Source organism: Oryzias latipes, chromosome 12, assembly GCF_053564925.1.
Source record: "Oryzias latipes strain Hd-rR chromosome 12, Olatipes_Hd-rR_3.1".
NCBI classification, from domain to species: Eukaryota; Metazoa; Chordata; class Actinopteri; order Beloniformes; family Adrianichthyidae; genus Oryzias; species Oryzias latipes.
Window position 1 is genome coordinate 6215677 of NC_136248.1, and position 288358 is coordinate 6504034.

Genomic DNA, 288358 nt, shown 5'->3' on the forward strand with positions numbered 1-288358 from the left:
TCTTCAATGATTTGTGATCTTCACTGGTGTCCATGGATTACATGAAATCTTTCCACCTTTATCCACCTTTGTCATGGTAGGGAGAACACGTCAATGCAAGGGTGGGGACATCTAAGATAGCACAAGGGTTAAGAGGAAACATCCCTCAATATAAAGAATTATCAACTAGCAGAAGAGGTTTAAATGGACGAAAAGAGACCTCAGACACAATCCTATTCCAGTTTGTTCAGTATTCTGAAATCATGTCTTCTTGGCCCCCAGTTGTCAGTGTGGTGAAGTGTTTCTAAAATAAGTACAGTAGATCTGACCATGACAACCAAAAAACATGCACTCATAAGCAACTTTGGTGACATTGGTGGGCAGAGGGGAAAAGAACATCAATTAAACCTAAAAAAATCGTCATTCTCTTCAGCTTCTAATACATTTAAGTCTGAACTTTAAATACCTTTTGTCACTTTTATGAGTTATCAATTCTTTTGATGAAATGTGCGTAATTTTGTTCAAATACAATGTTTGTAAATGTCCTCAAGTGTTCTAAAGGACAGTGAAGTGCAGTCCCGTGTCCTGTTACACGGAGATGAGGTGGGTGAGGACATAAATGCTCATTTAGCTGGAAAGATCTAATAGTTGGCTGGAGCCTAAACAGCATGGACAGTAGGTGTCCCTCCTCTGCAGGGACGATCTAATGACACGAGTCACATCTGACCTGTGGGATGGACACATAAAAAAACCCCACCAGCTTTGATTTCAGTCTCTCGGCTTTGTCAGCACAGATTTAGCAGGTAGGATTCTTCCGTTCCTCAGCTTGACTTTGTTTGGGATCCATTTAAATACAGAGTTTGATTCCTTGTGTGTCTGTTTCTGCTCTGCTGTGTAGAATGGAGTTTGGTTGTGAGGTGGACTTGGAGGAGCTGTGCCCAGTTTGCGGAGACAAAGTATCTGGGTACCACTACGGACTGCTCACCTGTGAAAGCTGCAAGGTGAAAATACACAGCTGTGGTGCAACAGAAGAAAAGAAATGCTAAACCTTTGCTAAAGCTGATCATTTGGGGTTTTTCTAAACGTCTGCAGGGATTTTTTAAAAGAACTGTCCAGAACAACAAGATCTACGCCTGCGTGGACAAGCAGCAGTGCAGGATCGATAAAGCTCAGAGAAAGCGCTGTCCATTCTGCAGATTTCAGAAGTGCCTCCATGTTGGGATGCGCATTGAAGGTAAGAGTCAGGAAATTTGATCATGAGAGGTCCCATATGATGACAAAACCCATGTAAAGCTGTTTTCTCACTGACTTTGTAAAGACAAGAATTTTAATGTCATCGTATTGTTCTAAGGAACCGTGTTACTTCTCCAATTAAGGGGTAACACTTAACATGTTTAGAAAAAAATGGAAATCTTCACCAAGTATTTTTGTCAAGTTTCTAGTTTAAATATATTATCACACTTGATATAAAACAAAGCTTAAGTGACTGTTCAGTGAGACACGACAACTTCTTTTGATACGATAAATCTTAAATATCTTGTTTAGTCATCTGATCTTGAAAACATCTTATTTAATAAAGCATGTTTTTTTATTTCAATAATAATTTTAAGCAAAGGTTTTATTTGTGAACAATAAATGGTTTTATTTTAGGAAACAGACTTGATTGATTAAACCTGAAAAGTTTTCTTTGACTGATAATTTTTAAGTTTCTGTTTTAATGTGTAATCTCAGTTTTATTTTAAGATGCTAATGATCTATGGTGTTGTGTTGTAATTGTATTTTTTTTGGGGGGGGGGTATAAACATACAGACAGACTTTAAAGATGTAACACTTTTGAGCTACACACCTAATTCAACACATAAAATTTTGAATTAACAGAACAAAATACCAAAATATGATTTTAGTGCTGATTTCAAGATGACAGTTTTTCTTTTAAGAGCAGGACATCACAACTTTTTTTTTAAAGAAATTGTACCAAAATAAAAGTTATTAGTTCCATTGGCAGAATTTATTTTAATTAAAATAAAGTGAAAACATCTTCAATTCTCCTTTTTTTTATCTTGATTTTAGAAGGATATTTTTCACGGAAGATTTGCTGCATCATTGAATTTACCTTTAAAAAAAGCGAACGAGAGACTTAAAAACAATGAACAGCAGGTACCAGGCATGAGTGCAAACTCCATCCGGTCTTGTGGAAAGCTGCATGTGATTAAATTAGTGTTCAGTGTCACAGTTTTTTACTGGAATGCTGCGTCTTTAAAGAACACCCAAAGCTTTATCTGTCTATTCCTTTGGAGTTATTCTTGGCATCTGATCTGGCCCTGAGATTTTCTTTGCTCTTCAAAATAAAATGTACATTACTTGTTAAAAATGTTACTGGCTTTTTCTTTTCTCTCCAGCTGTTCGTGCAGATCGAATGAGAGGCGGTAGAAACAAATTTGGCCCCACGTACAAGCGTGACCGGGCCCTCAAGCAGCAGCAAAGAGAGGCTTACATACGAGCTCACAGATTCAGAACCGAGAGCGGCACTCCTGTGGCCTCATGGATCCAAAATGGAGATTTTACCTTTACAGAGAGCCTAAACACAGTTACCATCCAAAAGTTATCAACGCCCTCGCTTCAGTCCTTCGGCCCCACTGGTGCCATCCAGAACTTATGCAGTTCTGCTTCCAGCTGGACCATCAAGTCCATGTACAGCAACACATATGCAGGTTCAGCAGTTGTTGATGCAGTGACCCTAATGGAGCCCTGTGACCCGTGCTCCAAACTCAGATTTACACAGGATCCTAGAATGCCTCCACTGGTGATGGAGTTTCTGCTTTACGATCCAGACGAGCTCCAGCTACAAAGAAACACGGATGTTCATTTTCAGCAGGAGTTGACCGGCTGCTGCTCGTACCGCAGCACCTTCAAACAGGTGTATGCCATGGTGGACCTGCTGCTGCACGCCATCGTGGAGTGGGCACGCATGTCCGCCTTGTTTAAGCAGCTTCAGGTAAGATCTGCTGACTGATTAAAACCTCCGGGAACAAAATGATCCTTTGAAGGTAAAATGATTCCTGGATCTGACAGAAGTGATCTTCTACGGGTGAAATTCTTTGACATTAGAGGCAACCTGCACTGAAAATGACACATTTTAAAGAATCTCAGAGTTCTCTGGGTCCAGTATTTGGTTGTCCTTGTTAAAAATCCTCTGAGATGATGTGGACCCTGTTGGCATGCATCTATAAGTTAAAATGGTGGGCATGCATTGAGCTGTAACAGTGACCATGAATGACTAGGTGCGAGACAGTGTGATCATGCAGTATGACTGACACAGCTCACATCAGGGAAACAGGAGCTGCTAATCATTTTATAATGAACTGCATGAGCGGCAGGTTGGCGTAGTGGCTGGTGTTCCCACCTCATAACGAAAAGGTTAGAATCGTGGCCGGGACCTTCCTGTGTGGAGTTTGCATGTTCTCTCCGTGCATGTGTGGGGTTTCTCTGGGGACTTTAGCTTCTTCCCACAGTCCAAAGACATGCTTCAGAGGTTAATTGATGACTCTAAATCAGAGGTCTCAGACTCCAGGCCTCAAAGTGTCGGCATCCTGCTGGTTTTCCAGAAACTCAGCCCTACTTGTACGGATTCACTGGATCAGGGATTCAAGGCCTGGTGTTTGACACTTGTGCTCTAAATTGTCTCTAAGTGTGCACGTGAGTGTGACCCTGCAACAGAGTGGCAAATTTTGGTTGAACCCTGCCTTCACCCAGTAGCTGGGATAAGCTCCAGCAACCCCTTGACCCCAAAAATGATTTATTGGGTTCAGAAAATAGATGGATGGAAGTAACAGTATTTTGCAAATATAAGCTCTACCTCTGGTCTTCACTGGCATCATGATTGTTTTTTAAAAAATGTTATAAAGGCAATTCTTTAAATAAACCTGTGTTTTAATGTCTTCCGTTACTGTCTTACTGTTGTGCTCTTACACTGAAGATCAGTGACCAGATGAAGCTTCTGCATCACTGCTGGAGTGAACTGTTGGCCCTGGACATCATCTCTGGACAAATTCTGTATGACAGACAGGCCAGTCTTCTCCTTATTGGAGACCATGAGGTGGGCCACTCACCACAAAAACATCCACACTTGTGCTTTCATCTATTTTCTCTAGCAAGTCAGATTTTTTTTAAATACAAGTTGCACATTTTGGTAAGAAAGGTTGAATTATTGTAGTTTTGTTTGGGTGCGTATTTGTGTTGTTTTAGGTTGAGCTGCCCTGCACAGACCACCCTCCTGGTCCGTCTTTGTTTGATCTGTCTCAAAGAGGGCAGGCGCTTGTTGAAAAGCTTCACATCCTAAAGGTGGACCATCAAGAATTGGCCTCCATCAAGTATCTGATCCTTTTCAATCCAGGTTTGTGACGAGTTTTGCAAATCCTTTGTTGACTCAAACAATCTTTTGATCTGGATGGGCTATTCTTTTCCTCTGATGCTTCATGAAAGTGCTTGAAAAACATAAACCGTTACTAAATAGTTACAGAACAACAGTGATTCATCTCAGATTACATCAGAAACGGTAAAAATTATCCTCCAACTGGGTTTAAGGACAATGTTTTCTTTATATTTGAGACCACAGCTCACAGTAGAAAGTAGGCTTACAAGTAAGTTTAGTAGCAGACACTCATGCACGAAATTTTGAATTTATTAAAGGAATCATTGATTACGGCTGTTTACAATTGAATCCATCCATTTTCTACCCTGGGTGGCAGGGCCAGCCTTCTCAGTGAGGCAATGAGGCACTCCCAGCTGCCAGTTTCAGCTCTTTCAGGAGACGCAGACTTTTATTTTTCTCTTCTTGGATCAAAACGCCTGTGATAACCTCCCTTTCCAGAATAGAAAACTTCTATAAATTCCCAGAGGTTTTCCCTGAACTTTTTCCCCCCAATAATTATTGTAGCTGTTTCCTTCTGCCTCTCCATCCCCCCTCACAGCTGCAAAGGAGCTTGAAGACCCCGGTTTCATCGAGAAGGTGAAGCTGCAGGTTGGTGGAGCCCTGCTGGAGTACACGAGGACCGCCTGCCCCCAGCTTCCGAACCGTTTGGCTCACCTGCTAGAGTTCCTGTCAGAGTTACGTCCTCTCAGCTGTCTGGCTGAGGAGTACCTGTACTGCAGACACCTGAGGGGGGAGGTGCCCTGCAACAGCCTCCTGGATGAAATGCTGCACGCCAAACACAACTGCCCGTGAAGACCCATCACTGCAGCTCACAACAGTTCAGTGCTTGAAAATTTGTGTCTGAAGTTCAAAAACAGTTTATGAAGCAAAAACATTTCAAGACTGAATAAATTTGATCTTTAAAGAGAACATGTTTGGTGGGACTTCCAGTTTGTATTTGACATTTGGAAATTCAAATTGTAGGTATGCACAGTGGTGTAGTGGTCAGCACTCGTCCCTCTCAGCGAGAAGACTCTGGTTCAAATCCCGACTGGCTGGTGACCAAACCAGAGAGTATCCTGCCTTCACCCAACAGTGGCTGGGATAGGCTCCAGCAACACCATGACCCCAACGTGGATGAAGCAAATATAGAAGATGGATGGCGATCCTAACTGTGCATTCTCTCTGTCAATTGGATCGGGTGGAGCACCAGCATGAACACAAAAAGCTTTACATTTCATGATCTAAACCAGTGGTTCCCAAACTGAGGGGGCGTGGGTGTGGAGGTATTGCAGGGGGGGCGCGGCAAGGCTACGGCTTGAAGCAAGCCCACACCAGTCACTGAAAAGATGTGGACATTAAAGGTGCAGTTTTTGCAGAGTTAAATGTTCAGGATTTTGTTATTTTCTTCAGAGAGCTGGTAAAGTGTAAAAGGCCACTTTCATGCAGAAATGGAGTTTATAAGAAGATGTGTTGAAAGCCATGAACACCATTACATGGTAAAATTTTATGATACATGATGCAGTGTCACTTTTAAAAATTGTGAAGGGGATTTGTTTTGTTTTTTTAGTTTTTTTCAGGCAGAAGTTGCCATTTTGTGTGACTTACAATGTTAAGTAAAGTCCAGTGGAGTTTAGAAACAAAGGATTTGTATGTTTGTGTCAGTGTGGGGGGGTTCGAAAATATTCTAATCTTCAGAAAGGGGGGCCCTGCAGAAAAAGTTTGGGAACCACTGATCTAAACTATAGAATATTCTTTCCTTTTCAGCCAAACAAATCATATCTCCATTGTATCATTCTTCAGCTTTCTATCAGCTTTCTGTTTATTTTTTAGGATGACAGTGTAGAACCTGCAGTCACGAGTGTTTGTTAGAGGCATCCAATAAAGACCAGTGACTGTTTGTGCCAAACATGATTGTTTCCTGTGTTCTCCCTGACTTCTGGGCATCCGACAAACAAGAACATCTTGGAAAAAGTGTTGTTGATCTTTGCCCTTTTCAGGAAGTCTGTCATGATACTGAACTGTTCACCTGCTATGACCACAAACATCGTTGGTAAACCAATCACAAGAGTTTCAGATGCGGTGAGCATCATGTCTCAGTCAGTCCAATCAAACAGGCTTAACATGGTCTGTTTAGGAACCACAAACCTAAATGAATGAAAAGATATGACCATTTCAAATATACCCCTTGTGCTATCCTAGGCACTTTAACATTGGGAGCTGGGTCATCTAGACCAGTGTTTTTCAACCTTTTTTGAGCCACGGCACACTTTAACCCTGACAAAAATCCCGCGGCACACCAGCATCCAAAAAAAAAAAAAAAAAGCAGAAATTCATGGTCTGTATTGACCGCCCCCCGTTGTTGCGACTGTTTTTTTCTAAGAGATGAACGGTATTTTTGTTGGAACTGAGCGACTTTATCAGCAGAATTAAGAACAAGGAAGTGAAGACTTTAACCACTTCTGATTGGTCAGACTGATGACGTGTGATTAAGCCTTCAAGAATGATTGGCGGAGACAGTTAAAGGGGCGGGACTTTTCATTACACAGTTATGGCTACAGCTAAATCGCAGTACCTGCATTCTTATCAAAATTTCTTTAATAGAATTAAATAAACACAAAGAAAAAGTCATTTTAAGATCTTTTATATTCCTAACTACTCAGTGTTTTATCAGGGCCTGATGAACACAGAGCTGAAATCCTGGAGATGGAAAATGTTTTTAGATCAGTGAATGAGGGCAATTTCCCATGGCACACTTGACCATCTCCCACGGCACACTAGTGTGCCGCGGCACACTCGTTGAAAAACACTGATCTAGACCCCACTAGACAGTGCTCTGAACCTTTTTTCTTCAATGATTTGTGATCTTCACTGGTGTCCATGGATTACATGAAATCTTTCCACCTTTATCCACCTTTGTCATGGTAGGGAGAACACGTCAATGGTCATCTTGACCCCAAAGGATAGCACAAGCGATACTGAACACTTTCAAAAGCTGCAGACTAAAATAAAAATACCTTTATGTCAGTAACTCAGACAAATAATGCCTTTACCGCAAATAAAATTGAAAAAGTAGTTTAAAGTTGGCTTTGTGTTACATTCAGTGCTATGCGTAATCTGCTTTTTTTGTTTTAATCAAGATTGGTTTAAAAAAGCCAATGTTTTAAAATTATCCAAGGATAAACCTTTTTACGGTGAAAAAGTCTTACACATCAAAGGTTATGGTTTATATGGTTAATGTGCTACAGGATCCTTATTCTAAAATAAATTCATTCAGTTAATAGCTTTTGGTTTAAAAAGCAAAGTATGAATTAGAATTTTACACATGGTATGGTTAAAAACGCTTTTGGGTGGGAGTTTTCTTCAGATGCCATCACACATGAAACAACAAAAAGTTGTGCTGTGTTATACAGCATCTTTATTTTTTTGATAAATATATATATATATATATATTTTAGATATTAAGCAAGAGCTGATGGGGTCATTATAGGATATTTATTGGGGGAGAAACCTGTTTTCTTTTGTTGTTTTTTTATTTGCCGTTCCTGTAGATCCACTTCCATGTTAAAATCATCCATCATGAAATCTGTGTTATTGATTTAAAGCTGTTGGTACTGATAACAGCTTCAGCCATCTGGTTAGTTCGCTCTGCTTAATCACCATAATGCATCCTTCATTTTTGGATTCTCCACTATCTAATCTCCTCCACCTGACTGAAGCACATCAGCAGACCTTGACATCTAGCTCGCCTGACGGATGCACCTGTGCTGTTCAAGGCCACGGGCTGCTGGCAGATTAAGGACGAATCCAGCAGCAGGAGACAATAAATCGAAGCAAGAGCGATATTTTTAATTTCATTTTTTAAATATCTTTTTTTTTAAATGAAGCAATAGATTGACTTACTTCTGATCAACTCTACTTTGCTTAATTACAAGGATCAGTAGACTTTTGTTTAAAGGTTCTTTTTTAAGTGTTATTTTGTTTTCAAGTTTCTGCAATGGTCTAAAATTTGACCGAGGCTCATCCCCTGGACACATGAAAAGGTTTGATCCAAAAATTGTTGGCTGTAAAGCCTGAGTTCTTAGAAAAAAAATCCTGCTTTTCTTATTGTTTTAAATGTTCTTTTCTTTGAATCTTGTCCCTTCTGTCATGTCAGCTGTGTTTTTAAGGTAATGTTGGTTATTTAAACCAACATTTAGTTTGAGCAGCCTCCTTTAAGTCCCCAAATTTTATTCCCACACGTGAACCAAGAAATACAGCCATTGTCCAACTTTAACCCCTTCACGGCTGATTTAATTTCCAATTATTAAAAAAAACACACTTTAGTGTTTTTTCCATTCAAGGTAGTGGTGTAACAGTTAATTGATAAATCAATTTATATTTCTACCATCCAACCAGATCGATCTGTCTGAGGCAGGTTGATAATCAAATCAACCTATAACACTGGAAAATGGTTTCAAGATGAAAAAAATGGATTGTAATTGATATTGGAAAATACCATTTGGATTGACAAAAATTGGTTTATTTTACTATAAAGTAAAAATCGGAGTCACACTGGTTGAATTTTTGGCTAAAGATGTCCTGGATCGATTTTAGGTCAGTAAATCGGATCGTTCAAAATAAACTTATATCGACTATGAATCATATTGTCAACCGCAAACTATAGTTTGAATCCAATTGTTGGTCAAATGACTGGTTACACCCCTAATTCAAGGTGATGTTAAACTGAGTAGAGTCCTGGATTTTGCCACAAAGGCATGGAGGGATTAAGTCTGACAAAATCTCAAGATTAGCCTAGTAACAACATATTTGATGATTCTGGGTTTTTTTCTTTCTATAATGTGTGTATGCTGATCTTTGGGTGAACTCAACAACACTCTTTTTTTCTGTCAATCTGTTGGGCAAAGTTAGCTCAGTCCAGTCCAAATGGACATTTCATGCCCAATGTTTGGCATTAGGAATCACATGGGTGACATCATAGATTACTGATCCAGAGCAAGTCCTCACGTTCCAGTGCCAATTTGAAGACGACCCAGAAGCTCAGACAGTAGATAAACATCAACATTCTAAAATCCTTAGATGGGTGACACAAAGTCTGAAGCTTTGTTCAGCCCAACTATTGATCAACCCAACTGCCCATCAGAAAAATTCCCAATTTTCTTCAGTACCACAGATTTACAAAACCCTTACGGAGTTTGAACTTCCTGTAAACTACAGCGTCTCTTTTTGACAATGGTGGCAACTGTCCATAGAAATAGATTATTTTGTGACCAGTGCTCTCTATGCTTAAATCTATGATGCATATGAGAATTATAAACCCAAGTTTAAAGTTAAAAAATATATCTTAACTGATGGGAGTGGTTGTAGTTATTTAGCAACTCACTATTATTAGTTTTAAATTGGTATGAATACATCTGTGTTTCTATGGTTTTTACAGCTGTAAGATGCATTTATGTTCTGAAGGGGGATAAAGCTTTGGTAAAAGAAAGAAAATAGAAAAAGAAAAAAGTAAATGAAATAGTTTCCAAGTAGCTCCTTCAGATTAAGTTTAAAAAAATGTTCTTTAAAGGATGGACTAAGTACTTCTGGGTTAACTCACAGATTGGATTCTGTTTTTGCATTATGATGCATTTGGATTCCTCCGTTTTTTTCACGCTCTAATAATCAAAAGCACGAATCTCTATATCTGCATCCTCTTCGCAAACGGCTAACACCTATAAATGTTTGTTTGCATATGTGCAGTAGTTTCATCACAATATTCACTCAATTCAATCTTTACTCGTCTAGTTTCTTATGATTTTCCAGCTCTAAGAGTCCAGGCTTGACTTATACTATACGACACATACGACAAGGGGTTTGAAAAACACAATCTCTCTACAATTTATCGTTTTACTTTACATGAAATGCGCGTTTTAGAAATATTGAGATTCAACAATTAGACTTTACAACCTTTTTGGTTGTATTTGTATTTGGTCAAATCAGTGACAAAAACCTAAAAGAGCGTCGACCGAATCGCCAATGATCAAGTTTCGGGCGCCTGTTTTACGTGGGGTCTTTGAATGCAGCATCTCTAGCGCCTCGCTGCATTCATTTCCGGGAAACGAGGCTCTTCATCCACAAAGATGGCGACACTGGCAGTGAGACGGGCTCCTCTCGGCGGTTTCAGTTTCGAAAACTGCAAGAGGTAAAGGCTTTCATTAAACATAATTTAGGCCGTTTTCTAGACAACGTCAGACTACACACGGTTCTGTTATTTAGTCCGGGTTAATGTGTGTTGTCGGTCCTTTTCTGGCCTCGTTAGCTTCTGTGTCGTTCACAATACAATGACTCAGGAGTTTCTGTATGCCGGCATCACCGGAAGGATTTTTCCTCGTTTCAAATAAGCGACAGTAATTTGAGTTTATTTATTTATTCTTTAATAAACATGCATTAATGTTAACTGGTATTTGTAGTTCAGCTAGACAGAAACCACAGTCGTAAACATTTCGTTTCGGGGCGTTAGTCCATGTTTTACAATATTAATTAAAATGAGCGTTTTTCGGTTCGGGCCTGTCGGAACAGAAAAAGCTAAGAAATGTTTTTAGGAAAAAGCTACAGAAATAATCAGTAATAAGTGAGATGAACAAACTAAAAACGAACCAAAAGGCCTTCTATTTAACTGCTTAAAGTCAAGGCTATCTGATAAAATACACAAATGGATAAAAATAACAAACACTCAAAAACAAAGAAAAAAGCCTCCATCTAACCACTAGAATCAAATTTTGTCTTTAAGCTTCTCAACTTTAGCTGCTTTACAGTTATATTTGCTTACAAAGAAGGCAAACTATTTGTCTTTCAGGAAAGACTGCAGGGTAACACAGCGAATCTTTTTTTTAAATTTAGGGAATAAAACGGTTGGGGGGAAAAAAAAAGGATTAAATGAAAGTAGTTTTCTTATTAATTGTTGTTTTATTTAGCTTTTTTTGTTTTATCCGCCACACCTTAAAAGTTGGAGGCGGCTGAAGTTAGCCTTCTGGTTGTTAGCCTCCACTTTGACATGAAGGGAAAATCTTCATCACAAAGTCTTCAGTTTAAACCAGCTTCAAATATTTGACAGAGAATGATGATTCAATCAAACAACGATGCCGAGCTGCTGAAGATGTTTCTGAACTGAGGAAACTTGTAAAAGGGACATTTAGGAATGTTTCCTACAGAAAGGCTGAATTCAGCAGGAATATTGCAGCTTTGAAAGGAAACCCTGATGGACTGAAAAACTTCAAACATTTGTTCAAATGTTTATTCTTGTTTGGTTTGTGGAAGAAGCTAATGAGGACTCATAGATCCTCATGTTATATAGTTTTCTTGGTGATGTTGGCAGTTGTCCTGGTAGTGTTCCTGTTGTGCGTTTGAGTGTGTGTGTGTGGCGCACAGTTCCATGTGTTTTACTTGATGTGACATTAAATACTGTCTAAAAGTTTTAAATTGTACTGAATTAATTTAAAGTTAAAGTTAGATATTAATTACATGCAGATCATCGGCTACTTAAAAATATATCACACTGAATATTAAGACATCATTTTTTCTCTGGACCTTAACTTCAAGCATTTTTGTCTGACTGGACCTCTTTAAATTTTATTTGAAGGTCCCTGCTCTAGTGAGTGGGACATCTGTTGGACGCAAAAATATCAGTTGATATGAATTAAATTTGTTCTATATTTAACACAAAACCTGTGAATAAAGCTGTCAGTAAAATATAGAAATATCCAAAACATGTATGTTCTAGGTAGTGATGGAGAAACCAAAGCTTTCTGAACCAAAATGAATCAGGGGGCTGTGAATCTGTATTTACTGGTACTGACAGTATAGAAAATTATAATTTGGAATTGATGATCTTTCCTAGTGGGGAGTGAACAATGACTGTGCTTTCTATAACATTTAGATATGGCCAGTGATTATAGTTTAGGGCAGAGGTGGGCACTGAGGGCCGCGTTCCTGCATGTTTTCCAGCATACCCTGCTCTGGCATGTTCTAATTGGCTGGACACACCTGAACCAGGTAATCAGCCATGAGTAGGGCAAGATTATTGGCTGGACACACCTGAACCAGGTAATCAGTCATGAGTAGGGCAAGACTATCTGGAAATCATGCAGACACACCGGCCCTCGAGGCCTGGAATTGCCCACCCCTGGTTTAGGGGCACATCATTGGTTTGTAATTAAAAACAACAAATTCACTGACCAGAGCTCTCCATCAAACACCCACATTTTAAATGAAGTCTGAGGGATTAATCTGTCAAAATCCACACCACTTCCTGAATTAGTCACATGGTACAGCTGGGCAGCGAGGATTTGGGAGTCATCATTTTCAGCTCCTCTCCTAAATGCAGCAAGCCTCGATATTGGCACGGCCAAAAGACCCCCTACTTTACTCGGCCTCAAAGCCTCGATACGGAACGTCACTACATTTGTGTAAAATATATAAATAAACTTTGAATTAAGAGGCAAATGAGTTCTTGTTGATGTTGTTTCAAATGCCACACAGTGAAGAAAACTAGAATTTCAATTTTTACATATTCAAAGTAAAGTTATGTTAGTTGTTAAGGTGGATTGTAAATCCTCCACTCTGATTTTTAACTTTTAGCTTTAATTTCTGTTTGTCCATTGTTATTGTGGCTTTAATATTCACAATTTATTTTAGTGCTCATGACTTTTTGTTTGATTGACTTCTTTGTTTCCAGAAATTCTATTTTGGAAAGTGAAGCAAACAAAGTGGGCTTTAGCGTGCCAACGGCAAGAAAAACAGGAACGACCATTTGTGGTGTTGTGTTCAAGGTGAGTGAGTGAGTGAAAGCTGCGCCGATCGCCTGAAGAGCTCATCATATTGTTCTATCAGTTTGTAAATACTCAGCACATATTGATTGACCTGTCAAAAAGCTGTAAATAATCATAATCGTCTTTGCTTGTTCTGATAACAGAAGAAAATCAGTTTTCATTGCTTTATTAATCAGTGTCGTCTATCGCCATCTGCTGGTAGCTTCCTGTTATTGCTGATGGATGCTGCATAAAACCGACTAAATGAATTTGCACTGAGGCTTTCTGTTCAACTCATGATCTTTAGGTATCTTCAATATTATCCCAAACCACTGTCATTCTGTCCTGCGGCATCCTGGACTGCAGGATGCTTGTTGTTTCTTACTGCGCCTTCAAGTGAAAATATTGTCCCCGCCACAAATTCAAAAACTCCTCGAGTATCTTTGGGAAGCTAAGTGGAAAAAAAATATTTGAAATAAAGTTTGTACAATTTGAACGGCGTTAGCGTGGCGAGCTCATCAAAGTAGCATTGTACTTTTGCTCGCAGTCTTTTCAATGAAATGGACTAAATTTAATTCATGCATCGTGGGCTCAAGCTGAACAAAACAATTTGACAGATGATAGGAACATATGAGGAATGTGGGTGTGGTTAACAAAAGTCCTCCGTTGCCAAAGAAATCCAAAAGGGGCAAAGGGGGCGGGTCGTGCCTGCAGACTATGCAGGCTATTGCTCACGGCTTAAATATATCTACCGTAGTTGTTTAGATAGAAATTGAATTTTATTATTATGCTAAGTACAGAAACTGATGATTCTTAGTTTTTGGTCGTCTGTTAAACCATTTGACTTGAATGGAGCTGATTCTTTCTGAAGTAATGTTGTGGATCTGTGTGAAGGATGGCATTGTCCTTGGAGCGGACACTCGAGCCACTGAGGGTATGGTTGTAGCTGACAAGAACTGCTCTAAAATCCACTACATCTCCCCCAACATTTAGTAAGTACGGCAGAATGCAGGCCTCATTCTGATGAGCACTGAAACAAGCCCACAGGCTGCACCACAGTAAAAGCGTGTGAGCTCAAACTTTCTGCCTGTTCCAGTTGTTGTGGGGCGGGAACGGCCGCCGACACCGAGATGACCACGCAGATCATCTCCTCCAACCTGGAGCTGCACGCCCTGTCCACCGGCAGGCAGCCTCGCGTGGCCACAGCCAACCGCATGCTCAAGCAGATGCTCTTCAGGTTTGTGAGCTCTTTGCTGAAACTCTTTACTTTCAGAGTGAGATGGAAATGCAGCTGTGCGTGACTGTGGTACTGTGTGTTGGTGCAGGTATCAGGGTTACATTGGTGCCGCTCTGGTCCTGGGTGGAGTGGACTGTAACGGACCTCATCTCTACAGTATCTACCCTCACGGCTCCACTGATAAGCTTCCTTATGTCACCATGGGTTAGTCCTTCTTCATCAAACTCCCTTACCCGATGATCCTCAGCAGCAGCAGCAGCAGCGTGGGGACTGATATCTGATCAAAGCTGGGTTTTGTCTCTTCAGGCTCCGGCTCCCTGGCTGCCATGGCCGTGTTTGAAGATCGTTACAAGACGGGCATGGAGGTGGGTCATAGCTCCCAGAACAAGTCTGGTCTTCATTTTCTTTCCTCATGATCGACTGGAACTGTAATTATCTAAACTTTGAGGATGGAAAAACGGTGAACATTTCAGGATAAATGATCCAAATTAATCGTGATGTTTGTGTTTTGTTTGTTGCTGAAGTTAACCATGAAGTTGACTGAAAAATGTGAAAGTGTGACATAGTCTGAAGTGGTAAAAATCATTTTTCTTGGTGTTTAGATGAAGTAGTAAGATTCAGGTTGGAGTTGTGAATCGCTGGTCTCGATCTGGACCGGTCCACAGCCCTAGTCCTGCTGCCTGTCGCTCTGCACTGACGTTCTGTTCACCGTAGGAGGAGGAAGCCAAGCAGCTGGTCCGTGATGCTATTGCTGCTGGGATCTTCAACGACCTGGGCTCCGGCAGCAACATCGACCTGTGTGTCATCACCAAGGGCAACGTGGACTACATCCGGCCCCATGACGAGGCCAACAAGAAGGGTGTCAGGTAAAAGCAGACTCTCTGCTGCACATCAGGCCTGCTTTTCTGATGCACGTCATTTGAACAGCAGGCAGCTCCGGTGCGTGACATCACACCGCACTGTGGCTGATTGCAGATCAGCTTGGGGTTGAAATGAAAGGCAGCCATGTTTGGCTGCATGATGCAGAAGAACCCTCTTTGAGGGTCTCAGACTTTCCTATGAACTAGATCCTGAACCGGTGTGTGTGAGCAGCAGCTGACCTTGTCTTGTTGCTGTTCTGCTTAAAGGCATGGCGAGCTTGAAGGCGTGCAGCTGTGAGTACACCAGGGTGTGATCTGATAGACTCCTACTAACCAGCTCAGCAGTATTAACATGGCTTTGACCTCACATGCCTCCAGTGCATGTCTGCGTGCAGTGATGCAGCTCTGTACGTTTAACTTGGATCTGGACTCAGCTGTGTTTTGTTCTTGCAGAACCGGTGACTACAGATACAAAAGAGGAACCACGGCCGTGCTGAGCAAGGTGGTGAACCCTCTTGACCTGGAGCTGCTAGAAGAGACGGTCCAAACCATGGACACCTCCTGAGCCCACAGTCTCTGGTTTCCTGACACTCTTGTTGTACGTCAATGGTTTGCAATAAAGCTTTGAGTTGGTGACATGTTTCTGTCTGAAGGTCCACCAGGTTCAGTCCGACGTTCTGATCCGAACACAGAGGTGCATCAGTCAGAATGTTTCCTGTTTTACTGTCTTCACAATGGTGGGGAAATGAATCATCCGAATCCTGGAGTCAGTCAGTTTCACATGTGATGATGAGGAACACGACTAAAGCCAATCTAGAGCAGTAAACGGCCTGGATGCTACCATGTTGGAACAGAGGGTAAAGTGGAACACTCAATGCTTCGGAAACATGTTTTGGCATGTAAAACTCCATACTTTCAGCTATTTTGGTATCAAAATATCTCATTCAGGAGATTTCTATGATTTACGGATATGATTTCAAGTTTTCAAAATGACATTTTCAGCCTCATAGGAAAGAATGAGAAAGCGATCAACTCATTGACTGTATATGAGAACGGCACTAATAGAAAATGGTTTACTTCCAGTTCCAACCAAATGAAGTAAATTCAGTTACCATTGTTTTGCGATATGGAAAGTGCCATCTTTGATCTAGACATCAGTAAGTAGTGATTGGTCTGAGTTGATGTTTCTATGGAAACCACTCTCACCAATCAGGAGGGAGCTTGTTGGACTGTTGGAAAGCAGGCAGGGAGACTCTGTCAAATGTTTAAGCACTCTTTTATTGAGGCGTCTGACTGGTCCGCTTGAATCAAGATCATGATTTTAAAAAAGGTGTCGGAGGAAGAACGGTTACTCTGATCAATAGAATGACTATTCTTTTCTCTACAGAAGTAAGTCTACAGGTTTTTGACTTCTTGGAGCCAGCAGGTACTTCCTGTTTGGAAGGCTGGGTCCAGTTCTCATATACAGTCAATGGTTCAATCTAATGCTCAATGTTTCCCTCATGTTTTGTGGGTGGGAGGTTTCATTTTTATTTTTAAGTATTTTTTAGGTTTCATATTCTGCAGCACTTTATGCTACATAAAAACCCTGATTGATTTGATTTGGACTAATTTTGCAAGACTGACAGCTGGAAGGGGCCACCCTTTCCTTCAGTCTGAGACATCGAGTTGAGGTTTGAGGAGAAGGTTCAGCTTTTTATAGACAAGTATTCCAAACAATTTCAGCCACATAGTGTCTTCTTCTGAAGGCACAGCTGACATCAGCAACTCCCAGTCCCAGTTAAGGTCAGAGAGCAGCAGGGCTTAACATCACTTGGATCCTTTCAGGATCACTTATCTAGATTTAGATTCTAGTTTCAGGATCTCATCAGGAAAAAAACAAACATTTATGTCTTGGAAAAAAGCTTGACTTTGTGCCACAGAAATCCAGACTTAACCTCTGAACAAAGAATGAACAACTGTTTTAGATGGAAGTGAAACGTTTTCATGCATTTCAGTCGACGCCGGTGGAGGAGAATAACAGAAAAGTCAGTGGAAACAGCTCAGGATGCCAACACTTCAGAATCCTTTTGATTCAGTTACAGTAGTTTGTTGTACTGACAGTTGAACAGGTCTTTCTTGTGAAGTCAGCAGATGTTTTATATTTAAAACACCTGTAAACATCAAACACGGTTATGAACAGAAGAAAAACAGTTTCTCAGCAGTAGAACTTATTATTTCACACTAACAATTATATCTTGGTATTTAGTTTTGTTAGCTTCTGCTGCAACTTTGTCAAACATCACAGGTGTTGCCTGTTGTGTTACCCTTGCATGCAAAGGTAAACGTTGAACAAAAATGAGAAATCCCTCAGAGTCAGAGAAGCCCAGACCTTTAAGGCATCAGCCACGGTCCAGCCGATTCAGCATTAAACAAACCCAGTAGTCACAACACTTCACCTTAGTTCCTGTCAAAATAAAAGCATCATGTAACCCTTGTGCTATCCTAGGCATGTTAACGTTGGGAGTGGGGTCATCTAGACCCACTAGACAGTGCGCTGAACCTTTTTTTTTCAATGATTTGAGGAAAATAGTGGGTCTAGATGACCCAACTCCCAATGTTAAAGTGCCTAGGTTAGCACAACGGTTAAACGGGTGTAACAGGTACACCCTGCATGGTTCTCCAGTCCATCCAGGGCCACACAGAGACAAACAGCAACACACACTCCTATTTACACCCATAAGACAACAACTAAATGACCTTTAACCCTTGCGCTATCCTAGGCATGTTAACGTTGCTAGACAGAGCGCTGAACCTTTTTTCTTTAATGATTAGTGATCTTCACTGGTGTCCATGGATTCCATGAAATCCTCTTCACCTTTATCCACCTTTGTCATGGTAGGGAGAACACGTCAATGTAAGGATCGGGTCATCTGGACCCCATAGGATAGCACAAGGGATAAGGCATGCCTCTGGACTTCCAAGCAGGAGGAGAACATGCAAAACAGAAAGCTGGGATTCCAACACTTTTGGACATTTTCAGCATGTTTTTCTACCTGGATTAGGATGAATTGTCCCCACAAACATTAGGCTAAGAAAGCTTTTGCTTTCTTCACCTTTGCCAGTCGGCTCACAACTCTCCTAAGGCTACAGTCTCACATGAGTATTTATAAAAAAAGAAGAATTGTTATTGAAATCATGAAATTGTGTTGGTTTCTCTACAGGAGTTTCATGGGGAGGTAACATGGTATCCTCATTATTTCTTTAACAGAATGATAAAACATTGTTTTTAGCTTAAGTTCTTCCTGATGTTTTGTTTGTTGACTCAAACCAGCCCCACCCACCCACAGTTTCCCCCCTATTGCCTAGAGGTGAGTTTTTGTTCTGTTGAGTAACAGTATATCTGAAAGGGTGTTGTCTGTCAAATGGGAGCGTGTTTGGTTACCGGTAACTACCGTAGTTTAAAGACGCACTGAATCCTGCTTACACTCTGGAAATAAAGCTTAGCGTTTGCAGATATGTTGAATGGGGGGTCAAGCATGTTACACCTTAAAGCGGAGTTTCATCCTGTCGTTTTGGTATGCTGTGCTTTATGGTAGGATTGGATTTAGTTCAAAAGTTATCCTGAATGTAACGAATGCCAGAGGGGCTCTAGTGGAAAATCGGTTAAGGAATCAGCTTACAGATATGTTGCAGAACATTTTATTTTAAATAAAAAGGCAGCTTTGTTCACTCTTCCACAAAGATTTTAGGGATTTATTCTAAATAAGGACTTTGTCAAAAAGCAACACGCTTTTTATAAGCATTTAAACATTTTTAACAGATATTACAGTACAATAAAACAAGATAATTACTATGTTTCATAAAAAAGAAAAAAAAAAGGTTCTTCAAACCAGGGCTCTAAGGATCTGGGAGGAAGACTCCCAATGGCGTGCGTTGACTGATGACAAAGTGCACCACAGTCCGCATGTGTGGGCCATGTCAGTTTACATACTGACAGGTTCCGAACCTTCTGGTTGAGCAGGCATTTGGATCACTCAGGTGCTGGAGGTTTTCACGTGCATTTGGTTGGCGATCTGCAGCACAAAGATGATGTCTGGCCTCTGGTCAGGTTCAGAGTTGATGCACATACTGACCAGCTCCCGCAGCTGCCAAAGAAAAACGGGTTTGGTTATTCTCAGCAGCTTTACTCATTTCCTTAAGGGTGTGAGCGTTTCCTTCAAAGAAAGATAAGAACACTATTGTCTCTAGCTACGTTTACATGTGACACGCGGTCAAGATCACGCTAAACACGGGTTCTTGAACGTGCATTTACCCCAGTGTTCACACTGGACAAGTGGCCTTGTGGTACAGTGTCCGCCCTGTGACTGGAAGGTCATGAGTTCAAAACAAGGCCAAGTTTTACCCAAAAAAAATGGGACCCAATTCCTCCCTGCTTGACATTCAGCATTAAAGGGTCTGATTGGGGGGGTTAAATGGTTCCTGAGTGTGTCTGCAGCTCACCCCTCCCCCAGGGGATGGGTCAAATGCGGGGAACAAATTTCACACACCTAGGCTTGGTGTGAAAAGTTGAAATGGTGCAAATCTGGAGAATCTTACTCCATGTTTTTTCTTTCACAGCTCTAGTCCGAATTATGAAAGACTTGATGTCATAGAGTTCCAGCCGCGCACAAACTGCAATTATTAATTTCTCCTCCATTGGCACGTCATCCATACATCGCTACCAAATGAGAGTCCCTGATTGGTCAAAGTTTGACCTGGTATCAGTTCATATTCTATGGCCCCACGTTTTGTATGTAGAGCCTGAAAACGGTTGTAGAAACTTAAGTAGCGATGTGTAAATGTGAGAGTTGTGAACGCTAAAGCCTGAAACGCAAATGTGTCTGTGTTTGCATAGACTTTTCATTGGAAGTGGGCACTTGAACGCGTGCGGCTGAGCGTAGCTTTATAGTTAAAATGCAACTCCTGCTGGATTTCAATGGTATAGAAGCAAAAGAGAGGTCAGGTTTTGGATGAAGCTGGTAAGCTCCGAATTTTAGATGGTGTCTGCAAATGTTTTGACCAATGAGGACCAATCACTTCAGGACAAATGTACTTTTAGTGTGTGTTTACTACCATCATGAAAACATGAAATAGACAGAAAGATTTTAAGAAGACATCATCATATCAAGCTTACAATGTAAGTAAATCATGTTACTCTCTCAGTCATTTATTGTACAAAGATGGCAGTCCACAATGTTCCTCAGGTCACGAGGTGAGAGTCAGGTCCTGGATTGAAATTCATGTTTGCCACAATTGTTTACTACAATTTTAGAACTCACAAAACCCTTGTACTGTGATAACATTTGGGTTATAGCTCAGATTATAGTTCGAACCACAATTATCCACCCAGGAAGCAAACAGTTAACATTAGAAACAGAGCTGTCAATCAAAATGCTTCTGATAAATGTAGGAAATACATGGACAAAGTTTAAGATGTGGCCCAACACAAAACATCCCACTGATCCTTTTCAGGGTTTAAAATAACAGTAGAACACATAAACAACCATTTTTATTTAACCCTTGTGCTATCTTAGATGACCCCACCCTCACATTGACGTGTTCTCCCTACCATGACAAAGGTGGATAAAGGTGGAAAGATTTCATGTAATCCATGGACACCAGTGAAGATCACAAATCATTGAAGAAAAAAGGTTCAACGCACTGTCTAATGGGTCTAGATGACCCAACTAGACAGTGTTAAAGTGCCTAGGATGGCACAAGGGTTGAGACACAGGGAGAGTGACACGCTCATATGCTAGCTCGCTGAAATGCTTTACCTTGTCAGAGTACTGGTCAGGTGGGAGTGGAGGGTAATCACACTGCTCAATCTTTCTGCAGAGAGACAGCAGGTTCATCTTGTCCCCATAGAAGGGGCTCTGCAGTGCTGCCATCTGTAGATAATAAAGCAAGGAGGAGGAAACCAAACGTCTGTGAGCTTCTGTTGAAGAGCGCTGATGATGACGAGGCAGCAAAAATGAAAAACAATAAAAATATTTCTCACAAAGTTTCCTATCTTAGAGGGTCTATACCGCGCAAAATCAATGCATCTACATCAGCTCATGAGAACTCGCTCGTGTTCGTGGATCAGAAGGGGCTGATGCTCAGAGAGCAGGTTTTTAGAGGAATACTCTGAAATGCATGAACGGAACCATTCATGGTTCATGGTCCAGACTGCAGCAGCACGTCACACGTCCTCCTTCATCTAAGAGGTGAGTTCAAACTTTTACGGTTTGCTTTGGAAGCTCTAAATAGTCTCACCCCTCCCTCACAATAACTATTTGCAGCCGTGCAAAATTCAAAAGCCCAAAACAGAATGTGTTTGGACTTTTTGCAGTCAGTTCAGATGACAGCAAACAAAAAAAAATCTTAAGAAAGTGGAATTTAAAAAAGCTTCAGGGTTGACTCTGAGGTTTCAACGTGTCAAAGGTTTGTAAAACAAGATGTGTGAAAGCTGGAACGGTGAATGTAATCAAACCAAGCTCACACGAGGAAACATGAGCTGACCTCATATAGGAGACATCCCAAAGACCAGATATCAGACTTAAAGTTGTATCCGTTCTCGTGGATCCTTTCAGGTGACATGTAGTACGGCGTTCCCACTAAACAGACAGACACACATCAAACAATTTGACTTTGCTATTATAAATAGTTTATGCAGCAGAGAAATGCAGGTGAATCCTCACCGAAACAACTTTACCAACTGTTAAACTGGGTTTTCTTCTATTCAACAAACGGATTTGCGATGTTGTGTACGACAGTCCGCATGCCTCGCTGGAGCGGTTTACCTAAAGAATGTGCTGCCGTGGTTTTGGAGCTGAAGAAGCGCCCAAGCCCGAGGTCGCCCAGCTTCACCTCCCCTGTGGCTGTGATGAACACGTTGGCTGGCTTGATGTCTGAGTCACACAGAAAACACATCACAGATGCACCAGACAACCGTAGCAGAAAATATTGAAGTTCTGCGTCAAATATTCCGGCAGAATTCTTAAGAATTGTGGAGCCGATTTACTGAGATCCCTAAAACTGTAGCGCATCGTTGTGTCCACATGCAAATATGTCACGTGTGCTGTTTATTTAGGGTTTGCAGAGGATTCATTAAGCCTGAGCAAAGCAAGCAGACACATACTGCAGTATTTAACTCAATAGAGAGTAGAGAATCAACATGGGGAATGAATGCTGCTGGTGGTAAAAATGACATTTTCTGCATCACTCGAAGATTTGTTGGCATCTGTTATGCAAAAGATGCCCTCGGTTTCTGTGACACAAGCGCATAGGTCACTTCAATACGCACTTTGGACACTATGGATCAACCTGCATCAACGCCAGGGGTGGGCAAACTTCGGCCCGGGGGCCATATGGGGCCTATTGAACTATTTTATCTGGCCCGCCAAACTGGATTAAGTTATCCTCATGATCCTTATTAATGTTTTTTCCCTGTAATTCTGGTTTCTCCCCGTAGATGGCGCACTATAAATCTATTAACCTTCGTTTCTCTGACGTTTATGTGTTTGTCCGAGTCGGACAGTCATTTTCACCGATTATTCCAAAATCACATGAATGCAGTCTTTCTCTAAGTTTATGTTTCTCCCTGAAGGACATCAACCCATTGGTGTAATTGACACTATGAGAAAAAAGCTAAGGTCTTGAATGAAAAACTCCTAAATGCTCTGAACTAAATCCTTTGTATACATTTTCAATCAAAATTCAAGCATGTTTTCATCCAGATTTCATGTTCATTCTTGTTCTTTTACCAAAACACACCCCATCTCTATCTTCTCTTGGTCTGCTCCTTCTGTCACAAGTTAGACCCTTGTGGCCCACGAGTCAGAAAGTCTTCCCAGGCCTAATCTAGGCTGACAACTGTAAAAATGTGAAATCTCAGAAGTTAAAATTCAGAAAGACATCATTTGTTTTAAGCTTTATTCATCATTAAAATTCCATATTTACCCTGCAATCTCATGGAAGCACAAACATTTCAAAGTGGCATATAGTGTATATGTTAGTATCATTAGTCTCTGCTCGTGGCATTGTTAACATGTGGAGAAAAGACACTGACTGCAGCCAATTAGATGGAAATTTGTGCCTTTCCCATTCAGACGTGCAAATATAGATGCAAAGAGTCCTGCTTTTTGTCTAATCAATCACTCTGTGTGAGCTAAATTGGTCCATTTGTCAGAATTCCTTCCTGTTTTCACGCTCATTTCCACAAGAATCAAAGGTAAATGTGCAAAATGAGTTTATGTTTACTACTTTGGACATGTCATCCAGTTAGGAAATGATAAACAGCTTGTTTTGGGGAGTTTGCCCGCTTTCATGTAGATCTTGCATGTCATCTGATGCTGCATATTGTTGAACATGGAGCCTGAAAGAAGATCTGGCATTTAGTTTGAATCCATTGTTCTTTTTTGAGAAGGTAGTGTTGGGTTTATACTTTTGGGTTTGTAAGTTTTCAATCAATTTGTTTTGTATTCTCTAAATCAATCCTTTGGTTGGTGACATTGATCTTGATTTTCCTTGAAGCTAATTTGAGCTCCAGATCTCTGTTATTCTGCTAATTTTATTGACTTTAATTCCTGTAAACAAATCTCAAATCCTTATATTCATCTCTGTTTTCCTTTTTTTTTAATGCTTCACATAGTCAAGCTGAATGTTGATGAAACACCTTCACTTGAAAAACCAAACGTGGTGGAACTGACTTAAACGGAGACCAAAGAACAGCATGGGAATGATGAAGACAGAAAAGAACAGCAGGAGAAGCAGTGAGTTTACCGCGATGCATCACTCTGCGTGAATGCATGTGTTCCAGGGCACTGCACAGCTGCACAAAGTATTTCCAAATGGTCCTTTCAGGGATTAGTCTCCTCTTCTTCTTAAAGTACTGTGCACACAGAAAGGAAGAGAAGAGCTAAAGAGAACAAGTACTGAAAGATCACGACCAGTTTCCATCAGATTCATTCGAATAAAAACAGTCAGAGCTCCATAAACAGACATCTACAACAGGTGATGTTCTTTCTGGGGTGTCTACTTTCTGTGTTCAACATCAGAGATGCCTCAGCTTCTCTGACCTTTATCATCTGGGACAGATCTCCAGCATCTGCCAGCTCCAAAACGATGTTGAGCTCATTGTCTTCGATGAAGGAGTCCAGGTACTTGATAATGTTGGGGTGGTTCAACTGCTGCAGAGGATAAAACAGAGACTTTCAGTCTGATGCTTCTATCGGCACAAGACACTCAGCATCTGTGAGGACCAAGAGCTGCAGCCGAAGCTCAATGACATGACCAGCGTTCCCTCGGTTACGTCAAGCCAAACACGCTAAAACCCACATGAGAGACAGAGCAGGAGAAAGATAACAACTTAAGACTCAAATACCTAAAGAAAAAAAATAATATTTTAGTAGCAGAATCCTAGAATATTATTCAATTTCAACTTTTAAAAACTGATCACACTGGCAGGATTTTAATCTGGATTTAACCCAAAAACAACTATCTTCAGGGCTTTTAAAGTTAAGTTAGCAAATTTGTTTGGGTTTTTTTTTTGTTCATTTTGGGAAGCAGTAATTAACAACAGCCAAAAAAATAAAAACAAAAACATAAAAATAGAAAAAAAGCCATTACAAAAAAAACAAATTACACAAAAAAAAGAAAAAACACAAGGGCCAGATTTGACCCCGAGGGCTAAAAAGGAGGATTATGCAGTCTTGGATAATATGATTTATTTTTCAATGTTATGGATCTGTTTATTATTTGAACTACCTTTATTACGCCCACACACACATATAAACTTATGTATTTAACAGGTTCACAACTGCAATATTTGTCAGAGTTATGTGGGAAAAATACTCTGTATTTTCAGTTGTTTTTTGGGAAAATTGTTTTTTAACTTCACTCAAATACCTTTTCTTACTAGTACTTCAACTTTTAATTCAGTTTTTAAAATTATACATTACATTAAGTAAAAATTTTAACCCTCTACTAAAAAATCTATCTAAATTTAATTTTAGGATATGACTATCACCTGATTCATCATTTTCCAAAAGGAGTATAAAAATAAAAGTATTTTCTGAAAGGATATTTAGAAAGCCTTGTTTACCTTTAGAAGGTCAATCTCTTTGATGCAGTCCTGGCGAGCTTTTGCATCCATCATCTCAAAGATCTGAAATGACAAACAAATTTACAAATACATAACCTATTCATCTTTAGTGATGAAATATCAAATTGGGCAAAACTACATTAGTATCCTGTAGACACAGTAAACAAACATCTAATGAATGTTTCCATCACCTATCCTGTCTTAAGGAAAGTCTTAAGAGTCAATCCCACTTATCTGCTTCATGACTGACTGTGAAAGTGGGCTTTAAATCATCATTATTGTTCGTTTTCATGCCGGAGCTCTGAGTGATCTGAAAGGAAACTACCTGGACTTTCTTAAGAGCCACAGACTGTCGGTCCAGCAGGCGGACGGCTCTGTAGACCTCACTGAACTGACCACGTCCAATCTTCCTCTCCACGCGAAAGTTTGCCATGGAGCAGCGGAACCCGCAGCCCGTCGGATTTTTCTGTGCAGGAAAACACAAAATGCCCTTAGGCTTAAGAACGGGCACACCCGTTCAAGTGACCACTTTTAATGAAAAATCAAAATAAAACATTTACGTGTTTGAAGCTTTTGCGTTCAAAAGTCTGTTTCTGCGTCGCTACTGAAGTTTCTGCGACTGTTTTGGGGCCCTACGTAAAAAACACGCGGCCATTGAACCCACATTAGAAGTTAAACCAGGTTGACCAATCAGGGATCATTTTTAACATACAGAAAAAACACCTTCAACACCAAACTGTCCATAGTTATTGTGTTATTTGAAAAACTGTAAGAGTGTTGCATGTCCTACCTGATCCTCCGGCGGGACTGGCTCACACAGGTGATCATGGTTCTCCACCGTGGTCTGGTGGCTGTTCTGTGGCTCCATTGTAACATGCAGCTGAAACAAATGGAATGAATAAAATCACTATCAGGCTGAGGACAGAGATGAACATGTGGATAACAGACAAAAACAGCAGCTTTTATAAAGGGATTTAGAGTACAAAATGGTCTCCACACGTAACTCATATACACTATATATCCAAAAGTATTGGCTCACCTCACCTGCCTTGACTCACATATGAACTGAAGTACCATCCCATTCCTAACCCATTGAGTTCAATATGATGCCAGTCCACCTTTTGCTGCTATTACAGCTTAGACTCTTCTGGGAAGGCTGTCCACGAGGTTGAGGAGTGTTCATAGGAATTTTTCAACCATTCTTCCAAAAGTACATTGGTGAGGTCACACACTGATGTTGGTGCAGAAGGCCTGACTCTCAGTCTCTGCCCTAATTCATCCCAGAGGTGTTCTATGGGGTTCAGGTCAGGCCAGTCAAGTTCATCCACACCAGACTGTCATCCATGTCCACTCATGTTGGAAGAGAAAGGACCCGCTCCAAACTGTTCCTACAAGGTTGGGAGCATGGAATTGTCCAAGATGTTTGGATGTTTTGCACTTGGTGATGTGTGGCTTGGATGCAGCTGCTCTGCCGTGGAAACCCATTCCAAGAAGCTCTCTGCGTGCTGTACTTTGGCTAATCTGAAGGTCACATGAAGTTTAGAGCTCAGTAGCCTTTGACTGTACAGAAAGTCAGCGACCTCTTTGCACTACGTGCTTCAGCATCCGCTGACCCCTCTCCATCAGTCTACGTGGTCTAACATTTCATGGTTAAGTTGACTCTTCCATTTTGTTATGATATAGCTGACAGTTGACTGTGGAATATTTGGGAGCGAGGAAATTTCATGACGTATTGTTGCACAGGTGGAACCTTATAACAGTTTCACGCTGGAATTCTCTTAGCTCCTTAGAGTGACCCATTCTTTCACAAATGTTTGTTTAACAGTCTGCATGTCTGAGGGATTGATCTTATACACCTATGGCCAGGCCAAGAGATTAGGACACCTGATTCTGTTCATTTCCATGGGTGAGCCAATACTTTGGGTAATATAGTTTAACTACAAGGCCAATGGAATGATCTGGACTGGAAATGTGTGCTATGACAACTTAAAAGCCCCACTCCGATCATTTTTAAAATGTTTCCAGTGATCTTTGAATTATCATTATGCCGTTTTTAGTCAAAAACATGTTGTTTTCAAGGACATAGTTTCTGGAGAGTGGCAGGAGTTCAAGAAAAATGGACCTCTGGGTTGTGGGCGGGACCATTGGTGTCGAGCAAGCCCGCTCCCCCTTCCCCTCACCATTGCAAAGTGGGGTAAACAGGGAGCTTGTGGTCCGCTCAGTGTATTTTCTGTTACAAATAAGTTCCTCTTTAAATGGCATTGTTTGTCTGCTCCTGCAGTCACAACAATTTGACTTAGAAATATAATTGTAATCTTAATTTTCTTTATATATGTAGTCCATAATCATAAAAATATCACAAGAACATGTTAAAAACACCAAAAAACACACTTTCTAACAAGGTGGATGTTCAAATGATAAAGCTTGGTTTGATGTTGATGTTGTATCGTCTTCACACACACCTTAGTCATTAACTTGTAAATAAACTAAAAGTTTACACTAGGGTTATAGCACATGTGGAAATAAAGCAGCTCTGAATAATCAAGTCTAATAATCACAAACAGTTCAAGCCTGGTAAAAAGAAGCTTTTCTTTGTCAAAATCAATCAATAGAACAGCTCTGAGACTACATGGAAACTCTAAGACAATAACAAAAGCCCTGTTGTTGTTTTTTTCTAAATAGACCTTAAAGGTTCAACATACCTGCCTTAAAAGAAAACAGAATCCAGAGCAGACAATCTGAGGTCTGTGTGCTTTAAAATAGAAATTTGGTTCTGTGTAAAAACAGAAATATTAGGGTTGTAATGATTCATCGATTAACCAATGAATGAATTGACCAATAAATGAATTAACCAATGAATCGATTTATATTCATATGATCGGACCAGACCAGACCATCTGTCTGAGGCAAGTTGTTAAAGCCTTTATAAATTCATTACAAAATGAAATAATTCATTAAATCCATCTTGGAAAATACTATTTGGATTGAGGTACGGTAGGTTTATTTTACTATAACCAATGGTGTGGTATAAGGTTTTAATAATGTTCCGTTTGTATTATTTGCGATCTACACCGGGGAAAAAAAACAAGAATAGATTGCTAAAAACTGTTTGAATATTTATGTATTTTTTAAGTGACCATAGTAGAAGTGGGATAATGTCCTTCGAAGGCCATTAACCCTTACTAAATGCAATACTAAAATGCAAATGGATTGGCCATTAATCCTTGTTTACTTGTTTGTTTGTACACATATTTAATTTACATTTTTTATCTTGCAAGAATTACAAAGAATCTGGAAAACCTGACCTGAACTGTTCAGTATCAGGTATGTCTCTCTGAGTCAGTTTTGGCTAAAGACGGCCTTGATCGATTTTAGGTCAGTGAATCAGATCAAATCTGACCGTTCAAAATCAACCAATATTGACTATGAATCGTATCGTCAACCATTGAATCATTGTTCAAATGAATTATTCCACCCCTGTGAAATAGAGACATGTAGTTGTTGGACATTTAGTGTCCAGTCATGTATTGTGTACTATCTCAGATAAAGAAACTATCTCAAATAAAGAAAGAACCACAGAAATCCTACAATGATGAAAGGGGCAAGATCTGTTATCCATGATTATCCACTATAGCATGTACAACATTAGCTTATTAGCTTATTAATAGCATGTACAGCATTAGCTTATTTCCAAGTATTACAAAACCAAGTAGGAAAACTGCAAGTTGTGCAACATTAATTGATAAAATATTCTCCAATGACATTAAAAAATAAAACGGTTAATGGGTTGCTAATTAATGAAATCAGTGACCATCTTCCAGTTTTCACAGTATATGACAGTAGATATGTCAACCACAGGTTGCATTTCTCAATGGGATACAGATGAATTAAAACAGAAACCTCCATCAATGCACTTAAAGCTGAGCTACTTGAGCATCATTGGGATGTGATTTATCAAAAAGAAACTGTTGATGAGGCTTATGAGTATTTTTTGCTGATATTTGGTATGATAAACATTGTCCAGTTAAAAAGTTCAAGGAAAAAATTAAGTATTTCCATGGATTACAAAAGGATTGCAGAATGCATGTAGGAAAAAGAATACTCTTTATAAAAACTACTTAAAAAAGAGAACAAAAGAGGCAGAAATTAAATATAAAAAATACAAAAATAAGTTAACGCAGATTATAAGAACACGCAAGAAGGAATATTATGGAAAACTTTTAGAGGAAAACAAAAGTAATATCAAAAACACATGGGGCATACTTAAAACTATTCTAAGAAGGGGTAACAAGGAAGACTCCTATCCAAAGTACTTCATTAGTAAGGGTAAAGAAATAGATGTGAGGGAAGAGATTGCTAAAAGATTCAATTATTTTTTTGTAAACGTGGGACCTGAATTAGAAAAACAAATCCCGGATCCAGAAACATTTGGAAAGGATGTGCAAATATTAATTGACAGAAATCCCAGTTCAATGGTTCTTAACCCAGTAACTGAAAATGAAATATTAAAGACAGTGAGAGGAATGAAGGGTAAAGTCTCTACTGATGTTAATGGCATTGATATGGCTTTGGTGAAAACAATAATCAGTGGAATTCTGAAAACATTAGAATATATTTTTAATTTATCATTCTTAACAGGTCCAAAAGTTATACCACTGTACAAAACGAATCATACACAAAGTCAATTAGCTTGAGCACACAAATAAATTATTCATAGAATCAAAATTACTCAAATTCTACGATCTAGTAGAGTATTGTACCGCTCAAATAATATTTAAGGCCGAAAACTATTTATTACCGACGAATATCCAAAGGTTATAAATAACCTTTATTAAAAGAGAGGAAAAATACAATTTTAGGGGAAAAATTTTTTTTTTCTCATTCATGAAGCACGTACAAATAAAAAGAGATTGTGTTTCAATTTGTGGGCTGAAGTTGTGGAACAGAACCAGTAAATGCTTGAAAAAATGTCCAAACATAAAATAATTTAAGTATAAATACAGAAATATGATCATGCATAAATATGTACAAATACAAAAAAATACAGAAAGTCAGCATTTGTAAATCTGCATACTTTGAGAATGTTTTGTTATTCATTTGCATGTTTTTTGGAAATGAGAATTACATGTGCAGCTGTAACCAAATATACACTTGGGTAGGGCACTGGACTTTGATGGTGGGAGTACTGGGTTTAGTTAGAAAAGTAAGGACTTAAGGTAAAGGGGGTGAGAGTTTATAAGATTTTTCTTCTTCTCACTCCCTTTTGGACTTGTGTTTATATAATTTTGTCTTGTTTTATGTAATTTTCTTGTTTTTTTTTATAATTTTTGTCTCGTTTTGTCTTTTGTTATTTTAAACTTGTTTTCACTTGTCCAAAATAAAAAGGTTACTACTACTACTACTACTACTGGCAAGAAATACTGTCTGGACTATTCCCCTCCTCATATTTGCTCTGCTGTCCTCCTCATCACATGAACATGTTCACCCAGTTGTTACTCTGCTCACCACTGTTTCTCTGTCAGAAGATTGTTATTTCTCTGCAGTCCTCCATCTTTCCTGCAACTTCTTTGACCATCGTCTGCCCTGGATTCACCCCGTCTGAACTTCTGCGAGTCCAGCGAGGAAACCCTGACTGGAGGGTTAGAACGGTTGAAAGAGGAGGTCTTCCTCTGCTCATTCTGGAACCAACCACCCCCGTAACACTTTTTTGCCTCAGCCGGTTGCCCAGCAGTCAGAGCTGCTAAAAATCTGCTCAGTGCCGCCCCCTTCTGTGTGGAGGATCTGGACTCATGTCTGCCTTGTCTTCTGCCTTGTGTGTCATTCAGAAAAGGCTTAATACACATTTGGTCTTCCTGCTATCTGGTGTTTTTGCATTTTAGAGAGTAAGCTTTTCCTAAGCTGCTAGCATATTGAGTTTTTTTTTTCTTTTGTGCAAAAGGTTAGGGTTGCACATTCCTTGCTGATGAATAGAAGGTTTGAGTAACAGACGAGAGACTTGAGTGAGAGAACAGTATGTCCCTACAGTGAAACTGTCACAAAGATTTGTAATGTCTTCCTCTAGGCTTTATTTAAACTTGCAGAGTTTCTGAAGGAATGACTCATTGGATGAAAACTTGTTTCTGTTTTTACCTAGAAACTATGCCAACACTGCCCAAAAATGGCATCTTCCTCCCATCAAAAAGAGTCTATCTGTTCTGTTCTGTTTTGTCCTGTTCTGTTAATATGTTGAAAAATAATAAATATATAATAAGAAAAAAAAAAGCTGCGTCAGTTTCACGAACCTGATGGGGAAAAAAGGCTGTTAAACACAACCATCATTGTTCCCTAATGCCTGTTCCATGAGTCAGTTTGAAGTATCCTACTCAGTAAGCATACTCACTTTTCAATATTCTGTCCTGTGAAAAATGTATTCAGTTGGACCTCAAGATGCTTCAAACCTGCCAGGCTGTAATAAAGGATTGTGCTGACCTGTAACTAAGTACAGGAGAAGAGGGCATATAGACTAGTGTTTATCATCAACGGCCTAGATAAAAAAAACACAATAAGCACAGGTTCCTGCAGATTGGGACATATACAGACAAAACAGAAACCCTCCATTTTTTACAGTTATTTAAATGTGAGATTTCTGATGACTGATGAAAATGTAAAGGCATATTTTTCTGCTGTCATGGAGTCACATTTATGTAAAGACACACACTAATGTAAATGTTTTTTTTAGTGTTTTTCACATGTTCTTCTGGTATCTTTCTTATGATGAAGGACATTTATGAAGAAAATTAAGTTCATTTCAATTTCTGTGTTCAAGTTATTTGGAATCACGAGCAGGGGCGCAACCTGCAATCCATGGCTTGGGGGGTGGTCTCCTTGCCTGTGCTGGGGGGGGTTGGCAGGGGGCCCTGCTCGGGGGGGGGGGGGGGGGGGGGGGGGGGGGGGGGGGGGCTGCCCATCTACACCTGGGGCTGGGATCACTCCTTCCCTGGCTCCGGGACGGGGCAGGGCAAACCTCTTGGGGCCCGAGGTCGCTCTGGGTGACACCTGCTCGGGCTGCGGGGTCTGGGGGGGGTGCGGGGCAGGGGCTTGTTGGCCCTGTCCTTTGGGGGGCTTCCTGGGGGAGCGGGAGGGCCCACCATCGGTACGGGACCTTGGTGGCTTGACAGGTCGGAGTCTCCGCTGAGGCAATCGTAGGTCGCATCAGCTGATTGGCTGCCTCGGTCCCTGACCAGAGCTATCCCAGGGGTGGCGCCTGGGGGCGGGGGCCTGGGCTGGCTCTGGGGGGGGGGGGCACCTTCTGCTTCCTCTCTCTCTGTTTGGGGTGGGTGGTGTGGGGCCTGGGGTGTCGGCGCATCGGGGGATGGGTCCCCCTTGGCTGGGGGGACCTGGGCCCTATGCTGGGGGACGGCTGTTTGACCACCGGGGGACAGTCTATTAGCAGTCCCCGAATTACCCCCTTTCTCATATAATCTCATATTGGGGCGATGGGGGTGGGGGGTTTAGCCTGCGTGCATCTTGGGGGGAGGAGCTACTTGGCAGTGGTCCGCCTTACGATGGTTGCTGTATGGAATGGGCCCCCCCTCTCTCGGTTTTATTTGCACCTTAGACATGTAGGGCCCTTGGTAGGGGGGGTGCTTGGACATCACTACCAGCAAGCAGCAGATGTCCTTTTAGAGCCCTACCCGCCAATTTTAACTGCACCTTAGACATTTAGGGGCCCTTGGTGGGGAAGGTGATGGGACATCACTGTGAGTAATCAGGAGATGTCCCCTCAGTGCCCTACCCGCCAATTTTAACTGCACCCCCTTAGTACACACACCCTTTACTCCTCCAAATATACATTCCAACATAAACACACATATATGCACACACACCCTCACAAACACACACGCATTTCGCAAGGAAGGTGGGACCTTGGACCATCTGTCCCCTACCCCATCCCTGGTAGGGGGTAATGGGCCCTTGGCAACTGTGGCCGCGTCCCCTGGATGTTGGTTTTCTGGGCCCGGCAGTGCTCTCTCCATGCAGGGAGAGGGATCCCTGAGCTCTCTGGCAAGGCCAAGAGCCAGGGAATCACATTACACCTGAGCCGGGGGTGTCCGTATCCCTGTGGTGTGGGTTCTGGTCCTTGTCCCTGAGTGCTGGGCCTCGCCAAATTTCCAACGGTGGCCGAGTCTGGTCGGGCCAAGTTTACAACACCCCTTGTGGGCTCGCTTTTCTCCTGGGTCCCCTCCTCCTGTATTGTGTGCATGTTGACATGTGGACATTTTTGCAGCCAACAGGTGTGTTTATAACATTTGAGTGTGTGTGTGGACAGGCCCCGCCCCTTCTAGATTTGTATTACATCTGAACCTCACCGAAATGATAAAAATCCAGCAACTTGTTGCTTTATGCTGCTTCATGATTTTACCCCCCCCCCCCCTTTATGATCCCCCTCCTATCCCCCCCTCTCTAACATCCCTCTCTCTTCTTCCCTCCTTTCCTTTTCCGTCCGGTCCAACACAAAAGATTTTCAAATACGATTAAAATGAATAAAGTTTGGCATCGATTACAAAAGGGGTTTATTCAGACATACCTCTGGTTTGTCCGAAAATTCATAACCCCTGTTGTTAAAGTAAAATATGTCCAACACAAGAGGCCTTCAGCTCTCATCTGTTGTTTGCCCAGTTGTTGGACAGGACAAGTTAAAAAAAATAAAAATAAAAAAAATAAGAATTCTTGGTTAAGACCATTTCTCTTACCCTATTGATAGATTTTTGCTTACTTTAAAGAAAATCTGCCAACGGGGTAAACATTTTTTTACTTATGTCTGAGGAGCCTGTTTTTGCAGTGTATCTTAGACATTATCTGCATAATGTTTGCCTAGCTTTCTGCTCTGATGACTGGTACATCCTGTTTGTCTCATAACAACTGCTGACAGAGACATATCAACCTCCCTTTATGTCGATAAAAGATGCACTCCCAGGACTTCCTCTCAGCACGTTTACTGTGTTTCATATGGAGAACACTCTAAGAAGGAAGCCTCCAAAACCAAAGCCTTTAATTATTTTTAAATAGGAGGATTACTGGCTAGCTCTTGAGCCATGTAACCCCATTTCTAAAGCTATAATATGCGGTCAGCTGGAGCTGCATTTAGGTGCTACCCATCGTCCAGGTAAACATGGTGCTCTGGTGGCCTTTGTGCACTGCAGATCTGATCAGCAATAACTCTGCACTGTGAGAAAATCCATGCATAGTTTCTTCATCTTGGCTGCAGCATGAGGCAAGTCGACAGTTTGGAGCTCAGTTTTGAATTTTGCAACAGTTGTTTCTGCCAGTTGCCTGACTCATTTGTTTTCTACTCACTTTGAAAAAGTCAAGAGCCTTTTTTAAGGTTGTCTTTGTGAATTTTGTCCTTTTGTCATCCCAAAATGCTCGTGATTAACACTACAGTTAGCACACAACTTAAGTTTGATCGAATAAAAAAATCTAACATCTAGAATAATGCTGCAGGATGTTAGGCGAAACAAACGGTGACAAAAATGAGCTAAAGAGTTACTGATGTAATAATTGCTAAACAAGTTACCTAGAGGTGACTTTTTCAGGAAACAGCAATCCACTCAAGTGGTTCTATTGGCCTCTATAAGCTTTTTAGGCTAGGATGGACACAGTGATAAAAACTGCTTTTAAAAGATTCGTAGCGATGTAGAGTTTTGAATGTGGAAGCCCACAACACGCACTTAAATTCTATCATCCAAACAAAAGGAGTTTTCCGTACAATTTGTGTCAGATGAACACAGAACCCTGATCATTTTGTTCTTATCTTTGTCTTCAGACATATTCAAACTCAGAGATTTTCCTCTGCTGAAAGTTTCTTTCTTCCTGCATCATGGCTCTCTGCTATGAATGGGTTGTGTCAGCTTTGCTGAAGAAAGCCGGGTTAAACCACAGGCTTTGACACACCATCACGCACCACCACAATTCCTGGATTTTTCCCATGTCTCCATGATTACTCCAAAGCCGCTCTATAATCTTGAAAACAGAAACACCCACGTCAACAAAGTAAGAAACAGAAACAGACCCGGACCCAGATCCCAACTTGATGCAAATTGAATACAGTGGCTGCCTCTATTTTGAATGGTGCCGCTGTCGTTGCAACCAACACATTCTCACTCCGAACTCATCACATCCGGATGTATTTTCGGGGGCCCCTCCGCATGACTTTTTGGGTGTCCCCAACTTGTCGTTTTTCGACGTGCTGCCTCTTCCCATTAAATCAAAAGATCCCCAACCCTTAGGGTGCAAACCAGTACCGGTCCGCAGTCCGAGGGCCGCTTGGTACCGGGCCGCAGACAGGAATAAAATGCATTTGCTAACTTTGAGTCTTTCTGTTTTTCTATTTTCTGATTTAGAAGGAAATTTTTATTTTGGAAAACTACCGGATTCTTTTTACCACATCCGCCTGTCTCGCGCGTCACGTGACATAAAGCGGCTGCTATTGCTAGCTAAGTTATGACCCCAAAGCCAAAAGTTAACAAAAGCCACACAAAAAGACGTGTTTGGAAAGTTTCTTTGGGAAGAAATGAGCCAGTGAGGAAACTGAAGAAGAACCTTTAACTTCAAAAGAAAGATAAATCTGTTGTTTACAGACAAAACCAGGAGTCTTCCTCGACGAATGGATTTATGGAGACAGTTGTTTCCACCAACCAAGTCAATCTGCATAATATGCAGCGACTGACTCTCCAATGTTTCATATAATCTCACAATAAAAAAGATACAGACACCATGGATTAATAGTTATGTTGTTTTTTGAAATACAAGTTTTACCATGGTTTTATTTTACTTTATTTATCCACCACACCTTAAAAATTGGAGCCTCCACTTTGACATGAAGGGAAAATCTTCATCACAAAGTCTTCAGTTTAAACCAGCTTCAAATATTTGGCAGAGAATGAAAATTCAATCAAACAACGATGCCGAGCTGCTGAAGATGTTTCTGAACTGAGGAAACTTGTAAAAGAGACATTTAGGAATGTTTCCTACAGAAAGGCTGAATTCAGCAGGAATATTCCAGCTTTGAAAGGAAACCCTGATGGACTGAAAAACTTCAAACATTTGTTCAAATGTTTATTCTTGTTTGGTTTGTGGAAGAAGCTAATGAGGACTCATAGATCCTCCTGTTATATAGTTTTCTTGATGATGTCGGCAGTTGTCCTGGTAGTGTTCCTGTTGTGCGTTTGAGTGTGGCGCACAGTTCCATGTGTTTTACTTGATGTGACATTAAATACTGTCAAAAAGTTTTAAATTGTACTGAATCAATTTGAAGTGAGAGTTGGAACTTAATTACATGCAGATCATCGGCTACTTAAAAATATATCACACTGAATATTAAGACATAATTTTTTTCCAGACCCTAACTTCAAGAATATTTTTCAAACTGGACCTCTTTAAATTTTAGCGTAAACAATGCACCAGGGGATACATACAGGAATACTGCCCACAAAGCGGTAGCGGACATGCCACTCTACTCATTAGATGTGAAAAAGAAAAAAGTACATGTTTGTCATACAAGGAGGATAACGAAACAAAAACAGCTAAGCTAACTGGGAGCGAAAGAAAGCTTACTGGCAGCCGACCGTTGCTGCAGTGAAAAAGATTAAACAAAGAAAGAAAGAAACGCCAGAAGGATCAAAATGCCAAACTTTCTTTCTTGCTTTCTTTTTAACTATCCACCAGTTATCCTTCTTTGGCTCCAAGTTAGCTTTCTGATTTTGTTATTTTCCATCCCTTTTCTTGACCCACTCTATCCAACTAATAAGAGGGATGTCTGCTGCTCGTTTTCCCCACCACTTCCGGGTCCGATGCATTGTTTATACGATCAGCTGTTTTCGCCTGGCAACAACAAATCCGGCACGGCAGTGCTGTTATAATCTGTTGGGTTTTTTTATTCAACAGAGCTAAGCTATGGTAACGAGATCATTTCCCTTCTAGGAGATCAATGGCGTTCTAAAAAGTTGAATTCTGTTTTGGTTTAATAAATGAGGCTCAGATCGTATGCTCGTTCAGTTGAACCAATGTTTCGGGACTCGATGTATATCCCTGTCCTGTGACGTATTTTGACAGTTTTCGTATTCAAGGAAAGCAAGAGTCGTATTAAAATGGACATGTCAAATGTAAAACTAAATGTTTTGGACATATTTTTTATTTTAAGTTTTTATTTTAAGTAACAATTTGTGCACAATTTTTTATTTATGCATAGGTTTCTTATTGACAGTTATCTTCCTGCATATAATTTCATAAAACCTTCTCATAGCTGACCTAGAGTTAGTCAGCAGACGGATCTATGCAATACCAATGAACAAAGCAGTGATCTGAATGTGATTCCTACATCTTAGGAGTAAAACTTTCCAAATCCTGGACAGCAGAGCTTCTCAAAAACAGCGATGCCATTCGTTCATCTTCTAAACCCACTTTATCTCTTTTGGGGTCAAGGGTTGCTGGAGCCTATCTCAGCTATTAATGGGTGAGAGGAGGGTAGACTCTGGATGCTTCGTCAGTCCATCAACAGGCCACACAGAGACAGACAGTGACTAACGTCCACATTCACAAACTTGGCATGATTATGATTGAAAAAGATTAAACCTATGAATAATGTTTTTGGACTGTGAAAGGAAACAGAAAGCCCACACGTGCATAAAGAGGCCATGCAAACTCTAATTAGAAGGGAATCCTGCTGGAATTTGAACCAGGAACATCTCACAGAAAGGTGAAAGTGCTCATTGCTACACCACCGTGCAGCCAGGACTCTGCAGCCATTGCTTCATGCACAACGTGGATCACACCCACAGACCACACAGTACACACTAAAAGCCTGCAAACATGGATAAGACACTGCTGCAGATTGTGCAGCCAACTCAGGCCTGTTTACATTCCAACAGGATCCTGTCACTTTTTGCACCGCTGGGCACTCGTGCACCCTATTAAATAAACAAATACATCGTATTTCAAAGTCATATTGCAATTACTTTCAAGTTTAGACATGATGCCAGTGTACTGCTCAGCTCAAAAAGTGACAGAGCTAAAGATGGTGTTGCAAAAGCTTCCTGTGATGACAAAACGGCAGACAGAAAGAAAAGGAAGCTCTAAAATCACTCAGCTATGTTGAAATCATGCCAGCATTTCTTCAGTCAATTAACCTAAGCTAAAATCGTATATGTTTATTAGTTTAAACATAGCCAAGTAGTGTGCAAAGCAGCTAAATACATATGTCTGTTGAAAAACAAATTTCACTATTTGTTATTGTGATTAATATGATAAATAAGTTGTTTAAGTAAGTGTTTTTAAAAATAGAGACATTAAATATGGGTCATGGTGCCTCTGTCAGCTCTCCTCCCCCTTCCCTCTCTGCTTGGCTCCTGATTCATCTCAGCTGTGTCCACTCACCTCATCACCCACCAGACCTTCATAAGGAGATCCAGAACCAGCTTTCATCGCCAGTTCGTTGCCCCAGATGGTGCATAGTCTGATCTCATGTTTTCTAGTGCATGTGTTTTCTAGTGCATGTGTTTTCTAGTGCATGTGTTTTCTAGTGCATGTGTTTTCTAGTGCATGTGTTTTCTAGTGCATGTGTTTTCTAGTGCATGTGTTTTCTAGTGCATGTGTTTTCTAGTGCATGTGTTTTCTAGTGCATGTGTTTTCTAGTGCATGTGTTTTCTAGTGCATGTGTTTTCTAGTGCATGTGTTCTCTAGTCCATGTGTTCTCTAGTCCATGTGTTCTAGTTCTCGTCTAACGTTTTTTATGCCTTGCCTTCAGGACTTTCATATCATGAGTGGACACCTGAGTCTCCTGTTTACCCAAACCGGGGAACCTCACAGAATTCAAAGAACCCCCAAGCCACGCCACGAGCCAACTCTGACCTCCAGCCACGCCACGAGCCATAGCTACCTCCAGCGACATCACCTGTTGCTCTCCAGCCACGCCAAGATCTCAAGCAACTCACAATAATATTAAAACAATTACTCATCATCTTAATCACCTATGTTTTCCTTCCGGGTTCCGGCGCCTGGGTCTGCCTCGCCTAGCATGTCATGACAATATGACTGTTTTTATTCTTGTCAGGTGCTGCATGTGTGGAGGTCAACACCTTTACCTCACAGTAGGAAGTTAATAGTTCAAATCCAGGCTAGGCCTTATGGAGGTAAACATGTTGCTTTGTGTGCTGTGTCAAACATGCATGACAAAATCACACACAAAGTCACATATGCAAAGGGGCACGTATAATTTTAAAGTCTGGCACATGCCTTATTTTGTTGTCTTATTCTACATATTTTGAGCAAACACTATTCTCTGGACACAGATGCAAATCTCTGTCCATGTCAGGCGAAAATGCTTTCTACATCGAGAAAAACGTTTTGCAATAAATGTTACCCCAAGAGTTTCTGAATGTCGACATATGAACTATGCACGGGGGACATCTGAATTCTAAAAGTAAAGCCTTTCTGTCTGGTCACGGTAAAGAGAAAACACTCCACCTAAAGATCCACCCACCTGCCAGTAAAAAACAAACACCACATTTTACACACTTAATTGCTTCTCTAAAAGGGTAATTTCCTTCAAAAACAGTGCCAATGCGCCGCACTGACCTCTAATCCCGACTGCAGCAGTAAAGGAAAGCAATATATTTGCTGATCGATACGATGGGTTAAATAAAGCATCAGTTCAGAGTAGGCCTGCACGATTAACCGCAAATTCATCGCCATCGCGGTATCGGTGCCAATGCGGTATGCATACCACAAGAGGAAGCATAAATGGCAATAAGTGTTCTCTTAATATGGTTACACAAATGCTAAACAATCTCTTTGTAGTTTGAAGTAACGAATCAAATAAAGCTCTTCGTGCCATTGACCAATTAACTGGAGCCCTATAGTATGAGAAAAAAAATTTTTTTTTACAGACATGTGACCAAACAAGACCTGCAATGGCTGAAAACAACACCTCAGAGGATGTTCTCATGGCGGAAAAAAAAAGCATGTCAGTTATTTGGAGATACTTTGGTTTCAGGACAGACGACATTCTCCAAACACAGGTACAATGCAAAGCATGCCGAAACACCTGTGGCAACCAACCGAGGAAACACCAGCAATCTCCATCATCACCTTCAATACAAGTGGGTGCAAGTAGGTCCCCTTGTGAAAAATCTCCAAGTGTCACAAAGAAATAACAGAGGCAATTTCACACTTTTTGGCAAAGGACATGATGCCCATAAATACAGTGAGCCGACAGGGCTTTGTCAATTTAATAAACAAAATGGACTGGAGATTTCAAATCCCGTCATGTAATTAGTTTTCACAATTAGCCATTCCACAAATGTACGAGACGTGCCGCTGGACAGTTACGCTGAAATTGAGCCAGGCTGGATTTTTTGCAAGGACCACAGACCAGTGGTCAAGCCGCACGACTGAACCATATTTGAGTTTTACTGTGCAGTTTCTCACGCATTACACCCCCTGCAAGACTTTACAGATGCACTGTCAGGTGAAATTATGTTAGTGTTTCATATGTGAAACCAGTCCTCTATCTGATGAAGACATCCGTGCTCGCAGAGAAGGAAGTGGACAGAGATTTGACAAAATCAATCAAGAAAAAAATCTTTGACTATTTGATTACAAAATGTGAAAATCCAGCTACCCAAGAACTTCTGGACATGGTGGGTTTCATGGATCCCAGATTCAAAGCCAACTATATCAGCACTGATCAAGTCTGGAACATTAAGACCAGGGTGGTGTCAGAAATGGAAGCAATGGCACAAAAAGTTTTTCACACATTCCTTTTTTTTTCTCAAGAAATGTTTATTTTGTCCAAAAGTTTTTTTTCTCACATTTTGTTTTTCGTTCTAGGAGAGAACCTCCACGGATGCAGAAGCCCAGACCAATGATCCACCCAGTGCTCCGCTGAAAAAGGCAAAAAAGTCACTGGGGGGGGTTCTTTAAGACAAGCCCACTCAGCTCATCTGTTGCGCAACTGTCACAAGCTGTAGAAGCTGAGCTTAATAGCTACATGCTGTCTGCACCCCTAGACAGTGAAGAAGACCCCTTAGCATGGTGGAAACTCCACCAAATTAAATTCCCACAGCTGAGCAAGATTGCAAGGAAGTACCTCTGCATCCTGCAAGCAGCTCACCATCAGAGAGACTTTTCAGTACATCAGGAAACATAGTAACATGTCAGCAAACATGTTTGAAACCATCAAAAGTAAACATGTTGGTTTTCCTTCCAAAGAACTTGCCTTAGTGAAACATACTGATAGTGTTCTTTATTGTTATCAGTATGTCACATGTGTGTTTTTGGGCCTCTTATCTTTTTCTTCTTTGTTCATCTAAGTTTTGGCCAGAACTAAAGTTCTTACTTTTTCCTTCTTTTTGAAGAAAAAAGGGCATCTTTATTTCCTCTTAATCATTCATCTTAGTTTTGGAAAGTACTGTTAAATATTTGTCTTCTTTTAGAAATTATTTGCACTTTAAGTTTTGTTGAATTATTTAAATAAAACTATCACAGTGAAATGGAAACGCATTTGTATTTTTGCTTTGCTATTTGTCCATTTATCGCAAGTCATACCGTCATCGCCGTTTCAAACACTGATATCGCATATCGCAGATTTTTCTCATATCGTGCAGGCCTAGCTCAGAGACAAAGTTCTCCTCTTCCCGCTTGTTTTTGTCCAGATGATGAAGCTAAAGGTTGTTTTAAAGAAGCCGTGCAGTGATAAAGAAGATTTAAGATAGGAACTTCTTTCTGGGGCGTGCGGACATCACTGTGCGTTATCCCTCTTACTGCAAACCCAGCAGCCAATCAGAATCGAGTATTCACCCGGACCATAGGGTTGGGCGATGTCCCTTAAATTGGCCGTTGACGATGTTTATTTCCCAATCCGCGATGATCCAGTATAAACTGAGGGAAGTGACTTTAACAAAAAAAGTAACAAACAAAATAGAAGAGAAGTAGTCCGCTCCCGCACTTCCGGGGGAGTGCGGACTTAAAGCTTTGTGTTTGATGGGAAGGGGGGGGGGGGGGGGGTACATGAGCGGTATGTGTGGGAGATTTAAGACTGCGATCCGTCCCGCAGCTCTAGGGGTACAAGCAACCGAACTCAGAACCGGGTCTAAAAGTGTGTCTGAGCACAGCTCGGATCGTCAGCACACACAGCGGTTTGAGCATCAAAGCAGAAATGTCGCTCAGTCCTTAGAAAACATTCAAACAATCACGTGGATTTGTGTTTCCAGTCGTGTCCCGACTAAATAAAGGCTGATGTTATTCTTACATGTTTACGTGCAGCCAGCAAGCAGCACCATCCAAAGCTAATGTTGTTAGCCCGTGTTAGCATACTAATCCTGGCTTCGTTCAGAAAAAGCACTGACCACACGGATTAAAATTCAAATGATGAGCGAACAGGTGTTTCATAATAACCGTAACATTATTAAAAGCACGTTTAGAAGATCATCTCGTATTTTACCGAGCTGACATGTCAATGTATATAGCCGCTCGGCGCTGTTTAACATTGTTTTGTATTGAATTGTTACATACAATAAAGTTTGAAAAAAAAAAAAGCCGCTCGGCGGAGTTTATATCCTTCCGTTTTTCAAACCCTACTGCGCATGTGCGAATGATTTATTCCGACGGAAAGTGTGACCTTAGTGAACGTTTTTATATTCTAAAAACATTTTTCTGGAACCATGTACACGGTTGGATTCTAATCCGACCATTGATCCCATCAAGATATTTTGTACATGTAACCGCGGCTTATGGTGTCGACGCGCAACGTGGCGGGGGCGTGGCATCACGATGGTGGTCTCTCCATCGGGATGTCAGTCACCCATCACGATGGACGATGATATCGCACAACCCTACCGGACCATGGTATAATTCTGGATATGTTTACTGATATCTAAGTGATTTTGAGAGCTATATGGCGCTCTGTCAAAATGTCACTATGTTTTTTAGGACTTGCAAAAAAGGCTGGGTGTTATTGTAAAAAAAACTAACGTGGCTAACGTGCAGCGGTGTCAGTTAGTTAGCGTAGATCATTTCAGATCAAACCTGTTAAATACTTGTTATATAACAAAATCTGTATAAATTGACACTTTAGCTTACTGTACGTAAAAAAGATTAGTGAAAATAAAAAATAAATAAACCTCACATGTAGCTTATACCAACAAGATGCATTTTTTTTGTCCATTTTCATTCATAGACAGCCATGTTTTGATTTACCGTATACTGGTCTGCTATAGTTTAACGCATTTAGAATATTTGATTCAAGGCTGATGTTTTTCTCAAGTGCGACCGCCCAGCACAAACAGCGATGGAAAATCATCTTCATTAATTCGTGCAGCCAAGATGTGCACTGCTGCATTTGCCCGCATGTATTTTAAGTGCATCCAAGGTTGTTGGCCGCACATATTTAAAATGAAACTTATCTGTCACACAGTAGCTGTGAGAAATGTTTTTTCTGCATCATTTGATCCGTCCCCTGGAGGACGCTGAGCTGCAGAAACACAGCCGCGCTCAGGAACTATTTGGTGGTTTAACCCGAAACCCCAACCATAATACTAACCTTAAGACTTGGGGCCGAGAAAAAAGGTCAGGGCTGGCCCCACGAATTCTGAACATGATGTACGGATGGACACTGTCTTGATTTTTTTTTTTTTTTTATTCACCGGTTTTGACACATCCAGCTTTCCATACATTTGCAGCAGATGGGGGGACTTCTTGCTGGTCTTTCCGTCCCCGGTCCTGTCACAAACGTCGTTTCTACATGGTGGTTGACGCCCCGAACCGAGAGTTCTGGGTCTCCGGAACGAGCAAATGAGCGCGAGGCGTCTCAGAGCCACACGCGTGGAAACTCACGGTCAGCTCGCCGTCCAAACGCAGAGTAGTTCAGCAAACACGTCACGCAAAGAGTGCGTCTGAAGCCCTACCTCAGGAAGAATTTGGATCTGCGGCCGCTCTCATTTCGTGTTCCGTCGCTCTTGGTCCGCTCATTTATTCCCCAGAACCTCCTCCTCCTGCTGCTGTTCAGCTGCTGCCGCCACGCGCGGTTGATTTCTCTGCCGTTCAGATTCAGAACACGTGACAACCTTTTTTCGCAGCTCGTGGGTTCCCGCGGCGTGGCAGCATTGGGTTAGAAACAACCCCCCCAACGTACCTGAGCAGGTACCGCAGATGCCACATGTTTCCAGGACGGATTCCTCCCACGTGGGGAGTTTCTGTACGAACCGAGCAAAAGGGGCGTGTGCGTGCGTGAGTTATTACAGGGATGTAACCATTCCTTTCACCAACAATTCCATTTCTATCACAGCCTTTGGTTGCTGATTCGATTCAAAACTTTGGTTCATTTCAAATGATCCGATTCACTGACCTAAAATGGATCCAGAACATCTTCAGCCAAAACCTCAACCAGTGTGACTCCGAGATAATTCCTGGTTCAATGAAGGTGACGTTTTCCAGATGCAATGGATAACTTTCAAGTGTAAATTAAATATGTGTATAATCACACAAGTAAACCAGAATTGATGATAAACCCATTCACATTATAGTTTCCTAGAGTTCAGTTGTTTTACCACATCCAAAGAATCCAAAGGAAACATTATTAGAACATTCTAGCACACTGGATGGTCACATGACATTCAAAGTGTTTCCACACATTGGACTGGAATGATGGACTGTGGTCAGTTTTCGCTTTCATCACGTCTGTTGTCCACTTTGATGGTACTTGGTTGTTTTTACATCATAGTAAAATAAATCTTTGTTTCAATAAACGGCAATTACCAATATTGATAAAATGAATTTATTTTACTTTGAAAAGATTTTACAGTGATATAGGTCGATTTAATGAAAATTTTGCCTCGGACAAATTGATCTGGTTGGATGGTAGGAATAGAAATCGAATTATTGATTAATCTATTAATCATTACACACTAAATATGTATGTTTGTTTGAGTTTTGTGTGTATTTTAGTGTTTTTCTTAGTGTCTGTGCCTGTTAGTATGTTTGTGTTCAAATGTGTGTGTTATAATAATAATATATAATGTGTGTGTCAATAATATGGGACCCTTTGCAGCATTTATATTCATATTCTTTTTGTTAAATCCTTATAGGGTAAAACATCTGTTAGTTCTAGACAGCATCAAGGTGTTTTGATTTGCTTCGAAAAAATTAAATCACATTTAAATGTTAAATGTATTTTATATAAATTGTTTTTAATTAGAAATGAATGAATGCACTAATGGGTTAATCCCTCACTTCCTAGTAGGAACAAATGATGAGCTTCTGTCTTTTCTTTAATTTGTCAGGATTTACTAAAAACAAATGATTGATCAAACCAGTTCACTGTGGAGTGGTTTCAATAAAAATAAAACCTTCACCACCCTTTGCTTTTCTTCTCCTTTTCTGTCCTTTTTTCTCATTCTTCAGTTTCTTTATTTTGTGTTGATTCTGTTCTTTTACCTGTTTTGTCTTCCTGTACAAGTGTTGCAACAGAAATGTCTTGCTGTATCCCTGCCTTCTCTTTTTTCAGTCACTCGGATAACTATGCGTCATTTTACCGCTTTAAAAAAAAATCTTGTTAGAGCCTCTCTGCTCCCTAAACGCTTTTGCTTGTAACCCTTGTGCTATCCGACGCACTTTAACATTGGGAGTTGGGTCATCTAGACCCACTAGACAGTGCTCTGAACCTTTTTTCTTCAATGATTTGTGATCTTCACTGGTGTCCGTGGATTACATGAAATCTTTCCACCTTTATCCACCTTTTTCATGGTAGGGAGAACACGTCAATGTAAGGGGGGGGTCATCTAAGATAGCACAAGGTTAATGGAATAGTCCATTGCTACACAGGAACAGGGGAGGATGAATTTACTGCGATTTTGGTGGTCTGTCTTTTTAATGACAGAGTAACGAAAAGGCATGGGAATTTTATTTGAAATATTTTGAGTATTCAGCTCAAGGTCCCTCAAGTGTTGGGGTCCCAGACAATCGCCTACCTTTGCCTAATAGTAAGTCCATCACTGGTGTCCTGATCTGATCACGTGATTGGAAACCGGATCTGATCACGTGGTTTCAGACTTGATTGAAATTGGGTGTTCCGTCTCAATCAGGGATCGAACATATAGTTTACTCTCACTGTTATGATCAGCATCTTTCCAGTTAAATCGTAATATTGAAGAGAAATAACCTAGTAAAAGTCTGCATGAATGAATTACAGCATGTCGTTGCTGTAAAGCGTAGCAGAAAATGACACTTTAGTTTGAGCAGGAGGCCCACAAAAAAACGTCCACCGTGTGGCAGATACTTCTGTGAAAGCTTCAACTGGACAGCAAAAAATAAATATTCTAGAAAATATAGACATGGTTGCATTATTTGAAACTAATTTGTCAATTTTGAGGCACTTTGTTGGGGAGAAGAACAAAACCAGAACCAGAGAGAGGAACAAAAAACGTCCAAAGGCAAAGTTACATCAAGCAAACAACTTGGGCAGAAGGAAGGAGTTTCCTTGAGGCCACATTTAATTTCTCCTCTGTAAATGAATGGACTTTCAGTGGGATTACTAAAATGGGAATTATATAAGCCCCAGTCTGGTTGAAGTCTGAAGAAACATGTACAAGAATGACCAGATGAAAAAGTCCTCTAAAATGAATAATGAAAGTGATGGCGAGCATTTAGAATTTCTTTTTTTTCATTCTTCTTCATTGACTGATTCTCCAGTTGGTTTATTTGTATTTACCTTATTTTAGATGTTTACTCAAATGTTCTGCATCAGATTAGGATTCTAATGCTGCGTTCACACCGAAGGCAATTCCCGTGTCAACTTTGACAAGGTTGATGCATCACGCCAACCAATCAGGGACTCAGCTTTGGGCATGTGACATATATGTGGATCAATGGGATTTTGCCGTCCAAATCCAACATGGAGGATCGATCCGAGCGTTATAGTCTTATCTTATCTCTTCTCGTCCTGAACTTCCATTCTTACCATTTTGTTAACTCGCTGTTTCCCTTTCTTTCCCTGCAGGGTTTCTGGAGCCTGTCCCGGCTACTTTTGGACGAAGACAGGGTACACGCTGGACAGGTCAAATGAACCCGTGTCACAGATTTCATCAAACTACTGCATTAAACAGCGTGTTTTGTGTCTTCCAGGTCATGGATGATGTGTGTTTTTTTCATATTAGAGGTTTCACAGTTTCTTTTCTGCAGCACAATCAACCCCTCAGCCGTTGTTTGAATGCAAAAGACAATGAGCAGTAACATGACATACCTCTAGTCAAATATTTGATTAGAGTCAAACCAAATAGCAGTAAAATCTTACTTTACCTATGCTTCTGTTTCTTTTTTACCATAAAATTATCTTTCTGCAGTCAATAAAATTGCGACCTTTTACTTCTCACTTGTGAGTCTGTCTCTTCTTGTCAGCTTTAATATTTTCATCTGGATATAGAAATGAAGCCAAATAATTCTGTTTGTGATGGAACTGACAGTGCATCTGTGATGGAAAAACACGAGTTTCAACATTTTGAAAATGATGTGAAAGGTTGTGGAAAGTAAAGATCAGTTCCATCACCACAGATGGCTGGCTTGTGACTTTAGTGGCTTTAAAGAGCTTTATTTGTTGCATTTTAGAGCACATTTTAGATAGCAAGACAGGTACTGTGGTTCTTTGTCACTATTTTTGTATACAAATATGTATATATCTTTCTTTGTGGACAAATTTAATATATTGATTTCCTATAATTTGAGAAGAAATGTTACCTTGTAAACATCTCAAATATAACTGTTCCAAATATAACACATTAAGGAATGAAAAAGTAAAGTAGTCATGGAAAAGGCTTAAATGATAATTAAATTAATAAATTGGTTGATAAAAATTATTTGTAGGCTGTCAGTATGTTCATTACCAAAAGTAACGGTAATTTCGTCTATCATACTGACCGCTGCATCTTCACGTGACCAGACAGTTGTTTTTACCGCAATGTATTGTGGGACATGTAGTTTAAATAGTTTTATTGCTGCAGTCGTATATAAATCTACATCTCCTAAAGAACTACAACTACCAAAGTTCTTGTTGTGACTTTATATGATGTTGCTCCGAGTTACCTTAGCGTGGGTGCTATCAGCGGGTCTCTTAATTAGGACCGACGACAGGGACACAGCTTTCGGTGCAAGAGCTTTTACATGTACTTTACTCTGAAACCCCTCATGGCATATACAGGCCGACAGCACCATCTATTGGTGGCGGTGGTTATTACTGTCTATCACAATATACCACATCCCTCTTTTCCCAAGACATGTTAGTCATAACATCTTCAACAGTTGTTTAAACACAAAAGCACCCTCTAAATAATTTGAACATTAGACGGTCTTATGCTCTTAACATAATGGCTAGGCAAATTCAGATTGTAAACAACCTTACATTTAACAATGTGCATCTTAGTGCAGTAGTCTGAAACTTCGACATACAAACATTTAACTTATTTCTTAAAATGTTTTAAAACGAACATACTCTTTTCTTTTACGTAACCATTAAACAAATCAAAGCAACAGTATGAACACAAAACTGTCACATTAACTAGTCTCTGTATCTGGCAGGACGTATGACTGCTCGACCACTGCGTGTGAAGTACGGTGCTGTGTTTTCCATACTCTCTGAAGATGATTTCTGTGGGGAATCACATGCTGGTGGATCAACTGACTCTGGGTTTTGAGATAATAGTCCATCCGAGTCCAAATTCAGAGTTGTGTCCTTAAACAAACTTGAGTGTGTTTTCCTCAGATGCCTTCTGTTCCTCCTGAGAGTATTACCTGATGGTGTTCGCACGGTGTAGGAGCGTGGTTCCTCTCTTTGATGAACGATGACTGCTGGCTCCCAACCGCGGCGGGTTTGCATATGCACAGTGTCACCAGGAGATAGAACAGGTAGTGGTCTTGCACGCTTGTCAAAGTTCAACTTTTGCTTTGATTGCATGTCTCGTAGTTTTTCTGGCACGTTTTGTGGAGTTGACTGTCTCAACACATTACTAGAACATGGCAGGGTGCTGCGCAGGACTCGTCCCATCAACATTTGTGCGGGTGACAAGTTCAATCCAGTAACTGGAGTGTTTCTCAGTGATAACATCACTAGATGTGGATCAGTGCCGGTCTGGATTGCTTTCTTTAGTGCATGTTTGACAGTCTTAATGGCTCGCTCCGCCATTCCGTTTGAAGAGGGAAAACCAGGGCTGGAATGAGTGAGCTTAATCTCCCAAGCATCTGCGAATGATTTCATCTCATAGCTGGCAAATGGGACATGGTCGCTCACTATTTCTTTGGGAATCCCGTGTCTTGCAAACACTGACTTCATCTTTTGAATGACAGAGTAAGCTGTTTTGTCTGGTAAGTTGAGAACCTCCGGGTATTTGGTCAGGTAATCAATTAACAGCAGATACGGCTGACCCTCCAGCTCGAAAATATCTGCTCCAATTTTCATCCACGGCAGCTCCGGAATCATGTGTGGAACAAGTGGCTCCGCCTGATTCTTTGGTTGCATTTGCTGGCACTGTTCACATTTTTGAATCATAGTCTCTATATCAATGGACATACCAGGCCAGTATAGCACTTTTCTTGCTTTAGCTTTCGTGCGCTGTATACCTTGATGAGCCATGTGCAGTTTTTCCAGGATAGTTTGTCGGAAGTTCTGTGGTATCACGATCTTGTCTCCTACCATGACTATGCCTTTGTGAATGCTGATGTTGTGTCGCATGGGCCAATAGCAATATAGTGCTCTGTCTAAACTTTTACGTTTAGTTGGCCACCCATGAATGTGTTTTTCACACACAGCTTGTAGTTCACTGTCTGTTGCAACTGCTGTTCTCAGTCTATTGAGTGTGTCTTCACTCAGTGCCTCTGTAGCCTCTAATGCATACACAACTCTCTCATCACAGCCATTTTCACTTGTGGAGTCATTGTCACTGGTTGCTGTAGCACGAGAGAGGGCATCGGCTATGAACATGTGTTTGCCGGGCGTGTATGTGACAGTGAGTTCATACCTTTGCAGCTGTAACAGCATTCCTTGCAATCTGGCTGGTGCTTTGGACAGCGGTTTGCGCATGATCGCTTCAAGAGGCTTGTGATCAGACTGCACAGTCACTGGTCTTCCATAGACATACTGGTGGAATCTTTTGGTAGCAAACACAATGGCAAGCAGCTCTTTTTCAATTTGGGCGTATCTCTTTTCTGTGTCCGTGAGTGCTCGTGACGCATAACATACAGGTTGTCCATCCTGTAGCAGGCAAGCACCCAGTCCATCTTTTGAAGAGTCTGCTTGTAGAGTCAAGGATTTAGTTTGGTCATAGAATCTCAGAACTGGAGCTTGAGTTAGCGCCGTCTTCAGTGTGCTTAACGCAGCTGTGTGGTGTGGTTGCCACTGCCACACAGTGTCCTTCTTTAGTAACTGCCTCAAAGGTGCAGTAACCGACGCTTCATTTGGGATGTACTGTGCCAAGAATTTTACCATTCCCAGAAGACGCTGGAGACTTTGTTTATCCTCTGGAGTTGGCATGTCAATAATGGCTTTAATCTTTGTGTCGTCTGCTTTCTGGCCTGCTGCAGTTATGATGTGACCCATGTATTTCACTGTGTCTACTTTGAATTGAATTTTGTCCTTGTTAAACTTCACATTTGCTGTTTTCGCTCTCTCCATTACCTTTTGCAGGATTTCATCATGCTCGCGCTCTGAAGTTGCTGCTATGATCATGTCATCTGCGATGATAAATACACCAGGGATGTCACCAAAAGTCTCACAGTTCTTTTGTTGAAAAACCTCACTGGCAGACTTAATGCCAAATGGGAGCCGGAGGAAACGAAACCGGCCCCAAGGTGTGTTAAATGTGCAGAGCTTAGAAGATGGCTCGTCCAGTTTGATCTGCCAGTAACCATCTTTTTCATCCAGAATGGTGAAGATTGATTTTCCTGCCAGTTTACTACGAACATCCTCATGTGTGGGGATAGAATAGTGCTGGCGTTTTACTGCTTGGTTAAGGTCACAAGGGTCCAAACACACCCTTAGTGTTCCATTCTTTTTCTGTGTTGCAACCAGACTATTTACCCAATCTGTGGGCTCCTTGACTGGCTTTATAACATTTCTGTCTTGTAAGTCTTTCAGTGTCTTTTTCAGTGGCTCCATTATGGACAGTGGAACATTTCTGCATGCATGAATCACAGGTGTGACGTTTGGGTCTATGTGTATGTGGTGAACTCCAGGAAACTCACCCAAGCCTGTGAAGACCTCTGCGTACTTCTCAATGAGCTCTTCCTTGGTTGCTGGTGGTTTGGTTGGCTGTGGAGACTTTGCTGCTGCGATTGTCCCAATTCGTTTCACCAGGTGCAGCTGTTCACAAGCTTTTCCACCTAGGATCGACTTATCTGCATGGCTGGACACCAGAAAGTCACACACAGCTTTACACTTCCTTGTTTCACATTCAAGAGAAACTACACCATCTGGGTGTATGCGGGTTCCACCAAAAGCTATGAGGACAGTCTTTGTGGGCTGTAATTGAGGAGCACCAGGTAGCTTTGCATAAACTGACTTGGGCAGTACATTTGCATCCGCACCTGTGTCAAGTTTGAAAGTAACTTGCATGCCTTCAATGTTCACAGTTTCATTCCAACTACCATCTATGTCACCATCATCACTCCGCACCATGCCTATGTACAATGAGTCAACTTCAGTCTCAATGTTGTTCATGTTTTTCTTGAAGTAGCCTTTTTTCTCTGCATTTGTTCTGCATACCTTGGAAAAGTGATTATTTTTTCCACACTTGTGACACGTTGCTCCATAAGCTGGACACTGTCGAGGCTCGTGCTTATTACCACATTTGGTGCAAACCACTTGCTTGTTGCTGCTCGTTCTGTGTTTGCCATGTACTGATTTATTGTGTCCTTGAGCTTTCTTCAACGTATCCACTGCTGTGTCGTGGGTGACAGGTGTTGACTGCATGACCTGGATCTGTGCTTTGGCCACCTCTGCTGATCTGCATATTTCTAATGCTTTACGAAGAGTGAGGTCATTCTCCCGAAGCAGTCTCTCTTTCAGTCTTGTGTCATTTATGCTGAACACCAATTTATCCCTGATCATGCCTTCCTCATCAGCTCCAAACTCACAATTTTTGCTTTTTTGACGGAGCTCTGTGACATATCTGTCCACTGATATTCCTGACATCATTGGGTGTGACCAGAACTGATGGCGCTCAAATACAACATTCTTTTGTGGGCTACAGTAGTCTTTGAATGCTTTCAGAATGTCCTCCATCGTAAGTGCGTCTCCGGCTGGGGTAATAGCAAGTGTGTTGTACACTTCTAAAGCTTCCTCGCCGATGGTGTGAAGAAGAATGGCTATTTTAACCTTTTCATCTTTTTCCAACGCACCTGTTGCAGTCATGTACAACTGGAATCTTTGTTCCCACCTGCGCCAAGTTTCTGACAGATTGCCGGTGAGCAGCAGCGGCGATGGCGGTTTGAACTGCTCCATGTTTTCAGCAACGGTGAACTATGCTAATTTAAGCTAGCTCACTTGCGTGACTCGGCTGCAGTCTCCCTCTCACACGACAGCTAGCACTTCTGACACCATGTTGTGACTTTATATGATGTTGCTCCGAGTTACCTTAGCGTGGGTGCTATCAGCGGGTCTCTTAATTAGGACCGACGACAGGGACACAGCTTTCGGTGCAAGAGCTTTTACATGTACTTTACTCTGAAACCCCTCATGGCATATACAGGCCGACAGCACCATCTATTGGTGGCGGTGGTTATTACTGTCTATCACAATATACCACAGTTCTTGCGTGTGCCAGAGCATGACGTTTTCGTGGCGCACCGTGGTATCGCTGGACTCTGTTTGACAGGCGGCTAGCACCAACAGAACCTCTCTGGACGGACTCGTGAGCGCTCGGGGGCCCACTAACGCCACGCGGGCCACCGATAACCATGGGGTCCCGGATTAGGTAAGACTGGCAGTGAACCGCTTTAATTTAGACAGCCTTATTTACAGCTGTGGCGTTCTGTTTGTTCCGGGGGGTCATGGGGCAGAGCCAGGAGAGGCCCGGACTTGTTGCGATTCAAAACATTACTGGTTCTGTATTTGCGGGACCAAACAATCTCATATCCGAACACACTGTAACTTCCGGCGCTGCCATTCATTCAGACAGAAATTCAAATTGTTGGAGAGACTTTGGGTGGCGCCGACACAGTCTGACTGTTATCTGAGCCAGTTTACATGGACGCTATGTATTTGATCTCTGTTTTGATATAGGTAATATATCTAGTTTTGCTAGTATCACGCAGACAGAATAACTCGATGACATGATAGTCAGATTAACGGCAGTTATCCGTTATGGAATATCGGATAAGACATGTAGATTTCTCCTCGAAAAGCATACTCCCCGGCATGTATCCACCTTTATTCGATTCATTAATTTTTCTTCTGCGCATGTGTAAACGAAACGCAGGAGACGGAAGTCGCTCGAGACCCACCACAGTAGCATCGCGTTTCCAAGGCAACCACAGTAGCAGTCATACAGCAGTATTTGTCGCAGAGTATCTCCCAGACCAACATTGCTAAAGGATACCATGTTTACAGACCCACTCTAAAGAAAATAGTGTTTTTGGTGGTTTTAACAGGTTCTTTGAGCATTTTTCTCATGAGGCAGGACATATATAAAGAAAATTCATTTTGTTGCACCGCTGTTACGTTGGGGGTTGTGAGGGGCTGTAAGCCAGCAGGACAAGGTATGATGGAATATCAGTAGAGGCTTACTTCTGCGCCAGCTGTCCCACCCACAATTCGGAGGTGAATTTCTGATGAACTTTTGCTGCTCTGCAGAAACTATGTCCTAGAAAATGACACAGGTTGTTTGATTTAGGCTAAAAACGGCTTAATCCGCAATAAAAGACCACTGGGAACACTGATCCCTTTTTTAACATGTTCTTGCTAATCTTCTTTTTTTTTGTAATATATGGTATTCAAGTTATAAACTGACCAATCGTCTTGCTTCAATAAAAGCAGGTGGTCTCACGGCCAGATTTTGTGTAGCCAGCTTTCAAGTGTTTGGGGTGTGGACTTCCAACAAGCTCACTCCGGATTGGTGAGAGTGGTAGCCATGGAAATGTTGACTTAGACTGACTCACACCAATCACTGCTTACTGACGCTGTCTGGTTCTGACATGGTGGCGTCCATATTGCAAAAAAATATTGACTGAGTTGACTTCATTTCATTGGAATTGGAAGCAGGTCGTTTTCAATGGGTGGCATCACTCATTCCAGTTCTCTTATACAGTCTATGTTTTTTCTTTGGAGTTTTGAAAGCAACAGGAAGTGTCAATCATCACATACTCAATTCTCCCTAAATAAATCAGACAATAGTCACCATGATATATTATTCATATTGTATTATAGTCCTAATTTTCTACCTTTACTTTCAAGTCTCGTTTGATAGCATATATATGCTGAAATGATTGTGACTGTAATCTCTTAGACAGATCTGCGTCTTCACACTAAATCAAATGTTTTTTGTTGTTGTTGTGTTTAAAGCCGTTTCTTTGTTGCTGACTGTCAAAAGATGTACAAAGATAAGTAGTTATAGAAACCTGAGGTAGTTTAGTCTCTTCGTGCTTCTGTTTTTCCTCGTTTCCTGATGTTTTAGTTGGTCTTGGTAGAAGACTTGGTTTTTAAAAAGCAGTTTAAATTTAGGAACCCTCTAAACTGGAGGAAGAAGAAGAAGAAGAAACTGCAAAATGTCCCCAGCTGGGCCCTCAAGTGTTATTATCCTTACACTAGCAGTTTTCTAACAATCACAAAATATTTAAGTGTCAGTTTTATCAGTTATTAATCTGTTAAGATGTTATGATTGTACTTTCATCTAATTAAAGAGAAAACAAAAACCAGGTCCGTTTCAAATGATCTAAAGTCATTGCAGAGCACAAATGTCTTTTCACTTCATTAGTTAATAAACAAAAGAGGGAAAAATGTCGTTAAGGGCAATCTACCAGTTATGCATTTTGTAATGACAGCGAGTCATTTAGTCATTTTGATGTTGTAACTGATTGTCAGGCGACCTCTAAGTTACTACCTTCCTTCATGTGTAAAACGTCTTTAAGGTCATTAATTTCTGTAAACCTTCTGTTCCAGGGAGAATCCAGAGGCTACTTTTGAGGTGTACATGGAAGTAAGCATCCAAGGCAAACACAGCTCTGGTAAGTTCATGAGGTGGAACCAGAACAATCACTGCCATGGAAACGCTTTTACACTAGATTCAAACATGATCGGAGTGGATCTTTGAGGCAGGAGCACAGTGGTTCTTGCAGGCCTCTGACTCATCCATCCGTCCTCTGTGATAGACCGGCCTCTCAACTGAGGTCTTTCACTTTTGGCTTCAGGTTTTTCATTTTGCACAGCCTTAGCCTGACTTCTGGCTCTCAGTCCTTGTGCACATCCTTGGTTTAAGAACCTCTGCAAGTGTGGAGTTTTCTGGCCAATAGAAGAGCAGGTAAACAAACACTATTTATCAAGCAACTCAATGATTACACTTCAAATCTTCCAAAATCTAATTGGTCAAAGGAGCAGCTGTCAGAGGCAGCAACTGCTAAAAGGCCATTTCTGAGCAGCTGGCTGTAGACCAGAGAATAAACAAGCTGAAAAAGTCACAAAAGGTCTTCCATGATCATCATTTAACAACTCACCACATACAAAAGGCAGGATTTGAACTTTGATTCTTATGTTGGTTCAGTCACTTCATGGCCTATTAGACGATCAAACAACATTGCACTGCCTTTGGCTAGAACTTGTGCTAACTCTTAAGACCCACTCCAATTAAAATTGTGTTTTTGTGTGGCATGTTTGTGGCATTCTCCGGACATGGAGGACACATATAAAGAAAGTAAAGATTAAAACTGCATTTCTGAATATTTATTTATTCAAGTCGTTGTGAATCAGAAGCAAACGCAAAATTGTTGTTAGTTAAAGCTTGTAGGTGTTGCGTAGAATCTATTAAAAGTGAATGTGCATGCTGGCAATAGCCAAAGCTCCCTGCTCGGCTCCATTGTTGATGCATCCACTTACACACAAGATCCATGCACGTCTTTGACTTCCTTGTCTGAGCTGGTATCTGGATTAAAAATGTACAGCTAGATGGCTCAACATGGCCCGCCGTTTTTGTTGCACTGCTAATGTTACGTTGGGGGTGCGGGGGCTGTAAGCTAGCAGAAATGACTGTAAACATATAGATGATGGGAAGTGGGGGCCGTCTTGCTCAATGTCAACAACTCTGAGGTGAATATTTAATGAACTCCTGCGGAAAATATGTCCTAGAAAACAACACAGGTTTCAGATTTTTACTAAAAACGGCATAATCATAATTAAAGGACCACTGGGAACGCTTTGAAAATAAATAAGAAAATGATCGTAGTGGGACTTTAGGAGTTCTTTGGGAGTTTAGAAATGAACTAAACTCCAAAGCTACATTCACACGGCTCTCGGCAAGCGCGGTCAAGCCACGTTTTTCAATCAAAAGTCTTTATAAACGCACATTGAGGCACTTTTCAGGCTTCTGCGTTCAAAACTCTCACGTTCATTCATAGTTACAAACATTTCTACAATCATTCTTGTGTTCATTGTACCAAATGCGCGGCCATTGAGCTGATGTTAAAGTTAAATCTGGTTGAACTTTGACCAATCAGGGGCTCAGATTTGGTAGTGACGTATGGATGACATCATCTGCTTTATTTCACTGAAGTCCCAACCGTTTAAAAATTGATAATGGAGGAGAAATAAATGCAGTTTGTGGCCAGCTGGAATTCTATGAGGCCATGTCTTTCATATATCAGAATGGAGCTGTGAAAGAAAAAGCCTGGAGCGAGATTCATGAGATTTGCATCGCTTCAGCATTTCAAACCAAACCTCTTCCAACCGTAGGTGGCAGACGTGCTAGTAAACAGCAGAAAAAGAAGAAGCCCCTCCCTGCTTCTCCACTGAGAGCACGGTGGGCTAAATGCGCATTCAAGAATGCACCTTTACCGCATTCTTGGACGTGCGTCACAAGCCCTGTTTGTTAGTAGCTTAGACTATCAGCAGCATTAAGTCCAGTTTATCTGTTTTTTGATGTTGAGGGCTCTTATATATAAAACTATGCACAGTTTCTACCAGATGTTAAAGGTTTTGCGTGTTTGCGTCTTGTTTCTGTCATCAAACATTTTATAAAGAGACAAAAAAGGGTTGCAGGTTTTATGGGTTTTCTGAGGTTAAGGTGGGACAGGGGTATCATTACTTCATGAGTTCAACTGATGTTAGATTTAGTTTCATTGTAATCCTGTTTAGTTTCTAGAAGGAGCTATTGACGTCCCTATGTTTGAATCCCTTTGTCTCCAACATTGTTTTAAAAATCAGTCAACAATAATTGCCATAAATGCATAAAACACTGACTTCTTGGTTCTTCTGTTATCAGACGCGGGTTAAGTTTGACACATACCTGACATGTTTCGACGGACGTCTTCGTCAGAGGGGTCAACAGATGGTTGTGTGTGACGTCACGACTCTGACGAAGACGTCCGTCGAAACATGTCAGGTATGTGTCAAACTTAACCCGCGTCTGATAACAGAAGAACCAAGAAGTCAATTAAAAACTACAGACACGATCAACTTTATTGCATTGCATAAAATACTGCTTTTGCTTTTTAATTCAAGCTTACTTTAAATATTTACCAGTAACCATCATAAATCCTGAATTTATGTAAAAACAGTATTTACTCTAAATTCTATCCTCCAAAAACTACATGTCATCTGTGAAGTTATTTCATTTTGACCCTTGGTTTGTTCTGAGTGTCAAAGACCATCACTGATCCGAGATATACAACCTCTTTTTTAGGAGTTTTGTATAAAAACCGTAAAGTAAGTTTCTAGCCAGGCAATAAACTGAGTTAAAGTCAGAAGGAAGGTTAGGATCATCTGGATCGGAGATGTTTTGTGTTTTTTTCACAGACAAAGATACAGCTAGCCTCTGGTTTCATGAACACTAAAGTTAGTCATCTCTTCCTCCTGGGCTGTGTGAAGCATTTCCTCAATACCAAAGAACGCTTATGAGTGCAATTCTACAAACTTCTTCCTTTTATCTTTAACCACTTTTTCTGACCACACGATCCTCTCATTCAGCCTTCACCACTGTTAAAGCTCAAATCAAGCACACACGCAGTTTTATTTGAATCAATTTTATTTAAATTTATATCATTTAAAATAATGCTTCAGTTTTAGTCAGAATGAATTCCAATGGCTGTTTATGCACAGCTGTTTACATTTACACTGCATCAGAGAGCCGCCATGCTGCTTTACTGACCGCTAAAGCCAATTATGGGTTCGGTCTCTTACCCAAAGACAATTCAACATGTGATGGGGTAGCCAGGAATCAAACCATCAACCCTCTGGTTAGGAGACATCTGCCTTTCCTTTGAAATTACGGTTGCATATTTTAAAGAACTTAAATTTTTTAGAACATATTTAGAACACACGTTTTATTTAAAACAAGCTGTGAAAAGAATGTTGTTTATTTAGCAACATGGTAGTGATGGAGTAAAAATAATACTTTGGAAAGACAAATGATCTTTACACTCAACATTTCATGATTTCATCACATGGATTTTTAGAGGAGGAAGATTTATAAATAGAAGTCGAGACCAAAGATTTTAATACTTGTTTGTGGAGCTTCTACTTGAAATAACAGCTTGGGCTCAGCTTTAGTCAATCTTTTCTGTGAATAACATGAGACTGAAGCCATTTGTATCAAATGTTAACGTGATTCACCAACACCGATGTGTTTTCCAAAGCTCAGATGAAATGTAGGCGTGTGGAAAACTGTTGTTTTGTTAGAAGAATGGGGGAAAAAACAGATGGATATAGCTCCAAACTCCATGTTCATCTGTAGACTACTGTAGAGGGGAGACTACATGTGGCTGCATTAACAGCTCTATTTGATTTAACAAGAGGATCCATCACTTCAAAGAAGAAGAATGTACTGTCAGAACTGACCTCTCACCAATGGAAAAAACAAAACTCTTTATGAATTCATTTATTCACATTTCATCCTTCAAAAATGATTTTATTAGACATCAGATTTGTGCAAATCACGAGATTTCATGGAGTAATAAACCAGTTCTGTCTCTTAAGAAATGCTGAACTAATATGTTTCCTCCCTGAAACATCTGATGTTCTTTTTATGGTTGGTTTTCACTGGCATCAGTCTCTATGGTTCACAGATGATTTACATTTATTTTTTACAGTGTACCACTTTCTTTGTGATTGAGTTGTATAGGTAAAACTAAACATCTGTTGACTAAAGTTTAACTATTAGCTTCTTAAAGTAAATGTATTTATGATTTATTTAGACATTTTTCATATAAGGAAAAAAACAAAACCCTTCAAAGAAAGAATTCAAAAACACAATTTCAAAGAAAGAAAAAAAATGGAAAAAAAATACAATAATTATACAAACAATATACCATGCTACCGATCTATGTCATGCAAAGAGATTAAACACCTCATACATTGAATGATGCCCATTGAGAAGTGAATTCGTCCAAGCACAGATCTCCACTGATCATCATTTATGTCGAAATGGAGCTCTTCTGACCAAGCCACGCGAAGATGGTCAGATGTTGGCTCAAGAGTAGATAATAAAAGGTTATACATTTTGGATATTGTACCCTTCAGGGAGGGGTTAATCCCAATGAAAGTATCAACCAGGGTGGCCATTGGGACACTGGAAGGGTCAGGGAAGTGACGACAAATAAAGTTACGAGCCTGGAGATACCTGAAGAAGTGAGTGTTGAGCAAATTCAACTTTTTAGATAATAATTCAAATGAAGCTAAAGTTCCCTCTGTGTAAAAGTCTTTACTGAAACTAGACCACGACTTCTCCACAGGGCAAAAGTCTTTTTAGTAAATGATGGAAACAGATGGTTAAGATAGAGTGGCGACATGAGATATTTTGTGGAATCCAAGGTGCTGTTTGACTTGAGTACATATCTTTAAACTATGCTTAACTACGATGTTATCGGCATAAGATATGGGAGATAGTTTAAGAGGAAAACACAAAAGAGAGATTAGTGTAGCAGAAGCAGAAGTACAAGACGAATCCTCTATTAGCTTCTTAAGGTAAATCTAGATGAGGCTTTGACTGTGACTTTATGTGAGAACTAGACGTCACCCATTGAAAATGATTTGCTCCAATTCAGACGCCACCATGTTGGATCAGTCAATATTTCTATGGCAACCCCTCTCCCCAATCAGGAGTGAGCTTGTTGGAAGCTTGTTGCAGGGGGGGGTCTTTACTGAAAAAAACATTTTTATAGAAGAATCAATGAACCTGCGAAGGAACTGTTGACCAAAACATGTCAGTTGTCCATAGAATGTGTTTTGTGTGTCTTCAAACAGGACCAGAAGTACTGAAGCAGTTCCCAGAGGACTACATGGAACAGGTTCTTTACTTTTCTACTCCTCACTCCTCCTGAATGGTTCTGTGTCCTCCTGAACTCCTGTCTTGAAAAAGGATGGATGATCATTCCGGTGTTTTGATTTTGAAGAAAACACAATCTGTGACACGACTGAATCAGGGATACTTGAGCAATAATAAAAACCAAATCTGACTTATTTATTCGCACCTTTAGAAATGTGATCTTCAGTGATGTAATATTTAATGTTTAGGTCCATGTCCCTAACCAGTAAGCCACGACTTCTCTGCATACACCAATAAAAGTAAAAAGATCGTTTACAGAGTTTATGGTTTATGCTGTTGGATTGTGAGTCCAAGCATAATTTAAAAAAAGGGGAAATGCCTCAGAGACAAAAAAAAATGTTGAGCAAGCGATCTGCTTTAAACAACCATAAACTGAAGAAGACTGTGATCAGCTGTTTAGGAGTTTAAGAGCTAAGACCTGTACACCGATGTGGACGCCGGATAGTGGAGCCGGAAAGGGGAGGCCTCTGGCAGCACACTGTCCCTGCTGAGGATGGACGCTCCACGAGTCCTTTCTTAATAATCCAGAGGATTACAGAACGCAAAAGACAAATGGCAGACCATAGCTGGTGCAAATTCTCGGAATGACATGTTATTTAGATTAGTTTTTGGACCTTACAAGTTCAAATGTAAAATGCTTTTACTGAAAAACTTCAAAACTGTTTAGAAATAACTTCAATTCATCAATCTTTAGAACTGTATCCCTTTCGGGGTCACAGGAGCCAACCCAGCTACTGTGGGACAAAGGCAGGGTACACGCTGATCAGGTCAGCAGTCTGTTGCAGGGCCCCAGACTCACACACACACTCTCATACGCTCATCTAGCTGCAATTTAGAATCAGCAATGGACCTATGAAACGTGTTTTTGGACTGTGGCAGAAAACGGGAGTTTCCAGAGAAAACCCTCATTACACGAGGAGGACATGCACACAGAAAGGTCCCAGCCGGAATTCAGACCAGGACCTCCTTCCTGGGAGACAAGAGTGCTACAACAACACCATGCAGCTCTTTGAAATAACTTTCCTTGTTCAGTGGAAGGTTCTTTGAGCTCCTTTTGGTGGACTAGTGGAGGATTTGACCTTTTTTTGGCCTCATTTCATTACATCCATTCTGGGTTGATGGAAAAGGAAGTTATGATGATGTCTGAACAGACTGTTCAGCTTCTTTCTTAACAGATAAACCGGAAAGACAAAGATGAGAGCTGTCATCAGAGTCTTTACTTTTTAGAACTTCTTTGGTATAAAACGTTCCGTGCATCTGAATCACAGACTTTATTTTCTTTCAAAATGCAATAAAAAAAATCCTCTTTATCCCACAGGAGACTCTACAAACGGTGCCCAAATTCTGCTTCCCGTTCAACATGGAGAGGTATTGGCACACAATTTGTCCTTGTGTCATTTCTTTTACGTTTGCTTTGACTCATCTAGCGTACATGACTCAGACTGAGCTGAACTGTTGACGTTAAAGCTGTAATGATCTTGACTTTGAGTTCAGAGGCGTGGTCATCTTTTATAGAGCCATTGTCGTCTTTCACTGTTTTCTAGAAACGACCAGGAAGAACCTGACTTTTAGTCATAGTTAGAGTCAGAGCACGTTAAAGAACCTAGTGCGCTGCTTTGATTATAGGATTGGCTGATTGGAGTGGGACAGGTACTTTAAATCCCCTTCGTCAGCTAAAAATGTCCTTTTCCAGGTCCTGAACAATACATTTAAGAAATGTTTACCAATAGGAAAACAAAAGAGAAACAGAGACCTGCATTTTCTTTAAGTGTAAACTATCGACCTATCCGTTTAGCTGATATAGACAGAACCGCGCACAGAAGGAACAGAACGTTCGACAACACATCAGTTTTAGTAAAGTTTAAGGCGCTCTGAGTAGTTACATGTGAGGCTCACTACAGCTGAACATGACACTGGTTTTGGTGCAAGCTCTTCCTTTTTTGTCAGTTCAAGAAAAACCTGAATTTGTTTTTCCTAAATTTACATTTCAAATATAGAGATAGCAGGTCACTTCTGAAGCCTGGGGAGTTTATGTTTGCTGAATAGTTCATTGTTCAAGTTTTCTATAATCTGTCTGCCTCCTTCTGCTCTTCGACTTCTCAGTCCCACAGTCAGCCAAGTCGGCCAGAACTTCACATTTGTGCTGACCGATATCGAGAGCAAGCAGAGGTTTGGCTTCTGTCGTCTGTCTTCGGGTGCACACACCTGTTACTGCATTCTAAGGTGAGGTTCTGTTTGGGTTTCTGTCCTGGGACAAACATGTTTTCTTTACAGAACACCTATTGCTCAGTTCTCAGTGTTCTCCAGTTATTTAGCCAATTCATTAATTTAAGAATGCATTGTAGGAAGTTTTCTGATTCAATAATGCATAATTAAAGGCAGCTCTAAATTTGGCTTGCTTTTATTCGTTTGCATGGTTGTTGTTTGTATTTTGATGTGTGCACTCAAACTTACGGAGTGCGGTAAGCTGCTGTTTTGTTTCCCGTCAGTTACCTGCCCTGGTTTGAGGTCTTCTACAAGCTGCTCAATATCCTTGCAGATTACTCCGTGAAAGGCCAGGTCAGTCTCACTTTACCTTGGTTTTTTCAGAGATGTCTGGTTGATGTCTGTACCAGGTCCAATCATAATCCTGCTGTAACGCTACGTACACACTGGGCATGTGATGCACGTTCAAGAACACGTTAAATGGGCATTCTTTTAGTGCTTGGTGTTCACACTGGACTAGTGCATTACTCACAGTTGGAAGAGGCTTGGTGAGAAATGTCAAAGCGGTGCCATTCTCACAAATCTTGCTCCAGGATTTTTTCTTTCACAGCTCTAAATTCTCCTTCATGAGCAATTCTTAAATGGTTGGCACTTCTCCTTACCAAGTCCTAGTCCCTGATTGCTCAAAGTTCAATTGGGTAAACTTTTGACATGCATTCAATGACTGTTTGTTTTGAATGTAGAACTCTGAAACACGTGTACACACGCACTTACATAGACTTTATGGTCGCTTGATTGCGCATTTCAGAGACTGGTGTGAACGTAGCACAAGCTATTAGGTCTTTTTTGTTTGTTTGTGTTTTTTAACTCGGTGGTTATGTTGCTAAATGGTTTGTTAGTGTATGATGGGAACGTAAAATGTTTGAACCTTTAACACTGAAGATGGCGACGCCAAAGCACATACGTTCTTTGAACTATTGTTACTCTTTGACTGTTTATGCAGTTAACATAATTACACTAAACACTGCTTTTCTGCACTTTAGAGTCTTTTGGAATTACAGACAAAATGTTGTGATAATTGAAAGAGCGTCAACAGTGGAGCTAAAGCTCCAGGGTTAAAGGATTGACGGGTTTTTGTGGTTGTGTAGGTGTGTATTAACATTTTCAGGCATTTGTTAACGTTTCAGGAAAGCCAGTGGCAGGAGCTTCTGGTCTTACTGCACACACTTCCCGTCCCTGAACCCGGAGATCCCATCCATCTTGGAATGGTGCGTTCCAATGTCAATCAAATAAACTAGAAAAACACGAAGTCTCCACACACAGAACACGGTGCCTCTTGTCATCGGAGTCCATTGAAGTGAAGTGGTTTTGGATCCTTCCAAGTTAATCTCTGACTTTCTGGTTCCTGCAGCATTCTTTCTTCAGTGTGCCTGATATCAGAGAGCTCCCCAGCATCCCTGAGAACGTGAGTGTTTTTACCGTCATTGAAAAAGAAGCTAATGGTTCCACAGCCACTAAAAAAAACCTCAGGATTAGTTCAGAAAATCAACATCTGAGCTTTGCAGGTTGTCCAATCTAAGAAAGCATGTCTTTCTCACAGGAAAATATACGTATACTTTAAAAAGTACGTTTGTTGTGGTTTTGTTGTAAATAAATGAACTGTGAACATGTTTTACACAAATGTTTCTTTTATGAGAAGCCGATCGGTGATTTTTATTGCCTTCATTACTGAAGTTATACATTTAAATGTGATACATTGATTTAAAAATGCCTAAATTGTCATAGACTAACTAGATTACGTAGATTACGTTTGTTTTTTTTTGCAGAGAAACCTAACGGAGTATTTCGTAGCTGTGGATGTCAACAACATGCTTCACCTGTATGCTAGTATGCTGTATGAACGACGAATCCTGATCTGCTGTAGCAAACTAAGCACTGTAAGTAGATTCAGCTCTCATTTCCTCCTGAATCCATGTAAGAATCCTTATTGTATCCTGGACATTTTAAAATCAACAGACTGTTTCCATCCAACCTTTAACTTGTTATTCTATAGTTAGGAATGATACAGAAAATCTCCAAACTCTCTTTCATTTATACAATATAAAGACAAGAAGTTTCTGAACATAATGTGAGTCCTTCAGCATTATTTAAAAGCATTTGTTTTGTACAACAGTTTAAGACATCTGTTCTTTTTTCTTTTTTTTACTAAAGGCAAATGAGGCTAGGGTTTCCTGAGATTTTCAGATTCTCCCACAGATTTTAACATCATAAAAAAATGCATGTAATCACATACAGAGATTTTAAATTAATGTGTTTTATCGTTAAAAGACAAAACTTCAAGCCCACATGACCCTAAGTTAAACAGTGGTGCCCTCTTGTTTAAACAAAACTTTTTACTGTGGAAACCAAGGTGGGCAAATGGGCCAAAAGACCAAGAAGGGCCAAAGCTTCTCATTTTGAAGCTTTAAAAAGATATAATAATGTTATTTGATGTTCACTTTAACCGATCTAGAGCTGAACTCTTAATCAGTCAGATGCAACATTTCAGAGCAGAAAGACCTCCCAAGCTTCACACTGTGGTTAGAGTAATTCATTGTATAACGGTTTTAGGGGTCACCCTGGCCCCCACCCTAGATTAAATACTGTTGTCCCCAATTCCATTGATTGCAGCAGCAGCTGTTGAGTAACGTTGATCAATAGTGCTGCATATTTTAGGAGGGAGAGTTCTGAATTATTCTTCTTTGCATAACCTTTGTAATTTGCCATTTTAGAAGGTTTTGCTGAGCGTTAGACGTTTAAGAAGATGCCAAACCAGGTCCAGATCAGGACTCCAGACCTCTTCATTCTGTTCTTCTAAAGCTGTTTTGAGGCAGACTTGCTGCTGTGTTTTGGATCTTTATCTTGTTTCTGCATAAACCACTAACAGGGGGAGAAGATTCTCCTCCAGAATGTTAAAGTTAAAGTCCCATTAGTGTAATTTGTTCTCCGCCTAACACCCATCCTCTGGTGGAGCGGTGAGCTGCAGACACAGTTGTACTCGGGAGCCATTTGGATGTTTAACCCTCCAATCCAACGCCGTAATGCTGAGAATCAAGCAGGGAGACTTGAGGTCCTTTTTAATAGTCTTTGGTTTGACTCAACTGTGAACATGAACTCACTCTTATGCCACTGCGTTGGCAATGTTTGTGCAGACAACACAATTGTGGTTCCATTTGATTGGAAAGTTTGGATAGTGTCTTTGCTCTGTCCGGTCTATGTCTTCTGCCTTTTTAACATGCTCAGTTTTCTCTGTCTCCTATACTCTTAAAACTGTCTTACCAGGTTTATGATCAGAAATGTCTCCTATAATTGAAGTTGGAGTTCCTGTTGTGGATTTTTATTAAGAGTAAATATATGTATTTTTTACTCTGTGTTTCTAGAATATTCAGCTTTTTTCATGTCACTTTCCTTTTGCAAAAAAATATGAGTGAATTTCTCCATAGAAGGTGAAGCGCTGTGAGCTGACCTCTGTGCTCTCTGTACTTCCCCACAGTTAACAGCTTGCATCCATGGATCTGCAGCCATGCTGCAGCCAATGCACTGGCAGCATGTTTACATCCCTGTTCTTCCTCAGCACCTGTTGGACTACTGCTGGTGAGTTAGCTGCCCTCATTCACACTAGGGAAGCTCTTCTTTTTATCGTTGTGAAGAAAGTCTGGTCCACGTTTCCTCCCAAAATCTTAGGATTCGGTAAATGTTGTTTTTGCCCCATTAACTTGGTATTCCTCCCATTACTATACAGTAATGGTTTATGATCTTACTTGTATAACTTTGTATGAAGGTTAATAATAGGGACTCAACAACTGTCAGGCTGTTTGAGTTCATTCATATCCTGGAGACGGCAATAGTCTGTAACCATAGTTACTCCATAGACTTCTGTCACCAGAAGCAACCGCTCTGCTTTGTCAAGATCATAACTGTGGATTTATTTTTTTAGTGCTCCAATGCCATACCTCATTGGGGTACATTCCAGCCTCATGGAGGTAAGTTGTTTGAGCTCCAGAGCAAATATGAGCGACATTCTTGTAATGTACCGTTCTTTGTGGCATCACGTCCTCCAAGTCTAATATCTGGATGTTTTAGGGTTGAATTAAATTGTACTTCACAGAGCAGCTTTGTTCTGACCGCCTCTCTCTGTGTGCTTGCTTTGTTCATGTAGAAAGTTCGAGGGATGGCTCTTGATGATGTGGTGGTCTTAAATGTGGACACGAATACACTAGAAACCCCTTATGATGACCTCCAATGCCTGCCCAATGATGTGGTGAGGAACCGTCGCAGTCCGGCGCTGAGAGTTGCGTCAAACGATCCAAAGAGTTGACCGTCGGGTCTTGTCTCGCAGGTTTCCTCTTTGAAAAGTCGTCTCAAGAAGGTTTCTACAACAACAGGCGATGGTGTGGCACGCGCTTTTCTGAGGAGCCAGGCGGCTCTGTTCGGGAGCTACAGAAACGCTCTGCAGATTGTGCCGGTGCGTCGATTCCGTTGATTATAAAGAATGGTGGTAGGGAGCAGAAAAGGGTGGAGCTGCCTAGTGTGAGGCACTTTTTGGAACCCCAGTCCATCATTCTGTAATTTGCCTTCTTAGCACTTCAAACTCCACCATAAGAAAAAATACAGTCAACCTGGTTGGACTTTTGTCTTCCTCAGGATCTGCCTCCTATTTTATTTTTGGATAAGACCATTGACTGTATATGAGAACTGGACTGAGTGACTCCTCCCCCCGTTCCAAACAGGAAGTACCCGCTGGCTCCAATAAGCCAAGAGAAATAAACAGCTGTTACTCATTCTATTGGTCAGAATAACCATTCTTGCTCTGATACCTTTGTAAACATGTTCTTGCTAATCTTCTCATTTTCATGATATTTATTCTGTAGTGCAATTCATTCAAGTTATAAACTGGCCAATTAAAGTATGAGGTCTCATTTCAAACGTTCATAATGTTTGATTGACAGATTGTCATTGTTTACTGATGATGTCTGGCTCCAATATGGCGGCATCAATATCGCAAAAAATGGTGACTTCATTGAGTAAACCATTTTCTTAGGGTGATGTTACATTTAATCTGTCCAGTTCTCATTGACGGTTAGTGGACTGAGCCCTTAACTGCCTTTGGTGTTTAGTAAAGTGTGAATGTATAGATGAAGACGGCAATGTTAATAATTTGGTATATTTGGGTTTTTATTTACAACTAAAACTCATTTTGTTCAAAAAATAGTTTCCTTGTGAGTTTTTATTTACTAAATGACAAATCACTCAGTTTCCATAATTTCAAATTATCTGATGAACAAAACATGTTGGATATTAAGCAGCATTACGCATTTGTTGCAAGAAATAAAATCGAGGACAATCTTCACGATTAAAGACAATCATTCAGATAAAGACTGTGGGGGGAAAATTCAAAATCTAAGAAACAAATGAACAAAGGAAAAGCAGAGCAAGAAAGTTTTCTTAACTGTTTGTTCTTCGCTAATATTTAAGACCCACTCAGGTAAAAATAGTTATTTTGGGGTTTTTAACATGTTATTGTGGCATTTTCTCATGATAAAGGACACGTTTAAGGAAAATTAAGCTTAAAATTGTATTTCTAAGTGTTTCTTTTTTCAAGTTGTTGGGAATCAGGAGCAGAGGAAACAGTTCTGTTTTAAAAAGCCTTTAGATGTGATGTAGGAGATACTACAGCAGGCGACAACTTCCCTGCTCTGCTCCATTCTGATGCATCCACCTGTAGACCAATAGATCCATGTACGTCTTTGTTTTCCTCGTCTGAGCTGACATCTGGCTCAAAACTCTACAACTGGATAGCTCCTATATTGCTCACTATTTTTGTTGCACCAGTAATGTTAAGTTGGGGGTGTGAGGGGCTGTAAGCTAGGGGGAGAGTGTAAACAGAGGGATGGTGGAAAAGGGGGCATGCTTACTCCAACCCACAACTAGGAGGGGAATTTCTTATGAACTCCTGCCACACTGCAGAAATGATGTCCTAGAAAGCGACAGGCTTTTAAATTTTGGCTAAGAACAGCATCGTCATGATTAGAAAACCACAGGGAACGCTTTGAAAATGGATCAGAAGGGGATCAGAGTGGGACTTTAAAACAGAGTTATGATGAGAATAATGTTGCTTTTCTCTCATTTTAGGGGGAACCGATTACATTTAATGAAGAAACCTTCATCAACCATCGCTCCAGCGCCATGAGACAGTTCCTTCAGAACGCTATTCAGCTGCAGCTTTTTAAACAGGTACAGTACACACACCCCCACACACACATGTACGAGAAGAGGCCGAACGAAACCCACTTTGATTCATTTACGACTTTTCCATTAAATCTGCTCTTGAATCCAGTTCATTGATGGGCGCTTGGACATGCTAAACGCTGGAGAGGGGTTCAATGATATCTTTGAGGAGGAGATCAGTATGGGTGAATATGCAGGTGAGCCAAAAATGACAGAGGCAGCTTCAGAAAAAACAGCTGGAAGAAACTGTAACCGAATGGAGGAAGAGAAGCATTTAGTTGTCTTAATAAAGCTTAAGTTGTTTGAGTGATTTCAAATTTCCAACGACAAAACTGCAGAACAAAAGTTCAAAAATGTTTGGAAAAGTAGAAATACCTCATAACATGTCTAATTGTTTCTGTAGATTCTATTCTGATCAAGCTGAACAAGTTAAAACATTTGAGTTGGTGTTTATGCCTCAAGAACAGAACACATGGGTCCATACAGGGAACTGAAATGACCTTGAAGATTTTGGCTGTTCAGGGTTATTGATGCTCTTTTGCCACACCCTAAATCAGGGGTGTCAAACTCATTTTCACCGAGGGCCACATCAACATAGTGTCTGTCCTCATAGGGCCAGATATAACTTATACATATAACTAAATGTAATGAAAATAAATGTAACCACTCCTTAATGTTAAATTACTCATTTATCTATTTATTATAACTTTTTAAAGTGACAATTCCAGTTGGATAGAAAACATACGTTTGCTTGTTACTCTAGCATAAATCCTTTTAAATTTGATTCTGTCAGGTTAGGTTATATGGATAGTGTTTAAGTTCTAATGTATCTTTCCCATATTTCAAGTCTGATTACCCCTAGATATAAATAAATACACACCAATTTTTGTTATTACTTAAAAGCTTTTATGCTCTCGCGGGCCACATGAAAGGACATGGAGGGCCGCATTTGGCCCCCGGGCCTTGAGTTTGACACATGTGCCCTAAATGATTTAACAGCTACGTTTTTTACATTCATGTAAGGAAAGCAGTTTTTTGGTATTTGTGTTGTGTTGATGTAAATGACAGAGCTCTGTTGTGCACATTTCCCTCCGCTGCTCTCCTGTTTTAGTGGAGGAATGACTGCTGATGTCTTTGTCTCATAGGTAGTGACAAGACTTACCACCAGTGGCTCTTCACTGTGAGGGTAAGATCTGCTGAAGCACATTTTTGACTTTTTTTTTGCCATCATGAATCACACAAACGATTATTAAGAGAAGATCTTAACAAACAATAAATACATTTTTGTATTTCTTGATTAATTTAGGAGTTTATTTCTCTAATGAATATAGCCATTTGAGCACCAATTCAAAGTCAATGTATTCTTGGAGAACAATACGAAGAAGTCGCGCAGAAAAATGATCACAACAACAACAAGGAAGTACAATCATTTTCATCATCCAATCATTTCAGCCCAATTAGGGCCAAATTGCCATTACTGCTTTTTAAGAATCAAATTTGTATCCGTCAAACTGATCGTTTGCGTTTTAAGCACTGTTTTGAGCACCATGCTAGCCACAGGTGTGAGGAATAGAAAGGAACTTTACTCAGTGATGTTGTCATTTTTCACTGAGATGTCAGAACAGAACAATCCCCAACAGTCCCAGCCAATAGCAGCCTAACTAAAGACCAACATCGCCATTTTTAACCCTCAGTAATAGTGTTTATTTCTCTGTTAATGCAGTTGTTAATAAAGATGTGTACAAATCTGTAGTCGTTGGCGTCTTCAACCTGGCTTTACACGTGGTTTTCTTACAAATGGATCCTTCTGACATAAGGAGGCATTTTCCACCAATTTGGTTTCACTTTTGCTTATTTATATCAATGGAACACAATGGCATTCTCCAGTAGAATAATGCTGCTGCACATGCTGGGATGATCAATAAGTCAGAGAAAATATCAGGAACATCTTTACATTTTTAGCTAAACCACACCACTGAGTCCTGCTGAGACGGCTCAGAGCTGCAGCCTACTTCTCGTAAGGATGGCATCATTATCTCTATGGTAGTTAGTTTGCAAAATCACACAAAACCAATTTGATTGCTAGTGGTTACGAGTTTCTTCTCCATCTTTGCCAAACAAACTCTGAAACTCTGAAAGCTTCTCTTTGACTGAGTCTACAGTACGGCTGTGTCATTTTTTGTTGGACCTGAGACTCTGACCCGTGTATGTGAACACATGTCTTGCAGAAAGGTGGTGGAGCCATCTTCCAAACAGTAAAGACCAAGGCCAACCCAGCCATGAAATCGGTTTATAAGCTGGTAAGTGTGGCTTAATGCATGCCAACTGTCATGGTTTTTAGTTACACTCAACACAGTCAAACTTAGATGATTGTAAAATAATGTTGATTCCTTTAATTTAATTGTTTTCTGTTTTCTGGGAGAGTTGTGGTGACAGAAATATACCAGTAAAACACAGGATTTGTGCAGAACTGCACTCTAATCTCCTTTATCAACAAGTTTACTAGCAGGATGACATTTTTTTATTCCTTTCTAAAATGCACCTGGATTGATCAAACATCTATATTCTCCAGTAGAAAACACACTTTCTATGTCTTCCCCTTTTCTGTGTGTGAGTTTTTAGACTTCTGAGCTTCAGACGGTGAGAAATAGCAGGAATTTCTTTGTGTTTGTTCAACAGGCCAAGGACCATGCCAAAATGCGCATTAAAGAAGTCAAAAGTCGACTGAAACAGAAGGTATGGAACTTGAATTTGTTTATTCATGAAGTTCCCTCTCAGCAGCAGATATTTCAGGCTGGGCCACAAAGGATGCAAGAAAAGACCACATAGCTTTTTAGGGTTTTGACTGTTCTGATTTCATGTTTTTAATAAATACATTTGAGTGTGTCAACTGAACCTGTGGGGGTCCTCAACCACTTTGCTGCACCTCCCCCCTCACTCATGTTGGCCTCCTCCTTTCTGGGTTCTCCTCCTGCAGGAGCAGGCAGAGAACGGCTTCTCCTCCTCTGGATCGGGGGTCAGCGATGATTACAGCACAGCAGGGTTTACCTCCCTCTCTGGTGCCGTCCCACACGAAGCTTTGACCTCCTGGGACAACCAGGGACCGATCACCTTGCACTTTGGACAGGTGAGATCATGATGGTAGAGTTTCCTCTGATGGTTAAAGTTGACTTTTTTTGAATGGAAAATGTGTGCTCATGCATTTCCTGCTTTTCTTTGTGTTCGTGTTTTCTAACTTTAACCCCAATCTACTCGTTGCTACTGAAAATCCTCATCCCTGTATTTATCCCACATTTTTTCTTTCCCATGAATCTTCCAGTAGGTGAAATAACCATCATTGTGGTCCCTGACCACCTTTTCCCTCTGTCTACTGGAGCTTTTAGTTTAGTTTTGACATCATTATGTTGAACGATTGTTCTGTTTTTAACAAAGCATGACTATAGTTTACTTAAGCTTAATGAAATCACACATTCTAACATTTCAAAAGGCTAGTTGGGACATAAAATTGCATTTGTAAAGTCTAAAATCGGTGCAATTTGTGTCTTCATTTTATGACACAGAAATGTTAATGTTTTTTAACATAAAGGTGTGAAAGTGTGTGATTTTATTTGGTAAATTTTATGTCTGTGTTTCAGATATTAAACTACAGCGTTCCCCCGCTTATTCGCGTCTCGATGTTTTCGGTTTCACATATTTGTAGATTTTTTTCAGTCATGTGACTCCTCAGTTCATCACAAAAACTCAGCTCAAGACACTTTTTTGAGACTTATGTCAGAAGAAGGTGCTGCAGGGCGGAGATGAAGAGCATGCCGGCCCGTCGGCTTCCTTGCCGGCTGCTAAGTAATATTTCACAGATATTTTCACCGGTTCCTGAATCGCTATAACCAAAGTTTGTTTCCCTGCACGGAAAATGGCATCAGCTGACTCAGAAGCGGCCGGAATAATTTTTACACACATCAAAAGACAGAGAAACCATCATTTTTTAGAAAAAAACAAGCAAACTCTAACTACACTGTTCTTACTGGTTGTCCATATTAGTTTTGGCCAGTACTACGATAGGTAGAGGATTATTCTTTGGTATATTTCCCCGACATACAAGTTCTTTCCTATCTCCCATTTGGATAACAAGAAGTACAATTTATGTTGATTTTTATTCAAATGAAACTGTTGCTGTGAAATTGAAAAGAACAGGATTAACAGAGCAAGGACTACATTAACCAGCATGAACAACTTCCACACCACAAATTTGAGGACAATATTCAGAATTTTTCGACCCCAAAAGATCTCCGAAAAAGATCTATTGTCCCGACGCAGTGAAGATGACACGTCAACAATTATCTTCAAAGACGCTGGACCTGGATTGGAAATGTACTGAGGAGGCAAGACAGCACAATCATTAAGACAGCCCTACATTGGACATCAGATGGAAAAAGAGGACGGCCGAAGAGTAGAAGTTGAGCTGAAAGGATTTGGACACACCCGGGGAAACGCTTCACCTTGGCCTGCAACCGTCAAAAATGTAGAGATTTTGTTGTTGCCTTAAGCGCCTCAAGGTGTAAAGGGCAGGAAGAAGAAGTGAAGTGAAAACGACGTATTAGTTGTTTTTGTGTTTTGGTATTTGTATCGTTAGTCATATTGTTATGGCAGTATCGATCACTAATATCACAACTTTTCTTCATATTGTGCAACCCTCTGGTTGTCCACTACATCCACAGTAAAAGTGGGGCAGCATTTCAGAAAAAGAACATCAAAAAGGGGGGATGGTAGTGGTGGTAGTGTCATAGTCTGGGGCCGTTTTGCTGCTTTGGGACCTGGAAGGCTTACTGGGGTAAATGGAACTCAGAATTCTGCTTCCCACCAACAAGTTCTGAAAAAGAATGTACTACCATCAACAGCAGGACAAGGATCCCAAACACACGTCCAAGTCCTCTGATGGATTATAATGAATGAGAAGAGGACGTAGCAGTGGTCAAAGTCTTGACCTGAATCCAGTGGAGATAGTTCAGCATGACCTCACCTAAAATATTCTAAATCCCTCCATTGGTTCTGCAAAGATGAGTGGGCCAAATTTACCTCAGAAAAACTCACTGATGGCATCTCAAACACGTGACGGCAGTTCTTATTAACATCAGAGGCTTTGAGCTTTCCACACAAGACCATGTTGGTTCAGATTTTTATCCAAAAACAATTTTTCCATATAAGAACTGCATTGTTTGAGTTATTATTGTCTAATATGTAGAGATTATCTGAAACATTGAAGCATAGCTAACATGTGAGAAACCACCAGGTGTGGAATCACAGTTCAGTGGTTCAGAGAATAGGAAGAGTGTAGGCTGCCTTTCAAAGTCTCTAATGAGTCCTTCTTCTCTGCAGACTCGACCTCAAACGCTTTTGAAGAGGCCAAGCAGCAACGTGTGTCTGGAAAGCAGCTCTGACCAGTAAGTCAGTACTAAACAGTAAGTCAGTACTAAACAGTAAGTCAGTACTGAACAGTAAGTCAGTACTAAACAGTAAGTCAGTACTGAACAGTAAGTCAGTACTGAACAGTAAGTCAGTACTGAACAGTAAGTCAGTACTGAACAGTAAGTCAGTACTGAACAGTAAGTCAGTACTGAACAGTAAGTCAGTACTGAACAGTAAGTCAGTACTGAACAGTAAGTCAGTACTGAACAGTAAGTCAGTACTAAACAGTAAGTCAGTACTGAACAGTAAGTCAGTACCTAACAGTAAGTCAGTACCGAACAGTAAGTCAGTACCGAACAGTAAGTCAGTACTGAACAGTAAGTCAGTACTGAACAGTAAGTCAGTACTAAACAGTAAGTCAGTACTAAACAGTAAGTCAGTACTGAACAGTAAGTCAGTACTGAACAGTAAGTCAGTACTAAAGTATTACTGCAGCCAAGATGGGAGAGACAGAAGGATTGACATGTAGATGTGTACTATTCTGTGCTCTGAGAAAACACACCTTTAGAACTGCAGTGAAATGATAGCCTCTTCTTAACTGTCTCTTAATCTATAAATTCATGATGTCATCTAACTCCACAACTGTTTTTAAAGACCCACTCTGATTAAAAATTATGTTTTTTTTTGCATCTTTCTCATTATGGTAGACATATATAAAGAAAATTAAGCTCTAAACTGCATTTCTGAGTATTTTTTAAATTAAAATCCTTGTGAATCAAGTGCAGATGAAAAATGCCGTTTGAATAAGATAATTATTTGACTTGGACAATGCACTGGGCCGGCCAAACACCGCCCCCCCCTTTCCCAGCTCCATGCTGATCATCCACTTTCAGACAAATAGATCCATGAACGTCTGTGTTTCCCTCGTCTAATCTGGCATCTGGCTTTAAACTGTACGGCTGGTTAGCTCCAATATTACTCACCGTGTTTGTTGCGTTGCTAATGTTAGGTTGGAGGTGTGAAAGATTTTAAGCTAGCGGGAGAGTGTGTAAACAGAGAGCTCGCAGCCACGGGAAGGGGAAGAGGGAGTGGAGTTGCTATGCGGTAATGGTCCCGCCCACAACTCGGAGGCACATTTCTGATTAACTCCTGCTGCTCTGCAGAATTTATGTCCTAGAAAATCACACAGTTATTTTATTTAGGCTGAAAACGGCATAAATTAAGACGACTGGGAACACTAAAATAGATCAAAAGACTACCAGAGTGGGTCTTAAACACATTACATCTAGTAGTAGTAGAACTAATCACATAATAATCCTAATATGTAGTCATTGAAGGCAGGTATGCTTGACCTGTCAGATCTCTCTTTTTTCTGTTTCTGCTTTTTTGCTGTTTTAATAACCAGTAGATGTGAGCAACAAGCTTTGACTCATCTGTCCTCTTCTTGCTGTAGCTCTGTCCATCCCACTCGCCACTACACAGTCTTTCTGTCGGAGGATTCATCTGGAGACGAGCTGCACTATGACAACGAAGCAGTCTCTTGCTTTCCCGACACTTTCCTCTTATCGGTCCCGTTTGATTGGTCTCCCCTGTACGCATCTCTGATCACTTTTGCATTATTGAGTCAATCAAATCTTTTTTTTTGCCCCCATATTTTTTTCAAAAGAAATCTGTGCGTGTTCTGATCAGAAGTTTGCTGTAAGATCGTCACGGAGGAGTTGAGAGGTTTTAACTCCAAAAGTGTGCATGTGCTGTAGAAAACTGAAGGCCGTACATGTATGTAAATGTGCAGAGCACCGTGATGCTGCAAAGGACAGCTGTGTTCAACTGTGAGCACTGACTTTTGCACACGCATCTATGCAGTCTATGGAAAAGAGGCATACATTCAGCTACTATTAGGGCAAAGTATTGATCTCAGAGAATTGGATCTCCCACAAAAAGCTCCTCCAGATGTTCCTGAAGATTTTACAGCATCTTTACTGATCTTATTTGTCTGTTAGTATGTTTATTTGCCTGTTTTTCCTGATTTTTATTACATTAAAATGCATTCTTGTTACTTAAATGTCACGTTTATGCTCTGTCCTTTATTCATTTGAGCTGAAAATGATTTCAAAAGAGGCAAAAGGGCTAACAAATATTTAAATGCACTGAAAAGTTGATACATGCGCAGATTTTTAAATACTTTAGACAAAAACTTTATCTACGAAATAGGGACAATATTTCCTTATTCACAAAAATGAACAATAGGAAAATCTTTGTGTATTTTTTTCACATAAATCTTCACTTAGAGATTCAGTATCTATTATAATATCTAATATTTTAAAAATCATATGTTTCAAATAAATTAAAGTTAACAAATTGAAAAAGTATAATAAAAAAGATCGTAGTTTAAAAATGTCAGCATTCTATGAAGTTTAATTCTGGCATTTTTGTGTTATAGCAAAGATTAAGGATCTAAAATAAAACTTATTTTTTAATAGTCCTATCAGGATCATATCTGGGTTATTGCTTTTTGTTCTTGATATTCATGACCCAAACAAAGAAAAAACATCTTTTGAACAGAACTGAGACCAAATCAGAGTTAATTAAAATTACAGTTATAAAGCTAATTCTTTAAATGTAAAATATTTATAAATGTTCTTTACAATGATTAGACTTTAAGTAAATGATTTGATGCTCCAACTGAACAGGATCAGGTTTGTCTCTACTTTAATAAAATTGGTGGATATTTAAATAATTATGTATTAAATTGCTCCTAAAGAAATAATTATTTATTACCATTATTATTTTTTTGTTCATGCAACAGCATCTTAATTGAATGCAGATCAGACATTTATATATTTTTAAAATGTGCACATAAATACATTTATTTTAAAGATGATTTATTGTCTAATATATTTATTTTCACACATTTGCCACATTTGGAGTGAAAGCTGCCTCTTTCGTAGTTTCTGGATGTGTGTCTGAGGTCTTTATTAGGTCTAAAAACCACCAATGATTTGGGTCGGACACTTTAGCACCAAGAAAAGCTCATCCGTACATCCAGACCATGATGTCATCTTTTTTGTATTTTTTATTTAGATCTTGGTGTGGTGTGGTGTGTGTGTGTGTGTGGAATGGATGGATGTGGATTCATAGACATGTTGAACTCTGCCCCACAGACCACAGCCATATCGCTCCCTAAAGGAGGTGGACTTGATTGAAGGGCCAGAAAGCCACACAGCCCCCCCCAGTCCAGTGACCGAAAAGTTCTCCAACATGAATCTGCTGGGTGACATTTTTGGCTGCCAGGAAGAACCCGACAACCAGACCATGTCTTTGGCAAAAAGCCTGGAAGACCTAAGAACTCCTAAAGAATCCAAGGAGCTGCAAGCCAAGTTTGGCCATCAGGTCAGAGGTCCACATGCCTGAAATCAAACAATATGTTAACTCTGTGCCAACTATTCAAGCAGGAAATGTTGTTCTTTGAAATCCATACTCTGAGATGTACTACAAACGTCAGTGTCAGTTGGGACCTCTCCCTCTGGGTCGGCTGCTGTTCAGCCGCTGCAGCTCTAGACAGAGACCTGCATCGCCGTTTATCTGTGGTGAGGCTGGTCCCCGCCTGTGATGCTGCATTTGGCTTTACAGCTATTCCCAGAGAGCGAAGTCCCAATTATTAGCGTTTCCAGCAAACAACATTTTGTTGATTCTTTTTAATAACATTGTTATTGTAGCAGACTGGGTTGGACTGGGTGACTGTTGTGTCGCGTTCTAAGTTCCGGGAAGTCATTGAACGCATCAAGCAGAGATGCTGGTTGGCCCTCAGTCCTGTCGCTCAGCCTGTCGTTGGGTAGTTTGGACCAATAGGGTTCATCTATAAGGGAAATAGGAGGGCTGGTGCGGGAGCGGGGGAATAAAAATAATAAAAAGATGGGGGGGGGCACTCTTGGCGGGAGAGACTCGGGAGTTGCTGAATAAGTTGTTCGGCGTTGGTTCCGGCCTGCAGTAACCAGAATAAAGAACCTTAAAAGAGATTAAGTCTCCGTGCCTCAGTGTTACAAAGGGACGTTACAAGATGCTGTTGCTAATTAATGATGACTTCTTACCATTAATGCGACTTCTAGTGCTGCATCGTTCTGTCTGATTACGTGGACCCAAACATTGTCAGTACAGCAACACTCCCACGTTGCAGTGTGTGGTATGTGACAGGCAGCATGTTCTAAGTTTTGACAATCAGTGCGCCTTTTTCCCCTCGCTGCCTGAGCCCACTACCCCTTCCCTTTTCCTTCACACACATTTGCAGCTCCTTCTCAGAGACGGGAGCACAGCTGCAGGGATGGTAATTCGCAGGTTTCAGGCTGGTACAAACTCTGAGATATAACACATAATAGTAAACTGATAGTGGCGCAGATTTGTTCTCTCCAAGCACCGCTATGACTGGTCCTATCACCCTTTCATGGTGGAAAAAGTATTATGTGAGCTTCTTCATCCACTAAATCATTTTCAAATGGACACGCCGTGCTCCTTCACCTCTCTGAAAACCAACTAACCTTCAACTAAACCTGCTCCAGACCAGGTTATGTTCAGAGCTTCAGTTGCTATGGGAACTAAGCATAAACATACCTCTGTTTTTGGAACCCAAAGCTGAGGTTATCCGCTTCCTTAGCCTCAAACTTACCATGGTAACTCACATAACCTGCTTTTTGGAATACCCCAATGGTCTAATGAAACTTTTTTTTATTTAAGATTTTTCTGCAAGCCAGAAGTGGCCATCAAAAGAGCCAGATATGGGTCACGAGCCATGGGTTCCCGACCCCTGAGTTAGGGGGTAACCCCTTCTAAGGGGGTGGGGGGTTGTGTGCAGGTCTGTGGAGGGGGTTCTATTTTAATTCTCATGCTTGTTTTAATATTATTTATTTTGTTTCTTTTTAATGTAAAGCAAAGTTTATTTTTGATGAACATTCCAAACCAAACTCATATTTTGATGTGGAACAGCCTGCATAGTTTCTTTGGTTAGCTTAGTGATAACCTGTACATTCTCTTCTGGTTTTTGCAGCGGATGGACCTGGGTGAAAACTCTCAAACCTTCCCAGGCCTCAGACTCTTCAGCGCCAACAACAGGCTCAGTGCAAGGCAGGACAAACCCGTCCTACCTGTCAGAGTGCCTTCTACCTGCAGTGAGATTCTGTCTGTCCAGGTTGATGGGCAGTCAGAGGTATCTTCCCTCATCTGTGATGGCCCTGCAGGACCCAGTGCCTTGGACCCCTCGGCTTCTGGAAATATTACAATTCCTCGTCCCCATGGAAGAAAGACTCCAGAGCTGGGAGGCGTCTTAGCTCCACCTTCAGCCCAGTCCCGCTCTAAGGTGACAGGCTTTGGGGAAGGAAGGACTACATCAGGGGCACAAGAGTTCAGGCAAGCGCTGAGCATGACCAAAGATGGAGATCTGCTGACGCCCACCCGGCCTGCGGATGACAATGGGGATCTGATCAGCCTTTTAGACCCCCTGAACAACTCGGCTCAGTCTAATTTCGCTACAGTAGCAGACAGGGTGGATCCTGCACCGTCTTCTGCTAACACATCAGGACTACATCCCAGGCCCTACTCACACGGCTTGCCTCCTTTTAGTTTTCACCCGCACTTGATGCTGAACCCCTTTGCCTCGTCTGTGCAGCACTGTTCTCCAACTGTGAGTGGAAATCCCTTCAGTGCTGTCTACAGACCTCCACCAGGTACTTACATGCACCACTCACCTCAGCCGCTGCCCGCCTCCACACTACCAGGCCTTTACAGACAGCACTCACCCAGCAGTTCTACCCAGCTCACTAGTTATGGACTTCCCCAGTCTGCTGTTGCCACCTCAGGTACCCCCCTGCCCCACTCCTTTGATGGCAGTCATGCTCTCCACAGCCCGGTGGACTCCTCATCCGTCTTCAGCTCATCCATAAAGACACCAGAGAGGCCGACACAGCTGCAGGCAGACGGCCAGAAATCCCAGGATCCCTTTGGAGACCTCCTTAACATGGCTCGACCAGTGACACCACAAAAAGTGAAAGTGGAAGACCTTCGAAGGAAGTGGGAAACATTTGAGTGAAGCTATATAAGTCTGCCTTGAGCCTTGCTAAAGGCTAATACTCACATGAAGACGTTTGTTGTTGTTCTTATAAAACTGTAACAACATGAGCAACCTCTGGACAGAAGATGGTAGTGTGAGCTCTTTGTTGGAGCGGATTTACATTTATTAGTGCAGTAAGCATTACATTTGGCAAGTCATTGAGATTCATTGTAAAGTGTTTGTTCCAGTATCTTGGGTTTAATAACCAGGGACACCTAAACTGTCATTATTGGTCATATTTTTTAGACTTTTGTGGCTCAAACAGCTGATTTGAATTTAAGAAGGGACTACAAACACAAAGGACTTGATCAGCTTAAAACACTAGTTGACTGTTGACTTGTACAAATCATTTCTTGCAGTCCAAAAACATCACCAAAAGTTGGGTTTCTGAGCTGGGATTATCTCAATGAAAAGCCAAATAATTATAGACGTTAGCATGCTTCCCTGCCTCAGGCTACTTTAGCTCCACCAGCTACACTGGAGGAACTCACTCTACCATCTAATGTTTGGCGGCGTGCGCATATTCCATCGCAAAAGTAGGAATGTCCACACCACCAGGTCCCGCCCTCCAGAGCCTTGTACAATCAAAACCTTGGCTTCAAGTTTCTGGAGAATTGGTTCATTTCAGAACGAGCCGTTGTCTGATTTGACCCAGAAACACACAGACATTCTTCGCCTGTCCCCTCCCCGTCCAGGTTTTCAGTTTCTAGTATGACCTTCAATGATCCACCTCACAGCCATCAAAGACATTTACCAAACACTGAAATAAGACGTTAGACTCACTCATGGTGAGTTTTACCAAATGCTTTATTTGATGTAAAATCATGATTTTCATTTTTTGTAAACTTTAGAGTCTGTGTGAATAAAGTAGACCTGTGGATGAAGCTGCTCCTCTCTGGTCGAGCATTTAGATCAGCCACTTACTAAAACTGACGTTTGTATGGAAATCCACAATGGGGAAAAGTTTCAACATCCGTTTTCGGTGGAGTAGTGCGTTAGCTCTGAACACACGTACAGATGTTGGATCAGCTGTAGAACCAGGTGTGAGTGCACCTGCTCTCTCTGCCACGTTTGCAGCTGTTTACGGGAACGGACGTCTCTGCACCTGAGTAATCTGTAACTAACAACAATCCTGACAGCATTATAGTGTGTTGTAGCTACTCAACATGACACACATTAGTCCTGCAGTTCACCTGCTAATGCTTCTGCAGGAATTCTGCTTTGATGTTGGCCTTCTCTCCTTGACCTGTGAATATTTTCTGCCTTTCATTGTTATTTAAGAAGACACCTTGTAACGTCACTACAGGCTATCCTCTGAAATTATTTTAAACGTCTCTGTAAAATAAAAGCATACGTGTAATTTGGAGCTCTATGAATGTTGTCCAAGTGAATTAAGTAAAGTGTAACAAGAAGAACCCCCCTGAGATCCTGTGGTATCCATGTCCGAACCAACAAGGACACAGCCTTACCCCCTTTTTTTTTTGGGGGGGGGGGGGGGGGGGGCAGCCTGCAATGCACCTTGGGGGGAGGAGCTACTTGGTAGTGTTCCCCCTCCCATGGTTGCCGTATGGAATAGGCCCCTCCCTCTCGGTTTTAATTGCACCTTAGTCATTTAGGGCCCCTTGGTGGGGAGGGTGATTGGACATCAGCAATAAGGAGATGTCTTCTCAGTGCCCTACCCGCCAATTTTAACTGCACCCCCTTAGTACACACACCCTTTACCCCTCAAAATATACACTCCAACACAAACACACATACATGCTCACACACACCCTCACACACACACACACACACATTTCACAAGGAAGGTGGGACCTCGGACCATCTGTCCCCTACCCCATCCCTGGTAGGGGGTACTGAGCCCTTGGCAAAGGCGGCCGTGTTCCCTGGGTCCTGGCTTCCTGGGGCCGGCAATCCTTTCTCCACGCAGGGAGAAGGATCCCCGAGTTCTCTGGCAAGACCAGGAGCCAGGGATCACATCACATCTGAGCTGGGGGGTGTCCGTGTCCCTGTGGTGGGGGTTCTGGTCCCTGCCCCTGAGCGCTGGGCCTGCTCTCCTGGTTGGGCTAGAGCTTGCAGTCTCTGTCCCCCCATGCCTCCCTGCTCTCTGCTGGCCTTGGCCACCCAGAGTGTGATCGCCCGGGGGGTGGTTGTTCTCTATCCGCTGCCGTGTGGGTGTTGGGGGTTTCTGGCTGCCGCTGCGGTGGGGGTCTTGGTGTGGGGATGACTGGGCACTCCCCCCCCTTCTTTTTACATTCAATCATCCATTTTAGAGGAACATGAACACTCACTTGAGCACAGGTGTTAGCTCACCTTTACATAAATAGTTTGCGTGATTTAATGAAATATCTCACACTAGTTGGTTTGAATGTATATCAATGCGTGTGTAAATATTAGTTGTATTGTGTACATGTTGACATGTGGACATTTATGGAGCCAGCAGGTATGTTGATAACATTTGAGTGTGCGTGTGGATAGGCCCCACCCTTTTAGATGTGTTGTACATCTGAACCGAACCGTAATGAGTATAACCATCCAGAAACTTGTTGCTTATGCTGCTTTGGTGTAGCCCCCCCCCCCCCCCCCTCTAATATCCCTCTCTCTTCTTCCCTCCTTTCCTTTTCCGTCCGGTCCAGCACAAAAGATTTTCAAATACGATTAAATTGAATAAAGTTTGGCCTCGATTACAAAAGGGGTTTATTCAGACATACCTCTGGTTTGTCTGAAGATTCACAACCCCTGTCGTAAAAGTAAAATATGTCCAACACAAGAGGCTTTCAGCTCTCATCTGTTGTTTGCCCAGCTGTTGGACAGGACAAGTTAAAAAAAAAAGGACACAGCCTTCAAATAGGACTTTGTCTACATGTGAACATTTAAAAAAATCAAGTACGAAAGTCATTGTCAGAATGAACCCCAAAGTTGTGGAAAAGGGTCACACCAAGCTCCTAAACCTTCCAAGGACTGTTCTTTCATCAGAATTTGTCACATAAATATGACTTAAAGCAGCCCAATGTTCTTGTTATACACGAGATGTTCTAATCTGTGATAAAATCTTATGAACAAATGCTGCACTGAGTTTTTGCCGTATAAGTGCACACACGGAGGGTAAAGGGAGACAAATGGTCACCTGCAGCAGAGCAGTTGCAGTGTGTGAGCCCTAAATCCTGACTGAACCTCCTTCAAACAGTTTTTGGTTAAACGATTCCACCATCAGCTAAAACTTGTGGATCAAAGGTAAACTTTTGAAGAGAAGGTTGAACTCCAGCACCTTTGAATTTTAAGGGCTGCACGGCAACGCAGGGGTTAGCACTCTCCTTCAAATTCCAGTGGAGTTCGTTCTGTTTTGAGTTGATGTTCTCCTGGTGCATGTGTGGGCTTTTTCTGGGCACTCCAGCTTCCTCGCACAGTCCAGAAAAATGTTTTATAGATTGATTAGTGTCGCTGTATTGCCCCTATGTGTGCATGTGTGCCAACAGGCTGGTGATGTGTTCAGGGTGAAACAACAGTAGGTGGGTTGGCTCCAGTCAATTCAGTCATCATTTTATCGTCATACGGACAATATTTGGAGCCAGAAGACAACAGTAAGCTGTGATTGGTCTGAGTCAGTCTGAGTCACTGAAAAGCGAATTTTTCAATCAAACATTTCGAACGTTTGACATTGGTGCTTGTGGACACCACGTTTTTATTGAGCCATTTGATTGGCCAGTTTATAACTTGGGATAAAGAGAAAATACTATTCAAAATTTGGAAAGCTGAAGAACATGTTAAAAAAAGGCATTGGAGCAAGAATGGTGATTCTGAATAACAGAGAATAACAAATAACTGTTTACTTCTGTAGACGTCTATGGGATTTTGACTTCTTGGAATCAGCAGGTACTTCCTGTTTGGAATGCGAGAGGAGAGGGATCCCTCAGTTCAGTTCTCAGATAGTCAATGGAAAATCAAAGATTTGTGGCCTTTTTGAAGTTTGAATCAGATTTAAAAGGCTCAAAAGTGACCCAAAAGCAAATGTGGTTTTAACATTCACAACTGCTGCTGCAATCACCTTGCAAACTGACCGCTAAAATAGTTAGAAGATTGCTCAAAATGCTTTTTTTCCAACAAAGCTATTTTTTTTTAGAATTTTTTTTCAATTTGGCCTTCAGATTCTCAAACAAAATTAAACAGCAGCAGGTCTGATCTGCTTTTCTGTTGGAATATCATCAACAATCAATATCTATCCAATTGTTACAAAATCAATTATTTCCTCATGAGGAAACAAAGGTACATTTCATCAATTAGGTCTCATATTTAGAGACTGGATTTATCTTCCACTCGGCCCTTGAGCAGCTTGGTTTATTGCCAGAGCTTTATTTTTTGTAAAAATAGTGAGGAGTGCAAAGTTCATAATTGCTGCAGAGGAGAAAGCCTACGTATGCTAAGCCTATTGCTGTCATTCTTCTCTTCTCTGCTCTTTGAACAGCTGTAGCAATTGAATTTCCCCAATGTGGGATCAATAAAGAATATCTCTCATCTCTAATGCTGTTAGCCTGTTGGTCCTTAAAGAAAGAGAGACCATGGTTCGTTTAGAGCTGATGACATTTATTTATTTTTTTGTCTTGGTTACAGAAACTGCTCTCACAACTTCAATATTCTGAACGTCATCACTAGAAAGAATAAAAGTAATAATATCTAATGAAGAATTTCTTCAGATTTATTTTGGAAATTGTCAACTTTCCCCCTAAATACTCCGCATTTCCTCAGGAATAGTGTTCTAGATTTATTTAACAACAGCCAGACCGGTTCGGGGATCAGAATCAGTGATGTTATGACATTCTGGATAATACAGTATTAGGTTACTGTGTTAGTTGTGCAACATCTGCTATAGGACAATTCAAAACTCCACCGTCTGTCACAGAGATGCTGACAGAAGCAGAACTCCCTTAAAAAAACCCAACTTTGGACGCTTTGATAATTGTTTTCTTCTGGCTCTTCCTTAAGTTTAGGGCTGTTTTCACCTGGTGGTCTCTACAGGTTGTTGAGCTCCAGCAGGGTTTGGTCTAACACCTGATGCATCTCCAGGTTTTCTTCTTTGGCTTGAGCCAAATTTTCTGAAATACAAAAAGAGCAGAGTCACACATGTGGTTCTAGTTATGTCCTAATGGACAGAACTACAACATTTAGCTGAAATAGTAGTAATGTGTAAGTTTGTTTCTCTGGAATTCCAATAACTTTTCATCTTTGATGGTTTTCCCAACAACTGTTCTGACACAGAGGCTCGGTTGGGGCGTTTCATGGTCCCACATAATAACAACATCATTGTGAAGGAACAGCAAAAGTAAGAGTATTTTTGCTGTAGTTGGAGTTTTATAATGCATATGGTTATTACTGTTATGAATTATTTGGATTTTTTTTACACTTGTCATCTTATCATTATAAGCTGATGTTGCACATATAAGGGCTGCACGGTGGCGCAGTGGTTAGCGCTCTTGCCTCATAGCAAGAAGGCCCCCGTTCCAAGTACCGGCTGGGGGACATAAAAAACACAACATCATCTGTGTGGAGTTTGCATGTTCTCCCCGTGTATGCATGGGTTTTCTCCGGGATCTCTAGCTTCCTCCCACCGTCCAAAAACATGCTTCATAGGTTGATTGGCAACTCTAAATTGTCCATAGATGTGAGTGTGAATGGATGTGTGTTTGAGGATATTCCACCCTGCGACAGACTGGCAACCAGTCCAGGGCATCCCTTGCCTTTGCCCAAATGGCCGGGATAGGCTCCGGCAACCCCGTGACCCCGAAAGGGAATAAATGGTAAAGAAGATGAATGAATGAATCTTATCATTATTTTACAAAAAAAAACATTCAGAATAAAAAAATGTCTAGCCTTGGAGGTGTCAAACACAACTCAAGAAAAGAAAAACCTAAGTGATTACAAAAAAAATCAACAGCTTAGAAAAGCGACAAACAGAAAGATTGATTGAAATAAAACACCAACAAACAGACATGTTTCTGTTTTAAATCAACATAGTCGACTATATTCTGAAGTGCATGTTTCGCCTCTTCATTGAGCTGTGACAGATTTTAGATGGTATCACCAAACTTTGCTATTGTTTTCTAGCATGTCCCACAATGTGTTTTCCCAAACCTCATTGTGTTGTTTGGTTACAACTGATAGGATTATCTTTCTCTCATGACCTCATGTGAACTCTGGTCAGGATTTAACAGGCAGACTGAGACCCCTTTGAGGAGCTTGTTGGTCCACTTCCAAAAGGACCGTAGTGTGATTTTGCCTTCAAAGCGCTCCAATCAGACCAAACCCCATACATTCAAACTTGGTGCATATCGGAGAGTCTCTGTCATCATCAGAACAGGAATCTACTGTTTTTTTCAGCGTAAGACTCTGAGGTTGTCCTGTCAAATCTAAGGCTTAAATTCTCACTCTGATCAGCTTTTGATCTATTTTCAAAACGTTTCCAGTAGTCTTTTATTTTTGACTATGCTGTTTTTAGCCAAAAGTTTAAAAAAAACTGTAATTTTCTAAGATATAGTTTCTGCAAAGCAGCAGGAGTTCATCAGTAAATTTGCCTCTAAATTATAGGCGTTGGAGCAGAGTAAGCCTTCACTGACGTTCCATCACCTTTGTTTATATTCTCTCCTGCTAGCTTACAGCCCCTCACAACCCCAACCTAACAATAGCGGTGCAACTAATAAAATGAAACATGCATGGATCTTTAAGCTTCCTCAAATAAAACTGTGGGTCTTGTTCCTTTAAAAACTACAACAAGAAAACATTTTAGACTTTCCTACAATGTTGCAAAAAATGAGTGAATTTATTTTAAACAAAATTATCAACCACTGAAATGATAGCATATCCGCTTTTGAAATTCTCCTATAGGCTGAGCCTTTAGATCAGTGTTTTTCAACCTGTGTGCCACGTGGGAGATGGCCAGGTGTGCCCTGGGAAATTGCCCTCATTAACTGATCTAAAAACATTTACCATCTCCAGGATATCAGCTCTTTGTGGAAACCGCAAAGGGTGTCACTGTGATGCCGTTTGCGCATGTTTGCTTCACCATTGAAAATCTTGGTTTTCGCATTGGAAAATCAACTGTGTTAAAATATGCGTTGCGGTGCTTACTGGGATAGCTTATACTTTGATTTCGAATCGGTAAAAAAATAAGTGGACATTTGTGAGCCAATGGCAACTTTCTCACGACTTTGGTTCACTCTCACAGCTTCGTGAAAGGTACAAGATAAATAAGGTCCCCAAAACCACCCCCTAAACATTAAGGAAACTTGACGAAATTCGTCCTTGCAGACCCGAGTCTAACATATCACATCATGACAAACAATGTAAATAAGCGCGGTAAGGAGCGGTCACGGGTTCAAGCCCTGAATACGGCATAATAAACTATAGCCAGAGGACGTGAGGCATGTTACACTAATTTAACAATTTTATAAAAAATAATTAAAACCTTCAGAATCCCTTTTGCCATGTCATGTTACAAATTGATGGTGTCTAGAGCACAGATAGGCAAAACGTGCTATCAAAAAATCCTTGATGTTTCTAGCTGTGATTACCAAGTTTTCTCATTGTTTTCTAACCAAAAAACAAAGGCGATCAGCTAGACGTAAAATATGAATAACTTGCTCAATTTTAGGTCTATTGGGCTAGTTTGTGTATTTCTGTGTTTGGAATTGGAAACTCTATCATTTTTGACCACCAACATTTATCCCTGGACCTTAGAAATTTGTGCCTTGTGGTCCCTACTCTTTGTTCATCCAAACAGGCCCTGATAAAACACTGAGTAGTTAGGAATATAAAAGATGATAAAAGACTTTTTTATTTGTGTTTATTTGATTCTATTAGACATTTTCACAAGAATGACGGTACCGCAATTTAGCTATAGCTTCAACTGTTTTTGGAAAAGTCCCGCCCCTTTAACTGTCTCCACCAATCATTCTTGGAGGCTTAATAACACAACATCAGTCTGAATCAGAAGTGTGTAACCCTTGTGCTATCCTAGGCACTGTAACATTGGGAGTTGGGTCATCTAGACCCACTAGACAGTGCTCTGAACCTTTTTCCTTCAATGATTTGTGATCTTCACTGGTGTCCATGGATTACATGAAATCTTTCCACCTTTATCCACCTTTGTCATGGTAGGGAGAACACGTCAATGTATGGGTGGGGTCATCTAGGATAGCACAAGGGTTATCAAGACCTTAAGAATGAGAGGACGCCTGGGGAATGGAGAAAGGTTCTGTTTCCACTATTAGGAGATGTGGAAGCTTTGCATGAAATGTTATGGATTTACGGATTCTCAAGAAGTGTCAGGATTATTATTTGTGGAAATTTGGGGTGTAACGATTCCTTTTTAACAGCGATTTGATTCATATAATCAGTAGTTGTTGATATGATTCATAGTCAATATTGGTTTTATTTTGAACAACCTGATCCATTGACCTAAAATTGATAAAGACATCTTTAGCCAAAACTTCCACCATTGTGACTCAGAGATAAATACCTGTTACTGAACAGTGAAGGTGTAGTTTTCCAGATTCCTTGTACTTCTTGCAGAATAATTGTAAATAAGTGTCAATTAAATGATTAATTATTAAGTATTAAATATGTGCAAAAAAAAAAACCAAGAATAAATGTCAAATCCATTCACATTTTAGTTTCCTAAGGTTCGGCCAACTGTTGTTTTTCCACATCAAAACAATCCAAAGGAAACATTATTATAACATTCTAGCACACTGTCTGGTCACATGGCTTTACTAAATTCAAGGTACATTGGACTAAAATCTTTTGTTGTCATCACGTGTGTTGTATGCTGTAATGCACTTGGTCGATTTTACATTATGTTAAAATAAACCTACTGTGCCTCAATCCAATATTGATTATCATCGATAAATCTCATATTGAAAATGTTATAACAGTATAGGGTCAATTGGATTCTGCCTCAGACAGATCAGTCTGGTTGGATCGTAGGAACAAAAATCAATTCATCAATAATCGTTTAACCCCTACTATCAAGTCTTTGTGTTGCCATACCTTTTGTTAAAAGCAAATTGAGGATTTTACAAATTGCTTCTGAACCTGACAGGTCTGACCTCCGAGGCTTCAATAAAAACCTTCAAGGTTTTTAAAGACCAGGTCTTTGGTTCACTGCCTTTTTCTAAATAGTCTAAATCTAAGGTTTTTCTATAACGGCAATGCTTGCCTTCTTATCAAATGGGGTTATGCAAATGACAATAATTTGTGGTTTTCATCAGACTGGAGTGAGCGGAACTTCCATCAAGAAGCACTTTCAGCACAAAGTCAATCACCACTGCATTAGCACCATACAAGGATGTTATTTCCAAGAACCTTTAGTTTTTTTGGCCATAGCTGTATGTTTACTGCACCTGTATCCCTTGTGCTATCCTAGGGACTTTAACATTGGGAGTTGGGTCATCTAGACCCACTAGACAGTGAGCTGAACCTTTTTTCTTCAATGATTTGTGATCTTCACTGGTGTCCATGGATTACATGAAATCCTCTCCACCTTTATCCACCTTTGTCATGGTAGGGAGAACACGTCAATGTAAGGGTGGGGTCATAGGATAGCACAAGGGATAAGCACTGTAAAAACAACTACAAACAATAAATGTCCGATGAAACAAATGAATGACAGATTCTGGAAAGGAAAGGACGTCAGCAGGATTTTAAGTCTTTATTACAGAAAGGACAGGATCTTCAGTTAAAATCAGAAAACACTGCAGGTAGAGGTGTGGAAGCAATGTTTTACCTTTTGGCAAAAAGAAATACATGTAATAGAGAGGCTGTCCTGTGTTTAGAAGTCTGTCAGCCAAAGACACAGAGTGAAACGGTGGAAAGCAGCAGAGGAGAGTGGAGGTGGAGGTGCAGACAGCAGGAAAACATCTACAGTGTTGTCATGTCGTTGAGGGCCAAGTCCAGCTCCTCACTCAGAGCCTTGCCCTTCAGCTTCTGAGAATACACTTCATCTGGAAGAGCACACAGACATATCATGATCACAAAGAAAAACATGCAAAGTGGGAAAGACTCCAGGTAAATGACAGGAGAGAGACAGAATCTACATGGAGACAAACTTGGAAATGGTCCCAAAGAAATGAAATGGGAGACATAGTTGGACACCGGCGCTAACAGGAACAGAACAAAGGTTCAGTTTGACGCTCATAAACTGCAATCATCGTTTCTACTTTCATATGTCCTACAGAAAAGAGCTCATTTATTAATATTAGGAAAAAACTGAACTGAATTCTTGTTGATAGTTCATCCTTTTTCAAAGTGTTGGTTTGGTTGCATAAATGATCATAATTTCCTTGTTAGCATAAAAATGTAAAGCAAAAAATACATTAAAAATAGGCTTTTTCTATTCTGCAAACAGAATTTTTTCTCTTTTTTTGGGTTGCCCGGACGTGACAAACAGATCTATCTAATTTTAAGACAGATTTATTGAAGTTAGCCTTTGGATTTCCTTGGCAACTGATTTTTTCGCCCACATTCCTAAAATGTTAATATTTTTAAATGTGCACAGCTTTGCAGATACACTGTCAGTCTCTGACTGAGCAAATACATCCATTCATTTGTGGATTGATGGACAGGTTATCCACATTTTTGTTCCAGAGCTCTTAACAGCTTTTAAATGTCTCCACAGTGTCTGCTACCTACCTGTAACTTGTGTCTTATTTTGATTATTCTGTAGCTTTGGTGACCTTCCTCTGTCTGTGCTGGAACTTTAGCACTAATTGCTGATGAACAGCAGAAATGTTATCGTAATCGGCAGTGAGTGGTGAATACCTTCCAGATCATCAATGGTCTTTTCCAACTTGGCCACGGATCGTTCAGCAAACTCTGCGCGGGTCTCAGCCTGCAGCACAAGGCAGACAGCTAATCAAACCAGAGTCAAAGACCGAACAGGATGTGTAAAATGGTAAAAGCATTCAGAATATGAAGCCGTTTTTCAAGGTTTTCAATGAAAACTTCCAAGGGAGGCAATAATTAAACGTGAGACATAGTGGTAAGAACAATGAGGGCAACATGTTCCCCTTAGAAACACTTGAAGTGTAAAAAAAGTAAGCAGACCAGGTTCAAAAGCTAAAACCGGAACGTTCTTTCTGGAAAAAATGACCCTGCTTCATGTGGGATTAATATCATATCAATATTTTTTTTTTCCTCAATGAGTCCAGTATTTTGTGTTAAACCTTGGACATCTGATACTGTGTGACATGCAGAAGAGGCTAAAACTATTGATTAGTTGCTTTTGTACAGCTTTATTTAAATATAGTACTGATCAATTGTTTCGAGGACAATGTATTTAATATTCTACTGCATGTCACCCACGATCAGTAAAGAAATAACTAGAAAAACACAAACGGTAATGAAAAAGTCGTACCTCCTTTAACTTTTCAGTGAGAACTTTAATTTCCTCCTCATATTTGTCCTCCTTTTGGGAATACTGAAATTCAGAAAAAAGATGTTAACATTTTTATTTTGTTTCCAGTTTCAGTTGGAAGAACATTATGAGGGTGACAGAACATCAAATCTAGAACATTGAAGAACACTGTCTTTTTAGCATAGAAGGTCACTTATTTAGGCTATGATTAGATAACAGAGAAGACAAACTGGCCTTTTTGGAATGATTTGGAAATGAATTACAAAAAGCTGAATTAATAAAGCTTTTTGTGACGCTCTTTGAGACAAAGCCTAGTCCTCTCCTCTTCATCATCCTCACTACAACCGTACTTATGCCCTCCTTCCCTTCATCCGGTAACCATCTCTTTGGTTTTCCTCTTGTCCTGTTTTCTGGTAACTCCATCTTCAGCCTCCTTTTACCAACATCATCTCTCAGTGTGTCTACAACATCAGTCTGCTTCCCTGCATTTACCTCCAGAACATCTACCACGATCCGTTCCTCTGATGGATTCATTCCTGATCCGTTTTGGTCACTCCCAAAGAGAGCCTCAACATCTTCATCTCTGCTACCTCTACCTCGGCCTCCTGTCTCTGCATTAGTCTCTAAAACATGGCTTCTCTCACCGCAGTCTTCTACTGCTTTCCTTTCATTCATGATGACACTCTTTAGTCACACATCACACCTGAAACCTTCTTCCACCCCTTTGAAACCTTTGTGCTTATGTCTCTTCTCAGTCCTTTGCCTTCTTCTTCTCTGCTTCTTGTAACCTCCCCGTTCTTCTTGAGTTCCTGACATTACCACACAGATTCTCCGTCTTGCTGCACCCGACCACCATTCCTCTCCTTTCCATGGCAAACCCCCAAACATCATGGTCCACAGAGATTCCTGTCTAACCTCATCTGTCAGTCCTCCCATCACCATGGAAACAAGAAGATGATCCTTGGGGCAGTCCCACCTTCATTCCTCTGTCACACCTACAGAACATCTCAGCACTGTCTTCCAGCTCTCATCCATGTCCTGAACAACTCCAACGTTCTTCTCTGTCACTCCAAACTTCCTCATCCAAACCCCAGCTCCTCTCTTCTGTCATAGATCTACAAAGACACAACGCAGATCCTTCTGCAGACCTTCTCTGTTCTTCTCCAGGAACATCCTCAAAGCAAACGTTGCATCTGTGGTCCTCCTTGTTTATAATTGTTTTTATAAAAAATACTTTGAAGAGGTTAAGTTCGCATTTAACAACAGCCACATTCTTGCAACTGCGTGCATGAGAAAATTCAGAATGTGAAAAATCACATCTTCCTATTTCTGCATAAACTGCTCCTACTGTGACTCTTTTGTTCTCTTGAATGATCCAATTGAAAACATAATTCCTATAGATCACATTTATAATAGAATGTGGCCATTGTGAACACACTGTGACCGACAGCACAGCTTCCTCTCCGCTCTCACTGTACCTTTTCTGCCTGGGCTTCCAGTGACTTCAAGTTGTTGGTGACATTTTTCAATTCTTCCTCGAGGTCACCTGATTTACTGAGTAATGCAAGAAAGATGAAAAGCAGAAGAAGAAAAGGCAGTAATTTGAAAGGCAGGAAAGTAAAGGACACCCAACCCCGTAACCCTTGTGCTATCCTAGGCACTTTAACATTGGGAGTTGGGTCATCTAGACCCACTAGACAGTGCTCTGAACCTCTTTCTTCAATGATTTGTGATCTTCACTGGTGTCCATGGATTACATGAAATCTTTCCACATTTATCCACCTTTGTCATGTTAGGGAGAACGCGTCAATGTAAGGGTGGGGTCAAGGATAGCACAAGGGTTAAGACTGTTTGAAAGGCTCCCTCATTCCTAGTCCTGAGAGTCATGCTCAAAGAGAGAAGTCAGGAATCAGGAGCATCTGATGATAGTTGAGCAGAAGGGTGTTTTTAAGAGAGCATGCAGATAAGAGTTCATTCATCGGGTTCACATGCATTAATATTGAATTACTGATGAAAAACATTTAAAAAAATCTGGGTTTTTCGTGTTTTTTTATTAAATAGAAAACACAGAAAGTGATCATTTTTAGCTTCCTTTGCTAAGTCCTTTGACCTAAAAACTGTCCTGACTTGGGTTTCAAAGAGGATTCAAATGCAGAGACCCAGAAAAATGATTTCATGTCTTTAACAACACGAAACCTCAAATGAATACACCCAAACTACAGTTTTACTGATAATAAAACAAGTCCTCCACCTCTATTTAACCATCTTTCCTAACATTCAGCTTTAACAGCTGACCAGGAGGCTAGCACAAGGGATCTGATGAAAATAGTGGCTTTCTTGATTTAATAAGATTTTTAAAAATTTCCTCAAATTTGACAATAGTGAATAAAATCTAGATTTTGCAACTTTTTTGGCATCTACCGGTACTTTTTCCTGGAAAAAGGCCAAATAGTAAAAATAAAAGGAAACAAAATCTGCAAATGTCTACCGAGCCCCTGATTTGACATTAAAATTAGGATTTAGGATTTCGTTACCGCAAAAAAGTATGTCGTTCCCACAAAATAATGAAACCCTTGCAATATTAATTCGTCTGAACTAAGAAGTATTGAGTCATTCAATACTTGGATTTACAGCAGATCCCTTCACATTTCTGTCTGCGTGTATCTCATCACGATGCCTGGAAGACACCGATGATGTTTAAAGATCAGATTTATTATTATTTTTTTAAATCTCTCTGCTATGCCGCTTTGGCAGCAGACAGCAGCTCCATGCCTGCCATCCGTCCAGTCACCCAGGGCCGCCCGGCGTAGCGGTCACCCTACTATAGTCAATGATGCAGTGGTAAAATATATTTTATTTCATTTTATTTCTTTCAGAGGAACAAATTAGTAATTTTATTAACCCGTGTCAGGTCACAGGCTCTGTAAATGTCTCCTGTCCAGTTGAAATGATTATGAAGGGTAATGTTAGTGATGTTAAAGACACTGATGTTCAGCAGAAACATCAGTCAGAGTTGAGAGGCTGAAGATCAGAGCTGACATGTGGACTTTCAGTACCTCTTCCTCGCCGCACATCATCAACTTCAAATTCTGGTCCATTAGTCTGAGCTCCTCCTCGAGCTCCCTGCCCCGCCTGAAGGGGTTAGTCCGGGATAGAGGGGAAGGGGGTGTGGGAGGCAAAAAAAGCACAATTGCCACACAGTGCATTCGTGCATTGATGATGAAAACACAGCAGAGCACTCACATGCCTCTGTGATTAGTGTGCAGGCAGATAAAATACACACTCCAGATAACCAGTTCTTTTGCTTTAGAAATTATATTTAAACATTATTACATAAATATTAAAAAACACATTTCTAGTCAACTGATGAATGTTTGATTTATCTCAGGAAAAACAGAAAATCAGCCTTTTGTTCAGATTAGCAGATTTAAAAAATCTGGACACTTACTGATCAAACAAGCATCTAATAAGAATAATAAAAATGGTAGACTAATCCATGTGTTTTGATAACAGAACATTTATATGCAACAGCAATAGGTGACAAACTATGTCAAAATCAAGTTTATAAATTTAAAGACTTGAAGCCTTTTTTTCCTGTCGGCTTCTTGGAACGTAATCTATTTTTTCTTTATATAATTGTTTTCAAAAAGATATTTAAAGACCCACTTCAATCAAAATGGCTTTGTTTCTTTGTTGTTTTTTTAACAAGCTCCTGTGGCATTTTTCTGACGATGGATGATATCTACAAAGAAAATTATGTTTAGAAATACACGTCTGACTATTTCTTTAGTCCAAATGTTGTAAAACAGAACCAGACGATAAAATGAGGTTGGTAAAAGCTTGTAGTAGTGACGTTGGTGCTACAATGGCGGGCCACAACCTCCCTGCTCCGCTCCATTCCGATGCATTCACTCACAGACAAAGGGGTCCATGTATGTCTTTGTTTTCCTCGTCTGAGCAGGAATCTGGATGTAAACTGCACGGCTGGATAGCTTCGATAGTGCTCGACATTTTTGTTGCATCGCTAATGTTAGGTTGGAGTTGTGAGGGGCTGTAAGCTAGTGGGGGACCTCGTAAACAGAGGGATTTCGGGAAGCAGGGGTGGGCGTACTCCGCACCAATGATCCCGCCCACAACTCAGAGGCAAATTTACTGATGAATTGATGCAGCTCTGCAGAAACTTTGTCCCAGAAAATGCCACAGGTCTCTGATTTGGCCTAAAAATGATATAATCCTAATTAAAAGATCACTGGGAAGACTTGAAGATAATGGAGGGAGACTTTAGGTACCGGTCATTTCTTATTGTTCAGATTAACTTAATGCCAAATGTACTAATTATCACATAACCTGCTAAGGATTTTAGCTGTTGAGAACATAAAGAGGTTGGTGTTCCTGAATCAGTTTCATAGTCAGATCAGATGTTTGATCGCAGCACTCTATGGATTGTAAAAAGCAGTTGTTTGTGTGTTAGTGAAAGATACTTGATAATCATGCCATAAACAAAATCCCTTTAGTCTAGTATGTGAAATGCTTTAAATAAACTAGAATACCGGTACTCTCTGGGAGGTGAATTATGATTTCATATTGTCATTGTGACGCTCAACAACACAAACACCTTCTAGTGTCGGGATGCAGGGGTTGACTTACGCCTCGGCCACCTCTGCCCTCTCCTCTGAGCGCTCCAGATCTCCCTCCAGAATCACCAGTTTACGTGCGACCTGCAGACATCCACCTGCTGCATCACAATCCAAGCAAGGCATTACGCTGTCTGTGCCAGTCAGGCTACACAAATAATAGCTGTTTAAAAAATCTAAAACCCAACGTTTCCTTCAGTACATTTGTTCACGAAAGACCCCCGCAGCCCAGGCAGGTAAAGACCAGCTACCCCCTCCCTGACCTCACCTATGCAACATGTGCAGTGTGTGTGCTGCAGGTGAAATAGGTGGTCTCCTGTGGGGTGGTAGGCCCCAGTGCTGCCAAACAGGAGAGCCCCACGCCCCGGGGTCCCTCTGCGTGTGGTGTGTATACGTTGTGGGGACGAGCCCAGGTGTTTCACCATGTCCCCCTCCACCTGCCCCCACCCCCACCCGGCCCTAAATGAATGAATGTGTCTAAGAAAATAGAGAGCGGGTGCTGACGAGGCCCCCAAGAGAGTCACCCTTGGGGAACCCCGCCAACATACCGCGCTCATCCAGTCCCCAGGGTGGGAAGGAGCAGGTGGATGGGCACAAATAAGGGGCCCCCCAGCCGGCTGCCAGGGCGACCGGGCCACCATGAGGCGGCCGGCTGACCACAGACCTCACACCTTGATTCCTCCATTGTTTTCACAGTCGATGTCATAAACACAGAAGCTAATTTATTAGCAGACAGCACATTCTCTTGTCTAACCTCAGACGCCAAATAATTCCATTGTTTAGTTGAGTCTTTAATATTTTTAATTATCCGACCAAAGGAAGTCAAGGCGGGATTAAACAAATTTAGGGAGGTGGTAGGGTCCGCCCTGATGAAAGTCTGACAGTTTAGCTTTTAATTTGAATTTTGACGCATAAACAGCATGGCACTTTTCAATGCAAACAATTTTAAGTTGCTTTAAACAGTTTGAATTGCAATTTATTTATTTATTTTTAATTGTCATATTAAATTGTCATTTTCAATGTTAAATTCTAAATTCTAGTTTCCTATACCTGGCCTGAATTGCATTTTGAATTGTCGATTAATAATTGCAAATTACTATCAATTATGATTAAATTATGGAATTGTGTAATGTTTAAATTTGAACCACCTGTGGAAAAACTGGGATAGTTTGGGACAAAAGGGGATTCTGAACTCAGGATTCGTATCGAGATCAGCGGGTCATTGTGAACACCGACCGTCGGGCTGAGGAGAAGCTTTGCATCCGGTTCTGATGTGAAAGTGTTCTGGTTGGGTCATGAGTGAGGAGCAGCAGTGAACCTCACCTCCTCATATTTGCGGTCGGCTTCCTCAGCGATGTGTTTGGCCTCCTTCAGCTGCATTTCCTGGATCTCCATCTTCTCCTCATCTTTTGTTGCTCTGTTCTCAATGACCTTCATCCCTCTAAAAGGAACACAAAGACCTCACTGCAGATGGAGCATCTTTGATATCTAACAGATCCATAGAATACTTTTATAACATTTACATAGGTATAAGTAAATCTTTGTAGTTTCATGATGTAATTGTATTGAGCTGTAAGTTGTTATTTTTACAGAGTAATGAATGAACCTATGCTGATTAAAAAAAAAAGATTCTTTTGGACAGTCATAAGTGGGAATAGTTACAGGTTTTTACGGAGAATTATTATTTGGTTTGTTTTTTGTGGTGAGTAGCAAATTTTACTCCAAACAGCTCCTATCCTGTTGGTCATGACGAGTTTAGCTCATTTGATGCAAGAAAAAAATCTATTAAAGCAATCAGAAACAATCAGAAACAGATGAAGAGGAAAGTGTGAGGTAGAGCACCTCTCGCTTTCATCGGCAGCTTTTTCCGCCTCCTCCAGCTTCTGCAGAGCGGTGGCCAGTCTCTCCTGGGCTCGGTCCAGTTCCTCCTCAACCAGCTGGATGCGCCTGTTCAGGGACGCCACTTCAGCCTCAGCCTGGACACACACGAGCAAAGACAGGGGGATGAGTTTGAGACAGGACTAAACCAAAACGGAGCTCAGCGGGTGCGGCAAATGATGGAGGGGGTTTTTGGAAAATTAACCTAACAACATTGTGCACACCGGTTTAAAGCTGCATCAGAAATATAAACACCTGTATCTAAAATCTGCTGAATGGTCATAAAAAATATTACAAAAACTTTACAATTTTTTTTTGATATTTTCAGTGAAACGAACTGGGCTTTAAATAGCATTATTATTCACTATTAATATAATTACTATTTATTTTTATTACTTTAACAATAATAACAATTATTATTATTAACGTAATGGACAAGTCGCGAGGCTGTACTGTCACGTGATTCGACCCGACAGTAGCGACGGGTCGCGTTGCCATGGTAACGCGGTGACATTCGGGCCTCTTTTTGCTCGTTTCGGCTTTACCCGCTCTCTGGCCTGCCGCTCCGCGTCCGCCTCCCGTTCCCACATTTCGGCCCGCTCCTCCGCGTCGTAAGCGGCCTGCTGCAGCGTCAGGATCTTCCTCCTGACCGCCTCTACGGACATTAACGTCGCCATTTTCTCAAGTCGACGCACCTTTACGGCGGAAGGCGTCACGGCGTTTCTATGCAACAGCGTTTCTATGCACACCCCCCCCCCCAAGTAGGATAATTTACCCTAAAATGCTCCAAGTGGTCACATTCTAAACCAGGGGGGTCAAACTCATTTTCACTGAAGGCCACATCAGCATCGTGTCTGTCCTCAAATAATAAAAATAAATGTAACTACTCCTTAATGCTAAATAACTCATTTATTTATTTATTATAACTTTTAAGTGACAATTCCAGTTGGATAGAAAACATATGTTTGCTTGTTACTTTAGCATAAATCCTTTTACATTTGATTCTGTCAGGTTAGGTTATATGGACAGTGTTTAAGTCCTAATTATAGTTGCCCATATATTTTAAGTCCAATTCCCCTAAATATGAATAAATACACACCAATTTTTATTTTAAGAAATTAAAACCCTTTATGCTCCCGCGGGCCACATGAAATGACATGGAGGGCCACATTTGGCCCCCGGGCCTTGAGTTTGACACATGTGTTCTAAACGAAGAAAAAAATTGTTGTCATTAATTCATTCATTCATAAAATACAGTTTTAAATATTTTCTACAGTTGAATAATAATAATGGAATTGTGATTTTCTAGAATTAACTTTCACTTTAGACAGCACCACATCCAAGTTCCTTTTAAAATAAAATCAGCTCTTGCTGCTGCAGCAGATTTACTTGACTTAAAAACTAAATAAAGTCAAACATGGCGTTTTCTATCATCGTGACTTTGGTGCACATTCATCCTTATCTTCTTTTGCTATTACCGGTAAATATAAACAAAAATGGTGTAAAATCTATTTTCTTTAAATCTACACATGTATGATGATGGTATTCTAATACTAAAACGCTCTCACAGTAAATTAAACCTTTTACCATCATATAGCTCACTTATCCGACATTTGAAAAGTCTGAACATAAATGACAAAACTTAATTAACTGAAAACAAATTTACTAAAGCTAAAATCACTGTATTAATTCTGTTTTAAAAACATTTTTCTTCAATGCTGAAGAGCTACAGTGGAGGGATGAAGGAGGTCTCTGGAGGCTGCAGACCTCTACACCAGTGTCTTAAACGTTTGGACTTGTGTTTTGTTGCATGGACGGCTGTCTCTCCACAGTGTGGCCTAAACAGTTTTCCTTACGTCTGCTGCTTTTTTCTCGGCTTGCTCCAGCTTCTCCTGGGCATCCTTCAAAGACTCTGAGTATTTGTCCAGCTCGTCTTCAACCCCTTTGAGCTTCTTCTGCAGGCCCAGCAGCTCCTCCTCCAGCTACACCATCAGCAAAAGAGAAAATAAGTGTCAGAAAGACCAAAGAAACATTTCAGCTTTTCTTACTTACACAAAAATATGGATACTAAAAATATATGTATACAAACACACACGTATATACAATGCTTGATAGTAGCAAAATATGCATGGATGATAAAAAAAACAAAAAAACATTTGTGTGAAATTGGCTTGGATAAATATTAACAAATGAATGGAAAAAAAATGTTAAGAAGTGCTTGAAATTACAAGAAATTGGGCTAAAAAATGTTTTTAAAGAATACAATACATGTAGTTTACAATAGAAGCTGGGGGATGTTTTTTTGAATATAAATTTATTTCTTTTTTTTATTGTAGTACTTTAAATGTACCTCACAACCTCATTGAAAATCATTTTGGCCGTTTAGGACAGGTGGTTTTGCACCACCGTCCAATCAGAGCAGTTAGTAAACAACATGAATTAACAAAAGTACACAAAAATAAATCTCATTAAGACCACTAAAACATTAAAAAAAACACCAAATAAATCCTCACGATCCCTCAAACTTAATAAATGATAAAAGCACCATAGCTTCCAGGGGGCTGTACAAAACTACGGGGGGGGGGGGGGTGCATACAAATTTGAAAATGTGCTAAAGTTGCAAACCGTGATTAATGGATGCAGACTGAGGGAAAAGCAAAAAAAAAAAACAAAAAAAAAAGGCCAGAGAGGCGCAAACAGTCTCACCCACAACTTGAGGGGTGCATTCAACAAACAGAAATCCTGACACTAGATACGATACTATGATCCTGAGACTAGACTTTGCAGACGGGGCACCAAGATACAATAACTGATAAATATAAATATGTGTAATCCTTCACTGGTATTTGATATTTATTTATTTTTTCTGAAGATGGAAAGCGCACTGCAGGCAACAGAAACATTACGAGCAGATGTTGCACCTTTAGGAAATCTGAAGAGCATCAGATCTGACAGTGACAGAGCTGAAAGCTTTTCAAAGCTCATTAAGGAAAAATGTCCCTGAACCGGAGATATCTGCTCCACTTTTACTGCGTTAGAATGCTATTGCTGAAATATGTGTACGCTTTAAAAACACTGCAGACGTTCAGATCCAGATGGTTTCCTGGAAAGCACAGATAACATTGAAGCAGAGAAATCGTTGACTTCTTTGAGCTGCAAGTGCAGCAGTTCCTGTCAGATTTGAGGATTTTCCTAACATTTTCTTAAAAATGTAGATCTTGTTGAGCTCAAATGGACATTTTAATCATAACTCTGTATTCCTCACACCACACTCTGACAAGAATGTAAAGTTAAAAAAAATAATGATAATTCTGAGAAGAGTAATCCTTATCACTCCATCCGCATCTGTCAGAAACACATATTAGGTCCTCTTGTTCTTTTGTTAGCTTGTGACTCATCTCCAAAGATTGTTCCAGCCTTAGGAACTATAAACAGTCAGTTATAAATGAGAGTGAGTGGCCTGATGACAATGTTCCCAAAACAAATCCCTCAAAAAGGCCTCTCCCAGTCTGCTGCCATGTAAGGTTACTAACTCCCACACCGAGCTTTGCTTCCTAATCCTTTGGTGACTTCTAAAACAGCAGCTTTTAGCCCCTCTAAAAGCAGCAGCAGTTCAAAGAACTTCCTTCAGGTTTATGGGGATAACACAGAAATAGACATGCTGGGCGGCGTAATCATACCAGCATTGTAATGCCTTCACACTGGAGCCTCCAGGGGACAATGGTATTTTGAATGCAAGCTATTTATTACCAAACAGCCATCTCAACTGCAGTGTGTTCAAAGCAGAGGGGGGGGGGGGCACAGGGAACACCTCTTTCAGAATATCTTGAGCAAAAACAAGCATATTTATTGTTTTTATTGTAATTTTGGGTTACCTTGCACAGATACCAAACATAAGAACTGTAGCAGTCTGTGAGGTGGAAACAGAGGTGAGGGACCGCAATATGTACAACTACAGGCCTTATATGTGCAAGTTGCAGTCAGAGTGCATGACTTAAAGACCCACTTCACTGAAAATGGTGTTTTTAACATGTTCTTGTGGCATTCTTCTCATTGAGGACATTTATGAAGAAAATGACGCTTAAAAGTGCACTCTGAGTATTTCTTTTTTCAACTTGTGATGATTCAGGAGCAGATGAAAAAATGCCTCTTGTTAAACATTGTAGCAGTGACGTAGGTGCTACTGTCAGCGGGCCACAATCTGCCTGCTCCGCTCCATTCCGATGCATCCACCAGCAGAAGAATAGATCCCTGAACGTTTTTGTTTTCCTGGTCTGAGCTGGAACCGGGGTCTAAACTGTACGGCGTGAGCGGAAGAGAGTGTAAACAATGATGGGATGTAACTCCACGGCAACAGCCTCCCCCCCCACACACACACACAGACAACTCAGAGGCAAATTTCTGATGAACTTCTACAATCGTAATTCAAAGACCAATAGAGCAATAGTTGATCGGAGTGGGACTTTGAAGCACAAGGCAACTGGACAACAAGGTCTCTGTGGAGGATGTCCTAGAAAAGAAAAATTCATCAATGAGCAAAAAGAAGACCAAGACCTTTCTCACATTTAACAAAAGACATTCAGATGATCCCTTCGGATCATTTGACCAAACATTTCCCAGACTGACTCGAAAAATGACTTCATTACAACCGTGACCTGTGGCTGCTTTCATTTTCACAGCCTGATTTAGATTTGATTGATTTATTTATGTCAAGAATTAAAAATAATTGAATACTGCAATAAAATAATGGCAAAACACATATTTCAAACCCATCTTAAATACAAAGTATTATTGAATAGAATGCAAATAAAATGAACAAATATGTTTAAAGATGATGCCATCTTTTTAATAGTGTAATTACTCAATCATAAATTAACTTTTATACAGTAATGCATACAATTCAAAGTCAAGTAGAATTTGATTTGTTTTTTGAAAGAGTGCTTACTGATTATGCTCAGAAAACGTTCTCATACAATTTCAGTAAATACTAATAAAATCACACTTTATGTAACAGATAATTAATATTAATTAATTTTCTTCAGAATACATTATTATATTAATCTAATAATGTTTGCTACACATTGCTGTTAGCTTTTGGGTTTTTCTAGAATATTCTAAAGAAACTCGCCTACCGTCAGTTTATAAATTAATGTTGCAGAAAGCACACTTCAGTTTTGCAGCAAAACAATGTTCCAACCTCAGCATCGGGTCCACCTCTGGATGGCTTTCAAAAGTACAGACTGGTCAAAGTTTGGGCTTAAGTCTGAAGAAGAAACTGTGTTTACAAATGAAACTATTTAATGGACAATTAACGTACTTCTCAGGATTGTGGAGTTGTGATGTTTTTTGAAGATGACTTGTCCACCTGGCAGTCACACCAGGTTTGGGCTGATGATCAATCAAAGCCGTCTTCATTTCAGTTAATTGCCCTCAGTGTATTTAAGTGTCTGGTTTTCATACTGTCAGGAACTGGAGGTGCAGGTCCCAATATGCAAGAGACCCGGCTTGGTGGCAGAACCATTATAACTGAACCTGTACAGGGACTCACTGAAGTAGGTCTTTAATAATGAAGGAGATAGGACCCAAATGAGATCAAACTGCTGATCAAATGCTGATTTCCAGTTCTGTCCCAAAGATTTTACAACATATCCATATGTTGAAGTGTTGAAATGTAAAACAAAAAAAACCATGTTTTTAGGCCACATGATTTTCTCCAAACTCAATGCTAATCACATTCAAGAGGAATGAATAGTCATTAAACTAAAGCATTTTCAGAAACAAAATGAAGAGAAAGTAAAGAATCACGCAACATGGAAAGAATCTCCTGGTGTGTGTGTGGTGCAATGGGCAGTATGACTGTTTGAGAGGCAACATTGGTATGTTGGCTGCCTGACAGCAGGAGTGTAAACAGGTGCTGGGCAGGACAGCTTTGAGGCCCTGCAGATGCTCCACTGTTATGAAGAGCATGAGGAAGAGAGGTATCTTTGATTTTCTGTCTGATTTTATCATCTCATGAAAACTCCACTCTTGTCCTTATTGTATTAAACTTACCACCAAAGGTTCACAAATCCAGCAAGGTCATTTTTAAGCATCCAGCCAGTTCAAGGTGAAACTGGTGTGTGCTGTGTTGTTGTGTAGTCTTAAACTGCACACCGTTGCTGTGGCTTGTAGATAATTCTAACTCATCAAGTAACCACAGGGTATTTAAAAAGCAAGTTGCCATTTGATCCAATAGTACATGGTTCAACTTCACCACAAAAACATATAGATATTTATTATTATCATTACACTATCAGGCATTTATAATAAACTAAAATCTATGTGGTTTCATTGTACATTCAACTGCTGGATGGTAATTTTACCAGACTCATTATGGTATTTTTGTTTTTATCATTCTGTATCATTGAATGGTAGGATGGGTCGCTTTTGTTTTTTAGCAAGAGCTGAAGAATATTTGTACAAAACGTACTGAAATGAGTAAATTAAGAAATTTTATGTTTGTTAAAAAATGTTTTCCAGCTGGTCATGCTGCAGTAAAGTACATGGATTTGACATTTTTAACCCTTGTGCTATCCTTGGCACTATAACCCTTGTGCTATCTTAGATGACCCCACCTTTACATTGATGTGTTCTTCCTACCATGACAAAGGTGGATAAAGGTGGAAAGATTTCATGTAATCCATGGACACCAGTGAAGATCACAAATCATTGAAGAAGAAAGATTCAGAGCACTGTCTAGTGGGTCTAGATGACCCAACTCCCAATGTTAAAGTGCCTAGGATGGCACAAGGGTTAACATTGGTAGTTGGGTCATCCAGACCCACTAAACAGTGCCCTGAACCTTTTTTCTTCAATGATTTGTGATCTTCACTGGTGCCCATAGATTAAATGAAATCTTTCCACCTTTATCCACCTTTGTCATGGTAGGGAGAACATGTCAATGTACAGGTGGGGTCATCTAGGATAGCACAAGGGTTATACCAGACGCCCGTTCTGGTAAACCAGAACAAATGTTTGACCTATGAGTTCCTCATCACGAGCCCAGCAAAGTGTACACAGCACCACAGACCAGGGAGGAAAAGCTGAAGCTACATTTACAGTTTGCGCTAAGCCCACATGATGCCCCAATGGTTTGAAGACCTTCACCAGTAACTGCGATCACACTAGTGTGTTTTGCTTGGTCATATCTGTAAGCAAAAAGTAACAGCTACAACAAAAACCGGAATGAGATTAGTTGCATCATATATAATTGTTAACAATAAACTAGAATTTAGAAATGTCCTTCAGTAGCCACCGTAGAAGGGATAAAGGAATGACTGATTTAAATGTAGCCATAGACAGAAAAACAGCTGTAGATATAAATATGTTCCAACAAAAGCAAGGACACAAGGACGACAGCATTCGAGAGCTCTCCACACTTCCATCTTTCTCAAAACAATTAAGAGCATGGCTGCTGGAAAACCAAACTCGCTCTCACAGCTAACTTTAGAGACAATGCCAGAAAACTGTTTGCTAACTAAAGTAAAAATAAATCATTGGGGGGTGAAAGTGGTCACAGTTGTCATCGTATTGTTCTGATTTTGGCAATTTTATTGATGTATATTTTGGGAAACTATGCATCTGAAACTGTTTGAAATGTTATCTGAGTTATTTAATGCAATTTTACGCTATTTATGTACTTTTTTACTTTATTTTACTCATTTTATTTTTAGTCTCTAGGTGGCTGGCCATGGTCAGAGCGGGAGAGAGGATGGAAATTAGCCTAGGCTTCAATCCTGCATATTTACAGTGTCTCATTACTTTTAGAGTACTCTACACTGCTTGTTGTATGCATTGTCCCTTAAATAAATAAATACAAATACAAAATACGACTCGTTAGATGTGTTAGAGTTCACATCAATGTGGTGCATTGTTGGAATTCTAAACAAGAACACTTCAACCCATGGAGCTGCCAATGCATTGAGGAAGCATTAGGTACTCTCTTGGTTCTATACAGAAGTAATAAATCCAGTAGAAAACATCTCGTTAGGTCTTCAGACAACAACCACAGTCAACCAAGAGAAGCAAACAAATGGATGTAGAGAAGTGCATTGGACACCATTGCTGCCTATTTCTGACCCCAATAGTCTGTGATTGTTGCCTGTTTTTTACTCCTCTACTCACACATGATGAATAAAACCATGGCTACATCATTAGACATATTTAATTTTGATGGCCTGTTTGTGTGTTTCCTGAAAAGAAGATAATATGCTTTCACAAAGATGGAGAGATGCATATTTTTAAAGGTTTAACCCTTGTGCTATCTTAGATGACCCCACCTTTACATTGATGTGTTCTCCCTACCATGACAAAGGTGGATAAAGGTGGAAAGATTTCATGTAATCCATGGACACCAGTGAAGATCACAAATCATTGAAGAAGAAAGATTCAGAGCACTGTCTAGTGGGTCTACATGACCCAACTCCCAATGTTAAAGTGCCTAGGATAGCACAAGGGTTAATGAGACAAGAGGAGTCCTGTTGTCCATTGCTAATGTAATGACGTGAAGCACGGTCCATCAATTGGAGTTGTATTTCGCTGCTGCTTTCCTTCACCTATGGGTAGAAACTACTCTCCTGCTCCTGCTTCTTTTGTACCAGGGCTAATTTGAAAAAAAGTTTTCTAAATCTGCAAACTCATTAGCATAATCAAAACCTTCCCATAAAAATCCATTGTATAAAACTTGATTCATGTGTTCTACACTGCAGTTAATCCTCATTCCAATACAATCAAAATTACTCAAATTTTACGATCTAGTAGAGTATTGTACCGCTCAAATAATATTTAAGGCCGAAAACAATTTATCTCCGACAAATATCCAAAGGTTATTTATTAAAAGAGAGGAAAAATACAATTTTAGGGGAAAAAAATAAATTTCTCATTTATAAAGCACGTAGAAATAAAAAAAGATTTTGTGTTTCAATTTGTGGAGTGAAGTTGTGGAACAGAACCAGTAAATGCTTGAAACAATGTCCAAACATAAAAGAATTTAAGTATAAATACAGAAATATGATCATTAATGAATATGTGCAAATACAAAAAAATACAGAACATCAGCGTTTGTAAATCTGCATATTCTGAGAATATGTTTTGTTATTCATTTGCATGTTTTTTGGAAATGAGAATTACATGTGCAGCTGTAACCAAATATACACTTGGGTAGGGCACTGGACTTTGATGGTGGGTGTTTAGTTGGGAAAGTAAGGACTTAAGGTAAAGGGGGGTGAGAGTTTGTAAGATTCTTTCTTCTTCTCACTCCCTTTTGGACTTGTGTTTATTTAATTTTGTCTTGTCTTGTTTTATATAATTTTCTTGTTGTACATAATTTTTGTCTTATTTTGTTATTTTACACTTGTTTTCACTTGTCCAAAATAAAAAGGTTACTACTTTTACTATTCCCCTGCCTCTATTTGTAGGAAGGAGTGGATCCCTTTGATTCCACACCAGAGTTTATCTTTGCTGATGGAACTATCATGGTGGACATTTAGGAGGTTTCTACATGTCTACATGTCTATGTTTTCCAACTTTAAAACCAAGTCCAGATGACATCCCCTAAAACTACTACAATTTAGGAGGTTTGTAAAATCTCTTGCTTACACTTTTGTTCCTTCTAGTTGCTCTCCAGATTGTCAATATGTTCCAAGGGAGCTTCAATCCAATCCTTCTGGTTCCTCTGGGACTGCATCACCCTCTTCCCTGTCCAAACTGTCCTACATCTCCATGGATTCTTCCAGTTTCCCAGAGCAAGACTGTTGTCCTCACAGTGGTTAATCATTTTTCCAAGAAATGTCACTTTATTCAGCTCTCCAAACTGCAGGGAGGTGATGGGAAAACAGTCACAGACTGCTACAGATCTGCAGCTCTCGTCTAGGCTGAGCATGCCAGCAACACCCATCCATCCTCTGCTGGAGGGCCACAGCTGTTTACGTGTCTGCTGCTGGTCTCGTCCTTGCAGAAGTCACTAGTCTCAGTCCCCTACATTAATGTTCTCTTCTGCTGGGCTCATCGAGCCTGGAGAAGCGGATTGCTTTGGACTGTGTTCCAGAGGAGCACTGGCACTGAGTGGAGTCTATCCCAAGGTTAGGAATAGGTCTGGTGCCCCATTTCCTTGTTCCTATTTTCTATTTCCAAGGCGGTCAATCCCACCTTTTTGTGTCTCAAAGGTCAAGGCAGTTCACTCCTCTGAGTTGGTGCTCACCTCTGGGCCTCCTCCACTTACCCAGTTAATTGATTGAGTCCTCTTTGGTCTCTCTGCCAGGTGCAGGTTTGCAGTATTTGATGCATTACTTTTAGTTGTCTTTATAACAAAATGAAAAACTGAATAGAAAATGAATGAATGAACACAATAAATGTGTATTGGCTTTGACAAATAAAACGTATGCATAAACGTTTTCTTTTGTGTTTATTGAGTTGCTGAGTTTTTCACATACGCCACTAATCAGAATTCAAACGAGTTTACTTCACTGCCAAAAGATACACAAAGCTGTTTCATGGTGCAGTAAAACTTAATGTAGTTTTTTTTAGAAACATGTCTCCTCTGATTCCAAATCTCACCTTCAGGTAGGCCCAACGCTTGAAAGGCCTTATCAAAAGAATGTTTGCTGTGTCTCAGTCAAAAAAAGAAAAACATCTTTGCTTCCATCTTGCTTTCTTCCATGTATTCCTCAAAAATTGTATTGTGTCTGTAAAAATTATAATTCATCAACATCATGTTGGCTCAAGTTGATTCAGAGCAACTGAACCTTAAAGATTCGTCCAAAAGACAAATCCGTGTTCCTCAGAAGTGTACACAGTTGAACATAAGATGAGCAGCAACATGTTTGGGATTGTTTCTCTGAATCCTTTTGAGTTTTCCTTCACACCCTCAACCAGCTTATTATCCAATCAGATCACAGTCATTGGTCAGAAGAATAAAAGTTACACCACAACACAATAGACTTTTAGACTCTAGATCAGTAACCTCTGACACCCATTGGGTTCTGAACAGTGAACACAAAGCCTGATCTGGGTTGGGCCCTTTGACCAGAGTTGACTCAACTCTACATTCTAAAAATAGGCAACTTGGCAGAAAAAGTCAGGGTCCCCCCCCTTGACCAAAATACAAGGTTGCATCAGGAAGAGCATGCGGTGTAAGGATGCCAAACCAAATGTGGGAATCAATGAAAGCTGATTCCCTGTGGCGCCCCCTGAAGGAATACGCTGAAAGGTGAACACAGACAGGAAAAAGCAAAGTAAGAGCTTTGTTAAAAACTAGGCAGTTATTTTGACTGCCTTTAAAATTTGCAATGTTATAACTAGATTAAAAAATAACAAACCTGACGTTTTCTGAATGTGTATATATTTTATTCTTACAATCTTTTATCACTAAAATCACTGAACACAAAGAAAATCTGAGTATTACACCTTGAATTACCAGTGCAGTCTATTGGCTGCGTGCTTTTTACAGGTGGTGTTGTATTTCACCACATTTTCCTGCTCTTTCTACTGTTCTTTTGTCTTTTTTATTACTAATTAAAACATAGTTATAGCAAAAGTTTCTCACGTATAACACCAGTGTTAGCGTGTAAACAAGTTTCTCATGAAAAACGGTGTTAGCATGTAAACTTGCGGACCAATCACTATCTTAAACGTCATCAGACCAACCTACAGCCAATCATTTAAAGTGACATCATCATTAGTCGCAGAACCCCAAAGGACCCCGAACAGTTATTGCAGCTTGAATACTTTTGGTACCTACACCGGCCACTCGTGAGCGAAGGCAGGGGCCATCCTGGACAGGTTGCCAGTCTGTCACGGGGCCACAAATCACACACCCATGCACACATTAACACCTAGGGACAATTTAGAGTAACCAATTAACCAATTGAAGGATGTTCTTGGATGGTGGAAGGAGTGGGTTTTCTCCGGAGTCCCCAGAGAAAACCCACTGGGAGAACATGCAAAGTCCACACGGAAAGGTCCCCTATTGGTGTTCTGTTTCAGGTGCCACAGCTAATATAATCCAAGTTATATAATAATATTGTCTGGGCAGTCAAAATGACTGCTAGACCAGTTGACCAGTTGACCAAGTAATAATCTATCCACCTGTTAACCCTTGTGCTATCTTAGATGACCCCACCCTTACATTGACGTGTTCTCCCTACCATGACAAAGGTGGATAAAGGTGGAAAGATTTCCTGTAATCATGGACACCAGTGAAGATCACAAATCATTGAAGAAAAAAGGTTCAGAGCACTGTCTAGTGGGTCTAGATGACCCAACTCCCAATGTTAAAGCGCCTAGGATAGCACAAGGGTTAAATCGCACAAATGTTAGCTCTAAAAAATAGAAATAGCATGATTTAACACAGACTGATTCACACACTTAGACATGCCATGAATTAAAAACAATACAATTAACATCAATTAAACATTTGAGAGAGGATCAAGTATACATTTAAATTGGACTTCCTTAGGTGGGAGTTTATGTGAAATTGATTGCAGCCTGCCTCCAGTGGCCATTTAAGGAACTGCAACAGTTAGCACTTCCAGGTTGATTGTAAATTGAAGAATGAGGGAAGTGCAACTTCAGCCCACACCAACATAGAAACAGGAATATCCCCTAATAATTCATTGGATCTGAATTTTGGTCTTTTTCTTTCGTTACTTCTGCTAGAGGGACTCATGTGTTTCCACTGTGGCTCCATGAATCATTATTGGGGGATTGTGCCAAAAACCTTTCATGCAATCTAGTGATCACTTATACAGAACAATCATAAAATAAAGTTAACATTACTCTGAACTAATCCATATTCCTTTTAGGATTGAAGATTCAAAGTGTTTATTGTTATGTACAACAGGGAAGCAAAGTTCTGAGTGCAATGACATTCTTGTTTTGTTGTCTACCCTGTGCCGACGTAAACAAATACCGTACACAAAAAATACAAGTAATGAATTCAGTAAAAAAAAAAAGAACAAAATAGAATGTAGAACGCAGAGAATAAAATATGTTAAAATGCAAAATAGAATAAAAGCATACATTCAATAAGTTAAAAAAAAGATCTAGTACTGTTTGATGTGCCTTGTGTGCAGCTCTAAGGCATTTTTTCCCTTTTTCTAAGGATCTCAGCAGTACAACCACTGCATTCTGACAACCTCTCCCTCACAATCTGCACAGGCCTTTTTCTTCAACAAACTACATGCAGCCAAAGATGTTCTTCTCTCATTCTGACATCATAGTTTATCTTGTCAAATTCCAGCTAGAGCGCCATGGCAAAAATATCTCAGCAGGAATCTGCTCTGATCTTAAGCATGAAACTCCAAGAAGACCCTGATTATCTCCAGACAGTAAGAAAAGGCCATTTATGGAAGGTCCTGCAGAGCTTTGGGTTCTTTTTTCAGTCTATGAAAAGGCTAAAAGAAAAAAAGTTTACTTTGTTGTTTTGAAGCTCTATTTTTGGACCAGGGATGAGCAGATGATTGTGATCATAGGCTTACAAAATGAGAGTATTAGGATAGCAACTTTATTTAATGACAAGGACATTCATGTTTTTAGTTTCACACTTTCTTGGATTTTCTACTGTAATTATAGAAGTCTACGAAGATTTATGTGTTAATCATAATTCGATGTCAATAATAGGTTTGGAATTTTTATTTTTTATTTTACTACAAATTTTTTATAGAGAAGAGTGACTGTTGATATAAAATGTCCTTTGAGAATAAACAAAATCTAAATGTCATCTTGAAATAATAAAGTTTGTGGTATAATAGTTTCCAAAAACAATTGAGATGTCTCAGAAAACGTTAAGGACTTTTTAAACAGAAACCATCTTTATCTCGAGTTAACAGGAGGCCGTTCTGGTTCTGAAAGGTGGTTCTGGTCGTGTACCTGCTTGCACTTGTCCTCTGCTCCCTTCTTGTCCACCTCAGCCTGCTCCGCGCGGTCGATGGCGTTCTCCTTATCCAGCTTCAGCATCTGCATCTTCTTCTTGATGGCCTCCATGGTTCCTTCTGGGTTTTCTCAGCAGAACTAGCAGCGGGTTCTGTGGGTCTCGCTCGGGGTCAGGGCGGACGGGCTTGCGCTGTGGACTGGACCGCACGGCTCCGGAGGCGCTCGTGGACAGGACAGGACAGGAATAACGGAGCAGCTGCAGGCGCGCGCGCCTCAGCCCGCGTTCAGCTCGGGTTCGTGCGGAGCGTTGCCCATATTTAGACAGCAGAAGCTGTCCAAGTGCGTGGGTGACGTGTGCGTTCAGGATGAGGGGAGAAGCTCCACCTGTCCACCACCCAGAGCTGGAGATCTGAGCAGAAATGTTCAACCACAGAGAACAAAAAACACCCAGCTGCAGAAAGGCTGGATCCGGTTCTGGACCTTTGTTTCTTCAGAGTGTGTGATGATCTCAGTGATGAGACTCAGAAGATGCAGAACAAACTGATGAAGCCGCTGGTTCTGGTTTGTCAAAGAAGAGTCTGACATCACACTGGAGGGAACTGCATACTTTCTGTTTCTAAACTTTATTCCTATTAGGTGTTTTCTGTTTATCATTATTTACATACATGGAGCATCACACACACACAAACACACACACACAAAATACACAACAGGGCATTTTTGTTCTTTGTTAATGCAAAGCTTTAGGTGTAGACATACTGGTACCAGTTGTCACATTTTTTGATGAAATTGAATCGTATCAATTTAATTTGCAACACCAATGTTTCTGTTGAGTCCATATCCATCCACTCATCCTTCCTGGGAGGGTCCACTTTGTTCCATTTCTTAGTCCCAGCCTTCTTGCCTACCAACAAGGAAATCCTGACCAGGTAAAGATATTCATTCAACACAGTCTTCATTCATTTATCTTCTTAACCCGTATTGTCCGTTTAGAGGTCACAGGGCTGCTGGAGCCTATCTTAGTCACCCATGGGCAAAGGCAGAGGACATCCTGGACAGATCACCACTCTGCCGCAGGAGTCTTCTGTGTTCCCAGTTGTGGAACCCTGTTGGGCAGGTGGTATCCAAGAAAATTTTTTAACCCTTGTGCTATCCTAGGCACTTTAACGTTGGGAGTTGGGTCATCTAGACCCACTAGACAGTGCTCTGAACCTTTTTTCTTCAATGATTTGTGATCTTCTCTGCTGTCCATGGATTACATGAAATCCCCTCCACCTTTATCCACCTTTGTCATGGTAGGGAGAACATGTCAATGTCAGGATCGGGTCATCTGGACCCTATAGGATAGCACAAGGGTTAAAACAGCGTAGGATTTTAGAACATGACCAAAATATGTGTGGTTCCCTTCTGGGCTTCCACACTGTCTCCAACTAGATTGTGGAGTTTTTACTTGTTTACTTTTTATTTGGGGCGTACCATGTGAGCTTCTTCCAAATCCCTTCCATATTTGAAGAGCACCGTGTGAGATGCATTTTAGACTCATCTTCTGTCAGCTCAGACTCCCATTCACTTTGAATGTGGACTGATGTGGAATTGCAAGGTGTGATGAAGCAGCTTTTTTCATAAGATTTATTTGGAATGGTACAGAAGCCTGTACTTACTTAAAAACTATCAATATTTACAATAAGTGACTGAAATGAAACAATTTTTCCTGAACTGTTTGAACTGAACTTAAACTCTCAATTTAAGCCAAACTAATGCAGAAAATAGTTGAGGCGTGTAATTAAGCTTTATTCCGCAATTTACAAAAGTTGACTTTCCATGGCAGTTCTTTACAGCTTCTTTTAATTATTGTTTTAGAAAACTGCCATCCAAAGTGAGTTCAATGAATCACCCATTTCAATGCATGCCATGCAATGTTAAGTGATCCTTTGCCCCGTGCAAAAAACATCTCTGGCATACCACCTTAAAGTCTTTTCAGAAAACCATATTTCTGCTCAAAAAGCAAGAAAACAAAATCCGTACATGTTGTCATATGGGAGGTGTAACGAAATCAAACCCAAGTCCACTACACACAGCGGGATGAGCCACAACAAAAGAACTCACTAGGAGAACGGGACACAATAACCAAATGAGAGACCAGTTTACATGTTTATTCTGCACAGCCAGCCTCTCCACACAGTGCAGCTTCCGCCTCTTTTTAGCTTTTTATTTGCTCCAGCTATTCCACCTCTCATCTGATCGTGCTATCTTAGATGAGCCCACCCTTACACTGACGTGTTCTCCCTACCATGACAAAGGTGGATAAACGTAGAAAGATTTCATGTAATCCATGGACACCAGTGAAGATCACAAATCATTGAAGAAAAAAGGTTCAGAGCACTGTCTAGTGGGTCTAAATGACCCAACTCCCAATGTTAAAGTGCCTGGGATAGCACAAGGGTTACATTTCAGAATATTAATTTAACATTTTGTAATTATAAGTGTCTTGAAGTTGAATATATCCATTTTAAAAACCCGCTAACTCCCTTTTGGGTTCATGGGGGGCGGGGTTAAACCCTGAACAGGTTACCAGTCTGTCTCAAAACCACACACTCACGCCTTTTAGAGACAACAGTTAACCTCTGAAGCATGATTTCTGGACCGGGAGGAAGCCGGAGTGCCCGGACAGAAGCCCCTGTGATGAAACGTCCACACTGTCCCCGGAAACGCACGTTCATGTGATCCCTTCCAATGAAAAGTCGATGTAAACACGTGGAAATGCGCGTTCACACATACAGTAGCTACGCAAATATTTTTGGACCTTTTTCAGGCTATGTACAAAATGCTATTGAACGCATTGAAAGTTAAACCAGTTTAAACTTTGACCAATCAGGAACTCTCATTTGGTATTGATGTATAGATGACACCCCTTTTATTAATGTAGGTACTGACTGTTTAAAAATTCAGGAGGAGGAGCAAATGACAAGTGCGGTTTGTGTCCGGCTGAAATTCTATGACACCAAGTCTGTCATATATCAGAACAGAGCTGTGAAAGAAAAAGCCTGGAACGACATTCACAGGATTTGCACCCTTTGACATTTTGCGTCGAGCCTCTTCCAACTGTAGGTGGCGGACATGAGTTAGTAAACAGTAGCAAAATAAAGGAGAAGCCCCTTCCAGCTTGACCAGTGTGAACGCAATGGGCTGGACGCGCATTTGAGAACCCGCGGTGTGAGCGTGGCTACAAATGCAGGAAAACATACAAACTCTTCACAGAAAGGGTCCCAGTTGGAATATGAACCAGAGACCCGAGGACCCAGCCCTGCTGCATGGATGCAACTTCAAGATGTCGCCTGGATTAATGGAAACCTTGACTGACCTAGAAAATAATAAGGTTTTCTTTAAATTCCTATAACTGTAATACAGCATAATGTCCATCCATATCTTTAGCCCTTGTGCTATCTTGTGGGGTCCAGATGACCCCACTCTGCCTTGGAGGCACGTTAACGTTGGGAGTGGGGTCATCTGGACCCCACAAGACAGGTACCAGCTTGTTCAGCGCACTTGTAGTGTCCAGATGACCCCACTCCCAATGTTAACGTGCCACATTAATGTTGGGAGTTGGGTCATCTAGACCCCACTAGACAGTGCTCTGAACCTTTTTTCTTCAATGATTTTTGATCTTCACTGGTGTCCATGGATTACATGAAATCCTCTTCACCTTTATACACCTTTGACATGGTAGGGATGACACGTCAATGCAAGAGTGGGGTCATCTGGACCCCACAAGGTCGCAAATGTGTTAAAAATTGTTCATTTTTAAAAATCCATGCATCTTCTGTCCCCACTTTGTCCAGTTGAGTCTTTTCCAGCTCCATCGGGGTGAAGGTAGGGTTTACAGACAGACAAACCTATTCTTCAGGGACAATTTAAGGTTAAGCATGTTTTTGTCCAGTGGGAGAAAGACTGAAGAAACCCCACATGAGCATGGGGAGGACTCGCAAAGTCCACACAGAGAGGTCCCATCTGGCCTTTTCACCATGAGGCATCGATGCTAATTACACAATACAGGTTGGTTTCTTTTACCTAATAGGTTTCTGTGTAACCCTTGTGCTATCCTAGGCACTTTAATATTGGGAGAGACAAGACAGTGCACTGAACCTTTTTCTTCAATGATTTGTGATCTTCACTGGTGTCCATGGATTACATGAAATCCTCTTCACTTTTATCCACCTTTGTCATGGTAAAGACGACACGTCAGTGTAAGGACAGGGTCATCTGGACCCCATATGATAGCACAAGGGTTGACAACTTTGTATGACCCTACAGTATAAGAAGAAAATCACACCAAATGTTTCCGTGAAATCTGGCTTTATTGAATATATAAATCTCTATTACAGTGCACATCAGGGGTTCTGCTGTGCACCTGCATGGTAAAGTCAATGTGAGTTAAAAAGGGGGGGAGGGGGATCTGGAGTGATCATGGTCATATAATCATTCAGTTTGTTTTACAATCGAGTGATAAAAGCAAAGCTACTCGTGCTGTTACAGTTCGGAGTGCTAAACCGCTGCACTTCTGGCCAAAAGGACAGCACTTAGATTCCATAGATTCCTAATAAAAGGCACTTGATAAGCACAGCCACAGGTGCTTGTGTACTTTAGAAGCATGCAGGCTGTGGGCCCATTTCACAGACGGACCTCAGTGGAATTATCTTTGATTTGGAGGCGCCGCTGCTTACACAGAGAACAGTTCGGCATCACACAGTTTGGCACATATGCTGCTGAGGCAAACACTGAGGAAGGTCATCACCAATGTCAAAACAATTTTTAAACTTTAAATATATGGCTTGATAATCTTTAAACAATAGTTTTGTAAAAAAAAAAAGAGAGACTGATCTTAACCCTAACACAAAGGAAGACCCCTGTTTAATATATTCTATAGCTCGTTCCTAAAACAAAGAGAAATAAAACACTGATTTGCATGTTTGTTTTAGTTCATCATTTCTGAATCTTAAACCTGAACATGTTCATGTATTTTTATAGTCACGACTGAGCGGGACCTCTGTGAAACCTCGGACCACTTTAGAAGAAACCACTTCCTGGTGCTCTCTGGAAATGTGCTTAGTAAAAACAAAAGCGCGACAAAAACATTGCATAGACGAGCTGAAATGTTTGCTGAAGCCCTGACAGCGTTTGCCTTCCATCTTCACCAATGAGATGTAACAGTCTGACGGTGAAGACGAGGACTGGAATCAAAAAAGGAGGAAAATGACGTCCAGACAGATCCAAAGCGCTGATAACTTAATAAGTACTGAAAGGATCGTGATATTAGCACATCAATAATGTAAAATCTGTTATTAAAAAGAGAGTTAACGAAGAACCGTAAGGCTGCACATGTGAGGCATGGGCAGGAGGTCCGAGCGGCACTGCTTTTGGTTTGCTCGGGGCTCCGCATGCTCTCACTGGTCGTGGCTGTCCTCTCGCAGCTCAGAGGGCAGGAACTTGTACTGCTGCTGCCTGATCATGGCCAGCCTCTTCCTGGCTTCTTCCAGCTCCTTCTCTTTCCGCAGCATCTCCTCCTGAGCGGCGATAATCTGCAGGACCAAAGAATTCATCAGTGTTCAGAGCAAAAGGAAGCTTAAAAGCCACATGTTGGACTAAAACAATTGTTGTTTGTTGTCCAACTCTTGACTGACTCGTCTCAGTCATCCCTCTACTTTTTTTGGTTTTAATGAGGTTTTTTTTTGTCTTTTTCTCTGGTTTTTGCCTCACTCTTTTGCTTTTTCTTCTCAGTCTATTGTCTTCCAAAAAATGCTTGAGAGCCAAACATCAGGCAAAATATACTTTTGCTGTTTGTTGTTGCACTTTGTGGTTTTGGTCTCTTTGCTGTCTCAATCTGTTGATCACCTGTTGGTGTCTCGCTGCTTGTTGTCTTTAAGAATTATTTGTTCTTCTCTTCTCTGTGTCGTTTGTCATTCCTATGTTTTCTCTTTCTGTGTGTCGTTCAGTCTTTGGGATCTCTGACTGACCTGAGCTATGCCTCCCACCATCTTGCTCTTCACCACCACAGCCTGGTCATCCTCAGCGTCGAACGCTGCCTTCTGGGCGGCCTTCACCAGGTTATCCGATGCTCTCTTCACAGCATTTCCTGCAGCCTGCAGAACAAACAAACAAATTCAGGATGTTTGACTTTAAACACAATTTTTTCCTAAAATGAAGCGCTGAGTAAAATCCAAGTTGTTTTTTTCCACAGAGAACAGCTTAACCTTGTGCGAGAACAAATAAGAATCCTGGGGCACATTCACATGATGAACAGATATCGCACAAGTTTGATGGAAGACAAAGACTTCTGGGAGCTGTAGAGAATGTAAAACAATCTCCCGGAGAGCTCCACAGACATACTAATAAGGGAATAATCACTTCCAGTTGTGTCTAAGCGGACGACCTCAGCAGTTCTGCAACAGTGTTTAGAACAGCTGTAAAAGGCAAAGATGAGCAAGCAGCAGAGCAAGACGACTCAAAAGCCAAGCACTTCCTCTTATTGCAGTCAACTTCTCCTTTTTTGGCTCTGTGGGCTCAAGCAGCAGAGAGCTGGAAGGAGGCAGGATGCAGAGGGATGTCAGCTTCTTCCATTTGTTTATCGTTGTCTGTGGTTCACTTGGCTCCATCATGCAGCTTAACACCAAGCAGCTCCGTTTAGCCGTCTTGGTCCAACCATCAAATTCACCTTAAAGAGTTTCTGATCAAGCAGGCTGATCTTTTCAAAACGTTGAATCCATTGATAAAAGAGGGAAAAAAAAGAAGGAAAAAAAAACGCTCTATGAGCATTCGCTTATTTATGCCATCCCAGCTCAGTTCAAAACAGAAGCGAATTTATGAATTTCCTGTTCAAATACACGACAAAGCTGCAGGTGAGGCACCAGCCACCCATGCCTTCCCTGCCACGCACACACTGACTGACGCATGCGTTTTTCTGTTTGGGTCTTTCTGTCATAAAAGCCACTTTATCTCTAATAACTTATCCATTTTTTTTATTTCTTACCAGCTGTCTGATTACATTGGTGCCAGTTTGTGAACTATTTACCGTAGTCTTTTTATCCGCTAAAATGCGCATTAGAAATACACTCGGTGAGGCCTGCAGTACACATGCCTCAAGACAGAGGGCGCCGGTGATCCCAGAGAATGAGACCCCGCAGCTAAGGAATAATAGAATTAGTGGTAGCAAGTCAAAGGCAGCCGTCCAGTTCTTCTTTAATATTGTTTTGCATCATTTTCTAAATGTAGGATTACGTTTCTAAACTCAGGAATTTGTTCAGACACGTCTCTGGCAGTGATCTCCATGGAGACAGAGAGACTTTTAAAACTGAAGAATGAAAAGGAACACTTCAAATAACAGCTTTTCCATGTGTTTCTTCGGAAGGAGAGGGACACAGACTTTATTCATATGTAAAAGTAGGTCAATAACAATTTTGGTGATTATTTTCAATGCTATAGTTTGTAAACGGAGGAAAAATTAAGACAATTTTTAAAAAACAGACTCTCGCTGTTGCCAATCAAATGGTGAATAAGCTGCTCTGTGGGGGTCATGTGTTTGTAAATCTAACTGATGATGTCACTGGTTTCTAACGACACCTAAATGAGGCATCATTTTGGCAAACTAAGAATTCAGAGTGTTCTGTGATTCATACACCTGACCTTCCATCCTCAGGAGAAAGTTGAATATCTGCTAAATATTAAACGAGTTTGGCAGCCCTCTTTAAGCTCTACTTATCGACATGATTCTCTGATTGTTTCTGCAGCATCTTTGCCTGCCATCCGTTCTCAAGCTCCACCTCTCAACGAGAGGCTGCCGCATAATCAAAGAGGATGTCACAGTTAGGACTGAGCAATTACAGCCTTAAAAAGCTTCATGGCATGGAGGCAGAGCAAATGCTTCGGTGTAATCATAGATCCAGACTAATGTTTCCAGTTCTTGATGCCATAAGTGGACTGGGCGGATTGTTTCCAGAGCCCCGGTGGACATAAATGTATGGGAATTACTGAGGTGGCAGCTGCAGGCCCAGAAGAGGAGGAGATAAGCCGGCGCTGATTGGATCAGAGAATATGAGCTGACCCGGACAGGCCCAAGCACTTGCAGCTAGCATCCACTTGGCCTTAAAGATAGTATTTTTGGGGGGAAGAGGGGACAGGAGATGTTTGTGCTTTCTGATATGGCTCACAAGTGACTGCATCAGTTACACAGAAAGGTCACAGCAGCCTGAATGGATGACATCAGTTTGACCAGTTCACTCCAAGTCAGGGCTTCTGCAGTTCATGAAAAAATGTAGTTTTTAATTCTTTCTTTGTTGTAGAATTTTATTTTTAATAATAGTACTAAACACAAATATACAAAAACACTCAATCATGACTTGTTTTAGCTGTAAAAACAATAAAAACCTTTGCTTTCGGTTCCCTGTCCTCCATTTCTCTGGAAACGGCCTTTAAATTCTGGGGCAGCCCAGCAGAACCACTGAAAAAGCCGAGCATCAAAGTCCCACTGCTAAATATAGAGGATGCTAATCCTTACAAAGCAGCATGATGTGTTCCTGCAGCTCTGAATGTTTAAGTCCAGATTGCTTACACACTTTGGGTATGCTCTGGATTTTCGACAAGCTCAGCTGCTGCAGCATGTTTCAGTGTTAACCAGCAGATACTGTACATCAGTATCATCAGCATAGAAATTTTATAAATGCAGCACACGTACACTGTGAAAAAAAAAAACATCTTTAAAGGAAAATCTACCTAAATCTAAGTTTGGAGGCGCTAAATAGTTGTTTCTATGCAGTTTTTATCAGAGTAAATATGTAAAGCTGAAAATCGGCACCAAAATAGTTTGTAATACATTGATGCTTAAAAGAGCCCCTTTCAAATAAATGTTTAAACATTTTTTTTGTATTTTATTCTCACTGAAATATCAGACTTAAAAAAAATCAATTTTTTAAAATTTCGTGCAAACTTTAAAGGCCCACTCTGATGAAAATGATGCTTTTTGTGTAAAAATTTTCTGATGATGGAGGACATATATAAAGAAAATTAAGCTCTAAATTATGTTTCTGAGAATTTCTTTTTTCAAATCGTTGTGAATCAGGAGCAGATGAAAAACTGCACTTGTAAAAAGATCGTTTTGTGAAGAAAACGGAGAGGGGAAGGGGGGCGGGCTTTGTCTGTGCCAACAGTCCCACCCACAACTCAGAGGTGAATTTCTAAAGAACTCCTGCTGCTCTGCAGAAACTATGTCCTGAAAAACGACATGGGTTTTTGGATTTTGGCTAAAAAGGGCATTGTCTTAATTAAAAGCCCTCTGGGAAAACTTTTACAATTAATCAAAAGATGATTGGAGTGGGACCAAACAGTGAAAGCAAAACTTAAACTTAAAAAAAAACAAAGCAAAATAAGTTGAGCTTGAGTCAAATCAGTGGCATCTCTGACCTGGTTGGTGGTGAATCAGTAACTGTAATCTGATTTCAGTTCTATTATCAGCTAGTTGCCAAACAATGGCAGTTCTCTAGTCGGATTTGCTTCACATACATTCATCAACTGTTTGGTGACATAACACTGAAGTAGCTTTAGTGTAGGCCTGCACAATATACCGCAAATTTATCGTTATCGCAATATCCAGCTCTGCAATATGCATATCGCAAAAGACGGCGAATATCGCAATAAATCGCAAACCCAAAATGTGTTAAAACAATCTTCTAGCAGCTTGAAGCATTTAACGAATCAAATAAATCCCTTTATGCTTTGACCAATCAGATGGACGCCTATTATGTTAACCCTGGTCCTGAAGAGCCTCAACCCTGCCTGTTTTCCAGCTCTCCTTAACCAGCTTGCTGTTGATTGGCTGACTCAAGTGATTTCACATCCTGATTGACTGAACACACCTGATTTTGGTTATCATTATCGAGCAGTCTAGGGAGAATTGGAAAACAGACAGGGTTGAGGCTCTTGAGGACCAGGGTTAGCCACCCTGACGTTTGTCCCCCATGTCGATGAGGGTCATTTGGAGTATAATTTTTTAACTGTTGCAATGAAATGGGAATGATGTTTTTGTTTATTTTTCCATTTGTTTATATACCGCAAATTATACCGTTATCGCAATATTAATCTCTAATATCGCATATCGCAAGTTTTCCTCATATCGTGCAGCCCTACTCAGGAGAGAATTGGCCTCAGGATGAGAGTGACACTGACAGTGTCACTTAGACGTGCGCCTATAAGTTACTGCTGCTCTCAGTGACTTTTTTTTTAACTCTCTCTCTCCGTGACTTTTACCGGTATGTTTTTTTAACCAGCCCTGTTAGTGCTCTTACTACCATATTGTTGCCGTGTTACTGCCGTGTCACAGGCACTGTTTGGAAGCAAAGCTCAGGTATATTATTAAAAATGTGAAAACTCTTTCTGTGTACCGTCTTTCTTTGTAAGTGTTGAACCTTTCCTGCGATTAATTTTTTCTTTCTGACGGTGGTTGGAAAATGCAGGTGTATCTTCTTTTGGGGTTCACTTCCCCGTTCGGAACCTCAGAGCCTCCATAGCGGGTTAATAAAGAATCATTCACAGCTCTTCCGGGGGAAACCTTCTTTTATTACAGTTCCCCTTCACTCTGTATATCAAACATAAACGCGCACCCCCAACACACTTCCGCTGTGTGCTCTCTCTCCCTCTTGCACTGCATGAGTTCTCTCTGCCTTCCGCTGCACGCGCTCCCTCCTCTTTCTTACACATGCACACCATTTCAGCACATACACATCCTCATTCTACAACACGTTTCAATGTGGGCACATGCGGCTTACGTATGTAAAAAATGTCTTATCCTTTAAAAATGGAATGCGGTGCGGCTTATAACCAGGTGCGCTCTATAGTCCGGTATTAGTCTGAAGACAATTTTTTTTACAACTCCAATACCTGGGTTTCCCCATTGACTGCAGTGGTTTTTCCATGGGGAGAAAAATGTTTAATAGGCCTGCACAATATACCGCAAATTTATCGTTATCGCAATATCCAGCACTGCAAGATCCATATCGCAAAAGACAGCAAAAATCGCAATAAATTGTAAACCTTAAATGTGTTAATACAACCTTATGGCAGCTTGAAGCATTTAACAAATCAAATAAATCCGTTTATGCATTTGACCAATCGGATGGACGCCTTCACGTTGTTGACCAATCAGGTGGAGGCCTATGATGGTAGATGTTTGTCACCTATGTCGACGAGGGTCATTTGGAGTATAATTTTTAAACTGTTACAATGAAATCAGAATGATGTTTTTGGTTATTTTGCCATTTGTTTATATACCGCAAATTATACCGTTATCGCAATATTAATCTCTAATATCGCATATCGCAAGTTTTCCTCATTTCGTGCAGCCCTACTTTAGGGTGTTTGACTCTGCTTACTTTTCAGTAAAAGCTGCTTCATGCTTTGGGTTTGACTGGAGTTCTAAAGCTGTAATATTATTAATTAAGTGACAGAGCTTAAGTCAGTTACATCATGACGTCCTCCTTACTCAGAACACGAACCTTCCTGATAGACTCCATGTCCGATCCTGTGAAGCTCAGCAGACTTCCAGACATCCGTTTTTTTTTACTAAACTTCAGTTTGTTTCAATCACAGCTTGGAATTGATCATTGCCAACACAAATTGTTAAAACCAAATATTTCTATTGAACAAATATAAAATGGATGCTTTGTTTTCTGCTTTTGATGACGATTATCCAGCTGGTATTCTTAACTGTCCGTGTTGTTATATTTAGTGTTGTAAGCAGACTCCAGCTCGTCACAAAGCTGCATGAGGTTAGCTGTCTTCTTACTCAGCTTTGAGACAACAGGTGACTTCAGTGACACCAGTGATCTTCTCGTAACAAGAGCTTCACTGAAGCGATAATATGTCTTTCACTCAGATTTAGCTTTTAAATTCCTCATTTTTCGGATCTATTTACTGATTTTGCAACTTAAAGCAAAAAAAGTCTCGATAACAGTAAGTCAAAAAGGGATTAATGTTCTTTTGATTCTTTTAATAAACACAAAAAAATAGATTAGAGATAAAGAAAGAGGCAATAACAAAAACGTTCTTGGAGGTTTCTCACCATTGCAGACATATATTTACAAATGACTTATTTTGAATGGACACATACATGCACACATCAGACACATGTTGGTGCACAGGCTAGCAGACATCTAAGTGTATGTTTGTCCACTAAAATGTCCACCAAAGCTATAGAATGTAGAAAGAAAGGTGCAACCCCAGGGGCAAGACAGAGGGTGCCTCTGTGATACCCACAGAGGCAGAGGCAAGGACCCCTGCCTTCCACCCCACCCGCCCTCAGAGGAGGGCAGCATTGAGAGGTGGAGGCTCCTGAATGGAAGAATGAATGGTAAGCCGGGACTGACAGCAAGTCCATGATGGAAATCAGAGTGGCCCAAGACACAAAGGCTTAGACCAGAACCAGGCACACTGAGACCCCTCCTCCAGATGTCATGTGGTAGAAGATCCCCCTAAGACGTTTTCAAAGAAGCTACAGTTATCATGCTGACAGCAACGAGCTAATAGAATGACAAAGTGTTGATGAACAGCAGCTGTCGCATTTCGACCATCTGACTCCAAATCTGAAACCACCACAGGTCTGCAGATGACCTCAGCATCCATCAGAACGTGCATCAGGCTCAAAGCACCTCTCATGTTTGGAACAAAGATGATCTAACAGAGGGGAGTGTTCACTCAACAACATGGTTTCACACCTCCACACAGTCACTGAAAGCATGAAAGCGATCATGACAGAGTGGAACTTCTTCACTTAGAGATGACCTTTGTTTTGGAGAAGGAACAGGTAAGTTGATGTAAATGATCAAAAATAAGAAAATCTCAACCTTGATGGCCCCTAAAGATAACCTATTCAATGAGAAGAGGGGCTTTTAGTGTTACGGAGAACAACTTTATGTTCATTTCTGTACTCAATTATAAGGAAAAAAGTTACAAGTACTGAAAAAACTAGTCAGTAATGAGAGTTAATGGAATTCACTACTTTCCACCCCCGGCTAAAACATCCTCCAGGATTCATCCCAGCTTATATTGGCAGAAGTAACTGACCTGGAGCCTCTTCATCGTCTGGGAGTCTTGGTCAGCCTTGACCTTGCAGGCCACCAAGAGCTGAGCCGTGGAGGCCGCCACCTGTTTGGCAGACGAGATGAGCTTCTCCTCGCTGGCGTGTCCCTGCACCGCCGAGTTAGCTGCCTCGCACAGATTGTTGGTTGCTGCTGCAACCATCCGAGCCTGGGGGGGTCAAAGGGCATCAGCACCAAGACATTCAGAGGAAACCAAAGAAAAAAGAAAAGAAAAAAACTCCTTCATTTGAGGGATCAGACTTACAGCGGAAATCAGGCCCTGAGACCACTGACCATCATCCACCGCGTTGGCTGGGATTGCTCCAACCTGGAAACACAGACACACTCGGACTGACATTTGATTTTTGCACGAATCATGAAAAAAATAAATGAAATGAATGGTTTATGTTTGAAGAGTGAAAAGGATTTATTATTGGTTGGTTTATGACATCACACCAGACTTGGTAAAACTGAGCTGGAATGTTTTTCTTCATTGTTACTTGCTTGTTGGCAAAAAATATATATATATTCTGAGTTTTGGGGTTTTATTTTGTAGTTCTGTAATACACAAATGAAATATTGAAGAGAAATAAAATTGTGATCCAAAAACAAAAAGTTCTGAGGCAAATTGTGAAGCGAATTGTGTATGGCTCCATCCCTGCTTCAGACGTACCTTCCCTTGAGCCACGAGCTCTCTCTGTGCTGCTGAAGCAGCTTTGACCAGAGCACTCGTGGCAGCTGCGATGGACTTGGCTGCCTCCAGAATCTGCTCCTCAAAGTTCAGGCTCTCGTCGGCTTCCTGTTGATGAGGGAAAGCAACCAAAAGCAGTTTCAGATCATGTGGCGACTTTTGGAGGAAAATCAAGGAGTTCAGAGAAGACCAAACGTCCACAGGGTTGGTCTTCATGCATGAACTTATTGTTTAGAATAACAGAGAACATGAAAAACTCCAAATGTCAGCAAGGTCAGTGGAGCAGGGAGCCCAGAGGATGTTGGACACGCATGCTTCATGTAACCCCACGCTAAGGTTAACAAAGCCAGCACGGATGCCTCTGCTCTGTAAAAAGCTCTCTAACCTTGGGTTTGGTCCTCGGCCTCAGCTGCTCCAGTTTCTTGGCAGCTGCTTCGATAGCTGCCGCTGCCCCCAACAGTTCATTCTCTGCGATGACAGTAGGATCCTCGGGATCCACCCATTCTGTTCCTACGGGACACAAATATCACACTGGCTCAGCCCAGGCCTGAAGGCATTGTCATCCAGGTTCCAAACCTTTACAGGAAGCTCAGACTCTCCTCTAAATCTGCAGAATTTAAATACCATGCAGATAATTTTTTAGATCAACACTCCACCTTTTTATATTGATCAATAAATGTAAATAAACGTCTTAGCGGTCTCACCTGATTTATTGATCGTGAAATCTTAAGCCATCATCACTGTAATATCTTTAAATATATTTAGCCTTAGTGTCGGTGCTCTAATCCTTTAATAATGGGCTTTAAATAAATATGCCATCATTTCCAAGTATAGATATTGGCAACACAAGAGCTCAAACCGTTGACTGTATATGAGAACTGGAGTGAGCGAGTGTTACATCACCCATAGAAAAGGACTTACTTCCAGCTCCAAACAAATCAAGTCAATTCACTCGCCATCTTTTTGTGATACGAACGTCGCCATGTTGGAGCCAGATGCCAATAGTAAGCAGTGGTTGGTCAAGTCAGTCTGAGTTGTTGTTTCTATGGCAAACACTTGCACCAATCAGGAGTGAGCTCGTTAGAAGAGGGGGCTCAGGAGAATCTGTCAATATAACGTTCTTAACGCTCCACGTGGGGGCCAGCAGGCTCCACCTACTTTTATTCAGACATCTGATATGTCAGTTTATAATATGAAAAACTTGCACTAAAGAAAAATTATCATGAAAAAAAAAATAGGATTATCAAGAACATGTTAAAAAAGGCATCAGAGCAAGAATGGTTATTCCAACAAACAGAATGACTGAGTTACAGCTGTTTATTTCTCTGTATAGGTCTATGGGATTTTGTCTTCTTCAACAAGGCGCTTGTTTCAAATGAGAGGGGGGCGGAGTCACTCAGTCCAGTTCTCAGATACAGTTAGGCTTCAAACCAATGTTTGGTTTATACTCATGTATGTTGATATTAAACATAATATTTCAAACTGAGCAATAATCGATGCTGGATGATCTTTACACTCGGCTCAGTCAGGACCAAACACTTCTGGTCTTCTGCTGGTTTGAAGGTCCACTCCATACCTTTCATGGCCTCAGCGGCTTGGATGAGCTCAGTGACACTCCCCGCCACCCGCTTAGAGTAGGTCGCTAGCTGTTGTTTGAGATCGTGGGATGGTTTCTGGATGATCTGTGAATAAAAGACATAAAAAAAAGGTTTTGGGGTTCAGGAGCGCTGTCAATCAAATGCGTTGCTTTGTCCAAGCACCAGGCAAAGGCTCTGCTTTCAGAAAAATTACACACAAAAGGATGATAACAAGACAACACTTTTCAATCAAAATTAATTTTTTAGGACATTTTAGGAGAAAACAACACTGATTCTATCCTGTTATAAAGGATGGGAGAAAGATACAATGAAAATAAAACACAGAGACGATGTTTAGGTTGAGAGGTTTCACTTCAATTTTAGTTAAGGTTTTGTTAAATTAGATTTTGGTCAAAATCTCGGTCATTTTTCAACCAAACACTTTCATAAAGTTTATCATTAAAAAAATATAGAGATTAAATACGTCTCATTCTTACACACCTTGTTTTGTCAGATCATTAAATAACCCTGACCATCCTTTTCCAGCCCACGTCGTCCAGCAGTGATCTAAGATTTCACTTTGCTGTTTCTTGTCTGTAACATTTGTTAGGATCAGATCTGTTTCCTTCTTCCCAGAATTCTCAGGTTCTGTCTACACAGCTGAACTCATGTTCATATAGGAAAAATGGAGTCAGGCTTCCAGTTTAGCTTATGATGAGTAATACATCAGTGGAGTATTACTAATCCGTATGTATCATGTTAAAAATGATTTAAGGCTCTGATGTAGCACATAAATACTAAATCCCATCAAAGCCAAACATTCAAACAATTATTACGTAGTTGATCGTTTTGGACGATCAAAGAAACTTGAGGTTTTCCCCCTGACTTAATGACAGCGTGCTGCTGCTCCGGTGTGAACTGCTGTCCTACATGCACAGGAGATATTCGGGTTGGAGCAGAGAGTGACAGGTGCAGGGAATTAACAGGGCTCAGGCCACACGCCACTCACATTGGTTTGATGTGAGGTCGTCAGAAGGTAGACGTTACACCGCTGAAACATATGCCAAGAGCCACGCTTTCATTCCACAGGCAAACAAAGACACCAACAATCTGCACGCTGTAAGCCCTGATGCTCCGGTGCATCAGAACCGACGCAGAGCCCAGCTTGTTGGCTGGAGGTTGGGGTTGTGAGGTTCTCTGTGATCAGTTTAGATTAATAGAAGGACACATCAAGTTCAGGTCAGTGGAGTTTGACAGCGAGCAGGCTGGATGTCTTCTTCATCCAATGTCAGTCATGGTGTCCCACATGGATCTGTGCTTTGTCCCATTGCTTTTACCTGACATATTGACACTTTTAAAATGCTTAGTCAAAACATAATAGTCTGGAAGTGTATTCAGTTTTTCATTTTGATATTTAAAGTTTGTCTGAGTGAACCTTTATGTACGTTAGACCTTAGATCAGGGGTGTCCAAACTTTTTGCATAGAGGGCCAGATCTGGTGAGGTGAAAATGATTGACAGCCAACAATTCGGAAAGCATTTTTCTAAACCATTTTAACAACATTAAAAGCAAATAAACTATTTATAGAACCTTTTATTGCAATGGCTTTCTTTACATTTCTTCAAATACACTGAAAACAAATTTATCCTAATACATTTTGTTGAAATGATAGACAGTTTGTTAAATATTTTGGAACTGTTCATTCCCAGTTAGCCTGTTGTAGAGAGCATGTGTGTCTGGTAGTGCCTTTTGATATTACATTCATTAAAAACAGCCATAGTCTCTTGGTATATTAGACAGACAGTGTTTTTTATATTTAACTGAACAAATCTGCCATTCTTTCCCCATGTGGGATTGATAAAGTATCATTGATTGATTGATTGATTGTCCTGGAAGTTCTGGCCCTCACTGTCAACTTTTCTTTTTTATTTACTGTAGAGATTTTAGAAATGAGCTAGAAAGGTCACATGACCGTGTTGCAACGGGTTTACAACGGCTTAAAACGGAATTCATCCAACCACAACCAAGAAATGGTACGTACAAAAAAGTGCTGGGGACCGCAAATTATTGATGGAATGAAAAACGCCTGCAGGCCGGTGGAAATCTGAACGTGGATCACATCTGGCTCACGGGGCCGGACTTTGGACTTGCCTTCTTTAGCTGCTGGGACAGTTCCTATGATGTACTGATGGTCTCTCCTCTGCTCTATTTACCATACAATCCATGCTTTTATTTTGGTTCCATTGGGTTCTATCTAACTGCATTACAGGTTTTTATGTTCAAACGATCATAGAAAAAAAAAGTGAAAATGAACGATCCGTGCACTTAAACACGGGGTACCAGGTGACCCACACCTGCAACACGTTCAGGCTCCATCTACACCTCAAACCTGACAAGGCTTGAGTCACACATGTTTGAACAAGTCAGTGTGCCAAACAAAAGACAGACACACACTTGTGCGATCCATCATGCAGAGTACTTACCGGCTGGCACCAACATCAGCAAGTTTAAATTATATTTGGAAAACAGAAAGAAAAGAAGTGATTGTAAGGTTTAGATACAGAGAAGAAGAGTTAGTAAGCATTTAGCAAACAGGCTGCAGCAACAGATCACTCATGTGAAGAGTTTAAAACTCTGACCCAGCAGCTGGCAAAGTGGATTTATAACGGGGACACTGTCTCTTTACAAAAGCATCTGCATCTTTCTGCAAGGACAGCTGCAGAGTCGCCTTAAGTAGGTGAAGAGAGCTCAAAGAGGTTTCTCCAGGTCCTAATATAACTCTGATTGCTAAAAGAAACTAATTAAGTTAAGAAGATAATTTAAAGACAGTTTAGCGAGACATTTTGGGGAAAAAATATTATGAAAATATATCTCTGAAAAAACAACTGAAAGTTTCTTTTTGGTTTTATAAAAGGATTTGTTTTCAAATGATATGTATTCCATCCAACAGCAGATGTAGTTGATTTTTCAAGAACACAAACGTGGCAGTGAAGGTGTCATGAATGAAAGATGGCTTTGTCTACAAAAATCCATGTGAAGGTGCATTTACCACAAAGCAGGAATTGTTTTAGGACTTCCATGTAAATGTGGATTCTCTCTCTCTCTCTCTATTGTAGTCCTTCTTTCCCTAAAATGTCAAGTTAAGATGTAATTGTGATCATATCTGATTAGAGAATGATTGGCTTTAGACAGCTGAAATATTATCTGAAGTAAGTTATGAGAAGAGCAACACGTCTGGGTTTACTGTAAATATGAGCTTTTCTCAACTAATCCAAGTAAAACATGTTTGTGTATCGCCTCAAAATTTATGGAATGGCTTATAAAAGGAGCGAATGGATCTTTATTGGAGAATGTAGCGGTAAGTTGAAGAAAAAAAGGCAATCTTTTGCTCCATTTTTAATGCTGACTTCATAATTTCTATGAGGAACCTCATGCTGGCACTTCTATGACTTTCATAGACATTATTGTTATACTGGACAGACAAGACCGCGTGCCACATGTCACCCTATCGACGTTGCGACTAAAGTTGGAGCCATTCATTCTGTCAAGCATGGCTCCAACATTCCTGTCAGAATTGTTTTCTTCCACAACAGAAATGAGTGAAGGTGAGAGCGTCTTACCACCAGCACGTGTTCTAGCAGGCCCAGATATCCAGTAGCACACTCGTTTCCAAAGCGCAGAGCTCTCCTCCTGACGTCTGCGTTGACTTCTGGGTGGTAGGCAGCTTCCTGCATATCCAAAGAGACTAAACCTCATTTCATTTCCAGATAAACATAAAGAGACCTAAACAGGCTGGATGATAAAACCTGTTCACTAGCTGCGGTTACATGTGCAAAATGTCTTTGGGATCAAAGATCGGATTAGAATTAAATCGTGTACATGGACCCAGAAAAAACATTTCCGATTATAATAGAAGTTTACATACGCCACACTTTCGGTCGGAACAAATGCTTTGGACATGCGAAGGACTATCTACAATACCAGACATGGCTGTAGAAGAAAATATGTTGAGTTCTGTTGTAAACAAAGAAACCTGCAGCATAGAGAGAGATCATCTTCTAAACGTTTATTATTGTTGTGATTATTATTAAGTGCTTATTCGCTCATAATTTGTTTTAATTAGTGCTTTCTTGGCAGAAGCCAGAAAAAGGGTTAGGGTTAGGCTACTACATGCTGATGTGGGAATAACATCAGCCTTTATTTTGTCTGGACACGATTGGAAACATGAATTCACGATTGTTTACACGGTTTCTAAGCTGTAGTGACCCACGATTGGAATAAACTGTTTATAAGAACCACGATCGGATCAACAAATCGGCATAGCCCACCTATCTCGATCGGAAAGAAATTTGGATCGGAATGAGTCTTGGTGCAGAGTATTCCGAAAGGCGTGTTTACATGACACATTTCTATTCTGATCAGGCATTCATTCCGATTACTTTTGTCCATGTAACCACAGCTAGTGATGTGAAATTAAAAACACACACTGACTAATGAAATAAAGTAATTGAACATTTCTACTGTGCCTCTTTTTTCTTCTTCTCTGACATATCCTCCATGTTTTCTGATGAATGCCAAGACCAGCTGATGCTACGGTTTACTTTGAAGCATCATCCTGGTGGGACGTGCCTGAAACCAGGGGGCTGCCTGGGAGACATCTGAACCTGAACATCCAAATCCCCAAAGCTGGCCTCTGAAGCATCTAAACCCTCAGATGCTCCTCCACTTTGAGCCCAATTTCCACTATGAATGTGAGGCATTGAGTTCATTCAGTATTTAACCGTCAACCTTTAAGCTTTGATGCTGCGTATTTCACTCCTGAGTCACAGCAGTTTGGTTTCAGTTTGGTTCAGTGATTCTGTCTTCCTTGTAGCCATAAATGACTCCTTTGCCTTCATGTTCTTTGGTGTTTTAGGTCATTTTTTTTTTACAGCAGAGGCAAAGGATTCGGTTTTGGACCAGCACACGTCAGGCGTACCTTGCAGGAGCGCAGCATGTCAGCAATGGCCCTTCGGCTGAGGTTGGCTGTGGCAATGATATCCTCCTGACGACAAGAGTTCCCAGCAGCCACTGCTTTTGCTGTTGCCATGGTGATTCCCTTAGTCATACGAATGAAGTCCTCTGGTGAGGTGGTTTTTGCTGGTGGGTCAGAACTGCAGAACACCTGTGTGGCAGGAAGACCAGGAACTGAATTATGATGCTGCCCAAAGCCTAGAGCGGGCCCTCTCCCCTCGCCACAGCATCAGACGCGGGGGCACTCACCGTCAGCTCTTGTTTGATGTGTTCAATTGTGGCCTCTAAAGCTCTGGTTCCCTTTGTGGCCTCGTCCTCCACCGCCTTCACAGTCTTCAGCAGAGACGTCACGTTGGTCACCATCACCTGCAGCAGCCAAGTAGAACCATGCAAGTTACGACACATCTGCAGAGAGACCCCTACTCCTATTTGCAGTAAACATCTGGTTGTTAAAATATGAAATGCTGCAGCACATTTTGGGTTAAAGTGTCAAATATGATGTTCTCAAATTTCAACCAGTCAAGCTTAACACGAGAGATCCTGTGCCAATCTAACGTGCATCAATAGAGACCCGTTTTTTGCAGAGACTTTTGGGAAATTTCCAGGGAAAAGAATTTTGGAATTGTAGATTCAGACACCCAAACAAAATGCAAACGTCCCACATAGTCTTGAGGGAATTTGGACACATCCACAGTCTGGGTCTTTAGCAGCTAATGGTCGTGGTTGCGGTTTCTTACCTTGGCAGAGTTCTTCAGCTGGAGCATGCTGGGATCATCGTGAGGTTTGCCTGCTGCTGCCTTTGTTGCGCTGATTAAATTACTTAGAGCTTTAGCGACATCCTTCACTGCATTGATCAACACCACCTATGGGAATATTTGGGCAAAGTCAAGCAAACCATGTCGTCTCTCTGACCCCATTTTGGGGACAAACCTTAAATAAATTAACAATAATAAGATAATAGTAAAGAAGTCTCAGCAAGCAAAGAACAATTTGATTAAACAATTGTGAGTAGAGCTGCATCAATATTAGAAAGAAGGATTTCCAATTGGAAAACCCAAAGTTCTTTTAGATTTTTTGATTTGAGAAATTCTTACTCAGAAGATTTCATTTTGTGATCTTGGAATCATTGATTTAAAAATGTCTTTCTTTCTTTTTTTAATGTCAAAGTGAGCAAGTTTGGCTCAGCTTAAAAATCGGATGTCACCTTCCTTCATATCTTTGGCTTTCATTCAAAAAATCTAACTAACAGCTAAAAATGACTTCCTGCATTTCTCACTATGACTGTTTTGGACATTTATCAGTGGTTAATGTTGGTCTAATAATCTGGCTCTACTGGACACATGAAGCAGTCACAGCTTTCCATGTTATTAACTGAGAAATCCACTGTGTTCTGACATAGTCGGCAGTCCTTGCCTGAGTCTCTGGGTCTTCAGAGCCCAGGCTGGCTGCTCCCAGCTTGACCACCTCAGCCAGCTTGGTGATGGTGGACACCGACGACTGTGCAGCTTGAGCTAACTTCTCCTGACTGGCTCCAGCACCAGAAACCAACAGCTTGGTGTCTTCCACCAGAGCCTTGGCCGTCTTCAGAATGCATTCTCTGAAAACAGACACAGAGTTGTCACTGAGCAGCATCGTTTAAAAGTCATGTGGTAACTACTAAAACTCAGGCTAAAGTCAACAGGAGGGTAGTTACAAGGGGTGTAACAATTAACCGATTCTCTATTTATCCAACCAGACTAAATCTTGATCGAATTGACTATTATCATTAAAAAATAGTTTTAAAATGAAATATGTATTCTGATCGATCGATCGATGGATCTCAGGACCAGGTATTTATCCCTGAGTCACACTGGTTGAGGTTTTAGATAAAGTTTAGGTCAGTGAATTGGATCGATGAAAATTAACCAATATTGACTATGAATCATATATCCTCACAAATTATGATATAATTCCACTCATTTTTAAGATCTATCGTTACACCCTTTACATTTACAATTACATTTACCTAGTTTTATTAACTTCAGTAAATTGTACTTGTCAGAGCAGTTTTATCATCGAATAATGTTTTATTTTCTTCAAGTAAATACATGATAATAAACCAGTATTCCTACTCAGTTACATCGCACTGTAACTGTAACATTGTTGTCTGAAACACTGCACCATTTATTCTAGGGATTTACAATGAAATCAGTGGATTCTTGGTATTGTCAGAAACTATATTAAAAGTTGAATATCAGCATGGATCTGTGTAAAAAAAACAACAACATTGACTGTACATTCAGGCTAAACGCATCAGTGCACCAAACTTCAACTCTGTTGGGATGTGGAGGATGCTGGAATCTCAGAAAGAGACGACTGTAAAAGTTGTAAAGCACCAGGGATGTGTAACAGGGGTTTTTAATCCAATAAAGGGAAACAGAGGGTTCATCATTCTAGATCTGTTATAAGCCCACAAATGTTTTAGCAATATTGGTATAAAAAAGACTGTAAACAAGAGGAAGTTTCTTTTTTTCAGTTGATTCACATTTTTTCTTTATATTCTATTACCAAATAAGTTCAAGTGCTACTGAGTATTGGATTACTTTTTTCATTAATTACTTTTTTACTCCAACTGAAATATTGGATGACAATTTTTTACTTCTACTGAGTAATATTATTTTGAAGTGATGTTACTTTCACTTGGGTATTATTTTTGGATCTTCTACCCGTCTTCTGTCACATGTAGCAAAAGAGAAACAGACGGATCATCAGCCTTATGCTGGTGTAAAGCTGAATTTATCACATTTAGTTTAGAGTCAGCTATGGTTAAATCATACAAACAGTCCACTTTCTGCTCTTTGTCTTGTTTGTTTCAAATTTCATTTTTCAAGACAAATGGCATAAAGATCTTTACTGGTGAAGAACAATTGGTTATAATAACTAGAAGCAACGCTCCTGTAGCACCTGCTAAAACAAAAATGAAGTGCTACAAACTTGCAGTTCACCTACTTTCAGCAAAAGGTTCAATTGGCTTCAATTTAAGTCTTTTTTGGTCTTTAATTAGTGTTTCCTTCTTTTTGGGCATGTCACAGACATTTAATGCGTGTATTTTATGTACCCATCTTAACACAGCGAGGGGTGAAGTATTTCTCTCCATAGTAAATGCCCTCAGTGCAGACTTTTTCTGCTTCGCTCCTGTAACTTGCGATGTGTGTGGTGGTCGGCACCTGTGGTCAGCGAAGGTCTCTGCATTCTCGCGGTGCAGGGTGCCAGCTGTGGCAAACATGATGGTGGTGTCGAGATCAGCAATGATTCCAGAGACGGCACTGGCAGCGGTGATGCAAGCTTGGGTTCCACGGTTACCAGCCTGCAGGGATGCCAACACGTGGGAGACCTGCAAACAAGACACCAGCACTGAGAACATGCTGGCAATCCTCTGCAGGACCAAAAAAACACACACTTCCAGAAACAATATGTCAACAAATCACCCAATTCATTGTATCTTCTCATTTCTACTAACTCTTCAGACCTACAAATTCCCTAAAACACTGGGAGAAAAAAACATTTTTTGATCTAACCTTCTCTGAGACTTTGCGAGCACTTTCAATCAGCTCCTTTTTTGTAAAGGTGTCATTAGGGCTGCACTGCAGAGCTCCAGCTTTGGTCACCAAACCTGTGCAAGTGAAACCCAGCTCTCCCACCTGCTTCTTAATGTGAGAACCAATCTGGAAAACAAATACACAAAAAACCAGGAACAGTGTATTCATTAGGAGCATGATATTCTGGAAAATGACGGATACAGATGTTGGCATGGCCACTCAAAAATGTTTACTTCATCGTTCTCTGCTGTTAGAGCTGCATATTTGGCCTCGTTGGCCAGATTTCCAAAATTATTGGTCAGCTGGTTGGCCAGTCCTCCAAGGTCATCTGGGTTGGTGTTTGACTTGGTTACCTGCAGGAGACAAAGTTTAAAAGATGAGCTGGTTTAAGCAGGTAAATGTCTGCAGCACAAAGTTTTTTACACCGTTACTTCTAAAAGTAAAGAAGCACAAAGAACCTCAATTTGAAACAAGCTCTAATCAGATCTTATACACTAAAAGTAGTTTAAAAGACCAGTTAAGTACACAAATAATGCATGCATTACTAACAGACAGAATAAGGAAGGTTTGCGTTTCAAGAAGACGCTAAATGTGAGATCCTGTGCGTGTGTTTAGGATACGATGTTCACACTGGACATGTAAGGAGGGACTTCTTTTATTCCACTGTTTACTAGCACAGTGTTTTTCAACCTTTTTTGAGCCAAAGCACACTTTATCCTTGACAAAAGTCCCTCAGCAATGGTTTTTCTAAAAGATGTAATAAAAGTTAAGTTAGTTAACTTAATAACTTTGTAATAATTTTCAACTACCGTAGTTTTTCTCTTGTCTTAAATAAAGATGAAGTCTTAGAAAAATTTTAAAACAATGTTTTATTTCTTTTTAGACGATTAAATTGTTTCAATTTAGTTTAGTTGTGTCTGTTGGTCACTTCACCTTAATCCTGTTTCTTAAATGTTATTTTACTTCTTCTTAAATTTAACATATAAACAATCCAGACGTTATTAGAAAAGTGTTTCAGTTAGAAAGATGACTTGGACCAAACTCTGGGATGTTTGGCTGTTAATAAACATTAAAACCTTGAAAGAGAACTAAACTGTTGACCTCAGATTTCATCAAGATTTAAAAACTGTCTGATGTGTGTTTGTTGTGGTTTTAAGACATTTAAAAGGGAAGACTCATTGTACGCTGAGACGCTGTCACTAAAACCCGATGCATCATGGGAGATTTAGTACGAAACTGCCGCCTATCGCAGACAGACTCGCTTCTCTGAGCTTCATTGTTTTGTTCACTTGTTTCACGGTCTGATACTGGATTCTGTAGAAAGCTGCACCGCTAAAGACGAGCTTTAGCTGGTATTTTTGTTGGAACTGAGAGACTTTGAGCAGTGAAGACTTTAACCACTTCTAAATGGTCAGACTGATGACGTGTGATTAAGCCTCCAAGAATGATTGGCAGAGACAGAAGCTGCGGCTAAACCGCCGTACCGTCATTCTTATCAAAGTGTCTTTAATAGAATCAAACAAAGTAAAAGTATTTTACGATCTTTCATATTTCTCCAGGCTTTTTCTTTCACAGCTCTACTTGGTATCATATAATTCCGACCGGGCACAAACTGTAAAAATCACTTTCTCCTTGATCAATCTTTTAAACAGTTGGCACTTCCATGAATTAAAAGAGGCATCCTCCATATGTCACTACCAAATCCTAGTCCCAGATTGTTGGTGGTGCATTTGAATGTGGAGCCGGAAAACGGTTGTAGAAACGTGCAGTTACTCAACAGGAGTTTTGAACGTGGAAGCATGTTTACGTAGATCTTTCATTGGAAGTGGCCAACGCATGTTGGCGAGGGCGGTGTGAACCAAGCTTTACTCTACCATAGAAGGATTTGTGTAAAGCTGCAGATTTATGGACTTTGAAATATAAAAGCCTGGAGGCAGAGCCAATTTTTGAACAGTTCCAATAAATTGGGAGAAACTATTCCAGCGACAAACAAATTAAATGTCATCTTTAGGTAAATTTCTCCAGTTTCTTACCATCTCTTGCACAGTCACTGCAATGGCCTTGGCCGTCTTCACCATGGTAGTTTGGTAGTCCACAAAGGTGCCATCATGGTCGAGCGTGTGTGAGTCTTCCATTTTGTTGATGGCATCATTGATGGTGTCCACCATGCCACCGACAGCCCCGGCTGCACTGGCGGCGTCCGCCAGAGTGGCGCCCAAGTCGTCCACTGCTTCCTTCATCATCTGCACAGACTCTTCCACGGCCTCCTGCATGTGCGCCGCCTGCGAACAGAGGACAAACCCCAGTGAAACACCCTCCAAGACCCGTCAAACTACATGAGGACGTTACACCACAGAAGAGCTAAAGCATGAGCCGCCTTCTCTCTTCGGTCATGCTCCAGAAGCTCCAGAAGCTTTGAATAACCTAGTTTTCAAGTGAACTGTCAAATAGAATGAAGGGATCAGCTCAATTCTATGTAAACCACTTTTGAGAGAAACATTCCGCATTTCAGCTCCTCCTTTAGATTATCCATTGCACAGAAATTTGGTAGAGATTGAGAGGTACCCGTGAAACATCAAAGTGCTTTTTAACAGCAGGTTTAATCAGATAACATAAAACACTACATGTCACAGAAACTTCTGCAGGTTTAGACGACTCCTTCCTGCTTTTGAACTGACACTTAGAGTCTAAAGACCAGCTCCGATTATCTTTTGATCTATTTTCAAAGGGTTCCCACTGGTCATTTTAGTTAGGATTATCATGTTTTAAACCAAAATCTAAAAACCTGGGTCTTTTCCTAGGCCACAGTTTCTGCATAGCAGTAAAATTTATCAGAAATTCATCTCTGTGTGGAGGACTGTTGGCTTGTATCAACCCTGCCTCCACTTCCCACCATCCTTCTGTTTCTGCACTCTCCCGGTAGCTTACAGCTCCAGGTAGTTTACAGTTTTGCAGGTTTGAGACAAACGCCACTCAGATGAGGAAAACAAACACGTGCAACTGGAGGCCTAAAAATGGAGCGCCGCGTGGAGATTGTCCCTCCCAGCATATTTTCTACATCACAAATCCGCTATTTTTCAAACGGCATTTTTTCATCTGCTACTGATTCACAAGGATTTAAAAAAAACAATAAACTTAAAAATGCAAATTTAAGCTAGATTTTTTTTTGTCCTCCGTCATAAGAAAAATGCCACAAGAGCATGTTAAAAACACCCAAAACACAATTTCTATGGGAGTGGGTCTTCAAAATTGTTTAGGTCGGGAGATGTGACAGATTACCAATTTAGGCTCAACAATGAGCAAGAAAAAACATTTTCCAAAGTTTTTAGAAATAAATTAACAATATTTTTTTGGCAGGAATATTAATGTTAGACTTAATTATTGCTGATCCTTTTACGTCTTACAAGTATTGTGCGTTTTTTAAAGGATACCGGAGGCCGTTCACATTTCCATTCTCCTTAAGCACTTACATTTTTATTAGGAAGAAACTAATTATGACTATCATTAAAGGCAGTAACAGTAGTGAGGGTTACAGAGTCCTGAGACTGGATCACGAGAGCCTGTAAAAGGGAAGGTTTCTCTAACAGAGCTGCAGAAAAAGCCTCAGCTTCTTTACCTTGGGGTTTCCTCCGGCCTCCTTGGCAGTGTAGAGCATCTGCAGCGCAGACTCTGCCAAAGTCTTGGTCTGGTCTAAGACAGCCATCTGCTGTTGGCTGCTGAGGATCTTGGATGCTGTGCCAATGGCTGCCATGATCAGGGGTTCAAAGTAGCTGGCCATCTGAGAAACCTGATACGAAGCGTCAAGTACGTTTGCATCACTCCACATTAAAATATCTGCACAACTCTAATCAATGTTCCTACGAGACTGCCAGCAGCGGAAAAGCGTCTGACAAAGTTTTACCTTGTGTCCGAGCTGTGAGGCCTCAGATCGAGCAGCAACGGCCACGGGATCAATCAAGTTACTGATCTCATGAACTGAAGCAGCCATCTGCTCATGAAGAGTCTGAAACATGCAAACCTCAATGTCAGGCTTTAAAGATTCTGATACTAGAGACTAAAGTCTTTATGAACAACAGGCAGGAGGGAGGAGCCGAGATCCCACAGAATAAATTATTCTGCGATTACATCAATGGATCACATTACCCAGACCATCAAAACCACACATTACCACGGAAGTCCTACTGTTACAATGCTCAAGTGTTAAGGCAGCACCACAGTCACAAATCATCAAGCGAAATCTCAGTTTTCTATTCTCTGTGCAGAACTATGGACATTTATGTCATGTTTTAAATTCACAAATGATTGCAGAACCGACTTAAATGTCCAACACAACATTCAGGCGGAGTGCTATTACCTCCATGGAGATGTCTTCTCGTGGGGTTAAGTGTTGGCTTATGGCAGCAAGCGAGGCCTGGTCAACTTCCCGGATGCAGCCGTTCAGAACCTCAATAGCATCGTCACATTCTCTCTGGCCCGGAGCTTTTTCCCTGCATCAGTACAAGGCGATCCGTCAGTTCATTGTGTGAACCTTCAACCTGGCAAACTGTGTGTTTTTAGATAGCTAAAGAATTAAAACCTGCATCTCTAAGAAGATTTGATCCAAAAACACACAAATCTGTCTGGCATCGACACAAATTACACTAGTGGATGTGAACACTGAGGTTTCTAAAAGGACTTTATGCACTAGAAACTGTCTAAACGTTTCTGTTGTGCAAATGTGCAAAGAAAAATTTAAAAAGACGTTTTTCAAATTTGTGTAAAACTATTTAAGACGGAAGCTAGTTTTCCACGGCAGGAATACAGACATTTTCATCAAATGGACAAAATAATCCCCAATCGCACAGAACATGACTCACACAGACATATCTGGCTTAATTTTTGTGTTCATTTATGACACCAATGGGTTAGATGGGAGTGACTATATTTATAAAACAATTTCTATAATAATATAATACAATATATTACATTGCAATCAATGACCTTAGAGGATCTGAGTTACATAATTGTCACACACACACACACCCACACACACACCCGCACACACACAGAGTGCAGTGATCCAGTTGTGAAAGGTCTAAATTGAGGCTGACAACAAAAATCGTTCTAGGTGTTCAGCAGCACTTCAAGGTCACACAAACATTGCAGATTGTTCTTTCCCTGTTGATGCTGATTGGCTGATCCATTCTGACTTTAAATGTTTGAATATTCATCTCTAGATGGTAAATAGCTTATTCTTATATGGCACTTTTCTTCCTTGCTTTATAGTCAGTCCCATTTAGCCATCACACACACATTCACACACTGATTACTGTTAACACTGGCACCAACCTATAACCACCAGGAGCAATGGAAGAAACTGGTGGGGTGTAGGAGAAGAACACACACTTGACTGCAGGTCCGTTTTTATTAGAGATTTTGTGAGTTAAACACACACTGCACAGTTTTTAAAAACCTAAACATTTTCTCGTGTTCACACATTTTCAGAAATGGGGATACGCTGTTTTACCCTTAAATCTACACACTGTTTTAGAAATGATGCTACGCCGCAGCCTTCGGTTCCTAAGATGCAGTAAAAACCCCTTCTGGTCTGGTTGATGCAGACGGTCCATACTGAATGCTGCTCTGCTTCCTTTAAACTGTCGCCTCATGCATCCTCATTGCACTAAAAGACTTTCTAGACGTTGCTGTTTTATTGATTTTTTCAGTGCAATTTTGCATGTTTTTTTTAAAATATGCACTATGTTCTGTGATTGGTTGTTAATCAAACTCCTGTGTCCCATATCTCCTGCACAGAATGTGTTCAGCTTTCCTCATTTACATATATCTTTGATCGTGATCACTCTTTGTTTTATTTTTCTATAATCCTGGACCTATTTTTCTATAAAGGTTTAAACTTTGAGAGTTTAAACTTTTCCGAAAAGTGTAGAACGTGTGTAGTGAGGAGTTTTACATCTTTAAAACATTTATAATTCTAACGTAAAAAAATAAATCCAAAGTGACAAAATGATACAACATGTATAGTTTCAGAGCCTCAAACTCACACTAAAGTCGTTAATTGTAAATAAAAAAAAATGAAGATTGAAGATAGATTGTGGTGGTAGCAGAACTGACCTCATGTTGGTGATGAGCTTCTTGATGGAGTCAGAAACAGTTCTGGAGTGTCCGGCCAGCACTGACCACGTGGGCGGGTCTTTAGGGTTGACAGCCAAAGAGCGGGCCGTCTGAATCAGGCCGGTTGAGCTCTCCAGCATCGTCTGTGCTGCTGCAACAATCGGCTCCATGGCTGCATGACCCTAAAAAGTAAAATACAAAAGTCGTACTGAAAATCGGTTGTACTTCTGTTGACTTTTTCACAATGTGCCTTCAGTTTCTGAGGGCGTCTGCCATCTCTAAGACTTCCCAAACAATGTGCTCGGTGTGTTGCTAAAAGGAGAAAGGCAGTGTGAAAATGAGACTTCTGGATTATTTAAATAGACCATAATAATTCTCGATGAAAACACAGAAAACCACGCTCTATCTTCAGCAGGTGATAGTCACGTGTTTTACCACATCTATTTACTCCAAGTAGTTAACAAACGTGATTTGTCTTTATCCATCAAGTTCCTTCATTTCTGGAAAGGTGTAGGTCAGGATATGACCTGACAGGACGTGGAGGGTCATGTAGGCACAGACCTCTGGGCTGATATGAGCCGGGATGCTGGCAAACTCTGGGTTAGAGGCGAAAGCTGTCAGGTTATCCACAGCTTCAATCAGAGGTCCAGTTGCGGCCTTGCATTTCTCTCTGTTCTCCTGAGAGAAGGCTCCATCCAAGGCCTACGGAAAGACATGACAGTCAGATGTGCTGGACGCATGTTGACCTTTCAGGATTTTCTCCTCCTGATCACGCGGTGGGGAAGAGGGTTCATTTGAAATACGAGTCACAAAATGCAACACGTGTGCAAGGCTGATGAGGATTGTTCCAAATGAGCCACTCATTGTCTTCAAGTGCATTTAGGCCAACTAACCTTTATAGACTTGACCAGGTTGGCAGTAGTATTGGCCACTTCTTTGGCCGACTGGACGAACTGCCGCTTGGCAACAGCATTGGAAGTCTGGGAGGAGGCCAGGCGGCAGGCGTTGCACAGGGCAGATGTGTGTTTGGCTACAATGGTGGCTGCAGAAAGGACCTGACCAGATAGGCAGAAAGAGTGAGCACCAGAGAGCAGAGGCTCAGAGGAACACTGCCTGTGACTGCAGGGACAGCAGTGAGTACCTGAGACTGGGTGCAGGCTGGATCCACCAGGTTCTGGCAGGCCATCTGAATGGACTGATTAGCCCGGGCAAACTGAGTGGGGTCCACCAGGCCCTTCTGACCTGCTGTGCTGTTCGGGTCTGAGACACCAACCAGATAAGCAGCCTGGAGACAGTTAGAGTTTGCAGGTTAGCTTAGTACGTCACTATACCCTCAGCAAAAAGTAGTAAAACTGGAGCTTGTTTCATTAGGTTTACTTGAGTATAAGTAAAGCAAGTATGCTCTAGACCAGCGGCCCCCAACCCCCTGGACCGGTAACGGTCCGTAAGTCATTTGGTACCGGGCCGCAGAGAAAGAATAGATAACTTACATTTCTCCGTTTTAATTATTTTGGAATCTGAAAGACGTTTTATTTGGAAAAATTGCCTGATTCTCTGTTACATCCGTCTGTGCCACTCTTGACGCAGGCCAAGCTCTGTTGGTGACGTGATAAGTTACCGCTAAAATAAAACCCAGGAGCTAGCAAAATGAGTAAAAAACAAACATCTTTGGAAAGTTTGCTTGCCAAGGGGAAAACGCCCAGCCAGGAGACAGAAAAGGAGCCTTTGACTTCCAAAAAAAGAAAGCTTCATTTAATAGACACTGCTACACCATGAGTGTGGGACGATGAGACCTGTGCCATGTACTGTGTCATGCGTGTCAAAATAAAAGTTCAGAGTTCGTCTTGTCACGACTCTGTTCCTCCTTCATCGGAGCGTACCACAATAATTCCCTGAGCTGAAACATAAGCACTAATGTACGCCAAACAGCTGCGGGAACGTCTTACCTGGGCAGCTCCTTCAGTCAGACCACACAGGGCTTTGGACGCAGCGCTGACTGAATCACCAAACTCTGGCAGATTGGAGTTCTTGGCATTGTGGGAAATTCCAGCCATAGACTCTCCAAGAACCTGTTGACAGGAAATACCAGACATAACAGAGCCGGTTAGGATGATATTTCAGACAAATTGTGCATTTAGTGGTACTTAAGCACCCTATTTGCAATGGATGTACCTTAAGATCCCCTCTTTGAGAAAAGCCTGTTTGCCATGAGAAAAATCCCGAATGGCAGCCATACACTCAATGATTACAAAAATACTGGATTTCTATTTGCCCCAGTCTCAACAACATGGGCTGTTTTTTTTTAACGGAATACAATTATATTTAGTATAAATATGTTATAAACTGTATATTTTAAAAACGTGCTTTTCTGAAAGAGAGGATCTTTATGTACATCCATGCCACATTTTGTGATTGCACCTCAAAATGCAGAATCACTTTAACAACCGGCTCCATTCATAGGGTCAGTTTGAAAATAACAAGTCAGTTGTGTGGTTGTGGTTGTGTGTTAACAACGCCCTCTAACAGTTCTATTTGGAAGTTTCTGTCTGACAAAACCTTTAACAGTAAAAAAAAAACACACACGAGTGATCTGAGATACCGACAACAGAGGTCAGAGGGGCCATCAGGCTGTGACCCCTGTTGTGGGTGGGACATTCTGAGTAAAATCCACTGTTGCTAGAATGTTTAAAACCTCTTGGACGTAGTGAGTCTGATGGATCTGTCCACATGTAGGTTAGAATCCCCCAAAATAATGATTCTACTAAAATCTATCTGAATAATTCTGCAAAGTCAGAATTAAAAAATACTTGGTTACACTAGAAGATACCTAGAAGTTACACTTTGGGGGTCTGTATGCAATCAAACACAGTGGGATTATTAAAAACAATGACCTGATATTTTAAAGATGTATATTCATTAAACACTTAACAACCAAAAACAGCAGACAGGACTGCAGCAAAAAAGAAAAAAGAAAAGGAATAAGTCAAACATGCAGATTTTTCTGTTGCATTTTTACTAAACAAAATGTCGGATAATGTAGGCATGTGAGTCCACTGACACAAAAATACAAAAACCACCAACAGTTTTGTACTTTTTCCTTTTCGGAATTGTACATACATGTATTAAACAAAAATGAGGTACATTTTCATAAAGAGTGTTGGAGAGCCCTCAATATATAAAAAATAAAATCAAGATTCAGATTAAATTGGTTCAGCTAAACTGACACAATAACTAGACCAGGGGTCGGCAACCGGCGGCTCCGGAGCCGCATGCGGCTTTTTCATGGCTGTGCTGCGGCTCTCAAAAACCACCCATTTGCGCATAAAAATTAATTACATTTGCGTTAGGGCCCCCCTACAATTCTGTCACCTTGCTGCTACGATGACCATATATTGCGCTGTCTGTGTAGAACACGCTGGAGGGGGGGGTTGCACGTGGGGGAAAACAACGAACCGGTAGAGAGGCGGGGGCGGGGCTTAGACTCACCCCTAACAAACTAACAGCTGCTTCCTAATAAAAAATAGTTGTCATCCATAAAATGAATATAATTTATTGGGTTCACTGGATTTAAAGAAAAAATAAATAAAAAGAAAGGAGTCTGCATCAAAGTGAATTTGTTTCCATCATCTCATTCATCTTAACTCTGGGTGTTTGACAGACAGAAAAGTCCATTCAAGGTTGTGGAAAATGGACAAAAGATCAAAGGAAACACCATGCTCGTAAATAATTAAAATAAATACTTTATCCTGACAGAATTTTGAATCAATACAAGTATTGCCATATGAACATTCGCGATATATCGGCAAAAACATTTTTTCTAACACCTCTAGTGTTGCGGCTCCCTGTGCTTTCATCTCAGTGGTAAACTGATCCAAATGGCTCTTTGAGAAGTACAGGATGCCGACCCCTGATCTAGAACTTAACTAACATACAAATAAATCAAGTTTTGATGTTTTTACTGACTTAAAGTCATATTTATATACTTATAGAAAAACAAAAGCAATCATGGGTTCAGTTTGACTTTTAGAGTCGTGAAGACCTGAGGCTAACCGATCAACATTGCTACAACTGCAGAAATTGTTGTAGGAGATGAGTTTACTATAAAATATCTGCTCACAGGAGAGCGGATTTAGTGAAAAGTGTTCGTATGAAGGCAGATGGATGCTTGAAGTGGGTGGAGGGGGTGTATGTTCTACCTTGGAGTTTTCCATGACGCTGTCAATGCACTCAAAGAATGAAAGATCATTTACGGCTTCTGTTGGATTCTCCAGCATCCCCTTGACGGACTGTGGACAAACACAACACACACACCACAGACTGAAGACACGGTCACATCATGACAGCAGGAAGTGACCTCATCTCTGTTCTTCTTCACCTCCAGCTCTCTCAGAGCGTTGTCACACTCCTTCTGACCTGGAGCCTGCTGCGTGCACATAGTGATGAGCTGGTTGATGCTGTCTGTGACGGCCCTGAAGATAGAGGTCCAAAGACGCTTTAAAATCTGACTGGATGATGAGAAAACAGGTTACCTGGAGGAAGAGGAAGGTTACCGAGCAGCTGCAGCCAGCTGGTTCTTCAGGTTGGGCGAGCTGGAGTCAGTGGACAGAGCCTTGGCTGCAAGCAGCAGCTTGCTGGATGACATGGAGATGGTCTTCAGGTTGGACACCACCTGCGTCTGGTCCTCTTTAGACTGAAAAAGATGAGAAACCTTTCAGCTACATTACTTAACAAAGCTGTGTAAAATAGCAAAACTAGAAGAATTACTACATGTTACTGTTGCTTTAATGATCTGGAACCAAAATGGACCCACACATGAGCTTTTTGGTCCAGATTCTGTTTGCTTAAAACAACAAAAACACCTGAGATGCTGGTTACCACGCTGACCTGAGAGGTTCCTGCCATGTCCACACCAGCGTCCAGAAAGTTGCTGAAGTCCTGTCCGAACTTGCTGGTGGCCTTGGCAAGGTCTTGGGTGGTCCCTCTAGATGCCTGCACCACCTCGTTGGCTGACTGGTTAAGCCCAGCTGCCACCTCATTGAGCTGAGCCTGAAGCTCCTGGAAGCTCTTCCCGCTGGATGGAAACTGCCATAAGAGGAGGAGGACAAAGAGGATTATAAGCTGGGTCTCAGGATGCAGCGTCCAAAAATGCAAAAAGGTCATACATCATCGTGCAAATCTATTACATCAGATAGAGCAGAGTTTTTCAACCTTTTCTGAGCCACGGCACACTTTAACCTTGTCAAAAATCCCGCGGCAAACCAGCATCCATCATAGTCTGTATTGATCTACAGCCCCTTCGCAATTTCATAAATTTTTGTGATAATTGTGGCAGAAAAAGCTGGAAGTTGCAGCTGTTTTTTCTAAAAGATGTAATAAAAGTTAAGTTAAAAGATTTAAAAACTGTTTGATGTGTGTTCGTTGTGGTTTCAAGACATCAAAGGGAGACTCATTGTGCGCTGAGACGCTGTCACTTTAACCCAATGCATCATGGGAGATGTAGTATGAACAGCCGCCGAATGCAAACAGACTCTGAGCTTCATTGTTTTGTTCACTTGTTCCACGGTCTGACACCGGATTCTGTGGAAAGCTACACCGCTAAAGACGAGCTTTAGCTGGTATTTTTGTTGGAACTAAGCGACTTTATGAGCAGAATCGGAACAAGGAAGTGAAGACTTTAACCACTTCTAATTCGTCAGACTGATGACGTGTGATTAAGCCTCCAAAAATTGATGGAGACAGTTAAAGGGACGGGACTTTTTTCCGCAAACAGCTGAAGCTACGGCTAAATCGCGCTATCGTCATTCTTATCAAAATGTATTTAATTTAATCAAATAAAAAAAAAGAAGAAAAGAAAAAAGTATTTTACGATCTTTCATATTCCTAAATACTCAGTGTTTTATCAGGGCCTGTTTGGATGAATACAGAGCTGATATCCTGGAGAGGGTAAACGTTTATAGATCAGTTAATGAGGGCAATTTCTCACGGCACACCTGACCACTAGTGTGCCGCGGCACACTGGTTGAAAAACACAGAGATAGAGTAAAAAACATTCCTACATCGTTTCATTTAGAACTTGGATCCTCAACAATAAAGACTAATTTTGACGAGCAGCATCTTAAAATATGAAAACTATAAATCACAAGAGTAGTAAATAGCAAAATATAACATAAAATAACTTGTAGTCTCATAGAACATCATCCTTAATTGATGTTTTTGAGTCTTGTGCATTATTTTGTAGTTCAACATTAGCAAGTCTTTTCTTAAATATCCTGTGGTTAGGGTCCTGATGAGTCTCGTCTCAGTACTCACAGAGTCAGCCAGCAGAGTCTTGCTGGCTTCACCCACAGTGCGAATGGCGTTGTCCACATCCCTCTGACCAGGGAGGCAGTTAACACACCTGTTCAAGGCCTGAGACATGGCCTTAGCCACCTGCACACACGCAAACAGTTATTCTGCATTAGTCTAAGAAGTCACATCAGCCTCGGAGTCACCAACTTTTCAGAAGCAGTTTCATTTTTCTCATCTCAATCTGGTGGCGGTTGTAAACAATGAAAGGGATCCTGGGCTAGTAACTATTGACTGTATGCAAACAGGAAGTATCTGCCAAAATCCCATAGACTTCTATAGAGGACAAAAACAGTCATTCTATTGGTCAGAATAACCATTCTGGCTCTGATACCATTTTTAACATGTTCTTAATAATCCTGATTTTTTTTCAGGATATTTTTTCTGTAGTCCAACTTATTTTAGGTATTACCTGACCAATCAGATGTCTCAATAAAACCCCTACGTCAAACATCCCAAACGTTTGATTGACAGATTCTCCACATCCCCCTTTTGGGTCCTGACCTGGGCCAGCCTCTGTTGGCTCTCTGCATCTCCCGGTTTAGCGATGGCCCTCTTGGCCTCTTCAATCAGGTTGGCTGACTTATCCAGAACGTCCCCGGCACAGTCCAGCACGGCGCCGCGCGCCGCTGGGTCGTCCGTGGAGGCTGCCACTCCTCTGGCAGCTGAGACTAAGGATTTGAGAGTTTGAGCCATGTCTCTGGCGGATATACCTGCCACACAGACACAGGACAGGGATGTTAGTCCACATTTCCAGTGCGTCAGTCATGGCAGTCACTGAAAGTGTTTCAACAGAAGCTCGGTGCACAGCTTAAGCCTGTATGGGAGCGTACAGGGTTTCTGCAAGTGCCACCAGCTATAAATGTGTACTATTGTCATTGGTTTCCCTATAGATACACCTCATGCAAACTGAAGTAAACGTTTGCTGTAGCTAAAACAAATGGCACTCATTCTTACCTTAAAACAACAAAATGGAAACAGCAACTGAGAGTCTGGTTTCATTGTGGTAAAAAGATTTCAGAAAAGAAACATTTACTTTATACAAGGGGCTGAATTTAACATTTACTAGTCGCCATTTTTTCCTGTTTCCTGAGTAAAAGTTAGAGGGCTACTCGTAAACATGGTGAGTTAATGTTGTCGCCAAATTAGTCATTTTTCTCCTTTTTAAGGGAATGTTTTTCTTGCTCCTCCTCCGCCATCTGAGTTAGAAGGTCAACAGTGTACACAACACGACAACGCCGTCCCCTACTTCACTTCTGTTAATTCACATTTGCCTTGCGTTTGTCTTAGATTAATTTAGATTTTTTTCTATCTAGCGGCAAACTTGGCTGTTAAGTCCAAAATCCCATTTTCGCCACTGGTCATACGTGTTCATTTTAGGGGTGATGGGCATGCAGAGGGGGCGTGTGCATGTCCTGACGTTTACCCTTTGATGAGAAATATTTTATTTAGATTTTTGCTGAGTGTTACATAAAAATAAATTAGACTTTTAAACTAGAAATGCTATTGATAAACATTTCATTTAGCAGACACAGGCTCTGAGTGTTCTTTTTAAATAATTGTCTGTTCAGTTCTCATAAAGCAAGATAATGTTGTGGGACAGCTTCACAAACATTTACTATTATGTTTACAAAAGTTGATAATTACTTAAATTGTAATTATTTTCTTTTTACAAAAGCTCTCGTGGAGCTTCAGGTCTCTAAAAACCTGTTTATTAAAAACCAAAAAACTAAAAAGTTTCTATTTTATTTCTTTTTAGATTTTTCCTTAAATTAATTATAGGCAATATTACAATCAGATGTCAACTGTTTAAAAGTAGACAATGGGATAGAAATCTTCCTGTCTGACAGCCAATCAACTAGTTCTCCTGTTCTGTACGCTATTACACTGAATTTTGTGAGAAATGACCGCAAACTAAAAAAACAGACTGAGCCCATAATGGTGAGCTGCACAGACTCCAGAACAACCTGAGCTGCATCTAGTTAACCTGGTTCTGTTGGACCCACCTGCATAGTTCTCGTCTCCCTGCGTGGCTTCACTCAGCAGTTGTGCGATAGCCGAGGTCACTGCCTTGGTGTTGGTGCTCAGATCCTGGGAGCATTTCCCAAGCTGAGCAGCACAGAAACAACAAACAGGTGTTACTGATGCTCTACACCACTGCCTCTGACGTTCTGTCCATTGATGGAGGACTAAATCAAATCTGCGGGTTAGGCGGCCGATAAGACCGCACACGCTTTACCGTCTCTCCTGGCAGCGGCTTCAGTTTGCCTTCCCGAGCAGAAGCCTTTGCCTCTTGGATGTCTTTCTCCAGATCTCTGACCATCACCAGAGCGTTGTCAATCTCCAGCTGACCACAAGCATCCTGAGCCTGCATCAACACAAACACACCTCCAAGTTCAGTGACAACTGCTTTTCTCCATGACAAACACAGCATTAATGTTTCGATTGTTTGAAAAATCACCTGGTTTTACCTGTTGGGTAGTTTGGATATTTAATTCTAGAACTTTGATCTTTTTTTATTACAGGGTGTTTGCTCATCAATTTACATATCATTCAGTCATTTTAGGGTGTATTTAAAGATAGTAAGCTTTAACACTAATATCCACACAAAGAGTGACTAGTTGTCAATAACGACGATGATGAACAGCACAATGTTTGACTAGACTGAAATGACAGTGATGTACAAATACTTCTGGATTTTTTTGTCTGAGGTTTCAGTTGGGGTTCATTCCTGACGTCAATGAAGGATTCATGTCATAAATTCACATGCAGACGTGCGGTGAAAGGGTTTGAGAGGATCTCACTCCTCAGCGCATGTTTAGGGTGTGTTTTCCTGCTTTATGGGCTGCAGAGTCCCATATCCACATGCACATGAACTCCTTTGGCTGCTGAAGGTGCAGCAGATAAATGCTTATTAAGCTTGGTGTTCTTCCAAACCTAAAGCTCTGGACGGATTCACCACAAAGCAGCACTGGTCCACAGAGAGCATTACCTTCTGGGAGGCGGTGCGCAGCTCTGCCAGGGCGCTGGCCAGGTTCTTGGCACACTGACTGAGCTGCATGGCTGAGGCCTGGTCACTGATGGTGGGAACCGTGGCTTTGGCGGCCGTGACCATCTTTGCTCCTGGCTGAAGGAGGAGAGGATCAGTATTAGAAAAAAAAAAAACAAAAGCTGGATTCAAAACACTCTGCTTCTTCTGGAAGATCTGCAGCTTCAGCTCAGGTGTGACGGTGTCGGAATCACCTGCAGGAAGTTCTGGCTGGCATTGATGAGGGCGAGCTGAGCGCTGGGACTGTCCGGCTGAGACTGGCTGCCGCGAACGCCTTGAACCAGCTGAGGAATCTGCTCTGCCACGACCTGCTCACACACAAACGGCCTCAATAGTTACAAAAGAAAACTCCAAACTCACTTATGCACATCTGTTTGTCCAATTTATAATTCTACGCACTTCAGTTCTGTTATATAGATTACAAACAAGATTAGTTTAAGGTGCAACACATTCCAGAGATGCCAAATGAGCTTACATGTATTCTAAAAATATTTTAGACAGATGATCAACAGATAATATTCAAATTCAAATTCATTGTATTTCTGAGTTCTCTATTCACTCTGGTCGCTCTGTTCTGAGTGAGAACAGAGCGACTGTGGAGAGAAAAGCTCCCTCTGAAAGAAGAAACGGTAAGAAACCACGGCAGCCCGGACTGCTTAATGAAAATGCAGTTCCAAATGTGCAGCAAGGTTATTTTAGGCTTCATAAAAAAGAATGTCATTGTTTTCCTGTGAAAAGAGATCAACCAATGTTTTTCTGTTTTCTTTTTAGGGCAAATACCGAATATTAGCAACCAAAAAGGCAGAAAACCGATATTTAGAGCCGAGAATCATTTGCAGTAAAAGTCAAAACATTGGCATCAAAATTCAGAATATTATTAACACCAGACATTAACTCTATTTAAGAAAACCAATAAACAAAGCAGAAAGATGGCGCCAAAAAATGCAGGGAGTAACGGGCTCAGCAGAAACTTTAAATCTTTTTTTATGTTAAATAAACATTTTCCTGAATGTTTTTATTGTTAATAAAATAAACCTCAACATAAATTAAATGGTTTTTTTTGGTAAAAGGTTATAACAAAAACAAAAGGTGCAGGGAGTTCCTTGGCACTATTGGGTCTTCTAAGGTCAAATAAAAAGTCAATAAAAAAATGAAAATACAATTTTGAGAAAATGTGACTGTTAAATTGTCAAAAGTCCCAGTTAAGGAGTGCGAGATTCTGGAGCAAAAAGTAAAGTTTGTTCCGCATGTTCTCCAATCAAACGGCTTCTCTTGGGTTTGTACGTTGCTGAGACCCCGCCGTAGATGTGCTCATTTAGGATTGATGAGGGTGGTGCACAAAGACACTTTCTTGGGAGGGGGCCGTAGTTTTACTCGTACACAGCGGAGCTGAGGAGCTTTTCTCAGAACGGGGGGCACAAACATTTTTAACAGCGTTATAAGTGACAACCCTAGTTACTAGTAGTGTGACATGCAGAGGACTGATTGCGTGGTTCATGTAACCATTCAGATTGCGCCGTGGGCGGGAAAACGTTATTTTTGCATCGGAGCAAAAATAACCAGTTCAATAAAATAAAAGACAGATACTGATTGACGTAAAAATAACAAAAATCGACACAGATATTCAGTCGCCCACTAACACAGGGTGAACATTTTCATTTAAAACACTTTCATAACACAATAAAAGGGGAACATAAAGCTATAAATGCTCATCTGTGCTAGCAGACCAGTTAATTTACATTGTAGATCAAACAAAAAAAATAATAATAATGAGAATCCTTTAATATAAAGCACTTCAAGACAAAGAAATGTGAAGCTTTTTCAAACTAACTTCACATGCTAAGACTTCAATCAATGATCAGCACGAGCTGAGACGACAGAAGGGGAAGCTGAAGACTCACCTTGCAGCTCTGGACGAGCTGTTGCTGGGCCCCCTGGTTCTTATTGGTGGAGGCGGCGTGCTGCGCTGCGGCGATGGTCTGAGTGGCAGCTGCTGCTGCCTGCTTGGCTGCATTCTGTCAGGAAAGCGGGCAGAGACGCATCAGTCACCAACACATTTGGGAATGCCTGAACTGGACGAGATGCTGTGTGAACATTTAAGCTGACTATTGCTTCCCCATCTGATAAATTCAAAGAAAGAGATTTGCGCCAAAAATCCTGCAGGTCTCCATACAACTAAAATGGTTGTGAAGGAATTGAACTTTTAACATAAAGTTCCTTACTCAAAATTGTTGGAGCGATAACAAGAAAAACAAGTTCCAAAAAGCTATTTTTTCCAAAAAAAAACATGGAAAAAATGAGAGTTTTTACACTGAATTCATCTCTCCAGAGTCTTTGGTGGAAGTATGCAGCTGTGCTGGAACAAGCAGATGGACTGATGTGGTGAGTAAAGATGAAGATCAGACTAACAGATCTTCATCAGAGCATTCAAGCCCCCCCTCCCCCCCTCCTGCTGTACCTCCAGCTTGTTGACCAGGCGTTTCTTGATGGCGTTCTGAGCTGCGGCGTTGGTAGCCATGCGGAGACCTTCAGCAGCCTCTCGCAGCTTCTGCTGTTGCTCCTCACTGTCTGGGTTTGCAGCTGCACCCTGGAGGGAAACAACAACACCTACATTCACACAGCTGGCAGATGAAAACGTGGCTCAAAAAAACTCAAAAAGGCAGACCTTAGCAGCTTCCACCATCTTGGCGGTGGCATCAGCTAGCAGCTTGGCAGCAGACAGGAGCTTGCGGGAGTTCTCCAGATCGGACTCGCCTTCTGCATCCATCTTGATGGCGTTGACCAGATCGGAGGTGGCCTGGGCAAGGATCCGCGCCTGACGGACCATCTCACCTGGAGTTACAAAGGACAATAAATGAAAGGAGAGCTGGGAATAACTGCCAAAGGATTACACTGATCCCCACTAGCAAACTGTAGCGGTGATCGGGGCTATCCCTCTAGGAACAAGATTCAATTCCCTTCGATTCCTGTGGTTTTCTTTACTCTTTAGATAAAAACATGTAAAAATCACCTGATCATGGGGGTTTCTTTAGTCAAATCACAATCACCTTAAAGGAATTTCTTCACAGAGGAACTCTTTTTTGATAAAAAACTAAAAAGTAAGAAAATAAGACATATTTTGAAAACCCACTCCGAGGAAAATTGTGTTTTTGCTTTTTTTGGGGCATTCTTCTGATGATGGTCATTTATAAAACCACTGGAAACACTTTGAAAACAGATCCAAAGATGATCAGAGTGAGACTAGGATGTCAAGAAAATATATTCTTGGTCTGTTATTCTTAACAAGTTCATGTTGTTCTTCATTGCTCTAATCAAAGCTTTCACTAACCAGCATCTCCCATCGAACTGAAGATGTTCTCTGTGACATTCAGGATGCGGTCGGTGGCCTCCCCGTGCCGACCGATGGGATGCCCGCCGCTGGCGTACTGCTTGATGTGCTGGAGCAGCTCGTTGAGGGTCTGAGTGACGCCTGTGGCGGCCACGCCCACTTGCTTCAGCAGGCCTTCATCATTGGTGGCAGACTGTGACGCACCAACGCATCCCTCAACGGATTTGGCCACCAGCTTGCTGGCCTCTATCAGCTGCTCCTGGCACACCGGGGAACTGATAGTCGGAGCAACCACCTAAAAAGAAATCATGACAGGTTTAAAAAAAATGAAAGAACTGAATTTCTGAGCATCAAAATCATAGTTGATGCTTCTGGAGTCAGAGAAAACCTCTCACAACATCATCATCAACAGACTGATGTTATTAGTGGATTGAAAAGAGAAGCAACAATGTGAGAGTTTAAAAATCTGAGCTGCCTTTAATGCAGTTTTATCAGCCAAATGTTGAATAACTTCTAAGAGTGTTGGGAAAATGGGAACTTGTAATTGAAGGCAAGCCGAGCACTCACCCTCGTGCAGGCGACCAGCTGGGATGTGGACAGAGCACACTGAGTGGCTGCAGCGATCACTCGGTTCTGCTGGGCTGAATCCTCCGTCTTTTGGGCCACATTCTTGGCTTTGAGCACCAGAGCTGCAGCAGCATTGGCCACGGCTTTTGCCAGCTGCATCAACATTTCCTGACGGCAGCAAACATGGACAGCATCACTTTTACCGGCCAGGGAGAGTTCTGATCCTTAGACAATTGGTTCCAAATCATGTCCAGCCTCTACAAATCTCAAAGACTTGACGTTTGTGCAAATGATTCGCTTCCTGATTTTTGTCTCATCATCTTAGTCTTTCATAATCAATGAATAGGAGAAATAGCCTTCACCTTCAGACTGATGATTCAAGGAAAACCAACAAATAGGATCCAAACTATAAGTAATAAAACCTAAAGACAAAGGTGCATCTCAAAAACGTAAAGACTGTGGAGATTTTTATTACGGTAAGTAAAATCTGCAGACTTCTGACACTGGTGACACTAATTAAACGTAACATTTGTGGGTGGATAGTAATACAGATTGAAAGGGCCAAATGGAATAAAACCTAAAGGACAAATCTGTAGTTTCCAATTTGATTTGAATGCTAATAGTTATCTACTTCGGGTTTGGAGAACAGATCTGCAATCATTGGAAAAACTGTTGACCAATTGACAAAAAACTTAGTCACCCATAGCAAGGATAAAGCTTGATTTTGATTAGACTTGTTCTGGTCCATCAGTAAAAAGTTTTTAAAGCCAAGTGTCAAGATGAAAGGCAGGAAAAATAACAAAATCATCGATTTATGTCATATACAATATGCTAAGACGGCGTTCCCCAACCTTTTTTAGGCCACAGAGCAGTTTCATGTAATATTTTCACAGATCCGCCTTTGCAAGGTTGAAGTTAGCGTTCGCCTCCATGTTTTTTTTCATCGTCTGTAAAATGTCTGGTTTATAAGTTTATTCAATTTTATGTAGGAACCATTAAAATGTAATATAGATTTTCCCTTAAGCCATAACTGTCACAGTGGAAGCTAAAACAATTCAAAAATACGACGTCAACTTCAGCCTCATCCAACTTTTAAGATATGAATATAAATACAAAAACGTTCAATAAAACTGGAATTTTCTAAATCTAAATATAAACGTGATAGCTTGAGCAACTTTATTAGCAGCATCCTTGTAACATCAGACAGCTGGTGAAACAATATTAGTCTGCATTACTATGATGGTCTGTGGGAACAACTGACGCAATAAATCCAGATTTGGAATAAAGACTTTTTGTCTTTTATTTTGAAGTTGAAGGATCTTCTTCAGTTTCCTCTCTGGCTCTTTTCTGTGAAAATAAACTTTCCACATAAGTTTGTTTTTTCTTAACTTTGCCAGCTTGGGTGTTTCAGTTTAGAGGTGGAAGGAGCCGCTTTAGCAAAGTAGCCGATGGATTTTCCAGACGTGACCGAGCGACTTGACATGATTCAAGAAGTGGCTTCTAGTAGTTTTCCAAATTAAACTTCCAACAAAATCAGAAATTAGAAATAAATAAAAGAAAAAAGTGGTTGTGTTTTTTCTCTGTGGCTCAATGCCAACTGTACCGGTCTGCAACCTGGGCGTTGGGGACCACTGATTTAAGAAATAATTTATTTAAAATCAACTGAAAATTAAAACAGTTAAACTGAAAAAGATTTATTTCCGGATGATGGATTTCATATACACAAGTTTCTTCCTGTAATTGAAATGACAGGAAGAAAGAAAATATTCCACAATTTGGTTTTTGAGATGCATCAGTGCTTTGTGATTGACCCCATAGAAGCATCGGGAGGACACGCTTGTTTACCGGCATTTGGTAATTAGAGGACATTCTTCTGGAAGCTGCCCTGAAACATCCTTTAAGTCCAAGCTGTTGAACACATCATGATCACACCAAAACGTCATGAATGCAGCAAAATATTTGAGCTCTGACCACAGATTGAGGCTCCCTCGTACAGAAAGTGGGAGATTCTCTGACATTAACAGGGATTCAGTTTCATGTCAAGGCAGAGACTTGAGACCTCTCAGGGACGGACACACACCTGGAACTGTGGATCCGTGTCCGTCTCTCCGATGTGGGACAGCAGCTCTCCGCTGGTCTGACCCACGTTCCCGGCAGCTTGCAGCAAGTTCTGACGAGGCTAGAACCAAAAGAGATCGCTGCTGTAAAGCCGTCATGAGTACCACTGCAGCTTCCTCGCAGACTGGCTGTCTACCTCAGTGTTTGCAGGCTGCGCGGTCTTCAACATGTCAGAGACGGCGCAGGCCAGGTTCTTGGCTGCACCGAGAAGCAGCTGCCCGTTGCCCCCTTCATCCTCCATGAGGGCGGCCAGCAGCTTAACGCCCTTTGACATCTCTGTCAGGTTGGAGGAGATGGTGGTAACGGCACAGCCCACCGCTGTGTAGTCCGTCTCTGCCGGATCACCTGAGCAAAGGAAAGACAGTTGGTTTAGTTTTTGACTCTTTGTCTCATCGGAAACGTAACCACAGTTATGTGTGTGTTTTTAAACGGAAGAAAGAAGGCTATGAGATGATGACTGAAAGTGAACTGTGTCCACACAGCTTAGTTTGAACATGCCATGGCGATCGTAAGCAAATTTTGACTCCAAACTAACTCAGCAAAAACCGAAAATGAAACCCAGCCATTCTAGCAGCTGATTTCTATCTCTGTCTGAGGAAAAACTGTAAAGAAGGGCTCCCCCCTCCCAGATCTTTGGTCTTGGTCTGCCTGCAGTCTTTGGATCAGAGCTCCTAGTCCAGGAGCTTCTGTTCAGGACACACAGCTCCTTAATCATGAGGATCATGACAACAGCATTTTCACTCCAACAAGGCGTGGCGGTCCAGGAGTGTGGAAAGAAGCCCGTTTGCTTGCTGTACCTGCAGTCAGGTTGACCATGGAGGCCGTGCCGGCTGTGATAGCGTCTACTTGAGAGTGGATCTCGTGTTTGGACTCGTCCATCTTGTTTTTGCGCCAGGCTTGGGATGCCTGAAACAGAAACAGCACTTCAGGTTTGGAGCCATTATCTGACCTTCAGATGTTTCTGAATGAGTATGTGAGAAAAATTTCAGGAGCTAATAAGACAAAAAGCCAATTTGTGCAAAGTCTCAGTCAATCATTCAGTCTGCTCTAAACACCAACACTGATTGTTTTCATGTTGTGGAGGACAACTGTGCAGCTGAAAATGACACCACCAGTACTAAGCAAAGCTTTTTTTCTCACAATCAGCAGAGAATACGTACATAAAAAGAAACTTGCATCCACTTGCAGAAAAATAGATCTGTGACGTCTCCATTTTCCTCATCTGAGCTGGCATCTGACTAAAAACTGTACGGCTGGATAGCGCCAATATTGCTCGCCATTTTTGTTGTACTAGTAATGTCAGGTTGGGGTTGTGAAAGGCAGTAAGCTAGCGGGAGAGAGTGTGAACACAGAGCTCTCAGTGATAGTAGTTCAATTCTGATTAATTACTGCTGCTCTGCAGAAACTATGTCATAGAAAACACATAGATTGTTTGATTTGGGCTATAAACAGCATAATCTTAACTACGATTCCCCTCATTGGGACGCTTCTGAGAGGAAAATGTTTGGGATATCTCACCGCATCGGTTCCTAGCGGAGGCAGAGTGTCGAAGTCCTCGAGTGATGCCTGCGCAGCCTGAACCGCCTGCATGCTGGAGTTTATGGTGCCTGTGAGGGCCTGCTGCGCAGATGTCTGTGGACACACACAAATCAATCACTCATGTGTGTTAGATCTCACTGCAGTCACACAAGGATTTCTGAAGAAAACTCAATGCTTTCTTTTGATAGGGTAGCCATGTTTTCCTTTTTAGATCACTTTGTCTGGTTTTGTTCGGTCCATTTACACTTCAGTTATCTGATCTGAAGCAACATCTGGGGGAAAAACACAGCACAAACCAACAAATGGTGGTCTGATCTCCATAGATCAAAAACTAAATCAGGCCAAAGCGTTTTCTGAAGAATGAAATCTAACATGAACATGAGGTTTCAAAGAGAACACATGCAGCATGTTAGGATGGGGGGTGGACGTGTGGTACCAGTGGAGGCATGTGTCCTCTGTGCATCTGTCCACTTGTGATGTGCTGCTTGGCTTGAGGCATGGAGCCCATCTGAAAGCTCTCTGGCCCTCCCGCTCCTGAACGCATGATGGCCGGCAAAGCGACCGAGCCCGTCTCCACCTTACCCATCTTGTTGAACTGCTGCTGCAGAACAGTGGACCTGGAAAAAAAATGGCATTGAGAAAACTGCAACAACGCTTCCACCTTGAAAAGCAGAAGACAATCTTTCTATTCTTTGTTCAAACATAGAGGCACTCTTTTGTTTTGACAGTGTGTTATGCTTAAGAGTCTCTTATGTAACACTTTGAAATGTGTTATAAAGTTGTGCACCATAAAATTGATTATTTTAGACCATTTGATTTAGTTATTTAGCAGATGCTTTCATCCAAAATGATGCGAGTCACACATTCTAAGTTAATTCTAGGTTCCTGCTGCCAGAAATGTCCCGTGATGGTGTTTGGAAAAAGCTCAGAAAGTTCCATTTGAAGGGAGGCGAGTGGTTTCTTCCACCGTTTTGTGTTGTGATGGTGTCGATGGTGCCCTTTCAACAGCACGCCAGTCTCCTTACTGACTGCATGCAAATGCTGCACGCACAGGGTGAACACGTGACACGTAAGTAAACATAGGACACCTGCAGTACACCCACACAAACTCCACTCTGTCTAATTTCCTCATTTATAACAATCAGACTCCTAGCATGGAGCGCACAACGGAGCACAGTGTGCAGGGTTCAGGGGGGTTATGAAAAAAATAAAAAATCTGTACAACATGCCTGCGTCTCATCTAATCATCTCATCTGATTCCCTGCTGCAACCTTTAGAAAAGAAATGTATGAATATTTTGGCTTTTTCTTAAAGATTAAGTGCTTGCGCCGTATGAGTTTGCCTACTTGTTGCCTGCAGACAGCCTGTACGCAACTGTAAAGGTCAGTTTTTTTTCAGGCATTAGCTTGTGATCCTTTTCGGCATTAACCATCAACCCCTGTGGTTAAAGAATGCGGAGAAAGGGATTGTGGAGGGCTGTGGATCTGATGCATGGAGCCAAAGGAAGTCAGTGAAGTCAGAGAGAACATCTCTGCAGATCTGATTTTGACCAACCTGTCATCCCTTCTGGCTGATGGAAACAAGACATGCAGCTACGTTATGAATAACAGCTGATTTTTGAAGGCTGGTAGGATTATTTTAGAAGTGCGGCATGTATAATGAAACAAAGAAAGGTAAATATTTGTGAAACCAACTGTATACTCCCAGAAGACCCATTCATATGTTTGGCATGTGCATAAAGAGCTTTCAGCAGGAAAACACTGACTGTAAAAAGAAATGGATAATTCTGTTTAACCAAAGTAAACCCAAAGGAAAAGGCCTGTCGCTTTTAACCTATCTTCATGGCTTCCCCTCTGGTTGAAAAAGGCTAAATATTTGGATCATTTCCAGAGGTCATTGAATCCTTGTGGAGTGACCACATGGGAATTGAATCATGCATGTGAACTCCCTGTATTCCCTTGAATTCCATCAGTCAAAACAGAACAGAAATGCTTTTATGACAGAACGGCTCAGGGCTCCAGCGGCGCTCTCACTTTTTGGGTGACACAGAGTCTTCCAGCATGGTTGACTCTTCATCTCCTTCCATGCCGAAGTGGTCTTTGCTCTTTTTCTGTGTTAAAAAAAGCAGAGTTGGGATTCACCACACAGAAGAAAATCTTGTGTTAAGGCTGTGTCCCACTGCTGCTACCTACAATCTGTGCATTGTCCAATGAGGACATTTGGGTCTTTCGTGACACATTTGTGATATACATACATGCGTAAGTGTATCTTGTGTTTGTCATTCGTATTATACGCAGTTGTGCGCGATTCTTGCAAGAAGCCTACGCAAATTTGTGACTTTCGATGACCGTTCCACGTATGTCTGACGGAATTTTTACACGTGTACTCCTGATGAATAACCTTCATGTCGCGTATACGGCGAACATATCACGTTAAAGTAACGTAATTGACGCATGAATCACTGAAAAATTGCATATAAACAGCGGAATAATCACACACGGTTCATGCACGATTGGCATCTTGTGTGACGGTTGTATAAATAGGCCGATCTTTTACCCCTGTCTATACCGAGTGGGGGTCTCCTGCGCTCGGACGGGGGGTCAGGTCTCTAGCGGGGTGGTGTCCGGCGCAGGGTGCGGGAGGGGACCGAGTACAGCCTCGGCCACCACCTAGCAGCTGACCTAGAACTGGTGCGGACCGGACCTGTTGAATTAAAACAAAGCCTCGCGAGGGCCCGCGACAGGCGCTGACCATGGTGCTGACGCCATGCGTTTCTGCTCAGTGCTCTGAATGTCCAAGTGAAGAAATTCAATGAAGCACATGTTCTTTGGGTGGGTTATTCATACTTCCTCTGTGGTTTTAATGTGGTTTATATTTGATACATCTGTTCAAATTTAACGTAAAGAACCACAACCTTTCTCACTTCTTAAACGTATATTCACATAGAACCAATTTTCATCCATGCAATATGCGCAAATTGTATGTAGCAGCAGTGTGACAAGGCCTTCAGAAGAATATGACTGCAGGCTTTACAAAAACAACAGAAATCCTATTACAGTTTACCACCAAATTTGATAAATTTACAGAATGTTTGAGCAATCTTTTTCTAAGAGCCTCTAAATCTTTAATTTTGGTACAGAGCCTGACCTTTTTGAGGATGATGTCAATGTAACCGGCAATAAGCTGAGCAATCTGCTCTCCCTCAGTGGTCTGCACGGAGTAGTAACCATCCTGGTAGTCTCCAAAGTCCTGACAAGAAAAGAGTTCAAGCCCCATCAAGTTCAGACAGTTCAGAAAGTGAGAAGACAGCTGTGCTGTTATGAGCTGCTCTGCAACAGAATACACTCATCAACACGAAACGGGAAGGTTTATGTTTCTGCAACACATGTAGGCACATCTATAGTTTTTATTGACCCACAGAGAATATGTTTTTCATTTAAACGATTGTTGTCACTGCTGGTTACCATGACCCTGTCGGCATGAAGAATCTTAACTTATACCCCAACCTCTTCAACATGAAGTTACACCTAATAATATAATGTAAAGGAAGAAAAAAAATCAGGGAAGAATTAAAGCCACAAGCGGCGTTGTATGTCCCGCAGGCGTACCGCTCTCCACGCCCACCTCTACGCACCACCGCTCCGTTCGCCGTCCACCTCTAAGCAGCACCGCCGCTTTCATCGCCCACCTTTGATTAATGCTAGTCAAAGCTCTTTAATTCATTCATTCATCTTCTTCCGTTTGTTCCTTTCGGAGTCACGGGGCTGCTGGAGCCTATCCCGGCCACTTATGGGAGAAGGCTTGGGACATGCTGGACAGGTCGCCAGCCCGTGGCAGGGCCACAATCACACACCCGTGCACACTCACATTTACACCTATGGAGAATTTGGAGTGACCAATTAACCTATGAAGCATGTTTTTGGACAGTGGGAGGAAGCTGGAGTCCCCGGAGAAAACCCACACATGCACGGGGAGAACATGCAAACTCCACACAGAAAGGTCCCCCATTGATGTTCTTTTTCAGGTCCCCCAGCCGGGACTTGAACCTAGTGGTTAGCCTTCTTGCTGTGAGGCAAGAGTGCTAACCACTGTGCCACCGTGCAGCCCAGTGTTTTGGTTTCATAACTGCATTTTGATATATATTTTTTTGGCACTATCAGCAATTTTCGGCCCATTCGTTATTTTTGGAATCGCTTGCCGTGATGTCATTGGGGGGGTCTTCACTCAGTTGAAAATTCATTTTCGATGTATCCTAGGTGTGTGCACATTTTGGTGACTTTTTTCCAACTGCGAAAACAATACGGTCCTTGCAGTTAGTGACTGCTGCTGCGGGCCATAGTAACATGGGAGACAACAATTCCCTCTTTTTGCTGCTTTGCCAGAGAAGCAGTGTCTCATTGTCCTCATTGCATGGCGTGCTGCCACTCATCAAGATAAGGTACAATCCGTCTGGTTTTCAGCATGTTTGATTCATTTGAAGTGGAACGAATACAGGAGCTTCTGTGGATTGTTGGAAGAAACATGAACACTTGAGAATATGTAAAAAATAAACAAAATCATTGCGTGTAACTGCTGTAAACAAAAATCATCTCTACCCAAATTTTCATCTCCTCCTTTACCTTACAGGTGAGCTTACTGATAATTGAATCAATCCAGCTGACAAGCCGTACCAAGCCTACCAGTATGTGTAACCATGACAACACATCTGATAACAATAGAGGACAATTAATGGTTTCAATAAAAGTCTTTTTCACCCATAATTCAAAGTAATATGCAATTCTCAATTAAATATGCAAGTCAGGCATAGACTATGAAAATACATTTTTGAATTCAGAATTCAATATTAAAAATTACAATTGAATATGACAATTTTAAAAAGAAAACATTAAATAAAAACAAAATCATTGGCATTTTAAATTGTCATGGGTTTTTGATGCCATAATTCAAATGGCAATGCAATTTGCAATTTACAATTTAATATGCAATTTGACCATTCATTTTGCAAATGTATGTTGCAAATCACTATATAATATTTAAAAAATGACATTTCAATGCATTGTTTGCCTTAAACTCATTTTAAAGTAACTTTAAACCTATTTCATTGTAATTCTGTCAAGCGAATAATTGAATCCCTTGTACCAACAGATGTTCTGTTGAGATGGAGGTGTGCTTTCAAGTTTGTTTGATTTTCAAACAGAAATCAAATTGGTTGATTTCTTCTAAAACACTGGCGTCTAAATGCTCCAGGAGAAACAGGCTGACAGGACAGTTTTTAATTAAGGCCTGCTGATCAGTAGCACCATGACAGCGTCTTACGCTCTTAAAGGATGCATGTGGTTTGTTATGGTCTGCGAAACAAAAATGAACATATAGACGTCAGCCGATCTTTAAGCAGCTTCATTTCAAACACCACTTGTTCCATTGGCAGCATTACGGAGGCTCAAAGCTGATGAGGAACTTACCAGAGTGAAGCTCTTAGGTGATGCTGCCCAGCGCTTGATGTTGGTCAAGTTCCACTCCTGGATCACCTCCTTGGTCTTTTCATCGACCCTCATCACGCACTCCTTGGTGATTCCCAGCAGACGAGGCACCAGCTTGTTCTTTCCCTTCATCTTTTCCTACAGAGATAAGAAAGAGGGACGGTTTTAATGCTACAATTAAACTCAGGCTTTCAGTAACAGCTCTGCGTTGTGTGTTAGATGGATCTTCAATGCTATTCTGGTGCATTTTCTGTGAGCTATTCTTTTACTAAAAAGGAAAAACGTTTTTGTCAGCAAAGTAAACCCACAGAATAGTTCCAGCTGCCTCAAATACCCAGAGACTGTGATCCTGAAACCCTTGTGTAACTGTATATATCTAAAATAAACCCAAACATGTGAAAAAGGTTATTTAACCCCATCACCATTTGTATAATACTAGATACATACATTTCTAAGAGCCCTATCTCATTAGCATGATCCAAACTTTTCTTAAAACCCACTGAATATAACATGGTCCATGTTTTCTGCCCTGTAGTCCATTATCATTCCACTAGGGGCAGTAGTAAGTAATGTAAGTAAGTAACTTAATAAGTTGCTTTTTTCCTGAACACTCATGTCAATATATTTTTTTCATCTTAAACTAACATTGTTGTGAGCAAAAACGTACAAATCAGGTGACGTATCATAAGTGATACTATATCTTATAAAAGAAGATATTTTGGGAGGATTTCATCAATGCATTTGAAACATTTTAATCCAGAAAATGTAAAAATGTCTGTCAATTCTTTGATGTATGTTCACTGGGTTCAAGGAGCATCCACTTCAAATCCTAAATGTCAGCCTAACCTGATATGATTTTATGTTTTAGAGATGGCCTTTCCCAGAATGCATTGAGCCTCCGTGACAGTCTTCCATCCTTAATCTTAAAAATAATGCTGATCTGTTTCTGAAAGATTGTCAGCTGTTCCATCATGTTCTTTCCAATCAAACATGTGAAACCTTCCATAGTTGCTGCCGTGCTGCCAAAGCTTTGCTGGATGGCGCTCTAGCCTCTGTTTTCTGCCCTCTGGCACAGTTTTGTCAGTTTTTGTGATTTTGATCACGTCTTTAGTAAGATTTGTGTTGGACAAAAAATGCACCAGAATCTTTATAGACAGTTTTTAACAAAATGGCTTGAATGTTGCAACATGACAATAAAGCTTGACATCAGCATTCTTTGTGTTATTTTCAAATGGTCTAAAAGAAATATCTCATTTTACAATGAGCAGGAATGAATAGATGGCTGCAGAAAACCTAATACAAATTCTATTAAAACACATTTTTCTCAATTTGATTTATGGAGTCTAAGGTCTCCATTTACTAACAATTGAACCACAGCAATAAAGTGAAAGCGGTTCTCAAATTCTCCTCAAATTGGAATGTTAAAAAGACTGTCACTCATCACATCAGAGTTGCAAAGAGGAAGCAGAGACTCCCCATCTCCAACTCCACACAGCACATTGCAACAGAAAGATTAATTTTAACAACGAAGATAACAAAAATTTCGACAGCAGACTCTTTTTTTGATAAAGAGGAAACAGTGTCTGCACCGCATTTGGTATTAAAATACATTTAACGCAAAAAAACTTTGTGGAAATGGGTGTGTTTGTCTGGAAGGAACTAGATAACAGGAAAACCTCTGAGCGAGACAGCAAAATGCAGTTGACTGTCACAGCATCAGCAGTTTCTGTTGATGAAATCACAACTAAAAGAGCTAAAAACACATATTTAATGACTATCTGATGGTTAAAAAGGTCATCTGGTAAAAATAAAGATGGAGAGGGAAAAAAACACAGGAAGTTTGATCAAAACGAAGATGGGAAATGTTTTACTTTTAGAAGAACTATAATTTTGAAATGATCAGGCCTCCTAGAAGACTTTTAAACTTGAGTACTTTTACTTTTCTTTCACAAAGTGAAATATATTTATATATTCAGTACAGGTAATTCCTTTCAAAAAAGAAATTACAGCTGATTTACGGGAGGCAATGAGCTGTGATACAGATAACGTCAAAATCCCACAATCAAAGCAAACACAACTGAAAAGAGAGAATCATCTGTCCTCCCTGTTTTACCCTCTTCATTTAGTCAGCAGTCTAATGATGAAGCTCCTCTTACCTTCACCAGAAAAAACGACACACCGTAGGTTTTCAGGGAGCGGGCCAGCTTCACATAGCTGACTTTGGCCTCAATCTCTGTCATATTCTGACAGTTTTTATGCGCCTGGAGGACAGAAAGACCAGACACAAATCAGATCCCTGCATCCTGAAAACATCCTGTCTACTCTGATTTATTAAAATAATAATGAATTTGCAATAGAAGGTTTTTTGGATCTCTCCAAAGCCTTTGATGCCGTCAGTCACAAGGTTTTACTCTCAAAACTACACAATGTCTCTGGGATCTTCCACCTCCCTGCAGGTTTAACTGTTGTACATAATGTAAATAAAATAGTTTTATTCTTTGTTTTCTTCTTTTGCTTAATGCCATGATATTATAAAGGTGCTAAATAAATAAATAAATGAGTTTCCATGTAGCTGTGCAGCTGCAGCAGCATGTAAAAACCTTCTAATCTGTTTGAGAATGCCTTCAACTTGAAAAAAAACGAAAAAAATTAAAGCAATGAGATGCGACAGGATCACTTTTCTCACCTGGAAGATCTTTTTCTCTCCCTTGTTCTTGATGTACTCTTTGGGAAGAAACTCTTTTAGGCTGAAAAAGACAAATGTGGTTGAATCCAGCATGACAGGTGCGACCAAAGACAGCAAATGTGAAGCGGAAGCTTACTCCAAGAATCCAGACTTGTGTTTGGACTCATTGTGGTCACCAAACTGGATTTGACACTGGTAGCCTGCAAACTCACAGGCCTTGTCAAAAGATACTGGATGAGAGCCGTTCAGAATGTCATCTCGAGCCTGGACAAACAGCAGAAGACAACAAAAAGTTAGGTTCACAAGGAGAATGAAGCATTACTAAAAAAGTATTTTAGGATTTCTTAGAAGGTGTGAACTTCTTCTACAAGCACACAGCCAACAAGAACAACCTGAACATAAAGCAGGTTCAGCTGGACGGGATCTCTTGAGTCCACGTTCTGGTCCGAGTAGAAGAACTTTCTCCTGAGTAACAACATCTCTGTCTCCTCCACACCCTGTTCCCTCAGCGTCCTGCCATGGTCCAACCAGTTCACTAAAGGAGAAACAGCAGTGAGAAGAGCTCACCAATGACATTTATATGCAGGTCATCAATCAAACTGTGTTCTGGCATGTGCAAATACACATATGGTGAAGGAAATAAGGTTTTGATCCCATCCTGATATTGTAGGTTTGTCCACTTAAAACTAACAGTGAGCCTGTCATCCTGATGGTAACGTCATTTGAACTGTGAGAGATGGAAAATAATAGAATGAAAAAATCCACTGTAAAGAATTTGTATCCATTTATTTGCATTTCATTGAGGGAAAGAAGTATTTGAACCCTCTTGCTGGAAAGACTTAGTACTTTGTGGCATAACCCTTATTAGCAGCACAGAGGTCAGATGGAGTTTTCCTCCACTCTCTTCTTCAAAATGACTTCCAAATCATTCAGATTTGGTGGCTGTTGCTTAGCAACTCTGAACTTCAGCTAAGATTGAGGTCCGGAGACTGATTGGACCACTCCAACACCTTGATATGCTTCTTCTTCAGCCATGCCTTGGTTGTCTTGACTGATTGTTTTGGGTCATGATCCTGTTGGAAGAACCATCCATCACCCATTTTAAGCCTCCTATTGGAGGGACGGAGGTTCTCACTCAGGATGTGACGGTACATGGCTCCGCCCATCCTCCCATCCACACGATGAAGTAGTCTTGTACAGAAAAACACCCTCAAATCATTATGTTTCCACCTCCATGCTTGACAGTTAGGAGGGTGTTCTTGGGGTCATTGGCAGCATTTCTCTTCCTCCAAACATGACGGGTTGAGTTGATGCTAAAGAGCTCCGTTTTGGTCTCATCCGACCACAGCACCTTCTCCTAATCTCTCTCTAATCGTGAAGCTGTTCATTGTTAAACTTCAGGCGGGTCTGCACATGTGTCTTCCTAAGCAGGCGGACTTTGCAGGCTCTGAAAGATGTTAAACCGTTGCAGTGTAAAGTATTCATAATGGTTTTCTTGGTGACTGTGGTTCCAGCTGCTTTGAGATCATCAACTAACTCCTGCCGTGTTGTTTTAGGCCGATTTCTCACCGCTCTCATGATCATGGAAACCCCACCAGGTCAGATCTGGTTTGGAGCCCCAGACCTAAAGGTGGATTGATGGTCATGTTGCACCAACAGTTGTCCCCTTAACCTCCAGCTTCTTGCTGATGGTTTTGTAGTCCAGTCCGGTCTTGTGCAGGTCTACAAGCTTCTCCTTTAAATCCACTGAAAGCTCTCTCTCTCTCTCTCTCTCTCGTCTCTCCATGTGGGAAAGTCCAACTGCTGGACTGATTCTGTGGACAGGTGTCTTTAATTCAGGTGACAGGTTGATCAGGAGAGTCTAACCGGTCTGTGTGAACCAGAACTCTTCATGGTTAATCTCTCAGTAAAATGCAAATAACTTTACATACATTATTTAAAGTCAATTTCTTGATTTTCTTTTGTGATGTTCAAATGAACCTTCCATTAAAATGACAGACTGCCCATTTGTTTTTAAGTGAGCAAACCTACAAAATCAGCAAATAATTTAAATACGCATTTCCTAGGTATAGATCTACAACTTTATGTCTGTGGTATAAACAGGAGGGAAACGTCAAAGTCACAGCACTGTAGTTTCAGCTGCTAGAACAGCAGATTTTTGACCAGATTTTCTAAATTTTGCAATGAAATGTATTCCTGTGTTGTCTATAAAAAGATTGTCACTTTTGTTTCCTAAATGGATGAAAATGCTACGTCTGCATGACGGCTGTTTCAGTTTTTGTGTCATTAGCTTAAAGTCTCCCACTGGTGAGAGCAAAGCTGCGTGAAGTGTTTCTGTCAGGTGTCAGACATGTAAGGTCATGTGAGCTTTGCAGACATGAGTGTTGGGGACTGCAGCAGACTAGGAGGCCGGACTCTGGTCACTCACGCTCGTCATCTGTGTGGAGCTTCTGCTTCAGCTTCTCCATCTTCTTGTCATCTCTCAGCAGAGTCTTGTCCTTCTTCAGCGTTCCCGTGGTCTCCTCTTTCTTCTCCTCGCCAATGTCGTGCACCAGCGAGTATTCATCATAGTTTGTGATGCCTGTAGCGCACAGATCATCGTGAGTGCAGGTCACACTTTCTATTTACATCACATGCGGGTCAAAGTAAAAACTAAATTAAACAAAAACCTGCATGGGAACAACATCCCAGTTTGGGAAGGGTTAACAGACATTCAGAGCTCAGGAAAAGACTGAGCGACACAGACTGACCGATCCGGGCACAGATGGTCATGAGCATGTCACTGACGATCTTAGAGTCGTCCACCATGACGGTCTTCACGGTGCCGTCCAGCATTCGGATCTTCAGAGGCCTCTGCTTCTTCTTGTAGTCCAAAGTGTCCTATCAGAGGAGAGTAGATCAAGCTCACATTCAAAAGCTCCCTAAGCAAAAAGTAGCACACTTGAAGTTTATTTTACTACAGATACTTGATTATAAGTCTACTATAGGCCATGCATGAGTAGTGAAGGACGTGCACTAACTGAATACTTTTTTAGATTAAATGTGGATGGCTCAGTAGGCTGGGTGTGGGACCTCCCAGGGGGGGCAATGAGCTTAATCCAGAGTGGATCCTGAGGCAACACTACTACCTATATAGCCACAAGTACGCCTGTGCTGGTCCACCACATAGTACATTGAAAAGTAAACATCCAAGTATATTGTGTCACTTTTAACATAGAGCATAAGTACACTTGTAGTATATTTAAATAGACTACATTTTGCTAGGAGCTGAACTGCTTTCTGCTTTGTTTTTAGTGTTTTTGTGTCAGAGTGAGGTTGATACTAACAATCTCCCGCTTTCCAGACAAAACTGCATTAAATGTCCATTAATACATTAAAATGTTACAATGTCTTTATTTATTTTAATTTAATTTTTACTTGTCCTGTACAGTACCTTAGTGAATAAATACCAGATCTTTCCTGTTGAAACTATGAAAGACATGTTTTTGGACTGTGGGAGGAAGCTGGAGCGCCCGGGACGCACACACACAAACTCCACACAGAAAAGACCCAGCTGGGATTTGAACCGGGAACTTCTTTCATATATCTCCACTATTGCTCCGCCCTGAATCAGCATTTATAACAAATACGCACAATCCAAACAGACACATATTTTGTTTGTTAAACTTTAATTTAATTCAGCAAATGAATAAAATACACAGCTCTATTGACAGTTTGGTTGGTTAAATCCGTTTTGTTATTCGTAAATTCATGTTTAAAGGAATTTTAAGTGTCAAAGATAAAAACAAAATCAATCCAACAGTGAGGAGAACAGGGTCACGTATCCGAAGCAGTTTTTGTTGGCCTCTGTCAGCCCTCTTGTTTCCCCACATCCTGGTGAATCAGGACTTTTAATCAAGTGAAGTCATCTAAAGCAGTTTTTCACTCCTGCAGGACCCGTTTCCCAGCATGCTTTACTCATTATCCTGCCCCGACTATGGATTCAAACATGTGACAATGAGATATCTGCAGAGCTGATGAGCATGAACATGCAGGGCAGTTAGTCCTGGAACTACAGCCCTTTTTCCTGACGAGTGCTTTAGGGGGAAGGAGTTATAGCTGTGCCAAATCTTTAAATGCATTCGCAGAAACATGTATTGTTTGCGCCGCTGGAAATTATTCTCTTGCAAGTTCTTTCTTTTCCCTGAAATACAGAAAGGATTGCTTAAAAGATTTGGCATGAATAGAACTCCATTTAAGGGTATTTTGTTGTTTGCTTATCGCCTGGTATTAACACCATATTTTCTGCACTAGAAGGTGCACTTGAAAGCCTTAATATAAAAAAATAAAAAAAATTATAATTAATTATAATCCAAACCCACTTATAGATGGATTCATTCTGGGTGTGCTTGCTGATGCTGAAGTCACATCATGAAGTTTGGTTGGGGATATTATGAATAACGCAGCTACAGAGTAGCAGTCGTTTTTTTTTACATGTTACTAACAAGGTCAGGAGTTAGCATAATCACAGTAACGTTTGTTTTAGCGGTCTGTATCTGCCGGTGTCACAAGCCGCATAAGACTTTTTCTTAGTCCTGTATCTCCCATGTAAAAGATGAAACATTGCACTCTTGTCCTTGGGGTGGGGCGGGGTGGGGGGTTAAAATTAGACTAGGAAAAAGAGAAGGCATTACCTAAATACTGTGGATAAAATTTGCAATTGTTGGAATGGCTGAATCGAGTGAAATGTAAAATCTGTTTCGGATTTTTTTTCACTGTAATGAAAATTGAATAAAAAGAATATGGCCAAAAAAAAAAAGAAACACTAAGTTCATTCAAATGCGTTCTCGTTTGGAGTCAGCTTCTCAGCGTGACTTACCCCGTTCCTTAACATGTAGTAGTCCAGAGCCTTTCCTGCTTCCAACCAGATGCCTTTCTTTGGGTCTTCATCAGACAAAAACAGGCCATAGTCATTGGCTACAAGAACAAGCAGAAGTTAGTGTGGAGCTAAAGACAAAAACATTCAACTGTCACGTCAAGATTTATGCTGGTTTAACACAAAATGGTCTCTCTGGTAGAAATTTTTCTTGCAAAGGTGATCACAGAGTATGCACCTTTCAGAACAAAAGCAATTCAGAGTTCAGAAAAGAAATGTTTTTGATTGCATCTAGTACTGATAATTCTAGTTTTAACCAAAAAAAATCAATAGGAAAAACAAAGAATGTGTTTATTTAATCAGTAGAAAATGAGTGGTTCCCACAAACAAAGACAAAGAGTTGCGCATTTGGGCTTCTTGCTCTGCAGATATGAAATGAGGAGCGTGCTGGAACAGGTAAAGCATACTTTTTGTGTTGAAATCGCAGCTGTCAAAAGGCATGATTTACATAGCCAGGGGCAAAAGAAAACTGATTATTTAGCGACTCTGAAATCCCACAGGTATCTGTTTATGCTTGGAAGCACTTTAGGGACCAAAATCTTCTGTTTAACAGCTCCAACTCAACACGGACGGTTTCTAGGCTCAAGCTGTGCACGGTCATTGAAGCTGAATACGGCAGTGCAACACCGGTGAGGTCTTAGCCACTCCTTAGTCCACAGAGCATTCACTCTCTGAGGATGAGGAGGACAGGAAGGGCGAGAAGAATTAACAGAGTTCACTCAGTCTTCTCAGAGGAAAACCACACCTAAAAAGTGAAAAAGTAACAGATTGAAAGAAACATTTCTTAAAGGGTGTTTGACAGCAGGATGGGGAACAGAGGATGTTAGACAGCATGATGTAAGGAAGAAGAATGGAAGCCCATGAACCACCTGCCATGGTATCAATGAGTCTTATTCAAGGTCCAGTACTTCAGGGTGTTTACTTTCAAGCACTAAAATTTGAAAATACTTCACTTAAACTCCATGAAATAAAACTGCTTTCAATTAGCTTTCAATATATGAAAACAGGAAATTATAATCACTGTTTGGTAAACACGGAATACTGTAGAAAAAAGATCAACAAAACTCATCAGACTGGTTGAAGTCACTGGTTAGGAAGCTAGGAGACTACGGTAGATTAAATTATGACTGTAGATTTAAAGTAGTTTATACAGCAGACCGTAAAGAAAAGCTTCTCTCCTGCCCTTCACCAAACTTTTCTCCTCACAATAAGGTGTTTTCTGTATGATGTTTGCAGTTTTGAATGCTTTTTTTTTTCCTTTTTAAAACTGTGCACTGTGTCCTGATTGGCTGGAGACATTGTCAATCAATCTTCTTCAGGCCATGTCTCCTGTACAGAATGAGCTCATCCTGACAAATTTACATAATTCTTTGATTCATATCAGGCCTTTGTGTTCATTCTGTAATTATTCTTTGAATGTTTGAACTTTGAGAGTTTAAACAAGTGAGAAAAGTAAATAAAGTGTGCAGTGAGGGGTTTTGCAGCCTGAAATGGGTTATTTTTAGAACTAAACTCTTATGATAAATGAGGGAACACTGTACACGATCAATGTTTTTTAAACATTTCCATGTATTCTTTTAACTGCATTAGTATGAATCCAAACTAGAGGTTTCTTTTACTATAATAAAAAAATGTATTGTACCTTCCTAACATGATTGTTACCTGGATATTTCAGAGAAATATCACAATTTTGATGCAACTTTTTCTTTGATTAAGTCCCGTGTGTGTGTTTGTGCGTGTTGCTGGAGTTGACATGCACGACACATAGCAGAGGAAACTCACGCTGTCCCAGTTGGGCCTCGGGAACCCGCTCCCTGATGATGCGACAGGCGTCGTAGACCATGGTGGAGGGCTCAAACTGCATGGTCTTCACTACATTTCCCACACCGATCTTAAGCGACAGGGCAACCATGATTGCTGCTCTGCACCTCCGCCCGGCTCACACCTGCACAAAAGCAGAAGAGGTCATTTTAAAACGAGGACCCACAGGTTTACTAAACCAAGACTCCTGAGGACAACTTCCTGTACGAAAGCACGTGTCTACCAAACACACCAAAATTAGTTACTACATCTATGTATTGTCAATACACTAAGTACAATTTATCACGTCATCTGTTTGGGCAGCACTGATTCACAGCTGAAGACTGACATCAGCACAGAATCAGTGAGTTCAATCAAAGAATCACAGAATTATTTCAATGTTTCCAAACCCTTTTTACTTAAAGACCCACTCCAATGAGGTTTTTAAAATGTTCTTGAGGCATTTTTATGAGGATTTAGCTAAAAAAAATAGCATTTCTGAGTTTTTTTCTTCATTCAAACTGTTGTGAATCATGAGCAAATGAAAAAATGCCGTTTGAAAACACGCCAACTAGGCCACAAGCTCCCTGCTCCCATTTCTGAGAAACGGGAAGAGGAAGTGGGAGGGGGTCCTCCGTGCCAACGGTCCCGCCCACAATTTACTTCTTATGAACTATTGCCGCTCTGCAGAATTTATGTATAAGAAAACAAGAGTTTTTTTTAATTATGGTTAAAACAGCATTATCAAGATTAAAAGACACTTTTGAAACAGACGGTTGTCTTTAATGTGCTTCAGTTATAAATAGAGTTGCTCAATAATTCAATTCAATTTTATTTGCATAGCCCAAATTCACAACAACAGTCGTCTCAATGGGCTTTCGTATAGGTAATTGAAAAAGTTAAACATAAAATCAAAAGGATCATGAATTCATAGAATTCAATAGGAAAATGTTAAATTGAACTAACAAACAGACTAAGCTATACTGGCATCCCTGCCCTTGGACCCCCCTTCGCAGCAAGCAAAAACTCCTAAAAAAAACGGACTCCAGAAAAAATGAAAAAACCTCAGGGGTGTCCCCATGAAGGAGGGATCCTCCCCCAGGACGGACAGGCGATGTACCAGAACTCTTAGAGAAGAATTAACTTATCTAACTCTACAACTACACATTTAAAGTCCAGCAGACGAGCTTCATCCAGCCAAAGTTGGGGGGACGGCCGGGGGCGCGGAGTCGAGCCAGAGACAGGATCCACAGCCAGGTGTAGGAGCAGTAGTAGAGACGAGGTACACGGCCAGGTACAGAGCAGAGACGAGCCAGAGGCAGAGGCAGTAATGCCTTTACTCAAAACACCTTATAGTGATACTGCTACTATTATAACAAATGAACTGTTTATGGGACATTAACGTGTTACTATCTTTACTTGCCCGAAGGCTGATTCCGTGTGGGACTTTTCTTTTGGTTGTTGCATGTGAAAACATCACGGATGTTGTGCATCATAACAGACACACAAGCAGCTTAGAGCTGAATGAAATCCAGGACTCTCAGCCATAGAGCGGCAGGTGGATTACAGATCCATTCATCCGAATAAGCAAACTACATTTTTTTCGATAAAGTAGTGATTTTTGTGTGACGTTTAAGCTTATTGCAAGAGAGGAAGGAAACCACAAACAGTATACTCCTCTGTAGTCAGAGTTTCATGTGGCTGGATTCTGTTAGTTTAGGTTTGTTATTGTAAGTACATGTTCTTAATAGCTTATCTGGTTAAATAAATAAATAAATAAAATAGGCTGCAATGGTCCAAAGAGAACAGAAAGAAGTGTTTTAAAGTACATGTTGAGGAAAATCCCTCTGTCCCAGCAGACGTCCAAAGCTGCTTATGAGCAGACAGCATCATGAACGAGTGGAGCAGACCTTCAGCCAGTTTGCTTGAGCAAAACATCAAATCTAACGATCAAAGTAAAAAGGTCACTTTGGATGAAAGAATCTGCTTTGAGCTATACATGATAAAGAGAAAAGTGCCTAAAGTTTAAGATGACAGCATGTTCTAAAGGTGGCCTAGAGAATAATTAGGAACATTAATCATAATGTTTAGTGAAAGTGATCTTAAAGTCCCACTCCATCCATCCAACCATCCATCCATCTATCATCCATCCATCCTGTACAGCAGGGGTGTCAAACTCATTTTCACTGAGGGCCACATCAGCATAGTGGCTGTCCTCAAAGGGCCAGATATAACTTATGCATGTTACTAAATGTAATGAAAATAAACGTAACTACTCCTTAATGTTAAATAACTCATTTATTTATTTATTCTAACTTTTTAAAGTGACAATTACAGTTGCATAGAAAACATATGTTTGCTTGTTACTCTAACATAAATTCTTTTAAATTTGATTCTGTCAGGTTAGAATATATCGACAGTGTTTAAGTCCTAATGTATAGTTGCCCAATCCGATGTTTCAAGTCCAATTCCCCCCAGATATGAATAAATATACAACAATTTTTATTTTTATTTTAAGAAATTGAAAACTTTTATGCTCTCGCTGGCCTCATTTGGCCCTCGGGCCTTGAGTTTGACACATGCTGTAGAGGTTTTTAAGAAGAGGCTCAAGATTTAATTAATTTAGCTTTTAGATGCTTATTTATTCAATTAGTTTTAGTATAGGCTATTTTATCTATTTAATTTTATTTTATGCATCTTATTCTCAATTTTATGTTTTTATATTCATCTTACGTCTTTAATTTTAGTATTCTGTCATGATTTTAGCTCCAGTGTTTCTTGTGGAGATCTTTTCCTCCAGGGCTTGTCGGCTTGGTTGGTGGTTGTTGCCGCGGTTGTCGCCCTTGCTGGGGCAGCTGGAGTTTAACATTGCAGCCTCCCGGACGTGAATTGGACCCCTTGTTGTCCCGGTCTGGGTGGGCACTGTGGCGATGTTCCTACAGCAGAGCTGACTCCTGGTGTGAAAAGATTCCCAAATCCTGTTTCCTTACAGCAGAGCCAAGCCTTACATTTCTTTTAGAAGTTACTTTTATCAGTATTCATTGTTTGTGGGGTCATGGGTCGTATGTTTTAACGGAGGGGAGTGGGAAGGGTGAAGGGTGGGTTGGGTTTTTAGTGTAATATTGTGTGGGTTTTTTTATGTTAAAGCGCTTCGAGCTTCGCAATGCAAGCGAATCGCTATTTTATAAATAAAGTTTGATTTGATTTGATCCATCCATCCTCTTCCGCTCATCTGGGACCGGGTCGCGGGGCAGCAGTCTAAGCAAAGACGCCCAGACTTCCCTCGCTATGGCCGTTTCCTCTGGGGGGGTTACTGAGGCGTTCCCAGGTCACCCGACAGACGTAGTCTCTCCAGCGTGTCCTGGGTCTTCCCCGGGGCCTCCACCCAGTAGGACATACCCTGAACACCTCCCCAGGGAGGCATCCGAGAGGCATCCGGACTAGATCCCCGACCCACCTCAACTGGCTCCTATTGATGTGTTGGAGCAGCAGCTCTACTCCAATCTCTCTTGGAGTACAGCTCCCCACCACCTTTATGCAGTCGAGGGGTATGAGAGCTCGAGTGATCCCAGGAGCTGAGCCATCTGGGGCTTTTCCCCCTGTAAGGGTCGCATGTGGAAGACAGGTCCTGGGTGACGAGCGATTCAGAGCTCCCCTTTATGAGAAGAAGAACAAACGATTCTGTTGCGTTGCCCAGATTGGCGTCACCACGCCCCCACTGTGGAGCCAGGCCTGGGGTTGGGGCTCGCAGGCCAGCCCAAAGGAATGACTAGTATCACTCTCTCGTGGGTCAACCACCTGTAGGAAAGCTCAAAAGGGCCGGTGCAATGTGGTTTGGGTGGCAATCTCATGTACTCGATAATGAAAAAATGCTCCAGGGACATGTTAAAAACATTAAAAACATGATTTTCATTGGAGAGGGTCTTAAAATACAACAAATCTGATAAATACATTAAATCTAAGTGTTTACGTTTAAACCGCTTGGAGATGGAAATATCTATAATAATGTTAGTGATCAAAAATCAAACTTGCCACATGACTGCGGATGAAGAGCAAACAGTTCCCGAGTCCGATATGTAGGTGGGTTCTGGGTCTGCCTTTAGAACTCAGGCTAGTGTCAGTTTCATTTTATGTTCAATTTATGCGAAATTATACTAAAATCTGATTTTGACAACTACTTAAATAATAGTTTTTGTACAGTCTATCCTTTTATCTCTTATTATTCTTCCTATTCATGGTCATTGGACCAGTTATGACCTGTTCTAGCCATTAGGTCTGGGCTAAAAACAAAACAAGTACTGGTAATTGAAATCAACATAATTTTTCACTCAAAATACAGTTTATACATTTGATTCAAGACATTTGATTAATCAAATGGTTTATATAAGGTTTTTAACTAGATGAAAAACCATTTTAGTAGCCCATTAGCCCTGTCTCTGAAATGTCTCATTTTGAAAAATGTTTTTGTCCAAACCAGTTGTTTCATGGGACTGCATTCGGCTGTTTTTCTTTGGTCCCTCTGTTATGTGGCCGATTCTCAGCAACAGTTTCTGTCTTCTCATGATTTATTTTTTCAGGACTTTTTAATATTTGTATGGTTTCCTCTGTCAGGGTTTTACGATCATTTCTTTGTGTCAGCCTGGTTTTTATAAAAAGAATTCCTGCCAAATGTTCAAAAATGTCACCAACCGACTGGAATAGAAACTTAGAACGTAAATAACGTTTGTTCATATAGCATATTTCACAGATCACAATCCTAAAGTGCTTTATCTAAAACCAATGGCAAAATGCAAACGTAGATTTAGAAAAATAAAACCAACAAAAATTAAGTTGATTTAAAACAAAAAAACAAACAAAGAAGAGTTTGTTTATTGAAGGAGAGTCAGCTACCTGCAATGTAAGGAAGGGGGTTCAGACCCTAAGACCTACAGCCTGAAATGTAGGTTTAAATCAACCTAGAGACTGGTGTAAACACAGTGTCCATCATCAGGAGATGATGTCTGGAAGAGCCTGAAGACAAGCAGGTACCTGCTGGAAAGTGGTGTCCTCCTGTCAGCCTCCTGTCCCGTCAGAGGAGCAAGTCTGCCTCAAAGATGTCCTGGTTGAAGAAAATGTAAAAAAAAATTATTTAGAATGATGTTCTCAAACATCACTCATGCTATGTGCTTTTGTTGAAATGAGCTGAGAAAGGTGCATAATATATGCTCCAAATGCAGTATGAGACCATCACTTGAAGGTTTTTAAAGGTATTTCATGTACAACTATGAGAAATAAAACATAATCACACCCACGTAAAGACCCCCGCTAATGAAATGATGTTTTTAAGATGTTCTACTAGCATTTTTGTCCTGATGGAGGACAAACAGAGTGGGATTTTAAAGCGACTACATTCTGCAGCTGGTCAGCGGTTAATCCTCTTCCTGCCTGCTTCTTTCACTGCTTCATCCGTCATACTCTCATTTTTGTGTTTGCGTATGAGATACATATCACACCAAAATGTCTGAAATCTTAAAAACCCAGCATCCGATCATTTCCAAAGACTTCCAGGACCTGTGCGTTCATGTTTTTAGATCTGCTAAATATGAATTTTATGAAATCGTGGTGGGACTGTGACCAAGAAAAAGTTTAGACGAGCAGACACCGTGTTGTGCCTGCAGACCATCATAAACAAATGCTGAACATGTGTGCAGAAAAACATCACTCAGAGGAGGACAGAGAGTCTAGAAACAAGAACAAGTCTTTTCATCTGCCTCACAAAAACACTTATGAGGCTAATTTAGTGTATAAATACATAACTGGGGTGATTCTAGGTTAATAAACCATGAATGACTTTTGAGTCAGTCATTCTCAGAAAGATGAGAGCTGCTAAGTTGATCTGCCGTGTATGACGTGTAAAAAGGTATTTTAATGAGACACATGGCTGGGCATCACTGTCAGAATGCTCAAACTGATTTGATTTTACATCACATGTTTACAATTCAAAGAAACATCAATGTTTTGTTTTTTATCTAAAATTGAAATGGAACGAATATTATAGTAAATATAATAGTAGTGGTAAATGGAACGAATATAATAAACAGAAAAAGTAAATGGAACCAATCCAAATGGTGTTTTTTTACACAGGATCAGTCAGATCCTCTTAGTTTTAATGTAAAAAGTCTCTCTCTGAAAAGAAAGTCCGGCTTCAGAAATCTTTCACCTCACTGGCTGGATTGTATATTTATGGCACCTATAGAAGGGACAATGTTTCAGAAAAATCTGCATTTGTGTTATATTCAAGACAAAATTCACAAAAGCAGGCAGTCTTTGATTGGCAGGTCGATGACAAAGCCTCAGCTGTGTAACAACAGCTGTCAGACATGTCTGTCCCGCCTCCTTTCAGGAAGGCCACAGTTCAAGGCCGTCACATCCGCCACAGCGTCAATGCTGGCTTCACACAGACTCAGTGGATGTGGCTCACAGGAACACATCCCATGTCCAGCTTTTCTACAGCCACAAAGGGTTAAAAACATTTTTCCAAAAAGGAGGGGAGAGCCCACTGACTGTATAAGAGACCTGGACCGAGTGACTGTGACATGACCCATAGACAATGACTTACTTCAGTCAATTCAATGTGCCATTTTTTTCCATGTCTGGTTCCACGTTGAAACCAGACAAAGTCAGTAGGCAATGAATGGTCAGAGTCGTCTGAGTCAACATTTCTATGGCAATTACTCAAACCAATCAGGAGTGAGCTTGTTGGAAGGCCACACCCCTACCAGTTGAAACTAGGTTTGGGAGAATCTGTTAGTCACGTTTCAAACGTTCGACATAATAATAATAATAATAATAATAATAATAATACATTTTATTTATATGGCGCCTTTCTGGGCACTCAATGTCGCCTCACAGTACAAAGTATGTAAAAACATAAACATACAACAATAAAATTCCAGAACACAAAATAAGTTAACAGTTAAAAACAGCAATTTAAATATTATGAGCTAAAAGCATGATGGAAAAGGTGAGTTTTGAGGTGTTTGAAAAACTTAGGGAGTGAGTCCATATTTTGTAGATCAGACGGGAGGGAGTTCCAGAGTTGTGGGGCAGAGCTGTTGGATGCTCTACCCCCAATGGTAATTAGTCGTGTTCGTGCAATGGCCAGTCGAAGGGAGGAAGAGGATCTGAGGGAGCGAGTGGGGGTAGCAACTGTTAGGAGCTCTGAGAGATACGGAGGGGCAAAGTTGTGGAGGGCTTTGAAGGTTAAGATGAGGATTTTGTAGGTGATCCGGTGAGGTACTGGTAACCAATGAAGCTGCTGTAAGAAGGGTGTAATGTGGTGAATGGATGGGGTTTGGGTTATTATTCGAGCAGCTGAGTTTTGAACCAGTTGAGGCTTACGGAGGGTTTTATGTGGAAGTCCAGAAAGAAGGGAGTTGCAGTAGTCGATACGGGAGGTGACGAGACTGTGGACTAGGATAGCTGTGGAGTGAGGAGTGAGAGCGGGACGGAGACGACGAATGTTACGCAGATGGAAGTAAGCGGAGCGCGTGATGTTATTGATGTGGATAGTGAATGAAAGAATGTTGTCAAGGAGGACACCCAGACTCTTAACCTGAGGGGAGGGAAATATGGAGGAGTTGTCGAAGGAGAGAGAGAAATTATCAACTTTGCTTAGAGTGGATTTAGTGCCAACAACGAGGAGTTCGGTCTTATGGCAATTTAATTTAAGGAATTTTGACGTGTACCAGGATTTGACCTCAGAAAGACAATTGGAGAGGGAAGAAGGTGGAAAAGTAGAGCCAGGTTTGGAGGAGATGTAGAGCTGGGTGTCATCGGCACAGCAGTGAAAATGTATGTTGTATTTCCGAAAAATGTGGCCGAGGGGGAGAAGGTAGATGATGAAGAGAAGGGGCCCCAGGACAGAGCCCTGGGGCACACCTGTGGTGATTGGTGTGGCGGGAGAGGTGAATGATTTTAACCGGATGAACTGGGTGCGACCTGAGCGATATGAATGGAACCAGCTAAGGGGTAGGTTGGTGATGCCAATATCGGAAAGTCTGTCCAGAAGGATAGGGTGGGAGATGGTGTCAAACGCCGCACTTAGATCTAGCAGGAGGAGGATGGAGACTGAACCAGCATCTGCTGCAAGGAGGAGGTCGAGTAAAAAAAAAATTGTCCAGGTTGATGTCCTTAATCTTACGGAAGGTTATAGTACGGGGAAGGTTGGTTTTGGAGAGAGAGAGGTTGACCTTAAAAGATAAGCATATGGTCTGAAAAAGGGAAAATATCTGGTTTTACAGTCCAGAGGGTGAACACCTGAACGACAAACAAGGTCAAGCACATGTCCATTCTTATGGGTGGGGAAGTTGATGTGCTGATGAAGATCAAAGCTGTCCAGACAGGATGTAAAATCTTTGGTGAGGGTGTGGCTGACATTGTACATGTGAATATTAAAATCACCTAAGATTAATAAGTTGGATGAGAGCATGGAGAGATGAGTCAGAAGGTCTGAAAAGTCAGCGATAAAATCCTTATTAGGTTTTGGGGGTCGGTAGACAGTTGCAACAATAGTTGGGGTTGGTCCAGATAGCTGACATGCTGTAGCCTCGAATGATGGATAGGCAGGTACAGTCACGGGCGTGAGCCTCCAGTTCTCACGGTGGATCATAGCAAGTCCCCCCGCGCCCCGAGACGCGGGGGTGAGCGATGTAAACGAACCCCGGAGGTGTCGTGTCGTTCAGAGCGGTGACATCATTCGGCTGCTGCCAAGTCTCTGTTAGACACATGAAGTCCAACTTTCAGTCGATGAGGAGATCTTGGACGAGATGCCCCTTGTTCGTGAGCGAGCGGATGTTTAAGAGACCGAAGTTGGCTGTCGTGCTGGAGAGGTTAGCAGCAGTGGTGTCGTTAGCCACCCGGGCCAGGTGAGCCAGCGTGCCAGGGTCAGCGCGGCATCGGGAATTCCTCTGCATCGCCAGCCAGAAGCGCGCCAGCGTTCACTCGACCCGGAAGTGACATGAGACCTTTAAAAAGTGACTATTTTTCACACCATCAGTCGCACTGGAGTGTAAATTGCTCTTTCAGGAGAAATTTATTTAACTAAACACAGGAACAAGAACAGACATTTTTATCTTTAAAAACAAATCATAATAACGAAATAGATAACTATAATTGACTGAATATCTGCACACTTTGCTACCGTAACACACTGATGTTTATTCAACTTTATGGAACAAAGGAGGAATCTAGTATATTAGTGCAACATATGAACAATAGTTCAAATGACCATAGCATAAAGAACATGCTAATTAGTCAACTAAACTCTTTATATCAATATAACCACTAAATCTGTTGAATTCTACTTCCTCTGTGTCTCTTTGGAACAATTCCACCAAGTCTGACTGAAGACCATAAGACTCAGCTGTGTTTCTTCTTCTGTATTGCTGTCAGTAGCAAATACTAATACAAACATCTACAGCGCCCTCTAGTGGTTTTTGCTTTTTGATTTTATCGCATATAAGTCACACCATCGACCAAACTATGCTAAAAACGCGAATCATACTCTTAAAAAAATGTGGTAGTAAGAGCATTTTTTTAAAGGTATCAGATCAAGAATGGTTATTCTGAACGACAGAAAGACCGAGTAATAACTGGTTATTTCTCTATAAAAATCTATGGGATTTTGGCTTCTTGAAATCAGCGGATACTTCCTGTTGGAATGCGAGGCGGGTGTGGTCACTCAGTCCAGTTTTTATATACAGTCAAGGGAAAGTCCCAGGAGTGTCTTTAACCTTTGACCTTTGGTATGACTCCGTTCACAGACAAACAAATGTGAGTAATAAAAAATGACATTTGAATGAATACACCAACCACAGGAAACCACATGAAAGTCTGAATGTTTGCTTCCCAGAGAGAAATGAACGTTCTGACTCAAAAGGTGAGTTTCTGGTGTTTGTTCCTGCAGTCTGGACTGGAGGGAAGAGACTATGAACTCTCTGTGCAGGTTTCTTCATTACCTTGTGCCTCTAAAAACCCAGTAATGCATCATACATGTCTATAAAAGGTCTCCCAAGAAGAGAAACTCAACAATATAACTACAAACGTGTCTCAAATATGCGCATCCTGCACAACATGAAGCTGTTGCACATTTTGTTTCTGTGCTGCTCGCCTCGTCCTGCTCTGTTCTTGTTTTTTTCTCTTAAAGTTTGGCCATTTTCTTCAAGCAGAACTTCTCCTCCAGACAAACTTGGATCTTCCACTTCTCTAAAATGACAGGGTTCTCGTGAGATCACATGTCCTGATACCTATTTCCTGTTTTTTCACAGCCCTTCGCTTCCATAAAAGGGCATTTGAGACTTGAGCGTGCTCCAGCTATGATTAAGCCTGGAGCAAGGAGTCGCGTCTGCGCTGAGCGGGAGCTCAACCAAACCAGCAGGCTCAGTCGCGCCTCTGATGTTCAAACACAAAGCTTTCCTTGATGAGATCCGTCCTCGTTAATGATGTCACATTGTGGTTCGAGACCTCTGGGTAGGGGGTGGGGGGGGGGCTTTGAATCCAGAGCTGCTCGACCCAACTTCCTGTTCACTTCATGTCAACTGTTCTTTCCACTCAGTTTGCAAACTTCTGACACTGTTGTGCTTCTCAGTCCGCCCAAAGGAAGTGCAGAGTCACAACAGTAATTACAGCAGCTGCTCAGGAATGAGGAAGAGTGCGCCGAAAGAGCTGAGCGCGCCTGAACCCAGCGAGCAGAACCAGAGGAGCCTCAGACAGACCACCAGTCATTACGGGGGACCAGAACGGAGCAGGAGCTGGAGCGGGACGGCCTCCCGGCGCTGACTGAACGTCCTGTCCATCAACTCGAAATTTCCGGAGCAATGATGGCAGCGGGCAGTCATCAAACCACACACCCCACCCAGCCCATCCAGTCAGAAACCACACGTCAGAATCTCTATCTCGTGTTGTCCAGGACTGCCCCGACTGCACAGACACTGACAGCTCTGCAGAATCCATCCACAGATGCAGACGTGCCTGCAGTTTCCTGCTGAGCAGTTGACAAATTTAGCTAAATCAAAGAAATGTTTTGATAAACTATGAGGACAAAAGGCTCCTCTTCCCTTTTTAATTGGTAAAAACTTCATGTAGCTGCAGCTTTGATAACCTGTGTGGTTAATTTTTTATTATTGCTCATTTACTGAAATGACTTCTGAATATGGCAGTGAGTTTTTCAGTGTTTCCCCGTCTCCAGGTCAAACATCATAAATGAACACAGAGATGCCGGCAGCACATCAGGTATTCTCTCAGTTCTTCTGCTAATATTTCTTGATAATTTTATGATGTTTTGCAGTGAGCCAACAGTTTCTCTAAAGTAATTTCCCCCCAAACTAAATCTTATTTCGAGCCTTTTCATCTACTTCCCTGCCATGCTGCAACTCTGAGAGGCCAAAATGTCCAACCTCTGACGGTAAACCAATCGAAGGAGAAAAAAAAACACATTTAACACATGAGTCAACGTCCTGCAGCCTCTGATAGTTAAAAACCAGCATTCTAGGTTTCACAGCCTCCTGTTCACAGAACCCTGCATGCACGAAAGCATGAAGCTGTTTGCTTTCACATCCATCCTGTGAGAGTTTGTGGCCTTCTGCAGCCCCTCTGACTCTACCTTGGCACCGCGGTGCAGCCACAACCAAAGGAACCAGCTCAGCAGCAACGGAAGATGCAGAGAACCGTTTGCTTGTGTGCGATATCAGGGCAAAGGTCATGGGAAACTTCCTACTCTTCGAACCCATCCAACTGCTGCGCATTTATGCATTTCTTCCAAACTAACCCAAAAGGAAACTCAAAAGGATTTGTCAGAAAGTTTGTTTGAGGAGCTCCTTCAACCTAAAACACAACCACTTTGATCACACTCACACAGTTTCAGTTTCTTGTTTTTATCTTCTTAGAATCTGCTAATAAAACAACCCTTCCTCTTTCATCAAATGCTCTCTTTAAACCAGCAAATGCTTCCAGAGCACAGCTGGGACCAAACCTGACTGCTGTCTTCAGGGGTCGTTTCAAATCAAAAATTTATGTTATTCTTTTTTTTAATGACCATTTGCTGTATTAAAAATATTCTGAATTTGTTGATTATCAACTCATTTTTAGGAACCAAAACAATATTTTTTTATGAATTATGCTCATTTTTTATGCTCATGTGCAAAACATGAATAATTCACATAAGAAAACTCTATGAAAGCATATGTGTCACATGGTGAATCTGATATAACGTTAAAGTGAAACATAAAAAAGTCCATGTGTTATGCTAAATTGTTATTTCACCCACACACAGAGTCATGAATGTGGAGGTAGTGTCAAAATGGAAAAAGAGGCCCTGAATCTTTAGAATACAGAGGTTCCATGTAAAAAATGTGTGAATCACTTTTGAGACAGTTGGTAAATATGGTTATTTTTTCTGAACACTCTAGTCAATAAATTTACATCTTGAAGTCCCACTTCAGTCATATTTTGATCTATTGTAAAGGCGGTCCCACTGGTCTTTATACTCTGTGAACATTAGTCACTCTTTTTATTTGAACTTTTATATGATTTTGTGTTTTTTTTAATATTCTTTCACTTAAAACTTGTGATTTTAATGCACTTTGGCATGCTGGCTGCTTTCAATTTCATCATGCTACCAGAAGCATAATGACAACAAAGCATTCCATTCCATTTTTGGCTAAATCAAAACAACTGTGTTGTTTTCTCAAACAAACGTTCATCAGAAATTCAAATCTGAATTGTGGGCGGGACTGTTGACGTGGAAGTAAGCCACCGCTGATATCCCATCATCCCTTTGTTTACACTCTCTCCTGCTAGCTTACAGCCACTCACCCCCCAAACCTAACATTAGCAGTGCAACAAAAATGGCAAGCAATATCGGAGCTTTCCAGCTGTACAGTTTTGATCCAGATTCCAGCTCAGACGAGGAAATCAAAGACGTTCATGGATCTATTTGTCTACAAGTGGATGCATCAGGATGGAGCGGAGCAGGGAGCTTGCGGACCCCCCAGCTGTATTGTAAAATCTAGGGGTGTAACGATTCATTTTAACAGCAATTTGATTTATATCATACTTTGTGGTTCTGAATGGTTCATTTTGAACAATCCAATTCCCTGACCTCAAATTGATCATCTTTAGCCAAAAATTCAACCAGTGGGACTCAGGCTGTATTCAGACTGGACACCTTTAGTTTGCTTAAAGTGAACCAGAGTTTCTTTCTCTCGATAATCCAGAACAAATTATCAGTCTGAATACACCCAAATGGACCCTGGTTCAGGACCAAGAACCGCTCTCTGACCCATCTTTCGAAGTGGTCCATTTCCAGAGCAGAACAACTGAACCAAAACAGCCACCGTAGCCGACATAAACAGAATAGAAATGAAGCAACAGATGAACCGCGGACAAATGTAAAACAATGATTGTTGTCTTATCAAACAGACAAAAAGGGTCAAACTGTTTGTTTGGTAGAACATTTATTTTAACACGGCTGAAAACGCTTCTTACACACTGTGTCGTTATACAACACACGCTGCTGTGACGTTACCATAATTGCTACATTGTGGTTCTGTTCCTTAACAGAATTCTCTTTAAAAAATATGCACCACAATATACACCACAATGATGAGACACTGCAACTCACTGAATTGTGGTTGGATTAATTCAGGCTCATTAAAACAACTTTGAACTTGACACACATTGCTTCTTACACGGTTTTTCCCGACAATCTATATGTCATGAACACTTAGCAGTGTACCTTCTTACCTGACGTCTCCTCAGCACTGCAGTTGCTAGCATCCTCTGACTTAAAGCACATATTTATAAACTTTTAACAAGTTAACAGTCCCGATAAGAATTGTAAAGTGCAGCATGTCCCTCTTTCTCTTGTTGTTTTGACCCACCCTCGTAATTTCTGGCAAATGACTGACGAGATCTTTAGTCATGTGGTTTTGTTTACTAGCTTTGATCCGTAACAGAATGGGCCACTCGATGGCAGTCTGAATACAGACCAAACACGGGGTTCAGACTTGAACCTTGTGTAAAGCGGACTCGATCCAGAACAAAGGATTTTTCCAGTCTCAGAGATAACAGTTCTGGTGACGTTTTCCAGACTCCTTGTATTTCTTGCAACATAATCTAGTGTAATATGTGTATAAACAAACAAGTAAACAGGAATTATTCGCAAATCCATCTATGGGTGTGTGTTTGTGGACATTCTACCCTGCGACAGACTGGCGACCTGTCCAGGTTGTCCCCTGCCTTCGCCCACAAGTGGCCGGGATAGGCTCCGGCAGCCCCGTGACCCCGAAAGGGAAAAACGGTCAAGAAAATGAATGAATGAATAATGGCTTCTTGTGTGGAATAGAATGCAAGACCCTCATAGAATAACATAACATTTCCCGCCCCAGCTGTGACGGAACTGTCCAGACGTCTGACACAGTCTGAAGGCATCAGTCTGTGCAGCAGCAGGACCATGTGCCATTATGGCCAAATATGGCTGAGCTTAAATGCTGCACTTCATTCTGTGTGCAAGCCTGGAATGAAAAGCAGGTTTCCTTCACTCAAGTGATGACAAACATCTTAGAAATAACACAGGATTTTGAGAACCACGCTTTAAAAAAAGAAAAAAGAAGTATTAGTCGCTTCATAGAAATGTTTCAAGGTAAAATTGTTACACAAGTCTAAGAAAGACTTCGACACGCATTAAAAGACATGTTGATTCAACAGCTATCCTCACGACAAAGTGTTCAAAAGAAGCTTGTTTACGAGCATCACCACTTGTCAAAAAAGAAGCTGCACAGAGTGACAACCAGAACCTTCTGCTGCAGAACAATCTGCCACATCTAAACCAGGTGACCAAGAATCAAAATCAATATTAATATCAAAAGTAGACGCACTTAGATTCCACTCTGATCATCTTTTAATCTATTTTCAAAGCATTCCCACTGCTCTTTTATTTGTGAATATGCTGTTTACAGACAAAATCAAAAAACCTCTGTCATTTTATAGAAAATCGTTCATGCAGAGCGGCTGTGGTTCATTAGAAATTCAGCTCTAGGATGTGGGTGACCTGTAGGACCAACCTCACCTCCAATACTGAGAGCTTTCTGTTTACACTCTCTCCTGCTAGCTAACAGCCCCTCACACCCCCAACCTAACATTAGCAGTGCAACAAAAATGGTGAGCACTATTGGACCTATCCTGCCGTAAAGTTCTGATCCAGATTCCAGCTCAGACGAGGAAAAGAAAGACGTTCATGGATCTATTTGTCTGCAAGTGGACGCATCAGAATGGAGCAGAGCAGGGAGCCTGTGGCCTGCCCAGTGTATTTTTCTACATCACAAATACGCTCTTCTTTTTTTTACAATAGGCTTTTTTTTATTTTGGTTCTGATTCACCACAATTTGGATTAAGAAATATGCAAAAGTTTAATTTTAATTTCCTTCATTGATATGTCCTCAATTGTTAGAAGAATGCCACAAGGTTTGCTTCCATAAAACTAACTTAAATCTTTTAAGATCAGTTTTGAAGAATTGCAGGTATTTTTTGGACAATTACTAAAAATAGAAAAAAGTATTTTGAGGATTTTCAGTTTGTGTCATAAAAGTCTGTCTTTCATATTTCCACAAAACTAAAGAAAAATGACTGCAGAGCCAAAACTTGTTTAAAAACACTCAGTTTTGCATTACTGGGAATGGAAAATAACTTTGATTTGGCAATTTTTGCTTTTTTTAAATTATTTTTTAATGACTATACGCATAAACATTTTAGTCAAACTGAGCAGACAGCAGAAAAAAAGGAACTCTTGAGACAGAACATTTTGATCCAGACTAGAAAAAAGGGTCCCTGCAACTTTTCGCGACTCCAAGCCCATCAGGACTGACTGCACGGCCCCTTTAGCAGTCAAAGGTTTCAGCATCACGTTTTCTTTCAAAAGTGCTTCAATTCAATGCAAATGTGCCCAAAGCGGAGCACGTCAAGCATGCTGCTCTGCACACCTACACCGTTGCCTGTCACCCTTCTATTTCTGTCATGCCACTATGCTATTTAGGAGCACACACAGCTACGGCGCTAAGCTGTCTTGTTTGCAAAGTGGGTTTTGAGCCGACACCAACAGAGGTCTGCGAACACTGACTTCTCTGAACAAGCACCACCCAGGTGTTACTTCATCACGCTTTCTGTGAAAACGGGGAGTGTGGAGCGTTGACTCATGGGAGCTCCTTCATCCTCCCTCTGCCAGCCCCTCTTCCCTCCAACTGGAGGACGGTGAAATTCCAGTAATTCCTAACATATTCTTTCATGTTTCTGCTCTCCATAATCTTGAACAACTGTTTGTGTTTCAACCAAACAGGATTTCAAAGAACTTTTTTTTTTTTTTAATCACTACTGCTACATTGTATATTTTTGGGGGATTTCTCGTAGACTTTTTAATCATCATTCTTTATTTCATAATGAACCTCAAAAGTGCTCCAAAATTGAGACAAGGTGTTTTGATTGACAGGTAAAAGTCACCCCTATGGTCTCAATGGTCATGTTGCAACAGCTGACAGGATCAATGTTCACAAAGGAGGGCCCACTCGCCCAAAAATATTAGTCAAAGCGGCTCAAAACAGACCAATGGTTAAAAGTTCTGCTAAAGTCTCATTAGCTCCACACATATTTGGTTTTCCACATTAAACCCCTCTTCTGGGGAGGAGGGAACCATACAAGACTTGTCTGCGGACATCAACAGCCAGAACTGGAAGTCCTCAACCAAAACCAGAAGTCCCCCCATATTGTTCAGGGGGGGAAAAAATCCCCATTTTAAACTTGAAGCTTGACAGGTTTTTTTTTTAATCTGAACTCTTTTTGGGGGTGGGATTTCGGTTCCAGCCAATGCTGTTAGGCGCCATAAGCAGCCAGGTCCCTATCGAACCATTTGGTGGTTTAACCCCTCAATCCAACCCCTTAATGCTGAGTGTCGGGCAGGGATGCACTGGGTCCCATTTTTAGTCTTCGGAATGACGCCACCACAGATTTGAACTTATGACCTCCCAGTCTTAGGATGAACGTTGCACCACTAGAATCACATAAGGCCCTTTTAACACGCCGTTTCCTTTCTGCCTGTAAGGCGTCTTTTTTTCGCCTTGGTCTGAACTGACCCACTCGGCCTCTGCTCCACTCCAGAGGTGCAACTTGTCTAAGCTGCAAACAGACAATGACCTGTTATAGAAAGTTTTTTTTTTTTATACCAGCAGGTATTGCCCCAATATTTTCTGACTGACTACTTTTCATGGGAAATGTGTTTAATTGCAGGAGAGAATTGAACAGCAAACATCTTTTCACCAAAGTGAGACCAAGAGACCTTCCACACTGCTGGGCCACCTTTCCACAAACAACATCAGATAAAGACAAAAGGTCATGTTTCTCTGGTTAGTGGTCAGTCATTCTCCCCAGGAGGTTATAATTAATACGAGAGCATCTGGTCACACAACACCAGACACCCCTGAACTGTTTTTTAAGACAAAGTTCAATGATTAAGCATACATTTATACTTCCTCTTATCTTCTGAAGCGTTCTTTTTAAAATTATATTTAGATTTAAAGATCTTTGAGGAGGAGGAGTTAAAACCCTGAGAATGATCTTTTCCGGCTCACACCAAAAGGTTCCCAGAAATGATGCGTGCATAGAAAAAAAAGCCATTATAAACCATTGTTTGGTCCCATCATTGATTTATTCTATACGTTAAAGTCCCACTCGATCATCTTTTAATCTAGTGTAAAGTGTTCCCAGTGGTCTTTTAATTATGATTATGCCGTTTTTTAGCCACATTTTTAGGACATAGTTTCTGCAGAGCAGCAGACGTTCATCAGTACTTCCCCAGGTGGGACCCCTGGCACAGAGCAACCCCGATCCCCCTACCCGTCACCCACAACTGAGAGCTCTCTGCTTGCACACTCTCCCACCATTACATCCCCAACCCAACATTACCGGCGCAACAAAAATGACAAGCAAGGTTGTAGCTATGGATCCAGTCGTACAGTTTTAGAACCAGATTACAGAGGAGGAAAACCAAGACGTACATGCATCCATGGATGCATTAGAATGAAGAGCAGGGAGTTCATGCCGATTTCTCGAACAGTAGCCCCCAAAAACATTGACTAAAACAAAGTGATTCTGTGAAAAAATTGATATCCTTGTGAAAATATAATATATAATATTTCTCTCATGTTCTTGTTCATGTCCAGGAATATTTTAGAACATTTTTATATGTGAATCTACATCAGATTTGACTAAATTACTAACTGAAGTGCATACATTCATTTGTTTTGATATACTTCAGGTGCAAACCTGAAGAATTCTTTTTTTCCTATGAACTTTTAAAAACCCTCCAAAAGTTGTTTTTCCTCAAAATGTAAATCACCTGAGGAAATACTGAACGTTTTATTTCAGTCCATCAATGAAGAAAAGATGAGAGTCGAAATCTAAAGTGAAACAAAAGAATGTAATTATTCGTGTTTGTCGCATGTTTTCAATGGTGGTTATTTTGATCTACATCCCCATCTCTCTTTTGTGTTCGCAAGAATTCCTCTTCAGCTCCGTCAAACTGAAATAGACAGTAGTCGCGTCACACTCAGATCTCTCAGCGGTGTTAGTAGTGGGATTCCAGCCGCATCCAAACGGGAATGTCAACGAACGACTACAAAGCAAAGCCGCGCGGCGGCTCGTCCGCGTGCAGGAAGAATGTGCAGCCGGAGGCTACAGGTTGAGAGCGCGGAGGAACACGCCCAGGAGCGGCGCGGTGCGGCCCGCAGGGCCTCCTGATGGGAGCCTGTCCGAAACACGAGCCGCGCGACCCGACGGGCTTTCGTGTAACCTCCAGGGCGCAGCGGCGGACACACTCAGTGGGGCACACTGTGTGCCCCACTGACACGGCGGTTCAGCTGCGTGCGTGCGTGTTAGCGTGTGTGTGTGTGTCTGTGTTGTGAGGGGAGGGGGGGGCAATGTCTATGTGGCGCGTGTAACTTCAAACTCGTTTCCTCTTCGTGTAATCTTAACTGTGCCTCGCGCGCAGCCGTTAGCCGTAAACACGTCACTTCGCTCAGGTTCTTTTGATCGTTCTGGTGACGTCACAGACCCCTGGCCACAAACTCGAAACTTTCGAAGTTGGTAAAATAAAAACTCTGAAGGTCTGACCTGCGCGCGGGAATCCGATTCCGTCGACGGCGGCGCTTCCAGCAGTGGGACCCGCCTCGTCGAACTTTTCTCCACTTTTAATTCCAGAACAAAATCCGTTTTTTAATGACGGAAGAGGCCAAGCGCTGCTTTTCCTTCGCTCCCCTCCCTGTCTGCTAGGAGTTGTGGTGCTGCTCAAACTCCACCCTGACGAGGCGCGAGGGTGGAGTTTGCGCAGCACCCTCTGAGCCCAGCTGCAGCACAGCGATCCGGTCTGTGTGCGTGTAGACCGCGGCGGTACCCGCCCGCAGCTGGACAGCTTCAGGTCATGCCACCGCTGCTGCTTTGGACAGAGCGGGACCGCGCGCGCTCAAATACACGCGGCCTTTAAAACCCCCTCCAGCAGAAATAGGGTGCTTTAACGTGTTCTTGTAGCATTTTTTTCTTGATAGAAAACATATATTAAGAAAACTGACAGTTTTTTTTAATCAAATCATTATGGACAACCACAATGCAGTAGGACTTACAATGACAAGCCACTAGCTCCCTGCGCTGCTCCATTCTGATGCATCCACTGTAGTCAAATAGATCCATGTACAGTACAGACCAAAAGTTTGGACACACTTTCTCATTCAAAGAGTTTTCTTTATTTTCATGACTATGAAAATTGTAGATTCACACTGAAGGCATCAAAACTATGGAACTGGAATTATATACATTCCAAAAAAGTGTGAAACAACTAAAAATATGTCATATTCTAGGTTTTTCGTAGTAGCCACCTTTTGCTGGGATTTTTACTGCTTAGCACACTCTTGGCATTCTCTTGAGCTTCCAGAGGTAGTTAGTCACCTGAAATGTTTTTCACTTCACAGGTGTGCCCTGTCAGGTTTAATAAGTGGGATTTCTTGCCTTATTTATGGGGTTGAGACCATCAGTTGTGTTGTGCAGAAGTCATATAGATAAACACCTGATAGTCCTACTGAATAGACTGTTGTAATTTGTATTATGGCAAGAAAAAAGCAGCTAAGTACAGAAAAAACGAGTGGCCATTATTACTTTAAGAAATGAAGGTCAGTCAGTCTGAAAAATTGGGAAAATTTTGAAAGTCTCCCCAAGTGCATTCACAAAAACCATCAAGCGCTACAAAGAAACTGGCTCACATGCGGACCGCCCCAGGAAAGGCAGACCAAGAGTCACATCTGCTGCTGCGGATAAGTTCATCCGAGTCAGCAGTCTCAGAAATGGCAGGTTAACAGCAGCTCAGATTAGAGAGCAGCTCGATGGCACACAGAGTTCTAGCAGCAGACACATCTCTACAACTGTTACAAGGAGACTGTGTGGATCAGGCCTTCATGGTAGAATATCTGCTAGGAAATCACTGCTAAAGAAAGGCAACAAGCAGAAGAGACTTGTTTGGGCTAAAGAACACAAGGAAAGGACATTAGACCAGTGGAAATCCGTGCTTTGGTCTGATGAGTCCAAATGTGAGTTTTTTGGTTCCAACCACCGTGTCTTTGTGCGACGCAGAAAAGATGAACGGATGGACTCTACATGCCTGGTTCCCACCATGAAGCATGGAGGAAGAGGTGTGATGGTGTGGGGGTGCTTTGCTGGTGACTCTGTTGGGGATTTATTCCAAATTGAAGGCATACTGAACCAGCGTGGCTACCACAGCATGCTATTCCATCTGGTTTGCGTTTAGTTGGACCATTATTTATTTTTCAACAGGAAAATGACCCCAGACACACCTCCAGGCTGTGTAAGGGCTATTTGACCAAGAAGGAGAGTGATGGGGTGCTGCAGATGACCAGGCTCCACAGTCACCAAACCTGGACCCAGTCAAGATGGTTTGGGGTGAGCTGGACCACAGAGTGAAGACAAAAGGGTCACCAATGTTGGAAAACCATTTCAGGTGACTACCTGTTGAAGCTCATCAAGAGAATGCCAACAGTGTGCAAAGCAGTGATCAAAGCAAAAGGTGGCTACTTTAGAGAACCTAGAGTATGACATTTTCAGTTATTTCAGCTGGTACACTGTGGTCATAAAGGGATGGACGTGGTCAGCAACGATACTCAGGTAGGCTGTGGCATTGGACCCATGGTCAACTGGTACTGAGAGGCCCAAAGTGTGCAAAGAAAATATCCCCAACACTATTACACCACCACCAGCCTGAACCATTGATACAAGGCAGGATGGATCTATGGTTTATGTTGTTGATGCCAAATTCTGACCCTAACATTTGAATGTCACAGCAGAAATGGAGACCCATCAGACCAGACAAAGTTTTTATAATCTTCTATTGTCCAGTTTTGGTGAGTCTGTGTGAATTGTAGCCTCAGATTCCTGTTCTTAGCTGACAGGAGTTGCACCCAGTGTGGTCTTCTGCTGCTGTAGTCCATCTGCCTCAAGGTTGGACGTGTTGTGCGTTCAGAGATGCTCTTCTGCAGACCTCGGTTGTAACTAATGGTCATTTGAATTACTGTTGTCTTTGTATCAGCTGGAACCAGTCTGGACATTCTCTTCTGACCATCAACAAGGCATTTCTGTTCACAGAACTGCCGCTCACTGGATATTTTCTCTTTTTTGGACCATTCTCTGTAAACACTAGAGATGGTTGTGGGTGAAAATTCCAGTAGATCAGCAGTTTCTGAAATACTCAGACCGGGCCCGAATGGCACCAACAACCATGCCACATTCAAAGTCACTTCAGTCCTCAAAAATGATGATTATTAGACAGGTGTGAGGTCCACATTCCTACTATTCCATCAGTTTTTTAACCCTTTATGCGACACACCAGCCTGTTTTGCTGACCTATGTAAGGCATTTCCAACTTTTGATTAATATTGCTCAGACTGTAGAGTAGTTACAGGGAAGCAGCCTGCAGTGGAGAGATGTGTACCCTATTAAGACATTCAACTAAAGATTTTTGAATAGATTTAGTGCAATTAAAACGTGTCCATATCCTCCTGACGACCAGCAATGCAAATTTGTCCTCAGACTAGGACATTTCTAAACCAGAATATATCTGCATACTACTGGGGGTTTTCAGGGATACCAAATTTGAAGGGGTGGGGTTCTGGGAATTGTAGTGTAAGAATTGACTGGACAATTAATTTTTCTCTAGTCAGGAAGTTATTCAGAAAAGCAGATTTACATTTGAAAAGGGGACAATTACAATAATGAGCTTTCCTTGGATTGTGCTATCCTTCCATGCCACCAACCACTAATATGGAATCAAACCATTCCTGGACACAGACACACACAATGATGTTCTCAATGTGTCGGTTCATAAAGGTAGATGTTTTTTAATTTGACTAATACAATCATGATAGAGGCTTATTTTGTGATAAAGTTAAACACGTCAATAGGGTGGCTTCCTAGCTGTCTTTCACCAAGCTTTGAAAGCATCAGTTGCTTTGATTTATTTTTAATTTAGTCATTTATTTTACAGGTTAATCTTTCTTAAATCTATTGTAAATGAGTTCCCTGTGGTCTCTTAAGGATGTTTATGCCGTTTTAGTCAAAATAAAAGAAATCTGTTGTTTTCTATAGCATAGTTTCTGCAGAGCGGCGGTAGGAAATTCACATCCGAGTGGCTTAAACTCAATAAAGTTCACTTTTTTTTTTATCCGAGTCACACTGGTAGAAGTTTTGGCCAAAGATGTCCTGGATTGATTTTAGGTCAGTGAATCGGTTTATACTGGACTTTATTTGTCTGCCTCAGAGAGGACTGATGTGAATCCTGGTTTGACATTGGTTGTCATGTCAGTGTTTTATTGAAAACATAATTTTCTCTGGTAGGACAAACAATTTTTACTTCTACTTGAAGCAAACATGCATGAGTGACATGCAGACAGGAAAAAAAAAAAACATTACTGCATTTCACCAACAAAACTCAAGGTGGCAGTGTTGGTCCTCAATAAGCGTGGCTCCTGTTCTGCATTCTAGTTCCAGTCAAAGATTAACTGTTGTTAGTTCAATGTGGTGGCCGATGGGGAAACTCAACTGTTCTGTTGGATCCACTCCTGAAGTTCCGTTGATTACCAGCTGTGAAGAACACATCAGAACACCTCTCAGGTTCAGAATCCCTTTATTCATGCCTTTACATGACTCAGCAGATCCGAACACACTCATATCTACATCACATAAATAATCTGACTTTGTTCTGTACATGATCACTGATGCTAGAAAAGGTCGGTTTGAGCTCTGAGACCAGCCGCACTCAGACATACCAGCGACACTGAAGCCGGTATGACCACACAGCCCAGCATCACAGCAACCGGATGACTGTACAATTTAAAAGAATAGATCTGTACATCGTCTGATGAAACGCTTTATCTACACTCTGTAAGGCTTCTCCTCAAGGAGCTCAGCTTTACACTAAACAATCCAGCTCCCCAGAGCCGCCGCTGCTGCCGCCGCCGCCGGCAGGAAGTCACAGTGCCGCAAAGGCTGATGGTTTCTGGCAGACAGGTTTCAAACCTTTGAGGGTCTTTTTAGTTCCAGCTTCTACATTTGATAAATAAATGCTTGTTAATTAGTGTTTTAGAGAGGCATCACTATGAAATGCATTCAGGTTCCACCGTCACTCAGAGGGAGATACCTGACGACGAAAATCCTGATCAGTTCCAGTCTGACAAATGGATCGAAGCAGGCGGCTCTGGAATACCGCGGATCTCGCAGACAGGACTTGATGCACTCTTGTGATTGTTTGGCAAATGAAATGTGGACAAACTGACTGAAGGAAGCTGCAGCTCACAAAGCGGGTTCCTAGATCCAAGAAAGAGCAACATGAAGATGTTGAGAAGCAGCAGTCTGTAAGCAGCTGAAGCCTGGAGCAGGGCAGCACAGGGCGTCGCCCCTGGTGTTGAACGGCCAAGTCATGCCTCAGTGAGGCCTACAGCCGCCCAATAGACACGATTTAAAATGACAAAGATCTAAAAGGCAGTCACATGCAGCATTTCAGACGAGCTCTGTTAAATCCTAATGGTAGATGTGGGGGGGGGGTCACAGGCAGAGGGGAATCTTTTGGGTCTCCCTCTTCTGCTACAATTCAGGGGCTGTGGAGGAGCTGGTTTCTCTTCTGGGTTGTTGCTGGACCTTTACTCTGCTGGACCAAGATGACTCAGAGGAAGTCTGCACGCTCTCCTAGCTGCTGGCCTCAGGAGCTGTGGTGGTGGCCGGGATGCGAGGCATCTTCTTGACTGGACTTGGGATGTGCTGCAAGACAAAAGCAAGACATCCTGAACCTGAGCTGCAGGATTCCTTTTTCGCAGTGACAACAGCAGATGGAAGTTAAGCAGTTAAGGCAAGTCCAGCAGCTTGAGAAGAGAGAGAAAAGCAGCCCAGTGCTGACATGCAACAGTAGTGAAGTGCTTCCTCAATCAACATTATAACATGTTCTTCTGGCGTCTTTCTCATTATGGAGGACAAATAGAAAGAAAAATAAGCTCAAAATTGCATTTGAGTATAGCATTTCTTAATTCAAATCTTTGTGAATTAGGAGCAGAAAGGTAAAAATGCAGTTTGAAAAGATATCTGTGACGTAGAAAATAGGCTGGGGGGCACAAACTTCCAGCTCCACTCGATTATGATGCATCCAGGATCCATGTCAGTCTTTGTTTTCCCTGTCCAAGTTGGCATCTGGCTCAAAACTAGTCGCTGCCTTTTAATTAGAATTAGCCGTTTTTTTGCCAAAATAAAGAAAAACGTGTAGCAGAGACTTATTTCTGTTGGCTCAGAAGTAAGCCTCTGCTGACTTCCCATTATCCCTCTATTTATACTCTCTCCCAATAGCTTACAGCCCTCCATACCCCTAAGCTAACATTTGCGATGCAACAAAAATGGCGAGCAACATTGGATCCATCCAGCCGAAGAGTTCTGATCCAGATTCCAGCTCAGACGAGGAAAACAAAGACGTACATGCATCTATTCATCTGCAAGTATCAGAATGGAGCGGAGCGAGGGCATTCTGGCCCCCCCATCCCAGTTGCTTAGTCACAGAGATTTTTCAAAAGCGCTTTTATCTGCTCCTCATCCATCATGATTGAATAAAGAAACACTCAGAAAGGTACTTTTAATCTTAAACTCTTTTACAAATGTCCTCCATCATGAAAAAAAGGCTACAAGAACATGTTTTCATTAGAGTGGGTCTTTAAGTCCGCTTTCGAGCTCTACATACAAAACACACCACTGAACACGCATTGAAAGTCCAACCAGGTCGAACTTTGACCATTAAAAGACTTGGATTTGGTAGTGATGTATGGATAGTGTCCTTTTTAATTCATGGAAACGCCAAATTGGTCATGGAAGAGAAATGAATAATTGCAGTTGTTGCCCGGCTGGAATTCAATGACAGCAAGTCGTTTATCAGAATAGAACTGAGAAAGAAAAAGCCTGGAGCAAGATTCATGAGATTTACACCAAGCCTCTTCCAGCTGTGAGTGGAGGACATGTGCTACTATTGGATAGTGATAGTCCAGTGGGAACACCATGTGCATGAATGCGTCACATGCCCAGTGTGAACGTAGCAGAACACTCTGCCACAGGGCCATCAGTCAGTCCCGGTGGCCACAACAACAGCATCATCTCAGTTATTCTCCTACCTGAGCAGCAGCTCCCAAGCAAACCAGCTCTGGCTCTGCAGGCAGGTCGTCATCCAGAGGTCTACGGGAATATTCCCTGCGATGCTTTTCATCCACTCTGGTCAAGTACCACGTTCCGGGGAACAGATCGTCCACAGAGCCTCGAGGGACATAGCTGGCTGTGAAAAAAAAAAAAGGTTCCGTTTAGCTGAAATGCAGACATCTGCATGGAACAGTGTCATCTCCCTACAATTGGACTAAGACTGCATGTTTTTAATACAAAGGCTGCAGGTCTTCAGCACTTTCCTTATTCAAAACACCCTGATGTCACTCCTTAGGATACAGTTTTCTCTGTAGTGATGAAAGATAAATGGAAAGCATCAATTACAGATAAAACCAGCTCTTGCTTGTCAAATAACTTACAATTTTTACTAGCAAAATCACCCTTTAATGTATCCACTCAAAGAAAAATATTTGAACATATGATAGCTGAATCTTTTTAGAACTGGGACTGCAGCACCAAAGAGTAACGTAGTTAGTTAAATTAATAATATAGCATATTTTTCTGCCTATGAGCGGCGTTTTTTTTCCAGTTTGGCCGGGGGTAGGAGTTATAATGCAACTTAGATGTGATTGAAAGAAGAAGAAAAAAAAGCAACAACCGCTAGAGTGCGCTGTAGTTCCTTTTTGTGTGTGTCAATATTCGTTATAAAGGCTCCAAATGATTCTGTGAATAGTGTTACTGCAGGTAAGCTGAGACATCGGAAACTACTGTATATAAAGTAAAAAAAAAGACATTTCTATCACATAAATGATGGATTAAAATAGTTAATGGTGGTTTCAAGAAGGTTTTAACAGCTAGTTACCTAGATTTGTGACACTTTAAGGTGCATCCATATTTCAAGGGGGTATTTTTGGCAGTTGATAGCAACAGCTTTAACATGTTTAAAATCCTGATTGGATGCAATTCCTTTACAGCTCTTTTTTACGTACCTGAGTAGAGTTTGTCACGCATTTTGTATCCGATTTTTTATTCTTTTTATTCTCTATTATGCATTTTTTTGTGTGTCTGCAGCTTCTACTCAGGAGTCACCTCTAGTCAGAAAACTACAGTTATATAATAATATATTTGGCATCTTCTTTAAAAATCTATTTCTGATCAATTTTTTTGTTTTAGAAGATTAAAAATTGAGTAAATCATCCACTGAAGACACGACAGTAATTTATCGCTTGGGGGGGGTCACTGCCTTTCATCATTGATCCTTTATCAGTGTGGTGGGTGGGTGAACAAACAACAAAGATAATCCTGAAATTGTAAGATAAACGGACTCAGATAAATGTCTGAGTGGAGACATGAAGACTCTAGTCTGTGAAATGACGCGAGACGTCAGCTGCTTCTACATATTTATCACCTCCGGTCTAAAGCGTCAAGGAAAACAGACTCAGTTCAGCCACTGACTGCAGCCTTTGATGTCACAGTACCTGAAACGTCAGAATTATTTTTGCTGACTGCCGCTCAAAGCTCCACTTTCTACATGTCAGGGAACATCATGTGTAGACCAAGTTAGAATATTGATTAAAGCTGCTTTGACTCACCCTCTCTGGCTGAGCAGCTGCTACAAGCCCCTCCCCCTTCTACCCCTGGTCATAGCTGTTATTAAAAAAACCTTTTTCATTATGGCGGCTGTTTTGTTGATTTTATGTCCATAGCAACCATTGTATGTTTTGGTCGCCTGAAGGTGACGAACAGTTCTACGTCCTTTTTAAAAGAATCTGTAAAAGTACATTTTTTAAATTCCTTGGCAACAGATGTTTTTTTTTGTTAACTGTGCCACATTCCTAATATTGCATGTTATATCGTTTTGTTCAGCTTTAGCCAACAAGTCATGCATTACATTTTCACAGTATTTTGGTGAAAACAAAAGTGCGCTTCATGAAACCTGAACGTTTGCGGTGAAGTGAACGTACCTAAGTGGTGAGTGTCTTCTCTCAGCTTCATGCTGTCAGAGAAGACTGCAGGGGCAACCTTCTTCCTGGAGTCCAGTCGGACTCCCAGGTCACTCAAGCTGGAAACCAGTTTATCCAAAGCTGATCCTGTAACCAGAACACATCACACCACTGTCATCTCCCAGATTCCAGACTCCGGCCTCCTTCCCAGCATGCCTCTGAACTCACCCGGGGTGTGGTCCTGTGTGACCTTGAGGGAATACAGAGAAGCAGCAAAGCCTGAGCCGTAGGAGAAGACTCCAATCCTCTGTCCTGCCAGCTGTGAGGGGCTGTGCCTGCGTCAAGACACAAGACACAATCTGTTGACACACAACACAAAACCCCCAAAGACACACAACACTAGAATATGCAGGAAAACACCAACAATACCCTGAGTCTTCACTGCGCCACTTTATATCAAAAAGCTGTAGACACAAGGTGACACAGATGGCTGCAGAACAGAAGTCTGGAATCAATTCCAGGCCTTACAGCCCACAAGTCTTTTGATAAGATCCTTATCTTACAGCAAATAGCCAACTAGATGAGCACTGTCTTAGTCCAGTCCATCTCCTGGTGTGCATTATTTAGATCTGAGGGCTGATTATCCTAACATCAGGTTTCGGGGCTCCTGGAAACTCAGAATGGACTGTGAACGGACTCCCTGCACCTTCAGCTTCATGCTAGTGAGGAGCAGGATACGTACTCTGCAATGACGGAGGCCAGGCAGCCGTAAACAGAGGGCGTGTACATGTTTCCATTCTGGTTGGAGATCAAAAGAGACGTCTTTGTCTTCCTCTCAAACAGATCTGCGCTGGCCTTCATGAAGGCCTTCTCCACGTCCCTGTCGAAGTAGGTTTCCTCTGGCTTCACGTCTCTTTAAGACAAGAGCAGCAAACAGTAAGATGAGATCTGGTGACCTTCATCCATGAAACTGGTGCAGATGGAAGCATCTACTGTGAGCCGTGCCCGTTCTAAAAAACCATGAGCGATGCTCTTCTGGTACCTGAAGGCATCCAGGCCGGTGAAGGGCCCGGTCTCCGTGTTGGGGTTGGGATGGTTCAGGAAGTCGTTGAGCATCAGCCGAGCCACCGACTTCTGCACCAGCTTGCAGTACGGAGAGTGGAAGACCAAAAAGCCGAAATCTTCCAGACTGAAGCGCTGATCTGAACCCTCTGTGACATAAACACACAGAAAACAGCTTCTGGTCACAAGATGAAGGTGTTCATCTTCACAGCTCGCAGTGTCTGCAGTCAGCTCTCTAAACAATATTAACATGCTCTTGCAGGGTGTCTACAGATTTACAGAAGTTACATTTTTAAGAACACAAATTCTACTTTAAGACCATGAGTATATTAAAATGGGGAGGAAAAAACCAGCTGGAGTGTGATTTGATCCCTGTTGTGCCAACTTTAATTGACTTTCGGCAAATCGTGGCGTTTCCCCCCATGAGGATTTCTACTGGCCAGTTTTATCCACCACAAGTAATCCCTGATTTAGAGGCACTTTTCCCACACCGAGGACCATAAACTACTCAGTTTTAACGATTAGTGTTAACGATTTATAACCAGCTCACAACCTCTTGGCACAGCGCATCCTGGAAATGTTTTTTTTTTTAAGTGACAGGAAGTCAAATCTCGTTTACGAAAAAAAGGTAAGACCCATTCAACCAAAAATGAAGGCTTTTTAAAGCCTTATATCAGTATATTAGTAGCCTTTGAAAGGACCTGCAGCCACACCGTCAGGTCAGAAGCCAAATGAACCTGAACCTTAGTCTCTACGTCTGCATGAAACTACACCTTCAGTACGGAGTAAACGTCTCTCCTGTAGTTTTAGATACAGCTGAGTGTCACTGTGTTTATCTGTGTGTACCCACCTCTCTGCCATTGTGTGTGGATCTTGTTGCGGTACACAGAGTAGCAGCGATCCAAGGCACTGAGGTAGCATTCGATGGACAGCTTGCCGTCCACCACAGGGTATTCGGACATCAGGTCTGGTTTGTAGAAGTCGTAGGCGTGTTGCATGTGTGTTCCCCGCAGACCTGAAAGGTTCAGACGTCTTTATTTTTTCACTATTCGGATGTCTTTTGTTCAGGCTGGAGTGCTTTTGTTTCCTTTTACTGATGGAGAGCTGCATTCCTGTGACGAGACTTAGTTTAACTTGTGGGTTTAATGCTGTTTTGCAATCTCGGTGTTCATGCAAGTTTGATTTTTTTCTGTTCCAGCTCAACGGATTCTTAGGACTGTGTTTCACAATCAGTCCTCAGCTGACCTGGGTTATCCAAGGCTTCACAGCAGCTCTTAAGTTTTTTTTAGTCTGAATCAAATACATAATCTGTTATGTTAATTACTGACGCTGAGCAAACATAGTTTTTCATATTAATATTTAAAAACGTGACGCTAACAAACAGTTTAGCTGAGTTTTGCTCAGTCTAGCTGAATCTCAGAGAGCCTTTAGAGTACAAACTCACCTCGTTCAAAGGCTAATGGAGCATTAGGCCCCACCAGCATGGCCACTGCACCAGCGCCCCCTGTGGGCCGGGCACTCCCTGTGGCATAGACGGCAATGTCCCCTGCGACTACCAAGGCGAAGCGTCCTGCACAGAGGATGTTCAAGAAGAGACCGAGACTCAACAGCAGTGGAAACGTGGGGAGGAAAGTCTCATCAGCATCTCTGCAAACCTTCAAACACATTTCATACAATCTTCAAAAGAGCGGCGGCGCCCCGCTGGAAAGAAAATGCTGGTTTGTTGGTTCCTCATATCCATACTCAGGTTGTAGCACAAAAACTTTCAGAATTTACAAATGAAGGAATTTATTTACATTCAATGGGAATGTTAAAGGGATTTCCCTCCAGGTTTCTGCACGTTTGACTGAAATATGAACATAGAGGGCAAGGAGACATGTAACCAGAAAAATGGAGCAGATCAGTCAGAGCTTAAAAATCACTCTGATCATCTGTTGTTCCATAGTAAAAGTGTTCTCATTGGTCTTTTCATTATGATTCTGCTGTTAAAGCTAAAATCAAAAAACCTGTGTCATTTTCTAGGACATAATTTCTGTAAAGCGGCAGGAGTTCATTAGAAATTTGCCGTCCCCTCCATACAGGTGCCGTCTGAAAGGAGATCTTGATTTACCAAAGCAGCTACAGAGAAGAGGGGTACCTCTGATCTACAGCACTACACCTTAACCACCTCCGTTTAGAAAAGGAACACAGTGCAGATTGAAGTGCAGGTAAGGGCGGCAGCAAGTAGGTGGCTTGATTTAGAAAATATTTCCCTACCATGACTGCCTACATTCAAACGAGTCCTTGTGCGAGACACTGAAACACATCTGTTACAGTGGAAATGGATGTAAATTTGCTGGAGCCTATCCCTCCTTGTTTGGAGTAAAAGGCAGGGTACCAAAAGAGGAAACAAGAAGAAAACGTCCAAGAATGCGTAGGTTATTAACAAGATGCATACAATATTTGTTGAATAACATCAACAAACGTCAAACACAAAACCAGACCAAAACTTAAGAGACAGCAGAGAAACCCTTTGTTTTAAGGTAGACCTTGAACTAAAAAAAAGCACATCTATCAATTATTACTAAAGCATTAAGCACTAATGTACTGCTGAATGCCACCTTAGTTATCTCCTTTTTTCAGATCTATAAAGCTCGCTCACCATCCCATGAGCTGGACTCCACCCAGTTTACGGCGTTGAAGAGCGCGGCCGTTCCACCGTAGCAGGCGTTTGTGGTGTCGATGCCCTCCACGTCTGTGTTGCCAGAGTCCTCAAACAGCTGCATTATCACCGTCTTGACAGACTTGGACTTGTCGATGATGGTCTCGGTGCCAACCTCTAGGCGGCCAATGCTGTCGTAGGACAAGCCGTTCCTCTCCATGAGCCGCTGGACGACGGTCAGGCACAGAGAGTTGATGTCCTCACGGTCTGAGCAGAACCCCATACGGGCCTGGCCCAAGCCTACGGTGTACTTCCCAGCAGCCACACCGTCGTACTGCTCCAGCTCCGCTTGGTCCACAAAATGGGAAGGGAAGTACAGCTCCAAGGCAATGATACCCACATCTTTGGGCCACGGTCCCATGTAGCTAATCTGGGCTGAACCAGGCATCCTGAAAAGTTGACAAAGCATTTAAAAGTCCCACTCCGGTCAATTATTAAAATCTATTTTTAAAGCATTCCTGGCGGTCCCTTAATTATGACTATGCCACTTTTAGCCAAAAAACAAAAACGGTGTTGTTTTCTAGAACATAGTTTCTGCAGAGCAACAGGGGTTCATTAGAAATTTGCCTCCGAGTTGTACATGAGAGAGTTGCTATTGAATAAGCCCAGCCCCACTTCCCGTCATCCATCTGTTTACAGCCCGCCACAACCCAACTTAACATTAGCAGTGCAACAAAAATGGGGAGCAATATTTGAGCTGTCCAGCCGTACAGTTTGGATCCAGATTCCAGCTCAGACGAGGAAAACAAAAACGTACATGGATCTATTTGTCTGTAAGTGGATCCATCGGAATGGAGCGGTGTAGATTTTACAAAATTACGAGCTTTATCAAACAGATTTCTTTTCATCTGCTTCCGATACACATTGATTTGAATAAAGAAATACTGAGAAATGCAGTTTTAATCTTACACCATATCCAACACCAAAAACACAATTTTCACTGGAGTGGGTTTAAAAGTGCATGATAACACAGCTCTAAAAGATAGAAAAAATGTCAACAACTACCAGAAACGCAATGAATGATGGGTAGAGACGAAGGTGACAGTTAGTTATCCAGACGCTTCATAGGATATGGGCGGCTATTTGCACTCGCAAATAGCAGGACAGATGACTGTTGACCAGTTAGCTTCATCGGTAACAACAGCTACTTACCCGGTCTCTGCACTTAAGTGGTCAAGCTGAGTAATCAAATTGACGGTCACCGCTCACGAACTGGACCTAACGACTCATCATTAAGGACGTACTGTTAGCAGATTATTAGCTGAGCTAGCTAGCATATAATAGTAGATGTGATGACAAACTCGCTACCGTTTGACCCGAACAGCAGCCGCAAACTATCAATCATTAGGTTTTCCCGGACCGGCTAGGTGGGAACGGTGCGTTCCGGCAGAGAAAGGAACCCAGATGTGCACAGAGGACCCAGTGGGTGAAAGGTCAACGGGATTTTCTGCGACTAGTCTTAAGCAGGTTAGGGCTGCCGGGCTGTACAAGGTCACACTGATGGATCGGTACAGCAAAAAGGCTGGCTTGTGGCGTATTTATAAAGATAAACGTAGTCAGCAAAACGTCCATTTAGTTACATTATTTTAGACAAAAATCTAGGCTGTCATTGTTTTTAAACTTTTGTGTTGCACGGAACAATTTAGGTGACGGACCGTCTCTTACTCATTTCTCTTAAGGCTTAAGCAGAAAGTGATATCAAACTACTAATCCTAACCGAACAGATACTAATTTTCTACATATAGCTTCTCTCTATTAACTAGTAATACATCTATTTAAATCACAGCATCGTTTTTTGTCCTCTTTTGGGCCCCTAAAACTTTTCAAGAGTAATAAAAATAAGAAAAAATCTTCAGAAATCCTCCTTACCTGTCTGTGACGTCAGCTACAGTTAAACTTAAAGTATCAATATTGTTAACTCTCCGCTTAACCCCCTTCTACCTGCAAAGTATTTATATATGGAGTTGACAGCTCAGCGGGCCCTCTTTACTCACGTACCCGCCCACGTGGCCAATCGCAGCTCACGCGCACCATGCGGCACTGTGAGCCCCATGAGCTGCTGTCCAATAGCAGATCAGGAAACACAGCCACGAACCGGGTGACCAATGACAGCCAGTGTACGATGTCTGGTGAGAGAACGGGAACCAATAGGATTGTACAAATAGTTGGTGTCGCCACAGACGTGCGCAGTGGCCAGCGGTGTGTGTTCAAGCGTAACCAAGGTAACAGACAGGGATGGCGGCCTCAAACAGCTTCCCGGTCAGGACCACGACTACCTTTTAGGCCAAAAATACAGTCAATCTTGAAGGAATAACAAGAAAATGGCAGATATTTTAACAAACCATTCTAATTATAACTTTTTAACTTTTAGATCTCTTTTGTGTCATCAACCACGTGACGTTTCTTGCTTTTTTGCTTTAGTTCCCTTTATGCCATTTAATGTGACTTTCGTTGTTTTTTTTAGGTGTTTCTGTATGAGCTTTGGTGTTCTCTTGTGGATTTTACTTATTATTATTCACACTAGTTTAGAGAGATGAGGACAGCAGCAATCAGAATGAACCTAATCTAACCCACAACCATAATCCACAATAAAATAACCCATAAAGAGAAGATAACTTCTCGTTGTTTTTTCAGTTTCAGCCATTACAGCACAACATAGCTTTTTCATTTTACTTTTCTGAGAGGAAAAATTACTTTTACTTCAAGCCTCCCATTACTGCTGTGTTCACTTAAGTCACAAAACTGGGTTATTTTCCATGTCTGGTTTTGGATCAATATGTACTACCGTATGTGGTTAAGAGCTTTGTGCTTTCAAAATATCATCTTTTGAACTGCACAAAATGACCATAAAGATAAAAAAGAAACACAAATAACAATTAAAGTAAACACAGATGTGAAATGAATCAAAAGGAGAACACAAGAGTTTATACAAGCAAGAAATTCTACTAAACAAAATGAAAAACTGGATCAAACAGCAGTATTACGAATTTTCCAACAACAAAAAAATCATCTTAAAGACCCCTCCAATGAAAATCGTGTTTTTAACATGTTCTTGGAGCATTTTTGTCATGATAGAGGACATATATTAAACAAAGTAGGATTGACCTCTTGAGACTTGGCGTCCATATACAAGGACATTACATTGTGGGTTTTATTACCACTGTAGTTAATTCTGATGACCTGAGGCCCTGTGGTAAATAAAAAGAAAGGCATATCAAACAAGAGCTTGAGTCTCAAGAGGGTAAAACTGCATTTGTGAGCATTTCGTTCTTCAAATTGTTGTGAATCAGGAGCAGATGAATAAAAACCTTGTAGTTGATACGTAGAAGGACTTGTAGACAAACAGATCCATCAGTGTGTGAATGTGTGTGAATGGGACTGTGACTGTAAAGCGCTTTGGGCCTTCGAGGAAGGTAGAAAAGCGCTAAACAAGTATTTACCATTTCCAAACCCTCTTATTGTCCTAATGAATTTTAGTCAGATAAAGGCTGTTTTTTCAAACGGATCCCCTCTTGAATTACTGTTCTGCGTTTGCTGGCATCACCTCAGTGTTACGTCCTGCTGGGAAACACGTGATGCTTTCATCAGGGCATGTCAAACTTTAACTAAGATTTCCATGCAGATGGGTCCTGCAGCAGACTGGTGACCTGTTTAGGGTGACCCCCGCCTTCGCCCGACAGCAGCCCTGTGACCCCAAAGGGGATTCAGCAGGTCCTGAAAATGGATGGACGGACGCAGATCAAACCACCCATGACAATTTTGTTACCGTCGCTCCACATTTTCCACACATTTTTCACAGAATTCTTTTTTTTTTATTCAATCTGATGAAAAATGCTGTAGTTCGACTTCAGGTGGGACATATGAGTGTAGTGATCTTTGGTTTTTTCTTTTTTATACCAGCATTTAAAGCAGAGGACGACAAAATTCCATCACATCCAGTGTATTTTATTGTGTACTTTTCTCCCGCTCAGATAATGCTTTAGCTCTGCTGGATTATTGATCGTTTCTTTAGTTCCCTTAAGCAGAACTGGAGGCAGAACCTTTAGCGGACATTGAAAGAAACACATCCGATTAGAATAAAAATAGTTAGTTTTAGTATTGTATTAGTTTTTTTCCCTTTGCTGCTAAAAACCTGTGAGCACTAAGTCACATTTCTGATGTTTCGTCATCATTGGAGTGAGAGCATGTCCACCAATCACCTCGGGGACTGCCCACACATGCTCTCTGAAAAAAGATCAGCAGGTTCTTCCTCCTTGAAAGGATTAACGTGTCACATTCGTCATCCAATCAGCTCGGAGGGAGGCGGGCCCAGCTTTGTTCATCTGATCTGCACAGAGTCACCCCACTGCTCCACTGTACAGTTCCTGTGCAAACACAAAACCAAACTTTGCTTCTGCAGGGCTTCCTCACACTGCAGAGGAAGGACTGAAAAGATGAAGCACCTGAGGAAGAAAAACATCCACGTGACTAAACAAAAGCTACGTCTTTACTGTGTTTCTAAAAACGTTTTTTGGTTTAAACTTTAAAAGGAAGAAACTGTTGCCCCGTGGTTTTTTACATACATTTAGTTTTGCAGTTCACTCTTTACCTGAAATTGTTTTTTGTTTTTTATTTTTTTCTTTGAAATCGGCATATCCTTTCAGGGTCTCCACAGCAAACCTGCTTTCACTGATTCAAACAGGTGGTTTGGCAGCAAATGCTCTTCCTGACACAACTCTGTACTCTTATTTGGTCATTTTTTAAAAAAAAATATTATTTTTTTGATTGTCCCAAGCTAAATTGAACCTCAGAATTCAAAATAAAACTTCATGCTCAATGAGGCTGTATTGAAACCTATGCAATGGAACGGTCTCATAGAGCGTCTAAGCACCGGTGAAAACTTATAAAACTTATAAAAACTTATAAAAGAGGCTCAAACTTTCCCTTTTAACTAGAAGCTGCTTTGTTTTTTCTATTCATGATATACATGATATATATGATATATATTAAATGATTTTTAACATTAAATTACAGCATTCATTACCAGTCAGCACCTGCGCTGCTTTAGTGATGTTTACCATTTTCATTTTTATTTATGTGCAATGACAATAAAGCATAAATTTCATTAATTTTGATAGGATTTTCTTCCTTAAGTAGAGTTGTTTCTATTGTTTTCTAGTGCATAGGAACAGAGAAGTATGTTTTATTGTTCTGGGTTTTACCTTGCATGTACAACACCTGTGGCTGCTCTCTGAAGAACAGCCTAACACAATCATCTGCAGATCGCACAATCTGCACACTGTGTGCGTTTAACACAGAGGAAACAGCTTGTCTGGAGTCAGACATATTCAAAGCGCATATATTTAAAACAGAGTTCAGACTCGCTGGATCTTCTTCATCTGCTTGACTTTGTGACCTCTTAATTCACGGTGAGGCCTGGATTTGCCACTGTGGTCCTCACCTCTGGAACATTCTGCTGGAGAACATCAGAGGTTTTTAGAAGAGTCTTAACCCACCTTTCTAATTATGCTTTTACATGATCGTACCTGCTTATTTATTATTTTATATTACTTTTGGTATTACATTTGATTTTCCTTTTCATGTTTTTGCATACATCTTATGTATTTACTTTGAACCTCTTTCTCATTATTTCAGCCCTGGTGTTTCCCTGTGGGGATCCTTTGTGGTAGGGCTTGCTGTTTTGGGTTTTTACTTTAGTTTCTGTGTTTATGTTTAAATTGTAAAGCGCTTCAAGCAAACCATGAGGAGCGCGTTTTATAAGTAAAGTTTGATTATAAACCAATCAAGTCTGATAGGATGTCTCCCTACAAGCATCCTCTTCATGCTTAAAATTTAAGGTTTTGTTTCTAAAAAAAAAATCTACTTTAGATTAAGGGTTGATGGTCACAAAAGTCCTGTGTATTGACGTCCACGGAGGAACATTCAAGTGCTATCAGCTGATAAGGCTTCACCTCAGACAAATTGTTCAAGATAAAGTGGCTTTTGAGCCGTTCAAATATCCCATCTTGTCCTTTTCTGTCTGCGATCAGTAAACCTTCGTCTCATCAACTGTTTACCACGTGAGGTTTGCGTAAACTGTAGATTTGACTCAGTTAATCTCAGATTAAAGCAGCTCCAGCCGCAGGAATCTGAGGGAGTTTGATGATTTGGTGAGAAGATGTTCTTCTCTGTTTAGTGAAGAGCCAGAAACACCCTGGTAAACCAAACCTTCCTGGAATTAAAAGACAAGACTTCATTTTAAGTATGACATCCTAGACAGATGAAACTTTCTTTCTATTTTTAAGATCTAACAAAATTTTGAATTCAGAACAATGTTGGAGACAAATGACCAGAACCATCAAGCAGTTTGTTCTGTCTGGCATGAAAAGGTTTGTCCAGGACAAATTCATAAAGAGATGATTTATCAGGGAGAAAAAAACAACCTTCAGCCTAAAGTAAAAGTAAGAGTGAAGCAAAGTAGGGAAAGTTCAATTTAATCTGAAAATTCAACCAAAAATAGTTTATTTTCAAGGTTTATTAGTTTAAAAAAATGTGGTATAACTTCAGAGATAATGTCTTTTTATTGATGAAGCTGAACCAGGTTCAGACAATAACAATAAAGGTCCAGAAGTCTGGTGTGGACAAACTCACGCCTGCTCTTTTTTGTCAAACGATGAAAAAAAAGTGAGGAAAAAAGCAGATTTTTGTAAACAAGAAGACAAATGTGGGTTAGATACCAGAAAATATTTTATTTTTTGATAGCATGTTGATAAGTGCACATTCTTTCTGCCACAAGAACAGCGAATAATTAAAAGACAAATGAGATGTTTACATTTGACTGTTTCTCAAAGCTGTAAAGAAATGTTTGCACTGATCCTGTTTCTCTACTTGTAGTTTATTAGAATATGAGCATGTTGAGTTAATCATGAAGCTAAAAGCATTAAGTGATCCAGTAATCAATTTAAAGGCAACTCATTCCACACTCCAAAATATCACAAATATGACTACAAACAGTTTTTTTTCTGTGCAATAAATAAACAGTAATGACAAAGCAAACCTCACAGAAAAAGAGTGTTAGTTTGATCTCACAGAGATTAGATGTAGTTCTAGAAGACGAGGATAGCATTGAAACACCAGAACTATGTTCCGCTCTCCTGCACTGTAAAAACAGGCTCCGTAGAAACTAGTCTCAAATTTTTACCCCATTGGCAGATTTTCCTTAAATCTGTCAATGGGGTAAGAAAGATTTCTTAAAAAAACATTATTTTGTTGATGTGATTATTTTTCGTGCACTTTTTCCTGAAACAAGTCTTTTTACTTTCTTCAGATTCACTGTTTGCAGTGTGTTCATGGATTTTCATAAAGCCTCTTTGTATCCTTCACAGATTTGTCTCTCAGCTGCTGTTTCTATTTTGCTAAAAAGGGAAAACAAGAACGTCTCTGATGAAGAGGCTCTTCCGTCCTCCATGTTTGTGTTTTTGACCCCAACTTCATTCGTGCTGACAGTTACTGTCTGCTCTAGACTGGATGGAGATACGTCGTATTTAAGGAATCTCAACAACTACCACGCACATCTGAAAAAATGTGAAGACAAAGTTGGATGTGTGAGATCCCCACGGAAATAGATCATCACAACTTAAGCTGGGTTACACATCAGGGTGTTCAAATGTCTTCAAATCCGCAGACGCTTTGATGCAAATATGCATCTTCGGTTCCAAAATTACCTTAATTTAGACTTTACTCGAAAGGAAAAACATGAATTTTTTTCATAGCTTTAAATTAATTCAGGTGTCAAGAATTTTGGATCAATATTAGATGCAACTGACAGAACCTTTGACCCATCAGGACTGTTTCCTACAGAGTGAACTGGAATTCTTCTATGAAGCTAAAAAAGTTTTTAAAAAAAAGTTTGAAATAGCTAAGATTGTATTAATGCTCTGTTTTATTAGTAAATGTCTTTATATTGACAAATAAATTCCATTACATCTTGCTTCTTTTTTTATTTATTAGACCAGCATAAACTTTAGAAAAACTTTAGCAAAATATACACGTTAGACATTAACACACTATAGGAGTAAGGAAACATAACATAAAATACCCCAAAATCTGAAAATTAAAATGGAATATTACTTTGTGTTACCTCCTGATTTTTAATCAGGCCAAGTCCAGCATGCATTGCTTCAGTTTTTTTCTGCTTCTGTTAAAATCAGCATCCTCTGATCCAGGAAGGACTGACAGCAGGAGGATTTCCGCTCCAGACTAAAGAAAATCCCACAGCTCTAATGTAAAAGGATAAAAACTCAAGTAACAACCCCCCTGTGGGTGAAAACCATCAGAGGGGGGGGACTGTGACGGAGTGACGGACGGAAATCAAAATGAAGGAATAAGGAGGAGACTCTCACAAAATCTGTACAGCACTGAGCTGCCTTTACATGGGGGAGGAGCTAAGAGACACGGGGCGGTGTGCAGCAGAAAAACGCAAAAGCTTTTAACAGCTTATGCATCAAAACACATAAACAAGTCATTCCATCTTTTTCAGGGTTTTAGGCAGCATCGACACAGAAACTATTATTACTGTAGAATTCCTAAGAAAAAAGGGGGAGGGGACATCAAGTACCCCCTTTAATGTTTGTACATAGAACCTCATCAAATATTTCTGGCCTGGAGCACTCAGACATCTCCTCAGTTTTTTCCAAAAAAAAAAACTGGAATTCTTCTCTTTGGAAGAAAAGAGGAAAACATTCAGGACTTCCCAGCAAATAAAGGAGCTTTATGTTCCTCAGCAGAGCCTGGAACAGTTCAGAGAGATCGGAAGACATCGATGGATGAACCCAAAAGGACGTTCAGTCAGGATCCAGGTTTGGATTGACTATCGATCTGACGGCAAACCGTTACGCTCAGAGGGTTTTCCCAGAAGATCTCTGCTTCTGCATCTCCTCTTTGGTTCTGCTCAGTCAATTTGAAGACATTTTGTTAAAGCGTTAGTGTGTCTGAGCAGCTGTCATGTGCGCACAGGCTGCTGCCTTCAAGTGTTCAGGAGGAGTCAGTGTCCCACGGAGGCCTGGGGGCTCAGCACTGAGGCCTGGTCTCCAGGAGCATCCGTGGGACCCTGACCCAGCTTCTCAGCTGTTCTAGCTGCCCGTGAATCCATTTCTGTAAAGCTCGGCCTCTGCTGAGCTCTGTTTGACTGAAAGAGACGGTTACAAAAAGCAATGGAGTGAAGGTTTCTAAATCTAGATCGTACATTTTACCTACAGGTTGCTTACATCCTAGTTTTCCTGTTTGGGATTGAGCTTTCAGTAATCAAGGCCTGCAAGCTGGACGTCTCTAAACACAGCGACTACCAACCACTGCTGGCTGTGGGAGGAGCTAATGTAAACTTCGTCATGCTGGAATAAGACTCAGGGGGCACTACTGGACTCAAGAAAACCAACAGACACTTTGCTTTAGTCAAGAATCCACTGTCTGCAGCCGTTCTGCGCTTCCCTCCATCCTCGACCTTCTTCTCTCAGCTTGAGCCGATCGTTTAAATAAACCGTGTAGAGTCTGCAGCCATAAGGAGAAACTGGTCTCTCCTCTGACGTCCTGCTTCTGTTCCTCACCTTGACTGCACTCCTAGTGCAATCTTCAGGTACTCGTAAACCACGTAGCTGATGCTCACAGACGGTATGACCTTCATGAAGTTGGGGGCCAGACCCCGGTAAAGTCCCAGCGGCCCCTCGGTCCGAACGATCTGCTTGAACAGCCCGGTCATGGTCATCTGCGGGCCTCCCTCCAGAGAAGCTGTAGAAACAGGAAATGCAGATCTGCAGGTGAGCACCTCCAACAAACATCACCGTTATCGTCTGCTCCGCTGGGAAGCTGCACATCGGATGGAACAGACGTGAGCGCAGCTTCATTCACGTGGATTTCTCCAAAAGTAAATTAATAAACTGACTGAAACAAAACAGAGAAATAGTAAAAATGAAAATAAGCTATGAAATAACATGCAGCACACAGTGGCAGTGTGTCAATCAGTGTGTAGAAACGAAGACTTAATACTTTTTTGCCCCACTGCATTTCCACCGATCAAGGCAGTGTACCTAAATATGAGGGTTTATAGCTGATTTCAAGATTGCCTTTTGTCTTAGAAGGTCAAGACATCACAAGTTGTTTTAAGAAATCTTACCAAGACAAATTCTACTACTTCTACCGGCAGACATTTTTGCCTGTAACAAAAGTAAAACATCTTCTATTGTATATTTTTGTACTTGGACATTTTTTCCAGTGAGTGGAGCTCTGCAGTGACCCACCTTGTGCCTGCATGCGGGTCCTGACCAGGGCCAGAGGGTAGCTGGCGAGCTGTCCACAGGTGCTGGAGGTGGTGCCACAAGCCAAGAGCACAAAGACTCCAGGATTAGCGCTGTCTGTGGCAAACCGCTGCAGCCACGAGTTCTTCAGGGTCTGAGGGGGCAAAAAGCCTTCAGTGACTGCTGTTTAAGAACGATTATTTCATTTTCTCTAGACCACATCTCTGACTACAGTGACACATTAAAATGTGAATATGTAGTAGTTTATTTTATTTCATTATTAACATTTAATAGAGTTAAAAGCCACACTAGAATGTATAAACTAACAGCAAATGTTCAAAATGACATAAAAAGTAAAAAAAAAGAAGCTTTTATTCCGGTTTTAAGGTTAAGAAAGTGACATGGTTTCATAAACTCTTCCTGTTACTGACAGGTCCCTGCTACTTCCAGCAGAATCTTCTTTAGAACCTTTTTGGAATCACGTGGTTGCTGGAGCCTATCCCAGCTGCTGTTGGGCAAAGACAGGGTACACCCTGAACACGCCCCCACAGGGCCACACACTCTCATTCACACCTAGGGACAATGTAGAGTCGTTTGGACTGTGGGAGGAAACCAGAGTGCCCAGAGAAAATCCACGCATGCATGCATGAGGAGACCATGCAAACTCCACACAGAAAGGCCCCAGCTGGGATTTGAACCAGGGCCTTCTCACTGTGCAGTCCATCACCCTAAAAAACATTTGAGCTTGGTACTGGAAGCCTCTGTGCATGGACTGTACCAACATTTGCTAACTGAGTTAAATGTAGGTCCTATTTCCTGGTTTGACCTCAGGTTCGACATTCATTTATCCAAACACAGAAGTGCTGAAGCATTTCTGAAGTCTCCAAGTTTTCTTTTTCAGGAATCTCTAGTCCTTTTTTTAAATGTATTTGACAGCAAAAGAAAAATTCTAGACACCTTTAACAAAACGAACAGATAAAGGTCTTTTCATGCTGCAAACCAAAATGCGTCGGAGCGGTTTCATGGTTGTTTAAAAGGTGTTCAGTGTTTTTTTTCCTGAGAATTCCCACACGTCTGAAGCTGGAGTCTGGCGTTTTCAGGGTTAGTCTGTCTCCAACCGATGAGAAAAGTGACCCACGCGCCGTAGAACAGAACCACAAACCTCATAGACAGCCAGGTCGATGCCGGCGTATGGGATGATGCCCAGCATGTTGGGGACGTAACCTTTGTAGAAAGCCGCCACACCCTCCTTTCGGATGATATGTTTGGCACAGTCCATGATCCCGGCAAACTGGCCGGTCCTTCTCAGGGCTAACCGTGTCTTCAGAACCTGCCAGAACAGAACAGGAGATGATGATCCTAGCTCCCTCACAAAGCGCCTCCAGCCAGATTCAGAGGACATCTATCATTTGGTACTGTTGATACTTAGTCATCTCCTGGCATATTTGAACTCTGCCCTGGAGAGCCGGCCTGTTCTGACACATCTTAACATTTATGGAGCACCTCAAATGTTACTCTAGCACTCGGAGGAGACAGAGCTCTGGCTTCATTCTGATGGAGTCTGGCAGGATCTCACCTCCATGGGGTAGATGCTGCTCTGAGAAATGGCGCCAGCCAGCGAGCCCGCCACAAATCTTTCCATTATGCCCAAAGTCTCCTGGTTACTTCCAATGAGTCTTTTAATCTGCAACAAACCCCATGATTTTAGTTCAAGGTGAATGTGAGAGAAACAAGGCGGCGAGGGCATCAGCACACCTGTTCATAAGCCATGAACTTGATGGCAGACTCAGGAGCGATTTTGATGACATTGATCCCGTTTCCTCGCCAAAGCGATCTCACGCCCCCCTCCCGGATCATCTGACCAAAGCCTCCAACAATCTGCATGCTGTTGCTCTTGGAGGCGTGGACCTGGGTGACAGATCAAAAGTTGCTGAGGGTGAAAAATGTCCGTTAGGAATGTGAGAAAAGAATCCATTTGTTGAGGCTCATTCTCCTAAAAGCCTGTTTTTGGCCTCACCTGCATCAGCACCTTCAGCCTGTCTAGTGGTGCCGTGCAAGTTCGAGATGCGGCGCCGGCTCCTCCTCCAGCCACGAGGTGTCTCCACCACATCCCGGTTTTCTTCTCCTCGGCTGTAAACTCATCCGGAACAATGATACTCTCTCCAACATCCAGGATCTGTGCAGAAAGCAAACCGCCTTCAGTCAAATAAAACTCTGGTCTAATCCCAGTCTCTGATCCGAAGCCCGAGCAGCAGTCTCAGCCGTCACCTGTTTGAGCAGGAGTGCTGTGGAACAGTGGACCTCCATGTGTTCTAAGATTGAGGAAATCAAACCATCCACACTAAATCAACCAAACAGCTCCATTTAAATAGAGGGATCAGCTGCTTATAAACACGGGTTTAAACCTAGATGACCTCTGAGAACCAGAACCTAAGCAGCTGGAAGATTATGATCTGGTTGAAAACGAGCGTCGCGCTGATTCAGCAGGATGTCAACATTGACAAAAACAGAACTGGACTGACTGAGGTTGACGCCACCCATAGAAAATGCTTCCAACCAATGAAGTCAAGTCAGTCGGCATTTTTACGCAACACGGATGCCGCCGTGTTGGAGCCAGACCTCAGTAAGTGGTAACTGGTCTGAGTCATTGTTTCTATGGCAACCACTTCCACCAATCAGGAGGGAGCTTGTTGGAAGTCCACACCCCAACCACTTCAACGGGATACCACCTACTTTAATTGAGGCATCTGATTGGTTAATTTATAACTTGAATAACTCGCATTAAAGAAAAGAAATCATCCAAAAAAATCATGATTATCAAGAACATGTTAAAAAAATGTATCAGAGCAAGAATGGTTCTTCTGACCAATAGAAAGACGGAGTAACAGCAGGTACTTCCTGTTTGGAACCCCAGGGTGGAGGGGTCACTTAGTCCAGTTCTCATATACGTTCTATGGATTTCACTCAGTGACCCCCCTCCCCCCAGCTTTTAGATGGCACAAACATGCCCTTCGATGACCCCACTCCCAACACCAACATGTTGGGAGTGGGGTCATCTGGACCCCACAAGATAACACAAGGGTTCAAAAACAAATGAAAAAGTTTAAACAAGATCAAACGAGGCAGAGACACATGCAATAAATGACATAGTATATAGGCAATTCTGTAATTGTCTTTTAGGTTTCAGGTGAAACAGTGCTGCTGAAGTGATCAAATCAGTTGTTTTCTTGCGGTTCTGTGAAGGGTGAAAAAAGTGGATCTCTGTTGGATTCTGTGCGGGTCTCTGTGCTGTAATTGCATTAGTGGGGATAGAAGCTGAGATGCAGAGGAAGTTTGATCCAATTAACAAAGACAACTCTGCAGAGCCAAGTGTCTGTCGCGTGACACACAGAAGAGTCCCGTTTTGGCTGGTGAAAGAATTCACCTCATTGAGGAAAACCAGAAATTTGCTAGAGTGTGATGGCACAAAAACATGTGGATTTGGAAGGATCTAGACCACTAAGAAAACTGGACGGAGTGACCCCTACCCTGTCTGTCCCAAACAGGAAGTACCTGCTGGCTCCAAGAAGCTAAAATTCCATAGACCTCTATGGAGAAATAAACAGCTGTTACTGTTTGTCATTTGTCTTTTTTTAAATAATATTTTTTCTTTAAGTTATTCAAGTTATAAACGGACCAATCAGACAGCAAAGGTATGTGGTCTAATGTTCAAAAGATTTGATTGACTTGATTATCATTGATTGCGTAGCCCACTTTTAAGTAGTAGGGGAGTGACCTTCCACCAAGCTCACTCCTGATTGGCAAGAGTGGTTGCCATAGAAACGTTGACTCAGACAGACTCGGACCAATCACTGCTTACTGACAACGTCTGTCTGCAACATGGTGGGGTCCCTGTCACAAAAAAAAAAGGCGAGTGAATTGATGTGATTTGGTTGGAGCTGGAAGTGGGACGTTGTCTTTAGGTGACGTCACACTCACTCCAGTTCTCGTATACAGTCAAATGTTGTATTCCAATCTTATCACCAAAATCTAAAGAATCTGTTAATCGTCGCTCCCCTTGCGGCACATCGTGTCATGGGTCGCCACAGCAAAGCACTGATTTCACGGCAGAGCCCTTCCCTGCCTGACACAGCCTGGGCTGGGGACTGGCACAGGGAGCCCAGACTTGTGGCTAAATAGTTAGGCAGTAGCATGAAGGGTCTTGGCCAAGGACCCACATTGGATGAAGCTCATTGCGCCCTCTGGGATCTGAATCCTGGTTTCCTGCGTGCCAGCTCTGCACCCAACCAACTAAGCCATTCAGCTACTAAAGATCTAAAGAATTGGTTTTATTTTTTTGCTTTCTAGTCAAACTCCCCCCAGAGTTGACTTCCAATTTCTTCATGACGGTTAGGACACGCATGTTCCCACATCTCATCTGTCAAAAGTACATTCATCTCAAGCTCTTGCTGGTTATTTGATGTGTTGAGGGTTTTCTATATGTGCCATCTACAGTATAAATGTCTATACATTACAGATATCAATGCCTTTGCTGGAGCTTGATTTGCATAAAAGTTAACAAAATCAGATTTAATCTTGGTAGGTTTCCTCCTGATCCTATCTTACTTTGCTATCTAGGAAGCTGAGTTCATGGAAGCTGGGAGATCTAAGCTCTATACTGCTGCAAACTCTCTGAAAGAGTTTTTGTTTTTGTTCCAGATTAATTTCTTGATCCTTTTTCAGGCGGAACAAACATTCTTCTATCTTAATCCTGCATTTCCTGATTCCCAGACAGACTCTTGAGGCACATTTTTTTTAATGACATTTTAAAACTGCGTGTGTCTTAGAGCTGCAGCAGCGTGGAGCGGGTAGACGTACCGTGGAGTGCCTCCAGTACAGGATGATCTCAGGGATGTTGTCTGCGGGATGCAGCAGGTGGTAATCTCGCCACTCGTCCCAGTCAATCGTCATGGTTCCGTTTTTATCCATGCTGCAAATGTCAGAGCAGAAGGGAGGCTCGTCAGGAGACACGGCGGCTCTGGACAGGGGAGCACAAGACGCCGCTCACATGCACACACAAGTGTTTTCAAGGCCTCCTCCTGAGGGAGGTGCAGTCGGATGAAGCGGGGCAATTCTTTAGGGCAGTCATGTCCTCCAATTAATTTTTTTGCTGGGTTTGTTTGTCTTTCAAAAGCAGCCAAAAAGAAATCTTAGCAAGCAGAAGGCTTCAGGCGCAGCATCGGGTACCTGCAGGAGCTGAATAAGCAGACGCTGCTACTTACGACAGAACAGGGGCCCAGATTTGGCCCTTCCTGATTCTGAGACCAGATGGTGAAAAGGGGGGACAGACAGACAGAGATTAGGGACAAAAATGACACGGGTCTGCGAACAGGTGTCAGGAAAATCCTAACATGGGAAGCCTGAGAGAAGCAGACAAAACAGCTGGACAGAAATGATGGAGCTAAATCCAAAAATCTTTCAAATTGCTTTGACTGTTGACGTTCAGAATTGTCTGGCGCCCTGCAGTCATGAAACACTAAAGCTGTAAGGTGATGGAAACTTAACAGACATGAAACAAACAAATGTATCTGATTACTTCCTCATCAGAAACAACAAACAGCAATCGATGTTTGTTTCCTATTTGTTTAGGATAAAAAAATCAAATTGAAGGCACAGATCTTTGGATGATAGACAAAACTGGACAACTTTTTGTCATGAGTTATTTTATAGATTCACCAACCCCCCATTTATTTAATGCCAAGTACACAGCATTAGTGCGCCACCTTGAGTGAGGTCTGAACACTGCAGAATGAGCAGCGATTCACTTCATGTGGTGAAAAGTCAGACATGTGTCTCCAAATGTGAGGGATAAATGTAAAAACATTATCTTCTGGTATCAGCATGCAGACTCCACCTCAGGGATGAAGACAAATAAATGAATCTTTATCAGGAATTTGCAGACCACTACTGATTATTGCAAATGTGCAAAATCCAAAGGCAGACCAATGCTCAGCTTTAAGTGCGGCAGGTCTCCAAAACTCAATATCTGGACCCCACTTTGATCTCTGAGGAATTTATACCCAGCTTTGATTTTTTTAGTCCCCCCCCCATTTTCTTTTGATCTATTTTAAAATCGTAGTCTTTTAGTTGTGATAATACCAAGTTTAGCAAAAAAAAAACAAAAAAAACTACAGTGCTTTTTTTAAGACATAGTTTCTGCAGAGCGGAAGTAGTAAATCAGAAATTCACCTCTGAGTTTTGGACAGGACAGTTAACGCAGAGCAACCCCGCCCCCCCTACCGTCACCCATAAATGAGAGCTCTCTGTTTACACTATTACCCACTAGCTTACACCCCTAAGCTAACATTAGCGGTGCAACAAAAATGGTGAGCAATATCAGAGCTATCCAGCCGTACAGGTTAGATCCAGATTCCAGCTCAGACAAGGAAAACAAAGACGTTCATGGATCTATTTGTCTATAAATGGATGCATCGGAATGGAGCGGCCTGCACCTGATTCACAATGATTTTAATTAAGATAAAGGCAGAAATGCAATTTTTGGCTTAATTTTCTCTAAAAATTTCCTCCATCATCAGAAAAAAATTCCACAAGAACGTGTTAAAAACACCATTTTCATGGGTCTCTACGGAAAATCCCAGAAGCAGCTGAAAGTCTCTCTCAGTTTCACCTTTCATCTAACATAACGTTGAATTCTTCTTGCTAATAGATGCTCAAAGCTCCACTTGTGCTAGAAAGCTGCACTGCAAAGTCAAGACAATCATGAGCATACGGTGTGTAGGTACAGAGACAGATGTGCTGGGGGCTGATTGTTCCCATCAAACAAACTTGATGGGGGGGCGTTTGTGCATTTTCATTTATTTGTGACATTACTGTCCAGAGCTTTAAACTGATACAACGTTTAAAGCTAATAGGAATGGTTCATTTTCAACATAAAGGCTCGTTCACACCGGGACGAATTTCGTGCGCGATATTCGCCGACGTTTAAGCCTCGTGACTAAACAAAGGGCACCAATGTGAGTGTGCACAGCGACGTGAAAAAACGCCACGCGTCAAAGCATCACTTTTTAAAAAACGCCTCGGGTTCGTTTTTTTTGGTTTGACGCGTCGCGTCTAAAACTATACGACCAATGAGAATGGCGCTTTTGCACACGTGTCTGGAGCTTCTGAAGTTACAGTAAAACACAACTTGGGGGCGCTCAAACACAAAATTGCCTTGCTGAGCACACATACCAGCGAAGAAGATAGACGCCGAGTTGCATCTACACTGCCGCGAAGAAATAATGACGGACATTCTAAAATATCCCCGAACCAAGCACCAGTTGGAGCTACTGGTGCTTGAAATATTCATGTTTTCTTTGTATTATTCTGACTAGCGAGTAAATACTTGCTCTCTTCTTCTGAGTGAAAAGCGACTTTAAGAAGCGTAAAGTTGCGCAGCGCCACCTTGTGTACAGGAGTATTTCTGTTCACATTAAGCGCCATCTAATGTCAGGGAATGAAATTGCATGTTCGCTCGGCTCATCGTCAGCGAAAATCGCCTGGGTGTGAACACAAAAAACGTGGCGAAAAACGCTGGCAAATATATTCGTCCCGGTGCGTACGGGCCTTAAGACTAGAAAACATTGACATCCTGTAGTAAAGGTATTTGAAAATAAATGGTAAAAAAAAACAAAATTAAAAAATATAAAGAGAATGGATCATTATTTGATTGCTACTAAAATTGTACAAAAATGAATTGTAGAAATGATGAGCTGGTATCAGTGAAACCAGAAAGGAAGAGGGAAACAGATTTCTAGAAAACAGCAGATGCATGTGAACAATTTTAAAATAAAGCGCAGATAAATCTGAAGAGACCTGAAAATTTCCGCTAAGCTGGGCTGCAGGTCCAGAACAAAAACTTCAGAGGGAAGTACTTTCAGCCTCAAAAAAGGGAAGAATACTTTCAGTTTAACACTTTAAATTGTGTTATGATAATCCAACATTTCATACGAAGGTTTTTAAAGGGATGAACTTTTATTTTGAAACATTCCCTGAAGAGAATACCTCACCTCCTGAGGATCTGCTCGGCCTGTTCCTCAGAAATATTCACTCCCAGGTCCCGCAGCGATTGCATGATCTCTTGTGAGTCGATCTGGCCTGCAATAGATAGATTGATTAGCCATTTAACCAGTTTTAAAAATCTGCTAGTTTTGTTTACAAAGCCTCTTTAATGCAAATGCAGGACTTTCAGAAAGCAGGGCTTTTAGAGAGCCACACTGCTGCACAAAAAGGGAACAAAGTCCAAGAACTCAAAAATGCACAACGCAGGAAAGAGACAGGTGGGAATGTGTGCACATCACGTGAGATAACACACCAAAAGGTAGAAATACAAGATGACAGCAACACCAATAACTGACTAATCCCTCCATCCATCCATCTCTATTGGGCTCATGGGGTTGCTGGAGCCTATCCCAGCTACTGATGGGCGGAGGCAGGGGTCCAGGCCTCACACTCACACCTAGGGACAATTTTAGAGTCTCCAATCAACCTATGAATCAAGTTTTTGGACTGTGGGAAGAAATCAGCGTGGCCGGAGAACACCCACACATGCACGGAGAGAACACGCAAACTCCACACAGAACGTTGGGATTTGAACCGGGGGCTTTTCACTGTGTGGTGAACACATCGGCGGCCACCTTGGAGGACGAGCTACGAGGAAATCCTGAGGCTGAAAGGTTTAGGGTGAGCTCAAATCAGGACAGGAGGTGACGTGTTGCTTAGAACTTTTCTTTTTGCTGCTACCTTCTGGTACGATAGAGAACACAGGAGGTTACCCGTAGCCTCCTTATCCGAGTAGAGACCACAGTAAAATAAAGTAAACAAACATTTAAACAAAAAACATGAAAGAAAACATGAAGAAATCTTCTATTCACTTCTGATGTTTTCTGGGTTTCGGTTCAAACCAATCTCAAAACCACAACATCAATGCAGGTGAAGAACTGGAGTTAAGGTCATTTAAAAGGTTTCCCACCATCGTTCTTTTTGTCCAGACTCATGAAGACCAAGCGGAGCTTCTTCTCGTGGTCTCTGAGGTAATAAACAAACTCCTCAAAGTCCAGCTGTCCATCCAGGTCCTTGTCTCCTGCTTTCACGATTTTCTGAAAGAAATCAACAGACAAGAAGGAATATTTAAGCAAAAGGCTGGAAAGCAACTTTAAAGAAAATCCAAACAATACAGAATAATGTGGAGAGGCAGCACAATCCGAGGAAACGAGAAAAGATCAACAGATCTTTGGTCAATACAATGAGTGGGCTTGAAGTTCTGATGAAGATAGCAGTTTCTCTGGGACATGGCTACAAGACGACGCGTTTGATTCCAGGTCCCTATCTGCTTTTAAGAATATATAGATAAAAACAAACAACAAGAAAGGATAAGGCACTGATGAGTTTATCAAAAATCCTTGAACTGATACTGAATCGATCTCTACTTAGAAAATCTTTATGAAACATCAAATTCATGACTAAACCTTAGTTTAAACATCTGTAATTTATAGTGGGTTTTTCAGGCAAAAATGTGCTTTAAATGTAAAAATTCACAACATTCTTAATCAAATTCCTACCTTTATGGAGTTTAGATCAAGAGTTAAAGTGAAAAGTGTTTCTCAGCATCAATCATTGGGTTCTAACAAGCATTTGAAAGAATAACTGAAATGAAATCAAAATGCATCACATGAATTTTGTAACTCAATTCAAACAGATTCCCTTTTTTGTATGGAACTTATTTCTACCAACGACACTGATGAGTGCCTGGAGAAGCCTGGAGTGGAACCACCAACCCTGATTGGTAAACTGGTTTTGAATTGTCTCAACTTAATTCAGCTTTACGTATAAAAACAGTAAGAAAACAAAGATGAAAAAGCTACAAATGTACCACACAACCTAAATAATGTAGAAAACTAGACACACAGATGCCGTTCCTCTGGTGTATCTGAAAGAATTATCCAAAGTCCAGCAGCTGACGAGAATTGGCTGGAAAGATGACTTTTTTCCAACCTTATCATGGATTCATACACTGCCTGGTTAACACAGCTTAACAGGTTATCATTTAGAGCTCATCAACTAACAGCTTGCCAGTCATCTATTGTCTATCTAAAAGGCAAGTTTATAAATCCTTCAAAAAACTGTCAACTCTTATTTAACAAATCATTGATAGCTCATTAACCAATAGTTGATTAGTATTTTGTTAACTAGCTATAACGGGTCGTGTTACCAATCCAGCAGCTTCTTCAAGAACCACAGTCACACAAAGAGGAGGAACAGTTTTGAATCTACAGGTGGTGGAATCCCTGAAACCGCAACATTTAAGGGCTTCTGCAGTACGAAGCACAGCACTGGCACATGGGAAACCAGGGTTCGACCCCCTGGGGTGGGGAAAAGCTTTATCCAGTGCGTAAAGGGTCTGTGGGCAAGGGGGCCCAAGGCTGGGTCTCCCTGTGAGGACCCTAAGCCCGGATAGAATGCAGGGTCGAGCGGTGTGAAAGTCTCTACCAAACCACCCGTGCAAATCAGTAAAAGCTGATTCGCTGTGGCGCCCTATGAAGGGATACGCTGAAAGGTGAGCAACAACAACTGCTGTTTGTGGATATTTGGCTTCTGTTTATCTGTTCCTTGACTCGCTTTTGCTTTATTTTATTTAGAAAAACGTAACTAAAAAGCTGTAACTATGACAACAGCCTTTTCATGACTGTAGAGTAAAGAATAAAACTGACAGAGACGTTTTGTGCTGGAAGGAGAACATTACTACCAAAGACAGCTGTACTTGCAACAAAATGATGCATTTGACCTGAAACCTGTACAGGATGTTCCCGTCCTCATGCTGGTCTTTATCTTTATATCCTACCTGCTGCAGATCAGCAGGGGCTGCCACCATGATTACAACCGTGGACTTCTTTTGCAGAGCAGTTTTTCTGATCGTTTCCTCATTTCCAGGAGAGCATGACGGGTTTTCCTGGAGACCAGTCTGCAGCTGTCTGCAGTTTTCAGCTCCTTTCTCGTCAGCGGACTCAGACTGAGCTTTGCCAACAAGTCTGTGAAAGAGGACAGCCGGGAAGTCTTTCAGCGTCATTATGCTTGCCGTCCGTGTGTCTGCTGAGGGGGAAGAGCTGCACCGGTATCACAACTGAGGAAAGCCAGCAGATGGAAACTCAGCGCTGCTCTCCGGATAAATGCCATTCTCTTTCTCCAACTTTTTCAGAGAAAGATGTCCAGAGATCATCCGTATAAAAGTGTCAAAAACAAAATTTAGAGGAGTCAAAGCATGTCCATTCCCGAAATGAAAACATTATAATGATATCCGGAGCTGCAGACAGACAGGACTCCTTCTGCTTTCAGCATCAGCAGGCAGGAAGGTGCAGCACAGAGATCCTCCAGAGAGCTGCATCCTCACTGCAGCCCAGACAAGCCAATCACAGCGGCCCACACTGGCAGGTAGACTGCTGAGCCAGGGAAGCTCGCCAATAGGAGCCAGAGGAGCAGCGTGCAAAAAGACTGATGCACAAATCTGTCTGTTGATAATGTGGAGTTTGGGTGAAACGCAAGTGTGCACCTCCTCCTCCTCCTCAGGAGAAATTCTGCTGAGTGTTGCCTCTCTTGCTAAACTCCTGGTTGTTTTGTTCACTCTGCCAGCCGACTGCCTCGCCTTCCTCCAGCTATCCTGCAGTTCACCGTGACACCGGCACAATGACACAGCAAAACGCTCCGGCTGGCTTTTTCCAGACAAATAAGCTGAAATTACCCTAAACGCAAACTCAGCTGTGCGCCACAAAAGTCTGAGTTACAGCAAAAAAAAACAAAAAAACACCACTGTTCATCCTCACTGTGGCTCTAAACTCACACTTAAACGGAATAGAAACAACAAACCGCACGTTTTTAAAGCAGAAATGCACAATGGTTTTTGATTATCAACAATGCATAAAATAAATTCTGGTTATAAAACGTGTTCTGGAAAAGCAATCAGAAATGTATTTTTTCTAACCGCCCAAAATGTCCAAATGTATTCCTCAAACTAAAGATGCTCTCTTTATTTGGAACCCATGCACAGATCAGAGCGTTGAAAGAGAGCTGGATGGCGGGAGTGTGACAACACCCTCAGAACACGCCTCACTTCCAGCTCCAACCGAAGAAGTCGCCATTTTTTTCACCATAACTTCGGCGTCATGTTGGAGTCAGACCACATCAGTGAGCAGTGACTGATCCAGGTCGGTCTGAGTCAACATTTCCATGGCAACCACACTCACCAATTAGAACGGAGCTTGTTGGAAGACCACACCCCTTCCACTTGTAGGTGGGCTACAGGGGATCTGTCAATCCAACATTTAAAAGTTTGACCTGGGACGACCTACTTTTATCGAGGAATCTGAGTGGTCATTTTATAACTTGAAGAGCTTACAATAAAGAAAGAAAAGGAAACAATTTTTAACTCGTTATGTTTAAAAGAAGTATCAGAGCAAGAATAGAATGACTGAGCAACAGCTGTTTATGTCTCTCTAGAAGTCTATGGGATTTTGGCTTCTTGGAGCCAGCAGGTACTTCCTGTTTGGAACGCCAGGGAAACGCCAAGGGTGGGTGGGGGGGGGGGGGGGGGTCATTCAGTCCAGTTCTCATATACATCAATGATTCTGAATTAGTTCAGAGGGTGTGTGGAGTCCTGAAGATTTCATGAGTGAGATCACACGCCCTCCATCACCAACAGGTTGTGAAGAAAATCAGATCATAGATGCGGGCTGCATTAATGAGCTTCCTTCCCTGGAGTTTTCCTGTGGAATGGAGTTTCAGCTTACTTGTCCAGAGGGAGCTGCTGCTCCTCAACACTAAGAAAAGACAGCTGAGGAGGTTAGAACATGAACCAAACACGGAAATGAGGAGAGAGTCTGCAGCAAATCCCTGACGTGCAGCAGATATTGTATCACGTATCAGTCGCCAACCATCAAGACAGGAACAAGGCTGTGGATATTTAGGTCTGGAGGTCTGTGCTTCAATTTCTATTCCCTAAATCCAGACCTGAATAAGTACAATCGGATTTGTTCAAATCTTTAAAGCAGTTTGAGTACAATTTAAACAAAGCTGAAAAACCTCCTTTAGTACATGTTCTGCATAGCTCAACAATAACAAACAAAAACTCTTCAAAAATGTCTCTTCAGCATATTCCATTAACACTGTATGTCATTGTAAGGAGGTAAAGTTAAAAAAGAAAACTTTCAATAGGTTCTCTTCGATTTTCTCTTCATAATTTTTGCTCTGAGCAGCAGTTTGTGAGAGGAACTCCTCTGTTGTTTTGCACCACAAGTGGAATTTAGTAGCTTAAGCTTTTCTTTACTTGATTTCAATACTTTCCTGTTTGTTAAGCTTTTTAGTTGTATCATTTTATGACATAGTTATCTGGAAGAAAGTAATGGGCATTTAAAGAAACGTTTTTTTTTTTTACATCTCATTTAAAAAAAGCCAAACTCAATTGATTTATACAGTTAAATGTAATTTAATTTTAATTGTTGTGTAATAAAGTACAGGCTGTGTGAGTTAACTGAAAGGGCTTCAGCACAGAACATCTTTTTGAAGAAAAGCCCAAAGAAAAAAAGTTTGTTTGATTTTATTCGTGAATGAAATGCAAATGTAAAACATTTGATTTCCAACTTTATGGTCTCGACACGAAAAGAGGTTTTGATAGGTCCTATAGTAGCTTTACACTTAATCTATGAGAAAAGGACAAATAAAAACCTTTCTGGAAAACATGTGTTTTCTTAACAAAAGGAAAAGCAGAAAAATCTCCATAGTTTGGATTTTTTTTGCATCTTCTGTCACAATAATTGTTAGAGCTGCTACGGTTTATTAAAAATATGCTAAATTCTTAGCTGTTTGGCTAAATCTGTGAGAAGCCAAAGTGTGGGTTTAACCTTGAATCCTGAGTGCTGACTCCTGATTCTGAATCAAGCCTCTTCAAAGCTTTAATTACATGTTGGCACAACAGTAACTCTGATGCGTCTGCAGCTCTAGCTTGAATTTTGCAGCTATGCTTTTATTTTTCTGCACCTATCCGGACCACTCTTTTAGTTGGAACGGAGGGTGTTTATTAAAATGAGTTGCTTTATGGAGCTTGAACGTGTTTGATTGTTTAAAGTCATCAGAAGATGAAAAAACTGCACATTTAGCCTGAAAAATAACCTGAGCTGTCTATATAAGGCATACAAACAAAAGCAAAAACCGGAGGAGGTTCTGAGTTATTTTAAAACTGTTAGAACATCAGTTTAAAGTAAAATGGACATTTTAAAGTGGCATTATTAGGTTATCTGTCATTGTGCAATGCAAGTATGTATAGAATAAAATGGAGTAGAATATAACAGAATAGAATAGAACGTTATTAATTTTTGATCTATTTTAAAGGCGTTCCTTCCAAGTGGTCTTTCAATAATGATTGTACTGTTTTTAGGGAAAATCAAAGAACCTGTGTCGTTTCTTTTAGGATATAGTTTCTACAGAGCGGCAGATTTAAAATTCATCTCTGAAATGGCCCCCCCTTCCCAGTTGCTGCTGAGAGCTCTCTGTTTACACTCTCTTCTGCTAGCTTGCAATCTCTCACACACCCAAGCTAACATTGGCGGTGCAACAAAAATGGCGAGCAACATTGGAGCTATCCAGTCGTACTGTTCTGATCCAGATTCCAGCTCAGACGAGGAAAACAGAGACGTTCATGGATCTATTTGTCTGACAGTGGATGCATCAGAATGGAGCGGAGCAGGAAGCTTGAGGCCCGCCCAGCGTATTTTCCACATCACATATATCATTTTCAAACGTCAAATTTGTGTCTGCTCCGAACTCACGGCAATTTGAATAAATAAATACTAAGATATGTCATTTTAATCTGAACTTTTATGATATATGTCCTCCATCATGAGAAAAATTCCATGAGAACATATGAAAAAAACACAATTTTTCATCTGATAGGGTCTTTGAGGCATAACAAATTCTAATAATAACCTAAAGAGAAGTTGCCAATAGACTAAAAAGTAAAACATATTACATGTTAACACTACTGTATATGCAGACAGCAGTGATGACAGCAGACGTAAATGTGTGAACTGTTTCTGTGTATGTTTCTTTCCTTCTTGACCTCTGTAACTGTTGGTTATTTGGATTTGCTCTGGCTATCTTTTTTTGAATATTTTTAACCTTCTTTCTTTCATTTTAAAACATCTTGGCAAACAATAGAGGATCTTCATGTTTATTTATTTTTCTTTTTTTCTTATTTTTTTTTAGATATTCCTGTTTGGCAGCGACCACCGCGCAGCGTTTAAAGCCGGTTCTGAACACGTTCCCCTGATGCTGTCTGTCCACTTGGTGGTACGTGTGGAAGTGCACGGAGCCGCTGCCCCGTGATTGGCTGACCGCACGGCTGCGTCACCTCGCACGCGAGCCGTGGCAGCACATAAAGCTGGTCAGAGGAGTAAGCCCTGGCTGCAGCCTGCAGAATGGGTCATCATAGTGGAATGCTTTGATTGCAGAGGAATGTGAACACGCTGTGGAATGTTAACCCCGCCCACGCTGAGCCCGTGCATTTGATTCACCTTTGTCACAGCAGTTGTGATTGCAGGAAAGGGGAAGAATCAGTGGAGCACATTTTGTGTCATTGTGAATTGTATGAGGAAGAAAGAGAACAGAAGGAGGAAAATTTGAATGGTGCAATTTTTTTTATGTATCACTCAAAAAAATGATTCAAGCTCCTCTTTCATGTAACACAATAAAATTCTGTATGTTTTATTTAAAAATATTTATTTTAAAAGATTGTATCTACATTTAATTGACCTAACACAAAATGTATAAATAGTTTCCCCTATAACTCCAGTAATCCAAAATAATTGAGTTCAAGTAAGGGGCATGCTGTTGAATGCTGTTTTCCTGTTTCTCTTTATTCTTTTTGCCGTCTCACGGCTACAATTTTTCACCTATTTTAACCATTGAACTTTTAAAATGTTCAACTCCTTCATCTAATGTAATGCCTGGTATGACTATTAGTCCTTCAAATCCTTCGACTTTTCAAAAGTGAAAACTTTAGTTCGCTTTTTCCACGTAAAAAACGAAACTGTGGCATGAAATCGCTTCAACTCGGCTTCTCCCAATAAGACGAAAAACGATCATGATCACATGCATGATCGCCGGAGTGATAGCTCAGTGGCTTAGAAAGCGGGTTAACAACTCAGAGGTTCTGAGTTCGAACCTAGCATTAGACCGTTGTTGCTTACTTTTTTTTCCTTTGCCTTTCTTGATAAAATTTAGTTCGACTAACTCGATTATATTTCATTACATGGAAGAATTTACTTTGAGGTGGGGTTACTCATATTTATTGGATGTAAATCCTGACAAAACAATTAAATTGAGTTCATCCAATGAGTTATTTTTGAGTCTGTGAGGCCAGACAGAATTTATTAATTCCCTAATACATGCACATGGAAACTTGTAAAAGGCATAAGAAGGCAGGAATCATGGTAGAAATTCCCTAATTCAATTAAATATTTTTATTTTATTTTAGCACATACAATGAAAAAGGGATCATGAATACAAAGAATGCATTAGGATAATACTAAACTTTAACAAAAAAGACTAAGCTAAACTGATATCCCTGCCCTTAGACCCCCCCCCCCCTTCACAGTAAGGAAAAACTCCTTAAAAACCCGTAGGTGGCAATATTGCACATGGAAACTTGTAAAACCACCAAAGAAGAAGACGGGCTCAGCATGGGCGGGGCTAACATTCCACAGCGTGTTCACATTCCTCTGCAATCAAAGCATTCCACTATGATGACCCATTCTGCAGGCTGCAGCCAGGGGTAGTTGGGTCAGAGCGCGAGGCGGGTGTGAAGTGATGCCGCCGGACAAAAGCACAGGAGTGAGTGAGTGGGAGAGGTGCAGCTGCAGCAGTGTCGGCTCACCATGAGGTCGTGCTCGCTGCGGTGCACGCCCAGCTTCTTCAGCCCGATGGTTAGGTCGTTCACACAGATCCCTCCATCACCGTTCACGTCCAGGATCTGGAATAGGACCTTCATTCTGTGCTCCTGTTCAGACCCGCCACACGAGGCACACGGGGAGAGGCTGCCAGAGGGCTGACAGTCTTCAGCTGCGGGCTTCTGGGCTGACCGGGGAGCCGCAGAGGGGTCCTCCGCGTGGCCGCAGCCCCCGCCCGGGTCCACGCCCGGGTGCCTCTCCGCCGACCGGCAGTGGCAGAACACGTCGCTGCGCAAGCGGGGCATCAGGGACCCCTGCTGACGCATCCTCGATGCTCAGCAACACCGGCAGGACCGAAACAAACGACAAACAGAGCACAAGCGGAGAAAACCGACCACGGCGAAATCCACGTCACTCCTGAGCCAGAATAAAGCGGAAAGCAGGAGGTTTTCTCCTACAGTGTCGCTGGTGTCGCCTAATCCGGGAAATCCTCAGTAGTAACGCAAGTCAGTCTGGATCGTTGGCATTTTCGGAATCACCTAGATAGCGATCAAACGAGCCGCCGGCAACGAGATTTCCTTACGTAACAAAATAAAGACCGTCCAACAAAAACGACCTTAATCCAGATAGCTTTCACGCAGTGCTTCGGTCCGGCTGGCGACGAATAGTCCCGGGTTTATTCTATTCTGCCGGCTGTTTATTCTGATGCCGACATGCCGTTAAATTTCTCTCGGAATTCTCAAATGGTATCGCGAGACTTTGGAAATGACAGCGGCAAACCCAGTCACGTGCTGTGGCAGGTTACACGCGCCGCACGTCCTCGAGTCCTTTCGATTCTTTTTGCATTTAAATATTTGCTTTCAGTAAAAACGAAATACAAACATCTTTGACTAACAACTACGAGGATAAGGTGCTATTATAAGGTTTATATATCAGTAAATGGGCTTGGTACCATCACTTTTTGTAACAACTTTGAGAAAATTAATGCTTAAGGTGTACCAATAAAAATGAGAAAACGATTCAATATATTTGCATACAGATAGAATATTAAATAAAAAAATACACGATAAACATGATTTTGGTTTAAATGTTATTTTCTTTTGATTTTTTTTGAAAAGTCTAGAAGTATCAGACAAAGGGTCAAAAGCTTTCACTTTTGCTCTGCAGCCCTCTCTACTTCATCAATTTGCTTAACTGACTTCTTTTGTGGTCAAACAGAGAAGTGTTTTAATTGTTCTTTTTATTTATTTATGAGAAGTAAAATTTTTCACCACTGAAATGAGAACAAAAGTCGCACATTGGTCATAAACTGCTAACAAATAACACAAACACTTGGTTTGGAGTTCAAGAAAATTTGATTTAAAAACTGTGAAGGTTGTTCTCATTTTAGTGGGACAAATAATAATAAATAAAATATTACACCACAGTTTACGTCTTTACCTAAAATTACCAAAGTAACTATGACAGAACAAGATTAAATTCAAAATTACTTTCATTTCTACAGCTCCTTTCATGTAAAGAAAACAGCTCTAGGTGCTGTACATAAAAACAAACAATGCAAAACCATCAATCCCCACTCATGCAATAAAATTATTAAATAAGCCCCTCATAATAAAATACACAAAATCAAACACAAGTAAAACAGAAACGACTAAAGAAAAGAAAAAGCTAAAGAAGAGAGAACCCAGAAGGCTCCGCCCGCCCTGTCCTCCTGTTGGCTGGGGTGTCGGCACAGACACAAACACCCCAGCCAAGAGTGAGAAAAAAAAAAGCCAAAATGTGAAAATTAAAATAAGTTAATGCATAAAAACGTCTAAAACACCTGAAATATAAATAAGAATAAGTTAAGATGTTAAGACAACTTGACTAAAAAACGTTAAAACAAATAAAAATGTGATAAAATATTAAAAACAAGAGTAAAAATTCTAGATCCGACTTAGGAGATCTAAGTAAAAGCTGAATAAAATAGATGCGTCTTTAATTTCTTTTTAAAAACCTCAACAGTGGATGAGGCCTACAAAACCTTAGTCAGGCTGTTCCACAGAGGAGACCCGTGGAATCTAAACGAGGCCTCGCTGTGGAGTTTTGTCCTGACCCTAGGGACCCTCAGCAGGCCCGCGACTGAGGACCTAAGGACTCTGGCAGGTTCATAAGTACGACGGAGTTTTAGGGCCACCAAAAAAAAAAAGAAGGTAAAATTACGACATTTTATCTCGTAAATTTACGAGAAAAAAAACTCGTAAATCTACGAGTTTTTCTTTGTGGGTATAAAAAGCTGGTTTTGCCATTAAGTCATTCCAGGTCCATCATTCAAACAGGCATGAACAGACATCGCTTAATGGATAAGCAGCACCACCTCGCCGTAGTGCGCCTTCGGGTTGGTAGTAGACAGTTGGATGTTGTAGAGGAACTCAAAGCAAGACTCCTGACTGACGCCAAGACACCGCCATTAGTTTACAGTGGGCACAAAACCATGGTACCTGGACAATGCAGTCCTGTTCACTGATGAGTGTCGGGTCACCTTGCACAGAAATGGTCGTTAGTGTTGAAAAAAGTCATAGATTAACAAGGAGAAAACACCGAAGTTGTCCGTTCATCGGAGCATCGCTTGAAGATGAAAGATGTGGAGCCTTTTGTGAAGCTTTATTTCCAGGTTAATTATAGGTTTAAAACAAAGAGATTCTGAACCTTTGGCGACTCAAAGTCAGATTATTGTCAGTGGAGCCGTCTTTCCGGGTTCAGTGTCAGTAAAGCGGAGTGTCATATGTAAAATAAGGAGCTCAGAGAAACGTTTGGGTAGAGAGGATCGCTGCAGCTTTTATTCTCCTTTTCATTCACAAACCCTGAAGTTCATCTGTCACCTTACGTCATGAACCTGTCATCATATCTGAACACCAATGCGGAAGTAAACGTCCCGTTATATCATTAAACAACAAAGATGAATGAAAATAGTCTATTATATTAGCATTAGAACGTTGAAAATGCCAAAACAAGTGATCCTCCTCCTCGGACGGAAGCGTCACACAAACGTAGAGATCTTTACGAGTTTTTATCTCCTAAATTTACGAGGTAAAAACTCGTAATTTTACTTTTTTTTTTTTTTTGGTGGCCCTAATACTCCGTCGTACATAAGCTAAAAGCAAAGCTGATATAAAAAAAAGAACCAAGATCATGAACACTCTCATAAACTATTAAAATAATCTTAAAATCAATCCTGAAGGGAGTGCAGAGATTTTAAGATGGGAGCAGAGTTCTGGACTAGCTGCAGGCCATCAAGAGTGGTTTTCTTTACACCATAAAGGAGGGCATTACAGTAATTTAATCTTGATGTAATAAAAGCATGAATTAAGATTTCAGCACTGGCTCTAGAGAGAAAGGGTGTCACTCAGGCGATATTCCTCAGATGGTAAAAAACAGTTTTAGTTACTTGATTCACATGTTTGTCAAAGCTAAGTTCTGCATCTAGAATCACATCGAGGTTCCTTATGACATATTGTCATAAATTTGGTTGACAGATAAAATTGGACCTTATCTGTCTTGGGTTCAGAACCGATTACCAAGACTTCAGTTTTGTCTTGGTTGAGCTGCAAAACATTCTGTCCCATTCACATTTTAATATCTAAAATACAGTTTAAAAGGCTGTCCAGGGGTCCAGTGTCATCAGGATACACAGCTACATACAGCTGAGTGTCATCAGCATAGCTATGAAAGTTTATGCCTTGTCTCCCGATGACATCACCAAGTGGAAGCATGTAAAGATTAAAAAGTGTTGGGCCCAGGATGGAGCCTTGGGGCACCCCACATGTCAGTTTGTGCCTTCCAGATGAAAAATCATTTAAATTAACAAAAAATCTCTTATATGTGATGTAGGATTTAAACAAAATAAATGCTGTCCCAGCAATTCTAACCATGTCGTGAAGTCTGTTTAAAAGGATAGAGTCGTCAACTGTGTCAAAGGCTGCACTCAGGTCCAGTAAGTCTAAAACAGATACTTTCTTCATGTCAGCATTGGACCAGAGATCATTTAAGACCCTGACAACTGCCATCTCTGCTGAGTGGTAAAATCAGACTGAAATTTTTCTAGAATATTATTTCCTTTAATAAAATCATTCGGTTGGGTAAAAACAAGCTTTTCTAAAAATTTACTTAAAAATGACAGGTTGGATACCGGCCGGGAGTTATTTAAACTGGACACATCTAAACCACTCTTTTTCAGAATTGGTCTCACAATAGCAGTCTTTAAGGATGCAGGGAAGATTCCAGTCTGAAAAGAGCAGTTCAAGATGTTTAGTAATTCTTCCTCACATGATGTGAAAACTGACTTAAAAAGTGAGGTGGGGGTGGGATCAAGAGAACAAGTTTTGGTCTTTTGGGACATCACTTGTTGGAGTGCTGCAGCATCAATCAAGACAAAACTATCGAGCGTTCTCTCACTGATAGGAGGAAGTGCAGTAGAAAGGTCAACAGAGGGTTGTTGATCTAATGTCATCTATCTTAGTGGTAAAGTAGACTACAAACTCCTCACAGGTTGCTAAAGGTGGAGGGCGGGCCAGAGATTGGGTTTATTATTTTGTCAATTGTGGCAAAGAGGATTTTTGGCATTGACTGATTTTCTGCTATGAACTTAGAGAAATAGAGTTATTGTAATGTATTAGCGTGTTTCTAAAAATTTGGTGATGTTTTGTGAGTTTTGTTTTCCACCGATGGTCTTTCTTTAAAGTTTCATAATATATTCTGTTCTCCAAGGAGGTGGAGCTTTCTCTTTAACAGTTTGTAGTTTTAATGGGGCAACTTTGTCCAGAATTGTGGTGAGTTTATTATTGAAATGCTGAATTGATAAGTCCATAGATGGATATGAAAGAGTTGATTGTGTCATGTCTCGTCAAGTTTCCTGTTGTCTCGTGTGGGGTTCCTGTTTTGTTTTGAAAGTCTAACCTACCTCTCGTTCCAGACCTTCCCCTTCCTGCTGTGTCTGCTCCCCACACCTGTGTCTGCCTCATCATCCCTGATCATTCCCACCTGTGCCTCCCCTCCTCATGTATTTATAGCCTGTGTTTCCCTTTGTCCTGTGCCTGTTTGTCATGTGCTTTCACCTGCCAAAGCTAGCTTCTCTCTTGATTCAAGAAATTAAACCCTTAAGCTCTGCATCTGAGTCCAGTCCTGTGTTCTGCCTTGTCAGTACAAACAGGCCAGAATGGACTCAGCAGAGAGCAGTAGTTTAACATCCATCCTGCAACGCCTGGAAGCCCGCCTTTCTCAACAGGAGGACTTCCAGAAGGCCCTGGCGTCTCATATGGTTCAGGTCTCTACCCAAGTTCAAGACCTCCGTTCAAGTTCCCCCTGGACAATCCCTCCTCCAGGACCCTCTGCTTCCATCCCAGTCCCTCCTACCTCCATGCCTGTCAGGAGCCAGGAAATCAAGCTCGCCCCTCCCGATCGTTACTCTGGAGAACCTGGACTGTGTAAGCCCTTCCTCACTGATTGTTCTATTCATTATGAACATTCACCCCATGCCTTCGTTTCTGACAGAGCCAGAATCGCCTTCATGATCTCCCATCTAGCGGGGAGGGCTCGTGCATGGGCCATGGCTGAGTGGGCTCGTGACTCCCCGCTCTGCTCATCTCTCATCGCCTTCCAGGAGGCGCTTCAGAACACTTTCGACCCGGTGTCAACCAGCCGGGATAAAGCCCGTGAGCTCACCATCATACGCCAAGGGGGGGACTCTGTCTGCGATTACGCCATCCGATTCCGCACCCTAGCAGCCGAGAGCGGGTGGAACTCGGTGGCGCTGTATGATGTCTTCATGAAAGGGCTGGCTCCGCGCATTCAGGAGCAGCTCATTCCGTTGGATTTACCTCAGGGTCTCGACTCTCTGATCGCTCTCGCCATCCGCACGGATAACCGACTCCGTGAACTCGTCTCCCGACGCGGCAGCGGATCATCAGGAGGCGGGTCTTCTCGCGGGGCTGAATCCGCGGAAAGACGAAACCACCGCCGATTCTCAGCCGACCCGCATCCCTCCGTCACGGCGGACAGCTGTGAAGAGCCCATGCAGGTGGGAAGGACACGACTTTCGGCGGAGGAACGACAGCGACGCCTGCAGGAGGGCCGGTGCTTCTACTGTGGGGAGATTGGTCATCCCGTTTTCTCCTGCCCCGTAAAAAAAAACAGCAACGGTGAGTCAGATCTCCGCTATGGACGGACGCACACGGAGCCTCACGTCATTAGTGGTGACCCACCACGGCTCCTCCACAGCCCTCGTAGCTCTCATTGACTCCGGGGCTGATGTCAGCCTAATGGACTGGAAGCTGGCAGTCAGCTTAGGTCTTAAGCCACAGCCTCTGGACAGACCCATCCAGGCCCGGGGCCTCCATGGGAGGGGTCTTTTTAATATCACTCATGTCTCAGAACCCCTCAAACTGTCCATAGGAAACCATTCAGAAATCATGTCTTTCCACCTGTTTGAGGGCTCCTCTAGGAAGCTGGTTCTGGGATTTCCTTGGCTGCGCGAGCACAATCCCCGGGTGGACTGGGCGACCGGGAAAATACTAGAATGGGGGCCAGGATGTGACGGACACAAAAGTCCCCATGCTGCAGGTAAACGAACAATCATAGACAATAACCCTGTTCCTGTTCGTTCTGCTCCAGGTCCAGAGGCCCCTGACCTGAGCACAATACCCTCATGTTACCATCATCTGTCTGAGGTCTTCAATAAATCCCGGGCTCTGAGCCTTCCACCCCATCGCCCCTACGACTGCGCCATCGACCTGGTTCCGGGATCCATCATTCCTAAAGGACACCTGTATTCAATCTCAGCTTCGGAACGCCAGGCGCTTAATAAATACATTGACGAATCTCTGGCAGCGGGTCTCATTCGTCCATCCTCATCCGCAGCTGGTGCCGGGTTCTTCTTTGTCGGAAAGAAGGATGGGACCCTTCGACCCTGCATAGATTACAGCGCGCTCAACAACATAACCGTCAAAAACAGATATCCGTTGCCGCTCATGTCCTCTGTTTTCGACCAGCTCCAGCAGGCCAGGGTGTTTACTAAGCTCGATCTCCGTAACGCCTATCATTTGGTCAGGATCAGAGAGGGGGACGAGTGGAAAACAGGGTTCAACACCCCAAGAGGCCACTATGAATACCTGGTCATGCCCTTTGGACTCACTAACGCCCCCGCCATTTTCCAGGCCATGATCAATGATGTCCTCAGGGACTTCTTGGATCATTTTGTGTATGTTTATTTGGATGACATCTTGATTTACTCCCCGGACCTGGACTCTCATGTCTCCCATGTCTCCGCAGTCCTCCAGCGACTTCTAGATAACCACCTTTACGTCAAAGCCGAAAAGAGTGAGTTCCACGTTTCCACCGTCACCTTCCTAGGTTTTGTTGTGTCAGCAGGGGCGGTAAAGATGGATCCAGCCAAGGTCAGCGCAGTCAGGGACTGGCCGACACCTGACAGCCGAAAGAAGCTGCAGCAGTTCCTAGGCTTTGCGAACTTTTATAGACGCTTTATCCGGGGTTTTAGCTCCATTGCAGCACCCCTCCATGCCCTCACGTCCCCACGGGTGCAGTACCGGTGGACGCCTGCGGCTGAGACCGCTTTCCGGGCGTTGAAACGCCGCTTCACATCAGCTCCACTGCTCATTATGCCTGATCCACACCGTCAGTTCATCGTGGAGGTTGACGCCTCCAATGAAGGGTTGGGGGCCGTCCTATCACAGCGGTCGGAGCTGGATGGGAAGGTCCATCCCTGTGCGTTCCTGTCCCGGCGCCTCTCGCAGGCTGAACGCAACTACGACATCGGCAACCGGGAGCTGTTGGCGGTCAAGGTGGCTCTGGAGGAGTGGCGGCACTGGCTGGAGGGTGCGGAGCACCCTTTCATTGTCTGGACCGATCATAGAAACCTTGAGTATATCAGGACTGCCAAGAGACTTAATGCTCGCCAGGCCCGATGGAGACTCTTTTTTGATCGTTTTTCTTTTTCCCTTTCTTACAGGCCGGGGTCCAAGAACGTGAAGCCGGATGCCCTGTCTCGTCAGTTCGACCCCGCGCCTGTTGCCAAAGAACCTGAACCTATTCTTCCACTGACTTGTGTGGTTGGAGCGGTGTCTTGGCAGATAGAATCTGAGGTAATGCAGGCTAACAGTGGGGTGCAAACGCCCAGTGGTTGCCCAAGGAATCGCCTATTTGTACCCCCGACACTGCGCTCTAGGGTGATCCACTGGGCCCACACCTCACTGCTTTCCTGTCATCCGGGAGTTAGGCGGACCATGCACGCCATCTCTCGGAGGTTCTGGTGGCCTCGCATGGAGCCGGAGGTCCGGGAGTACGTTTCTGCCTGTTCAGTCTGTGCCAGGAACAAGTCTTCCACCAGTCGTCGCATGGGGCTCCTACAACCCCTTCCTGTACCTTCCAGACCGTGGGCGGACATCTCCATGGACTTCGTCACCGGCCTTCCTGTCTCACGTGGTCACACAACTGTTCTTACGGTCGTGGACAGGTTCTCAAAGATGGTCAGGTTCATCGCCCTGCCTAGACTGCCTTCAGCTAAAGGCACGGCAGAGATCATCATGAACCAAATTGTGAGGTACCACGGTTTCCCGAAGGACATTGTGTCAGACCGGGGACCTCAATTCGTGTCCCGGTTCTGGAAGGAGTTCTGCCGGCTCATCGGTGCCACGGTCAGCTTGACCTCGGGTTACCATCCCGAATCCAATGGCCAGACTGAACGTCTCAATCAACAGCTGGAAACCGGCCTCCGGTGCTTGGTCTCTCAGAACCCCTCAACATGGAGCAGGCACTTGATCTGGGTTGAGTATGCGCACAACACCCTGCCCACCTCAGCTACCGGCATCTCGCCCTTCAAGTGTGTCTTCGGTTACGAGCCACCCCTGTTTGCAGCCTTGGAACCCGATGTTGCAGTTCCGTCGGTCCACGCCCTGGTCCGCCGCTGCCGTCGCATCTGGGAGGCTGCCCGGCAGGTCCTGGTTCGGCAACAGGACAGGGTCAAGGCAGCCGCTGACCGCCGAAGGCGTCCCGCTCCCACCTACCGTCCCGGTCAGAAGGTCTGGCTCTCGACCAAGGACCTCAACCTGCACGTTCCAAGTCGGAAATTGGCTCCAAGGTTCGTGGGTCCGTTTCCTGTCTCCAAGGTCATCAACCCAGCAGCGGTCCGTCTTCGGCTGCCCCGGTCCCTCCGGGTCCATCCCACATTCCATGTCAGCAAGGTGAAGCCGGTGGTGGACAGTTCCCTGATGCCTCCCTCGGAGCCACCCCCTCCGCCCAGAATGGTGGGGGGTGGTCCGGTGTACACGGTGGAGAAGATTCTGGCTGTCCGGAAGCGGGGCCGGGGTCGCCAGTTTCTGGTGGACTGGAAGGGATACGGGCCGGAGGAGCGACAGTGGATTCCGGAACGCTTTATTGTGGACAAGTCGCTCCTGACGGATTTCTTTAGGTCTGGGGCTCCTGGACCGTCAGGAGTCGGTCCTTAAGGGGGGGGTTCTGTCATGTCTCGTCAAGTTTCCTGTTGTCTCGTGTGGGGTTCCTGTTTTGTTTTGAAAGTCTAACCTACCTCTCGTTCCAGACCTTCCCCTTCCTGCTGTGTCTGCTCCCCACACCTGTGTCTGCCTCATCATCCCTGATCATTCCCACCTGTGCCTCCCCTCCTCATGTATTTATAGCCTGTGTTTCCCTTTGTCCTGTGCCTGTTTGTCATGTGCTTTCACCTGCCAAAGCTAGCTTCTCTCTTGATTCAAGAAATTAAACCCTTAAGCTCTGCATCTGAGTCCAGTCCTGTGTTCTGCCTTGTCAGATTGCTGATTTTCCAAATGTGAGATGAAGTTTGCAGCCACTTCACGATGTAGATCGCGTTGTAAAGGTTCTCTCAGTGAGCTTCTCAATTATGCAGTCATGAACTTTAAGAAACACACATGAATGATGAGACATGCCCACATCCACAACAGATATCACTGACGCCTTCAGGCCGTGAGTGATAATGAGATCCAGAGAGTGACCTCTGTTGTGGGTGGGCACGTTCACATGCTGAACAAAATTCATAGCTGTTAAAATGTTCCCAAAATCACGGACATACGTTTCTAAAGGATTATCAACGTGTAAGTTATAATCACTTTGTGAAGAAACTGGATTCTCTAGAAAGGACTGTATTGTATTAGTTCGTAACCCCGTCAGTTTCTTGCACACAGAAATAATGAATAAAGACTCAGAGACAAAACTGATCTTTTGTAGATTTACTCCGCACAAAGACCACAGATTTGTACGCAGGGTTACAGACAGATGAACACGGTGCATTCAAAGTCCGAACAAAGGGGTTCAGCAAAAGGCCTGGCATATATACCTTGCATTTGCATATTAAGAACCTCATTCGATGGATCATGGTGTGAAAAACCCACCCACAGACTGTTGCAGACTAGATGCTCGAAGGTCAGAGCACCTAAAGTGTCAGATCTCTCTGAGGTTATCAGAGACATTTGCAAGAACGCCTACACCAGAACACACAAAGAGGAAAAGGGAGGATGTTAAAGGAATGTTTGCGAGACAATAGTCTTGGTTGTGCTCTGTTTGGAGTGTAACATAATTTTGAGATGATAATACATAGTGAATCGAGGTTAAGCCATTAATGTGATAAAAGGTAAAAGTTAGTTTAATAAAATGTAAAGGGAGTTTCTAACTATTCTGTTTCTAATCACTCCTAACACACTTAAAATCATAATTTTTCTAAAATCTATGTATACTAAAGAAAGCAGTTCAGAAAAATCAGAAATAAAAGATGAATAATATTTAGGAGGTCTGCGCTCTGGTTTACCCACGAAGTCTCTTTCAAACTTACAACTTCTACAAAACTTATGGTGAGGCTTCGTTCTGCCATTACTGTCCCCGTCTCAGGGCCACAGAGACTGTAGAGGTTTTTATGAAGGGGCTCAAGACCCACTTTTTTAATTTCACTTTTAGTTGATCTTATCTGCTTATTTATTCTATTAGTTTTAGTACATATTATTTTATGTATTTAATTTCATTTAATGCATCTAATGTTATTCTAAATTTTATGTTTTTGTATAAAACTTATGTCTGTAATTTTAGTATTTTGTCATGATTTTAGCTTCAGTGTTTGTAGTGGGGATCATTTCTGCCAGGACTTGCCAGCTTAGTTAGTGGTTGTTACCGCGGTTGTCGCGGTTGTCGTTCGTGTGTTGTGCAATGTATGACAAGCCTTTTTTTTTGTAATAAAAAAAGTTTGATTGACCGATTCATTGAACAACAATAATTATGTACGGTGGTCGAGAGGTGCAAGACATGCTTACATTTAAGACACAACAACAACAAATCCCAGAACAAATGAACTAATCAGGAAACACAACAGCAAATCAGGAAACACAACAGCAAATCATGAAACACAACAGCAAATCATTATACACAACAGCAAATCATGAAACACAACAACTAATCACGAATCACATTACAGTCCTGAAACACAAAATCTAATCCGGGTGCAAATACCAAATACCACATTACAAAAACACAACCTCGTTACAAATGACCAAAACCAGAAACACAACAATGAAAGCAGAGACACGCCTTCTAACAGAAAGGGACAAAATATAAAACCAATAGTGTATGATGTTTTAAAGTCATTATTAGTTTTCTTTATGTGGACATTTTAAATACATGAAACAGTCTAAAATAATTTTTTTTTTGGTATTATTTCAATAAAAATGACAGCAATGTTTAGCAAGGTAAAGTTTCACGTCACATCCGGTAGTAAGAATATTCCCTTTCCGTTAGCAGCTGCTCGTTTTTGTTAATTTTTTCTTTGTCTTCTGCTGTGGTGTTTTGCAAGCTAAACGGAAAGGAATACCCTTAATACCGGAAGTGATGCAAAAACATTACCTTGCTAAACATTTTTGTATTTTCTTATGTAGTAATACAATTTAAAAAATGCTTTTGGATTGTCTCAATTATTTAAAATGTCCATATAAAAAAAGGTAATAAATAAATGTAAAAAATCATACACAATTAGTTTTATATTACGTCACTTTCGGGATTCAGGACATTTCCTTTCTGTAAGAAGCTGTGTCTCCACTTTCGTTGTTGTGTTTCTAGATTTCTTCATTTGTACCGAGGTTGTTTTTGTAATTTGGTATTTGGTAATTCGCATCCTTTGTGTTTCAGTATTTGTTCATCTGTTCCGAGATTGTTTTTAGTGCTTCATGATTTGTTAGATTGTACCAGATTTGTTGTTGGTTATAACTTAAATGTAAATGTGTCTGGCGCCTCGGTAAAGCGGTAATGCCGCCTGGATTTCGCACACGCCACCGGTAGGGATTGGATACCAACTTCTGCCTTTCCCTGCAACTGTGATCAGATTTGTTGAAGAATAGAGAAATGCATGTGTTGTGAGATGAGTGTGTGTGTGTGTGCTGAAACCAGGGTGTCTGATCTTGCACGCTGCAGGAAGGGGGGGTGAGTGTGTGGAGCGCATAGACGCACAGTCAGTCGCCGTTTTTGAAGTCAAGAAAAAAAGTAACTAAGAAAGTTTATCTTAAAGAACTGAGACTTTTTTTTGTTTAACCCAATCTGGAGGCTCTCAGGGTTCTAATGGGGAAGTGAACCCTGAAGGAAGATCTTCCTTGCGGCCTCCGACCACAGTCAGAGAATGTACCCACCCAAGGGAGGAGGGCCCCACAGTTTGAGAACATACAAAATGAATGTTCCTTTATTCAATTTATTTATACTTTGCATAAAGGATTATTCACTCTTTACATGTTTTCCCTGCCAGGATTTTTTCTCAAATATTTCCCAGACAACAGTGCTCAATATTTGGCTGAGAGATCCATTTAACACTGCAGCAGCTAATTTGAGCTCTACTGAGGAGGATCAGTTCATTGAAATCACGTCAGACTCCACCCTGAGGATGAAGTTTACAGCACAGACACTCCCTGAATTCTGCTGGGTGTGGTGAGGGAGCATCTTCTAATGGCGGCCATGGTGCAGCGTTAGGGCGGTCGTCCCATGATTGTAAGGTTGCAGGTTCGATTCCCGCCTTGCACGCCCATGAGTCGAAGTGTCTTGGGCAAGACACTGAACCCCACCTTGCCTCTGGTGGTAGGCGGGCGCCTGTGTTTGGCAGCGGAGCCGCCACCAGTGTGTGAATGTGTGAGTGAATGTGTGTGTGACTGGGTGAATGGGTCTGTGACTGTAAAGCGCTTTGTCCTTGTAGGAAGAAAGGCGCTATACAAGTATACGCCATTTACCATTTAATGGGGTAGAAGGCTGTGGACATACTGTATCCATATTACGTCCTATCTTTGTGAGATTTTCTACTGTTGCCACTTTGAAAACAAAGAACAGAGCTAGGCTCAATATTGAGCATGACCTGAGAGTTGCAGGAACAAACTTGCAACCTGCTTTTGAAAAGATCTGCAGCACAAAGCAGGCACATTGCAGCCATTGACACAACTTTTTGTTTCTTTTTGACCCTTGAAGCCAGTGGTAAGACTCTTGCAGAAGTGTTAATCCAATATGGCACGTACCGAGGCGACGCTCTGTCCCCACTATACTGTTCTGGATTGGACTTTACACCCTCAGCCAAATAGTCAACAGGACTTACTATGGACAAATTCAACATAGAAAGAACAATAGCAGACATTGAGGACAGTTACAAGTACCTTGGAACGCCACAGAAAAATGGCAACCTGGAGCCGGCAACAAGGAAAGTCGTAACAGCCAAATACCTCCAACGAGTAAGGCAAATCCTCAGAAGCCAAATCAATGGCAAGAACAAGACCCTGGCAGTAAACTGTTACACGCTGTCAGTTATCAGATACCCTGCAAGAATAATAAGATGGCCAAAGGAAGAGATACAGGCCACAGATGTTAAGACGCGAAAGCTCCTCTCCAACATGGAGGGTTCCATCTCAAGAGACTGGATGCTAGCCATAAGGAAGGAGGGCGAGGACTAGTTAGCATGGAAGCCACTATCCTGGATGAAACATTCAAGATGCATGAAAACATCAAGGACAAGGCCCCAACTGACAGTGTGCTCAATTAATGTCTCAGGCAATGGAGTGCAGAGGATGCTGTGCTGGAGGACAGATCGTCATGGGGGAACAAACCCCTGCATGGGATGTACCACCGGACCATAACTGAAGTGGCTGATATTGAGAAGTCCTACCAATGGCTAGAAAGGAATGGCCTACAGGACAGCACTGAAGCACTCATCCTGGCAGCTCAGGAACAAGCCCTGAGCACCAGAGCAATAGAGGCTCAGATCTACCACACCAGACAAGACCCAAGGTGTAGGCTATGCAAAGAGGCACCTGGAACAATCCAGCACATAATTGCAGGGTGTAAGATGCTGGCAGGGAAAGCACACACAATCAAGTGGCTGGAATAATATACAGAAACATGTTTGCAGAATCTAGACTGCAAACCCCAAGTCAGAGTCTCAAACAGCTTCAAAAGTGGTACAGAATGAGAGAGCAAAGATGCTGTGGGACTTCCACATACACACAGGATGGTAATGGTGAACCAAACTGACATTGCAGTGGATAAAGAACAGAGGAAAGCTGTTGTGGAGGATGTGGTAGTACCAAGTGATGGGAACATCAGGAAGAAGAAACATGATAAACTAGAGAAATACCAGAGGGTACTCCAGGTGGACTTCATCCACTCCCTGTGCCTTGCTGCGTGTGTGTGTTAATATACCTGTACATATTGTATATATGTATGTACACATATAGATGTATTTGTGTACATACTGTTACGGTGCCTCTGGCAGATTCCTCCCCCTCATCAGCTACACCTGGTACCTCCAGCTGCGCCTCCTCAACCTCGTCAGCCGGCAGACTCTTAAGGAGACCTCGGACCTGTAATCAACGCTAGTTCGTTTACTCCCACGGTGCATCTCCTGGCCTCATCTAGATTATTGTTCATGCCTTTGTCCTCGACTAATTACCTTGTCTTGTGTCACTCCAGGATCTCGCCCTCACGAGTTACTCCACTGGTTGCTGTCCACCTCTCGCTCCATCGCCCTCCTGGCTACCATCACGGATCATACGGTTGTCGCCGCCAAGACCCTCCAACCAACACCTCTGGCCTTCACAGAAGAACCTGGGACTCAATATTATTCCTGCAGTTAAAATTAAACCCTTTTCTACTCAACTCAGTGCCTGTCGAGTTTCCTTACGGGTTCCAGCACTTGGGTCGGCTAAGTCAGCTAAACCATGACAGAACGAACTAGCCTAACTCCCGACCCAGCTGACCCGGAGGGCCTCCGACATGCCGTAAAACAACAAGGTATCTTTTTGGGACTCCACTCCAACGCACTCACCCGCATTACGTCTGTTCAGGAGGATCTGGTCTCCCATGTCAAGGATCTTACTCGGACTATTACCAATTTAACTGATCAAACCTCAAATCCTACAGCCTCTGTTTCACCTCCTGCTTCCGGCAACACTCTGGCCATCACTTCCTCTCCGTCAGATGAAAACATCCGCCTGCAACCGGAGCCGTTCCACGGAGATGTTGAAGCCTGCAGCGGCTTTTTGCTACAATGCCGGCTCCTATTCCTTCAGGCACCCAGGTACTATCAGTCCGATCAGCATAAAATCTCTCTCATTGTCAACTCTCTTCGCAGTAAAGCTCTCCAGTGGGCCCAGGCCTTCCTAGCCTCTAATCCCCTCACTCATCTCCCTTTCGACCGGTTCATTGGTGAGTTTCGGCTTGTTTTTGACCAGCCGCGCAAACAGGAAGAAGCGACCCGGCGGTTACTCAGCCTCAAGCAGCGTAACCGTTCGGTGAGTGACCATATCGTTGACTTCCGCATTTTGGCAGTAGAAGCAGGCTGGCCAGACATAGCCCTCAAGGGAATTTTTTATCAGTCTCTTAACGAGGGGATTAAGGATCATCTATGTACCCAACCTGAAGCGGATAATTTTGAAGAACTAGTGTCAGCAGCTCTCCGATCGGATATTCGGCTTCGTGAGCGCCAGACCAAACGAAGTTTCACTCCTCGCAGATCTTCTCCCGCCTTTTTTCCCCGTCCTCATCTGGTTTCACAACCAGCGCCTGCTGGCACCAGCGCCCCTAGTCCCCATTCTGATGAACCTATGCAGATAGGACATTCCAAGCTTTCCCCTGAAGAAAGGCTTAAACGCCGTTCTAATGGTTTATGTTTTTACTGCGGAGACGCCAGCCACATCGTCTCACAATGTCCAAAACGATTAATCTCCCCCATCCCCTCGCTAAGTGACAGGTCACGAGGGGACTTGGCCGAAGGTTCCGTTAAGCCCTTCCTTTTCATACCCTTCAAGTTTTCTAGTTTTAACCAAGTCCATGAATTCAACGCCCTTATTGATTCGGGTGCTGAACACAGCCTTATTGATGCTAACCTCGCTCGTCAACTTAGACTACCAGTTGAAACCCTCGACACTCCTATTAAGGCAGCTGGTTTGGGGGATAAACAATTATCTAAGATCACCTCACGTACTGAACCCATCCAGCTAATTTCTTCTGGCAATCACCGCGAATATCATCAGTTTTTTATTACTGACTCCCCCCAAACCCCTGTCATTTTGGGGTATTCTTGGTTACGTTTCCATAACCACCAAATCGACTGGACTAATTCTCGGATTATCAACTGGAGTACGTATTGCATGGCCAATTGTCTGCACTCTGCTATTCCTTCCTCTACTATTGCTAATCCGCCAGAAAATGAGGATATTGATTTGTCAAGGGTACCATCATGCTATCATGACCTTAAACCGTGTTCAGTAAATCGAAGGCTTGTGCTTTACCACCTCATAGGCCTTATGATTGCGCCATTGAGCTCCTCAGTGGAGCCTCCCTCCCCAAAGGGAGATTATTCAATCTTTCGGGTCCTGAAAAACTCTCCATGGAGAGTTACATACAGGAAGCGCTCTCACTTGGTCACATCCGACCCTCATCATCTCCAGTCGGTGCAGGGTTCTTTTTCGTTGAGAAAAAGGATAAGACCCTGAGACCTTGCATCGACTACCGCGAGCTCAACCAAATAACGGTTAAAGATAAATATTCCCTTCCTCTTATTAATTCTGTCTTCGACTCTGTCCAGGGGGCCAACATTTTCTCCTAGTTGGAACTTCGCAATGCTTACCATCTCGTAAGGGTCCGAGAGGGGGAAGAATGGAAAACCGCCTTTAATAACCCCCTCGGACATTAAGAATATCTCGTCATGCCCTTCTGCCTCACCAACGCCCCTGCCGTGTTTCAGCGTCTAGTTAATGACGTCCTGCGCGATTTCCTCAATCGCTTTGTTTTCATCTACTTGGATGATATTCTCGTTTACTCCTGCAACGCCGCCGAACATCGCCACCATGTTCGTTTAGTCCTCGAGCGTTTGTTGGAAAACAAACTTTTCGTTAAGGCAGAAAAATGCGAGTTTCATGTAGATTCTGTCTCTTTTTTGGGTTACATCATCGAGGCTGGCAAAATCAGACCCGACCCCTCTAAAATCCAGGCCGTTTCTGAATGGGAGATTCCTGTGTCACGTAAAAAGCTTCAGCAGTTTTTGGGCTTTGCAAACTTTTATAGAAGGTTCATAAGGAACTACAGCAGCATCGCTGCTCCTCTCACTCAGCTCACCTCCGTTAAAGTGCCTTATGTTTGGAACCCCGCAGCAGACTCTGCCTTCCGGAAACTCAAAGAACTGTTCACATCCGCCCCCATCCTCATACAACCGGATACACACAAGCAGTTCATTGTTGAGGTTGATGCCTCTGATTCTGGGGTGGGAGCCGTGCTGTCCCAGCGTGAATCTCCATCCAGCAAGCTCAAACCCTGTGCTTATTTCTCCAGGAAACTCAGTCCCGCGGAACGGAACTATGACGTTGGCAACAGAGAATTGTTGGCCATAAAACTGGCTTTGGAGGAATGGAGACACTGGTTGGAGGGGGCTGAACAACCATTCATTGTGTGGACAGACCACAAGAATCTGGCCTACCTGCGGTCGGCTAAGAGACTAAATTCTAGACAAGCCCGCTGGTGTTTATTTTTTGACAGGTTCTGCTTTACAATCACCTACCGTCCTGGCAGTAAGAATGGCAAACCTGACGCCCTGTCACGAAAATATAACACCACGGAGGGGAGCTTTACGCCTTCCATCATTCCAGACTCCCTTTTCGTGGGCAACCTCACGTGGGATATCGAGACGAGGGTGCAACAGGCCCAAGGTGAGAAGCCGGCCACCATCAATTGTCCCCCAGGAACTTTGTTCGTTCCCGATAACCTCAGGTCTGACGTCATCACCTGGGGGCATTCATCAAAAATCGCCTACCACGGTGGGGTTCATCGTACACTCACGCTTCTCAAACGACGCTTCTATTGGCCCTCCATGGAGGACGACGTGCGTGCTTACGTCGCAGCCTGTACTACCTGTGCTAGAGCTAACTCATCCAACTCACCGCCTGCTGGTCATCTGCATCCGCTTCCCACACCCGGTCGACCTTGGTCCCACATAGCCGTTGATTTTGTCACTGGACTGCCTCCTTCTCAGGGTTTCACTGTCATCTTCACTGTTGTCGACCGCTTTTCTAAAGCAGCTCACTTCATTCCCCTCGCTCAACTGCCCACAGCCACCGAAACAGCCAACATCCTGGTTAATCATGTTTTCCGGCATCATGGAATACCTACCGACATCGTGTCCGACCGTGGGCCGCAATTTATATCGCAGGTTTGGAAGGCCTTCTGCTCCGCCCTCGGAGCCTCCATCAGCCTCTCATCGGGGTATCACCCCCAATCCAACGGCCAGGCCGAAAGGGCCAATCAGGAGCTGGAGGCCGCTCTGCGTTGTTTGGCGGCCCAAAACCAGGGTGACTGGTCGGACCATCTCATCTGGATTGAATACGCCCATAACAATCACCCATCTGCTGCTACGGGTATGTCACCCTTTGAAGCCTCTTTGGGATACTCACCACCCTTGTTTCCTTCTCAGGAGCTCGATCTGGCAGTGCCCTCTGTCCAACTCCATCTTCAACGGTGTCAGGACGTTTGGCGCCAGGCTAGGGCGGCTCTCCTCCGCACCAAGGAGAGCAACTGCCAGATCGCCAACCGTCACAGGGTGGTGAGTCCCTCCTATCAACCTGGTCAGCAGGTGTGGCTTTCCTCAAGGAACATCCCCCTCCAGGCCACTTCCCGTAAGTTGGCTCCACGCTACATTGGACCCTATGTCATTGAGCGAGTTATTAACCCCACCTGTGTCCGCCTCAAGTTGCCTGCCGCCCTCAAAGTGCATCCTTCCTTTCATGTTTCCCAAGTCAAGCCTGTCCGCCAGAGCTCCCTTTGCCCGCCGTCCGCTTCCCCACCGCCCGCCCGGCTCATCGACGGGGCCCCGGCCTTCACGGCTAGTCGGATTTTGGACGTGCGGCGCAGGGGCCGCGGTTTCCAGTATCTGGTCGATTGGGAGGGTTACGGCCCGGAGGAGCGGTCGTGGGTCTCCCGCTCCCTGATACTGGACCGCTCTCTCATTGACGATTTTTTTTCCGCCCATCCTGATCGTCGCCCTGGACCGCCTGGAGGCGGTCGTTGTGGGGGGGGTACTGTTACGGTGCCTCTGGCAAATTCCTCCCCCTCATCAGCTACACCTGGTACCTCCAGCTGCGCCTCCTCAACCTCGTCAGCCGGCAGACTCTTAAGGAGACCTCGGACCTGTAATCAACGCTAGTTCGTTGTACTCCCACGGTGCATCTCCTGGCCTCATCTAGATTCTTGTTCATGCCTTTGTCCTCGACTAATTACCTTGTCTTGTGTCACTCCAGGATCTCGCCCTCACGAGTTACTCCACTGGTTGCTGTCCACCTCTCGCTCCATCGCCCTCCTGGCTACCATCACGGATCATACGGTTGTCGCCGCCAAGACCCTCCAACCAACACCTCTGGCCTTCACAGAAGAACCTGGGACTCAATATTATTCCTGCAGTTAAAATTAAACCCTTTTCTACTCACCTCAGTGCCTGTCGAGTTTCCTTACGGGTTCCAGCACTTGGGTCGGCTAAGTCAGCTAAACCATGACACATACATGTATATGTATGTACACACACGATGAGTTAATGTGTGTGTACATACATATATAGTACAGACCAAAAGTTTGGAAACACCTTCTCATCCAAATGAATAGGAAGGTTTCTGTACTGTACATGTATGCACACACACACAGACACACACACACACACATTAACTCATTTCCGTGATTCACATGTTCAGTTTGATTTCTTCTCTCACACAACCCTCTGCATTTATCCGGACTTGGGACCGGCACAAGTGGGCACTGGATTGTTCCCCCTTGTGGTTGCATTACACATTCAAACCATCATTCATTCATTCATTCCTTTATGTATTCATTCATTCATCCAGCGTATCATAACCACACACACTCTGTTTATTTTTTCTTTTCTGTCCTTTTTGTCTTTTTTAAACGTTTTTTTTACTCATAGTAAACCTAAATAACAAAAGAAAAACAAAACTTTTTTTTAAAACTTTTTTCTCTTTTAACAAAACACAACAACATTGATAATAATTACATTTTTAGGGTGAACCTGAGCACCATTAGAAAACCCCACAGACATTAAAAAAAACTTTTATTTTTTATTTTTTATCTTTTAACAAAACACAACATTAATAAATGAATACTACATTTTTTTAAGGGCAAACCTGAGCACCAGGAGAAAACCCAAACAGATTTAACATAAAAAGGCTTAGTCTTTCATCTATTAACAATAAAAAAAAAATGATAATGATGAAGATTTTTTTAAGGGCGAACCTGAGCACCAGGAGAAAACCCACACATATTTAACACAAGTTATAAAAAAAAAGGCTTTTTTCTTTATCTTTTAACAATAAAACAAAGGTTATATTAATAATACATTTTTTAAGCCCCAACTTGAGCACCAGAAGAAAATCCCAAAAGATCAAACACAAATAAAAAAAAAAAGGTTTTGTTCTTCATCTCTTAAAAATAAAAGATAAATTATGAAGATTTTTTTTAACGGCGAACCTGAGCACCAGGAGAAAACCTAAGTTTGTTTTGTCTAAAATTTATATTTCCAGTCTATTTTTATACTGGCGTTTGCTTGCTGGTGTGAGAGCCTTTTTAAATCTTCTCCACACAGAATTCCTGTGACCATGAGAAGACTCATCTTCCTCTTCATCTGGCATTTCTCTCTGGTCATCTGAAGTTTCTTCCTCATCATCTGAAGTTTTTTCTTCTTCATCTGACGTTTCGTCCTCATCATCTGAAGTTTCTTCTTCATCTGACGTATCCTCTTCAGTCAGTCCAGAATCAGTAGACAGAGAGGTGAGCGAGTCACTGTCTTGATCATCCACAGATGGACTTTGAAGCAGATGTTCAACTGCCTCTGCAGTGTCTGTCAATCTTTCATCTGGGATGACCACAGGAGTGTCGCTCTTGTACTTGCGCCATCTTGCAGGTGTGAGAGCCTTCTTGAATCTCCTCCACAGGGAGATTTTTTCTTTTTTGAGTGGCTCTGGTTGACTGGAAGCGTCTGCTTCTTCTCTCAGAAGTTCAGACACAACTGTTTCCTCTGTTTCAGGGTCATTCTCACTGATAAAGGTCCATGGCAGTCCTAAGGCAGTTTTGTCTGTTGTCTCCTCAAGTTTGGCCTTGACTGCACTCCTTCGTTTGGCCAGACGAGTCCTTACAAGGACTGGTTTACAGATCCTCTGTTTTTTGATGGGAGGACATTCTGTTGTGTCCATCTCCATAGGTCTCCTGCGCTTTCTGGAAGGTTCTGCAGTCACTGGTTGTTCAGAAGCAAACACTTGGTCTGAAACTTGGACTTGGACTGGAGCCTGGTCCAAGTTTCGTTCGGTTTCCTCTGTGTTTATGTGATCCACACTGCTGTTTTCTGGAGTTTTTTGGTCTGCCAGAGGTGCGCTGACTGGTTCGCAGGTTTCCAGTTCCTCCGGGGCCGGAATTTTCTTTCCCTTCTTATTTTTACGCTTCTTGCGCTTCTTGGAAGGTTCTGGAACTGCTTGTGGGTCTGAAACTGTAACATCCAATGATGCATCTTTTGTCACTTTCTCAGATCTTTGCGGTTGTGGGACACTCTCTTCAAGCAAACCCTCGGTTTGGCCAGCACACTCCACAGGTTGGACAGATGCTTGCAGTGTTGTCATTTCCTCAGAAAGCTCCTCAGCAACATTTTCCCTAGATTCTGTGGCAGTCTCTTGGGGAAAGCACTCTGCTGCTGTTGAGTTGGTTTCCTCTGTGTTTATTTGATCCAGACTGATGTTTTCTGGAGTTCTTTGGTCAGCCAGAGGTGCGCTGACTGGTTCGCAGGTTTCCAGTTCCTCCAGGGCAGGAATTTTCCTTCCCTTCTTATTTTTACGCTTCTTGCGCTTCTTGGAAGGTTCTGGAACTGCTTGTGGGTCTGAAACTGTAACATCCAATGATGCATCTTTTGTCACATTCTCAGATCTTTGCGGTTGTGGGTCACTCTCTTCAAGCAAACCCTCGGTTTGGCCAGCACACTCCACAGGTTGGACAGATGCTTGCAGTGTTGTCATTTCCTCAGAAAGCTCTGCCACCTGGGACTCAAGTTGGTTTGCCAGTGTCATCTCCAACTGCAATTTTGTACACAGTTGCTGCTTGAAGCTGGCCTGTTCCTCCAGATCCTGCTTGACTTTTTGGGCTTTTGCCTTCATCAACCGTTTGCAATGTTGGAGTTCTTTTTCACGTCTTTGTCTGAGTCGGCGTTTTTCTTCCAAGGCCACTTCCATGTCTTGCAGCAACTCCCAGTGCAGGACACAGCTCTCCTCAGTGGCAATTCTTCTCTGTTTCAGTTCAGATAACTGCTCATTCCTTTCATACAGTTTATTCAGTAAAAGGTCCCGTTCTCGGATCAGAGCAGACAAATCCTTTTTGACAGACGGGCCTTTTGGTTTTTCCTCATCAGACATTTTCTGAACTTGTGGAACCGCTGGAGGTTTGGTTTCAGAGGCCACAGGTTTAGTCGATTTGCCCTTTTTTTTCATGTTTCTGAGGTGTAAGTCGTAAATGAAAAAATGAAATGAAGTGAAAATGTAAATGTGAGAACCGATTTAAAACCACTATGTGTGAAATCTCTTGAGATCTTTGAGTCTCTGTTGAGTTCTGAAACAGGACTCTTGACCCATATTTAGGAACTTTTAGGCCACTGCCCAGTGATGTCATTTGATGATGTAATTACATCAAATGACGTCAAATGACATCATTGTGTGTTTCATCACAGATGACGTCATTAGATGTCATTGTGTCTTTCATTGCGGATGAAAGAGCCGACTCCTACCGAGGAGAACCAAAGCACTTATCCAACGGTACAGCAGAGGCTTGTACCATTACTTGAGATTTGGAAGGGGGGGATGACCGTAGTGGTACAGTCCAGGTAAACGCGCAAAGAGTTGGATTGAAAAGCACGCACGTGGGGAAACAGCAGCTACTGGAAGCATTTCAGTCATTTTGGAGATGGAAACACTAAGCTGCATTTGTGAAATGAAAACCAAACTTCTGGAAAGATTTTGGAACCGCCCATCCATCCATGCGGCTGCAGGAGAGAAGACAGGCGAAATGCAGCCATGCAGATTTCCTGAAAACTGCAGGTAGATCACGTCCTTCTGCGACACATACTGGTCTCTTCCAGACCTTAAACCCCATTTTTAAAAGCCAAAGCCAAAGAACCTTTCTGTTTTTAAAGATTTCTGTCAGTTTGTCAATTCTAAAGTCAAGTAAGACCAAAGACTTCAACGGAAACTCCAAAAACTCTCAGTCAAGAACTTTTGCTTGTTAATCAGAAGATAAAAATAAAACAAATCAGTGTTTCAGAGAGAAGCATTTAGCTTCATGCAGTTGTCCTGAAGTTCTTATTAATAATTATTTTTAAGCCAAATAACACTAGTAAGGCTTTCAGGAGCCTCTTTATGAGTCTTCTTTCAAGTCATTGTGAAAGAGGAGCAGATGAATAAACGCCGTTTGAAAAAGCTTTTAGATGTGATGTAGGACCTACAATGACGAGCCACGAGCTCCTGGTCTGAGTTGGAATCTGGCTCCAAACTGTTACATGGTGTATCGCTGCAGTCAAGACTCTGCGATATAAAGCGATATATATAAATATATGCTGATCTTTCCGATGGGTTGAATAAAGCATCAGTTCAGAGAGAAAGTTCACCTCTTACCGCTTGTTTTTGTCCAAATGATGAAGTAAAAGGTTGTTTTAAAGAAGCCGCCGCAGAGTCTGAAAATATTTAAGCTAGGTGATCGGAACGTCTTTTTTCACTCTGCGGTTATCCTGTGGTACATCACTTTTTACACCTTGCAGCCACTCAGAATCGAGAATCAGAATCAGTATTCACCTGGACCATGGTATAAACAGTGATAATGAATGCCTAAAAAAAAGTTCCGGTCTCATAGCTTAAATGTTCTATATCACTGCACTGGCTTCTTTAAAAGAAATGTTAGCTTCATCATCTGGACAAAAACAAGCGGTAAGAGGTGAACTTTCTCTCTGAACTGATGCTTTATTTAAACCATTGTGTTGACCAGCATACATAACGCTTTCGTTCTGCCATTACGGTCCTCGCCTCTGGAACAGCCTGCCGGAGAACCTCAGGGCCACAGAAACTGTAGAGGTTTTTAAGAAGAGGCTCAAGACCCACCTTTATAATTTTGCTTTTAATTGATCTTATCTGCTTATTTATTCTATTATTTTTAGTACATATTATTTTATGTATTTAATTTCATTTTATGCATCTAATCTTATTCTCAAATTCTCAAATCCTGTTTTCTCACAGCAGAGCCAAGCCTTACATTTCTTTTAGAAATTACTTTTAATCAGTATTCATTGTATGTGGGGTCATGGGTCGTATGTTTTAACAGAGGCGAGTGGGAAGGGTGAAGGGTGGGTTGGGTTTTTATAGTAATATTGTGTTTTTGTGTGTTATTGTGGTGTTTTTGTTTGAAATGTTAAAGTGCTTCAAGTTGTGCAATGTATGAGAAGCGCTTTTTTTTTTAATAAACAAAGTTTGATTGACTGATTCATTGAACAACAATAATTAGGTACGGTGGCCGAGAGGTGCAAGATACGCTTACATTTAAGATACAAATACAACAAATCCTAGAACAAATGAACAAGTCGTGAAACACAACAGCAAATCATGAAACACATTGCAGAGTCCTGAAACACAAAATCAAATCCGGGTACAAATTACCAGAAACCAAATTACAAAAACACAACCCCGGTACAAATGACCAAAACCAGAAACACAACAATGAAAGCGGAGACACGGCTTCTAACAGAAAGGGACTAAATATAAAACCAATAGTGTATGATGTTTTAAAGTTATTTATTAGTTTTCTTTATGTGGACATTTTAAATACATGATACAGTCCAAAATCTTTTTTTATTGTATTATTTCAATAAAAATGACAGCAATGTTTAGCAAGGTAAAGTTTCACGTCACATCCGGTAGGAAGAATATTCCCTTTCCGTTAGCAGCTGCTTGTTTTTGTTAGTTTTTTCTCCGTCTTCTGCTGTGGTGTTTTGCAAGCTAAACGGAAAGGAATACCCTTAATACCGGAAGTGATGCAAAAACATTACCTTGCTAAACATTTTTGTAATTTCTTATGTAGTAATGCAATTTAAAAAATTATTTAAAATGTCCATATAAAAAAAGGTAATGAATAAATGTAAAAAATCATACACAATTAGTTTTATATTACGTCACTTTGGGAATTCAGGACGTTCCCTTTCTGTAAGGCTGTGTCTCCACTTTCGTTGTTGTGTTTTTAGATTTCTTCATTTGTACCGAGATTTTTTTTGTAATTTGGTATTTGGTAATTCGCACCCGGATTTGCTTTTGTGTTTCAATATTTGTTCATCTGTTCCGAGATTGTTTTTAGTGCTTCATGATTTGTTAGATTGTACCAGATTTGTTGTTGGTTATAACTTAAATGTAAATGTGTCTTGCACCTCGGTAATGGGGTAATGCCTCCTGGATTTCGCACATGCCACCGGTACGGATCGGATAACAACTTCTGCCTTTCCCTGCAACTGTGATCAGATTTGTTGAAGAATAGAGAAATGCATGTGTTGTGAGATGAGTGTGTGTGTGTGCTGAAACCAGGGTGTCTGATCTCGCATGATGCAGGAAGGGGGGTGGGGGGTGAGTGTGTGGAGCGCATAGGCGCGTAGTCAGTCGCCGTTTTTGGAGTCAAGAAAAAAAGTAATTTTGAAAGTTTATCTTAAAGAACTTAGACTTTTTTTTGTTTAACCCAATCTGGAGGCTCTGAGGGTTCTAATGGGGAAGTGAACCCTGAAAGAAGATCTCCCTTGCGGCCTCCGACCACAGTCAGAGAACGTACCCACCCAAGTGGCTGGAATAATATACAGAAACATGTTTGCAGAATCTAGACTGCAAACCCCAAGTCAGAGTCTCAAACAGCTTCAAAAGTGGTACAGAATGACAGAGCAAAGATGCTGTGGGACTTCCACATACACACAGGATGGTAATGGTGAACCAAACTGATATTGCAGTGGATAAAGAACAGAGGAAAGCTGTTGTGGAGGATGTGGTAGTACCAAGTGATGGGAACATCAGGAAGAAGAAACATGATAAACTAGAGAAATACCAGAGGGTACTCCAGGTGGACTTCATCCACTCCCTGTGCCTTGCCGTGTGTGTGTGTGTGTGTTAATATACCTGTACATATTGTATATATGTATGTACACACATAGATGTATTTGTGTACATACATGTATATGTATGTACACACACGATGAGTTAATGTGTGTGTACATACATATATAGTACAGACCAAAAGTTTGGAAACACCTTCTCATCCAAATGAATAGGAAGGTGTCTGTACTGTACATGTATGCACACACACATTAACTCATTTCAGTGATTCACATGTTCAGTTTGATTTCTTCTCTCACACAACCCTCTGCATTTATTCGGACTTGGGACCGGCACAAGTGGGCACTGGATTGTTCCCCCTTGTGGTTGCATTACACATTCAAACCATCATTCACTCATTCATTCCTTTATGTATTCATTCATTCATCCAGCATATCATAACCACACACACTCTGTTTTTTTTCTGTCCTTTTTGTCTTTTTAAACGTTTTTTTACTCATAGTAAACCTAAATAACAAATGAAAAACAAAACTTTTTTTAAACCTTTTTTCTCTTTAAACACAACACAACAACATTGATAATAATTACATTTTTAGGGTGAACCTGAGCACCATTAGAAAACCCCACAGACATTAAACAAAACTTTTATTTTTTATCTTTTAACAAAACACAACATTAATAAATGAATACTACATTTTTTTAAGGGCAAACCTGAGCACCAGGAGAAAACCCAAACAGATTTAACATAAAAAAGGCTTAGTTCTTCATCTATTAACAATAAAAAAAAATGATAATGATGAAGATTTTTTTTAGGGCGAACCTGAGCACCAGGAGAAAACCCACACAGATTTAACACAAGTAATAATAAAAAAGTTTTTTTTCTTTATCTTTTAACAATAAAACAAAGGTTATATTAATAATACATTTTTTAAGCCCGAACTTGAGCACCAGAAGAAAATCCAAAAAGATCAAACACAAATAACAAAAAAAAAAGGTTTTGTTCTTCATCTCTTAAAAATTAAAAAAAAAGATAAATGATGGAAGATTTTTTTTAAGGGTGAACCTGAGCACCAGGAGAAAACCCAAGTTTGTTTTGTCTAAAATTTAGATTTCCAGTCTATTTTTATACTGGCGTTTGCTTGCTGGTGTGAGAGCCTTTTTAAATCTTCTCCACACAGAATTCCTCTGACCATGAGAAGACTCATCTTCCTCTTCATCTGGCATTTCTCTCTGGTCATCTGAAGTTTCTTCCTCATCATCTGAAGTTTTTTCTTCTTCATCTGACGTTTCGTCCTCATCATCTGAAGTTTCTTCTTCATCTGACGTTTCCTCTTCAGTCAGTCCAGAATCAGTAGACAGAGAGGTGAGCGAGTCACTGTCTTGATCATCCACAGATGGACTTTGAAGCAGATGTTCAACTGCCTCTGCAGTGTCTGTCAATCTTTCATCTGGGATGACCACAGGAGTGTCGCTCTTGTACTTGCGCCATCTTGCAGGTGTGAGAGCCTTCTTGAATCTCCTCCACAGGGAGATTTTTTCTTTTTTGGGTGGCTCTGGTTGACTGGAAGCGTCTGCTTCTTCTCTCAGAAGTTCAGACACAACTGTTTCCTCTGTTTCAGGGTCATTCTCACTGATAAAGGTCCATGGCAGTCCTAAGGCAGTTTTGTCTGTTGTCTCTTCAAGTTTGGCCTTGACTGCACTCCTTCGTTTGGCCAGACGAGTCCTTACAAGGACTGGTTTACAGATCCTCTGTTTTTTGATGGGAGGACATTCTGTTGTGTCCATCTCCATAGGTCTCCTGCGCTTTCTGGAAGGTTCTGCAGTCACTGGTTGTTCAAAAGCAAACACTTGGTCTGAAACTTGGACTTGGACTGGAGCCTGGTCCAAGTTTCGGTCGGTTTCCTCTGTGTTTATTTGATCCACACTGCTGTTTTCTGGAGTTTTTTGGTCTGCCAGAGGTGCGCTGACTGGTTCGCAGGTTTCCAGGTCCTCCGGGGCCGGAATTTTCTTTCCCTTCTTATTTTTACGCTTCTTGCGCTTCTTGGAAGGTTCTGGAACTGCTTGCGGGTCTGAAACTGTAACATCCAATGATGCATCTTTTGTCACTTTCTCAGATCTTTGCGGTTGTGGGACACTCTCTTCAAGCAAACCCTTGGTTTGGCCAGCACACTCCACAGGTTGGACAGATGCTTGCAGTGTTGTCATTTCCTCAGAAAGCTCCTCAGCAACATTTTCCCTAGATTCTGTGGCAGTCTCTTGGGGAAAGCACTCTGCTGCTGTTGAGTTGGTTTCCTCTGTGTTTATTTGATCCAGACTGATGTTTTCTGGAGTTCTTTGGTCAGCCAGAGGTGCGCTGACTGGTTCGCAGGTTTCCAGTTCCTCCAGGGCAGGAATTTTCCTTCCCTTCTTATTTTTACGCTTCTTGCGCTTCTTGGAAGGTTCTGGAACTGCTTGTGGGTCTGAAACTGTAACATCCAATGATGCATCTTTTGTCACATTCTCAGATCTTTGCGGTTGTGGGTCACTCTCTTCAAGCAAACCCTCGGTTTGGCCAGCACACTCCACAGGTTGGACAGATGCTTGCAGTGTTGTCATTTCCTCAGAAAGCTCTGCCACCTGGGACTCAAGTTGGTTTGCCAGTGTCATCTCCAACTGCAATTTTGTACACAGTTGATGCTTGAAGCTGGCCTGTTCCTCCAGATCCTGCTTGACTTTTTGGGCTTTTGCCTTCATCAACCGTTTGCAATGTTGGAGTTCTTTTTCACGTCTTTGTCTGAGTCGGCGTTTTTCTTCCAAGGCCACTTCCATGTCTTGCAGCAACTCCCAGTGCAGGACACAGCTCTCCTCAGTGGCAATTCTTCTCTGTTTCAGTTCAGATAACTGCTCATTCCTTTCATACAGTTTATTCAGTAAAAGGTCCCGTTCTCGGATCAGAGCAGACAAATCCTTTTTGACAGACGGGCCTTTTGGTTTTTCCTCATCAGACATTTTCTGAACTTGTGGAACCGCTGGAGGTTTGGTTTCAGAGGCCACAGGTTTAGTCGATTTGCCCTTTTTTTTCATGTTTCTGAGGTGTAAGTCGTAAATGAAAAAATGAAATGAAGTGAAAATGTAAATGTGAGAACCGATTTAAAACCACTATGTGTGAAATCTCTTGAGATCTTTGAGTCTCTGTTGAGTTCTGAAACAGGACTCTTGACCCATATTTAGGAACTTTTAGGCCACTGCCCAGTGATGTCATTTGATGATGTAATTACATCAAATGACGTCAAATGACATCATTGTGTGTTTCATCACAGATGACGTCATTAGATGTCATTGTGTCTTTCATTGCGGATGAAAGAGCCGACTCCTACCGAGGAGAACCAAAGCACTTATCCAACGGTACAGCAGAGGCTTGTACCATTACTTGAGATTTGGAAGGGGGGGATGACCGTAGTGGTACAGTCCAGGTAAACGCGCAAAGAGTTGGATTGAAAAGCACGCACGTGGGGAAACAGCAGCTACTGGAAGCATTTCAGTCATTTTGGAGATGGAAACACTAAGCTGCATTTGTGAAATGAAAACCAAACTTCTGGAAAGATTTTGGAACCGCCCATCCATCCATGCGGCTGCAGGAGAGAAGACAGGCGAAATGCAGCCATGCAGATTTCCTGAAAACTGCAGGTAGATCACGTCCTTCTGCGACACATACTGGTCTCTTCCAGACCTTAAACCCCATTTTTAAAAGCCAAAGCCAAAGAACCTTTCTGTTTTTAAAGATTTCTGTCAGTTTGTCAATTCTAAAGTCAAGTAAGACCAAAGACTTCAACGGAAACTCCAAAAACTCTCAGTCAAGAACTTTTGCTTGTTAATCAGAAGATAAAAATAAAACAAATCAGTGTTTCAGAGAGAAGCATTTAGCTTCATGCAGTTGTCCTGAAGTTCTTATTAATAATTATTTTTAAGCCAAATAACACTAGTAAGGCTTTCAGGAGCCTCTTTATGAGTCTTCTTTCAAGTCATTGTGAAAGAGGAGCAGATGAATAAACGCCGTTTGAAAAAGCTTTTAGATGTGATGTAGGACCTACAATGACGAGCCCCGAGCTCCTGGTCTGAGTTGGAATCTGGCTCCAAACTGTTACATGGTGTATCGCTGCAGTCAAGACTCTGCGATATAAAGCGATATATATAAATATATGCTGATCTTTCCGATGGGTTGAATAAAGCATCAGTTCAGAGAGAAAGTTCACCTCTTACCGCTTGTTTTTGTCCAAATGATGAAGTAAAAGGTTGTTTTAAAGAAGCCGCCGCAGAGTCTGAAAATATTTAAGCTAGGTGATCGGAACGTCTTTTTTCACTCTGCGGTTATCCTGTGGTACATCACTTTTTACACCTTGCAGCCACTCAGAATCGAGAATCAGAATCAGTATTCACCTGGACCATGGTATAAACAGTGATAATGAATGCCTAAAAAAAAGTTCCGGTCTCATAGCTTAAATGTTCTATATCACTGCGCTGGCTTCTTTAAAAGAAATGTTAGCTTCATCATCTGGACAAAAACAAGCGGTAAGAGGTGAACTTTCTCTCTGAACTGATGCTTTATTTAAACCATTGTGTTGACCAGCATACATAACGCTTTCGTTCTGCCATTACGGTCCTCGCCTCTGGAACAGCCTGCCGGAGAACCTCAGGGCCACAGAAACTGTAGAGGTTTTTAAGAAGAGGCTCAAGACCCACCTTTATAATTTTGCTTTTAATTGATCTTATCTGCTTATTTATTCTATTATTTTTAGTACATATTATTTTATGTATTTAATTTCATTTTATGCATCTAATCTTATTCTCAAATTCTCAAATCCTGTTTTCTCACAGCAGAGCCAAGCCTTACATTTCTTTTAGAAATTACTTTTAATCAGTATTCATTGTATGTGGGGTCATGGGTCGTATGTTTTAACAGAGGCGAGTGGGAAGGGTGAAGGGTGGGTTGGGTTTTTATAGTAATATTGTGTTTTTGTGTGTTATTGTGGTGTTTTTGTTTGAAATGTTAAAGTGCTTCAAGTTGTGCAATGTATGAGAAGCGCTTTTTTTTTTTAATAAACAAAGTTTGATTGACTGATTCATTGAACAACAATAATTATGTACGGTGGCCGAGAGGTGCAAGATACGCTTACATTTAAGATACAAATACAACAAATCCTAGAACAAATGAACAAGTCGTGAAACACAACAGCAAATCATGAAACACATTGCAGAGTCCTGAAACACAAAATCAAATCCGGGTACAAATTACCAGAAACCAAATTACAAAAACACAACCCCGGTACAAATGACCAAAACCAGAAACACAACAATGAAAGCGGAGACACGGCTTCTAACAGAAAGGGGCTAAATATAAAACCAATAGTGTATGATGTTTTAAAGTTATTTATTAGTTTTCTTTATGTGGACATTTTAAATACATGATACAGTCCAAAATCTTTTTTTATTGTATTATTTCAATAAAAATGACAGCAATGTTTAGCAAGGTAAAGTTTCACGTCACATCCGGTAGGAAGAATATTCCCTTTCCGTTAGCAGCTGCTTGTTTTTGTTAATTTTTTCTCCGTCTTCTGCTGTGGTGTTTTGCAAGCTAAACGGAAAGGAATACCCTTAATACCGGAAGTGATGCAAAAACATTACCTTGCTAAACATTTTTGTAATTTCTTATGTAGTAATGCAATTTAAAAAATTATTTAAAATGTCCATATAAAAAAAGGTAATAAATAAATGTAAAAAATCATACACAATTAGTTTTATATTACGTCACTTTGGGAATTCAGGACGTTCCCTTTCTGTAAGAAGCTGTGTCTCCACTTTCGTTGTTGTGTTTTTAGATTTCTTCATTTGTACCGAGATTTTTTTTGTAATTTGGTATTTGGTAATTCGCACCCGGATTTGCTTTTGTGTTTCAATATTTGTTCATCTGTTCCGAGATTGTTTTTAGTGCTTCATGATTTGTTAGATTGTACCAGATTTGTTGTTGGTTATAACTTAAATGTAAATGTGTCTTGCACCTCGGTAATGGGGTAATGCCTCCTGGATTTCGCACATGCCACCGGTACGGATCGGATAACAACTTCTGCCTTTCCCTGCAACTGTGATCAGATTTGTTGAAGAATAGAGAAATGCATGTGTTGTGAGATGAGTGTGTGTGTGTGCTGAAACCAGGGTGTCTGATCTCGCATGATGCAGGAAGGGGGGTGGGGGGTGAGTGTGTGGAGCGCATAGGCGCGTAGTCAGTCGCCGTTTTTGGAGTCAAGAAAAAAAGTAATTTTGAAAGTTTATCTTAAAGAACTTAGACTTTTTTTTGTTTAACCCAATCTGGAGGCTCTGAGGGTTCTAATGGGGAAGTGAACCCTGAAAGAAGATCTCCCTTGCGGCCTCCGACCACAGTCAGAGAACGTACCCACCCAAGTGGCTGGAATAATATACAGAAACATGTTTGCAGAATCTAGACTGCAAACCCCAAGTCAGAGTCTCAAACAGCTTCAAAAGTGGTACAGAATGACAGAGCAAAGATGCTGTGGGACTTCCACATACACACAGGATGGTAATGGTGAACCAAACTGATATTGCAGTGGATAAAGAACAGAGGAAAGCTGTTGTGGAGGATGTGGTAGTACCAAGTGATGGGAACATCAGGAAGAAGAAACATGATAAACTAGAGAAATACCAGAGGGTACTCCAGGTGGACTTCATCCACTCCCTGTGCCTTGCCGTGTGTGTGTGTGTGTGTTAATATACCTGTACATATTGTATATATGTATGTACACACATAGATGTATTTGTGTACATACATGTATATGTATGTACACACACGATGAGTTAATGTGTGTGTACATACATATATAGTACAGACCAAAAGTTTGGAAACACCTTCTCATCCAAATGAATAGGAAGGTGTCTGTACTGTACATGTATGCACACACACATTAACTCATTTCAGTGATTCACATGTTCAGTTTGATTTCTTCTCTCACACAACCCTCTGCATTTATTCGGACTTGGGACCGGCACAAGTGGGCACTGGATTGTTCCCCCTTGTGGTTGCATTACACATTCAAACCATCATTCACTCATTCATTCCTTTATGTATTCATTCATTCATCCAACATATCATAACCACACACACTCTGTTTTTTTTCTGTCCTTTTTGTCTTTTTAAACGTTTTTTTACTCATAGTAAACCTAAATAACAAATGAAAAACAAAACTTTTTTTAAACCTTTTTTCTCTTTAAACACAACACAACAACATTGATAATAATTACATTTTTAGGGTGAACCTGAGCACCATTAGAAAACCCCACAGACATTAAACAAAACTTTTATTTTTTATCTTTTAACAAAACACAACATTAATAAATGAATACTACATTTTTTTAAGGGCAAACCTGAGCACCAGGAGAAAACCCAAACAGATTTAACATAAAAAAGGCTTAGTTCTTCATCTATTAACAATAAAAAAAAATGATAATGATGAAGATTTTTTTTAGGGCGAACCTGAGCACCAGGAGAAAACCCACACAGATTTAACACAAGTAATAATAAAAAAGTTTTTTTTCTTTATCTTTTAACAATAAAACAAAGGTTATATTAATAATACATTTTTTAAGCCCGAACTTGAGCACCAGAAGAAAATCCAAAAAGATCAAACACAAATAACAAAAAAAAAGGTTTTGTTCTTCATCTCTTAAAAATTAAAAAAAAAGATAAATGATGGAAGATTTTTTTTAAGGGTGAACCTGAGCACCAGGAGAAAACCCAAGTTTGTTTTGTCTAAAATTTAGATTTCCAGTCTATTTTTATACTGGCGTTTGCTTGCTGGTGTGAGAGCCTTTTTAAATCTTCTCCACACAGAATTCCTCTGACCATGAGAAGACTCATCTTCCTCTTCATCTGGCATTTCTCTCTGGTCATCTGAAGTTTCTTCCTCATCATCTGAAGTTTTTTCTTCTTCATCTGACGTTTCGTCCTCATCATCTGAAGTTTCTTCTTCATCTGACGTTTCCTCTTCAGTCAGTCCAGAATCAGTAGACAGAGAGGTGAGCGAGTCACTGTCTTGATCATCCACAGATGGACTTTGAAGCAGATGTTCAACTGCCTCTGCAGTGTCTGTCAATCTTTCATCTGGGATGACCACAGGAGTGTCGCTCTTGTACTTGCGCCATCTTGCAGGTGTGAGAGCCTTCTTGAATCTCCTCCACAGGGAGATTTTTTCTTTTTTGGGTGGCTCTGGTTGACTGGAAGCGTCTGCTTCTTCTCTCAGAAGTTCAGACACAACTGTTTCCTCTGTTTCAGGGTCATTCTCACTGATAAAGGTCCATGGCAGTCCTAAGGCAGTTTTGTCTGTTGTCTCCTCAAGTTTGGCCTTGACTGCACTCCTTCGTTTGGCCAGACGAGTCCTTACAAGGACTGGTTTACAGATCCTCTGTTTTTTGATGGGAGGACATTCTGTTGTGTCCATCTCCATAGGTCTCCTGCGCTTTCTGGAAGGTTCTGCAGTCACTGGTTGTTCAAAAGCAAACACTTGGTCTGAAACTTGGACTTGGACTGGAGCCTGGTCCAAGTTTCGGTCGGTTTCCTCTGTGTTTATTTGATCCACACTGCTGTTTTCTGGAGTTTTTTGGTCTGCCAGAGGTGCGCTGACTGGTTCGCAGGTTTCCAGTTCCTCCGGGGCCGGAATTTTCTTTCCCTTCTTATTTTTACGCTTCTTGCGCTTCTTGGAAGGTTCTGGAACTGCTTGCGGGTCTGAAACTGTAACATCCAATGATGCATCTTTTGTCACTTTCTCAGATCTTTGCGGTTGTGGGACACTCTCTTCAAGCAAACCCTCGGTTTGGCCAGCACACTCCACAGGTTGGACAGATGCTTGCAGTGTTGTCATTTCCTCAGAAAGCTCCTCAGCAACATTTTCCCTAGATTCTGTGGCAGTCTCTTGGGGAAAGCACTCTGCTGCTGTTGAGTTGGTTTCCTCTGTGTTTATTTGATCCAGACTGATGTTTTCTGGAGTTCTTTGGTCAGCCAGAGGTGCGCTGACTGGTTCGCAGGTTTCCAGTTCCTCCAGGGCAGGAATTTTCCTTCCCTTCTTATTTTTACGCTTCTTGCACTTCTTGGAAGGTTCTGGAACTGCTTGTGGGTCTGAAACTGTAACATCCAATGATGCATCTTTTGTCACATTCTCAGATCTTTGCGGTTGTGGGTCACTCTCTTCAAGCAAACCCTCGGTTTGGCCAGCACACTCCACAGGTTGGACAGATGCTTGCAGTGTTGTCATTTCCTCAGAAAGCTCTGCCACCTGGGACTCAAGTTGGTTTGCCAGTGTCATCTCCAACTGCAATTTTGTACACAGTTGATGCTTGAAGCTGGCCTGTTCCTCCAGATCCTGCTTGACTTTTTGGGCTTTTGCCTTCATCAACCGTTTGCAATGTTGGAGTTCTTTTTCACGTCTTTGTCTGAGTCGGCGTTTTTCTTCCAAGGCCACTTCCATGTCTTGCAGCAACTCCCAGTGCAGGACACAGCTCTCCTCAGTGGCAATTCTTCTCTGTTTCAGTTCAGATAACTGCTCATTCCTTTCATACAGTTTATTCAGTAAAAGGTCCCGTTCTCGGATCAGAGCAGACAAATCCTTTTTGACAGACGGGCCTTTTGGTTTTTCCTCATCAGACATTTTCTGAACTTGTGGAACCGCTGGAGGTTTGGTTTCAGAGGCCACAGGTTTAGTCGATTTGCCCTTTTTTTTCATGTTTCTGAGGTGTAAGTCGTAAATGAAAAAATGAAATGAAGTGAAAATGTAAATGTGAGAACCGATTTAAAACCACTATGTGTGAAATCTCTTGAGATCTTTGAGTCTCTGTTGAGTTCTGAAACAGGACTCTTGACCCATATTTAGGAACTTTTAGGCCACTGCCCAGTGATGTCATTTGATGATGTAATTACATCAAATGACGTCAAATGACATCATTGTGTGTTTCATCACAGATGACGTCATTAGATGTCATTGTGTCTTTCATTGCGGATGAAAGAGCCGACTCCTACCGAGGAGAACCAAAGCACTTATCCAACGGTACAGCAGAGGCTTGTACCATTACTTGAGATTTGGAAGGGGGGGATGACCGTAGTGGTACAGTCCAGGTAAACGCGCAAAGAGTTGGATTGAAAAGCACGCACGTGGGGAAACAGCAGCTACTGGAAGCATTTCAGTCATTTTGGAGATGGAAACACTAAGCTGCATTTGTGAAATGAAAACCAAACTTCTGGAAAGATTTTGGAACCGCCCATCCATCCATGCGGCTGCAGGAGAGAAGACAGGCGAAATGCAGCCATGCAGATTTCCTGAAAACTGCAGGTAGATCACGTCCTTCTGCGACACATACTGGTCTCTTCCAGACCTTAAACCCCATTTTTAAAAGCCAAAGCCAAAGAACCTTTCTGTTTTTAAAGATTTCTGTCAGTTTGTCAATTCTAAAGTCAAGTAAGACCAAAGACTTCAACGGAAACTCCAAAAACTCTCAGTCAAGAACTTTTGCTTGTTAATCAGAAGATAAAAATAAAACAAATCAGTGTTTCAGAGAGAAGCATTTAGCTTCATGCAGTTGTCCTGAAGTTCTTATTAATAATTATTTTTAAGCCAAATAACACTAGTAAGGCTTTCAGGAGCCTCTTTATGAGTCTTCTTTCAAGTCATTGTGAAAGAGGAGCAGATGAATAAACGCCGTTTGAAAAAGCTTTTAGATGTGATGTAGGACCTACAATGACGAGCCACGAGCTCCTGGTCTGAGTTGGAATCTGGCTCCAAACTGTTACATGGTGTATCGCTGCAGTCAAGACTCTGCGATATAAAGCGATATATATAAATATATGCTGATCTTTCCGATGGGTTGAATAAAGCATCAGTTCAGAGAGAAAGTTCACCTCTTACCGCTTGTTTTTGTCCAAATGATGAAGTAAAAGGTTGTTTTAAAGAAGCCGCCGCAGAGTCTGAAAATATTTAAGCTAGGTGATCGGAACGTCTTTTTTCACTCTGCGGTTATCCTGTGGTACATCACTTTTTACACCTTGCAGCCACTCAGAATCGAGAATCAGAATCAGTATTCACCTGGACCATGGTATAAACAGTGATAATGAATGCCTAAAAAAAAGTTCCGGTCTCATAGCTTAAATGTTCTATATCACTGCGCTGGCTTCTTTAAAAGAAATGTTAGCTTCATCATCTGGACAAAAACAAGCGGTAAGAGGTGAACTTTCTCTCTGAACTGATGCTTTATTTAAACCATTGTGTTGACCAGCATACATAACGCTTTCGTTCTGCCATTACGGTCCTCGCCTCTGGAACAGCCTGCCGGAGAACCTCAGGGCCACAGAAACTGTAGAGGTTTTTAAGAAGAGGCTCAAGACCCACCTTTATAATTTTGCTTTTAATTGATCTTATCTGCTTATTTATTCTATTATTTTTAGTACATATTATTTTATGTATTTAATTTCATTTTATGCATCTAATCTTATTCTCAAATTCTCAAATCCTGTTTTCTCACAGCAGAGCCAAGCCTTACATTTCTTTTAGAAATTACTTTTAATCAGTATTCATTGTATGTGGGGTCATGGGTCGTATGTTTTAACAGAGGCGAGTGGGAAGGGTGAAGGGTGGGTTGGGTTTTTATAGTAATATTGTGTTTTTGTGTGTTATTGTGGTGTTTTTGTTTGAAATGTTAAAGTGCTTCAAGTTGTGCAATGTATGAGAAGCGCTTTTTTTTTTAATAAACAAAGTTTGATTGACTGATTCATTGAACAACAATAATTAGGTACGGTGGCCGAGAGGTGCAAGATACGCTTACATTTAAGATACAAATACAACAAATCCTAGAACAAATGAACAAGTCGTGAAACACAACAGCAAATCATGAAACACATTGCAGAGTCCTGAAACACAAAATCAAATCCGGGTACAAATTACCAGAAACCAAATTACAAAAACACAACCCCGGTACAAATGACCAAAACCAGAAACACGACAATGAAAGCGGAGACACGGCTTCTAACAGAAAGGGACTAAATATAAAACCAATAGTGTATGATGTTTTAAAGTTATTTATTAGTTTTCTTTATGTGGACATTTTAAATACATGATACAGTCCAAAATCTTTTTTTATTGTATTATTTCAATAAAAATGACAGCAATGTTTAGCAAGGTAAAGTTTCACGTCACATCCGGTAGGAAGAATATTCCCTTTCCGTTAGCAGCTGCTTGTTTTTGTTAGTTTTTTCTCCGTCTTCTGCTGTGGTGTTTTGCAAGCTAAACGGAAAGGAATACCCTTAATACCGGAAGTGATGCAAAAACATTACCTTGCTAAACATTTTTGTAATTTCTTATGTAGTAATGCAATTTAAAAAATTATTTAAAATGTCCATATAAAAAAAGGTAATGAATAAATGTAAAAAATCATACACAATTAGTTTTATATTACGTCACTTTGGGAATTCAGGACGTTCCCTTTCTGTAAGGCTGTGTCTCCACTTTCGTTGTTGTGTTTTTAGATTTCTTCATTTGTACCGAGATTTTTTTTGTAATTTGGTATTTGGTAATTCGCACCCGGATTTGCTTTTGTGTTTCAATATTTGTTCATCTGTTCCGAGATTGTTTTTAGTGCTTCATGATTTGTTAGATTGTACCAGATTTGTTGTTGGTTATAACTTAAATGTAAATGTGTCTTGCACCTCGGTAATGGGGTAATGCCTCCTGGATTTCGCACATGCCACCGGTACGGATCGGATAACAACTTCTGCCTTTCCCTGCAACTGTGATCAGATTTGTTGAAGAATAGAGAAATGCATGTGTTGTGAGATGAGTGTGTGTGTGTGCTGAAACCAGGGTGTCTGATCTCGCATGATGCAGGAAGGGGGGTGGGGGGTGAGTGTGTGGAGCGCATAGGCGCGTAGTCAGTCGCCGTTTTTGGAGTCAAGAAAAAAAGTAATTTTGAAAGTTTATCTTAAAGAACTTAGACTTTTTTTTGTTTAACCCAATCTGGAGGCTCTGAGGGTTCTAATGGGGAAGTGAACCCTGAAAGAAGATCTCCCTTGCGGCCTCCGACCACAGTCAGAGAACGTACCCACCCAAGTGGCTGGAATAATATACAGAAACATGTTTGCAGAATCTAGACTGCAAACCCCAAGTCAGAGTCTCAAACAGCTTCAAAAGTGGTACAGAATGACAGAGCAAAGATGCTGTGGGACTTCCACATACACACAGGATGGTAATGGTGAACCAAACTGATATTGCAGTGGATAAAGAACAGAGGAAAGCTGTTGTGGAGGATGTGGTAGTACCAAGTGATGGGAACATCAGGAAGAAGAAACATGATAAACTAGAGAAATACCAGAGGGTACTCCAGGTGGACTTCATCCACTCCCTGTGCCTTGCCGTGTGTGTGTGTGTGTGTTAATATACCTGTACATATTGTATATATGTATGTACACACATAGATGTATTTGTGTACATACATGTATATGTATGTACACACACGATGAGTTAATGTGTGTGTACATACATATATAGTACAGACCAAAAGTTTGGAAACACCTTCTCATCCAAATGAATAGGAAGGTGTCTGTACTGTACATGTATGCACACACACATTAACTCATTTCAGTGATTCACATGTTCAGTTTGATTTCTTCTCTCACACAACCCTCTGCATTTATTCGGACTTGGGACCGGCACAAGTGGGCACTGGATTGTTCCCCCTTGTGGTTGCATTACACATTCAAACCATCATTCACTCATTCATTCCTTTATGTATTCATTCATTCATCCAGCATATCATAACCACACACACTCTGTTTTTTTTCTGTCCTTTTTGTCTTTTTAAACGTTTTTTTACTCATAGTAAACCTAAATAACAAATGAAAAACAAAACTTTTTTTAAACCTTTTTTCTCTTTAAACACAACACAACAACATTGATAATAATTACATTTTTAGGGTGAACCTGAGCACCATTAGAAAACCCCACAGACATTAAACAAAACTTTTATTTTTTATCTTTTAACAAAACACAACATTAATAAATGAATACTACATTTTTTTAAGGGCAAACCTGAGCACCAGGAGAAAACCCAAACAGATTTAACATAAAAAAGGCTTAGTTCTTCATCTATTAACAATAAAAAAAAATGATAATGATGAAGATTTTTTTTAGGGCGAACCTGAGCACCAGGAGAAAACCCACACAGATTTAACACAAGTAATAATAAAAAAGTTTTTTTTCTTTATCTTTTAACAATAAAACAAAGGTTATATTAATAATACATTTTTTAAGCCCGAACTTGAGCACCAGAAGAAAATCCAAAAAGATCAAACACAAATAACAAAAAAAAAGGTTTTGTTCTTCATCTCTTAAAAATTAAAAAAAAAGATAAATGATGGAAGATTTTTTTTAAGGGTGAACCTGAGCACCAGGAGAAAACCCAAGTTTGTTTTGTCTAAAATTTAGATTTCCAGTCTATTTTTATACTGGCGTTTGCTTGCTGGTGTGAGAGCCTTTTTAAATCTTCTCCACACAGAATTCCTCTGACCATGAGAAGACTCATCTTCCTCTTCATCTGGCATTTCTCTCTGGTCATCTGAAGTTTCTTCCTCATCATCTGAAGTTTTTTCTTCTTCATCTGACGTTTCGTCCTCATCATCTGAAGTTTCTTCTTCATCTGACGTTTCCTCTTCAGTCAGTCCAGAATCAGTAGACAGAGAGGTGAGCGAGTCACTGTCTTGATCATCCACAGATGGACTTTGAAGCAGATGTTCAACTGCCTCTGCAGTGTCTGTCAATCTTTCATCTGGGATGACCACAGGAGTGTCGCTCTTGTACTTGCGCCATCTTGCAGGTGTGAGAGCCTTCTTGAATCTCCTCCACAGGGAGATTTTTTCTTTTTTGGGTGGCTCTGGTTGACTGGAAGCGTCTGCTTCTTCTCTCAGAAGTTCAGACACAACTGTTTCCTCTGTTTCAGGGTCATTCTCACTGATAAAGGTCCATGGCAGTCCTAAGGCAGTTTTGTCTGTTGTCTCCTCAAGTTTGGCCTTGACTGCACTCCTTCGTTTGGCCAGACGAGTCCTTACAAGGACTGGTTTACAGATCCTCTGTTTTTTGATGGGAGGACATTCTGTTGTGTCCATCTCCATAGGTCTCCTGCGCTTTCTGGAAGGTTCTGCAGTCACTGGTTGTTCAAAAGCAAACACTTGGTCTGAAACTTGGACTTGGACTGGAGCCTGGTCCAAGTTTCGGTCGGTTTCCTCTGTGTTTATTTGATCCACACTGCTGTTTTCTGGAGTTTTTTGGTCTGCCAGAGGTGCGCTGACTGGTTCGCAGGTTTCCAGTTCCTCCGGGGCCGGAATTTTCTTTCCCTTCTTATTTTTACGCTTCTTGCGCTTCTTGGAAGGTTCTGGAACTGCTTGCGGGTCTGAAACTGTAACATCCAATGATGCATCTTTTGTCACTTTCTCAGATCTTTGCGGTTGTGGGACACTCTCTTCAAGCAAACCCTCGGTTTGGCCAGCACACTCCACAGGTTGGACAGATGCTTGCAGTGTTGTCATTTCCTCAGAAAGCTCCTCAGCAACATTTTCCCTAGATTCTGTGGCAGTCTCTTGGGGAAAGCACTCTGCTGCTGTTGAGTTGGTTTCCTCTGTGTTTATTTGATCCAGACTGATGTTTTCTGGAGTTCTTTGGTCAGCCAGAGGTGCGCTGACTGGTTCGCAGGTTTCCAGTTCCTCCAGGGCAGGAATTTTCCTTCCCTTCTTATTTTTACGCTTCTTGCGCTTCTTGGAAGGTTCTGGAACTGCTTGTGGGTCTGAAACTGTAACATCCAATGATGCATCTTTTGTCACATTCTCAGATCTTTGCGGTTGTGGGTCACTCTCTTCAAGCAAACCCTCGGTTTGGCCAGCACACTCCACAGGTTGGACAGATGCTTGCAGTGTTGTCATTTCCTCAGAAAGCTCTGCCACCTGGGACTCAAGTTGGTTTGCCAGTGTCATCTCCAACTGCAATTTTGTACACAGTTGATGCTTGAAGCTGGCCTGTTCCTCCAGATCCTGCTTGACTTTTTGGGCTTTTGCCTTCATCAACCGTTTGCAATGTTGGAGTTCTTTTTCACGTCTTTGTCTGAGTCGGCGTTTTTCTTCCAAGGCCACTTCCATGTCTTGCAGCAACTCCCAGTGCAGGACACAGCTCTCCTCAGTGGCAATTCTTCTCTGTTTCAGTTCAGATAACTGCTCATTCCTTTCATACAGTTTATTCAGTAAAAGGTCCCGTTCTCGGATCAGAGCAGACAAATCCTTTTTGACAGACGGGCCTTTTGGTTTTTCCTCATCAGACATTTTCTGAACTTGTGGAACCGCTGGAGGTTTGGTTTCAGAGGCCACAGGTTTAGTCGATTTGCCCTTTTTTTTCATGTTTCTGAGGTGTAAGTCGTAAATGAAAAAATGAAATGAAGTGAAAATGTAAATGTGAGAACCGATTTAAAACCACTATGTGTGAAATCTCTTGAGATCTTTGAGTCTCTGTTGAGTTCTGAAACAGGACTCTTGACCCATATTTAGGAACTTTTAGGCCACTGCCCAGTGATGTCATTTGATGATGTAATTACATCAAATGACGTCAAATGACATCATTGTGTGTTTCATCACAGATGACGTCATTAGATGTCATTGTGTCTTTCATTGCGGATGAAAGAGCCGACTCCTACCGAGGAGAACCAAAGCACTTATCCAACGGTACAGCAGAGGCTTGTACCATTACTTGAGATTTGGAAGGGGGGGATGACCGTAGTGGTACAGTCCAGGTAAACGCGCAAAGAGTTGGATTGAAAAGCACGCACGTGGGGAAACAGCAGCTACTGGAAGCATTTCAGTCATTTTGGAGATGGAAACACTAAGCTGCATTTGTGAAATGAAAACCAAACTTCTGGAAAGATTTTGGAACCGCCCATCCATCCATGCGGCTGCAGGAGAGAAGACAGGCGAAATGCAGCCATGCAGATTTCCTGAAAACTGCAGGTAGATCACGTCCTTCTGCGACACATACTGGTCTCTTCCAGACCTTAAACCCCATTTTTAAAAGCCAAAGCCAAAGAACCTTTCTGTTTTTAAAGATTTCTGTCAGTTTGTCAATTCTAAAGTCAAGTAAGACCAAAGACTTCAACGGAAACTCCAAAAACTCTCAGTCAAGAACTTTTGCTTGTTAATCAGAAGATAAAAATAAAACAAATCAGTGTTTCAGAGAGAAGCATTTAGCTTCATGCAGTTGTCCTGAAGTTCTTATTAATAATTATTTTTAAGCCAAATAACACTAGTAAGGCTTTCAGGAGCCTCTTTATGAGTCTTCTTTCAAGTCATTGTGAAAGAGGAGCAGATGAATAAACGCCGTTTGAAAAAGCTTTTAGATGTGATGTAGGACCTACAATGACGAGCCACGAGCTCCTGGTCTGAGTTGGAATCTGGCTCCAAACTGTTACATGGTGTATCGCTGCAGTCAAGACTCTGCGATATAAAGCGATATATATAAATATATGCTGATCTTTCCGATGGGTTGAATAAAGCATCAGTTCAGAGAGAAAGTTCACCTCTTACCGCTTGTTTTTGTCCAAATGATGAAGTAAAAGGTTGTTTTAAAGAAGCCGCCGCAGAGTCTGAAAATATTTAAGCTAGGTGATCGGAACGTCTTTTTTCACTCTGCGGTTATCCTGTGGTACATCACTTTTTACACCTTGCAGCCACTCAGAATCGAGAATCAGAATCAGTATTCACCTGGACCATGGTATAAACAGTGATAATGAATGCCTAAAAAAAAGTTCCGGTCTCATAGCTTAAATGTTCTATATCACTGCGCTGGCTTCTTTAAAAGAAATGTTAGCTTCATCATCTGGACAAAAACAAGCGGTAAGAGGTGAACTTTCTCTCTGAACTGATGCTTTATTTAAACCATTGTGTTGACCAGCATACATAACGCTTTCGTTCTGCCATTACGGTCCTCGCCTCTGGAACAGCCTGCCGGAGAACCTCAGGGCCACAGAAACTGTAGAGGTTTTTAAGAAGAGGCTCAAGACCCACCTTTATAATTTTGCTTTTAATTGATCTTATCTGCTTATTTATTCTATTATTTTTAGTACATATTATTTTATGTATTTAATTTCATTTTATGCATCTAATCTTATTCTCAAATTCTCAAATCCTGTTTTCTCACAGCAGAGCCAAGCCTTACATTTCTTTTAGAAATTACTTTTAATCAGTATTCATTGTATGTGGGGTCATGGGTCGTATGTTTTAACAGAGGCGAGTGGGAAGGGTGAAGGGTGGGTTGGGTTTTTATAGTAATATTGTGTTTTTGTGTGTTATTGTGGTGTTTTTGTTTGAAATGTTAAAGTGCTTCAAGTTGTGCAATGTATGAGAAGCGCTTTTTTTTTTAATAAACAAAGTTTGATTGACTGATTCATTGAACAACAATAATTAGGTACGGTGGCCGAGAGGTGCAAGATACGCTTACATTTAAGATACAAATACAACAAATCCTAGAACAAATGAACAAGTCGTGAAACACAACAGCAAATCATGAAACACATTGCAGAGTCCTGAAACACAAAATCAAATCCGGGTACAAATTACCAGAAACCAAATTACAAAAACACAACCCCGGTACAAATGACCAAAACCAGAAACACAACAATGAAAGCGGAGACACGGCTTCTAACAGAAAGGGACTAAATATAAAACCAATAGTGTATGATGTTTTAAAGTTATTTATTAGTTTTCTTTATGTGGACATTTTAAATACATGATACAGTCCAAAATCTTTTTTTATTGTATTATTTCAATAAAAAATGACAGCAATGTTTAGCAAGGTAAAGTTTCACGTCACATCCGGTAGGAAGAATATTCCCTTTCCGTTAGCAGCTGCTTGTTTTTGTTAATTTTTTCTCCGTCTTCTGCTGTGGTGTTTTGCAAGCTAAACGGAAAGGAATACCCTTAATACCGGAAGTGATGCAAAAACATTACCTTGCTAAACATTTTTGTAATTTCTTATGTAGTAATGCAATTTAAAAAATTATTTAAAATGTCCATATAAAAAAAGGTAATAAATAAATGTAAAAAATCATACACAATTAGTTTTATATTACGTCACTTTGGGAATTCAGGACGTTCCCTTTCTGTAAGAAGCTGTGTCTCCACTTTCGTTGTTGTGTTTTTAGATTTCTTCATTTGTACCGAGATTTTTTTTGTAATTTGGTATTTGGTAATTCGCACCCGGATTTGCTTTTGTGTTTCAATATTTGTTCATCTGTTCCGAGATTGTTTTTAGTGCTTCATGATTTGTTAGATTGTACCAGATTTGTTGTTGGTTATAACTTAAATGTAAATGTGTCTTGCACCTCGGTAATGGGGTAATGCCTCCTGGATTTCGCACATGCCACCGGTACGGATTGGATAACAACTTCTGCCTTTCCCTGCAACTGTGATCAGATTTGTTGAAGAATAGAGAAATGCATGTGTTGTGAGATGAGTGTGTGTGTGTGCTGAAACCAGGGTGTCTGATCTCGCATGATGCAGGAAGGGGGGTGGGGGGTGAGTGTGTGGAGCGCATAGGCGCGTAGTCAGTCGCCGTTTTTGGAGTCAAGAAAAAAAGTAATTTTGAAAGTTTATCTTAAAGAACTTAGCCTTTTTTTTGTTTAACCCAATCTGGAGGCTCTGAGGGTTCTAATGGGGAAGTGAACCCTGAAAGAAGATCTCCCTTGCGGCCTCCGACCACAGTCAGAGAACGTACCCACCCAAGGGAGGAGGGCCCCACAGTTTGAGAACATACCTAATGAATGTTCCTTTATTCAATTTATTTATACTTTGCATAAAGGATTATTCACTCTTTACATGTTTTCCCTGCCAGGATTTTTTCTCAAATATTTCCCAGACAACAGTGCTCAATATTTGGCTGAGAGATCCATTTAACACTGCAGCAGCTGATTTGAGCTCTACTGAGGAGGATCAGTTCATTGAAATCACGTCAGACTCCACCCTGAGGATGAAGTTTACAGCACAGACACTCCCTGAATTCTGCTGGGTGTGGTGAGGGAGTATCTTCTAATAGGGTAGAAGGCTGTGGACAGACTGTTTCCATATTACGTCCTATCTTTGTGAGATTTTCTGCTGTTGCCACTTTGAAAACAAAGAACAGAGCTAGGCTCAATATTGAGCATGACCTGAGAGTTGCAGGAACAAACTTGCAACCTGCTTTTGAAAAGATCTGCAGCACAAAGCAGGCACATTGCAGCCATTGACACAACTTTTTGTTTCTTTTTGACCCTTGAAGCCAGTGGTAAGACTCTTGCAGAAGTGTTAATCCAATATGGCACGTACCGAGGCGACGCTCTGTCCCCGCTATACTGTTCTGGATTGGACTTTACACCCTCAGCCAAATAGTCAACAGGACTTACTATGGACAAATTCAACATAGAAAGAACAATAGCAGACATTGAGGACAGTTACAAGTACCTTGGAACTCCACAGAAAAATGGCAACCTGGAGCCGGCAACAAGGAAAGTCGTAACAGCCAAATACCTCCAACGAGTAAGGCAAATCCTCAGAAGCCAAATCAATGGCAAGAACAAGACCCTGGCAGTAAACTGTTACACGCTGTCAGTTATCAGATACCCTGCAGGAATAATAAGATGGCCAAAGGAAGAGATACAGGCCACAGATGTTAAGACGCGAAAGCTCCTCTCCAACATGGAGGGTTCCATCTCAAGAGACTGGATACTAGCCATAAGGAAGGAGGGCGAGGACTAGTTAGCATGGAAGCCACTATCCTGGATGAAACATTCAAGATGCATGAAAACATCAAGGACAAGGCCCCAACTGACAGTGTGCTCAATTAATGTCTCAGGCAATGGAGTGCAGAGGATGCTGTGCTGGAGGACAGATCGTCATGGGGGAACAAACCCCTGCATGGGATGTACCACCGGACCATAACTGAAGTGGCTGATATTGAGAAGTCCTACCAATGGCTAGAAAGGAATGGCCTGCAGGACAGCACTGAAGCACTCATCCTGGCAGCTCAGGAACCAGCCCTGAGCACCAGAGCCATAGAGGCTCAGATCTACCACACCAGACAAGACCCAAGGTGTAGGCTATGCAAAGAGGCACCTGGAACAATCCAGCACATAAGTGCAGGGTGTAAGATGCTGGCAGGGAAAGCATACACAATCAAGTGGCTGGAATAATATACAGAAACATGTTTGCAGAATCTAGACTGCAAACCCCAAGTCAGAGTCTCAAACAGCTTCAAAAGTGGTACAGAATGAGAGAGCAAAGATGCTGTGGGACTTCCACATACACACAGGATGGTAATGGTGAACCAAACTGACATTGCAGTGGATAAAGAACAGAGGAAAGCTGTTGTGGAGGATGTGGTAGTACCAAGTGATGGGAACATCAGGAAGAAGAAACATGATAAACTAGAGAAATACCAGAGGGTACTCCAGGTGGACTTCATCCACTCCCTGTGCCTTGCCGTGTGTGTGTGTTAATATACCTGTACATATTGTATATATGTATGTACACACATAGATGTATTTGTGTACATACATGTATATGTATGTACACACACGATGAGTTAATGTGTGTGTACATACATATATAGTACAGACCAAAAGTTTGGAAACACCTTCTCATCCAAATGAATAGGAAGGTGTCTGTACTGTACATGTATGCACACACACATTAACTCATTTCAGTGATTCACATGTTCAGTTTGATTTCTTCTCTCACACAACCCTCTGCATTTATTCGGACTTGGGACCGGCACAAGTGGGCACTGGATTGTTCCCCCTTGTGGTTGCATTACACATTCAAACCATCATTCACTCATTCATTCCTTTATGTATTCATTCATTCATCCAGCATATCATAACCACACACACTCTGTTTTTTTTCTGTCCTTTTTGTCTTTTTAAACGTTTTTTTACTCATAGTAAACCTAAATAACAAATGAAAAACAAAACTTTTTTTAAACCTTTTTTCTCTTTAAACACAACACAACAACATTGATAATAATTACATTTTTAGGGTCAACCTGAGCACCATTAGAAAACCCCACAGACATTAAACAAAACTTTTATTTTTTATCTTTTAACAAAACACAACATTAATAAATGAATACTACATTTTTTTAAGGGCAAACCTGAGCACCAGGAGAAAACCCAAACAGATTTAACATAAAAAAGGCTTAGTTCTTCATCTATTAACAATAAAAAAAAATGATAATGATGAAGATTTTTTTTAGGGCGAACCTGAGCACCAGGAGAAAACCCACACAGATTTAACACAAGTAATAATAAAAAAGTTTTTTTTCTTTATCTTTTAACAATAAAACAAAGGTTATATTAATAATACATTTTTTAAGCCCGAACTTTAGCACCAGAAGAAAATCCAAAAAGATCAAACACAAATAACAAAAAAAAAGGTTTTGTTCTTCATCTCTTAAAAATTAAAAAAAAAGATAAATGATGAAGATTTTTTTTAACGGCGAACCTGAGCACCAGGAGAAAACCCAAGTTTGTTTTGTCTAAAATTTAGATTTCCAGTCTATTTTTATACTGGCGTTTGCTTGCTGGTGTGAGAGCCTTTTTAAATCTTCTCCACACAGAATTCCTCTGACCATGAGAAGACTCATCTTCCTCTTCATCTGGCATTTCTCTCTGGTCATCTGAAGTTTCTTCCTCATCATCTGAAGTTTTTTCTTCTTCATCTGACGTTTCGTCCTCATCATCTGAAGTTTCTTCTTCATCTGACGTTTCCTCTTCAGTCAGTCCAGAATCAGTAGACAGAGAGGTGAGCGAGTCACTGTCTTGATCATCCACAGATGGACTTTGAAGCAGATGTTCAACTGCCTCTGCAGTGTCTGTCAATCTTTCATCTGGGATGACCACAGGAGTGTCGCTCTTGTACTTGCGCCATCTTGCAGGTGTGAGAGCCTTCTTGAATCTCCTCCACAGGGAGATTTTTTCTTTTTTGGGTGGCTCTGGTTGACTGGAAGCGTCTGCTTCTTCTCTCAGAAGTTCAGACACAACTGTTTCCTCTGTTTCAGGGTCATTCTCACTGATAAAGGTCCATGGCAGTCCTAAGGCAGTTTTGTCTGTTGTCTCCTCAAGTTTGGCCTTGACTGCACTCCTTCGTTTGGCCAGACGAGTCCTTACAAGGACTGGTTTACAGATCCTCTGTTTTTTGATGGGAGGACATTCTGTTGTGTCCATCTCCATAGGTCTCCTGCGCTTTCTGGAAGGTTCTGCAGTCACTGGTTGTTCAAAAGCAAACACTTGGTCTGAAACTTGGACTTGGACTGGAGCCTGGTCCAAGTTTCGGTCGGTTTCCTCTGTGTTTATGTGATCCACACTGCTGTTTTCTGGAGTTTTTTGGTCTGCCAGAGGTGCGCTGACTGGTTCGCAGGTTTCCAGTTCCTCCAGGGCAGGAATTTTCCTTCCCTTCTTATTTTTACGCTTCTTGCGCTTCTTGGAAGGTTCTGGAACTGCTTGTGGGTCTGAAACTGTAACATCCAATGATGCATCTTTTGTCACATTCTCAGATCTTTGCGGTTGTGGGTCACTCTCTTCAAGCAAACCCTCGGTTTGGCCAGCACACTCCACAGGTTGGACAGATGCTTGCAGTGTTGTCATTTCCTCAGAAAGCTCCTCAGCAACATTTTCCCTAGATTCTGTGGCAGTCTCTTGGGGAAAGCACTCTGCTGCTGTTGAGTTGGTTTCCTCTGTGTTTATTTGATCCAGACTGATGTTTTCTGGAGTTCTTTGGTCAGCCAGAGGTGCGCTGATTGGTTCGCAGGTTTCCAGTTCCTCCAGGGCAGGAATTTTCCTTCCCTTCTTATTTTTACGCTTCTTGCGCTTCTTGGAAGGTTCTGGAACTGCTTGTGGGTCTGAAACTGTAACATCCAATGATGCATCTTTTGTCACATTCTCAGATCTTTGCGGTTGTGGGTCACTCTCTTCAAGCAAACCCTCGGTTTGGCCAGCACACTCCACAGGTTGGACAGATGCTTGCAGTGTTGTCATTTCCTCAGAAAGCTCTGCCACCTGGGACTCAAGTTGGTTTGCCAGTGTCATCTCCAACTGCAATTTTGTACACAGTTGATGCTTGAAGCTGGCCTGTTCCTCCAGATCCTGCTTGACTTTTTGGGCTTTTGCCTTCATCAACCGTTTGCAATGTTGGAGTTCTTTTTCACGTCTTTGTCTGAGTCGGCGTTTTTCTTCCAAGGCCACTTCCATGTCTTGCAGCAACTCCCAGTGCAGGACACAGCTCTCCTCAGTGGCAATTCTTCTCTGTTTCAGTTCAGATAACTGCTCATTCCTTTCATACAGTTTATTCAGTAAAAGGTCCCGTTCTCGGATCAGAGCAGACAAATCCTTTTTGACAGACGGACCTTTTGGTTTTTCCTCATCAGACATTTTCTGAACTTGTGGAACCGCTGGAGGTTTGGTTTCAGAGGCCACAGGTTTAGTCGATTTGCCCTTTTTTTTCATGTTTCTGAGGTGTAAGTCGTAAATGAAAAAATGAAATGAAGTGAAAATGTAAATGTGAGAACCGATTTAAAACCACTATGTGTGAAATCTCTTGAGATCTTTGAGTCTCTGTTGAGTTCTGAAACAGGACTCTTGACCCATATTTAGGAACTTTTAGGCCACTGCCCAGTGATGTCATTTGATGATGTAATTACATCAAATGACGTCAAATGACATCATTGTGTGTTTCATCACAGATGACGTCATTAGATGTCATTGTGTCTTTCATTGCGGATGAAAGAGCCGACTCCTACCGAGGAGAACCAAAGCACTTATCCAACGGTACAGCAGAGGCTTGTACCATTACTTGAGATTTGGAAGGGGGGGATGACCGTAGTGGTACAGTCCAGGTAAACGCGCAAAGAGTTGGATTGAAAAGCACGCACGTGGGGAAACAGCAGCTACTGGAAGCATTTCAGTCATTTTGGAGATGGAAACACTAAGCTGCATTTGTGAAATGAAAACCAAACTTCTGGAAAGATTTTGGAACCGCCCATCCATCCATGCGGCTGCAGGAGAGAAGACAGGCGAAATGCAGCCATGCAGATTTCCTGAAAACTGCAGGTAGATCACGTCCTTCTGCGACACATACTGGTCTCTTCCAGACCTTAAACCCCATTTTTAAAAGCCAAAGCCAAAGAACCTTTCTGTTTTTAAAGATTTCTGTCAGTTTGTCAATTCTAAAGTCAAGTAAGACCAAAGACTTCAACGGAAACTCCAAAAACTCTCAGTCAAGAACTTTTGCTTGTTAATCAGAAGATAAAAATAAAACAAATCAGTGTTTCAGAGAGAAGCATTTAGCTTCATGCAGTTGTCCTGAAGTTCTTATTAATAATTATTTTTAAGCCAAATAACACTAGTAAGGCTTTCAGGAGCCTCTTTATGAGTCTTCTTTCAAGTCATTGTGAAAGAGGAGCAGATGAATAAACGCCGTTTGAAAAAGCTTTTAGATGTGATGTAGGACCTACAATGACGAGCCCCGAGCTCCTGGTCTGAGTTGGAATCTGGCTCCAAACTGTTACATGGTGTATCGCTGCAGTCAAGACTCTGCGATATAAAGCGATATATATAAATATATGCTGATCTTTCCGATGGGTTGAATAAAGCATCAGTTCAGAGAGAAAGTTCACCTCTTACCGCTTGTTTTTGTCCAAATGATGAAGTAAAAGGTTGTTTTAAAGAAGCCGCCGCAGAGTCTGAAAATATTTAAGCTAGGTGATCGGAACGTCTTTTTTCACTCTGCGGTTATCCTGTGGTACATCACTTTTTACACCTTGCAGCCACTCAGAATCGAGAATCAGAATCAGTATTCACCTGGACCATGGTATAAACAGTGATAATGAATGCCTAAAAAAAAGTTCCGGTCTCATAGCTTAAATGTTCTATATCACTGCGCTGGCTTCTTTAAAAGAAATGTTAGCTTCATCATCTGGACAAAAACAAGCGGTAAGAGGTGAACTTTCTCTCTGAACTGATGCTTTATTTAAACCATTGTGTTGACCAGCATACATAACGCTTTCGTTCTGCCATTACGGTCCTCGCCTCTGGAACAGCCTGCCGGAGAACCTCAGGGCCACAGAAACTGTAGAGGTTTTTAAGAAGAGGCTCAAGACCCACCTTTATAATTTTGCTTTTAATTGATCTTATCTGCTTATTTATTCTATTATTTTTAGTACATATTATTTTATGTATTTAATTTCATTTTATGCATCTAATCTTATTCTCAAATTCTCAAATCCTGTTTTCTCACAGCAGAGCCAAGCCTTACATTTCTTTTAGAAATTACTTTTAATCAGTATTCATTGTATGTGGGGTCATGGGTCGTATGTTTTAACAGAGGCGAGTGGGAAGGGTGAAGGGTGGGTTGGGTTTTTATAGTAATATTGTGTTTTTGTGTGTTATTGTGGTGTTTTTGTTTGAAATGTTAAAGTGCTTCAAGTTGTGCAATGTATGAGAAGCGCTTTTTTTTTTAATAAACAAAGTTTGATTGACTGATTCATTGAACAACAATAATTATGTACGGTGGCCGAGAGGTGCAAGATACGCTTACATTTAAGATACAAATACAACAAATCCTAGAACAAATGAACAAGTCGTGAAACACAACAGCAAATCATGAAACACATTGCAGAGTCCTGAAACACAAAATCAAATCCGGGTACAAATTACCAGAAACCAAATTACAAAAACACAACCCCGGTACAAATGACCAAAACCAGAAACACAACAATGAAAGCGGAGACACGGCTTCTAACAGAAAGGGACTAAATATAAAACCAATAGTGTATGATGTTTTAAAGTTATTTATTAGTTTTCTTTATGTGGACATTTTAAATACATGATACAGTCCAAAATCTTTTTTTATTGTATTATTTCAATAAAAAATGACAGCAATGTTTAGCAAGGTAAAGTTTCACGTCACATCCGGTAGGAAGAATATTCCCTTTCCGTTAGCAGCTGCTTGTTTTTGTTAATTTTTTCTCCGTCTTCTGCTGTGGTGTTTTGCAAGCTAAACGGAAAGGAATACCCTTAATACCGGAAGTGATGCAAAAACATTACCTTGCTAAACATTTTTGTAATTTCTTATGTAGTAATGCAATTTAAAAAATTATTTAAAATGTCCATATAAAAAAAGGTAATAAATAAATGTAAAAAATCATACACAATTAGTTTTATATTACGTCACTTTGGGAATTCAGGACGTTCCCTTTCTGTAAGAAGCTGTGTCTCCACTTTCGTTGTTGTGTTTTTAGATTTCTTCATTTGTACCGAGATTTTTTTTGTAATTTGGTATTTGGTAATTCGCACCCGGATTTGCTTTTGTGTTTCAATATTTGTTCATCTGTTCCGAGATTGTTTTTAGTGCTTCATGATTTGTTAGATTGTACCAGATTTGTTGTTGGTTATAACTTAAATGTAAATGTGTCTTGCACCTCGGTAATGGGGTAATGCCTCCTGGATTTCGCACATGCCACCGGTACGGATTGGATAACAACTTCTGCCTTTCCCTGCAACTGTGATCAGATTTGTTGAAGAATAGAGAAATGCATGTGTTGTGAGATGAGTGTGTGTGTGTGCTGAAACCAGGGTGTCTGATCTCGCATGATGCAGGAAGGGGGGTGGGGGGTGAGTGTGTGGAGCGCATAGGCGCGTAGTCAGTCGCCGTTTTTGGAGTCAAGAAAAAAAGTAATTTTGAAAGTTTATCTTAAAGAACTTAGCCTTTTTTTTGTTTAACCCAATCTGGAGGCTCTGAGGGTTCTAATGGGGAAGTGAACCCTGAAAGAAGATCTCCCTTGCGGCCTCCGACCACAGTCAGAGAACGTACCCACCCAAGGGAGGAGGGCCCCACAGTTTGAGAACATACCTAATGAATGTTCCTTTATTCAATTTATTTATACTTTGCATAAAGGATTATTCACTCTTTACATGTTTTCCCTGCCAGGATTTTTTCTCAAATATTTCCCAGACAACAGTGCTCAATATTTGGCTGAGAGATCCATTTAACACTGCAGCAGCTGATTTGAGCTCTACTGAGGAGGATCAGTTCATTGAAATCACGTCAGACTCCACCCTGAGGATGAAGTTTACAGCACAGACACTCCCTGAATTCTGCTGGGTGTGGTGAGGGAGTATCTTCTAATAGGGTAGAAGGCTGTGGACAGGCTGTTTCCATATTACGTCCTATCTTTGTGAGATTTTCTGCTGTT

General features: G+C 41.5%; 8 protein-coding genes and 1 long non-coding RNA gene across 32 annotated transcripts; 4 read left to right on the plus strand and 5 right to left on the minus strand.

The window, feature by feature from the left end:
- Positions 1–623: 623 nt before the first annotated feature.
- Positions 624–6299, plus strand: LOC101158123 (nuclear receptor subfamily 5 group A member 2-like). 2 transcript variants are annotated; one of them, XM_078956240.1, is made up of 8 exons: positions 624–782; positions 878–980; positions 1072–1213; positions 2379–2974; positions 3956–4075; positions 4225–4372; positions 4950–5228; positions 5375–6299. In XM_078956240.1, exons 2-7 carry the CDS (start codon positions 879–881, stop codon positions 5201–5203), a joined length of 1362 nt encoding a protein of 453 aa, XP_078812366.1. In that variant the 5' UTR covers positions 624–782; position 878; the 3' UTR covers positions 5204–5228; positions 5375–6299. The 2 variants fall into 2 exon arrangements, with proteins under 2 accessions (XP_078812366.1, XP_023816921.1); XM_023961153.2 differs by lacking the exon at positions 5375–6299 and having other exon boundaries at positions 4950–5320.
- A 4120-nt stretch (positions 6300–10419) lies between these two features.
- On the plus strand, positions 10420–15912 carry psmb7 (proteasome 20S subunit beta 7). Of its 2 annotated transcripts, XM_020707851.2 has the most exons (9): positions 10420–10574; positions 13107–13200; positions 14074–14171; positions 14276–14416; positions 14505–14620; positions 14723–14781; positions 15131–15282; positions 15544–15570; positions 15730–15912. In XM_020707851.2, exons 1-9 carry the CDS (start codon positions 10513–10515, stop codon positions 15839–15841), a joined length of 861 nt encoding a protein of 286 aa, XP_020563510.1. In that variant the 5' UTR covers positions 10420–10512; the 3' UTR covers positions 15842–15912. The 2 variants fall into 2 exon arrangements, with proteins under 2 accessions (XP_020563510.1, XP_004075096.1); XM_004075048.5 differs by lacking the exon at positions 15544–15570.
- A 1046-nt stretch (positions 15913–16958) lies between these two features.
- Positions 16959–44606, minus strand: LOC101173323 (NIMA-related kinase 6). Of its 7 annotated transcripts, none has more exons than XM_020707850.3 (11): positions 44326–44606; positions 26175–26264; positions 25945–26016; positions 25710–25850; positions 25385–25447; positions 24360–24470; positions 24064–24172; positions 22083–22190; positions 21802–21896; positions 21075–21188; positions 16959–17429 (listed from the first exon to the last, which is right to left on the minus strand). In XM_020707850.3, the coding sequence occupies exons 2-11, from the start codon at positions 26250–26252 to the stop codon at positions 17421–17423; spliced, it is 900 nt and encodes a 299-aa protein (XP_020563509.1). In that variant the 5' UTR covers positions 26253–26264; positions 44326–44606; the 3' UTR covers positions 16959–17420. The 7 variants fall into 7 exon arrangements, with proteins under 7 accessions (XP_020563509.1, XP_011480328.1, XP_020563507.1 ...); XM_011482026.4 differs by lacking the exon at positions 16959–17429 and adding an exon at positions 18942–19403 and having other exon boundaries at positions 44326–44602; XM_020707848.2 differs by lacking the exons at positions 16959–17429; positions 44326–44606 and adding exons at positions 18942–19403; positions 43962–44261.
- Positions 38238–39386, plus strand: LOC144996618 (uncharacterized). Its single transcript, XR_013659523.1, has 2 exons — positions 38238–38867; positions 39168–39386. It is a non-coding gene; the product is annotated as an uncharacterized LOC144996618 (long non-coding RNA).
- An 8564-nt stretch (positions 44607–53170) lies between the features above and the next one.
- Positions 53171–82271, plus strand: dennd1a (DENN/MADD domain containing 1A). Of its 5 annotated transcripts, XM_020707847.3 has the most exons (24): positions 53171–53373; positions 55557–55621; positions 60846–60889; positions 62246–62295; positions 63031–63150; positions 63417–63486; positions 64320–64400; positions 64544–64597; positions 64959–65069; positions 66665–66765; positions 67109–67154; positions 67331–67432; positions 67511–67636; positions 69304–69405; positions 69509–69596; positions 70545–70585; positions 71628–71699; positions 72079–72135; positions 72377–72526; positions 74773–74837; positions 76256–76393; positions 77964–78192; positions 79531–79648; positions 79841–82271. In XM_020707847.3, exons 1-23 carry the CDS (start codon positions 53357–53359, stop codon positions 79624–79626), a joined length of 2025 nt encoding a protein of 674 aa, XP_020563506.1. In that variant the 5' UTR covers positions 53171–53356; the 3' UTR covers positions 79627–79648; positions 79841–82271. The 5 variants fall into 5 exon arrangements, with proteins under 5 accessions (XP_020563506.1, XP_004075117.1, XP_078812090.1 ...); XM_004075069.5 differs by lacking the exon at positions 79531–79648; XM_078955964.1 differs by lacking the exon at positions 76256–76393.
- Positions 82272–85459: 3188 nt separating this feature from the next.
- tpm2 (tropomyosin 2 (beta)) lies at positions 85460–113020 on the minus strand. 8 transcript variants are annotated; one of them, XM_004075045.5, is made up of 9 exons: positions 112721–113020; positions 100672–100797; positions 98780–98913; positions 98261–98378; positions 96951–97021; positions 93782–93857; positions 92304–92366; positions 91709–91778; positions 85460–85989 (listed from the first exon to the last, which is right to left on the minus strand). In XM_004075045.5, exons 1-9 carry the CDS (start codon positions 112832–112834, stop codon positions 85907–85909), a joined length of 855 nt encoding a protein of 284 aa, XP_004075093.1. In that variant the 5' UTR covers positions 112835–113020; the 3' UTR covers positions 85460–85906. The 8 variants fall into 8 exon arrangements, with proteins under 8 accessions (XP_004075093.1, XP_023816443.1, XP_078812094.1 ...); XM_023960675.2 differs by lacking the exon at positions 93782–93857 and adding an exon at positions 95360–95435; XM_004075044.5 differs by lacking the exon at positions 85460–85989 and adding an exon at positions 90585–90891.
- A 4039-nt stretch (positions 113021–117059) lies between these two features.
- On the minus strand, positions 117060–194197 carry tln1 (talin 1). Of its 2 annotated transcripts, XM_011482023.3 has the most exons (58): positions 193833–194197; positions 179667–179736; positions 174621–174783; positions 172782–172879; positions 170674–170803; positions 170352–170504; positions 168316–168458; positions 168060–168187; positions 167924–167984; positions 167394–167498; positions 165220–165375; positions 162905–163006; positions 161791–161867; positions 160194–160374; positions 159737–159850; positions 159016–159124; positions 158355–158563; positions 158181–158279; positions 157946–158008; positions 156101–156268; positions 155534–155828; positions 154871–155037; positions 154664–154792; positions 154107–154220; positions 152400–152513; positions 152149–152283; positions 151396–151524; positions 151163–151265; positions 149661–149869; positions 149121–149240; positions 147696–147893; positions 147362–147501; positions 147187–147280; positions 147008–147097; positions 144758–144880; positions 143953–144096; positions 143705–143866; positions 143373–143513; positions 142812–142993; positions 141055–141187; positions 140602–140703; positions 140317–140487; positions 138734–138982; positions 136934–137053; positions 136680–136826; positions 136329–136495; positions 134536–134719; positions 133860–133985; positions 133372–133488; positions 133088–133273; positions 131730–131837; positions 128109–128214; positions 126918–127042; positions 126515–126640; positions 126107–126169; positions 125828–126010; positions 118735–118860; positions 117060–118299 (listed from the first exon to the last, which is right to left on the minus strand). In XM_011482023.3, the coding sequence occupies exons 3-58, from the start codon at positions 174748–174750 to the stop codon at positions 118165–118167; spliced, it is 7689 nt and encodes a 2562-aa protein (XP_011480325.1). In that variant the 5' UTR covers positions 174751–174783; positions 179667–179736; positions 193833–194197; the 3' UTR covers positions 117060–118164. The 2 variants fall into 2 exon arrangements, with proteins under 2 accessions (XP_011480325.1, XP_078812095.1); XM_078955969.1 differs by lacking the exon at positions 157946–158008.
- Positions 194198–197884: 3687 nt separating this feature from the next.
- Positions 197885–208159, minus strand: hmgcs1 (3-hydroxy-3-methylglutaryl-CoA synthase 1 (soluble)). Of its 2 annotated transcripts, none has more exons than XM_011482022.3 (10): positions 207975–208159; positions 206046–206494; positions 204849–204974; positions 204255–204419; positions 203385–203553; positions 203085–203255; positions 202571–202677; positions 202364–202489; positions 200417–200574; positions 197885–199031 (listed from the first exon to the last, which is right to left on the minus strand). In XM_011482022.3, the coding sequence occupies exons 2-10, from the start codon at positions 206491–206493 to the stop codon at positions 198960–198962; spliced, it is 1542 nt and encodes a 513-aa protein (XP_011480324.1). In that variant the 5' UTR covers position 206494; positions 207975–208159; the 3' UTR covers positions 197885–198959. The 2 variants fall into 2 exon arrangements, with proteins under 2 accessions (XP_011480324.1, XP_004075091.1); XM_004075043.4 differs by lacking the exon at positions 207975–208159 and adding an exon at positions 207258–207744.
- A 4654-nt stretch (positions 208160–212813) lies between these two features.
- On the minus strand, positions 212814–234094 carry slc25a25b (solute carrier family 25 member 25b). 3 transcript variants are annotated; one of them, XM_020707842.3, is made up of 11 exons: positions 233331–234084; positions 225384–225510; positions 224422–224509; positions 221635–221670; positions 221231–221342; positions 218391–218549; positions 218129–218281; positions 217950–218057; positions 217536–217703; positions 216377–216527; positions 212814–215867 (listed from the first exon to the last, which is right to left on the minus strand). In XM_020707842.3, the coding sequence occupies exons 1-11, from the start codon at positions 233667–233669 to the stop codon at positions 215683–215685; spliced, it is 1626 nt and encodes a 541-aa protein (XP_020563501.1). In that variant the 5' UTR covers positions 233670–234084; the 3' UTR covers positions 212814–215682. The 3 variants fall into 3 exon arrangements, with proteins under 3 accessions (XP_020563501.1, XP_020563502.1, XP_004075115.1); XM_020707843.3 differs by lacking the exon at positions 233331–234084 and adding an exon at positions 227253–227620; XM_004075067.5 differs by lacking the exon at positions 221635–221670 and having other exon boundaries at positions 233331–234094.
- Positions 234095–288358: the final 54264 nt, after the last annotated feature.

Bases quoted from the DNA above. Each gene is read 5' to 3' on its own strand.
- psmb7 (XM_020707851.2), top strand. From the start codon at position 10,513: ATGGCGACACTGGCAGTGAGACGGGCTCCTCTCGGCGGTTTCAGTTTC. The intron at 14,172-14,275 runs GTAAGTACGGCA...TGCCTGTTCCAG, and splicing joins TACATCTCCCCCAACATTTA to TTGTTGTGGGGCGGGAACGG. The intron at 15,283-15,543 runs GTAAAAGCAGAC...TTCTGCTTAAAG, and splicing joins GCCAACAAGAAGGGTGTCAG to GCATGGCGAGCTTGAAGGCG.
- tln1 (XM_011482023.3), bottom strand. From the start codon at position 174,750: ATGGTTGCCCTGTCGCTTAAGATCGGTGTGGGAAATGTAGTGAAGACC. The intron at 168,188-168,315 runs GTTGTTCTTGTT...CTGTTTGTCCAG, and splicing joins TGAACCTGCTTTATGTTCAG to GCTCGAGATGACATTCTGAA. The intron at 118,300-118,734 runs GTCAGTCAGAGA...TTGGTCCTGCAG, and splicing joins TGGTGGGAGGCATAGCTCAG to ATTATCGCCGCTCAGGAGGA.
- LOC101173323 (XM_011482026.4), bottom strand. From the start codon at position 26,252: ATGGAGCCACAGAACAGCCACCAGACCACGGTGGAGAACCATGATCAC. The intron at 24,471-25,384 runs GTAAACAAGGCT...TATCCTCTGCAG, and splicing joins AAGAGATTGACCTTCTAAAG to CAGTTGAACCACCCCAACAT. The intron at 19,404-21,074 runs GTAAAGCATTTC...TTTCTTTGGCAG, and splicing joins CTGACCAGTACTCTGACAAG to CTGCGGGAGCTGGTCAGTAT.
- slc25a25b (XM_020707842.3), bottom strand. From the start codon at position 233,669: ATGCGTCAGCAGGGGTCCCTGATGCCCCGCTTGCGCAGCGACGTGTTC. The intron at 225,511-233,330 runs GTGAGCCGACAC...GATTTCTTTCAG, and splicing joins GCAGCGAGCACGACCTCATG to AAAATCGTGAAAGCAGGAGA. The intron at 218,058-218,128 runs GTGTGCTGATGC...GGTTTGTTGCAG, and splicing joins AGTTCATGGCTTATGAACAG to ATTAAAAGACTCATTGGAAG.
- LOC101158123 (XM_078956240.1), top strand. From the start codon at position 879: ATGGAGTTTGGTTGTGAGGTGGACTTGGAGGAGCTGTGCCCAGTTTGC. The intron at 981-1,071 runs GTGAAAATACAC...AAACGTCTGCAG, and splicing joins TCACCTGTGAAAGCTGCAAG to GGATTTTTTAAAAGAACTGT. The intron at 4,076-4,224 runs GTGGGCCACTCA...GTGTTGTTTTAG, and splicing joins TCCTTATTGGAGACCATGAG to GTTGAGCTGCCCTGCACAGA.
- dennd1a (XM_004075069.5), top strand. The intron at 60,890-62,245 runs GTTCTTTACTTT...TTTATCCCACAG, and splicing joins CAGAGGACTACATGGAACAG to GAGACTCTACAAACGGTGCC. The intron at 69,406-69,508 runs GTACAGTACACA...TCTTGAATCCAG, and splicing joins AGCTGCAGCTTTTTAAACAG to TTCATTGATGGGCGCTTGGA.
- hmgcs1 (XM_011482022.3), bottom strand. From the start codon at position 206,493: ATGCCTGGTTCAGCCCAGATTAGCTACATGGGACCGTGGCCCAAAGAT. The intron at 202,490-202,570 runs GTGAGTTCAGAG...TTCTGGTTACAG, and splicing joins CACACAGGACCACACCCCGG to GATCAGCTTTGGATAAACTG. The intron at 199,032-200,416 runs GTAGGAGAATAA...TTTGTCTTGCAG, and splicing joins GCTTGGGAGCTGCTGCTCAG to CACATCCCAAGTCCAGTCAA.
- tpm2 (XM_004075045.5), bottom strand. From the start codon at position 112,834: ATGGAGGCCATCAAGAAGAAGATGCAGATGCTGAAGCTGGATAAGGAG. The intron at 100,798-112,720 runs GTACACGACCAG...CTGATGGTGTAG, and splicing joins CAGAGGACAAGTGCAAGCAG to CTGGAGGAGGAGCTGCTGGG. The intron at 97,022-98,260 runs GTGAGGTTCACT...GGATGTCTGCAG, and splicing joins CCGACCGCAAATATGAGGAG to GTCGCACGTAAACTGGTGAT.